At 38.9% G+C, this 288,358-nt stretch overlaps 1 protein-coding gene across 1 annotated transcript; it reads right to left on the reverse strand.

The window, feature by feature from the left end:
• Window positions 1–108,923: 108,923 nt before the first annotated feature.
• Window positions 108,924–238,072, reverse strand: NYAP2 (neuronal tyrosine-phosphorylated phosphoinositide-3-kinase adaptor 2). Its single transcript, XM_062006036.1, has 6 exons — window positions 237,858–238,072; window positions 182,438–182,736; window positions 159,125–160,222; window positions 142,141–142,353; window positions 133,445–133,548; window positions 108,924–109,151 (listed from the first exon to the last, which is right to left on the reverse strand). Exons 1-6 carry the CDS (start codon window positions 238,061–238,063, stop codon window positions 108,924–108,926), a joined length of 2,148 nt encoding a protein of 715 aa, XP_061862020.1. The 5' UTR covers window positions 238,064–238,072.
• Between the last annotated feature and the right edge of the window lie 50,286 nt (window positions 238,073–288,358).

The following is a 288,358-nucleotide window of genomic DNA, read 5'->3' on the forward strand; positions in this document are numbered from 1 at the left end:
GGGAACATTTTATCAGGAGAGTTGTGGAATTCCCATTTGGTCTTAACAAAAAAAAAAATCAAAACAAAACCAAAAACAAAAAAGCCAAAACACAATCATTACTAAACTAAAAAAATCCCACAACCTGTAGAATTGATTCTGCTGAGGATGCAGCAGAGGGTCTCACACAGCTCCTTACAATTCTGGTTTTGGGGTCAGATCTTGAACTGATGCTGAATTCTTTACATTTGAATGAGCTATATACAGGGCTGTGCATTGGTACTGATTTTTTTCTAACAAACACCCTTTAACAGTAAAGATACTTTAACTACTTAACAGTCTTAACTCAACAATACCTGTCAATCTTGTGTTTATTAAAATTTCAAAGTAATATCTTTCAATTACACTTAGGTTAGTAAATTGTTAGATGGTGCCAGGTTTCAAGTTCAGCTGTTCTGCAATGATGTGTTTAACTGAGTGTGTGGCACCAGTTTACTGAGAAGAGAAAGACTAATTTTTTCAACTTCTACTGAAACACATATGTAAAACTGTGATTCCAAAGAGAAAATAAATCTAGAAATGTATGAATTAGTGAAAAGGGAGATAAACTTGGAAGTAGCTTTAAAAAAGAATGTTGTGATATAAAAACACAGTAAACCAATGCTATTCTTACTGTCATATTTTTACACACTAGTAAAGCCTTATTGCCTATTCCCGTGACCCACTCCTCCACGAGTTCTTCAGTGTTCCCTGCTGTGGTAAGCAGCCATCTGAAATACCTGTGCAACTGACCCCTCTCAAGACACCTACTGTGGGTTGTTCTCTAACTACTGATTTCTGCTTTTTAATGGCATAAAAATTTATGTGTTTTGACATGGAAATCCTTACCACTCTAAAAATGAATTACACCATTCATCCAATCACAAAATGACATTATGAAGCAGCTGTTCTGTTGATACAGTGACTATAGAGTGGCTTGGCATTGTTCTAGTAACACAGTTGGACTGGATTTCCATTTTGACATCCAGGAAAAAGCAACACTAATGGAACCAATGTCAAAAGAAGAGAAACTAGCTGCAGGAAGATGCCCAGAAAATTAGTAGGTGAGTTGCAAAAAAACCCTTCTCTAAGGACAGTCAATAAACAGAGGACTGAAAAAAATGGGAAGAGGCAAAGAGATACTATGGGGAATTTTAGAGGTTATTAAATGCACACTGAGGAGTAGTTTTCACCAGAATAGCCAACATTCAATGTTCATGTTTCTGTTTCTGCCACAGCCTTCAAGAATAACTATGTTAATAATGTGGAGCACCTCATTATTAAGCATCCTTCATCTTGTTCACACTTGTAGTCTTTTTCTTAGTTTCCACCATTAATGTGTTCCAGAATACTGTGGATAAAATGATACCCTCAGGAGGACTAGTATTTGTAGATATTTTTTGTTGTGGACATTTCATTGCAGAAGCCAAAACCTTTTCTTAATTCCCTCAAGAGCCTTTGTAAATGCTTCTGCTTTTACATTCATAAAGTGTATTTATATATAATCTCTTAAATCTCCAAGCTTTAAAAACTCTGCTTTTGAAGCAGCCAGACACACACCCTTTTATATATTTTATCCATTCTGAACTAAGCATCTGTATGTATCATAGACCGGTCACTTTACCCTGTCATCAGGTGCTAATATGTTATAGGTAAAGAACTTACAACAGAGCTCTTAAGGCACAACTATGTTAAAAAATGCACTGCCAAGAATTCAGTATTAGCAGTCAACAAGCTTTTTTTTCTCCAAATATCATAACATGTACAATTTGCCACCTGTTGACATCACGTTTCTCTTTGCACTGACTCTAGTAGCAGACTATTTCTAAAGCCAGTCAGAAATACTTCATTATTGTGACGCTTTTAAGCAGTCTGAGAAGACCCTGAGCAGCATATTTTGGAACCTGTGAGACTGATGTAGCTAGCACTATTACATACTTACTGTTCTCTTATATCCTTCTGTAGATATCTCCTGTTGACCACTGTTGGACGTAGGATTCATATTGGCAAAATGGACCTTTGGCTTGCTGTTCCTATTGTTCATTGCAAAAGGCCCTAGAAACAAATCTCAATCAAACAGTCATCCAAAATACCAAGTAGCAAGAAAAAACCCTGAAATCAAAATACTGAAAATCAAGAAAAAGGAAAAAAAGTTTTTGTCAAAGTGACTTGGCTCCATTTTCCTTAGTTCTTGGCTAGAACATTTCCATTGATGGAGTTGCTAAGTGCATTCTATTTACAAATATAAACACTTGATTTTGATCAGCAAAAATGCATCAGCACACTTGAACAGTGTCAATGATGACATAATTACACTCACAATTTCCTCTCTGTAATGATTTTTAAATGTCAGCAGTCATTTTTTGTCTAATTGTAGCCTGCATGTCAGCACTTCCTCTTAAAACAGCATGTTCCTCTCTGCTGGAATTTCACACCTCTCCACTCACTTCACCAGTGAAGATAATGAAGATGATCCAGGGCTCCAGGATATTTTCACTCCTGTGCAGTTGTACAATTTAACATCAAGCAGGCAGAACGATGACTTTTCTATTAAAAAAAAAAAAAGAGAGAGTAGTAAAGAGTTTGATGAGTTATGCTCCAAATACTTACTGGATTTGAATGAACAAATAAAAAAGTAGTCTTTGTTTTCCTGCTCCCCTGTTGTTGCTGTGCTAATAACCTGTTTAAAAGCATAGGCTTGTGGTAAATATATTTTCACACATGTATATTGTAAACCTGCTCACTAGAGAAGACTTACCCTGCAATGCTAGATAGTCTCTTGATCAAATCAGTGTTTAACATAATGCAAAAGCAGGTGACCCTTTCTCTGCAAAGCCAGACTGCTTAGACATGTTATTGCTACCATCTTATGCTATGACCCAGAAAGTGACTTTTGAAATGCTATTTTGCATGGTTCCAGGCCTCCAGAGCCCACAGCATAACAAATAGATGCATCTGGAGTTCATCTCAAAGCCATCTCCTTCTTTCATAGATCACAGACCACATCATCAAGGGTATGGAAGTGTATCACGTGCAATGAACTGGAAGCTCTGCATTGAGGTTAGCAGCAAACATTTTCCACTCATCTGAACATACAGTGGAATTGGAAACAAGGGCCAAAGAGACCTCCTTCAATCCAATTTGCTTACAGCTCATCTTCAGCTCTCTGATGATGCTTAAAGCAAGGGTTTAGGAGATAAAGCTTATAATTTACTAGCCCATTTAGTATCAAAATAGGTGAAGATCCATAAAGAATGCACACTGTGAAATCAAACCATAAAATAATGTTGCTCTGTCCAATAAAAAGAAGAATACAATTGTCTCTGATTACAAATACACCCAACCATCCAGAGACATATTAACCCTACTTATTATATCTGAATGAGTCCCTAAAAGACAGATGAATGAATAAATGATGTGTAGGTGAGGGGTGGGAAGATGTTTTCTAAAGCATATGATAACATTTATTACATGGCTCGGTCACATTGCCAACACTTCACACACACACACATCTATATGTGCACATAGACACCTGGATGATCATGCACATAATCATGGAATGGTAGGGTTGGAAGGGACCTTTAGAGATCATCTAGTCCAATTTCCCTGCAGAAGCAGGGTCACCTAGATCAGGTCACATAGGAACACGTCCAGGCAGGTCTTGAAGACCTCCAAGGAAGGAGCCTCCACAACTCCTCTGGGCAGCCTGTTCCACTGCTGACCTGGTTCTCCTTTGTAGTTTATACTGCCTTTCATTTCCTGTACTTAGACTCTTCTTTTTTTGATTAAATTAGTGCCTCAGAAATCTTCTGGAGCTGTTATGAAGGGCAAAAGTCTTTTACCAATCGCATCCTATGTTCTTGTAAGATGTGTGACCAAATACAGACAATCTAAAAAGAAATGCTTCTGGGTCACCCCAATGCAGAGAGATGGCTCTGTGGACCATTCCATTAAGGAAACTAAGCAAACCAAAGAAATTATCAGCCATCAAAAGGAAAAGAAACCAAAAGTTTTGAATACATCTAGGAGAATATGATCACTGAAGCCAGAGGAAGACCTGCCATGGGCAACACAGTAGGTGCAGCTGGCTTGCCCTTGAGAGAACAGGCATCAAGAACTATTAAAAGGTGAGGCTATATGAGAGATGAATCTACAATAGAAAGAGACTGATATTCTTTCTCCCCCACCTTTTCCCTTCCCATTTTTTATATCAGAAATAAAAGTAGGCGATATCTAAATTAATTCCAAATTGGGATGCAATATGTTCATAGGGAAGTGGCCTATACTGAAACTTTACCACAAAGCTTCCTTTCCCTACAAGCAGACTCCACTCGTATACACTCAAGTACAAACAAGATCAATACCTTCTTGCCACACTGCTTAGCTAAAGATAAATTGAGAAAAGGGAGAGCAAGGAAACAGCCATTCCTGAAGCCTTCTGCAGTTCCAAGTTCCAAGAAAAGGATTTTCTTAAGGCTAATAAGGTAAAGAGGTTACTTTGAAGAGCAGGCTCACTTATTTCCATAGAAAAGCAAAAATGTCATTTACATGACTATTTGATTATGTGTTCAGAAGACAATGCAAACCTCTCTGAGTTACCAGAACTAAATCTCGATTATCCTGGCTAAGAATTTTTGAGTTTATCACCAGTCTCAGTACTTTGGTTTGAACCTCAAGTTTTCCAGTGAACTGCAAAAGGCATAGTACTTTTCATTTCCCTCCACCAACATTCAAACGTGGAAATTTGCAAAAGGAAAGGAGAAATGGAGTTTTCCATTCCAATGGACTAAAAGTATTAGATTATTGATGTTACACATAGGAATTCTGTTTGTGTTTTACAGCATCACACTCAAGCGCTCCTACAGCTTCAGTCAAATAAATAAATGCTGCTGAGAGAATGACACATTGTTCATTCAGTGTCTAATGGTGGTAGATTTGGCCTGTAGGAGCACAGAAACATTCCCCATACCAACTGAAACAGGTTTATAGTTTTTTTAAAATAAGATTGTTATGGACTGTTCCATTTGGCAGATTATTCATCTCTCAGTCACTGCATACAGAGCATTGAGTCCTGCTGCATCTGAAGGTACTTGTCATGTCTTAAAATCATGCCAAAGTGTTTAAAGTTGGCCTTTCAGAAAATGATGCACATTAAATTAGAGACCTCATCTGAAAACTTCACTTGATTTGCTTTCATATGAACTTGAATTGAACCTCAAACTTAGAAAACACAGCACATTAAGACAGAAAGACAGCTCAATGGTAACCATGACAACAGAACTTCCAAAAAAACATAAGGGTAGCCAACATTTATATACATCATGAGGAATAACACATTCTTTTGTACACTTATTAATATCAGTTCATGCTGTGTGCCTTACTTTTCACCAGCAAAACTCTATGTTATGCAGGTCTTTCCAGATACCTTATTAATTTACCTTTGATATGTTCTTTTGCAAATCTGACAAGATCCATATAAAATTAAGTTGGTCAAAATGTTCCAAGTTTTAGTTTTGAGCATGATATAGCCATAAAATACTGTGTTAGTTTTAAAAGTCTTTCTTTTGGTAAAATTTGGTGCTGTAACTACAGGTTGCGTTCCATTGAGCTGTAATATTGGTTATTATATTTTCACCTTTTTTTCTTAATTGTGACTAAAAATAGCAACTTTTTTTATTGCTTTCTTTTAAGAAGGCGGCTATCAATTTGTTGAATAGCTTCTTATGTTAAATGAGATTTTGTTCTATTTTGATATCTCTTTGTTATTTTTCAGTCCTTATACTGAAGGACTACTCTCTAGTTTGGACCTATGTTGGCACTGAAGTAAAATACGTTATGTCTCACTTTTATAACCCATTTCACTCCAACCAGGGTGCATTTTTAATCCCCTTTCCCTAAATTGAGAAATACAGCCCTTTCCATCACTTTGGACAGAAATATGTTTAGTGTATTTTGAAATACTCTGCCAAGGGGCATTTTCCTAAATGAGGATTTTCTAATCTTTAATTAGTATCACAAATACTTTTGCTGCCTGCACATTCCTCTAGTGAAAGGTTGTATAGAGCGAGTCACTGAATTCTGCATGTCCTGTGGGACTATGTGAGGAGCTACACACTCCCCTTTCACACAGTGAACAAAAGCCAAATTCTTGTTGCTGCTTTTTTTTTTTTAGGTCTGAAATGCTAAAGCTATAGGTGCAACACTGAGGGCTGAATACTGATGATCAGGCCTTCTTGGGTGGTATCAGCTTGATGTAGCTCTATAATTCATCTGCCACATTTTGCTATTACATTGCTTTTCTGGCTTCTTATTTACTTAATAGCACAGATACAGTGTTCACTGTCTCTAGAGATCTAACAAATTACAAATACACTGTCCTTTAGCAAGACTGGAGCATAAATAATTTAGATACTATCAATCAGAAGTACTATGCATCTATATATACTTATTTTTATATATGTGTATATATATTTTTATATATAAAATGTAGCCCACTGACAATGTGTCTTTGCTAAGGAGCCTGACATGTCTTTGGGATCAGCCACTTCTATCATATAGTACTTTTACGTGGTAGCTAAGGCAGTCCTAGAGTGCAAAACCTCTACTTTTGTGCTAGTACTGCGTATTATTGTTAGCTCACCTGATACAAGCTATGTTCAAGTTTCGTAAACTATATCTGCAACAATACCTTTTACTCTACACTTCACTTTGGGAACTAGACCTGGTGTGCATCTGGCCTGCCCTAAATAGTGATTTCAGTGAAGCTTACCCATCCTGCAGGGAGAAGCCCTAAATGGGATCTGAGTTTCATTTGTCTTGACTTACTCTGTCCAGAGCACCTGGTTGGCTTCTCCCAGGCTAAAGCCATAGTGTAATCCAACACATAACTAGTATGGATAAAAAAGATGCAGGGTTTGACTGTAAAATGCTGCCCAAATTATCAAAATCATATAGATGCTATTATAATAAATTGCCTAAGGTTGTGAAGAGACCTCCAAAACTTGCAGCCCTCCTGGTGTTAAACACAGGGCATTATGTCTTGCCTTTTCAAATTAAAGAGCTTTTAAAAGGAAGCTTTCTTTGTCCATTCCACTTGCCTTTTCCAAGGTACATGTAGTTTAGGTTGAAATAATTCTCAGATAAAGGTCTTGACATATAGACAGTAGTTCTTAGGTGTATGAATGACAGCTGAAGTAATAGTGGCATCTGCCTTTTATTGATATTTTTCAATCTAAACTATCCTTTCCTTAAGTGTGTGTAACCCTATTCTACTTTGGGGACAACAGGAATACATATCCAGGTAAATTCTGTCTCCATCTGAGTGCCTCCCTCCTTTCTTTATCTGGCACTGCACGAATGGTACCAATTACCATGAGACAGTGCTACGGGCCCAAATGCCCCTCATTAATTGTTCTAGTAATGAGAAATTCAGGAGCAGTGACGCTACTCTTGGTGTGACCATCTCTTTGGCTTTTCAATCAGCCTGTGCACTGGCCTTGGGCTCTCTTTGGACATGTGCTACTGCAATGGCAACAGTTTGTGCCTGCTGCCGGCACTAAGTATCCTGCCATCAGCTTCTGTAACGAAAGCCCGTTCAAGCCTTTGGGCAGATGTACAGCCTGGAATTGGCCATAGCATTGCTACATCTTTGGGTGTCACCAACACTAATTGAAATGGCAAGCAAGGCCCTGTCATAGCTATCTAGTGCCATCATATCCCCTCCATCTTAAATGCAGCTGGCCCAAGACAACTTGACATTAAAAGCAGTGTTAGCTGGGATTTGTGTTGCTGTGATGCTGTAAAATCTTTAACAAAATGGGATATGTAGAAACAGTAGTGCATGTTAAGCAACACTCTCTCCTCCCGAGTAGACAATACTGCCACATTACAAAGAAAGAAACTAAAAGTTACCAGCCCAATTGTGGAAGATATTGCCTTGTGTGGCTTCGTGCCCGTGCTGGTCTGGGCACAGTGCCACACTGATGTGTCTAGGATGCACACTAGCTGGCTAATGCAAAATCTAAGCTCTCTGCAGTACAGTTTAAATTCTGGTTTGCAGAGAACAGGATGAAGAGAGGCTCCCTGTTTTACAGTCTTCTGTGAAAAGTCACTGTTTCCCAAAATGCTTAGGATTCTTAGGAGACAAGCAACAAACTGACTTATTTCTCCAGCAAATTGGGAAAACACATCCTTTACTGCTGCAGAGGTTCCTAAATGAAGCACAGCCGGATGGCTGCCAGTAAAGCCTTAGTATAGTAGTTGGCTAGGGAACAAGGATGCCCTGGCAACCATGTGTTAGTGAGGATGCTGCATAATCTCTAACAAACTGTTGTGAGCTGATGCTGAGAATGAAGTGGGGTGGGGGGAGCCTGCTTCCCAGAGATTTACATAGGAGCTACTGCAGAGGTAAAGGTGAGCATTCTACATCTATGGGGAGAGGAATGATGGAGTGATGGAGCCACTAAGGCTAAAGAGCCTTCAACATTTTTGCAGGTGTACTTACTCTTTTTTGTACCTGCTTGAAGCTACAAAATGCAATGAGCTGCCTCATTGGAAGATCTAAAACAAGGTCATACAGGCTCCTTTTGAAAATAACAAAAACTAAAGCTTACAGAGAGAAAGGGTGAAAAAGATGGGCTCTGAACTGTAATTGCTTTAGACTGTTTTGTAGTTTCAGTCTCTTGTTTTGTCTAAGTACGTGCACATCAGTGTAGAGGCAGTTTAGGAATATTTATAGATTTATCATAAGTACTGATGGTTTCTTTTGCTCTCCTAAAAATCTAGATCAGGTCACTTCTATGCTAAGGGAGCAAGTTAAGCTCTCTTCAGACAATTGCTACCCATCATTTGATGACCCCATCTGAGGGTAAAGGTTCCTAGGATTAAGGTTTTAATGTTTTTGTAAACCTAAAGTTCTGAGGACGACAACAGAAGCAGAGAATCATAGAACTAGTTCAGCTGGAAGAGACTTTTAAGATCAAGTCCAGCCTTTGTCCCAGCCCTATCAACTGCTAGACCATTTCCTTAAGTGCAACTTCCAACTGCCTCTTAAACCTCCAGGGACGGTGACTCCAGCACTTATCTGGGCAACCAGTTCCAATGCCTGACAGCCCTTTCAGCAGAGAAATTTCTCCTCACATCCAGCCTGAACCTCCCCTGGCACAACTTGCGTTCCTTCAGCACTCTAGGATGTACCCCATCTGACCCCATATATTTGTGCACATCAATGTGGAGCAGCAGGTCACTGACCATCTCCTCTTGAATTGTAGGAGGGACATTTTACTCCTTGTCCCTGACTCTTGGCGGGCTGACTTTCCCCAGTGGAAATGCTCATAATACTAAAGACAGAGGCAAAGAAGGCATTAAGCACCTCAGTCTCATCCTTGTCTTTTATTACCAAATTTCCTTCTGGATCTAATAGGGGATGGAGGCTCTCACTGGTCTTTCTTTTGTTATTAATGTATTTATAGAAACTTTTCCTATTACTCTTTACCTCTAAAGCCAGTTTGACTTCTACTTGGGCTTTTTAACCATCTAACTATCTCCATACATAACCTAAAAACATTCTTGAACTCATTGTGAGTAGTCTGCCCCTTCTTCAGATGTGCCATAAACTCTCTTTTTCCCTGATTTTAAGCTAAATCTCCCTATACAGTCAGGTAGTTCTCTGTCTCTGGCTGACCTTACAGCACATGGGGATGGCCTGTTTCTAGGCCTTTAAGATTTCCTTCTTAAAAAGTGTCCAGCATTCCTGGACTCCTGTACCCTTCAAAACTGACTCCCAAGGAAGTCTATTGGGTAACTTCCTAAATAGGGAACAGTCTGTTGTCTTAAGCAGACTGGCAGAATACTATTGGTGCTGCAGCTATTAAGTGAGGCCTGGTGAGCATGTTCATTAATTCTGCCTAATCACAGACCAAAGTCTACACCAGCTCTCTGTCAGGTGTAGGTGAGGTCTGGTGATTTCCACCGTTCTGTACCTGTATTTGGGTCTAGGTTCCTTCCAAACTTTTGTGTGATAAAACTGCCACTGCTAAAGAGCACATGTACTTAACAAGAAACTCCAGCTCATTGGGCAGTGAAATAAACTTGGGGGCAGAACTCACGTATTTCACAAAGATGGTGTAAATCTTATTATTTCATAATATTAGTTAATATTTATTAAGTATTTTAAATTCCCAGAGGGATCATTATGAAGGTGCTATAGAGACTATTATTGCTATTACTGACAGGAGCAGTATAGTGTTCTATAATCTACACAGCTGCTAATACTGTTTTGTTTCTTAAGAGTAGTCACGTGCTTTATAGAATGTCTTGTGTATTTTTCTCTGTGTTCCCTGATCTTCAGGAATTCTATAATGATATGAAACATTGACAGTTTGGGATGGTTTTTACTGTCATTTTTTAATGCAGATTTCTATGGTGGGTTTGCTAAGGGTATATGTTCAAATTAAACCCTTTAATGCTAAGGGAGGAGACCAGTTTGACATGGAATTCAACAGCTATTGTTTTTGTAAGGAGAAAAGGCCTGCTGGATTTAAGAGTATTTGAGTATATCTGGTTGACTGAACTCTTTCCTCACGGAAGCATTAATTCAGTCTATGTCCTGAAGGGTTAAGAAAACAGAAACCCATAGTTTTACTGAGTTGTTGTTATGTATGTTGCCAAGGGAACTGTAGCTGGAATGTTTAAATGTGTTGTTTCTCCCCAAACCCATAGGAGTAGAGCTTGAGTGTCTTGGTGTGCCCTAATCCTTGCAATTAGCTTCTATGTGGTGGGGGGCTTATTGGGCTGAATCAGACTAAATACTTGTTAGTGACACTAGGTAACATTCTGTCCATACTGGATGAAGTGAGTTTAGCATCATACTCATTACTGATGTCGATGGCAACCAAAAGCAGAAAAGGAAGAATATTAAAAACCTCCCTTACTGTTTCTCCCTGAACTCTACAAACTCCTTGTAGTAATACGCATTACATATATATATACACACACACAAATTACCAATCTCCAAGGAGCAATCCATAAGACTTAGACAAAAAAAATCATGAGGTTGATTGATCCTGACTCAGATCTTTAGTGTCTGTATTGTCTTGCCTCACATGTGATCTAACTTAGGTTCACTGATATGAAAATGAGAGAAGTTCTATTGAAACTGACTGTTTCAAAAAGGAAGCAAATTTTAGTCCTGTTTCCATTGTAATGGTTAGGCTCTTGCATGTATAGCTATCAGATCACTCTGCAGAAAGTCTAATCAAATGCCCCTCATTGCCAGATCAATTGCTATAAGAAAAATACACATCAAAATATATCTGTAGAGGTCAACTGTGACTTAGATCTTTCAAGAATCTGGGAACAACAGGGCCTCACCTCTCTCAAAGCCTTCCATTTATGCCATCACTCAAACGCTGGGCGTATTCTACCACTATGCTTTTTTCATGACCAACTGGCAACACTAGTTGGGTCAAAACTGAGCAGCACTCAACCCCTGGTAGAATGAAATCTGTTTCCAAGCATAAACTGACTGACACTCTGACTGATTTATGTATTTCTTCTGGTATGTTGGAGGATCTGCACTCAGGGAAATGCTTTCAGTTCTCTCCTTGTACCTCTTGCTATCACTCAATGTAAGATTTTTAATATAGTGCAAGATAATTCTGTCTTAATATGAGCCAATTCTTGTTCCAATGGACATGGAAAGCATAGATTACCTCCTTCTTTGCAGATGCCCTTCAAGCACTTGAAATCCCAATGCTTTCCCAAGACATGGTTTCTAATCACATGATGCTTATTGTTGCCTCGTCTTGAGCTATGGCTCCTGAGACAGATAAGGTCTCAGTTTTGTTAGTGCTGGGGCAGATTACACACATTTTATCCATACAAGTCTTGTGTATACATCCTACTGTGAAGTTTCTATTTTTGTTCTTGCCTCAATATGAAACCTTTGACCAATGAGCTTTCTTTCTGCATCCAGAAAAAACAGTAATCTTACTTTTCAGCATGTCTTGGGGTCCTCGTCTTCCTGTTGTCCAGACTGGGAGTCATCTGAACTGCAAAACAAGCAGAAAGACTGATTCACACTCTGATCCCAAAACTTCTCTCAAGCTCTTAGATTCATGAAAAGTAGGAGACCAGACCCACATGATCTGTGACAGCAAAATCCTGGGGATTCAATGCTTCCATCAGTAGTCAGAGGCCAAGTGTCTTGTTTCCACTACAGTCAGAACAAGCAGACTGTTGAAGCTAGGTTGGGCATGCTGACAGCTCACATTTCCCAAATGTAAGGAATGTGATGATTTAACATAAAAGAACAAAGAAATAAAGGCCGGATCTTGATCAATTATTTCTGTAGCTCTTTTACTCCATCTTTTGATACTGTAATGCAAAGAATGACAACTCACAAAGCATTACTTTTTTAGTTTGTTCTAATTACCTATTTTTGTGCTTCATGAAACTCCTGCACAGCTTAGTTTGACCAGGCATTTCTGCACACTTCTGAAGGTGTAATGCAGGGATAGACTGAGGTGCATTAGCAGGAGATGAAGTTGGCTTGCCTGCAAAGTCCTTGGCTTAGGTTTGTACTTCATCACCCAGATTCATCTAAGTTTTTATTTAAAATATTCTGTTAGAAGTTTCTTTAGATAGCTCAAGTCTTCTAAACAGCACACAAAACAGAAGCTCCGATATGGGCTAAGTCTGCTACATAAAAGACAATCTATAAAAAACAGAGGAAAACGTAACCAAAGCCCTATACTCCTCGGAAGAGTTAATCCCACAATAGGTGCTAAACTCCAGAGCCTTAATGATACACAGGGCACTCTTATATCTTTCTTTTTCTTGCCATTTTCAGCCACAAGGTAAGGATGAGCAAAAATCTGCCTTTTTCCCTTTTATTAGGTGCAGAAAATTCTTGTTTTGGCAGTGCTTCTTTTTGTTATTCACAAAGTTTGTTTTGCTTTCTCTGAAGTTTTTTGGGAGCTTTTTATTTCCTGTTGGAGTGTGGAGGAGAAAACTGCTCTCATCTGTAAGTTCTGCACCCCTTAGAGTGCCCCTTAGTTACACAGTACAGGGGAAAGAGAAACAAAATCCATGGCATCGTGCAGAAATACTGCACTGTCTAGTTTGCCCTGGTTAAACATTCCCAGAAAGGGAATAACACAACGCTGTGGAGCTCTTGAATGTCTTTTGGCCATTGTGCTGCAGAGGATGCAGGCGTTTAGGGTTAAACTGAAACAGGACTGGATTCTGGGGAAATTGGTTTTCAGATCTGAGCTACATAGATCAGAATTATTTCCTGTTTGTATTACTACACTATCTCCTCCATACCTGAAATAAGTGGCATCTGGAGCCTTGAAAAGCAATACTTAACAGCTGCAGGAGAATTTCAGTTTGATTTAGCTACATGCCCCAGTCTTCACCCACCCTTTTTTGATCTTGGTCCAAACAACGTAAATTACGCCTACAAAATAATGCTGAAAGTCTTGTACACACAGGTTTTTTTTGTAGTATGTAATTCTGACATTTTGTGCTTTGTGCTCCAGATATTCATGGAGATGTCAAACTGGAAAGGGGAATATGGTAATTTAAACCCATTTTTCAAACCTTGCAAGAGACAAGGGGTGTATTTTTGGCTCAAGTTTGGGATGGTCTCATTTACTCCTCAAAATTCCTCTTTAATTCATTTTATCTTGATCTAAAATGCTTTGCTGAAGAAAGCTGAGCATGGAATCTAGACATCTCCTTACAGCTGCTAGGGTTTTCCGAATTATACCTCAGTGCATTCGTGGCTTGTGGTCCCTAATTTAATGACAGAATGGATCAAACCACTGGATGTAAATAGCAGCTTACATGAAATCTGAACGTGCATCTGTAGTTTGTGACTTGTGTCAGCTGCCTCTCCTTTGTTGCTAATATTTGAACCTTGTCCATTCCTATATATAGATGAACCACTTTATCTGCTTTTTCTTATGCTTGTCCTTAAAGCATCATGCATTCTTTAAAGTTTCAAAGACCTTTCAAAACTGACATGTCTACCACAGGCAAAGTCCATGCAAAGTATTGGATGGCAGAGCAGGTTTCAGTTGTGCATAAATTCATCTGCAACTGGGAAAAAACAGGATTTTGGCACTGTAAACCAGAAACAAAAAGCCCTATCCACTAAAAGTGCACGTTGGAATGACATGGTGGCAGAGAACATGTTGTCACAGCAAATGCACAATCAGTTAACAAAAAAGACCTATTATGATTGGTAAGTAATGTTATTGTAAACAATGAATTATGGTTTATCTGCTGTTCTGCCAATTAATAACTTTCTGTTGTGTTCAATTATTCAGTTATCGGATACACAGAACCAAGCATTCATACTAGTCAAACCTTTCAGTACAAACAGATGCTGGGGATGCTGGCATACATCTTCCTTTTCTGCCAGACTCTAGCTATGTAGAACCACCACAACCACAGAACTGATGGCCTTTAGTTAGCCCCTGTGTTTTTACACCAGGATTTGTTCAGTTGATATAAAATGGTAACTCAGGCAGTCGAAGTCAACGCTACAGGGGGCCTCTATCGGGGAAACACAGACCTTAAACATACTCTCCAGAGCTACCCCCCTAGTCAGGTTCAAAGAATGCAGTTTTAACCATCCCTAAGATGAAATCCCCACCAACTTTCAGAGAGGCCACCCTCTGCTCACAAAACCTAGTCCCTTCCCCGCAGGCATTCAGGGTCCTTTGAAACGGAAAATTTATGCCGTACTGAAATAGTTCATACTATAATAAACAACTGGAGCCATCATTCTGCTGGTATTCAGAGCACAATTAAACTTGAACCTCATGTGAGTACCCTGTTTGGGGCAGGAAGGTGGTGGGATCGGGGTACAGGCAGTTTGCCCCCATATAGCCTCTCACAATGCAGCAGGTTTTACTACATATCCCCCCTCCCCACCTTCTCTCCCTGCAGTGAAAATCCCCTTCTCCCTCCACACATTTATGTGGGGCATGGGGGTTTGTGGGGGGATTATATAACTTATAGGACAATTTGTTGTTTGGGCAGAAGAGCTGCAAGAATGTGGTATGTTGGCTGAAGCCATTTGTTTGCTTAAGTTCTCAGAGTTCAATGAGGTCATTTTCTCATCTTCCCTGTGTTTTCTGTATTTTCCACAGACCTGCCAGCCTCAAACAACACCCTCTTTCTTCGCATTAGAAATGGAAACACGTCCTCTGCAGGAATTTTCCACTTAATAGCTCCTGCTTTCCTACCGGGGGCCTCAGTGCACCACCACTGCAATGCTGTATTTCTTTCCACTGCAGTTTGACATTTTGCAGCCAGAACAACGAGCAGCATTCACTCCATCCTGATTTTTGAAAAACATATCTCTATAGGCACACAGAACCACCCAGTGCAGCAATCACCAGGGGGAAATAGCAAAGGTATTTAAACATCATTACGTGTCACTAAGAATATGACATTGGCCAGCCATAATGATCTTTTATACAATCACTTTTCCATACTCCCCTGTTCCTCCTCCCTCCAACCCTTTATACACACACATGCAAAGCCTCTGCCCTGCTGCTCTCCCATTACCAGCCGGTCTCATGTTCTACGCTTGATTGTAATTGTTTGCCTTTGTGAATTACTTCCTTCGCGTAATATTTGCAAACCGTATATCAGATCCTGACACCGTGAGGAGCGCAAATGCAGATTGCAGATAATCTGAGCAGTAAACAAGGAGCCTGCTTTAAAATGCATGGAGTGACCTGTCTGAAAACAGAATATTTGGAAACTGTTTACTGCTGAGATGCAGCGATGTTGCCTAGAATGCAGCAGCCCGAAGATTGGAGCAAAATGGGATCTCAGACACTCGGTCAAGCACAACCTGGAATGTTTTTATTTCTTGTTTCAGTTGTGCTTTTTTACAAGTTAGAGCTGTATGATTAATTATTAAAAGCTAATTTCCAAAAGTCCGTGTCTGCAAAGGGGTTTTTAATTCCTTTACAGGAAAATAAATGCATGGAAGTAAATATTGTTTATTGCTAGAAGGAAGGTTTCCCCTGTCTGCGCAGTGGTAGAGTCTCAGACAGCAAGGTCCCACTAGGTCAGACTGGCACATTGAATTGCGTATCAAATGAAACTGGTATTCTGGAAAAAGGGTGGAAAGAGGAAGAGGGGTGTTAGTAAGGAGGTTGCTCGGGCCAGGAGGGTGGGCCACTGAAAAACAACAAGGAAAAAAATAGGATTGATGATTTGCAGGACACCTAGGGTATTTCTTTCAGGGGGTATTACTTCCACTTTTAACCAGGAACAAGAGCTGATAGAAAAAAAAGCGACAGGAGCTGACAGCTTTGTGCTGATCAAAGGGACGTAGCATTGAATGCCTGCCTTTGCTAGCTATTTATTAGAAAGAGAGAAGGGGTCCTTTGCCATTCTACTTGGGAGAGAAGGGATTAAAGATCAAAAAAGAGAGGGACTGGCCTGACTTCTTTGTTCAGAAAATATTTCCTTTGTGTGTGTGTGTGTGTGTGTGTGTGCCATGCTGTCCACTGTAAGTAAAAAACACCCTTTCTTTTTATAGCATGGCTGCCTTTCTTTTCTCAATGAGCAAAATTTCAGGTGATGAACAATTCCAGTAGTATCTTTTTATTTTGTTTTGTTTAATGTAAAGAAGCTCCCCTTTGGGAAACCTAGTTAGCTGTCTTTTACCCTGATTAACCTAGGAAATAAAGTTTAAATGCACTGCTGGGATTCTATTAGGATCATCGGTTCATATAGATAACAGCGAAAGGTGTTAAAATGCACTTCACTGGTGCAAGTGATCTCATGTTGTAAAAATGATTATCCCCAGCAGAACAAGGAAGGATTAAGGGGCCATGTCTGCATCTGGGAAACTCTGTAAGTGTTTTATTAGCATTAATACATGTATTAATCACACACACACACAAAAAGGCCCATCAGGATGGTGGCAAATGGCATAGTGCATTAAACCTACACTCTTAAGGCAGTGAAATGTGCTCATCTTTATTCCTAGAACTGCGATAAAGCTGTTAAGCAGTGTGAATAAAATTGCGAAAAGCCTGCTTGTATGATTGTGGATCATTGTGGATTACCTGTCATGTAAAAAGAAAGACTGTTACCAAAATAAGACACTCCCATTGCAGAGACTTTGGAGAACTGGAGGGGTAAATTTGGCATTCCAGCTCTAAATCAGTTGAATTTGCCGCAGACGAGTTGGATCACGATGGCCTAACTGTTCACTTACATCCTCATTTCTATTAAGTGGATCAGAAAGTGTAACCATGTCCCATGCATTTGCTCCCTCCTACGCTCCTTAGCTCAACTTGCTGCTTCCTAGCATGAGTCAGAGTGCAAGCAAGGTTGAGGTAGACACTGATAAAAAGAAATGCTGCTGACCAGACACGTGAATAACTCAGCAGATGGATACCATGGGGTTTGACATAAGTAGCATTTTCCATGCTTTCATTCCATTCCTATTTGCAGCCCTTAAATTTTGTTTCAGCTTGAGAGCAACCAACCACAAGTATCTGGTGCAATATTTTAAAGCAAGATTTTTTTTATAAGGTCTTTTACCAGCATTAGGCTAAGCAAAGCAAATACATGGTGCTAATTTATTAGGGTCCTTTTTTACCTCCAACCCTCAGCACTATCAAAACAAATCTAAGTCTTTTAGTACAGATTAGGAATACAACTCTAGAAAAAAAAAAAGTCCTCATATCTGTGCTGTAGTTTCCTTTCAGCTTCGCTGTTTGTTAACAATCACCAGCACATATGAAATTCTTGGTAAAAGCTACTTTAACACCACAATACATGTGATAGTGAGACAAATTATTGACTTTATTGTTAAAAATATTATACATGTTCAAATCCTGTCATCGGTTGCCTCTCATTCCTGTATTAAACACTTGTCTTTCAATGGATATTTGGAATATTGTAGATGTCTATCGCCACAGCAGTGACATTTCTTATATTGCTCATCAAAATGTCACCTGCCTATCAAGATATTTAGGGTAAGTAGGACTGGGAAACTTTGTTCAACCATACACAGACTTTTTTTCTGCCAGTAGATTTATTACAAGAGGCACTTACATTGATGTGGAATAGCAACAGAAGTCAGCTTTCCTGACTCCAAAGTTAAAGTAATTAACATTTGCCTTAAAAGGATATTTTAGTAATTGCTTTGCAGCATTAAGAGGATGGACAGACTATTAAACCAGTTAGTCCCTGACAACACAGGATTGTTCTTATTATAACTAGCATTTGCAAGGGACTTGGAAGATGAAGAGGACTCTGAATTTTAAGCATTTTAAGTACTATAGCATTTTGAGTATGTTTACCTAGGATGCTTGGCTGAAGAAGTCTGAAGAAAAACTTCCATCTATGGCCTAATAAGTAGCCAGGTAACAAAAGAGACAGGAAATAGGTAAGTAAGTGGAAAGCAAAAGGTAAACAGGGAGTCAAAGAAGAAATAAAAACCCAAGCCTATAAAAATGCAGCAGGGGTTTTAGAAATGACACCATTATGACAAACAATCAACACTGTTTCAAATATACTGTATTTCTCCACCCATCCCTGAGTAGATCTTAAGTACTCTTCACTGCCTTAGAGTCAGATTTCATGCCAAAATGTCTGTGTTACTAGTTTTGCAAGTGCTACCACTAATTGAAACCACATAATGTTGCAGATCTGAAATAAAGCAGGCAGAGCATCCCCGCTGAAAAGCTACCCAGCAGGACAAACCCTTTGTTCTTTTTCAAAATGAACTAATTCAAGGGAAATGTTGTCTAAATCCTGAATGTATGCAGAATTTCCTCCACACCCCACTCCCACTATAATTTTCCTGGTTACCTATCAAAGGACTTTGCTATTCTTGTAAACTGCAAAGATTGCTTTAATATGCACACTTGTCATTTCTAGGTGTACACGTTTTGCTTTTGCAGGGATCTTACATGGCACATATTGTGATCACCTGTAGTTAATTAGCAGAGTCTAGGTCCTATTTCATTTCTTTTTTTACCACAGTAATTTAAACTAGGAGAATGATCATAGCCACACTCAGTAATTTAACTCCCTCCTTTCGAGGCTCTTTTAGTAATTACATTTTAGTTGAATGTTTTCAGGAAGTGTTTACATTCCTTGTTTTCCGGAACCATGCAGGCGCTCCCCCTTCCCAGCTCCCCTCAACCCTGACTGTTTGTCCTTCTGGGTAGTGTTAGCTGCATTCCTTCAAGAAATTAGAAAGGATGCAGCTGTCATTATTTCGTCACTCATAAAATCTAAGACAGGGAAAAAGTCTGAGGAAGGCAGGGGGGTCATATAATTTCTATTGAGAAAACAGACTGTTACCCAGTACTTTCAGCAGCACTCCCATTTGACCCAAAAGCAAAGGGTAAAAGATGGGTGTTTATTGTCAAGGTCTGAATTTCCAAGTGGACCACTGCAATGTGCATACATAACCAATGTTTGATACCTGGTTTGGGAACCTACAAAAGCCACCCTCAGCACTTTTAGGAGAATAATTTGTTATATAATTTCATTCTGAGCTTCATTTTTGGTCCCATGCAACCATTTAGCTACGTACGTTAACGTCAGTGCAATAGATAATATAGCTGTTTGCCAGACCAAAAGTGTCCAAATCAAAGTATGTTCCTTGTCACAGTGAATGAAAAAAATGACAATAGCATGTAACTGGAAGCATACAAATTACTTGTTCACATGCAGCTTGGTAATAAAGGCCTTGCTCACCACGTACCCCTGTAAAACCTGTCCTTTTGGACACTGAGATTTAGGACTTTCAGAGATGTAAGAATTTGTAAAAATCTTTTTTTGTTGTTTTTTTTCTCTAAACAGATATGAGAAAAAAATCACTGCAGTGTCAAGATTCTAGAAAAAGATTGTGTGGTTTTGCTGTTGAACTTTTGGTTGCAAAGTACTAGACAAATAGGTAAGTGCTTGTTTTTCAGTACTCTAAAATCACTGTCTTTTCCTGGGGCTGTTAGTATTCCCAGTTCCATGTTCTCATCATAGATGCATTACAACTTAAAATTAAATCACCTCAGAAATTTCTACCAGTTTCTGTATGTCTGCTACAGATTATACAACAAAGATCAAACTTTTATAACTCATTCATGCTAGAAATTTTTTTTGTATGTGTGTTTTCTTGACTAAAAATTCTCATTTAACTATGTCAAGTAATTTGGTACTTACGAAAAATTCCTTCAGGACCATTGCTTCTCTTGTTTGTGCATATGGAATCACAAATCTCAACAGTTACATCACTTTTAACTTAAACAGCTGGTGACAGTGTAATTACTTATTTTCTTGAGCCCATGGCCTTTGGAGACACAGATTTCCAGTCACTGGTTAGTCTCTGAGTGGAAAACCTTTTGTGAAATATGGGACTTCAGAGGAGGAGGGAGGGGTTTCCCTTGGAATAAGAAAAGTGTCTGTGGATTTTGTTTGAAGATACAATGTATGATTAATGATTCTCTATTCACTGGAAAACACCAACTCTCATTAAGTCAAATGAAAGTACACCGGGGTAAAATGCAGTCTAACTGAATAAATGAACTGAGTCCAGGAAATCCAAGCATCAACCTTTTTTTTTTCTTTTCTTTTCAGGGCAGTGAAAAGCAAAGTGTAGATGTCTTAGGCTTATATTTTCAATGAAAAAGCCAGATACTTTGTTGCTTCCTATCTGCTCAATAGAAGATGGAGTCTGAGTTGTGCCAAGGGTTGCATGTTGCTTGGCTGCGCTAATGAGTGAGTTTTCAAAATACAAGATTTATGACAACAGCCAGGGAATTAATGAGCAGAATTATAAGGGCTGAGGAAGTCTTTGCAAATCCCCAAAATAGAGAGAAATCTCTGCCTGAATCATCTTCTGTTGTGAATTGGTATGGCATCTGCTGCTGCAAGTCTAAAAGCGGAATGAACAAAGAGTTTCAGATGTAGGAGCTATGCTTAATCACCAAATAATAACAAATAGGAACTCCACAACAACCCTCTGTGAGATCATGCTTAAATTAGCTACACATTCAAGTTTTAGAGCAACAATTTCCTCACTTCTATTTATGGGAAAACTGTAGTATATATACCAGCCACAGAAGTTCCTGCATCACATGACATGGATGATTTTCTGATTGACTCACTCTCTATATTGCTTCATGCACGCTCCCTTAGGAGCTTTTTTTTTGCTCAATGAAGCTCACTGTAAAACTCTTGTGAGGAACACCTCCTGGCCAGCTTTTGGGTGTGAAGAACAAAAAAACCAGCAGAACATTTCATGGTGCCTAAGAGAAATGTTTTGTCTGTGAGACTACATGTATTAATCCTAGCTATATCTCTCTGCTTACTGTGCTTTTTACAGCATCAACTGGAGAAGAGTTTGATTTTTATGTAGTGTTTTTCATACTAAAATTATCCCAGTAGTCATAGGCAAGTTACAAGTCTTGCCAGAGTCTGAGTGTGCTTACTGGGTAAGTGGAATAAGCAGTCAAGTTGTGGTTAATGATAATTCACATAAAGCACCAAACAATGAGAACTTGTTTAAGTGGGAGAGTAGGAAAATCCTGGCCATAGACTTATAATCAGTATATCCCTAACTTTTTGCCTTTCCTTCTTTCATATCATAGAATCATTTCGACTGGAAAAGATCTTCTAAGATCAAGTGCAACCACTAATCTCACACTGCCAAGCCCATCACTAGCCCATGTGTCCTCAGCACGTCAGCTTTTAAATATCTCCAGGGGTGGGGACTCCACCACCTCCCTGGGCAGCCTGGGACAATATCTAACAACTCTTTCAGTGAAAAAGTTTTTCCTAATCTCCAATCTAAATCTCCCCTGTCACAACTTGATGCCATTTCCTTTTGTGCTATCATTCATAACTTGGGAGAAGAGACTGACTTCCACCTCATATAACTTACTTTCAGGTAATTGTAGAAAGCGATCATCTCCCCTCAGCCTCCTCCAGGCTGAACACCCCCAGGTCCCTCAGTTGCTCCTCACCAGGCTTGTGCTCCAGACCCTTCACCAGCTTCATTGCCTGTTTCTGAACATGTTCCAGTGCCTCAGTGTCTTTCTTGTAGTGAGGGAGCCAAAATTGAAAGTGGTACTTGAGGTGCTGCCTTGCTAATGCTGAGTACAGGGGTATAATCATAGCTCTGGTCCTCTGGCCACACTCACCAAAATACCCTCTTGGTTCTTGGAACTGAGTAGCAACTCAAATTTTACTTTTCACCTGCTCCTTAACTGTATCTTTTTCTTATTCATCCAGTCATAAAGTATTACACCTCACTGCATAAAGGACAGAGCACTTTAGAAATAGATTTCAAAGATATTAACCACCTAAACAATGCAGTTAAGATCACAGCAGGATTTTCCAAAGGTGAAAGCACAAGGTTCTCCACAAGAATTATGAGCCCTTCTGCCTTTTTAGCTGTTCACAAGACTTAAAAGAAACAAGATTTTTAAAAAATCCTGCTGCATTTCCTCTTGAGGGTCACTAGCCCAAGTGCCATTCCAGAGGAGCAGGGATGAATCAATTAGGTTAAGGGGAAAATATGACAGCAATTAGAAGCAATGGAACTTCTCTTATTATTTCAGATGTACCATGCCCATTGGAGTTTGTGGTTTACTGCAGAACAAGATGTATCTCCTTGCACTTGTGGCAGAACCCCACCAGCCCATCTTGAAAAGATTGCACCCGAGGCCCAAAGATAACATGGTGCTAGTGACCTACATTTATGTTCTGGGTATTAACAAAAAAAGTAAGGCTCCAGAAATCTCAGGCCAGCAGCAATTAGTCTATTAGTTCATATAACGGTTTGTGAGTTGCTGCCTGTACCACCTCTGCCAAATTTGAGATTAATTAACACCATGTTATGGGTCTCTGCTAATGAAGCTATTCTAATTTGGTTGGAGCCCTGTGAGAGCCATTGAGTATTTGGATATTTACCCAATGTGTGGAGGAACTAAGTGCTGGGTATCTGACTTATCAGCATTAATACCATACAAAGTCCTGGCCAGATATCCACAGTCACTCATAGCCTAAGGGTTAAAAGCTTCTCAGAAAGCAAAAGGTGCAAAATGAGTTCTCCTACATCATGGGAGAGCAACGTGGACCTTCCTGGATTTTTCATTGCTGAGAAAGAAGAGAACATTTTCCAATTTCTTGCATGTATAAATCATGCCTCTCTGCATTTCTACTGCTTGGCTTTAAACAAACATAATACAAATTGATGCCTGAAAGGGAAATAATACGCTTTTTAAAAGACTGAGTGAAAAGAAATGTCAGGTTTGGGTCAACTCAAACATCTGATTCCACCCAAAAACAATTGTTCACACAAGTCTAAATAAAAGGTGCTAGAACCAAGTTATAAAAGCTATTGCCAGAAGCAGTGCTGAGTCCAAGTTACTCAGTGTTCTGAGGCTGCCTGGTTAGTTGATGTTCAGTCACTAGAGAAGAAATATGTATGTTTTCAATCAACAGACATTAAAAATGTAGTATCCTTTTGCCCTTCTCCTTCCCCACCTCCACTGCAGGTGGCTTCTCCATCATATACTGTCCCACCTTCTCCTGCTTTGAGCCACAATTAGTACATATTTTGGGAATAAAAATAAGCCTCTCTTTCTGTCCTTCCAGCTGTGCTTCCCACCCAGAATCTCATTATGAATCAAGAAAAGGATATGTGTTTAAAATAACAAAAAATGTCTTTATTGCCTCCCCAGCCTTGCTGCCTTTTTCTACCCATCACCTCAGCTTCACTGAGAGCTCCAGAGTTTCTGTTGAGCTGAAGGTACCTTAACTATCCTTTTCCATGCCACAGAGCAGTTCCTCTGGAATGCAATGGAGTTAGCACCTATTAAACACCTTAAGACAGTCCATAACAAGCATATTTGTATACTGGAAGTATTTGAATGACATATATTTTCTAGAAGATGTTTCTGTTCTGTTTCTGTTCAGTGTTTCATGATTTCCAAGTCAAACATTGTAGTATCATGTCTTGAAATCTGACCTAAAATTTTCAAACCAAAGCCTACTTCATGCTTCTCAGCCTTCAACATCTGAGCTTTTATCCAGCCTTCAGCTCACTGCTCCATTTGACCAACTGAAATTGAGTTCTTAGCCTTATTTCCCTTGGCCTTTTAATGGCAATTGGGATAGCTACTCTAAACAAGTTGCAAGGTCCAAAACTGGCCTTGCTTGGGTGACTCTCTGTAAAATTTTTTCCCACAACAACAAACACCGAGGATGTTGTGATTTCAAGTGACCTCTCAACCAACAACAGCCATGACCTGCAAAAAGTTGCAAGGGTACTGGTTGTTTTAAATGAGCTTGGCAGACTAGTGCAGGAAAAAGTTGTTTTGTGCTCGCCTAACCCAGAGGATTGCATTAATAAGCATGAGGCCATAGCCATTGGCTCAGTTTGCTGCTGGCTGAAAGGGCATATTTTGTACCAGATTGTTTCCTATTCTAGAGTTCCATTTTCCCAGTGTCTTGCCTCCATAGACAGAATTGCAGGCCTGGCTGATGAACTTTCCAACATGCCAAGGGTGAGCCCTGTTAGCAGAGCAGTGTGGGTCCTGAACTGTGTCAAGTGCTCTGAGCCCTTGGGATGAGTGGCCAAAGCACGGGCCAGCTCACAGCCACAGGGCACATGCTGGAACTGGACCCTGAGCCCTTGGGATGATCACCCACCTGCCTGGCATGCTCTACCCATTGCATGTGATCAAGTTGAACACACATACTCCAGGCAGATGCTTTTTAAAAAAGCCTTTCTGTTTTTAAAAACCAAGGCCTAACTCAGAATGATTTTCTGTCACTAGAAAGTATTAATCTCTGTTCTTACCATTAATTACAAGTATTCATAAGGGCATTATTCAGCAAGCCAGAGGAGACATTTAAAGGATATATGGCTGTCCTAGTATGTATATCACAATTCCATTGCCTATTTTCACTGCTCTGTGGCTACTGTGGACAATTTATACTTATTTGTTCAGGCTTCTGCAGCCTGGAGAGGTGAGGGTAATGAGCTTGCCATATGCAGGTTACCACTTCTGTACACCCAACAACTCTTGACCTATCTCTCAGTTTTCCATTATGTAATCTCAAGTGCATCCACCAGCTTTGATGCCTCCACATCTGCCAAAGAGTTCACTAGGACAAAAAGAGTTTGATGCTTAAAAAAAGCATAGTGGATTGTTTCTCTGCTAGAGATCTGCATTTCTCATGTATACTGGGCTCACGCTAGAGAGGGGTGAATGCTCAGAATGTAGTTGTTCCCTTGAGAGCTCAGTCATTGATGAAGGTGGTCTAGCAGCCTTTGACTGAGAACAAGAAACAGGCACCTGTCCTGGCAAAGCTGTCCCTGGTGCAGACCACAGCTAGTTTCAGAGCCAACTTCTATAGGTTTAGATTTCCATCTAAAACCACTGCATCTTATCTGCTCATTAACAGAACACAGAATAGCTCTTCAAATCACAACATGGTTGTGTTTTCCCTTTATTCCCACTTAAAATATGCTTTTATCATTCCCCAAACAGATTGGCTCACTATGACTCTCCATCTCTGGAAGATGAGCTGTCTCTGGGAGGATCACCTGCCTTTCAGCTCAGGTAGTCCCTGCCCTGGCTGTGCATATCAGGCAGATTGAAGATAAACACTTATGGCAACTGAGAGCAGAGGGGAATCTTGACAAGTGGCCTGTGGCCAGTGTATGGGAAGTAAGATGGACTTGAATGCAGATGGGGAGGGGATTGTGGGCTCTCTATAATAGTGCAGGTGCCACATGCTCAGGGTCAGCCCTGGTTGGCATAGATGGTTAACAGAGTCTTCATTGCAGCCAATATGCTCTACTATTTGCACAAGAGTCAAACTTCTATTCTTGTTCTTCTGCAGCTCATTTGGAAGGGAGCCTTGTCCTGACCCTCCTGTGTCAAACAAGGTGATGCACTTAAAGTAGGATGAGCATCTACATAAACTATCTTAACTTCGGTCTTGGTGTTGCAAAGAGACTTTGATGATAAGATTGACCCAGCAAAGGGCATGAAAAGGTGTTCCTGCCATTCCAAGTACTTGGTTAACATCTTTTAGGAGCAGGGGTCTGCAAGTACTACTGCCTTTCAGGAATGCTGGAATGTAAAGATTAGGTAAAACTTTTCAATAATCCTGTAGATATGAAGAACAACCAAACGACCACAAGGAAAATCTCATTTGTTTATACCATATTTATATCTGGTGAAACTTCTCTGTGAAGACACTTTTTTTTTGAGTACAGTTTGCCTGTGAAAAATTAATTCTAGGCACAGATTGGGAAGGTAGAGTCAAAGGTAATAGATTTTTTTTTTCCTATTTAGTCGTTAAATTATCATTTGGGCAATGCTAAAAACATGCTAAATGCTCTACAAGCATGCCCAGGAAAAAAAAAGGAAAAGGTAAATTGAATCATTACAGAGAACAGGCTGGTGCAGACTTTCTGTTGGGGTAATCAGGCAGGGGAGAAAGGATTACTGTCTCTGCATTATTAAGCTTTGGTGTGCTTGTTGTAACCTTCCACCAGCTTTTGCATTTACCCTCCAAAACCTGGCTACCAGATGGCATTATTTGGCTTTGCCTGTGCTTCTGAGACACCCTAGTATCATCCTGTATAATATCCAGAACCCCATGGGTGTGTTGTTATACAGTAAGAAGAGTGAGTCTGGCACCTTTCATTAGCAAACGATGCAATAAATAGGACAAGATCCCCAGGAACAAGCTGGTGCTGTTTTAATGCTCATTTAAGTCCACACTTTTTCTGGCCAATCTTATCTACATTCTAATTTATATCATCATTTCATATTTCTATTTTTGTTTCTGAAAATTTGTTTTCTTTTTACTTTTTTGCATCAGGGAAAGCAAGTATAAAAGCTTCAATCAATTAATTTATTTCCCATTAGTTTTCTGTCTTTATTATTCTAATGCCAGTATTGATTGGACTTAACTCATAAATTTACCGGTATAAATAAAAAGCAAATTGACCCAAATGTATTTCCATCATCTTCCAAGTATTCATTTCCTGCAGTGTTTTTTTGTACTTTGCCTCACCCCAGTGATGCCTGTCAATGTTTTTGGCTTTTAACACACATTGTACAAAAGTATTTAGCAAAATTAATTTCTGAAAGCAAAGTTTTCCTTCCATTAAGTCTTTATGAAGCAACTCACGAGGTTAAGAAATTAGGGCATTTCATAATCAGTTGAGCAATCATCCTCATGTACTACTGATAGCTACATTTTAGCTCTAATTATATTCTTCTTATATTTTCTGTTCGGTTAAGTTTGGGGCAACCCTTTATAGCAATGATTGCTGCTGTGAGCTACGTCTTTCATCTCCCAGAGGTGAGTACTTGCAGTGGCTACCTCCAGCCTTAGGCAACTCAGAACTGTGTTTTGTAGTCTACAGCATTGTTTTTAACAGTTCTGGGGATTAAAAGTTCCAGAAGCTCTTTTAAAACAGGAAACCAGTAAGCCTTCAACTATAAGGTTTCATCTGCCAAGACTGGGATAAGAATCCCTAGGTGAAAAAAGAAGTGTGGCCCTTCAGCTTCAGTTCTCTAAAGGAAACTACTACAGATTCTGCAAAATATGTATCTAAGTATAAGATTAACCAGACATCCTTAGACCTCATGGTCTCCAAGCACTCAGATTAGGCAGTGAATCTCTGAGCTGCTTCTGACTGTAGCCATGTAGACAGGCCCTGGCTGCCTCTCCAGTCCTTCCCCACAAAGGTCACTTCTTTGGAGTTAGACCAGGACTTTTGCAAATACTGGCTTCAATAGCAAAGTGTGTGCATGGGGCATGGACTCTGCATTAGATCTCAGTAAGATCTATTTAAGATTATTTCATGATTGTGATTAGCTAATATTAAAGATATAAAAGCAAAATTTGTTGTTTGCTTGTAAATATAAAGGAGAACCTTGACACCTTGCTGCTATGAGTTGTGTTGCATCTTGCAGTAAACCTATTCAGACAGGACTTGCTGCAAACTACAAAACCTATAGGACTATAGGTTCTGCCACAAAGACATATGTGCTTGAATATTTGCTTATTTTTCTCTCTTTGTGATCCAAAGTGGAACATAAGACAAATGTAAGCACCCTCACGAAATATACCACAATATAAAGCCATTTCTTGTAAGAAGGAATCACAGATGCTGTCTTCTTTTTTCTCTCTCATTAGATAACTCACTGCTATCTTTTCTCTTTTTTTCCCCCCAGTGAATGCATAATAAATTCATCTGCTACACTTTTTAGGTAATTTAGACCAACTTTAGACCATACTTAGCTGTGTGGTCAGGCCTGGGACTACAAACTTCAGCAAGAACAGCCCTCACACTTTGCCTCCCTTTAGAAACCTCTATGCCACCACTTTTTATCCCCCTTATATAATTTACAGTGGATAGCGTATCTCATTGTGCTGTCTTTGAAACACAGTTCTCTTTAGAGATGCAAACGGCTTCTTTGCTGAAGACACACACAAACCCCTCATTTAGAGCTATAGAAAAGGGCCAAGAAAATCTTCTCTTGCTTAACCTAGTGGGGTTTCACCATTGACGTCAATGAGGCCAAGTTCCCACCCCTTTTTCAAGCAAGACTAAAACACTGAGGTCAGGTGACTGGTGAAACCTATGCAAGAATTACAGCCACCAGGACAGAGACACCGTAGGCTGCCATGTAAATCTTTAGTGTAACAGGATCAATGACAGTCAATGCAGTTTTATGAGTAGACATTTATATGTGTCACCCTTTTGACGCAGAGCTTACGTGTCCTAGGGAAGTGCTGCAAAGTTCCCACACCTCATTATATAGATGGATGTAATTTGCCATGCATAGTAAATACACTCAGATTTATTTTAGAGGTTGCCTTTCCAACTTCTTCTAATGTTAGCTCTATGCAAACATGCAAACAAAAGCTTCACAACCACACATGGAGAACCGAGTTGCGAGTAGCATTTAAACCACCTGTCCAGGGAGCTACTTTGAGCCCGCAATATGTGCCAGCAATGGAAAGGTCAGAATGAAGATGCTGGCAAAGGGAAAGGCAGGTTTATATCTTAGCACAGAGTACAACCATGCGAGTTTGTTGACCCTTTGGCTCCCCTGTCAGTCTGAGACCTGGGACTGCTTCTGGGGTTGGGAGTGGCACATAGCAGCAGCACAGGTCCCTTCTGCAGACTGACATGTAAGAGGGCCTGATTAGCCATTTGTGCTGGTGGGGGGCAACTGGGGGTGCATCTGATGAAGGGGAAGGACCAAGCTGTGCTCAGCTTTTGCAGCAGAAAGCTTTGGGAGCAGAAGGAGCTGTGGGAGGACACCTGCTCTAACAGTTCTGGTGGTATTACAAAGCCAGCAGTGCTCACATGTCCTCAGGGAGTGCACAGACCCCACAGAGAGCCAAGAGACTGCACAAGTGAGACAACCAAGTATGTGGCCTGGAGAGACCACATTCAGACAGGAAACAGAAGAGAAATCATAGAGTACTGTGAGTTCTGAGAAAGTTCTAATCTCATTTCACATTTTTAATCTGATAAGAAATGTGATGCTCTAGCATATGCCAGGACAAATGAATAAACTAACACTTTCTCAGTTAATTTCTAGAGAAAGGCTCTTTCTGATGACTCCTGGACTGCCTTATGTGGCAGGATGATATAATAATCTGTGGAACAATGACTTTGCAGGAAAAATTAATGAATAAATGAGAGAAAGAGATCACAGTTGGCAGATCCATCAGCAAATATCAGAAATCCTTCCCTGTAACTGGATCTTCCCCAGTGTTGCAGCAAAAGAAATTACCAGAAACTTCTGACTAAATATGTTTGCATTGATTAATCTGCATTGTCAAAGCATAAACATTTCTGAGGTACAGTTTTAAATATGAATATTCCTGCAGTTCAGATCACTTCCAATCAGAGAGAAAAAAGGAAAAAACAGTGATGCAAAACCTGTGATTTTTTTTTTCCCTCTACAATTTAAAATAGACAAATGCAATGGTTTGGTTTTGTGATGTTTGCTGAAGACCATATTTTGTGTGTTCCAGGGTGGAACAAAAATTTGCGACCTTCAAAGTTATCATGGAATGGAACTGTTGTTCTCCAGCCAATTATATTAAGCAGACTTGAAGTTAAAAGAAATGTTCTAGAGAAATGAGAGATGTAAAGAATAAAGACGGGCATAGGGAGTCAAAAAAATCCTTACTGTATATTTAATTCAGGAAAACAATGGTCTGCTGTCATGTCTCTGGTTCCAAGGACAGTAGTATCTTAAGGACAACACATAAGATCTTTGGAATGGAATAATCTTAGACAAGAGAGAACCCACCCAGAGAGCATCTAATAATACAGCAGAGCGATAGGGCCTTTATCCCTCTCCAAATAGCTGGCCCAGCCTAGCAACTTTGAAAACATTAACACTTGTGAATAGTTGATAAATTCTGCAAAAGCCAATGTCTCTCCTAGCTCTGCAATAAATAGGGACTGGAATTTATCAGATTAATAGTTGCAGCTTGGCTGTCTAATGCTGAAAGCCAGAGACTTTTTATAAAGGAAAAAATTGTAAGATGGCTCCTTTTAATCATTTTCATATTTCTGAAAATAACTTCCATACTGTTTCTGCAGCTCATGAAATCATTATTTCTGGAGGAGTTATCATCACCTAGTTCACCAGCTGGCCAGCCCTTCAGTATTGGCTTGCCTATAAAAGAAGGCATCAAAATCAGTGAAGAAAGTGGTAATGATTGTATCAGAATTCCCCAATTTAAATACAAGGAATTAATCAGAACAGAAAGTTCAAAACAGAGACGTGATCAGGATAGATGGTGGGCTGGCTGCCTTTTTTGTTGATGCATATCCTGAAGCCCTTTGAGACCCAGGATGCATCTTGCTAATATCTGTAAAGTCTTTGTCAAGTTTTCAGCTCTGTGTTACTATTAAGGCAGGTTCCAGTGCTTTATAGAAAACTAGATGCTTATTAAAAGGAACAGTGCTGTGAAGCTCAAACACAGTGCCTGTCTGCTTCATCCCGTTTAGACAGTGTGTTCTTGTACCTTGTTTGTACAACACAGAGAATCCCGATCTGCAGGTGCACAGTCCTTGCAATTGCCCACACTGCAAATGAAAGCATTCTACCACATATTCTTCGAAGAAAACAAGCAGGGAGGCCCTATAAATGTGTTCTACTGTACTAAGTGTTAGACAAAGATATGCAGCATGAATTTATTTTTGTTAACAGTCAGAGAAATAATGCTAGTTATTTTAACTCACCCTTGGAGTTACTTCTCTGAAGGAATGTGCTAAATGCTATGCATTTCTCATGTGTCTATTTGAATATGAAGGTTCAACAGCATGAGGCTACATCTGTTCTAAAAAAAAAGATCAGTGCTTGGCATCTTGGTGTGCACTGTACTACAATTCATCAAATTCCTTACAATGTAGCTAAGATCTACATTTTTAATACTGGCTAGCAGTGCCTCCATTTTTGGGTTGTTAGCCTAAATTACATTACAGATGTTGGATGTTCTAGGAGTGAGTACTCTTTGCTGCTTTGAAAAGCCTTAAATGAAAAATCCAACATTATTTTGGGAGACACTCCAGAATTATCAATTGCCTAAATACATGAATATTTCAAGTGCTCCTGAAGATAATAGTGCTTGAAAAATCTCATGCAATAATATTCTGAGATGTAGAGCTCACTTCCTGTTGTATCTCTTTCAGCATTGATTAAATATTATTTGCTTCCAGAGCTCGTGAGAGGCTCTATGAGACTTTAAAACATCTTGAATTTGGAGTTGCTTTGTCAAGTCAGAAGCCCTGTTGCTCCATTTCAATATATGGCAAGCTCAGCTTTTTTTCAAAGGGAAAAAACAAAACAGTACACTATTTTTTCCATGGGTTCAAATTTTTCTACTTAGTCCAATACTTTTAGATAATAAGTCTGGAGTAGTCTGAAAAAGCACAATAAGCAATGTTTAGTACCACACAGAATTACACAGAAATGTCTTCCTTTGAGCTTGAAAACCTAAAAAGAACTCCCTAAGAGCTCAAATTTAGCACACAAAGAACCAACCCAGAGAAACAGGTGCTCCTAATTATATCTATGTCAAGTAGTACTTTTCATAACTGGCTTCACTTTTGGGTTGCAAAGGATGCAAGAAATCAGTGCAACATCCGAGGCTTGCACTATTCAGCTACATTCATCTCATCCAGCATTAGCTACCAAGAAGTGGAGTGTCTAAGCTGTGTGTCTGTGCTGCATCACTACTCACTGCAAAGAGACTGATACTTCCAGAGATGTCTAAGAGAAGGTGCAATGGATAGCCCTTAGAGTTGAGATAGATTTCTCCCCTAGATTTGCTAATAAACAGAGTATAATTCAACATTTAAACACAAGCAGCCTCATTGGAAAATGTGCATTTCTGTTACCATCTTACTGATTTATTAGGTCGGTCCTGCACATGGACATTTGCTTCTGGTAGAACCTGTGTTGCTGAATTCACCCCCAAAGGCACAAATCCTATCACTTTTAGAAGCCGTTTGTGTTCAAGTCTTATAAAACCAGGAGTTTCAAAGATGCATCAAGAGAATTTGTGGAAACAAAATTTTAAACTGGCACATGTGAGGATCTGCTTCATAAATGCTTGAATATGTAAGAAGTACTGCGTGACTTCTCTGATGAATAACAACTGAGCAGCACAGCTTGACTTTCAAATATTCATAATCAATTCATTAAATAAGGAATGAATGGAAGAAAATTATGATCACAGATATTCCACAAACAGAAGCGAAAGCTAAATGACAATCCTGATGTGTCCTCTGAATATTTTCATGAGAAAACTATATTAATATTTAATGCATGTATTATCTTTTTCAGTCAGCTCTAATTTAAGTGAATTTCATTCTCTGTGAAAGATCTGTTAACAGAATACTAATGCTACTAATAGTTGCTTGCCATACTTGGGAAGGCAGGAGTTAATATTGCTAACGTCTGTGTCTAAAGATGTTATTCTTAACACTGAATTAGAGAATGTTGTAACCATGTAAATTTATAAACTAGCACAATAGAATGGAAGCAGTGTGTCAGTGAGCTATTTAATCTATCTACATAAATACATAATCTCACAGATGGCAAACAACCCCAGATTTGAGCAACAGACTGTGAGCAATTCTGATACTAGAGAAAACCATGTCCCTAAAATGGCAGAAGATGGGGTGTCTAACAGGAAAGTCAATACACCACATTTCGAACTAGCTGAGTTGCCAAAGGCCTGCCCCGAGCTGCTAGGAAATTTTCCCAAGTCTGTGACCCTCTCTGGGATGTAAGGCACTGCTTCCTCCTTCTGTGCACCTGCCCCAACCTCTTGACATCCACCATTTAGATATTCGTAACTATTAATGAGATCTCCCCCCAGTCTCCTCTTCTCCAGACTAAACAGCCCCAGTTCTCACAGCCTTTTCCCATTAGGAAGATGCTCCAGTCCTTTAAAAAACAATGTTTCTATGCAAATTTGTTTAAAGAAGTTTAAAACCAAATTTCTATACTATGCTATGAATGATGGTCCTAAGATCTATAAAGATATATCTAACTGGAGGAAGAAACACAAGCCAAAAGGAAAAAAGAAACATCTTGAAATATTTGGGCATAAAGGACTGTACACCCAGGATTGCTGCTGCAAGTGTACTCAGGACTGCATTGAACTGAAAGTGTTACTTTTTATCCAAGTCCTTGCTAAGGTTCTTCACTAAGTTTGGTCTACCAATAGAAGCTAAATAAATTTAATGTAGATACAAAAAAAGAAAAAAAGACTCATATCCACTCTCTATTTGGGATGAGATGAACCACCTCAATCCATTCCTTACCCATGGCGCCTCTGTCTGATGCCAGCCAAGCCTTGAAGGGAGGTAGGCCAAGCAGACAACAAAACACCTTTTCTTAAGACATTTCTTCTCACGCTAGAAAAGTGCTGCTGGGGTTTTTTTTGTCATATCTTTAAAATAAACCTTTTGTGTTTTCTGAGGCAACTCCCACTTCCAAATCCATCTGCCTGTGAGTCAGATCAGGTGCTACTACTGTGTGAGGGTGGGGAGGGGAGGCAGGAGCTCTGGGTACTGGGCAGGGCTCTGGCAAGACCAGCTGCCACAGGTGGCATGTGCTGGGAGCTGGGCATCCCCACATGGGCATCCCCAATAAATGTAACTGGGCAGCTCCCAGCACAAAAAGTGCAACAGTGAGCACTCACAAACCCACTGGGAAGTAGCTCTCCTAGCTCCCACTGGCTGTGCACTAGTAGGTCCAGTCATTGAACTGGAAAGGAAAATCAGGCTAACCAGCTCTGCAAAGTTACCAGAACATGCTCCCAAGCACAGAAAGGAGAATTTATCCTTTTTCTGATCCATCATTCTCCCATCCTTGTGCATTTTGGAGGATACGTAGATAGAAGACAGTACTAAATATGGGCTTCTTCCTGGGGAAGAAGGTAGTGGGAAAGCAATAACCTCATCTTAGAGGCAGGCAGAAATCTTGCCTACAACTTGAATATTGGAGGATTTGGGTGTTCTCTTATTTATTACTTCACTCTAATGCTACACTAGTGTGGGAGTGTAATAAGTCAATGCAGTGAGGGTTAATCCTGCTGTCTGACAGACTGGCAGTGCTAAGTCTTCTTTCTAGCTACTGCATAGAACTGATCTTAAAACTGAAGAACCACCAAGTTCTGGATTAAGACACTTCTGTTTACAGCAGGCTAGATTTACAGGAGGGACATTTACAAACTCTATTCCTCTCGAATTGAGATATTTTCCTACCATTGCCTTAAGTACACGCACTTTACCTAAATCGGATCATATCCAAATATGAATGATGCACTGAGAAAGTAAGCTGCTAAACAGACATTTTGTTGTACCAGGTTCCCTTATGAAATCATAATCTTTAAGCACATCATAGTACTTGTGAAGGATTAATGGTAATGTCTGCAGTCACAGCTGAGGGCTTGTGATATTCACAGCTGTAGACAAGGAGAGACTTTCTGCACGGTGGTTTGGTGGGTGACACTGCACACTTTATTGCTAGTGCTAGGACATTGCCCATAGGGACTGAGCCTTTTTCTCTCATTTTTTCTGGAGCACATAAAGGAAAACAAATTAGGTCACTGACCTTTCCCATGACCTTCACACAAATTCCAGTTGGCCTTGACCAGCAGAGTACCTACTTGAATGAGACCTGCTTCTCATCCAGTTCAAAGTGGCAGCAACAGAATAGAAAACCAAAGTTTAGATAAAGAGGAGATTTTTTCAATAACAAAACCCTCTTGGGGCTTCCCTGTTTTCATAATTTAAGGAAAAGAAGTTATTTCATTCTAATTCTGATATTTACCAATGTTGACAGCTCCAATACATTGTAGATCCTTCAGATCATACTGTTAGGTCAACTCACTTTTACAAATTAAGCTGAATAACTTGTGAGGCTTATAGGTAAGGACAATTGTACTTGCATTAAACTCAAACTGCATCATGCTGCATTCTCTAGTCAGAAAGCACCCACACATTTTCACAGCAAGAATCATCTCTCAACTGCTGGTTTGTCAGGCCACCTCTCATGTTGTCAGAGACCAACGCAGATCACTTCTCCTCCTCGTTGGTTAACTAACACTACTACAGCAACTAAACATTGTTTATAACAGGTTCTTTATAGTCAAAAAAGTATTTAGGTGTATATATCCTAAAGTATATGCCTCTGTGTAAGCAAGCATTCAATTACAGCTAGAGATTTGTAATCATTAGGCTGGGGTCTGCAAGATCCAGGGCACAGGCAGCTATGCAGACAGTAGAAGGATTTGCCTTCTGCCTCTCTTTACAAACTGTAAGACTTCTGCAACTAGTAAATCTCCTGCACACTCCTTGACTAGTTCTGGGTTGGGAGTAAACAAACATGTTGAGAGGTTTTCCCAGGAGTAGACACTACATCAGTGCTAATGAGGGGAGAAAATACATTTAGCTCCACTCTCCCCAATGAATCACTGCTTTTGTAGGTTTGCCCAGCCTTCTTGCTAGTGATTGCTCCTTCAAGGGGAAGGGAGCTTGAAAAGAAGGGGAAGTGTGATATAGGAACATTAACTGATGAGAACAAAAATTTTGTAGCTAGTCAATGCACTTTAATGAGCAGAGTGAAGAGGAGGGTCCAGACCCATATGCATAGCCACATCTTTCAGCACACTTTAACCTACTAGTAGGTTTTGGATCACAATTTGAATGTGTGTGATGACCAAGAAAAAAAGTATTTTCCAAAGCATTCATCACAAGCCTAATTTGGTCTCCTGTAAGTCAATAATGAATTCTTGGATTTCTGTCAACTGAAGCAAAATTAAGCCAATGCTAAACAGTTTTGAAAAACTCACTCAAAAATCATATCCAGACATTCAATTCCCATTAAGGATCTGCCTGTGTAAATTTGCAAGCAATGCAGACAGGCAGATCCAATGCAACGTGCAAATGCTCTCTCTGCACAAACAGGACAGAGTGGTTTACACACAGTTAACAAAATGGACACAACTCTGATCCTTTTACAAATAGGCATTTGATTTCTTTGCATGAGGAATTCAAGCGTGTGTAAGTACATGTAGAAGCCATTGCCCACATATTTTTGCAAAGGGGAAGAGAGATGGAATAAAACATTTCTTTTCTTGTTAGGTGACTTCTATTGTTTATGAAGACATCTTTCTTCTTCAGCTATGCAACCTTCAAGACAAAAGAAAGCTCTGTTCACAGGAAACCTTTCTGCTTTAAGATGATCTTGCAAGTCACTCAGTATTTTGTTGCTCTAAATATTTATGCCAGCTGCAAACCATAAAGATTAAATATATGATCCTAGCCTCAGCAGAAGGCTAATCTCCCACAAAGGGAGATATGCCAAAGACTACATGAACTGAAGTAGGGATTTCAGTATTACTCCTCAGTTTTATAAAGAAGGTGTTCATATCCAATCTTGGCAGAAAGACAGACAGATGAGGAAGGATGATACATGCATGCTCTGTCATGTGAATTTTGGATGAACTACATGATGTATCTCATTTTTTTCAACAGGAAAGGAAAACTTGATTAGGAGGATGTTGGAAATCAGACAAGCAACTTTTTACAGAAGGGTTGATGACTTTTTCAAATTACTTCAATAGAAATCAACACAGCTATTAATATTCAATAGCTAAGTAAGAGCTCTGTAGAAATAAATAGAGAAAACAGAAGGAGGCAATTGTGTATTTAAAGTAGAAATTACTTATCTGTCTGTAAGGTGCCCCTGGGGACCTGTGCACTTCTCCTTGATGACCAACATTCAATTTCTCATCTGTGAGCTTACCCTAGCATTTTCACACTGGAGGAGAACTGCATTTCTTGCTCAAGAGTTTGAGTGGCTGCATCCTCTTTGGCCTGAAGCTGGGGCTGCTTGTCAGGAGAGCTCTGTGAGCCAGCTGTGTCTCAGTGGCTCTCAGGACACTCCAGGGGAGAGCTCTGGTTTTCAGCTCCCAACTCATTTTTCAATATGTAGCAGAAATTTGCTGCTGTTCAACTAGAGCATTTTCCTCAGCCTTCTTCCTCGGCCACCACTGTACCATGCATGCTTTGTAAACATTTTCAATCACCAGAGCTATAAAAAAGTGAAGCTTTATAGTAACAAAATACTTATTTGTCTTCCTAAGTGCTTGTCTGTAATTCAGTTTAATGATGCTGCACTTTTTTGTGGTCTCTCATTGCCTAGAGGGTATTTTGTATTGATTAAATCATCGTGTAGGTCTCAGTAACAAACAACCACATAAAACACAGACTGGAAGTGGGAAAAACTTCCTCAGGTGGAAAAACACATTCATCAGAGTAATGAAACTTTTGATTCAGATAATCATTCAGAAGAAATACAGAAAAGAAAGAAATTTAGTGCTTAAATAGAAATCTTAATGGAGAAGCTAGGGAAATATCCACTTAGTTTGCACTTCTCTATCCTTTCATAAAGAAGTTGCCAGTCCTGTCATTGAGCATGAAACGTAGCTCTACATGCACTGTGTCAAGTCCCAGTGAATATGTATGTGTGCAACACTTACCTAACTTTCAAAATAATACTTTTATCTCACTTGTAATTGTTATTACACCAGGGGAGGTTTAAATTGGGCATTAGGAAGAACTTCTTCACCAAGAAGATTGTTAAGCACTGTCCCAGGCTGCCCAGGGAGATGGTGGAGTCACCATCCCTATAGATATTTAAAAGATGTGTAGTTGAGGTCCTGAGGGATAAGGCCTAGTGGTGGGCTTGGCAGTGTAAGGTTAGTGGTTGGACTTGATGATCTTAAAGTTCTATTCTGACCAAAATGATTCTATGATTTTAGTAACAAATATTATCTCAAATTTATTTTCAGAGAAAGTTATAGACAATTAATATTCAAATGTTATGTTACAAATGGCAAGAAGTGATCCAATCAAGCTCTTATACATTTGACCAATTATCTGAGAAATCAAAACTAATATTTGTATTGTTATGACAGAAAGTAGAAGACTCATAGAGCTCTAAATACTTTAAATGTTGAGAAATTTCCTTCCCTCTAGCTTCAATATAAAGAAAACTCTTTCAATCCTGTAGAGCTTTTTCCCAGGGAACAAATTTTCTAATGTGCTTAGGCAGTCATGTAAGAAAAAGGTAATGAAAAAAATATGTAAAGAGTCTCAGAAAAATATGTGGACACCATGCCCAAGGAGTGCTTCAGGTTTCCTCCTCCTGACAGGGAGCAGACCCTGTGCCTGACTGCCAGGCTTCTCACAGCAAGCGTGGGAGCATGGGCTTCTCCAGCTGCACGCAGGATGCCAGGCAGGGAGCTGCCTTGCACAACCAGAAGGAAGCAATATAGACAAAAAGCCTGGGGAAAAGTCTTATGTTACTGCCTTTCATGTACAAGTTTATAGGCCAGTACTCTCCACTAAAAAGCAGCAGCAATTTCAATTTTCCCTTCTTTGATGGTAGTTTCTTGAAGCAAGCCGTGACTGACAACTAAAAATACTCCTTAGGTCACATTGAGGTTACATTCTAGTATCACTGTCACCCTATAACTTTCCAATTTTGCATCTTAGTATAAAATGTAAGCCAATGGATAACATTCAGAGTTCCTCTCACCCACAAGGAAAGATTATGACTGGCTTTTATTTGAACACATTAGCTTCTAGATACCTTTATTTCTTGCCCTTTGAAAAACAAGAATTATGCTGGAAGACACCATGCAACCCGTAGAAATACAGGAGCTGTGCTAAGAACTTCATCATGTATAATGGCATCGTGTGGGTCTTAAAGCTAAGCTTTGGGGTTTCTTGACTGGTACCCCAATATACAGCAACTCCCAAACTAGGTACTGGCTCTCAAGAGAGAAGTAAAGCCTCCGTTTCTAATTCAGTCTCTTTTTCTTTTGCCAGTGTTTGCACTTGCTAGTGAGTAGCCTCAAAGCAACCATAACCAAAGGACTAAGTATTTCTCGCTAGAAATAACATTTTGTGCTGATTTACAGTGCTCATGCTATTAACCACTCAATTGGCACAAACTGAAAAGTGGTATTAGACTCATTTTGGACAATGTTTGAGCTACTAATTTCTTATGCACTAATGAGATGGATGTGCTTTTTGTGTAGTACAGAGATACAAACAAGCAATGTTGAATTTTATGGCCACGCCATTTTCTTTCTGACATTCATGTGCAACACTTATCATATGGTAATACTCATGAGGACAAGGAAAATAAGACCTACAATTTGAATTATGTTGGAAATAACTCTATAGATGATTTCCCCAGAACAGCAATCCAGCACTAATTGCCTCAGTCATACAAGAGGAAATACAGTCTTGATTTAAGGCCTGGAATTCTCTTTTTCTTAAGATACATGGCCTTGGAAACATATTTGTGTTCCTAACTGTAAGCATGTGAATAATCCCATTAGAGAGATTTTGTGACTGGTTTTATGCTTGAAGTTAAGTCACACTAAGTGTTTAGAGGATCTATGCCCAAGGCAGCCATCAATATTGAAAGAGAAAAGCTGGTTAATACATATTAGCTTCCTTCTTTTTTTAAAAAAGAATGATGCTGTTTTCTGTCTTATCTTTTACTAGAAATTGCAGGAACTGAAAATTCAATTTTGTTTTTAATAAATAATTTACTGCTCTTCTGACATTTTATACATTTTCGGTAAAATCACTGAAGCTGGGAGTTTCTCACTCTGCATTTTCTGTTTTCAGAGGCCCAGTGAGAAGAAATAAATGCTGTAAAAAACCTGTTGCTGGCCACTGCACTTAAAAATTTCATCTCAATAGTAAGCTTTACCTCTGTTACCCGTTTACAGGTATCTAATTCATCCTTAGATATGTATGTAGCAAACAATTTGAATGAATCATTTAAATAGATTGCTGAACTAAAAGCTACCTTTGTAAGAGTTCCAGAATTTTTGAATGCATTGATTCTATTCAAGCTACTAGCAATAAACATAATATTTATAGAAAAATATTGCATAGAACATTAATGCTACAGCACTAGTAAAAGTGCTTGAAACAATTTATGGTGGATAAACAGCACTTTAGGCATTTTCTTTGGCAAGCTTCAATAAACCATGGACTCCATGATTATTACAGGCCCTCACAGCTGATGTACAATGCTACATAGTGTTGTAGCTCATCCACAAGAGAATAAGAAGGTTTCCCCATTCTATGTCCCTTGAGCTGAACATTTTACCACATACGAGAGAGAAACAGTTTAAGTAAACAACTTCCAACTTACAGTTGTTTAGCAGTGCAGTCCAGGGCTTGTGGGTATGAATCATTGATACTGACCCACAGGGGTGCTATCTGGTGTAGGCTTAGTGTGGAATCAACAACCAGCAGCTTGCCTGTAACCATACTGACAAGGTGGTTTTCAGATTTTAGAATAGAAGCTCTATAAATTTGAGGCTAAAATTCATACTCCAGAGGAGGATGAGTACATAAATTCAGCAAAGAATCTAAAGTAATCTGTGTAATCTATGAAGATAGCCAAGATGCTAGACACACAGCTGCTCTGGTGACATTTTCTGTTCATACTTAAAATTCAGATACTGTGCAGTACAAGAAATGCCAGTGTCTTCACAGTGTCTGACTCCTACCCTATGCAGGATTCACAGACTATGTAATTAAATTTTGCTGGGTGCACAGTGTGGTGGTGGTGGCTGCTGAAAACAGAATGTGATACTAAAAATATATCAGTCTCAGAGAGAAGATGTAGGATATTTCCTGAAGCCCAATGCAAAAAGTATCCACATGTAATGTTGTTTGCAGGATTTCCTTTGTTAAAATCTTACTTAACAGATGATCACCGTGTGGCAGGTGTAAAGTGAGAGTAATAACTTAGGTAACTTTGTAGTTGCAACTACTCTAGGAAAGGAAGAAGCAATCCTACTGTAAACAGATGACAATAGAAGCTGTGGATTTGCATCTTTATCACACAAATCCATGACCTTCCTGGTTCTAGTCCTAAGCAATCAAGCTTTCATTGCAAACAACCATTTCTCTCACCTCTGTAAATACAGCTGTTAGAAAAAAAAATAAAGGAACACTGAGAAAAATGTGATCAAACATCCCAGAGTGACTATATTAGAAGATATGGTCCATCTACATTACAAGCACTTACTTTCTGTCATGAATAAAATGCCAGGATCTGTTAAATACTCAGTCCTTTCTCTTACGTTCAGAGGAATTGATGAAACTGGTAGTCAAGCTACTCATAGAAATTGTTCTCTTAAGTCTTTGCAAAGGATTTGAAAGCTTTGCATCAGCTGCTGTATCATCTGGGAATGACACAGCCCTGGCTCCTCAGCATATAACCTGTAGACTGCATCTGTTTTTAAAGCCAGTTCTCTTGAACTGGCTGTAACTTGCTCAGGGGTGGGATTGTTACAGGTTACAGCAGCACTATGCTCACAGTCCAGTAATGATATTTCCACTATAAGATGACTCCTTCCTTTTAATCAATAAGGTTAGCTGTGCTGCTTTGTTGCCAAGAGGAGGTAAAACGTGGGCTTCTGACATCAAGGAACCATGGCTATTAGGGATAGTATCTCTGATCTTAGGCTGCTGCTCTGAGGCACCCTGTGTAAGAGTCTCTTTTTCTCTACTAGGTGCATAGAAGGCCTCAAAGAACGATCAGCGCTTAATTCAATGTGTCACAGATCTATGCACATCAGTCATGCTAGATGATTCCAGCTTGTCTTTGACTAAAGAGAAGGAAGAGATGGCCTAAAGCAGAAGACAGCTGATGTCACAGGTTGGAGAGATGGCATCCCTCAACAGCCTGGAAGTCACTCTTCTAGTTTTACCAAGGCCAATTCAGTAGTTTTATTGAGATCCACTAATTTTTGGAGAGATGTGCTCAGCTCTGGACAGTGAGTCTGCCCCAGTACAGCCACCTCAGACCATTTCAGGATGCTGTTTCCATTCAGTGAACAGTTTGCTGTCACTACTCTCCAAGGGAATGGAAAGAAGGGCACCTTTTTGTAGGATCACAGAAAGCTCCTACTGTCCCAGACCTTTGAGGACTACAGGCAAGATTTGCTCATAGGCCAGGTATAGAGGAGAATGCCATTTGAGAATGCCTCCCTTAAAGACTAAAGCTGCCCAGAAATGAGAGTTCTTAAGAATAAAATGTGTCCTGGTGCTTAATTTTGGCTTTGGCTATCATACATATTTTGATGTCTTGGTAGAGTTGAGTGAATATGGCCCAAAGGCTCCATTTACAGTAGATATTCACAAGGAAACCTGCTCAAGAGACTCATCATAGGCTGTAGATCTGGCAAACAATATTCAGACATCTCTAGGGAGAAGTAACTGCTGCTTTTCCCCAATATCTTTGAGGTTTTTTTAATTTGTGAAACAGCAGAACCAACAGTTTACTCTTTCGTAAGTAAAAAACTACATAGTTTTACTTTAAGGTCATCTATCTCCAGAATTTCTGGGGTGGATAAGTCCAAGAACAAATTGCATTTGATTCTCTCTTACAGAATTTGCTAGGCAATTATTTTCTCTCTTGATACATATTGTGCTTGAATCTGGTAAGCATTTCTTGATGTTAATATCTTAAAGAGCAGACACATGGGAGGGAAGATAATCTGAAGATGAGATTTTTAAAACCATGCAGAAGATGTCACAACTCTAATCATCCTCTGATCCAAAGGGAATCCAACCTGTATGTCAAAACTTAGTATCTGCTTAAATAATTTTCACCATATAGCTCTAGGATTGTTAAGAGAGGAACCTGTGAACACTGACATACCTTCTGTTTTAGAGACAAGTAGATTTTTTTTTGCCTCCTCATACCACCAAAGCAAGTCCTTTACACAATGTATCATACAAGATACTGAAAGCTTACAAGGATTCTGGTACAAGAACAATCATCATGGGCTGTAACATGCTTTGGTGATGCTTGTGGCTCAGAAGGTTTCTGATCTGCTTGTTTCTGGTGGCTGGAAGAGTGCATCACTGAAATGTGTCTGCCCTGCTCTCTCTCAGTAAGATTACTGACTGCTGTCAGAGAGACCTTTGGTCTGGTTCAACACAGTTATTCCTTATTTAAAAAAAAAAAAAGCCTGAGTGTGATTTTTAGAGGCACCGACAATCAAAACCCTGTCTAAAGTCAATGGCAATTGTGGATGCTCAAATATTCCAAAACCTCAGACTTTATTTCTTGGGACTAACAACAAGTTTTGAATTTAATAACTAGTCTGAATATTACCATTGTAAGTGGCACAACATTCTCTTGGCACGGTTCTCCTTTCCAGGAAAATCTTAAGAACATTCTGTAATTTGTGTCCATAGGAAAGCTGAGAAAATGCAGGCTTGAGCAGCACTGCCAGTTCTTGTGATTTTATCATAAACCTGATAATACTTCATGTTTTCTTTAAGGTCTAAAATCATCTCATCTTACACATTTCAAAAGGTAAGATTGTGATTCTCGCAGCAGCAGAGGAAGATTGAAAATCTGAATTTGAGAGTTCATTATCAGAAGATACCAAACTCCACAATATTTACATTAAAAATAAAAAATAAAACAGATTTTAAGCCAGTCTTGTACTTTTTGGGAACCTGACTCAGAATTTGAAAGCCTTAATTTGGCATTAATGCTTAATCTCAGCTTTGCAAAACAGTCTTAATGTTAGTGTCTTCTTATTTTTGTTAAGAAATTGACAGACTGACACATCTTTTTGGGGCTGTAGGTTTATGACTGGTCAATAAAAGTTTGTGAAGACCATAAAAACAAATCCTTTCTAACTATTGTGAGCAATTCCTTTTTCCCATACTATTTCTGGATCCTGACCCACTTGTTGGATTTCTATGTCTAAAACAAAGGAGGTAACTATTTATGTTCAGAGCACATTCATATTCAAAGCATGCTGAAGCTGATGGGCCTTTGTCAGCACTGCCAGACTTTGATATCAGCACTGTGCTGAGAGCTCCAGCGTTGTATTCAGAGCAACGTGCATCTTCAGCTTCCCTGACTCCTACCCAAGAGCAAGTGTTTAGTTTCTTCCAGATTCAAACATAAACTGTGGTTGATTCTTGTTACTGACAGAAATGAGAAAAATAGATTTAGAGAGCATAGACATTTAAACCTTGCTGGGTAATGACCATCTTGGCTCTTACTAGAGGCAACAGGTACTGTGGTATCTGTCAGATACCCACAACTGAGTTCAGAGTGCAATTGTGAGAGCTGCAGCTAATAGATGGGTTGTTGGATACCTTTGTGGTATCCAACAGAAGCAGGAGGCTTCTCCTGCTTCCCCTGCCACAGAGCTTCTGCAGAAGCTTGTTTTCCCTGAAGCATCTCAGATATGCCCTGATTTCCAGAGGCTGAGATGTTTGATATTCATAGTGCTGGGAGAGGAAGTTTCTGTACTACTCCCTACTCTCTTGAGACAGAAAATAAGTATAGCCAAGCACTTTTTTTGCTGACATTTGCTTAAGGCTACAGCAGAACAGATGAAATGTGCACAGTCCTCTGAGAACAGGAGTGGAGAGTGGAGGCTGGTGAACCTCAGGTATCTCATTTACATGAAGAAGTGTCTCTGGTAAAAGCTCTGTGTGTTACTATCTCAGTCTACTGAAAGCAGATAAGTTAACAAGGTTGTATCACAAGGTAAGTTGGTCACATAGAGAGTTCAATCAGCTACACCCATACACTTTGCAAGTAATAGAAAGACGGCCTCCAAAGGAAGATGAAAACTGATGACTAAAAATAAGCCTGAGGGTTGTTTTGTGTTTCATAGCTTGTTCTTGGACCAGAAAGAGTTACCCATGCTTGGTGCTTCTCTTGGAAGCTTAGTAACAAGAGTCAGTCCCTGATCATCAAAAGCTGCCAACTCCCCTCCAGCATCCCTGGGAGTAAATCTGGCAAAGTTGAGACCTTGCTACCCTTCCAATGGGAGCGCCACCACAACCACCACCCCAGAGCCTGAATATTCTTCATCCTAAATACACATTCATTTAATAAACACCACCAACATGCAATTTTCTTTTGCCTTCTATCTCCATAGAGGAAGATTTCAGCAGGTACTGATGACATTTTATGGCACATTAGAAGTGAAAAAAAAAAAAAAGAATAATATTGACACTCATCTCCACTATGACTGGATGATCTCTAAAGGTCCCTTCCAACCCTACCAGTCTATGATTCTGTGAGCTATTTAATATTTAGCTTTTGATAACTACTTATTGGTACATAAAGAGTGGCTTTTGTCTAAAATACAAATCTGCACTATTCTCAGAAGAAAAGTAATAGCTCATTTAATATTTGCATTTTACAGAGCAATACTCTGTACTGAGCTGTCCTGGTTCAGGGAAACTGTAAAGCAAGAGAGTACAGTCCACACAAATATTTTTGGTGTTTTGTCACCAAAAATTTGAGGGGGTGGAGGAGAAAGAAAAGGGTGGAGGGGACCTTCTGATCCCTGAGCAGTCCTAGATGTCAGAAGTTCCTGACAAAGCCTGAATGGAACTTAATAGGCAAGAACCCAAGTACGTCTCTGCAAATAGGTTCTTCCAAATGTAATTCATATTAAAAAAATAATACAGTAACTTCTGTGTCATGCTTTCTGAGACTCATCACACATAATAACCAAAAGGTTGTATCTTTATGTGCACCCTAAGTAGCTAGAACTGAAGTGGGTCTGGAAAGAAGTATCATATAATAAAATAATAGAGAATTAGTGTTATAAACAACATGTAGTATTTGCATACATTTAAGAACTTTTGATTTACTGGTTCCAACTGTCAACAATAAAGTCAGAGTTTGCACTGTGCTTAATCAATCTAAGGTTAATAAGGCCCCAATATCACTCCATGCCTGCCCATTCTTGAATCTGCATGGGATTTACTCGTCTTTGGGCTGAGGGGAGAAATTGCACAACCTAACATGCAGCCCTGCCAAAACCCTGTGATGAGCCCACTGCTACAAACCAGTTAATAAGGTAATTCTAGAAGCCCAAGTTTGTTTCCGTAGCTACACAACATTACACAAACATTTTGGTTGCAATTTTGTGGCAATGGTTTCGCAGTTATTTGATTAAAATGCAGTGCTGTGCTGTTTGGAGCCTGGGAGTGTCTAATATCAGTGAAAGCTCTTTAGAAGTGCCACAATTTAAAATTATGGCTTACCCTGTTTGAAGAGATATTTTTAGTCTGTTTATTCAGAATATAATTATAGTTCTATACATCACTGGTTTAATGTCTCTCCCTTGAGCTGGTCAGAAAGACACTTTACCCAGCACCAGAAAAAGGTCAACAAATGGGTATCTTCTTTTTTTTCTCCCTTTCTTTTTTTGTAAAGCAGCATTAAGTGCTTTAGAAAGCAATGTATCCTGTCAGCAAAGGCTGCACATCTAACCTCTTTACTGCAGTGACCTACTTATAGGAAATACTCCTATTGAAATAGGCTTTTTCGAAGATGTAGCATTTCAGACAAAATATATCTAAAATTAGGTGGAAAGCATTTAAGGGATCCCTGAGCAAAGATAATCAGAAGAATAAAAAGGAGAAGGGAAATGGTGATGAATCACCCACCATGCAGTCAGGAGGAGTGATGTAGTGCATATTTCTATGAATGGCCATTCTCTGGCTTTATTACCAACAGCTTTGTGAGTTATTTATTTATGATTATTTGTTTGGGTGTCAGGGGGACGTTTGTGCCTGCAACCCCCTGGAAACCAATGTTTTATGTACATACAAAAGACACAGTAGTGATAGTGCAGGCAATCACATCTCTACTCAGCTGTTGCCCTTGCCCTAAAGGGACCCTCCCTTCCACACAAGCACCCAACAGCATATGTGTGGTTTCTCTTTTGATGTGTGCTGGGGGAATGGGTGAAGAGGTAGAATTTCTTCTAATAAATGGCCTCTCCTAACACACCACTCTTCCAGTTGGAGTCTTCCAGTTACCTCAGTCTTACTGTAACTTCCAGACCTGAGCAAGTAGAAGACATCACAAAGATTAAGTGAGCTCTGTATTTCACATCTCAGTGGAGTTCCCACCAAAACAAAACAAAATACAAAACCCGAAAACATCAGAAAAACAGCAGAGCCAATTCTGGATGGTGTTTCTCAGCATCTCATTAGAGGGGCACAAAAAGTGATTGAAGTGTGTATGTGTGGGGAAATGCATGTAATGTCCCTTTGCTGAGGCAGAGGTGCCAGCTTTTTTGAGGTGAATGGCAATGGCTACAGGAGCTTGACAGTCTGGAAAGAAGGTGAGATTTCTACATATACAGAAAAATACTTGCAACCAGGAGGTAAAACACAGACACACATGGAACTACCCTGAGAAATTCCTTTTGATTCTAAGGACACACATTTATCAGATGTCATAGAACCTATTCATGCACAACCTCTTTTTAGAATCTGTTTAGGAATTTTGGTGATAATCTTTTTATTAGCATCTACAACAAATAAGCAATTTGGCTGAGGCAGAGCCAGGTTTTGGAGAAGAAAAATTGTTCTGATTTTTTGTTTCAATTCTGACTATGTATTAACAAAATTCTCCCCCAAAGTCATGCAGCAGAGAGGAAGGAGACACTTTGCAAGGGACTTCAGTCCCGTTTCCAGTTTGCTATAAATCTGGACATATGTCAGGGTCTTTGTATGTCTCAGTTCTTCACTTAAAATGTCTGGTGAATCTGTTCCATCTGAAGGTACATTCTTAACATTTAATTTATCACTCAGATGCTGGTGTGAGTAAATAGTAGAATCACCAGAAAAAAAAAACCACAATAAATCAAATTTGTGGAATCCTTACTTCATTATCTGACCCTTTCTTTTATTCCTTTATTTACTCCATTTTAGAAAATGGAGATTTCTACTTTCTCGGGACTATTAAAATGCAAGGAATGATCTTGAGAAATATTCTTCTCCCCAGGCTGCAGCGCAGAGGCTGTCGATGGCTGGCTCTGCACTCGCCTGGTGTGTGGAATACATATCGACGTCAAGGGGAGTTCCTCCTGCAGAACAAAGGTGGAATGCGCAAGCAGAAACCGTGTGGGGCACCGCCAAAAAAAAGGGGACTGCTTCTGTTCAGCAGATGAAGGATAAATATAGTCTCCACTGCAGTCAGAATAGGGTGATGTAAGCAGTTTTCCTGATGCTTTTTATCTCATAATAAAGAAACCATTAAAAAACCCCTCAAATGCATAGCATATAAGATCCAAATACTGAGGAAGTTGTTTCAAGCTCCAGTGAGGTAACGGGAGCCCCGAGAGTAGGATATTCATTCCTGCATTTCTTGTATGGTTTTGTGTCCCCTGAGCACTCTAAATCAGATTCACGGTATCTGCAGGCTGTGACGGGACTCCCCTAAACACTGCAGTTATAACACAAAACCTGTGAGCTCCAGCATGCAGACAGCCCTCTCTGAATTCTGCTCATGGAAGATGGGTGGGTTTTACTGTCTTCTCACCAACCAACTGTCCCTTTTCAACGCTTTGTGAATTATTACGGACATGATAACAAATATCTGTTTTAACCTGGACTTTTATAAGTCTGTATGAACCATACTGCATAGTAAGAGAAGTAAAACTTATTGGGTCCTTACCCAGGTTTGTTTTTTTTTTCATGTTTTTAATTGCTACTGGGTTAAACACAGCCGATTATTTTAATGTCATTTAAAGTCTTAAGACTACATACAGCAGTCTGCATTTTACTCCCCCAAGGAAAAGGCCACTTTTTATTTGCTGTGCAGAAATACAACAGAAAATGTGATCACTGCCTATTGTATCACCTACCCCAGAGCAAGGATTGCACCTGGAAAGTGTTTATTATAGCCAGTCAGACCAAAGATATTTTAGGATGTGACTCATGATAATGACTAATACAAAGTTTCTTTGCTCATAAATCTACTCTGTCCCTAATCTGTTATTCTTGTTCTTACAAAAGGCAAAACAATTTTCCAGAATGTTTTTTACACAGTGATAATACATGTACATGATTGACTCTGCATTGCTGCTGGAAAAGCAAGCCGTTATAGTATTAGAATGTACCCTAGGAATTCCTTTTTGGATAACATTTTTGCAATGGCAGTTCCAGGTGAGCCATCTAGAGGCAAAACCAGGGTTTTTCTTAAATGTACTGCACAATAGTAGTGCAATGACTTCCTCTCAAATAAATATCCTAAAAAAATCATAGCATCATATGTAGCAAGAACTGAGAGATTGCCATCTGTTAAATTCATAAACCTCTTACATGCTTTAATTTCCTGTATTCTCACACTGTGAGTTTAACAGTTTCCTCTGCTTTTAAAAATGATTTGTGAGAGTGGTTTAGATTGCTTTATGCTAATGTAGTATCAAGAAAAGGCTATATTAATTATGATAAAGGATATATCAATTAAAAGAGTGAGTGTAGAGTTAAAAAACTTGGAATCTCTTTGTGCTCTTGAATCTCTGTGTGACACTGAGAAATTCTTTTAACCCAAGTCAGTTTTACCACCCATAAAGTATGGCTCATAATTTTACCATCTTTGTAAAGCACTTCATGGTCTTTGGATGAAATACCAAAGCACTACAATAAAGATACTCATACACTAAATACAATTAATGGCCACATTTTGCCTTTACTTCCCTCTTGCTTAATCCTATTAAAATTGGAACTACATGGTGCATAAATCAGAGCAGAGCAAGCAGCCCTCCTTGCACTTAGCAGTATCACAACACAGCTTATGAAAGGAGGATAAAAGTCATGGATCTAAACCACAGCTGGGATGATCTTACAATAGGGGTGCACCTGGTGCATCCTTTGAGTGAGTTTAGAGTGGGTAGTCATCAAAGGCTTATTTACTATGAAAATTGCTAAATTCATTTGAAAACATTTCTATTCACACAAAATTTCCCCACACCATCTTAAATGAACCCTACTGAAATATAAGATTTTCTCCTCAATGTGTTGGCCAAAGCAATGCAGCCAAAAGCCTGACCTCCACTGCAGACCCTGCACTCATGGCTGATTACAGGGTATGATGTCAGCAGGGCTGCCCAGGCAGTGAAGTGGGAGGTATAGCTTCAGCCTCAGGGACTCAGAGTCCTCTAAATCCAGCTGAGACTATCCCAATTTAGAAAATGCTGGTGTCCAGTGCAGCCACAGCTACACCGATTACTAAAAGCAGACACAGATTCTCTACCTTTGTACCAATTACAACAATTACAATGGGAAATAGAAGTGAAAAAGCTCACTTAGTAGCATTGTTCCAAGCCCACACATGGGCATCTCTGCTACCACACAGAGTCACTCTTGAGAGCTGGAAGAGACTTTTCTGGACTACCAACAAGGCCTGAATGACTGTTTAAAAAAAACAACAAACCTGTACAAAGCTTGGTCTGTAATCTGTCTGCCATCTAACTTTTCCTAGTAGCATAAAACATGAAACCTACATCAGCATATGTCAGACTGGACACTCACTGCCTGCAAGCACTGGTGCCTGATACTGGTCCACTGAGGGCAGAGGTTATCTAATGTGGAGATCACTGCTGTTGGGAGCTTTGGGAAAGCAAGGAAGGGTGGGTATAAGGAACAGGCTGATCATCTTCTCTCCCTTCCCCAAGGCCACAGGGCATGTTGGGATAGTCACTCTGGGAAAACGTTGTGTTCTTGTCAAAAAAATTAATGAAATAGATGAAGGCAAGAAGCCAACAGAGCAATGGTTCCCACTGGGAGACAAAATAAATCAGGAAATATCTTCTAGCCTGGAAAAACAGGCTTTTCACATGACAGGATGCCGTGCATGAAAGGGATGCACAAAGGTGGAAGATTTGGGCCTGCAGCTCACTATCCTGGGCTGTACAGTAACAGCACATAGGCTTTTGCCTGATCTTCTCCTGCAGGAGCTCGCGTTTTACCAGAGCTCCTAGGGACAGGGCTGACCAAGTTCATAAACTCTCTATCTTGGCTACTGGAGTGTGACATGGAGAAGGAGATCTGACCTCACATCTGTTCCTCTCCCTACCTCTGGCTTTGGTGAGCCACGAGCAGCTCTCTGCCTGGCTCGCAGCACGCTCCAGATGCACGCCACTATCTTCTGTGGACAGGGCCAGTTGGAACCCAGTCTCCATTTGCTTCAGACAGCTGTGGCCTCCTGTGACTTCCCTCTCTGACTCAACATCATGGATGCCTGATAGTATATTTGAACACTTCTTCCTTCACTCTTCTCTCTTGGGAATTACAAAGGACTTTTGTTAACCATTTAAATGGTGCCAGCAGTTGCCCTCATGCAGTTGGACATACCTGGTACCAGCCTAATAGTAATAAAAGCATTCACTGATTTTCCACAGACACAAGCAGGATAAGCCTCATGTATATATCACAGACACTTATTCAGACAGAATAAATAAATTCCATGCTACAGATGTTTCCTAGGTAACTGAACCAAGAGCACAGAAACAGGCTGTGCAAAGCTTAAAGAAACAACAAAACTGCAGCATTTCTTTCTGGCTCCAAACTTTTGATTTTTAGGAGTAAAAATATGATAGAAATATTTCAAGAATTAAATATGCAACTGGAAAATATGCACCTATTCTCATGTAGCCAAGATACGTGATCCCCATAAGCCTTTCAGAACAGCCTTGCCTATGTTTGAATTTCTGCCAGTGTCCAAATCCTTGGAAAGCCACAGAGATCAATTACCTAAAGCTGTTGTTGTCAATGCTTCTCAAATGTGAAATCTACCTACTTTGGGCAAATAGGCTTGATGAGTAAGATGAGGTAAGTCAGCCCTGTAGAAGGGACTGGTGAAATTTCTGGTGTCTTCAAGCAATGCAAGGGCTCCCTATCATTAAGCAGCTGGAAAGTCTCAGATGGTTCACTTTGCATGAGCAAGGTGAGAATAATATTTTTCGTTTGTGAAACTGTACCCACAATGTGGACTTGCTACAGAAAAATGCAATCAGATCCTTTAAGGTCCCATTCTATCTTATTTTGTCCATGACTTATGCTGCCATGTTTACTTGTCTATTCTTTTTAATCATATACTTAGCAGTGGATGTGACTATGCTTTCAGCAGATTTCAGAGTCTGTTTTTGTGGGACATAACAGCATAACACCTTTTTGCATATTTGCATCTCTGTTGGATTAACTACACTTGTTGATGCCTGGTTGTCTTGTGGACTGTTTCTTTTTCCCACTCAGAGCAGCCTGGGCACCTTAACACACTGGGGTTCTTCCTGGGTCTATGAGCTGACTGCCAGTCATGGGAGCCAGCAGCAGCTCCTGCCTTCCTCAGGGGTGGAGGGAGATGTTTCAGCTGAGCCCCTCTTATTTTGCTCGCCAAGAAGGTGCAACAGTTGTTACGAAGGGCTCTACTGCTACACTGGGGAATTAGAGGAAAACACACAAATCTCTGCACATTTTGGCAGGAAAATAGGCAGGTGCAACTTTGCACCTGCAACAACAACAAAGGGATGGTAGTGGTGAAAACTCTATGTAGCTAGACAAAGGTAAAATTATTTGGCTTCCCAAAGTGCAAAAGTCTGGAGTACCTTCTCTTGGGGCCTTGCTAGGAAAATTAGAGGAAAAAAATAGCTTGTGCTGGATATACCCTCATTTAATCTATGGAAAGAGTAATATGCAGGCAATCAGCTGCCAAGTGATGTTCATTTGTGACGTTGTAATAATTGCTTCCAAATATATATTGTGCTGGTTGAAATAAACATATTTGTTTTGTCGTATAGAGCTATGAAACAGTACTTCTGCCTTATGAAGTAACATCTGTTGTGGATTAGAATCACTATAAATGTATTACTCTAATGACAAAAGACTGATAAATAAGTATTTAACTGAACTGTTTTGTTAGCTGAGGGCCACGGAGGGGCAAATATATTTATATTATAAGAACTGAGGTGATGTTGTTTTCATCTTGTATGTATCAAACATTCTGAAGAATCAACAAAGTTTAGGATTGTAGTTAAATAAAAATCATGCTGCCTTCAGTGTGTTAATGCATCCATCTACTTATTCTAAAAGATTAAAAATGTGCATATCACTGTGCAGAAGGAAAGTTTTTAAGCAGTGACACCAAGACAAACTCATATTCCTGTGTAAAAATGTCAGAGAATGATAACTACCAGAAGGGAAGTGAGAAGTATTCTGTTTTTATAAGGAATTACATGCAATTTTCAAAAAAAGGAATTAGGATATATGCCTATCCACCCTGAAACTCAAGTTCACAGGCTGAATTTCAGGAAATATGGTGCCAGTTTTCCGTGAATTACTTTTATGTTGTCCTAGTGAAGGTAATGAGGTTATATGAGGTGAAAGTCCATGCAAAATTGAGCTCGGGCTGACTCTACAAGAGAGGCCATAGGGCCTGAGTCTGATCTCTTTAGAAGTGATTTGAATTTAGATGATACTAAAGACTATTGATTTTAGTGGATAAGTGTGAACGTATGCCCATGTAAAGGTAGCTAGAGTCAGATCACTCACAGATCTATCCAAGCCCTGTAGCTGTGAAACAGAGTCAAATTCTGATAATATGGGTCCAGTGCTTCTGGTCTGTTTCACTTCAATATACAAGTAATACCTACAGAGAAACAAGCTCCCATCTTATGTGTTTCCTGTTTCAACTCAACAACTCTGAAAATTGCTTATTCTGCCCTCTTGCAGTTTATCAGGAAAACAAGTCCTCACCTTCACCTGAACTTCAACTAGAACATCCTTAGACAACTAGAAAAAAAAGCTTAGCTCTCCCATTGGTTGGCTGGTCAGATGCAACAATTAAAACCAAACAGCAAGCAGCCTTTGTCATTGAAATTCAGAGACCTCAATTTCAAAGCCACACATTTGTCAAGCAAGAAAAAGTTTAGTTGATGTAGTCACTTGCCTGAATGTATCTATTGTAAAATTTGATCACCTATGTAAAAGCAAGAATAGGATCACCTCGTTTCATTGGCTGCAAGTCATAACCTTTCTTTAAAACTGTGCATAACCTTAAGGTCCTGTGAATACAGCAGGCAGTAAAAACCTGATGTTATTCATCTATCATCTTGCTAGGAACAACAGTCAGTCTCCTGGGGTGAAGCTCTTTAGTAAGTATGATAGGTCCAGGATTTTGCAGCCCAGCCAATTTAGCTTTCCCCTGGGTAACAGTGAAGTGTTTCAGGGCCAGGCTGGGCATCCAAATCCCTGAAGTACACCACTTGCTCTTTCAACCTGATGGGTACCAGGACATAGCTGGCTGACACCTGTGGCTATGGCATTTCAGATGCAAGAGTGCCTAAGTTACTCTGACTTGTTAAAAGGCTAGGAATGTTACTCTCCTGAAGACAATGTCCTTTATTGCAGAGAACATCTAACATGAACAGAAAGTTACAGTCTGCCAGGATAGTGCAACTGATCTGCAGGATGACCATCTCACGTGGAAAACCGTCTCTGACTGCAGTGTTTCTATACATTTCTTCCTGCTGGATACTCTTATTCCTTACAAACACAATTTAAAGGCAACCTACAGGATTTTTAAACCAATTATTCACCAAGACTAGATGGTTTGAACATGAAAATACAGAAAGGAATTGAAAAACAGATAAGAGAGACCCTTGAGTGGTCAGACTCAATGTCAAACTGATGACTGAGTCCAAGAGAAGAATCTATTACTACTGCCTAATAAGCTTACTCATCCAACTTATTGTAACACAAGGGTAAATATACAAGAAAACTGTACCACAGTTAAGCTTTAAAACAGAGATAAGGCCACAATCACGAGTAAACTTTTGCACACCCACTTAATTCTGTAATAAAGGCTACATACGACCTACAGGTTATAAAATGAAACATATCTGTGACTTGGCTTATATTTTCCATTGAACCTTATTTCTCACACACCTGTAATGAACGATGCACTGAATTTAGAAACAATCAACTGACTTCAACTTCTACAAGACTGCTGCAACCTCACGATTCACAGTGGGAGCTTGCCTTGTTTGAAATAATATCCAAAACCAAAGAGATTCACTACTGTCCCAAAGAGCCAATGGAAAGATCTTAAGACAGCTTGAAACAATCTCTCATTTTAACTAATACAGATAACTGACAGAAGATTTTACCCATCTTATAGATAATACTGTGTTTAGTAAATCAGGATGCATTACTGCATCAGGCTCAGTGCAGAGTTGAAAGGACGGGATAGCACATAAGAAATTAAGCCCCATGTATCCTTTCACTCCATCATCTCTGTGAATCTAGCAGGATTTTTGTCCTTTTGCTTTTGTTTGCTTGTTAAATCATTTCAGTCATTCTCTTCTGGCTCTCTTCTAGCATAGCAGATTTTTTTTTTTTTTAATAAAAGATTGAGAGTGAATTTAAAATATAAATCTGTTTAGTTAAGTTCACAAGCTGCACTGTTTATGCATATATTCAGAGAATACAAAATGTATACCATTTGAAACGAAGCAAGCTCCAAGTAATTAACCTCAAATACTGTAATTATCAGTGGGTGTTTTTTCCCCAGACTCTGAAGAAATCTCTTCAATGACTGTTTTGTTATTACAGAAACCACTTACTAAGAAATACCTCAGGTTAGAAATGTTAATAGTAGACGATCTTATGTGATCACAGAGGTCTTCTAGTGATGGATCAATAGAAGTGGTGTAACTGGCAGGCAGCCATCAGCTCCATTTTGTTTTGGTTTTAAGTTTAGAGCTCTTTCTTGTAGAATCTGGAAAAGTTTTAAATTTCATTTTCATATAAAATTAATGGAAAAACAGTGGTATGTTTTCCTTAGGTTTACTCATTGCAGTATTTTCCTGACTGAAGCGACAGTTGGTCTTGGTCACATACACAGAAAGTCTCAGAATTTCTCACTGCACAGTTGAAAGAAAACAAACACTCATTTCTCACTTCAGCATACACTTTAACTTTGTAGGAATAACAGACAGTTTGTAGACACTACTTAGGCTAGGTGACTTTGTTTCTTCTCTACTCTCTCCCTTATTCTCCATGATCCACTTCAAATCTCACTTTTAAGAAAACAAACTGAAGTTTAGTTTAAATGACTAGTGGTTTTACCCAAATTGCTCTTGCTTTGTTGAAAGGTCAGTGAACCATACTGCTGGACTAGGCTTTCAAGTCTCTGAAGAATGCTAATGCGATATAGATTCTACAAGTCCAATGCCAACATTTTGCATATCTCTAACTATGAGAGACTGGCTCCATTTCAGTAGTGAGTGCATTAGACATCAAGTCTTTTTGGAGTGGATAGCTCACTGCACTGAGATAGATTAGTGCTTCAGTGACCACTTCAGAGTAGGTACTCTGCTTGGCTTCTTGGTGTGTAGGCTTTCAAACTGAACTAGGTGAGATGAAAAATTATAAATAAATATTGGAGCTTGCTAGAATTAGTTAATTGATAACATGGAAGATTATACAGGAAGGACATGTTTGTTATGTGAAGGTAGTGTCTGTGGTATCCTCATTTTAAATTTGAAGAGTGAAAATAAGACACAAAAGGCACTCAGCGTTTGCCTCACAATGTCGCAGGACACATTTTTTTTCTAGGCCAAATTATATCTGTTTTATGATATTCACAAGAAATTGAAGGTTCTCAGTGGGGAGAGAAGATGTTCTGTGTACTCTGTAAGGTTATCAAAACCTAATGATCCCCCTTATTGTTTGAAGATGGACTAGAGGAGAATGTGTTGGCTTCATCTTAGCAAAACAGGAGACTTCATCTACCACACAAGAGCTGTCTGCCTCTCTAGTCCACTGGGCTCCAGACTAAGTAATGCCTTTTTCCTGTGCATTATACAACCATTAATAGCAATCATTTAATTGATTTATTGTAATGACAAGCAACCCTGACATCAAAGCCATCAGGGAACTGCATACAAATATAATCCTGCAGAATGTGTCATGAAACTGATCACATAAAATGAAATCAGTCATTAAAGTTCCACTTAGAAGTCTTATGAACCCATAAATATATAGAGTGCTGAAATATATGAAGTTATTTCTCCCAAATGTAGATAGCTAGTGCTGAACTATGTTGAAAAAAACAAGGTATACAATGAGAAATAAAGGGACATAGACTTCACTCAATAGGTCTGAATAACCCTTTACAAAATGGATTATGCAAAAATGTGTCACATGCTAATAACAAATTCCTTGGTGTCAGGGATGGTGTGTTCCTGGGGTTGAGACTGTATGTCCACACTGATTTTTTTCTATAACCAGAGAATTGTATTGTAATTGTTGATTCTTCAATAAAAATGCTAGCAATATTGTTAACTGACTTCCCCTCCCAATTTCTGTTGGTAATACAGTAATGTTTCGACCTCCAGGATTATATTACCTGCCAACACAACCACAAATGGCCTGGAAAAGGAGGGAATTTTATTACGCTGCTTTAGGCCATGTCTACTTCAGGTTGTTGAACCCCTTTAAATGTGGTTAGCTTGCATTAAAGTACCTAGTGTGTACATCACCCTGATTTTCAAAGTGATTTAATACCTCAGGCTATGCTACATATCCCTCCCCTTAGAGCAGAAATTAATCCAATTTGCAGGAAGCCTGTTCCCTGTGGAGTTCATGTGGCCCTAACTGCTCTACTGTCACAAGCTCTTTATGTAGTAACTCGCCCTGTACTAAGCCACCTTGACATTTCTGTGTCTCCAGTGTTGAGGTTGCCTTGGCTAGATGTATTTTCTGTTTAAGTATCAGTAGTCCTACAGTCAACATATAGAGTTTGTATCTCTGCTCTAGGACCCTCTTATCTCTCCATGTTTCTTCACGGTTCCACGCATCTTTCTTAAACCTGAGTGCACTTGTCAAAGACACATACTCAGCCTCATCACAGTGAGACATCCCTCACTGAAGATGCTTTCAGGGAATTGCTAGAGCAGAAAGGCAAAAGGCTGACCAAATCTTGACTCAAGGCTGACTCAAAGCAAACAACTCTGGAAAAAGTGCCATAATACAAAAGGTCACAATGGAAGCACAAGGAAAGTTCCTAGACAAGATGATGACTGTATTTTTGTACCAAAAGACACAGAAGTGGCCAAAACTAACATGGTGCGTATTGTTTGCAGCACCATGGTAAACACCTTCAAAAGAACTGTCAGGTTCTGGGAAACCACTGAGAGCACCCAGTACCTCATCTACACATGAGGTCTGACCTGGAGGAAAATTACAGGGTGGCTGAGCCTTAACAGATGTGTTGTAGACACACAGAGCCCCCAAAGGGCAACCACACTGAAACACAAATTCAACAGTCAGCTAAAAACCACTGCTGGGTCCTGCCAGTGAGTACTATGTGCTCTTTTGTTACACAAGTGCCCATGGGGATTTCAAAGGGTTGGGATTTTCTTTTTTTGTTGCAAGTAGCATTGCAGGAGGCAGCCTCCTTCCACTTACATTTTAACCCTACTGATACAGATATCACCTTTGTCCTTTTGTATGTGATATTCATAGCTTTCCTTTCAGTGTCTCTCCCCTGCTCCAAAGACTGGCTCCTTCCTCGTCCCAAATTCTATCTCCACATTAAAGACTGTGACATCTTTAATTTCTGATTCAGGGTGCATTTTTGTATTTGCATTTGGGACTCCATTCTCCTCACACAACACAATGCAATGTCTTCCAGAGGAGTGTGGCTGTGCAAAAGCAAAAGGAATGGACAGGACTTGGTCCTTGTATCATACCCTCAGCCCACAGAGCTGGTGGAGAAGCCCTTGCTGGGCCCAGTAGCCAAGGGTTCAGCAGCCACCTGGTAGCAGTACTCTGCCTTGGAGGATTTTGGTTTGAGATGGGAGAGAGAAGAAAAGAGAACAAAGCCAGAATCCTCCCTGCCATTCTCCACACAGCAGGGTGAGGGTGCATACGCTACACAAAATCCTGTCCTGAGCCCAATCACCTCACTGTAGCTTCTGGACAGATAAGAAATGCAATCCACAAGAGATGATGTTCCTATTACCCCAGAGATCTTTGGAAATGGAAGAGACTTTCAAGCTGAAGGTTTGTTGCTTCTTTATGGTGCATGCTTGCTATGTTTTAATGCTTCTGCAGCTATGCACCACTCATTCTCTGTACTCTCGATGCGGGACAAACAGGCCAGATATCACAAGAGAGTTTTATACATCCATAACTGAAGTACTGCCAGAGTTCTGGCTATGTAAAGCCAATGAGCATGTGGGAATATTCATCCCTACCATGAGGTGACCCTGAAAGCTTGACCCAGTAAAGTCTTTGGGAAAGGCACTTTTTCAGAAGTGAATAGAGGACCAGGACTCTCCATTTTTTGTTTCTATGGCAGAGAAACAGATTGAAGTTAGAATTTCAGAGGGAAATGTCCTGCAAGCCATGTGAGCTATCAATAGCCCTTTATTAAAACTCTTGAATTCAGACTACTTTGACATTCAAATTTCAGGTAGAGAGGAGAACTCTTGATTCGCACTCTAATTCTGTTTCAAGAGAGAAAATATTTTCCTTTCCAAATACAATAAAAGACCATAAATTTTATTTGTTCCAACCTTTTGTGTGAATAAAGGAGGGCTATAACTCCTGGGCAAATAAAAATAATATATCAGTAGTGCCTTTGTGTTTCTGTTTTATGCTGCAAGTTCTTTCCTTTACTCTTGAATTGGCTATGAGCACAGGGAGTGAAGAGAGGTGCAATCTTAATCTTTAGGCTTCAGTATTCAAAAGTTTGAATCATTCATGGTTACTGGTTTATTTGCCTGACAATAAGCACCTATTGCCAGCTAGTTAGACAGAGTAGCCTGCCTGGCCTCTACTGTTGTTCCAGAAAGCTGCAGGTCTGCCTAAGGTCCTCCATTGCATCCACCCTCCAACTCCCATTCTGGATACCCAAACATCTCAAACTGCACTGGATATTTTCCTTTGTTCAAGGTACCTAAATCAATCTTGTAGCTCCTTCTACTAATTTACAATTTCTAAGCCACAATGTATGTCAGTATGCAATATAGTATCATATTTAGCATTGCACAGTTGAAAAATTTGTCCTGAATACAGCCATCAGGTACACCTAAACATGGGTCATTCTTACTCCTAGAGGCTCCCTCCTCCACTATATATTGTGATCCACACTGTCAGCAGAGAACAATTCCAAGTCAGTCTATCCCTCTCTAATACTGTCTGTGGACCAAAGAAAAGATCAGGTGTTGATTTCACATAAGAAGTTAATTAAGTTTTGAACCAGCTAGTGTCATGATATTAAATGTCTTACACATCTATCAATACCAAGGCACAGAATTACTCCAACTAAGTATAAAGTTCTGCAACCAAATCAGGATCCCACTGAAAACAAATGGCAAGACTCCCAACAGACTTCAGTGGGCCTGGGATTTGCTCTGTATGGATTGTTAGGAATTCAGTCTTAGTTTGATTTCCTAGGGAAATGGGATTGATGCAATCATGGTTTGTGCAAAAGCATGTCAGTTTACCCTACTAACTTTGTACCCACTGGACAATTTCAAAAGAGAGACCAAAGACACTGAATTTCTACTAATTCAGTAAAAATAAGGAGATGGGTGGCAGAGAAAGATCCCATCAGCAACCAGTGAAGGCTACATGACAAATTGAGCTCACTCCTTGTTACACATAATAATAATCTACATGGGAGATGTAAGACACCAGGTTTCTTTAGTACTGCAACCCATGAAGCAGTTCAATTTTGTTACTGTTTGCCATTCTAAGCTTCAGAATCCAAATAAAAATCATTCAGGTTCTGGGATTTTTTGTGGGTTTTGGTTTTGTTTGTTTGGTCGGTTTTTTAAATAGGAGACAGCATGTCAATGGCTGCACAAGTAAGCAGAGCAGTTGCCTCAACAAGTAAGCAGCCAACAGCAGTCCTCCTGTGACACTGTCAGGATCTCAAACAGCCTACTTGCAGAAACAACTGGAAAATTATTTGAAAGAACACCTCACCTAGTAGGGTATTGGAAAAGCTGAATGATCTCCCTTTTTCTCATCTCTGATTCTTGGGTAGTCATGTATATGGAGAATAACTTAGTTCCTAAATGTTTTTTGTTTGTTTGTTTTTAATATAAACACAGCAGCTAGTTTCAGCTGTTACCCAGTGACAGAGAAAGACATGTTCCTAGGGAAGGATTTTCAATTTATTGCCATGACTGTATATTTTAAGTAGCTTTTGTATTTGCTTTTTGTATTTACATTGAGATAAATAATGGGGCTTGTCTTGGTCTCCTTGGGCCAAACTCATTGTGGCTAGGAATCCCACATAATTTATGAATTCAGTGCTCAGGAAAATTTCATCCTATTAGTTTTTAGACAGAACTGTGTAAGACTCAAATGAATTACAACTATCCTAAAGCAGAAAAGCATGTCACTTCTTTTCTGCTATGCATCCCTCACACTTAAAGAGCCAAAAACTTGTATTCAGACAGATGGACTCTTTTGGACTATACTTTAGTGTACAATTTTGTTAGGAAAAACACAAATATTAGAAGTATTTGTATAAATTAAAATGTGCTAACTGGTGCCTAAAAAGCCAGTTTTACAAAATTACTCTGAGAAACTTTCTGAACAAAGCAGATAATATTCAATAGAAAAATTAATAAGTTATTCTGAATTGTACCCCTGATAGTAATGCTTTCACAGTCATTTCTTTGTGTCAGAATTGTTGGCTATTTCTTCAGAATATACTGTAGCACACCTGCATTCTAGGGACCATCCTTTCATACTGTGCACTATCCAATAAATGTGGGAAATATTTCTGAATGAGAGATAGTTCAATGACAAATAAAGGATGAAAATCTTTTGTAATACTAAACAATTCCAAAGTATTTTTTTGTATTTGCTGTCACACATAGATTCTTGAGGACACCACCTAGTGAAGAAGTTATGCATAAATTAACATATATGCACATGCATGTTTGCATGCACGCACACAACCCCACACAACCTTGAAGTCTTCACTGCACTGCAATCTGTGGTCTTTTTTGTATTATTCACTGTTGTATCAAGACGTCATATGTTATGGGGGAGGAGGGGGTCTGTGTGTGTGTGTGTTAAAGATTCGCTTTTAAACCTAAAGGCATTTTTTCCATATTTATTTTTTCTAGGATCCAGTGCTCTACATTGGCAATCACTTATGTTTGCCAGATCTCAACAAGAGTTATGTCCTTAATAACTATAAAGGTGTCTTCCCTGTATTAGAAAAGGCTAGGTCTTACTGTGAAAAATCTATTTTCTTAGTGGGTTATATACAGTAACCTGATACTTTAAATTAACATTGCTTTATAAAGTGGAGCAGCTGTTTCCTGACAGATACCAGAAAAAACAAGAGAAAAGTATTTTTAAGAGACTTTAAAAATAATTTATTTTAAAATCACTTCAAATTAGAGCTTGTTTTACTCTGGGAAGAGTAATTGTGAATATAGCAATTATATAGCAACAGCAAACCATATTATTTTAATAACATTATTGCCTGCCTTCAAGTGAGATGTTGCTGACACCATGACATGGGATTTTACCAAGAGTATTGCTGTTTTTCAGTCATCCAGAGGTAATTTATATCAGTTGCCACTACCAGGCCTTAAACACCTTCCCTATTCACTGTGAGGAATGGTAACCTTGAAACAGAGATGATCTGGATGATTTTACAGCAGTAGCAAGACACAAGATGATTGAGATTCCCCAACAGTGAAGTTAAAATATTTTAATGGAGCTACAATAGTTGATCAAGGAGACATGCAGTACTCATGGGTACAGAGAGACGACATTCAGGGTCCTTATATCTGTCATAACACACTAATGGGGACCCTTGAGTACACTATGGCCAATTTACTTCAGCTTAAGTGAATTCCAGAACCTGAAATTATTGAAGGCAACCAAGGTTCTTGCATCGCTTAACTTTTTTGCCTTATATCCTGATCGTTCTTCATTCCCTTCTTGTTTTATGAACTCTACAGTTGTGTCTTGGTTCAAGCTGTATCTAGGGGTTTGGGTCATAGAACAGAATGATATATTCTTAGGAAAGCATGATAAAAGTTGCAGCTGTCATGCATAGTGCCTCAGCACAACGATTTCCAAAAGATTGACCCAAGTATAGTAAGGCATTTTGTTCAGTGCCTCCAAGTCCTTTAACTCAGTGAAAATATCTGACAGTTGAAGGCTCCAAAAAGAGCTTATGAAGAGACAAAATACAAAATTTTTTTCTATTGGAAAATAAGCTAATTTTTCTACAGGGAAGTTATTATAGAAACAATTACATAAATGACATAATCGTGTGTATCCCACATGTGAGACTGAAAGATTAAAGATTCTAAGAGGCAGGAGCCTTCAATGTCTAACTTTTATTGGAGTTGCCTAAGCCTCTCTGCAAAAGCTCTGCCTTTAGGAAGGCAGAGGCTATAACATTATTTCTAAAGACTTCAGCAGGGTCAGAGTTCCACACCGTCTCTTACTCTAAAATAAATACATGGTCTCAACCCCAGGCGAGGGGAGGTGTAGTGGTTTCTGTGAAGCTGTGTCACGCCTTATGTAAGAGACTGGCCTAGAGAGTCAGATGTGGCCTTGTGAAACAATCCTACTTCATATGCCAAAGTATTATCATTTAAAGAAAAGACTTTTGCAAAATAAAGCTTTCTTGATTCATGTACATACCTAAACGCTCTGCCAAATGCAGCTTTTCTGAATTATTTTAAAATCAGATTTCTGTTGGCTGAAGTACTTGGTAATTGTGGTTGCTTGCTTTATTACAGAAGTATATGACAGCTAGCAATCAGGCATCTCACTTGAAGTCACTGTGACAGTTGTAAGATGCATCCAAGTATTATTAAATTGCTCAAGATGATAGTGGGACATCCCAGAGCTGCAGAGTGGGAAGAGAGTCTCTCCTATCAATAGCTCATCCTCATTAATTTTTTTTTTTTTTTTACTTTTCTTACTTGACCTGTCTCACCACAGGCCAGATCCTGTTCCACCAGGGCATGACAAGCTGACAACAGCTATGATGCAAAAGGAAGCTGGATTCTGCTCCCTTGCCCAAGGCAGAGTGATTTTGTGGCAGCACAGCCCTGGGCTAGCTCTGTGATGTTGGACATACTTATATAGGAAAGAGAGACACAATAGAAAATTATTCAAAGTGAGCTTTTAACTGTTCAAATTCATTGGCAAACAATAATTTTTTCCCCCCACCACATTATCAGCCAGCCATGAAGCAGGCTGTTTCACAGGAAGGAGGTGACTACATTTCTGAAACTGCTCCAGTTGTCTCCCCATTTCCCACCTTCAGACGCCAGGTACTTAAGAGATCTTCAGCTCTGCCCCAGTTTTTGTGTTAGCTATAGGTTCTACCTGCTCTAAACTGCTCCTTGCTTAAAGAATTGGAGCTCTCTGTCCATGGTAGGATCAAGAGCTGTGGTCTCACCTATATAAATGCCATGATGAATGGTAATACAGTAAAAATACAAAGGTAAAGTTTACCACAGAACTACATTGTACACAGTTGTACACAGTTGTGTACAATGAACAGAGAAGTCTAAGGTCCCTCCAACAGGTTCCCTGTAATTTTTGTATCCTGTGCCCAGGACCTACTCAGCAATGTAGAAATCATGATTGTGTGATACCTCTTACTTTATTCTCTTCTGTAAATGTATTAGTTTGCAGACCTTTATTGCACAGTGAAAGCATTTTACATAGAAACACATGCCCATATTTCTGAGGCTTTGGATTTGCGTTACTCCAGTTACCTAAAAAACTCAAACATCTCTTTCTTTGGGCTTCACTCATGGTAGGGTTTGGACTGTCTCTTTATTGAAGAACACAAGGCCATGTTCTGCTTTTCCAGTTGAAACACACGGGATTTGTACTTGTACAGCTAAAACACTGTTTAAGTAGAAACTTGCTGTTTGACTTGTGCAAATGGGGACAAGATCTTCTGCATCACTCCAGACTTTGTTTTGTTTAATTCAAGGTTTTCTTGGCACACCATGCTCTAAGTAAAATGAATCTGTGAATTCTAGACATAATATCAGTTAGTTTCCTTATTAAATTAAGCTTCTAGGTAGAATGTTTTGGGGGAAAAGGGGCTCCCAGAAAAGTTGGGATTTTTTTAATTTTAAAATTAGCTTTCAGTCATACAGCTATTTGTGAGTGAAAAAGACTTAAGTATCATTTGGGTAGCACAGGATATTTTATATAGGAGTGGGACTCAGACTCAACTCAAGTCTTTCACTTGTCATGAGAACGAGACTCAATCAAATAATGCTGATACAATCACCACAAAGAAGGTTACTTTTTTATAGTTTCTGCCCAAATACTTTAGGGTAGCTTTTCCACTCTCTTAGCCTCTTAATATTTCTTGTGGGTACTGCCCTGAGAGCTTGTAACATCCAAGAGCAGATTTACTGTACCGTTTCCATATGCCAACTGCTACTTTCAAAGCAACAGTTACTGCTTTGAATGTATAGGTGATGTCTACAAAGACCTGGGGATTTCATCTAGAAGAGCAAGGAAATTCCACTTAAACATAAGAAAAAACTATTTCACCATGAGAGTGATGGAGCCCTGGCACAGGCTGCCCAGGGGGTTTGTGGAGTCTCCTTCCTTGGAGGTCTTCAAGACCTGCCTGGAAATGTTCCTATGCGACCTGATCTAGGTGAACCTGCTTCTACAGGGTGTTGGACTAGATGAAATCTAAAGGTCCCTTCCAACCCCTACCATTCTATGATTCTATGAAATGATGTTGTGTATATATGAACAGTGTGCAAGTATCTTAAATCTGTGTGTAAGAAATTTCCATTTAAATGATATTGCACATCATCATGGCTATTTATCTCAGTACGTTTCTCAGTTAACTGGTTCTATTAAATATTAGAAATGACCTTTATGTTAACAAATGGAAAAAACAACTCTTTAAAAATCTATATTGTATGTAGTTCATGCATGTCCTGGTGATTTAGTTCACTAGCTGCAAGTTAATGTAAATGGAGCTCAGCAAAAATCCCACTTCATCAAGTTGTACCTTCAGCTACATCTAATTAATTCAAAAGGAAAGAGTGTGTTTATAGGTTCTAGGTGGTCTAAGCAACATCTTATTGTGACAGCAATAAGATAAAGTAAGATAAAGGTACTTAGCCCAAATAATTATTAAAGTATGCATTAAGCAGAAAAACTAAGCACTGATTTATGAGACTGTCTTCTGACAATGCTCCACATTTTTTTCAAAGTCGAATGGAGTTAGAAAGCAATGACCTAAGTGACATCAGTTAATTCTTCTATTCACAGACAGTGTTTTCACCTTTGCATCTACACTCACTTTGAACTTGAATAAGTTACATCCGACTTCTGAGAATTGTACCAATGCAAACATGGGCTGAACTGGGACAATTTTTTAACCATGGATTTGTTTGATAGCCAAATAGTAGTAAGATGGTCAAAATCAAAACAGAACTATTGCTGCTGGTTAGGTATAGGGGTACTTTTTCTGAAAAGTTATTCCTAAAACACACCTGATTAAAAAAAGAGAAGATGCTTTCTTTATGATGTAACAATCTGCATACTAAAGAACACTTTAGTTTTCCCAGCATCCCAGGCAGAAATTTAACATCTGCTTGAATTGTTACAGTTGAATGCTCAGCTATAGACTTCATCTGACATAAGGCTGACTCAACCTTTACGAAAAAATATTTAGTTTCCAGGTATCAGCAGATCAACCTTAGCAAGGCAGATTTCAGATGCAATACCATGAATATACACAACGGTTGCAGAAAAACAGACTTTACAGGTAATGAAGCTACAGACAGCACCAGCCTCAATGACATCTTTAGAGCTGGGCAGTCAGGAAGTTAAAGTAACTGGTGCTTTTCAGCTTTTCTGAAAGGTTTGGTCCACCATGTCTATGTGTTTCTTAAGCAAGTCAAGATCACTTCTCCAGCGGAGCTGCACATACATCACAGTTGTGTTCTTTGTTAAGCAAAGGGATTTTTTTCCTAAATCTAAAGTCCCTTGCTGCTATTTTGATGACCAAATTAAAGTAGATTAACTTACTTCCTTGAAGCAATATGCAAAAAGTCTCCTGGCACATAGACTTTCCCTAGAACAGGGAAGGCTTTAAGGTACCAAAGCCAACCTATGAATGGAAAGGGTCAGCAGAATTGAGGTAAGAAGGCTGGAAAACTCAAAGACTCTTAGTTTGCCCCTATTGCATTGTCTTGCAAAAGCAGCTTAAATGTAAATTCTTTTATGACAAATTACTGAGACAAGAGTTAATGCTTGTCTATGGTACAGCATCAGCATCCTGTTTAACTCACATCACCTAAAACCACACTACAATTAGAAACAGTAATGGAAGACCAGTTTTTAGGAAGGCCTCTGGTAGGACTCAAACATATAAACCAGAAAATCTAAGCTTGAACATATGTTTGTAGTGGTTGAAACAATAAAAAGGTTAATTAACAGACCAATGTAATGGGCAAGAGTTAAGAATCATTTTTACAAAGGGATATCATACTGCTCAAATCTAAGAGTTACCTGAAAATGATATTGAGCAAGTGACATATCAAGGCATCATCTCACATCACTCTTGATACTGCAAGAAGCATTAAGGGCTCTAAAGGAAACTGAACTACCAGTTTATGCATGCAAAATTCTCTTGGGTATAAAAGTATTGTTGAGTGAGAAAAATTCTTTTACAATATAATTGAACAGGTATCAAAGTCAGTGAAAAATTGCAGAAGGATTTCATGATATCAAACATGCAATAAAGTTGTAAGTGAAATTCAAAGTAAAATCGCCTATGCAAAGAAACCTAAATAATCATTGCTTAATTAGCTATAACGAGAAAATTGCATTACATTCTGTGTAGATAGTTGTGTGGAAAATATACCTTGATGATTAGCATCACTCAAAAAAGAAAAAAGAATGTGAAAGAATGGTTAGAAGTGTAATGAATCGAAACAGAAAATGCCATTTCTTTTCTATGCTAAGCTGTGATGCAGACATTCCTTGATACTTTGTCCAGTTTTGGTCACCTCACCTCAGAAGTGGGAAAAAAAAAAAAGCACATGATGCACAAACCCTTCTCCTGGTTAAGCAGTGGGATACCTCAGAAAAAAATACTTGTGCTACATTTTCCCAAGGAATTGATCCTAAAGATTACAAAGGGATGAACAGTATTAGGACAGGGAATGGCTTTAACAGGCATTCAGGCACTAGTCTCCTAGCAGGCAGATTAAAAATACAGGACCTGTTTTATACACAAACACAATAGTATGTTTTGTTCTTCAGTAGTCAATGACTGTCAGCAGAAGGCAGAAGTCTGATACATGATCAGGTGTTGTCTAGACTTTATTGGGACACACTTCAGCTCTTGTGTACGTCACGTGGACGCCAGCACAACTCATCTGTGAGGAGGCATCTCTAGCACTCAGTGTGTCAAAGATGGAAAATAAAGTAGGAAAATGTAACCTGTCAGGCAAGCAGAATTTCCTTTCACTTACAAAGTTGTTGCTAGGCTTTAAGACAGATCATTGTGATATATCCAAGTCCACTGGATGTGAGTGCAGCAGGCCAACAGAATAATCTCATTTTGCAAATTGCTCAAAATGGGACATTTCTGTATAGAAAGTGATTGATCTAATAAGAGATGCTGCTGCTCAGAACAAACCTTGCTTTGTACTGAGTCAATGATAGTTAATGTATCATCTATCTAGATAGTTTAAATGATGGGTGTCAGCAGGTTGGGACATCCCTCTTTTCTATTATAGCTAGCAACAGGACAAGAGGTAATGCGATGAAGCTGGAACACAAAAAGTTCCACTTAAATACAAGAAAAAACTATTTCACTGTTCAGGTGAGGGAGCCCTGGCACAGGCTGCCCAGGGGGGTTGTGGAGGCTCCTTCCTTGAAGGTCTTCAAGACCCACCTGGACATGTTCCTGTGTGACCTGATCTAGGTGAACCTGCTTTGCAGGGGGGTTGGACTAGATGATCTCTAAAGGTCCCTTCCAACCCCTACCATTCTATGATTCTAATCTCTTCAGATTTCCTTGGGGCTATTTTTCCCTCCTTGGTTAAAAACACAGAAAAATAACCAAAACATAGATCTACTCTGATTTTCAGGCGGCTTTGAACACAAGGAGGTCAATCAAGAGTAAGAATCTTCCATTTTGTCCTAAAGCACCAACTGTTAAATTCTGAATGAAAGTGACCAAAAATAACTTATTTTTGTGGCCTTGTTGGTTCACAAAAATAGGGCATCTTTGCATGAATCCTTTTCTCCCCTGAGCTCTTCTTCCCTTTTTGGTATTGTCAGGATGATTGACTTCTACAATCATTGTTCAAACTATTTTATATACCACTGTCAGCTGACTGGTCTTCCTCTTCATTCCACCCTCAAGATCTATAACAATTTGTAACAATTTTATTGCTGTTAAGCAATGAAGCCTGGTATTATGATAAGTAGTCTGTTCAAGCCATTTACATATCAGAGTTTTGTTTTCCATTTCTTCTTTCTTCTCAACTTCTTCTTCTTCTGTAGACCTATTCTCACTGTACATTATACATTCTGGAAGCCTGATATTTGAATCAACTATATTGCTATAGCTGAACATCAGTAATGACATCACCTTCCTTCTGAAAGTGTTTAAGGGTATATTATGTTTCCCTGTGCTCGAATTTCCTTTAAAAAACAGACTCAAAAAATGAATGCAAGAATTCAGGGGTTTTTTTCTTCAAGTGCATTGTCATCAACTTCAATTTGTTTTACAGAATGTGTTTGCCAGCTATTCTTTTGTTATTTTCATACTACTCTATATCAAATTGGTCCGAATTCTGTTCCCCAATAGACCTGATCAGAAGTCACAAGTATATCCAAGGACTAGAATAGGCTCTAGTTGTTTACTTAAAGCCCATCATATCTCTGGGTTATTCTTGGACTACATCTACTTCATTTTATTGAGACAGCTTTTAACAGACACATTTATATAACTAGTAGAATCTTTACTGAATTTAACATTCCTTGTTTTTGATATTCTTAAACTTAGTCTGAAACACGCTCTTTGATGGAATATTCTCAGTAGCTGAGCAGAATCCAGTTCCTCAGACACATCAGTGCAATTACACGAGCTTTCTAGCAAATTAAACCTGTAATAGAATACCTGTTTGCCAAGTGTAGGAGCATTTAGATGGTGTCATTAGATTCCCTTCTTTTATAGTTCTGTAATACAGCCTGTAGTATTTCTAGCCACTTCTATCACCTCACTGTATATAAACACATGGAAGTCTTTTAGACAAGCATATGCAGTTGGTTTGTGTATAACAATCTACATCTATGAATTCATGCAATTCAGTATTTTGAGTCTGATAATGAAGTATTTTTACTTTAATGTGGGATACAACTTTTATATTCTGCCTTCAGTTCTTTTGCCCTTTATTTTGGAAACCTACAGCAGCTTATACAGAAAATAGATAGCTTTTTAATTTATATTTTAACATACTAGAGTATTTTTTTACTAAACTAACAGTTAGAGGAGAAGGCAGCCCTAAAAAACAGTCTTAGATGATTTGTGCAACTAAAAACTTTCAGCAAGCATTAGCAAAGTCTACTATGCTGTACATGACTTATCAATTCATATTAAACTGTTGCTCAGGCTTTACTTCATACCTCTTAGTTGTAGGTAACATCTGCTGCTTCAGAGGAAGGTTGAACTCTCTATTGGTGCTGGTAAGATTAGGTCCTTGAATAGTTATACACAGGAAATGGTTGCAAGTGCTGCCTCATCCTTACAGTAGGGACTTACTCTAAGTCAGTCACAGTAAGTGAATGCTGCTGTCAAAAGCATCGACCACTGTATCTAAAGATTCATATTATTAACTGTAAAACTTCTAGACATGAATGCTGTTGCAGCTGCACTCAGTTATATCAAATGATGTTTTAACAGAGACTACATGCTGAAAGAAAGTATATAAGCTTGCTTCAATATCCAGCAAAATTCTTGGGCTCTTTAGAAAGACTTAGAAGATAACAGGGCAATTGAAACATCCACATTGGACAATACTCTGTAATGGAAGGGAATGGAATTGATTTTGACATGATTTGTTTCAGATAATAGGTGCTATGGACAGAGGAGAAGCAATCAATATCATATCCTGAATTTAGTAAGGATTTTGAAGTTGGTTCAAAAAATCACATGCAGAGAGCAGCTGTTGTTTCCTCACAGTCAGGAAAGAAGGATATATCAAAGCAAAGTTAATTTGAATTCCAGAACAAAAAAAGTCAAACCACAGATAAAAGTCAATAGGTGAAAAGTCTGAGTATTCCTCTTAAAAAGAATGAACAATGTAGGATTGTACTAGCAGCTGATCTATAGAGAAGAATCAGGGAGAGCAGATTGCAAGCATGAATTGCAGAAGATTCCCTTTGCTCTATTGATCATGCAGGTGCCACAGGTAAAGGACTAGCTCCACTGTGTCCATCAGGTTATAAGAATTATCTAGGCCAATTTTAGCAAGGGAAAACAACGAGAACCAATCAAAGCCTAGAAAATACAGCACATGAGGAAAAAGTGAGTGAACTGGAATTGTCTAACATTAAAAATAAATGGAAAAGACCTGGTGAACTGTGGCAAGAAGGGAGATTTTTACATTCCCATTGTAGATAGATTTAGGGACTAAGATGCTTCAACTGATGGAAATGACACCAAAGAACACGAGAAAAATCTGTCCAAAGGCAGAGTTCAAAAGTGTAGAAGCAGATATCCAGAAAGGACTGAAGTATCCTTCACTGTAAGGCTTTATAGCAAAGAAACATGGGCAGAAACAGCAGAGGTAGAGTTGATCTTACAGATCAGTAAATGTGTCCTACAGGAGGTGAATTTTTAATACTAGTTCTCTTGTGTTTCTGATGCTGTTCTGAAAATCAGGTGAATATTTATTGAGGCTTTCTCTCCAACTCGTTTGAAGATGTTCATTCTTCTACTTTATTCTTCAACTGCTCAAATCTCAGTTCTTTATTTTCTTCACTTTAAAGAATATACTGTGAAATCGCTCATTACTGGCCTTAAAACAACTGCATGTTCAGCTACAAGGTACAGATCTGCAACAACAGTCACAAGACATGAGAGAGATTCTAAAGACTAATTAGGGAGGTAAGAGACTGCCAGGAGATATTCTGGGAAAAATTATCTTTTTATGAAAATTACTAACTATTGAGCAGAGGGATATCCTCTTCCCAGCTGTTATAAAAATTAGGTTCAATAACAATGATAATGCAAAGAATAATAAAGAAACCATTGTCTTCTAAATGTCACAGGTAGAATATGTAGATAATTACCACATCATACCTATACCCTATATTCAAACAGGACTTGAGAGAAAAACAAACAGCCAACTCAAATCATCCAGGCAAGACTTCAAAATATTAAAGTGCAGAGAGGCAGATGCCTAAATGAAACAACTTTTCAAAGTGCCTAATCACATTACACAGCTAGTTGAGTTTAGAAAAGAAACAGAAGTCTCACTTGTGTATATCATGAAATATAAATAAGAACTACATATTCTAAAGACAAAAATACCATGATCCTTGCTCTTGGAATATCTTTCAGAAAGTGCTAACCTGTGGTCTGGTGCAGTCCTTTGAAGACAAAATGTCTTTGTCTTTACCAACTCTCTAAAAGCTGTATAAGCAATTACCTTCTTCCCCAGTTACAGCCATATAGTGTTCCGATTGCACAAAGCAGCCCAATTACTCAGGCTATATAGGAATGTCACTAGTTTCACTCCTGATGGAAAAAACAGTCTGAGGTGAAATAAAAGTAGATGTGGGTAATACTTTTTTCCTTCCTACTGCCCAATTATGCAACACTGTGACTCAACATCAAAACGTTTGTTAAATAGGACACTTTTTTCAAAATCATGTCTCCTGGCTTAATTTACAGTGAAGTTTGCAAATAGAAGACTTATTTCTCCAAACATTAATCTAGAGATGAATTGTACACAACTATGGATGCAAAGTGGGAACATTTCTTCTCAGTCATCAAGCAGTGTTGAACTTTTCTTTTTAAAAAGAAATAGTAAATAAAGTAACAACGACATCTTTTAGATATCTGCTATTGACAACTTTTATCTTATTCTCATCAAATTTCTACATAACCACAGTAATGAAAAAATCTGTACCTAAAGACTATCTGCCTGATTTTCCTTCTGTAGAGATAAAACCAATACACTGCCTTGGTTTCAGTGGCTGCAAGTCTGTGTTTCTACAGATTGTTTCTTAAAACAGCTTACATTACGTTTCATTTCAGTTCTTATTTTTTCAGAGACTTTATCCTTCAAGATATGAAGCTAACCCATGCATTTGGTTTGTTGCTTTAAAGTAGGAACTTGAATGTCATTATGTCAGAAGTCTGACAATGACAAAAGATCATAAGATAACCTGCTCAACAACCAATTTAAAAGAGAAAAGTGTAACCGTTCTTACCCCAGTATCTCTCCATAAAAAAGGTAAGGAAGTGATCAAGAGCATAATTAAGTGGATACAAAGGATCATATACTCACTGATCAAGTATTTTTTTTTTAGTAATGTCTTTCACCTTCATTCACTTTAACATTGCAAACCTACCTTGTCTTGCTACACTAGATGTTGTGGAAACTCATTACAAAAGACCATTTGTCCTCCAAATGCTTAATGCAACAATAAGCATTATTAAACACATTTGTGATATAAACTCTTCTGAGTATTATTGTAGATGGAAAAAATTATGTAGCATATAAGAATGAGTTTAATAAAAAAGTAATTAGAAAAAGAGGATGAATAACCGCTTTTCTACAAGTAGCTCAGTTATGCCAAATGTCATTGCGTTCACCTCAAATTTTACAATGATGTTTTGTTTGCCTTAATCTGATTTGCATTTGTGACCACTTGTTGCTATCTGCACTTTAGTTGCATTTAGTTATCTTGCATTTTAGTTGCAGTTACGTGAAAATATATTGAATCTACAGTAGCCAGTTTTTCAACTACAATTTCCATCTTTCCAGTTGCTACAATTCTTGCAATGCTTAAACAAGTTTTTATAGGAAATAAATTATTAAAAAAGTTTTCCTTGAAAACTTCATGAGTGCCATGAGACTACTTTAGAAATATACATCCACCTATATATTCTCCTTATTGACTTGAGACTTACTGATTGTTTCTTTCCTACAGCCAAAGGGCACATTCACAGTAATACTACTTTTCTGACTGTTCTTATACACAACTTTAGCATGCCAAAAGTTAGTGCTGACACAAGCCATGACCAGGGTCTTACTGTAGTGTGTAGAGATGAGTTAGGCAGGAAACCTGTCTTTTGCAGCACTAGTCTCCATTCTCAAATGCCACATTGGATTGTGAAATAAATGAGCTTGTCACAGTCCAGTCCAAGAATATACTGTGTTTTTCAGTAAAAGCCCTGGACAATGTTCTGACATTGCCACAGGAGTTGGTTTCTATTCCTAAGCCTTTCAAGAACTTTTGAAAGCCACCTAGTAGTGCAGTTATTACTTTTAAATTAGTTACAGAAAATGTCACAGCAGTTCTTGAAGGAAGTGAAAGAAAAATGTGCTAGGAATGTACTCAGAATTGGCTTTAAATAGATAAAACTTGGTCTCAACTTGGAAAGAGGTGAGCTTCAGATTCCAGATCAGCCTGAAGAACCAGGGTGTATTTAGGAATAAATAACTTTACCCTTGTTTATAAAACTAGACAGGTAACAATAAGAACCATATTATAGGCTACTTGCATCTGCAACAGTCAAGAAAAGAACAGCTCAAACACACCTTTGAGTATTCATATGCATGATGCAACAGTCAGATGCTATTATACCTCATGACACCTGTACTGCCTATCTGGGTTTTTCCAGGTTTCTGTCTGCTGTCAGAAAATGCTATCTGAGCACAATGCAAGCATCAGCAGGGAATCATCCAGCATGTGCATATGTGCAGCAGCCAAGAAAGTCCTCGAGCCACAAATCAAGCCCTATCCACCTCTGAACATGTGCCCCCAGCCATGCTCTGAGGCACCAAGGACTATATCTGCTACACATATGATGAAGTGGAAGGGCTCACAGTACACCCTTGGGAAAGGCAGCTGCTGCTGTCCCTGCTTTCACAGGTGAGCACTGTAGCCCCATTTCTGCCTTCTCCACTGCCCAACACTAGATTCGGACATGCAGGCAGCACAGAGAAAAAGAGAGAAAACCCTGCCAGGATCCCCAGCACTCACTGACATCACCCTGATGAGGGGGGACAGTACAGGCCACATCAGTGTTCTCAGGAAGTTTGTTTAAATCCACCTGTAGAGAAACATACTACAGCTGTTCTGTAGCCTCTATGACCACCCGACATGTAGCTATCAAAGAGGTAAGATATTCACAAATTAAGCTGGATCACACTACTGCTGTTGGGTAAACTATAATAATTTTAGAGAAAAAAAATACTTATTTTAAATGGAATTTAACAATCAGGATATGTTGGGTTACTAAGACTTAATGGTTTTTCAGTGGGATCTATTACTTTTTGAAATATGCTCCCAGATTTTGCTGTGGAGACAGTTCAACCTCGACAGATTTCAAGATAATGCTCTTTTAAGGGCATTATGTACTTAACTGACACAAATAACATTTTAATTACAGTTAATAAGAGTCAGATTTTGTTTTGAATTCCATTATGTCAAACCTGGCATGCATCTTAAAGGAATCTGTACAGAGAACACAATAGGGTTTTTTCTGTAATTCATCTGGACTTTTTTTCTCATGTCAGTTTGACCTTGAAGAGAACATGATGTCCTTTGAGATACTTTGTAAAAAATATCACACTCAAGGCCAACAATTCCTTCACTAAAGAGACCTCTGTATCTCTAGTTGGCAAAATCTGTTACTCTATCACGCATTAAGAGGCAGTGTTCCTTGTACTTCTTGTGTACAATAGAATACAAATACAATTGAGCTCTGATTTCAGAAGCATCACCACCAATACTGATTTTTTTTTGTATCAGTGTTGGGAGTCTGATGAAATAGCTGTTAAGCACATGACAAGGGGATGCATTTCTTTACAAGATTCTATAAAGTCTGATCTTTTAATTATTTAGCTAGGATAACAAACAAGGAAGTTACTAGACCATGTGAATAGCCCAATTGATTTTAGCAAGGGTATTTATGCACTACCCAGTATTAAAGTATCTACAAATTGGGGCTATTACACTAACAATCAATTGTAATGGATGTCAGTTAATTCATTACATTTGCCTGCATATAACATCTGGTGTTTTTACTGATTTCATAAGCTGTCCTTCAGATTCCATCATTCTGCAATAATTTAACAGATAGCTGTAAACATGTCAGCAGCCTCACTAGGATTTCACTAGATAGTATTGGAGTATTAAACAAACAATGCTGATATCAGATTTTCCTACTGTTTCTGTCCTAAGGAATTGGGAGTGACTACAGATGGGGGTTAGAAAATCCACAAGACAAGTTTTTGCTACATATAATGCTAGTCAAGCACCGATAGTCACTATTTTGTTAGTCTGATTCATAAGGATTATATAAAAATTTCATATATAAAAAGTTCAATAGGGATATTAATCTAAAACAAATTTATACCTCCATGTAATCCTGCCAGCAGCTAGCCAATAATTTATGCTTCAAGACTATAATTTGTGTTTGAGTTACAGCATAGATCTTCAGTCATACATTAAATATCCTAAGTGGAGGTGAAAACATTACACATCTAGGTATGTTCTTCCAGTGATGAATAACCCTTACTGATACGGGGCTGCCTTATCTCTTCTGAGTTTACATAGCTTCACTTTTTGTTGTTGGATTTCTCCATGCCTTCTCCAGTTGACTGTTAAGAGCTATATATTTTTTCCCTACAAACACTTGACTACCATAAGCCACACCTTAACCTTCCCTTTGAGAAGTTCACAGACCAAGTAGACATCTTTCAACACACACCATGTCCTTGTACTTGAATTAATTCTGTTTTCTGTACTTGCTCTTATTTTTAATGCGTTCTTTCTGAAATTTCATACCACAGGAGCCCACATCAATTATACCCCTCCAAGACAACTCTTTCTTATCATGTGGATGTTCATAATTTAGTGAGCAAATATTCACAATCTTGTGCCCCATGGAACTCGGAAACATTGAGTAGAATAGCTTTATAACATTACAGTAATCAAAAACATATAAGCAATTAAAATGCATATAGGTAACTTAGTATGTAATTCCCACTGACAATGAGAACTACCTAGTTGTGGTATTTTGGGTAAAATCATTCAGCATTAGTATTTACTGCCTTCGTTTAAGGTGAAGCCTGATTTTTTTCAGTATCAATGTAGTTTGTTTGGGTTTTTTTTTTTTCAAAACTCAGTACAGAAGTTTGGTGTATTTTTATTTTATCAGGATTAAAGTGATAGTGTTCTCAAATCTAACACTGCACACACTGAAGTCAGGATTCAGTTTATCAAACACAAGAATGTCTTGTAACTACCTATTATTTAACAGAAGCAAGACCAACCAAGTATTTTTAGAATGTCCAATTTTATCTAAACTTCACATTTAGGCATGTCATTTTTAGCTTCAGGCTGCATGTCAGTTCCCAGAACCCTAAAATAATCAAAGCCACAAACTTTTGACATTTTTTATCCACACTTACAAAGTCAGTTTTGAGAGAAAAGAAGTTGTTTGCCAGTGAGGTCTGTATTGTTGGAAAATAAATATAAACAAATAGTTCTACTTGATGCTGTTTAGAAGTTGCAGACATTTAAATAAGCCCCTAAACTTCTGGAAGTTTATGCGTGGGAACAAGCACTCAGAAAAGCAACCACTAATCCATTCCTTAGTCTGAGCCAGGATCTCTCCAGTTTCTATGTCAAGATGTCTCCCAGGAAACTGATACAACCAGTTGCTTCTCAACTCCCTATAGACTTGCATACTCTACTTTCCACTTCTCTCTGGTTCTATGGAGGAACTCACTGATTTATCCTGCGCTGATTAGGTATTACATGTGCATATACTTGCATTAACCTATGTACATACTCAACATGTATGCGTGTCTATTCCAGCTGAGATGGCTATTTTCTTTTTAATTGGGAAGACTGAATATGTAGAAAGCCTTCCTTTGGCCTGTGCACCAGCTGTATGCCTAGGCCAAGCCAATTACTATCCCCAGCTACAGTGAGTGAGACTCAGTGACAACTCCTGAAAAATTAGTTGTATGTGTACCTCACATACACAGGAGGCATTAGTCTTACACAAGCAGGGAAAAAAAAAAATCAACTCAACACTTATAAAACATTCATGCTGTCTGATTTGCAACTGTTTCATACTGAGTCCTTTACATTTTGCAACAGACTTCAGGATCCAAGGTTACTCTATTGCATTTGGCAAAAACACCCACCACAGCACCGGGAACGCGTTAAGATTATTTGGCAGAGATTTGATGTACTTTCTATGCATGCTTTGGCTATTTGAACTCCTACTATGCATTAAGGCATGTTGTCTTACTGCTTACTTCATAGTGTTAACATAACACTGTATTCCAAATTAATGTCCACTCAAGATGGTTTCTTCTTTAGTTGATAAGGTCAAAACTAGAGCAATTGGGGTTTGGAGATTTCTGTTCTAAGACTGAAACAATACCAAATCAAGATCCAGGACAACTGAGTTCAAGGTGCTCATTAAAATTCTGTGTGATATAATTACTAGTATTAACAATTGGAAGCCAGGCACACTGTGAAGATGATATATTTACTGAAACCTGTGCCACAGGCACCAGTGTTGGCAAGGCAATTATTAATTTTAAAGCATTGTACCACTATCACAGATTTTGGCTTTCTTATAAAGAGTATTCTTACATACAGCAGACAGAAAAATTTATAGAGCAAGGTTTGACTCCAGTTGCTGCCTCAGTCTTTCTGAAATACATTTTCAGAGGTGTCACTGGCAGCCCATTAGACATTTAGGTAAAACTGTAAAGAACCAGTACAAAAGCGATCTAGTCTTCCTCATCTGTTGACACTCTTTGGTCCTAACGAAGAAACATAAGCTGAGATGGTCAGCATTGCACTAGGAACTGTGTTTACTAATCCATGATTTAGCTATTAGAGAACTGTTTTATCTTTCTCCTATATGATTCATTTCTCTTCTATAGTTTTTGAGCTTTTCTTAACATTCACATTTCCTTCTGTGCTTCCAGGCTCTTTCTTTTACTGTGGGGATCTCAATGAACTTGTATCTTACAGAATTACCGTGAAGTCTTGAAATAGAAGATAATTCAGTCATCACTTCTTCAGACTTGTATAGAAGTTTCACCAGGAGACAGTAAAACATAAGAGTGTGACTCATGACTTTCCAGGTACTACATTCTACTGAATTCAGTTATTTTTACTACTATTGGCTTCTTCTTATGCATATACACGTGAACATTAGAAAATAGTTTCATCTCATACAGAAGACTTACAGTCAGATATCTGACAATATTTTTACAGAGTAGGGCAAAGTGTCATTTTTGCCATTTTATTACATATGGAAAAATGAGGAGCAGAGTGAGTCACTGGTGGAGACAGGAGGCGGATTAATTTTTCCTGCCTCTTAGACTGATATGCAGCCCAGGAACATAAGCAGACTGAACAACATCTTTATCTAGAAGTCTTTCAGTGCAACTTGAGCTGACACAGTATAAAAACTGACATGCTCTGCTTTTGCAATAGGGACATTTGTAAAGTTTAATTACTTTAACTCTCAGCTTAAAAACAAGACTCATAAAAATTACACTAAGTTGTGACATTGAAAGAAAAACTCAAACTTATGCTTCAATTCATAATATTTTTTAGTCAAATTATAAGCATCTGTAGAACCTTAAAGTCCTATAAAGCTAAAACCAACCAAAAAGAAAAATAGCTTAACATGACAGAAAATTCTTTCAAATTTCTGTAAGATTTATTTTTAACAGGAGAGTTTGTCTCTTTTTAATATGTGCTGTGAGAAAGTGGATAAAGTTATTAAGCCACTTTTAGGATTTACTAAAGCAGTAAACAACTAAGGTTTTAGCTCACAAAGTAACACTTCCTCTAGATGCAGTGTGGAAACCACCAAAAGTCCGACTCATAGTAATGAGTTATAAATCATAGATTAAGTCTTGATGAAAGGAGCCATGGAAGAACCCACACAGTTAAGAGATCACTGGTGGTATAAAGAGCTGTAACGTTACTAATTCACTTCAACTACATCAAATGAATAAGAACAGTAAACTTCTGAATTATCACATTATAGTCACATGGTTAAATAATGAAGGTTCACTTAGAGACCTTTTCAGAACTTTTATCTGTTAATAACATATAAGCTTATGGTTTTAGAGATGCTTTTAGTTTTTGAGGCCTATCACAATCTATTTTTTGGTTTTTTTTCTCCAAGCACAGGAGGCTCCTGAGTTTTTTTGTTAGATTTCTGCCACAGCTTGTTACATTGACACACTTTAGCCCCAAACATATGGCTTCAGAGTCCTTTGCATTCTGAACTGAGTACTGAAGTGCCTAAACCAAAATAAACCAGAAACAACCAGAAAGGTGCAAGAAAAATAAAAATAGACTGGGTCCTTCTGAGCACTGCAGGCAATAGTGATAAAAGCTGTATCCTTAGAAGACTTCATATATCACTGATATTCTGAGCAAAAGCTATCAAGAGGATGATTGCATAAGGCTCCCAACAAACACTAAATCCAAAATACATTTATGTATTACATTAGCTTTTTTGATAGGAATCTTGAGCATCTGAAGTGAGTCACTTTAAAGGATCTCCAACTTACCTTCACTCTTAGTTTTGTAGGTACTCTGTGGCAAGAATCTCATGCTCTGGAAAAATAAAAAAGATTTGGTTTTCAGTCCATATCTGCCGTCCTCCCATAAAGAGAAATAAAAACTGTCTTAACAATCAGCAAATTTTTAGCTTACCCACTAGACAGAAGAACCTCCATAATATCTAACTTATACCACAACCCTTTTCCAGGCGCCTTTCACAGACCTCCTCGTCCTGCAAAAGCACCTCATGCACTCCCACAGCTTCCTCTGGGCACATAATTGGGTGAAGTCAACACTCCCAGAACAGGTGAGCCCCATTGCCCTTAACCAGACTAGCTCCAAGTTCCTGAGAGAGTCCCAGGTGCTGAGATTGGCATTTTTATCTCACCTGGGTGTGGTTAATTTACTGACAAGCTGTGACTGCAGTAAATGTTGCATATGATGTAAAGCTTATTCACCCCATAACAGACAAAGCTGATTTTGACATTAATATATTCAGTTATACTTGAAAGAATTTGTTTTCTCTGGCAGAACACTTTACAGATGCATATACTGCATCTGTACTGTAATTCAATAGGATTGTATGACTCATTTGATAATTAGTGTGAGGCCTTTTAGCAGGCACAAACAAGAACCCAGAAAACTAATACCTTCCAGGAAACTTCCTTCTCACCTCCTAAGGGTTATATAGCAGAATGAGGAGTGGCTGACCATGAGTAGAAACACCTGGCAAATGCCACCACAAAGTTGCTGCAGGGCTAAGTTAATTTCATTCTATTTTGTCATTCAGGAAAAAAAAAAAGAGTTTTGAGTAAGAACAAACAGTAGGAATAATACTATCTGCACTTGTTGAGTATGGAATTCATGTCAATATGTATATTGTTGTTTACGGTAGGTGTTGATTAAACTATCAGGAACTGTAATAGAAAGATGTCATGTTTTCATCATTGTTCAGGTACAGTAGTATTGAGTAAGGAATTGGCTAAGAGACCTACTGTATAACAATGTCTGTTGTCAAGGAAGGAGAAAAATAACATGTAAAAACTATGCAAGCAGTTAGGAACTGTGTTAGTTCATATTGCCTAATGACCTTGTTCATTGAATTTCAGTTTCTGTCACCCTGCAGAGTCATTGTCATAGACAGAGCATACACAGAGAAATAAATCCTGGACATACTCAGGTGGGTAGAAACACACAAACACACACACACACACTTCAGTATGGGCCACCTCTGACTTGTTCCACTTCAAGTCTGAGATGAAGTAATCCAGACTACTTTAGCTTCTGTCATCTTCTGAAGACTCAATATTATCTGATAGTTGAGTCAGCATTTGAAGGAAGAGGTAATAGACTTGATGAGAAGAACTAAAAAAAGCAGCTGGAAAAAAAGGGAGTAGGTTACAGCTCATCCCATTGGCCCAGAGCAGACTGTGCAGAACATGAAGACAGGCTGAGTGCCTGAAAGCCTCTTCTTCCAAGAATATCAATCATCTAATAAAAACTATTCACTCTGCCAGCAGATCTTGTCTCCATTATACTCTCAGACTATCATGGCCTCAGAAATGATCTTACAAACATCTGAGAGCCACCGCTGGTAGGGATGGGTGAGTTCCAGCAATGCTTCCCTGCCAGGCCATCCCTCTCATTTCCCAGCCAGAAATAAGGAGACGTGCTTCCTGCAAGAGTACTTTGAAGAGAGGGTGGCTATCGTGTTCACCGCAATTAGAGACAAGACTTGTAAAAAGTATGCTTGGGGATTATAAAAGAACAACCTTGCTACTTTTTATGTCTCTAGTTCAAAGAGGCCAATCCTGACTCCATATGTTAGAATAAGACTGATTTAGACCACAAGATAGAAATTGTTACCGATAAATTGTCAACTTTGGGCTAAAGTAGTAACAAAACATAGCTTTTAAAGAGGCAGGTAGAGCTCTGAGTGAAATGAATCAACATTTCCCATTCATCTCTGACCTTTTACAGCATGTGAAAACTCAATCAATTAAAGAAAACAAAAACTAAAAAGCCAAACCAAAAACCCCAAACTAACCCCAAACCTCTTTTTTTACTAAACACCACAGTTGGATTTACTAAAATTATAGCTGAGACCACTGGAAAATTGCTAGGGTGATAAAACTGCTTGTATCATAACCACCACTTACTTTCTGCTATGTGGTTTAAAGAACTCATCTGATTTGCTCTCTAGCATTTTTCTTCTCTGAAAAAATGGTGCTACATGATCCTTAGTGGTTAAAAGTATGGCTGAGTCATTCTGCTTTGCCACAGTTGACTTAGCCTTCAAAAAGCCTGCTCCCACTGCACAGTTTGGAAAGTGATTGGACATATTCTGGCTTCTGCAGGGCCACCACATGGAAGGAGACCATGTATATCTCCACAGCTTGAAACCATACAGGAATTTCTTCAGATGCTAGGGACCAGCCAAGAAAAGGCATGTGAGAAGGAGTGTCTAAACACAGTAACAGCAAAAGCAGCAAAGTATGTTTCAGCAGTTGTTAGCCTCTTTCACATCTAATACCAAGGAATGTTCTGAGCAACAGCTCGTTTCCTACGTATCTCAGCTTCCTACTACTAATTCTCATTGAGAGATTACTATCTGTCTACAGTGAATAATTAATTTGGATGATTAATCATATGGAAAGAAAGAAAGAATGGATGCAAGAGATTGAAGACTGATAGAATTGGGAGATTAAGACAAGGTCAAGGGAGAGTGTGAAATGGATTGGAGAAAGATGGAGAGGGAGAAATTCTGCCAAATATACTTGTTATAACAAAAAAAATCATATTTTCTTGTCTTCCGCTTCTGCTCACCAATAGTGCATTGACATCCCATGCTGGCTAACACACACAGCAAACACTGTTATTCCCCCCTGCTTCTGTCATCACCTGCTATAAATATGCCATCTCTGAACATCAGGGACATGGCAACTATAGACTTGCTAGGCTTTCATTGTGTGTGCCACTTATGAATCAAGACCCAATTTTTCCTTCATGAATAGCAATTTCTTCCTTCCCAGCAATAAAATCTCTAGCAGCCTCTGAATGTGTTCTGCTCCAAAACTCAACATCTTTATTTACTATTTGGCTCCAATTGGTTTATCATGGGAAAAGATGCTAGACGGTGAGATTAGTCAGACAAAAGAAGACAGCCACATCAAAATAAATATTTCTTTCAAACAGTTCTATGATAAAAACTGAGTTTTGACTCTCACATCCCTGGAGTAATTACAGTAGATCTTCTTGAAAGTGGAAGTCCGGATATGATACAGTCTTAAATAATCAGACACAAAGAAATCCTGGAGACTGTGCTCTCAGCTCATAAAAACACATTAAATTTAACTTATTTACTGTACTTGCCAAGGGTGATTAGCAAAAAGATGTATCTAGTACTGTGCAAGACTTATCCCAAGTCTATTTCATTTTACTTAAGAGTCTTCTTTAAACTGATTTTCGGTGACTTACTTCTGATCTATGCTCATTAAAAAAGAGAGTTAGATACAGATCTGTAAAAGAACAAGCTGTGTTTATTTATTTAGGAGCTTGCTCTCACTGCATAGTGAGACCTTACAGTGCATATGAGTAGACTTTTTGTGGTTAAGTAAAGCTGCCCTATGCAGGTGGATGTAGGTGCTTTCCAAGGGACTCCCGGCAGCTAATGTGCCTGTAGCCACAGGAAAGGAAAGTTCATGACCCTATACTGGAACAGCAATGTAACAGGGTTAATGGCCAGAGTTTAAATGCAATTCAGATACAGGATCTTACCCTAGATGAAAATGGTGCAGAAATGACTTATAGACATTTTTCACTTCATGACTACCTCTTGAGCTATATAAGGGACAGAAAATAGTTGGAAGGTCTGGCTCAGAATACTGATAATGCTTTAAACTTCTGTCCTCTCTGAACACACAAAACCCAAGCTTTATCACAACATAACTCTGCAGATCCTTTGATAGCATAAGAAACAGAAGATGAAGTAAAATTTATCCTCTGTAAACTGTTACCAACCACATGTCACTGGTATCTTCATTGCTAAGCACAGGCAGAAACTGTGATTATGTTGGATGTTTTGTGCTAACCTTAGGAAATGCTGCAGTTATAGTAGCATGTACCATATGCAACATCTGCAATTCTGAAAGATCATTCCTGAATATATTTCAAATTACATCCTTTTTAATCCTGAAGTGCATAGGTGATAGCAACAATATTTTGAGATATTTTAGGTCCAAGATGTGAGTGTTAATGAACAGCTGAGAGTTAAGGTGAATGCCATCACATCCAGATAACCAGCCTTGCCAGGGAAGGGCTCCTCTGTCATGCTCAGATTTTTTCCCCAGGATTTTGAAAGTTCTCAGACATTCAAGATGAAACATTAAAATGGCATTTAAAACAAAGAAAAAAAACCTTCGAGAAATCAGAAGTGTTGTTTTCTAGTTTAGATGTGTGGTTTACGCTGTCAGATATGAGCCCATAAGATAGAACAGCAGTACTAAATGCAGCGTTATTACAATCTAAAGATTGTATTGTCATGACAATACAAAAGCAGCACATTTAAAGTTAGACACAAAACCTTAGTGCTATAATTTCCTGATTTTTGAGTGTGTGGCAATAGTGAGGTTTTCTTAATGCAGCATTATTTGTTAACATCATTTAATCCTGAGTATTCAGTGAAAGCAAAATAATTAAAAATCTAAAATTGCCAATATTTTAGATTCTTTAAATGTAGAAATAGTTACACTTACAATGGGAAAAAATATTATACTAGATCCCCACCTTTTTCTCCTCCCTTCAGTACCCCTCAAACCATATACATTATGGTATAATACATAATGTATATACTATATACATTATATAGTAGTTTATAATAGCAAAAATAAGCTTGTTAAAACATAAGGATAGCACAAGAAGAAACATTCACTTTGTCCCTAAGGAACTGAGTAGTTTCATCTGTAATAAAGATTTGCCAGGAAAAAAAAAAAAACACTATATTTCCTTTGTTGTGGTTCATATTGAGTTTCACTCCTGTGAGCCAGGTGGTACATAAAGATGCAAAACTCCGAATTTTCAGATAAACCACAAAGCAATGGAAATTAAGGATATGGCAGATGGATTATCTTAAACCCAGGAAAAAGGACTACTAAGGAAAAAGTGTACAGAAGTGTTGATCATTTTCTTGACATGATGTCAGAATAATATTGGTATGCAACTAACCTCTAGAGCTCAGGAATCTATCTGTACTTTGAGATCAATCAGTTCTAATACAAAGCACACTGCAGAAGGCATCATTTGTCGCAGAGTTTGCTTTGACTATATCTCAGGTGTGTACCCATTGTCTTTATCCAGCTTCTATGAAAATCTGACTGAAAGATCAAATCTATCTTAATAATTAATCTATGTAAAATGAGTTGACAGAAAAGCTGCAGCAGACAGGTACAATGCAACCATTTCCCAGAAACTGAGATATTGGCTTTGTAACTCTACTTTTGTAGAGTATGTTTAGCAAAACAACTATGAGGAAGGATAAACAAAAGCAGTTCTTCATCATCTTTACACAAACACATACCTATTACAATATGTATACACACCACTTTATGTCTGAGTCTGTGATCAGTTAAGAGCACTTCAGCATCTGAAGAAAGTAATCTTGCTTCTGGCAGCGATAGCTGTACCCTAGCTATCCATAAAGAGCAATGCAAAGTGTAGCATGGAAGTGACGACACTGGTTTTAGCCTGCCTGGAAAAGCTTCCAGATTACCAAACCTTTCCTTGCTCCCCTAAGGTAGTTTTTCATTCATTCTTGGATTGCTGGAATCAAGACGCTGGTTCTGTTTCACCCACTAAGTCAAATTCTGTTGGTCAGGCTTGGTAAATTGGTAAAGACTGGGAAAACAAAACAAGGAAATTATTTATTGTTAACCACAACATTTCGTTATCATAGTTGCCAAAAAGAAATTGACACCTATCTCACTTTCATCACTTCCACTTGTATTTTTTATATTACTGACTATATCCCATCTTAATGGACTTTATACTTACAGTGGTCTGGAAGACCTCAGGGAATAAAATTCTGCTTTGACCCATCAAGTACTTTGCATGATCAGGCCCGAGCAAAATCAAACCAGAATTTAAACTTTAGTTTTTACACTCTATAAACTCTCAATAGCAACATGACTTGCATTTCCCTTCACTGGTAAGTAATAAACTTCAGTAGTAAACAATGACATGGTGCCAAATTTCCACATATAAACACTAAAAATATAATCTTGTTATTGGTAAGGGATGGAGCTCTAAGGCAAAATAAGCTAAGCTTTTTTCACTTAGGCCCAGATCCAGAACTTCTCATCAGGCACTTAACTCCCATTTGTTTCAATTTCCCTCAGAGAATTGGGCAAGTATGAGTTGTCTCTTTAAATACACTTGTGAACTTGTGACTTAATTTACCAAGTGCTTAATGGAGGTTAAGGGTAATTTATTTATGAATATTCTCCTGTGTTTCCATTCCAGACACTGGGACTGGCATCAACTACTGGAAATTGCTTTGACAAAACATGGTCTTACACACTAGCAACAGTTAGATGCTTGCAAAAAAGTTTTTGAGCACGTTTGAACATTTTCTGTACAGCCACAGTTTGATTTTAATAAAGGCTTCTAGAAATTATTTAGGAAAAAATGTTTTTCTCAAAACTATTCTTTTGGTACTTTTGCTTTCTTTCTTTTTTTCTTTTTTTCTTTTTTTTTTTTTTTAATCAAGATACACTCCAAAATTGGCTGGTTGATTGGAAGTTAAATAATGGCCAGAAGACTGGAATAAGTAGCAATTGGGCAGAAAAAAAAAAGAATCAAATCAGTCAATAATAATGTTTTGTTACTAATGTTTCCTTTACTCTAAATTGCCCAAATACCTATGTTTACATCTGACAAGCAAGCTGAGATCTCCTGAAGCAGGATGATTAAACTGTTAGAGTGAGTCCTCTGGCCATTCCCTTCTTTATGCTTCTCCTCCCTGAGATGAGAGGCTCTGTGGTCAGACCCAATTCAGTTCTTTTGATAGACAGTTTATGACTGAAAATTCTGCTTGTTACTCCCAAATACAGAAAGGCATTTCCACACAATAGCTGGCCCCACACATACCTGTGGCATGTAGCAGGTGTGTATACAGCCAGTATAGTTCCTACTTCCACCTTAAAAGAGACAATTGAAACACAACAGCAACCACCAAAACAAGGTATGTGCACAACTGACAGCAAAACTGCCAAAATTTGTTGTAATCCTTGATTATTTACAAACGTTCTTAACACATCCACAGCCATCACTCCTGAAAACTGGGGCAGTCTGGAATGATAGACCACAAAAGTGAGCAAAGAGCATGCTCTAGTGAGCTAATATCTGTTTTCCTATTAAAAGTGGAGAAAGAAAAAAAAAAGAAAGGTGCAATCACACCTTTTCAGTCATAGATGCAGAGATGATGGGACCTTGATGGGACTGAATGCATGAGAAAGAACTTGCTTTTTTTGGAAACAAAGATTATATAGCCTGTCTTCTCAAGTTGTCACAGCCTGATCAATGCAGGTGATTACTTCTTGCTAATTGCCAAGGTATCCCGTATCCTCCAAGGTTTTTTGCTGCCTGTGCTCAAGACCAGTTCTTATATGGGATCTCTGTAAACCATCTCAGACAAATGGGAGAAGATCTGTGTGAGACAGCTCAGTGATGCTTCACTGAGGACCTTTCCTTCTCCTTCTTTGCTCAAGAAGCTGCTTTTAAGCTCAAGCCCTCTGCCTTGTCCCCTCCTGATCTGCTTTGCATCTGTACACCTCTCTCATCTGGACCTCAACTTATTTCCTTGCCTTATTGGCCCTCGTATTAGGGAAAAAGGCATTTTTAAATTCTTTGAATCAGTTTTGGGGTTTGTTTTTTAATGTAACATTGCTCAACCAGTGCCAGGAGGTGGAACAAGTCACACTGTAGTGCGTTGGGAGAGTTTATGTTCATGCTTGCTCTACTTCTCTCTGAAAGAAGTTTTGCAATACCAGCATTCACAGTAAATTTTACTCCATACAATTTGCCCTCCTTTTTTAAGCACTATGTTCCTCTTTAACAGTCTGATAATGAAACTCATCAAAGACTACCTATCCACTTGGAGATGTGAATTACTGATTGGATTACAAAACTGGTTACTAGTTTAAAAACCATTATGGGGCTATGCATTTTTCTAAAAACACTTCTTCATTGAGTAGTAATATCTCTCTTGTAGTTACAATTTTTTGGGGTGCTAATATATAGCATATTTGGTATAAAAATATTATTGTATACAGGTTTGCATGGTTTCTGTAAAACTCAATAACCTTAAGGAAAGGGATAAATAGATTAATTTTTATATTGATTTTTAATTTTTTTTACTTAACCTTTTAAACTTTTTTTCTTCTTTGAGGATACACAAAGTTCATTCAGCTGCCTTAGTTTATGTCCACACACGTCCTGGCATTTGCTCTGCATCATAACAAAAAGAATATATATTCTTGTGTTGCTTAAAAAAGAAAACACATTCATTTTGACTGATTCTTGAACTTAAAGTAATCCTTTACTGCCTGTTTGTACATTAGAGGCTAAAAATGCATTATAAGATAGAGAAAGAGTTGTTATGCAATAGTGAATTATGTTTCCTCACTTTTTCCCTAAATAAATAGCAGCTTTTAAAAGCAGAAGCAGAAAATTTTACATGAGCCATGCCTTAGTTTGCAATTAACTTTTTTAATTAGATTTTTAAAATATTTTAAACTTCAGCATCTTAACACTCAGCTCCTAGTCATTCAGAGGAAAATTTCCACTAGATCTAGTGCTGTATAAAAGTTTTAAACTGCAGTAGTATAGGTAAAATTAAATCATTTGGTGACTGAACTTGTGCTTAAAGCAGATTCATACATTATTCCTTTTAATTGGAGATGAAAGTGCTCCACGTTACAGGAATTAAATAGTCTCAGCTCTCAGGAATTCAGTTACTATGTCTCCTTTTTTAATCCCTTAGAATATGGGAAAGAGAGGGAGGGAGGTGGTGAATTAATAAGTCTGAAATTAGGATAAAATAGAAGAAATACTCATATACTGAAGGAAGTGTAAGAAAAGGGGGGAACTATTCTAGTATTGGGTATTTGTCACTGCAGCAACCTACTTAAAAACCCTGAATTGAATGAGAAAGTGAAGGGAGGTTAATGTTGAGGAGGAAAAGGTAGTGGTATCATACCACATATTTTCTCCTTCCTCAATACTGCCTTTAACAGATATTTTCAGAGAAGATGTTGATTGGTCATGGACTTAATTCAAGGTGAAGTTTTCCAGTTTTTGCAAGAACACTTGGAAATCTTTCCCAATAAATATGTAACCATGATTTATTGAAATTTGCTTCAGGCAGATTTTACTGTTTTCAGAGAAAATTGATACAAAATGTACTGTAAAATAACTGCTTGGCAGGAAATCCCAATCCAACTTCCACTCAACAAATAATCAAAACAAAACTAAGAGGGTTATTTTCTCATAAGCCCCTATAAAGTAAATAGACAAGAGGTAGCTTTTGAGATCATAAATCATGACAGCTAATCCTTGCCTCTACAAAGACGCTTACCAGGTTCAGTGTGTCTTCTTATGTGCTTGCAGTGCTCCTCGGGAAGAAGAGCTCAATGGTTTTGTCCACAACCTAGAGATAAGAGATAGAGACAAGAACAATATTTAGTTGCATCTTAGTCCCCATGGAATCAGGGAGGCCTGTGTTTTTATTTTCATTTGTGTTTTGAAGCCTCAACCCCAGTTTTACTATCAAGAAAGGTTCAGAAGTATTTTATCTGCACATACTTTTCATTTTTGAGCACACGCTGTCCAGTAACTAGGCATGATCAAAGTGGTAACCACGAGGAGAGCAGGACTCTGATGTTGTTGCACGTTAGTCTGCATGTCAAACATTTCAGGAAGAATGACAAATTATATGTTTTGGCAAGTTTAAATGAAAGCTTTCCAGGTGCTGAATGAAAAAGTAGAATGTCATCTTGCTGTATCTTTGTGACTAATGGAATTGGACAAAACATTCTTATAAATATTGTATTGTGATTTGACAGCAAGTATAAAGGAAGTAGAAGAGTTTTAATTCCAAACAATAGAGATAATTTAAGCAAGCCCTAGCCAAATGCCTTGCTCTTAAGATCTGAAATTACTCAACTCAAAGTGATTTTAAATTTAGCAGATGGAATTCTTTCTCTAATAGCAAAAGCCAACATGATTAATCTCGGATTTAAATACTATTTAACTCCAAAATGTTCAAAAAGTTGAAGCCAAATATTGTAACCATAGCTAATCTGAAAACAAATGAGAACATTGCAACGTAATTCAAACCAAAGGATGGAAGTTGATTGTTAAACGACGTCTGGAAGAATAGTTATATGAAGTACCAGTATTCTAAAAAAAAAAATAATTAAATAGACACAAAACCCAATTTTGCTTAAAGAGAATAGTTACAAAAGATAAAGGAATACCTTCACCCGTAATGGAATAACCAAGTTCTTAGTACCTGAAGTGTCAAATAGTGTAATTGAGGGGCAAGACACAAAAGCTTTTTCAGAACTGTGATTTGTGCACAAGTGTTGAAATAAGAATTAATATTTCTTTGAAGGTTTTGAAGTTATTGTAGTGTTTTATGTGCTATAGAAAACTACAACTGCCTCTCACTAGAAGTATCTAAAAGCAAAAGAAAGGATTACAGACTACACTAAATATTTTCTTTTCTGTCTCACACAGGCTAATTGGAAATAGATGTGGTTATTTATTTCTGATGAAAAAAGTTCTTAATAAAAAATACTAAGAAATACAGCTGAAACAAAAATACTGCTCATGAAGTCATTATTTTACAGGCAATCACTAAAAAGTTTCATTTAAAATTGCAGGCAGTCTTAAAGTAAATGCATACATGCTGATCAGGAATGCAGGCAGGCATAGACAAATGTGTACATGCCATAATTCTTTATAAATTTCTCAAGCAAGGTCTGTTCTACTCTCATTTGAGGCCCAAAAACTTGTTACTCATTTGGAAAGTATTGAGTAAATATCAATTCAAAGGAATCATCACCATTAATTCCAAAGTAGGGAGCAAATCAAAATGAGCAAAAACCCCCAAAGCCCTTAAACCACAATATTTTAGAAAAATAAAAAATACACATTTCACGGAATTTTATTCCTATTAGTGCCTTGTTGTTCAGGGATAAATTAAGACAATGCATGCTGTTATTAGAATTATTCTTGACATAAATATTCAGACTGTGCCATTTCATTTTTTACTGTGTCAGAGGGAATGCTGATGTCACTATTTAGTTCTTTCCTTCTGTCATATCTTGAAAGTATCTGTAGATATTGCGCAGGTTAAAAATACTGTTATTGGGAGGAAATGGGGTTGGATACAACAGATTCCATGTCTCTCAGCCTCAAGAAGGAAATTTCTATGGAAAGAAATGTAGGGCGTGATGTATAATGAGAGTGGTGACAGAAAGAAAAGGAAGATACACTGGAAGAAAATATAAGCAGGGCAGAACAGACAAAAAAAAATCAGGGAATGGCTAACAAAACAAATTTCACCAGGCAGCTCTCAAAATTTAACTCTTTGTGAAGCTCCACTGGAGGTTATAGCCCTCATAGGCAGCCTCCTTCATTCTGAAATATCTTCAATCCTGTGGTCAGGGCCACTGAAATGTCAGTGTTTTACTTGCACTAAGCACAATGCTCCTTGACACATAGTCTTCTTCCTATGTTGGACAAATGTCAGTGAATGTCTCAAGCAGAATAGTTGGGACAGTCATATCCATTCCTCTTCTGAAAGCTTTCTTCCCTTCTAGGATAGGGTAAAAACTTAGAAACATGGTTATTTTCTCTATGGAATGGAAATTCTAGGAAAAAAAAAAAAACCACATCTGTTTTGGAATAATCATCACAAATTTTCTTGTCCTGCTGTCTGCTGGAAAGGATCTCAGTAATTTCATAGGAATAAAATTAACATGAACAGCCTGTAGATATTACCTCCCTTGACTGGTTGCTGAAGGGGCAGTGAGGCTGCAGAGACTGAATATCTTCATCTCCCAGTAAGATACTCAGATGAAAAAAAAAAAAAGCTTCTTAGTTTCATTTTCTCTCTTTGGGCAAAGTTTTCCTGAGAGGAAAATATTTTCCTTCCAGTAAAATCATCATTTTCCCATGGAGGGAAAAAAATCCCTTAATTCACCAATAAGGCCATTTAATTGCAGGGAACTCACATGATGCAAGAGACCCATATGAATTTATCAGCTGATAAAACCCATTTTGCAGCAATTTAAAACAAATATTTGTTAGGAGCAGATTAGTAGCTCTTGAGAAATCACTCCACTACTTTTCTATTTAAATCTTCATATTTTACATTTTTAATAAAAGTGAACTACTTCCAAAGGAATAACTCTTAAAAATAAGCTTCCTTTCTGACTGTTGATGTTACTGTTCTTTCCCATCTCCCATCTCCAGTTGCTCATCTGAAGCCATTGGGATCTTCAAGAAGTCCTCAACCTCGCAAGGTGAAATGCTTTCAGTGTCTTGAAACACAAATATATTTAGACAGTTGTGTTTCCTAGGAAAGATTCAAGTGGTCATCTGGGAGATTCAGCTACTGAGTATATGGAGTCAGTTAAATCTCATATCTCAGGCATGATGCAAAAACTAGGAAGGACAAAGTAACTGAAGATTAAATGAGACCTCTACTCTTCAGAGATTCGCCACAGTGCAATGAGCAGCATAACCACATAACTCCCTTGTGCCTCCCATGCATCACGTGGTGAATCAAGATTCTTTTAATAATTTTGTTTTCTTGTTTCATCTTAAAAAAATTGATCCTTTAATCTCCACATGCCAAACTGAATGCTTTGTTCTCACACTGCATGACTCTTCCCAAAGCCAGGTTGGAACCTCAGAGGTCCATACTCCTTTTTTAGACTCACTGGTACTTACTGCAGTGATTTGCCCAACACATTCAAGAGATATAAGATCACAATCATCAACACTTAAAGCAAACATCATATCTGTTTCAGTTTGGGCCAATCACTATTTCTTCATTCTCTTTTAGATCAGCCTTTTATTTCAGAATAGTGTTTAAGAACTGTGTTGAAATTATTCCATAATATCCATGATATACAAATAAATCAGCTTCACTTCTCTAGATAAATGTGCTTTTAAAGACTCAGTCAGAAAAACATTTGTGGTTAGTTGCAAATACTGCAATTAGAGGTCATCTCATTCTATGTGAAGAACAGAAAATGCCTTTATTTCCCTTCTTCCTCAGTATAGCTACTGTACGATAAACAGACCTTTGACTACTGCACCATTTGAAAACTCACTTGTCCTGTCTTTACCAAGTAGTCAGTGCAGAATAAATGACAGCAATTCTGTATGAATACTGCACCATTTGAAAACTCACTTGTCCTATCTTTACCAAGTAGTCAGTGCAGAATAAATGACAGCGATTCTGTATGAATTTGTTTTGGCTAAGCATTGGAAATAAAAAGCACAACAGATCACATCCCATGAAAAGTTCACCCTGCACTTAGTCTGCTATGTGCTTTGCCTGGAAACTATGGCTATCTCGTCTCATAAACGCCTCTGGAAAATCTAGCCTAAACTAGGAAGATTTGCAAAAGTGTAAATGAGCTCATGAATTAGCTAAGACATGGTATCATCTGGTTTTAATAAGACACATTATGGATCTGTGATCTTTTGAGAGTGTTGTATGCATTATTCTTTGCAGGAAATTTTTGCCATTTGTGTAGGAATCAATGAGAAATATCAAAACCTGTTCTTGGAAAGGAAAAAGATGAACAGTTCTGCCTTGTAAGAATTCTGGCAGAGACATCTGATGAGTTATAGTCTTGATAGCTAGAAGCTCTCAGATGTGCAATCATTCTCAGGGTACTTAATAAGCTTAACTAATAACACCTTTAAATATCAGCTTCATACAAGCCATTAGTTGAGTCACAGATCTTTGTAAGAAATGAGTACCTGGGAAATTTGAACAACTCTTGCATGACACATTTTGAAACCTGAAATGCACTTTACGGAGGAAATCTCATTCTCTGATGTAAGAGGGACATCTCAGGTACTGCAGCCCCATACCACATACTGTGACTGTAACAATTCAGCCTCTTAAAGTCAAAAAGAATTCCTCCCACAGTATATTTAGGAATGATCAGAAATAGTCACATGATAAACAGGGTGACCGTGAAAGTAGATCATCAAAATGTGATGCCTGGTGACTGTTGCTAGCTCTGGGATTATTTATGACCCACTTAAACTGTGTGAGAACAGGAGGCTTGCAAACTCTCTGTGGTACTGGTTTCTGCACAGCTCAGAGCTGCACGTCTTTTTGTAACAGCACAGTAGGTGATGTGTGTTTGCTCAGGCTTACAGAGGAAGTTGCACCTCTGTTGCTCACACAGCACTTGGGATAAAACAGCATTCAACTTTGTACTCAAATATAGAGTTTTCCAGACTTAAAACACAACTGATGTGTAAAGCATAAATAAAACAGGCAAAACTGTATTTTGCTTCATTATAAAATTTAGCACCTTTCAAACTTCAATTGCATTCATGTTATATCCATATTTTTTCTTGCCTTGAAATACCACTGTTATGATATTAATATTTGGAGATATTGTGTGTATCTTGGATTTTAATTATAGTTTCAAGGTAGTTGTTAACCTACAATTTACATAGTGAAGCTGAAGGAGGGCCTCAGTTGGGCCCATATTTTCTCCTTATTCTCATCTTTCTAAGCTCTAAGGCTCCAGATTGTTTGATTCCTATTTCGATTTTTAGCCCATCATGAACTTGACACAGTTGCTAAGATACATATCAGTCTGCACCATGTTGATACAATATTATTTAAACACTTTAAAGGGCAGCCTAACAGTTCTCTGTAAACACACAACTGCCATAAACTGTTCTCAGCAGAAACGAGCAGCCAGATACCAAAATTAAATCCAGGGCACTTCAAGGATTACTGTGGAAGCCTTCATGAGCATCCACCCAACACCAGCAAAGCACCTCCTGGTTGTGGTGCCACCCTGATCTAGCCTCTCTGAGCACATACCTATGTCCTCTGGCTGGAAGCATGCAGCAGACCCCTGCCTGCAGCTTTGGAACATGTGTGACTCCTTCTGCTATCACTGTCACAAGTATGCAGGGAATTTGTTTTGATATTACTAGCCCAAGGACAATAGCTGTTCCCAAGCCTGCTTCAGTAACCAGTCCAAAGCTGATCTGACCTGCCCATGAGCCCTGCTCACAACTTGCTGTGCTGCACACTGCTAAAATAAAAAAAGGAAAAGTTCACCCTCTTACAATAAGGGTCAGAGATTCATGCAGCCAGCAGGAAAATATGAGGAAATTATATAGGCCAAGCTCAGGAGGATTTTTGAGTTATTTGCGTTTGCCTGCCATGATACTTTGTTAGTTTGGATCACCTGTATTTTCTATTTTTTTTGCATTTATCTTCCTTGTATGTCCTAATAAGATGCAGAGAAGTTTTTCTTGGCCATACGCTATTTCCCTCTATAGTTAAAATTGTCCCTGTCCTGAAGGAAGACATGGAATACTTTGGGTTTTTTACAGTCCTAAATGACACAGATACTTTTGTTTTGTGTTTTTGATGGTCATAAGGCTTTTTTTTTTTTTTGGTCATAGCAGGCTGCTCTGATTGTGAGGCCTCTACTTCAGACATAGATGACTATGCAAAAGCCAGAGATGATGTAGATCATGAAGGATGTGCACAGTTCCAATCATACACAAACCTGTGAGTATGAGGGCTTTTTTGCAGGAGAAGAGAGAGCAGAAATTATCCTCTAGTCCTACTCCAGTCCCATGAAATGTAGAATCTCAGCAGATGAGAGGCTTGTGGAGACTCAATGTGTTCCAGCCAGCACATTCTGGGATCTGTGTTACATCGTTTCGTATTTGTGAGTAACTATTTTCACCCTTTTTTAAAGAAAATAAACCAAAGCACTGTTTTAAGAGAGAATAGTAGAATTGACTGTTTTAAGGTCCTGGTGCTTAGATGAATATTACACTAAACATACATTTTTCATTGTAAATTCAGCAGTGGTAAGCATCCCCACGTATTCTTAGGCCACAGTGACACTCTGTACTTAGGAATTATGAAGAGAGCTCTAATGTAAGAAAAATCAATAGTGTTATTTTAAAATGTTCATCCATGAAAGAATAATCCTTGGTTGAAAAGACCAGAAATAATCAATTTCAATAAGCAGTTAATATTAGGTAACAAGGCAGCACAAAGATAGATAAAGATTAAACTGATAGGAAGGAATATTTAAAGCATTAATTAGATACACTAGAGCTTAATGCCCCTCAGAAGAGTTTTTAAAAGAAGGCTTTATCTTAAAGTTTCACAATCCATTGCAGAATTACATCAGTCAAATAGCACATGACAAATGTGACACTGAAAACTATTTTCTTTTAAAACAATTAGAATTTGTTCAACTAAAGTCTCTACTGCTGGCTGGATTCTGCTAGAGCATGTAATGACATTTCCTTCCCTCTCTGAAGGTAATGTTGCACTCTCTGGAGGGAAGTTACTCATGTGCCTAAGTAAATAAGTGCCTAAATCCTTGGCAAAGTAAATGACATCTTCAAAGTAGGATTCCAAGCTGGAGCTGTCACAAGATAGTATGAGGCCTTCTTAATATGAAAGACCTGAATGCCAAAAAGGCAAATTACCCCATTTCCTTATTTTGATTCAGAAGCATTTGGAATCGGGTATCCATTTTCTTTTCAAGACACACAGAAATATACAAATATATATCTGTGATATGTCTGTTCCTTGTCATGGCAAACTAATTTATGCCTTATTTCAAAGGTTTATAGGAGAGAGTCAGGAGAATGGAAACATATCACAAGACTTAAGACCATAAAACCCCCACAAAATCCAAACAAGAAAAAAACCCCAAATCAAACTAGCTGATAGCAGGAATCTGGGAAACATCTATAGGTACACATCATAGAAAATGAAACTAGATTTTAAAAAGTGAAAGAGAGTTAAGGAAACACTCAGTGTTCAGATCTCCAAAGTTTTAAAATGTTTTCAGAAACACATATTATTTCAGTGGGACAGGTTGACACTAGGCCCTCATTAAGGCTTTGATTTACCTTTGACAGTATCAGACAGCCAATAACGGTCTACCCAAAGATAAGTCAAAGATGTATAAAACATTCTCAGACCAGGGTAAATCTAAAAGGGTATTCCTCTATGCTAGCACAGTAGTAAACGTACCATTAATTATTCTGGTTGTATTATCTAGTGCTCTTCAGTGGAGATACAATTTGAGAGGCAGAGGACATTTTGTCACAAGCAAAAAATCCAAAGTCAGCATTTTTTTCAAATTCCTATTAGTCTGTCACAGAAACAGTATAAAACTTTCCTAAGACACACCTTGAACTAGCAGAATATGTACATTAAGTGCTATATTTCACCATACCAAGACAGTAAGCAATCCTTCTCTCCCCTGAACCCACTAACCTCACCTGATAGAACAGTCATCTATCTTGAGGACACACAGAGAAAGAAAAACCTGAGCAAAAAGCACTACATATTCATTCTTTCTCAGAGAGAGGACAAAAAAGGTGATTTATATGTGGTAGGAGCCTGTTAACATAAGCAGTAGTATCTCTGTGGAAATGAAATAGGCAGTAAGAAAGCTTTCTTGCGGAAGTACAGAGAGCCTGAGCTCAAATTTGCTCTTCTGTGTTCCTGAGGGGGAGATTATGCTCAGATTATGTTCACTTGGATTAAAACTTGTCAAAATTTGAAATTTCTTTTTGGTACCAAGTCTCAAAATATTGTGTGTGTTTGAATTCCCAAACCAGATGGAAAGTGAAGGAGTTTGAAACTTTTTCCAAAAAAACTTTCCTCAAGTGTTACTTGGTTAAATGCTATGAAAGGGTTTCAGTATTTCTCAGATATGCATTCAGAGTAGTCTGAACAGTCTGGGTCTCAGTTACTTTGGAAATTTGCTCTTATTCTGTGGTACCACCAGATTAGATACCTTTTAGAAAGTTAGGCAATTTATTCTGTCACTGTGATCAAGGAGAGAGATGGCTGAAGCATAGCAGAGAACTTTTACCGATGGTGAGTGTGGAAAAAGTAACTGAAACAGTTCAGAGGTTGAAGCAGTGCTCCCAGATTTTACGGGTGATAACAGCACATCAACAAGGACCACATGTTTTGCCCTCCACTCAGTCTATGGTTTTCACTCCTGCTTGACTTGCTCCAGCTGCATGGAAAACACACAAGTGAAGATCAATGTCTGTACTGTTCTGAAACCTCTTGATCTTCATGTCAGTCTAGAAGAGCATCTGCTCCCGTCTACCCCAGAAATCAGCACCTGAGAAGTGATGGCACAGACCTAGGAAGGCACAACCTTGCAGATTGCCATGAACTAGTTGTGACACATCCTTGCATGAAGGGGTGATCAAGACTCCACTCCCCAGTCACATTGTTCCCAATGACAGTGTGTACCAGCACACTCCAGATTGCCACAGCCACCTGCAGCAGACCCTGGCGTGCCACCATCCCTCCTAGAGCTCACTGCTGCACTACTCAACCAGCCAGGTAGTGTCTGGCCAAACACATATCACAGGGAGTAACTCATCCTGACAGCCTATTCCATGTACGACTTATGTCATCACATCTCACACACAGTGTAAGAGCCAGGAAAAGAAATCAGTGTTTTCAGACTTCTTCGATGGGCCACATACTTCGGTAGAAACTGTCACAAAATTCTCAAATGCCAATGGACATAAAAGACAGACAGAAAGTGAATAGCTCTGCCTGCTTGGCCAAGGACATCTCAAGGGCTTTAAACTGGAAAAATAATCACACTAGAGATTTGGTTGTTGTGTTTACAGGAGTAGTAAAAAACCCCTGAAGAACCTGCAAAAGAAAAGAGCTCTGGTGTGAGCCGGATTCCACAGGAGTTACTTTGAGTTTCCCAGCCAGTTGGAGCCAGGGGAAGGCTGATTTTCCACTACCCTGCACTTTGTAGAATCATTTACACTCCTCAAGTGGATGTAAAAAAGCTATGGGCATTAAGGGCACCATTTAACACCCACTTTGCAGAGGTGTTAATGTCTAAACAAAGTAAAAGGTCACAGAGAGAAGGACCAAAGACATTCAGTTAAGAGCAATCACTGAGGAAGTGTTAGGCTCCTCTCTGAGGCACAGCCAGGTTGCTTCCCACTGCTTCCCTGTGCAGGAGCCTTTATGTGTGGGCTCACTGGGATCTTACCACAAAGCTGTTCAGAGGATATCACCTTTTGATGGGTGTCACATCTGCTGGAGAGCTATGTACTTACTACTTACCCTCTGAAGTGTTAAGTGGTGCGTGTGAGATGACCCACCACGTTCTGCCTGCTGCCACCCCAACCAGCCAGCCACAGGCTCTGTCCCCACTGGACTCCATCCCCACAGGGGACAATCACATTGCTGTGCTCCCTCTGAAATGAGAACATGAGAAGCAGGTTATGACAGGCATGGATGACATAGCATGAAGCCTGCCTGCCTAAAGCCTACCAGGTGCACTTGAGCAAGAGGAAGCACTGGAGCAGCTGAAGCAGCTCAGCCCATGTCAGCATTGGACTGGTCAAGCCGTGACCTGGCAAAGTGCTGATTTTGCCAGCTGGAGACCAGAGGTCTAGCTGCTGCCTCACCTCAGCAAACTCTGCCAGTTTCTGCCCACTCCTGCCATGCCAAGGCACTCTCTGAAGGAGCAGGATGGCCTCTCCGATGCTGAACCCTGAGGGGGGCTGCCCATGGTGGCAGGCAGCACAGCTGTGCTGGATACAACTCTCCTGGCGGGGTTGAGGAGGTTGCTGAGGGGCAGAAGGCCTCAGCTGCAAAACATCCGGAAAGGCCAAGAAGGAGCAGGGGCCAGTGTAGCCAAGCTGTTACCACACCTTGTTTGGGAAATGGATCCCACCTGGAAAACACATAATGGGCCCAGCTCACTGCAGGGACTGGGAGGCTTGGCCTTGCTGCCTCAGGGGCTTGCTTGTACCAGAGACTAAAGTTCAGTGTCCTTTGCACAGGGACTGGGAGCTGCTCCCCCCATTCTCCTCCAGACCATGGTGGCCTGGGGATGGGCAGGAGACAGCACTGAGGCTGCAGCCATCTCCTGCCCTCACACCAGAGGGGAAGTGGTTGGCAGCCCTTCAGCCTTTGCTCTCACACCAGAGCTTTGAGGGCCAGAAGCTCTCAGCTCTCAGCCATAGCTAAGGAGGCTGCTGAAGACCAAAGATTTATCTCTTTTTTTTTTTGTATTTTTTCCTTTCCTCCTTTAAATTTACATTGTATCTCCTGTTATAAAGGTGTAGTCAGATATTGCTGGATTTTGATCAAGTGAGGCTGCTGAGGTAGAGGTCCAGTCATGTTAGACGCAGATATGGTGCTGCTGGCCTCTAGAGATCAAAAGTAACCCAGCTCCCTCAGCCATCAGACTCCTGTCCTCTCTCCAAAACCTGACCAATGATACTGTTAGTTTCAGCCTGTCTCTGGAGTCTCTCTGCCCCTGTCTGTCTACTCCCAGCTGGAACAGGGACAACACTCACTTTTTCACACATGCTCAGGTGGGAGTGTGACAGGAGCTTTCTGCTCCTCACAGCAGCCCATTCCCTTTTCACAAGCTGCATTTTTCTGAGTGGTTTTTCCCTCCACACCCTCCTCCCGGTGCCCCAGCACCCATGTGCCCCAGCTCCTCATCATCTACTGTGATCTCCCAGCAGTTGTGTCACCCCATTCTCTCTATTTCACTGTCCCCAGCCCAGGGGCCAAGACAGGTTGTAGTAAGGAGGCAGATCCACACTGATACTTTGCCAGAGCTGCTGGTCTCCTCCACTGGCTTCCATTGGAGTTGGGGAGGTAGGCAGAGCTCCTCCCGAGCCATTGCTGTGGGCTGTTCATAGGGCAGGAGATACACAAGAGAGAAGCGAAAGCTGAGGGTGAAGGTTTATGGGAAAATTTGACATTAGTTTTAATACATGTAATTAAATTTTCCCCTGGCCAGCTGCAGACAGAGAACCTTTGCCTTAGGGCCACTCTTTGTATTTCTCCACCCAGAGTTGTTTTCGGAGTGAGGATGTTTGGGCCCAGGAGAAACATGGTCATCAGCCCCTGGCTTTGCTGCCCATCAGCTGCAGCCATGGTCCAGCCTGCAGCTTCTCAGTACCTCTCTGTTTTGTCAACACTTTTTAGACACTTCTGAATTCCCTCCATGAAACTTGCTGTGTAAACACCAAGAACAGCATTGATAAATGCTATCTTCTAAAATAAAATAGGTAGTGATTCCTGCTCTCTTGTTGAGTTTTCATGAGGGTTAGAGAATGTAGAGCCAGCTAACAACAGGGAAGAGAGAGCACAGGAACAAAAGACGACAGGGAAATTTTCATTGTACCTACAAATATATTTCTCAAAGCTCATCATGAAAGAAAGGATTGAGATAGAAAGGGAGAAGGGGACAAAGGAAGATGAAAATACGCCACAGGTGGGGAGAACACTAAAACCACCACACACCCCAGTACCGAAAATCTCAATTAAAAGGTGACAGGTGTGTAATTTTGTTTTAAAGGCAAAACTACACCATAAAAGAGATGTTGGCAAGTTTAGAAAATAAAAGCCAAATGTGTTCAGTCTTGTCTTTGAGCAGTGTTTCTTTTCAGTTGTCTTTTGGTTTTGTAAATTTCATTTAGTTTCCTGCAGTTCCATTGCCAGCTCTGTCAGCGCTGGCTGTAGATCTGAGAGATGTTGGCCCATCTTTCGTCTAACGGCTGCTCAACTTCTCTGCTTTGCTCAAGGCAGGTTACTTGTTCCCAAGCAAGACAGGCCCCTGTGTGTTGTAATTGCTTCGCAGCCACTCTGGCACCAGCTAAGGTCACTCTGATTGACTGCAGCCCAGAAACCGCAGTAACTCCAGCCAGTGTTATTGTGAAGGCTTTTAAAATGCAAAGGAGCAGGGGCCCAAGATAGAGCACTGCAGGCACCTTTCCACTTTAAATAAACTTAGAGCAAATACAAGTGTAAAAGCCATTGCTTTTTATGGTCTTGTCTTCTTTTAATTTAAACCTCTTCTGTTTAAGAAACAATGGCACATAGAAAGTGTTTTTGTAGCGGCAAAGAAAGCAAATACACATATTTCAAATAAGGAAAAATCTGAATTTGCCACAGATTTGTGCTCCTTGCTGCATTAGGCAATCCTCCCTTTCATTCTTTCTCTGGTCCAGGTATTGCAGTCTCCAGCAGTGGTCAGGAACGGCCTGGAAAGTGAGGTAGATGTTGGTAGTCATCCTGGAAATTCTTTAGAGATGAGTTAGGACACTGGGCTTCATGAGCTGTCCACTGTTACCACCGTACAGGTGACAATCTGATTCTTAAGCTGCCAGAATCTCTTTTCCTCTTTTAGGTCTGGAGAAACCCCTGTACAACCTGTTCATTTCTAATCATCCCTATAGGGATTTTGTTTCTTACAAAACATGGAGCCTGGGACAAAGGCTGGATTTTGCTTTGTAGGACACGTCACTCTGAACATCTGTGCCAGGGGCTGGAGAGAGGAAGAGGAGCAGAGAGATAGCAAAGCACTTCAGCCATTGTAAGGGCCCTGGCAACAGGCTTGCTGCTGAGAGGCTGTGCCTGGGGGAACTCATGTGGCTCCTAGGGCAGGGAAGCATTTCGAAAGCACTTATTTTTTTAATCATCTGCAACCTGATTCAGAGCCAGCTCCCACAGAAGACAGACAGAAGATCCCACATTGTTTCACTTCTGCATATGGAGCTATATAAATATGGACTGTATTTTTTTTTTACATTAAAGATAGCCTTTTGCATGAAGGAAGAGAAATTTGGTCTCAGTGCTATGGCAAGAACACTACAGTTTCTTACTGGGTTCTTGATTAACTACTTGCTTTACTTGCTCTTGAAAACCTTTTAAAATTACAATATGTCTTCTTAAAAAAATTAGAGAGAAGGTTCTCTCTGTCATAGAGCCCAGGCTACAAAACTCAACAGAGAACACAAAGTACTGAAAAATTGAGCACTGGAACACCAGTATCATTTGCAAGGTTGTACAGGTCCTTTTCTTCCCCCGCAACCCTGGTCCTTTCCCCTCCTCCCACTATGGAATTCCTCTGTAAGGACTGTGTTTTACATCCTGACAGGAGCAAAGGTTCTGTCTGGAAACACGTGACATTATACTGGCTTTGAAGCAGATATTTTTAGGGCCTTATGAGAAGTATGATGGTTCCTTCTCCCATTCGTGGATATGCTGGAAATAGAGACCTTTGAAGCGGGGTGGGATCTTTGAAGCAAGCATCTTCCATCCCAAACTGTAAGAGACACAGAAATACTGTGTCTGCTCTTCAGAGAAATCTTATGCTAAGGATTTAGTTGAGGATGGCACTCATGACATTAGATGCAATCAGGCATGACTTGCAAATATTAACCTATTAAAGCAATTCATTTCCTCCAACAAATGACACGACTAAAACTGTGTCTAGGGAATGTTATAAATACACATCCATGACTTGACTTTTCCTCCCAGGAATCTCTGGCTAATCCCTCGTGAATAACCCGTCTCTCAACTTAAACCATTCAAAGAAATTGAACAATCCAATATTTTAAACTATTGCTTTTTATTATAATTACACTGGAGCACAAATAAATAAGCACTAAATTATTGTAAAATATTGTCAATGCACTAAAGAAAGCAGAATTGATCTTCAAACAACATCTTATTACTTCAGAAGTATCAAAGTACATTTAATTACATCTTACCTAAAAAAATCAAGTACAAAAATGAAAAGAAAATTAATATGTATTTATACTGTGTATATAGAAACGGCTAATAATATATGATTACAGTTAGCCTCTAGCTACTCCTTACTCCTACACAATCTCAGGCACATACCTGACAATTTCTAATGAAATATGAAAAAAAAGCAACATGACATTCAATTTCAAGATATTGGTAAATGTATTACATTGGAATGAACACAGAATGATTTCATTTTATTTAAAAACCCTGTCATTTAAAAACATAGTGCCATTGTCCACTTAAAAATAAACAACCCAAACCAAAAAAACCCCATAACATTTTATACCATTTGCTTTAATTTGTCAAAAGGAGCAATAAAGTAGACATACATTGGCTAATATACGTAAACACATTTTTAGTGCAAGAATAACAAGACCTGTGACTTTACTGTGCTTTCTTGAAATCACAGTGCACTTTACACAAATTGCTACACTATAATGTTTAACTTCAGGAGTTTAAAGCAAAGTAAGTGCATACCAAACAATTTCATATATACAGTCTTCGCAAGTGTGTGTATATATGTGATCTGTATGTATATACAGATTGCATATTCGTACAGACTATAGCTTTAATGACCGTGTGTAACTAAGCACTGTCATTCACCCTGTGACACACAAGCTGCTGAGACAATAGGCGATGGAGAAAAGGTGTAACTGTGTTTGGATGGCACCTTTTACTGGAGTGATGGGGTGAGCCCACAGGCATGGGACAGGACAGTGGCATTAGTCTTGCTCTGACTCTGTCCTTGCCCTTTGGAAACTACTCCACCTGAGCCTCACGTCCCTCCTCTGTAAAATGATTCTCACAAGCGTGAGGTTTAGTTCACATTTCTAAAGTGCTTTGAAGGTAAGTGCTAAGTTATATTTTACTTTTTTCAGGTACTGTCTCACTTTAAAACAAACAGCCATTGTTTCCATGGGATACAATGGAGGTCTGGAAGTACATGGGCAGTTATTTAGGAAGGACAACATAAACAATGCTGAGCAATAAAAGCAAAACAAAATGCAGTTTTACGGTAGGCTAAGTGTACAAACAAGTCTGCTTAGGGTAAGAATGCTGCAATTCCCTGATTATTATTCCTATTATGTAGCGATATGAAAAAGACACAATATGAACAAACGCTACACTACAGGTAACCATTGCCATTAACGTTTGCTTTCCCCCAAAGGGCCTGGCACCGCAGTGCCCGTGCGTACCCACAGGTCTGGGCTGCAGGACCAATGATTCCGTAGAAGGGTCTTGTTTTGAAAGCAATTGCTCCAGGAAGAGCCCAGTGCAGAGGAGGAGTCTCAAGACTGACTGAATGCCAGTTTTTGTTTTGTCAACAGAGACTTAGTGCAGTTAGGGGAAAGGGTGGAGCTAAGTATTTCACACATGGTCATGAAAAATTCTTCTCTTGCCATGGAACAAGGAAGACAAAGCACGAAAACTTTCTGAATAATGAACCTGTTATCTCAACAGATTTCTCATGACCAACCAGTTGTCTTCTTTCCAGCAGTTTCTGGAACTTTGTGAGATCTCTGGAGTTTTTCTTCTGCCATTTTCCTTCTTTAACAAAAAAAAAAAGAGAATAAGCAGAATGTACAGTTGGTGTCTTTTGGAAGTAACACTTATGCAAAGATTCCTCCACAGTCTCTGGCTCTGTTCATGTCTTCTGTCATTTCGGTTGCGAGGGGCTCTTTAAATCTGCGTTTCAGTTGTGTACCCATTCCAGTCACTGTATATTCATAACATGTACCAATATTTAATGTATGTGGGTATATACATATGCACACATCTATGAGTATAGAGAGATACATGCATATATACACAGATATGTGTGTACACATATGCATATATACATATACAATAATGCTAATATACACACACACATATAAACACACACTTTTATCTTTTACAGAAATCTCAGTTTGGACATCAAAATATACATTAGTTAGTTATAAAATATTTTAAAACTTTATTTCAGAGGCTGAAAAGAAACTACTACTGATAAAGCATTACTCAAACTCAAACTTTAGCAATATAGATTACAAAAACCTTCTAAAATTTGTTATTTTTGGTTTTTTTCATCAGCAATTACAGCTGTGGCAATGCTGTCAATATCATCTCAAAGAAAAGCCAATATAACAAGAAGTTTCAAACATATCTTTTCGGTGAACACCACAATAAAATGATTGTTTTAAAGAGGGGCTTTTGTGCTACCAAACTTCAGACACATAGACAGACATTTAAAAATGTACAAAATATATGACATAGAATTTTTTAACCCTACTCCACAGCAGTACAGGTTTCCCTCTTTCTCAACAGATCCTTTTGGAAGATTTTTCATCGCATGAATTTCACCCTCATAATCAGCACAAGCCATCTCTTTCTCCCGTTAAAACCAGGAGGTCATAATTCTTTGGTCATGACATAATATTCTGTTAAATGGATGTAATATAATACAGGATTGCAAGCCAATTACAGAAGCAGCCAGGAAGAAGAAACGGCATACCCAGGAGAACGTGTCACTTGGGCCTCTGCTTCCAAACCGCATGAAATCAAAAGGGATTTCCCTACCGGTTTTCAAGGGGCCTGAATTCCAGCCTTTAATGATAACACAAGGAAATTTGACACAGAGCAAAGCAAGGATGTGCTGCTGGATTTCAAAAATAAGAAACATGTAAACAGATTTTGTCACCTTTATTTTGTGGACCAAAGACAAATGTGGACAGGAACGGTGGCTGCAAGGCCACTGTCTTAACCTGCTCAGCAACTGGGTCTCTCCATCACGGGCTGTACAACACTTAGTCACAGTGAACCATGGTCTCTGCTAGTCAGCTGAATATAATGAAGGAAGAGTTTCTGTTGCAGACTTTTCTGCAGAAAATTTAGTTTCTTGGCCAAATGATTTTAGGAACTGATTTGTATAAAACTAAGGGCAATTTATCTGATTAACTTTCTGGGAAAATGGAATGCAGAACAATTAGTATTTTAAATGCAGCTTGGGCATCCACATCAAGCACTTTCATTTGCATTGCTTGCAGTTTTTGCTGTTTCCCACCAAAACTCTCTTCTATGTGCAGCCCTTTTTCCCCCTCAAAGCTAAAGACATCCAACAAGGATGACTCTAGGTAACTTCTACAGCCCTAGCACCGAGTTGTTTTGTACATCATGTTATTCAACAAAATGTACAACCACACGCTTTTGTACAGAGGCCAGACCTAGGCAGGTAAGAGAGAAAATAGTGGTGGCAGGGGGGCAAGGGGGGGAACATTAGAATACCACATAGAAAATAGGTAATAAAACAGTATAACAGTAACATTATATAGTAAAATTCTTCATAAATTTTCAATTTGTTTTATATATATATATATATATATTTAAACAGTGTATTAGTTTGGGTCTTTTCAATATATTGGTGAAATATTTACATTTTGATATCTTCTGGATCAAAAAAAAAAAAATCCTGGACAGATATGTATGCCTTAATCCAGTCAGAAACTTCAATCTCCCTCTTGATTGACAGTATCAGTGTGGGTTTTTCCTAGGAAGTTCACCACCTGCAGGTAAGTCTTAGCCTCATTAAGAAAGCAGGCTACCTGTGCACGGTGCAACACAGTGGAGAGGACATCCTCCACATGCCCGTCAAATTGCAGTGTCCCAGAAAACTGTTTGTTGTTTAGAATAAGGAGGAGGGCTATATTTCTTGGTCCCTGTGTTCTTTTTCCAACTTGGCAAAATGGGCATGCTGTCCTGTTTGCAGAGTCCTTTTTCTGATTTCTGTCGAGCTTTTATTTCTTTGCAGAGGCAACGTTTTTTCTCAATCATATCCAGCATTGTATGGTCCCCTTGCAACCACTGCATACACGTCACCTATTGGGGAGAGGGGAGGGACATGAAGAAAGAAAAGAAGGAAAAAGAAAAGAAAAAAAAAGGCATACAAATAACTATTTGGTCATAGATGGAAAATGTTTCTTTGCAAGGTTAACATTACTCTTATTTGAAATACTCTTAATTCATTCAATGAATAAAGAAGCTCTATGCCAACAATAGAAACAAAGCCAGTCTTTACCTCTGACTAGCATTTTATGAAAAAAAAAGGTAATAAAATGTCCCCTTTTTAACTTCTCCAGAGAACTGAAAGCTAATAAAGATTAATGTTTTCAGCAAACTAACACTGGTTGGAATTTAAATGATGGAATAGATCTTAAACAGGCACATGAATTTTAACGATGTCCTTAAGTTGTGGAACTAAAAAATTCTATACATTGAAATCCATGCTTTACATTGTTCTGCTAAACCAGTCTGTCACAATAAAAGCATGATGTTAACACTTCTGAGTATCAAGCTAAATATAACTCTGTGTTTAATTTTTACAAAATGATTTAATGAACTCCATGCGAATTACACTGATTAACATATCCTACTCTGTGATGATACTTCATTAACTGGAAGGCACCATGAGTTTAGAAACTCTGTATTTTTATGCATGTAGAATACTTGAAAACATGATCCTGATGCAAGAAAAAAGTTAGCATATGTTTAGCTCTAAGCACATGTCAGAGCCCCTCTGAAGCCTGAGAATGTGGCTTCACTCGAGTTCAGTGGGGTGCTCACTTGATTGAAAATGTCTGTGTCTTCAAAGGCTTTTGCTTGGAACTGAACTTGCTAATACTAAACTATCCTGAAAGGGCTCATTGTATTTGGATGACATGCTGGATACCTGCAAATCAGAAAACTTCCTTCTGACACTTACTTCGCAAATTTGAAGTGATGTCCTGAGCCTCCCAACATTCATTTTCTGCATTAGTCATAAATTAAGGGTTTGTGTGTAAGTAACCGCACGCCACGTGTTCACAGTGGCTGTCCAAGTACATCTCGGAGCTTGTCATGAAAATGCACATGTACAGTAATACTTTGGCAGCATTTGATGACTCGTGAAGGAAATGTATGTTTATTATTAAGAGTATTTGAGTACATTTAATAATGCATATGCCTTTCCTTCACAAACCTCAGAGCGCCAAGCATGGGCATACACCAGGTCCCTAATTACTGCTCTTAGAAACCAGTATAGAAACTTGCCTTGATCTCAGCAGTTTTTGTGGTCTGCTTGAAGCACGTTTAGCATTTATTGAGAAACAGATAGAGTAAATGTTGAGATTCATAGCAGGAAACAAAGCAAAACGAATGTGAGCAAGCCTATCAGAAGAAGTAAGAGTAAATGACGTACTCAACCAGCAAAATAAAGAGTAACGCAGGAACATCTGTATTTTTTCAAACATCTTTGTTAGAAAAAGTGTTGTGTGACAAGGAATAAAAAAAATTCAGCTAGAATTACCTTTCTTAACAGTGAAACAAAGTCGTGCTTACCTTATACACTAGACACTACTTTGAGTAGAACAAGTTTAAACCAGAATCTGAACTTTGTTCTTAAATATTCTTATGAATTTATAATTACAAAGGTAACATATCTGCAATGTGTCCTCCTGAACAGCTGAGGTAAAAGTCTTCTGGAAGTCTGCTGAGCTTGCTCTTCGTAATCAATACTTATTTTTCATTTTAGGAGTGATCTGATGTTTACTGAGGTGCAGGAAGGTACAGGACACGTCATCCACCACAGCCACCAGACTTTCTCTCTTTGGGTGCTCAGACCTGGTCCAAAACTCAGCAATTGAACTGATAAGACACTCTTCTCCCTGGCTTAACTTCACAGATCTTTGGACGAGGCTCTACCTGAGGCAAATTTCCTGTGACTATTACTCATCAGTGGTGGGTGAGTACTTACTCAGCAGTGTCTTCATTTTGTCTGGGTCCTCCTACATGGGGCAGGACAGGGACAGACTCTGAACACAATTCATTACACAAAATATTCACAAGACACAGCTGCACACCAGCTTCTGGGCTTGGTTTGACGACAACAATGTTTAAATGTGGGTTTCCTTACCCATTGTGTAAGTAAACAGAGCAGGTGCCAATGCCAAATCCTTACAGTACACTGTGAGCTCCAGTCACCATGCACCACAAGCACCATCCGCAACACGTATAGCAGTCACTGTGAGGGTGTTACATCCCCTTCATCCCCTGTCTCACTACTGTACTACACGCAGTGCCATTGCCAACAGTGTCTTCTGGAAGTTAATCTCCTTCATGGGATTCAAGGGGACATGCTAAGTTTGAAAATGCCAGTTGCAGCTTCCCAGAGAAAGAAATAGTGCTGCAGAATGCATCAGTTACACAGATATTCTGCCAGCCCCTGCAAAATGGCCCCTAAAATAAACCCATGTGTAGGCAGCTCCAAAATCCATTTTTTGTGCTGTCCACCACATTGTATTGCAGTTAGTGAATAATTTATTATGAAAAATTTGAGGCTTTTCCCTCTTTCCCAGACATAGATTTTCAAGACTACATGTGATTTCTTTGTTATTTTTGTTTGATGGCTAAGGCCTTCGCACCAGCATCTTCTCAGAGGTACCATCCACAGAGCACATTCCTCTCTGCATTCAGGTAATGGTATGTGCAGCATGAATGTGCAGAATTGCTATGTGCAAAATCACCTGCTAAAACAGATCAAGTGAACACATATGATGTTGAATGGCTTGGGGAAAAGAACTTAGAAGTGAGAACAAATGTTAAAGGGATTTATTTGATAGTTTTGCCCAGTTCTAGTGTCAATGGGCAACAAAAAGTTGTACCGAACAAGGGTGCATGTCTCTTGATGCTGACTTAAGAGGAAACCATTGGTTTGTAGATCAATGAACTACAGATATGACAATAGCTATGTTGCTAATATGAAATCCCAGAGAGTGTTAAGTAACTTCTCAGTCTGTCCTAGAAAAATTACAGTTGCCAAGACTCAACCCAGCTGTTTAATCCCAGCAGCGACCCTCTATGACTCCAGTAGGGTTACTGAGGTGTTTAAAGCTGAAGTGTTTAACACTGTGGACTTAGGCCTAATCCTTCCTGTAACAACTGATGGCACTCACACTTACTTCCAGTACTAAGTTTTTTCATATCCTCCCCTCTTTCTGGCTTCAGCCTGCTACTCTAGTTATGCACCAGATTGTTAATAGCCCTACTAAATCATAACAAGTGATTTGTTCAGTGTGAGAGGCACAAAAAGTAATTACGTTACAACTTAATTTATGGGAAAAAAAAGTAGAGCATTAAAGACATTATACAGCTATACAGCTCTCCTGTTCCTCACCAGTCCCATAGCGTGTGAGGAACTGTACACGTACTGCTGCATGACAAAGTTTGGCTGCAGATGTGGATGTAGGCAGACAGGCACAAAATGCATCAACACTGGAGGTAACAGCCAACGAGACAGAGCACAGGAAAAGCAAAGTTGGTTTTGACCAAAGCGTCTTGGCCCAAAGCCTGTTCTTACTGAAAAGGAAACAGAGTGCCAGCAGCTAATGTAAGGATTGTAAGGAGGGATCTCCTGGAGACTCCAGGATATGTATCAGGTAGTGTGTCATATAATTTCCTTTGAATTATGAAACTTCCTGATTGTATATTAGCTTTTGTTTAGACAGAATTTTAACTCAAACTATCCAGGGTCCAAGACATATTTGTTTTTTCAAAATCAGATGGAGCAAGAGAGTGAAGGAAAATACCACTCGAAGGCCCAGAAGTCTGAACATTCACCTAGGAGGTGTTAGAGGCAGGGTTTACCTTGTGCCTAAACAGGCAGTAAAAGCTTTGTGACAGCCTGGTGTGTAGGAACTGTAAAGGAACGTGTAGTGAGTGGATAAACATTCTCACCCGAACGTGACTGGGCACACATGTAAATAAGGATGTCTCAAGAGTTCCTGGTAAACACACTGACCCTTTGATTATTCATTGTTCTCTAGTTTCTATCAAAAATCTTCTTTAAAACCATTGGTTGTTCCAAACTTGAATACCAAGAACAAAAAGTAAGAAACTTATTCCACTACATAATACTGAATTCTATACAGTTTTAATTAAAGAATCACAGAATGGTAGGGATTGGAAGGGACCTCTAAGATCATCTAGTCCAAGCCCCCTGCTCAAGCAGGTCACAAATCACCAGCTTACTTGTAGACCTTGGGAGGAACTAGTCTACATTGTCATTACCATTTACCCTTTATTTTCCTAATATTCTTATTCCCAAAACATCGGAAGTGAATTTTATTAAGATCTGTTAGGCACTTTCAGGTTCTGTGCTGGCAGTGCCACACGACATGTAATATTATTAAAGCATCTTTTAACTAGGAAAAAGCAACATCCTTAATGCTAAGTGGTTTTTTCCTAAGAAAATCATTTCAAGTAAAAGAAGATCACTTCTGGTGGGTGTTTTAATGCCTTAGGAAGGTCTGAGAAGCAAATCAAATGAACTGGTTCCCGTCTCTGCAAAATGCAACCAGTATATTTTTATGTAGGTGCTTCCATTAGCAGTGGACCTGTCTTCATTTCTTTTTACCTCACAGGACTCAATTCTAGAATTATTACAGAAAGCAGTCCTGATGGCTTACTGAGATATGTATTTTAGATTGCCCTGAGCTAGATCACAGAATTGTGCTGGGAGCAGAGCCTTGATGGGCAGAACATCTATAGTTCAATCGCTCTTAGAGAACAGGGCCTGGAGCCAGAGGTCAGTACAAGCCATAGCTCTCTGCCACATCACAATTTATTGAGAAAAGATCATAATCCCAGGGAAAATTCAAATCAGGCTTTTGGGAACAGACAATGACTCATGCTGCCAGGAACTCCCTGGTGTTACAGCAGACTGTGTTTTCTATTGCCCTGGCATGGGTTCTGTCCCATCCCCAGGCAATCCAGCCACTGCCCACAGAACGGTGCCAGTGCAGCTCCAGCCTGCGCCATGCCATGGCAGCCTGCACCACCACAGTCACAAAAGTGCTCAAAATATGGCCCTTTAAAGCGAGAAAAAGACATATAAATGGACGTGGCTCTTTCCCTGTTCTTAACTAAACAAGATTGGTTTGGCAAAGAATGTAAATAGTTGCAGATGGAACAAGATAAAGGAAACTTTCTCCAATGATCCAATTAAGCAGCTACTGATGGATGTAACTTTGCACATCTGTTAGCTGTGGTCACTGGGTGCAGCAAACATCTTGTACCATTTTGTTGGTGACTATTCACAATATGAGAAAAGATTTTTTTGGCCCTTTTAGGAACTGGACTTTCACCATAAGGAGCACAAGGCAAAGTGCATCAATACAGTGCACAGCAGGTCTGTGTAAGGTACTCTACATGTGTATGTTACTGAAAAAGACGTAGCAATATCTACAAGCTATATGTAAACCAAACAACACCATGTAGCATAGCCTTTCCAAATGAAAAACATTAGCGGTGTGAAAGGAAAAATCTGGGAGCAGGACTGAAAACAGAGTGAAAAATCCTCAACACCAGGCCAGAGACTCTCTTTCTTAGGTATGATAAAGGATGTGTAACATAAATTGCTACCCAAATCCGTAGATAAATAATGCTCTCTCTAGGTAAAAAAGTGTCTACATAGATCCCACTCACATTCTCTCACCTCTAACCGAACCCCATGTAACATCAATCGCAAGTGTCCTGTGCTCCCCCTCCTGCATGGGGACCAGGACAGCAAGGGCCAGAGGGGATTCTACTCCACTGCTGTCAGCCCACAGGAGTGCAATAGAGGTAGGATAAAGCCATGCTAATGCCTAGTGCTGAGAGGCATTTCAGGAAACCTGTCATTGAAAGGTGCACTATAATTTTTCACACAAGTGCCCATGAAAATATGTGCTGCTAAAAATGCCATGGGGGGAGAAGGAATGTCTGAAATACTGTAGGCAGCTTCATGACTAGGCACAAAGTTAGAAAATGCTGCCAGTTTGCATTCCTTTTTGAGGAAGCTTTTCTAACATTGGAATTGACCACTCAGTATTTCATGCTCTGGACACTTCTATGACTGGGGGAGATTTTTGTCTTGTATGAATTTTAACAACCTAAAAAAAATATTTTTTCACTATAGTTTATGTGATGGCTTTAGATATCACCACATCCCATTCAGCTGTTTCTCCTCATGGCATCTTGGCTAAGATCTTGTTTTGCCCATTTTTAAAGCTGGTGGTTTGTTTGAGGTGAATTTGGAAGCTCAGGGCAATAAGAGAGCCCCACAATACAATAGTGCTTACATAATTTTTTCCTAATACTGTAATAGGTTCTCACTTACTCTGCTGAAACTGCAATGGGGCTGAGGAAGATGTTATTCTCTTCTGGCCCTTGTGAGTATCTCCCTCTCCTGCCGAACGGGCAGAGGGGATAACTCTTCGTTTACAGGAAGGATGGGGCAAACCACATCACGTGTGTGCGAACGTGGATGTCATGTACAAACACCCTTTTCTTTGTGACAACTGCATATCACAGACAAAACCAACAGCCCAACAGTTGATGTGAGGCTATAACAAAGTGATCTTAAACCAATAAAAAATATAATGAAATAGAAAATATCAGCAGCATTTGGAGGAGATACTTAGAAACGTCTCCTGGATGTGTAAACAAAGCGATCTCTAACAGTGCAGTCTGTGTGCAGTGCTACACATCATTCAGCAGAGCCAAGCATGCTGGTTTGTTTTGGCAGGCTATAGTAAGTGAAGAAGAAAGGCTTTCTGAAAGCCACTTACCATCCTCTGGGAGGAAAAGGTACTCTCTCTGTCTTGCCTGTTCTCAGACAGGAGTTTGCAAACTCTCTTTCCCACTGAAACTCTTGACGGCAATTTCTCTGATGCAGCCAGGTCCCAGCCAGGTCCTTCTGGCTGGGGAAGGTATTTCGACTCGGGAGGACGTGAAATCCCACTCCTAGAAGGCAGTCATGTGCCACAGAGGTGCAAGTGGTGGGGGGGCTACATTAAGTAGCAACAGTTACTTCAGGATCTGATACTCTTAGCTTGATGTGGAGGTCTTCTTAGCATATGTTGGCAAAATGGGAGTCGTCCAAGGCAGGAGTTCAGCCAGAATCAGGTTTCAGAAAATTTGAGCAGTGAGATCCTCACCCATTTGAAGCCAACAGGAATGTACCGTCTGACTTCACGGGCCCAAGAACTTAATTACAGTTTGTTCAAACAAATAGTAAAAAAAAAAACAACCCTCAAATGATTTTAAAAGCCTTCAGAAGAGCACTCGCACAATTATGTTGGACAAGATTTCTTTTGCTAAGCATTAGCTATAACCATTGCACTGCAGTGAACATTGTTACCTCAAACAGCTGCAAAAGTCAGTCAGTGAGGATAGATCTACAGGTTATATCTGAAGTCATTTCTTTCTCACGGACAGAGCTACCCTGGAATAACATTGACATGAAAGACAGCATAACTTGGCCCAGGATAGTTAGTCATTCATATAGCTCTGTACTGCTAACCCGTCCTCCTATTACTGTTAAATTCAAAACAACAATTGATTATTAATACAAAGGTGATTAAAAGTAACAGTATGCTCAGAAACACGCAGCATGTGCAAGGTGAGCTGTGAAAGCAGACACTCTCCATGCAATTGTAGTTCATGGTAACGTGTCCCTGGGACACTGGCTAATGTAACTGCAAGTTCTTCTCTGGAAGTGGCAGAGATGCTTTCTAGGTGTCCCAGGATTCCAACCACCACATTAGAGTGAGCCCATGCATTCAGCTACTCACATCAAAAGCATACACAAGGTGCTGAGCCCTACACAAACTACACCTTCTGCCTTTCACAAATCCTGAGAGACACAAGTAACATCTCTATTTTTCCTCTAAGCACTTGTGAAAGAATCTCCCCAACACACTAGTCTTAATTTTGTCCAAATAGTTGGGAGGACTTTGTAATCTTATTCTGTATGTTTAAAAGAATTCACCTTCTATTTCAACTTACAAAACTTCATATGCATCACATTTATGGCTATTGTAACATTTGCTGTGTTTAATATTTTTATTTACATTCTGCTAATTTTTTTAACTTCTGGAAACACATTTTCCTACAATTGATGCTACTAGAGAAAAAATTGGAAACTACAGTCCCTGTAAAAACTATTCCACCACTTAATGTAATTATACAATGCAGTATCATAAGAAACTTTTTCAAGCACAGGACTGACAAAAATACTCCTTACATTTTCTTGAGCTCTATGGTCTGACTAATCCACCACTTAAAAACCACTGACAAGAATCTTTGGAACTCCAGGAATTCCTAAAGAGTCAAGATTATGAGCAATTAATACTTATCCTAAAATTCAATTAGCAAATGGTTAGTAAACTTTCAGCACCTCTGATTCCAGACCTCCAGTTTCATGATTCATTGCTTCCAATTACTAAATGTCACAGTTACTTTACACAGAACCAGTCCTGCACGTATTCCTATGCCTCAAGTTTTCCTGTAACCTTTGGATTATTTCTGAGGCTATCAATAAAGCAAACTTTAAATGATAAATTCATCATTCTGCTTTCCATTTTTATACTGGCAATGTCTAGCTGCAGATCTTCCTGGCCTTGCATTATTATTGTATTTGGAAACACGTATACTTCTCATCTAAGCTTCTTTTTTTAACACCAAACACCTGTCTGAAATGTACTGCTTGACCCACTGTTAGTAAACACATTCTGTAAATGCTAGTATTTAAAACAAGAGCCTGTAAAGTAACTTGTATTAGGGATATTGTGTAAAGTTGTCTCATGCATCTCATTTATGAAGTGGATCATCACAAAGTGCATTTCTATTGAGATCACTGATGAAAAATCAAAGTTTAATCTATGCCTTTGCTAATCGGTAAATGCAGAACTCAAGCAACCCACCATAATAAGTCCTGTTGTTCACTGTAAAATAGAAAGGAAAATTCAATATTGTATTAGGTCAGTCACAGGAGGGATAAAGGACGATACTTTGCACGAGTTCAGTGATACAGAGGTCTCCTGCTAGCTGCATTTTGCAGTACAGCATCTGCGGGATAACACTCTAACATCCTAGATTTCCTTGAGAGGAATTTACTGACTCTGTCTCCTGACTTCTTCCTCTTGCTGGAGGTTGCTGTTTCACTGCATGTGTGCCTTAACTGCTTACAAACCAGCCTGAAACCAGCAGGATAGTTTGAGGCAGTGACCTCAATGACAACTACAGCTTGCCCTGCCTATGACTGGGTAACCACATACACAGTATAACACACCTGTAATTCTTAATAAAAATCATTGTAGTTTCAAAACACTGCCAGATTCCAAACCTCATACCAAGACAAACAGCCCATCCCACTTTGCATTAAGTGGTGGCGTGGAGCAGTGAGGGCTGCTGGTGGGCAAGGTCTCATGCACCAGGAGCTGAAGACAGTAGGGTGCATGCTCCTGATGATATTGCCACAGACCACACACCAGGGGCCAAGAAGGACCCAGAAAAAGAACAAAAATGAGTGGAAATAAGACTATGACTTTAGAAGGACTAAGAGAAAGCAGACATAAAGGCCTATCCTACTTAAAAAATGTGACGTGTGGGGATGCCACAAATTCCATTAGTTTCCTCATTTTATTGGACCTCATTTTTTCCAAGTTAAAAGCATGGACATGAGCTTCAGCACTCTTTCTATTGAAGTCAGTACTAGAAAGCAAGATTTAACTAACCTTTAAGGATGTGACAGATAAGAACCTCAGCACCTCTAAGCCTTTCCATTTCTCTAGCATTTTCAAGAAAATTGCCACAAGAATAATTTTAAAATTTAAAAAAATTCAAAATAATATATGGAGGGAAAATGCCCCAGCACTGAAAGAGCTCGTGCCTTCAATTCCCCTTTTTTTGTATTAGGTGATCTAAATACACAAATATTTCAGCTATAGACTGTGAAGTTACTTTGCAGATGAGAAATTTTGAAATATGTTCTTTTGATTATGAAATTGAGTTAATGATCATTTTTTTAGATTAAATGCATTTCTCAGGTATTGTATGGGGAAAGGAAATTAGAAAAGCATCACCAACAACAACACAATGTACAGAGATCATCATATTCCTGTAGGTGATCACATCTTCCTTTTTAAAGGTACATAAAACATGATTAAAAGACTGATATTTCCACTTACAATAAATTTCTAACTCCAATTTGAAATGCAGTTAATTGACAGTTACCAGAGTTATAAACTGCACTGAGAGTTTTTAAAGAATTTAAACACACAAGATCCTGCCATAGTATGAGATACCACATCTGCTCTAGCCTCACAGCAGCATCCTGCAATTTCATTTATATCAGGAATCACTAAACAATGTAGCACCAAAATCTGATAAAGACATGACTTCCCGACACGCAGAATAGCTGAGACACAGGCAAGAAACTAAGACCAGCATCTGCATTCTTTAGAAAATGGGATCCATTGAGTGCAGTGATTCCCTGTACACTGCTTCAGGGTATTTTTTGTTTAAAATACAATCTCCAAAAGGATGGAGCTGGCTGATACAGTGTGTGACACTGAATCAGCATTAACTCCTTGGGAAGCCTGCAACACGCTGAGGCAAGAGCACCAGTCTGCTAAACCAGAGCTTCGCTCACAGGGTGTGACCAGCCAAACTCAGCATAGCCCAGGGCAGCAGCATGGGTTGGACTCAAGTTTGGATCTCCAGGAAGATCCAAAGTTTGGTAGGAAGGAAATTTAAATATTCATCTTAAAAAGGATGGCTAATGACACACATAGCAAACAGAACATTCAGCTTCACGTTAAACTCTACACAGGTATCACCTGTAACATAAGAAAACAAAACATCAACAGGCAAAAAAGTGATAGTGTTTTTTAATTACATTTGTGTTTGAAAGCTTGGTGCACAAACAAAGCAAAAGCCATGATCTGACTAATAATAAGTTTTAAAATGCATATTGCTATTGTCTTCTCACATTTTTACTGTTTTCTATTGTGAATTATAAACCTCAGATATGAAATGCACTTTTCCAGACAGGACAGATGATCCCAAGAGTCCACTAATCACCATCAACTTGCAAAGGCTTAAGATCAGGCCACTGGCCCATAAACATTGAGCTTCATTAGTGGAACGTGTCCTTTCCCCATCATATTTTTTGTTGAAGGAAAGCATTCCTTGGATGTTCCAGTTATAGCTTATGAGTGAGGTGGGAATTTGCTGTTGACGTGAATGAGGTCAGAATTTAACCCTGCAGCTTTCAATTAAAAAATGAAAAGGATTTTCTGTGATGTGATTTTAGTTGGGTTGAAGGCTCTTCCTAGCAGTGGCTCTGTCAGCCTACAATTTCTTTAGTATTTCCTGCATGAAGATTTGTCTTCTGGGTAGCTACTGCCACTTTGCTGCAGTAACTTACTCTGCACTGAGACTGGTCAGCTGGACTACCTAATACAACAATGAAATTTACTGTAAAGGAAGTTAATTTATCACTTCTAGGTATCAGAGAGGAACAGATATGACTATCATTGATATCATTGATTCAGCTAATAGCTTAAACACGTGTTCAACTGGAAAATACATATCAGTCATCGCCTTGCTTCACAGGGATATTTTGCTGTTTTAGATAAGCCAGTGCTTTGTTACCTCAAGGCCAGATAATGGAGCCTACATACAGTTGTGGGATGATTAAGAATAAATTTACAAAGGGCTAACGAATGCTTTTTAGTTGTTTTAATAAATGCTTAATCAACTGGCAGTGATATGATACTGTGGACTGAAAAGCATAACAGGTCTGGCACATAGTGACTGTAGAGCTCTTCATAAAATTGACTCATAAAGCATGTTTTCATCCATTCCTAAGGCTCACCTACACTGGAGAAACTTTCCTTCCCAGCCTAAGGTCCTTCTATATCAAGTATTTAAATGAGCAAGATGCTATGGACACTGATCACCCTCTAGATTACACTGTCAGTCCCCTGTGTGATTATAGAGTTGGGATTTGCAGCACTAGAACACAGCTGTTTCAGGGCATTTCTAAACCAAGGAGGCCTTGACCAGCATAAGACACAGAGAACCAAAACTACACAATGTGGGCTGTTACCAAATGTTTTTTCAAGCACACAAAACTGTCATGAGAAACACAAATATCTTTGCAATTTTGGGTCAAATAACCTTTGTGATAAGTGGAGACCTTAAAATGAGCAAAAACAATAATCTTGTGAAGTTCTCATTTAAAATACATGACAATTTTATTTTCATTGTTTAACAAGACAAAATGAGAATAAAAGTAGGTTATCAAAAGTGGGGTGCTGGCATTCGTACTTTTTTATAATTGGCATACACATAATGTATATGAATAGCCACACATTTCTAGCGAAAGACTATGAACGAACACACATACATATACAGAGATATATAAACATACTATACATACATACATGAGTGAATATACATATTTATGTGCATACAGTATACAGACAAGATACTATACAGGTACAGTAAGTGCAATATACTGTATAAGGCTATACAAACACCAAAAAGTTCTGGTGAAATGGGGACAACCATGAGAGCAAAGCTTGGATGGCTTGTGACTTAACGCAGATGGTGGGAAAAACCTTGTTGTTCCGTGTCGTGTTTTATGCATCAGGCACACGCAGTTTGAACAAAAACATGGTACAATACATTCAGTTCATCTACAAAACAGGTAAGACAGGTGGCAGTGCATGGAGGTAACTGAAATGTGCATGAGCAGACACAGAAAGTTGTTCTACCTAGAATACAGAATGCTTGCTTCATTTACAGAGAACGCCTATAGATAAACCCATGCTGTCATGAATTCATGCCATTTTTATTTCTAGTTTTTCCTTTAAGAATATTATAAAATTCTTGCCCTGAGTTAAACATAAATACACACAGAAAAGGAGGAGGGGAAATGGAAATTGCATGCTTCTGGGGTTTGGGGCTTTTTAGTATTTTTTTTTAACCAAGGCACAAAGTTTTCAGTAGTAGTTGCAAGATCATTTGAAATAAACTTCACAATGGCTATCGTTCTGGTACTGCATCCTTCTTAATGTGACTAAACTAATTGTTTGCACACAAAAGTCTCAGAACAAGTTTAGAAGTGAATTTACAAGTTTTAGAAGAGAATAAGGAAGTTTATGAGCAACGCCTTAAAGAGAGATTCCCTGAAGAGGAAGGAATGTTACCAAATGAAAGTCCTTCATAGGCAACTTACCAATGTTTGGACTGAAACAATTTCACATAAATTACATTATGTATTTGTTTAGTATTACTGGAACTTGTTACCTATTTTTAGTGAAACCTTTACAATGCTGTAAGAGCTGCTAAAAATGGGATGAACTTTCAAATAATTTTTAGTTTCTTGTAGTATGCAGGATAGGACAGTGATCTCCCTTATTGATGTTTTACAAGTTGCAAGAGTTACAGCTTAGAAACACTTCTTCAATGACACTGTAAGACTTTCAAGGCTGATCTCTCCTCATCTAATCCACCTGCAAAAGCCTTTTATTGGGAATATTAGTTATCAGCTTCTATGTATGTCATATTAAATTCCACATACCCATGTATAAGTCTGATTCTCAAAAGAAAGGTCTGGATGCAAAGGCCACACTTAGGCTGTTGCCTCCATGTCCAGGCCCTCGGACTCCAGAGGCTCACAGTCCTCATCAACTATGAAGGGTCCTCACCTCCCGGAAACAACCACGGACATCAGCTGCGGCATCTGTCCTTGTAAACCTCTCTGTTGAGCTAAGACAATTTTTCAGAGTACTGAAACACACTGAGTCAACTCTATCAAAACCAGGTACAACCTGAAAGCACAGACCATGCAGATGAGATCTTCTCCTGCTTGTCCTACGTCTTTTACCAAAATTGTAACTCCCAATACAAGAAACAACTAGGTAAAAGTCAAAAAACGCTGAGCAAGAAGTGCAAACCCTCATACATGCTATGTTTCGTTGTCAGAATATTGTTGTATTTGAAAGGTTTCAACAACTTCTGTGAGGGAACAAGCCTCTTTCTGTACTCTACTGGCAAGCTTACAAAGCCCATGCAATGAACAAAAAGAGATCCAAGTAAGAGAATGGAATATTTTTCTTCCCACTCCCTTCCATTACAGCTGAAATAGTGGCAGCCAAATCAGAACTTGATGGTGAGGGAAGGTATGAGGACAGACTCTAGGTCTGGTGCACAGACATTGGTTACTCTGTTCCCATCTCCGATATGCCCTTTCCCTGGCATTACTTTTTTTCTACAGCTGACCTGCCTTCACCTGTCACTGCTTCTCCCCAACTCACATTTCTTGTTCCTAAAACCTAAGCTATTGGGTGATATGGAAAAGGAGAGCCATCAAAGCTGTGCTTGGGCCTTGACTTCTACCATGACCGCAGTGAATGCTCAGATCCACCTCTGCCTATCTTCCCCTGCCCTGTGAACCAGAGGCCACTTTGGTGGTGTGAGGTCTGTTGAGCATGTGGTCTCTCACGCTCTTAAATCAAGAGGCTTGAAAAAGTAGGCCCTGGCAATGAGCTGACTTGCTTCTGCTGCATGATCAACCCAGCTGAATGCTGAAGAAAAGATATTAGGACAGCAATAGTAGTGCTGTCTGCCAATAGAAGATGGCTTTGACACATTTGCTTCACATGCCAATCAGTCAGGCATGCCTTGAAGGTGAGAGATGATGGATATGACAATTCCATCCACTTCAATGTTTGCCTTTTCTTTCCTTTTAATGATATTTTCTGTTTGCAATTTGTGTATTTGGAAACAGTTTGCATTGCTCTGGACCCAAGCATTGATTATGTAAAACTACATTCACGCTGGAGCTCAACACAATGCAATGTAGAGCCTTCTCTAAAGCATTAGCATTCTTTTTGTTGCTCACATCCAAAATGTTGACAGCATATTTAGCTGGACTGACAACAGCAGAATTTTGCTTTCATGTGTGCAAGGTGGTTGTTCTCGCAGGAAAAAAAAAACCCCACACCTGTGTTAAGTAATACAACTGCTCCCTCTCGTGGGCATCGATGCCTGCTGCACTTTACAAAGGCACAACAGGATATTCGGGAATCCAAACTCCCCAGAAGGCTATGTGACATCTCAGGACACAGCTCATGCTTCTTTCTAAGTGGTGGCAGCCAGTATGATGACTGAATCTCCGAATCTTATGAAGATTCAGCCTGAACGAGAAGGCAAAAATCTTATGTCTCTGAATGCTTCAGATTTTCAAGGACACTCAGAGTCACACACTGGTCAAATCCAGGCATCATCTCAAGGTAAAAGTCGGCCCATGTCCCACCTGTGAAGTACTTGTACAGAGGCTTCTCTTTGTACCCCAAATAGGTTCTTTTACGGCTGTCCATTCTCTCAGGTAGGACCCAGAGGTGTTTCAGCATCCCAGTTATTTGCAAAACCAGTATCCACAAAATTCAGTTTATATCTACACACATTTGTTTTTGCCTACACAGATATTAAAGACTTCTCCACTGGAGAAGCATTAATTCTCCATGAGAGGGACATCTGAGAGACAGACATTTGTAAAATATTCCTAGTAAAATTTATCTGGTTTTTGACATACAAATGCATTTCATTGTATTAGTGGCATGTAAAACTACCTGAAATCGCTGGCAAAGATGCAGTAGATTGCACTCCAAATAGTTTTTATATTTTCTAATTTCACATAAACTGAAGTTGATGCAATTCCTGGCAGTCATATACTTACCAATCTACTCCCATCTGCAAATGCTCACTTTCTCATCTATTACACCATGCTAACAAATGCTTGGGGTAGGGACATTCTTTGTTCTACACACATTGTCTATCAACACAGGGAATGTATTTATGACTATGAGTCTTAGACACCACCATAAACGTTATTGTGGTAGATCCTAGTGCAGGTTTTGGATCCAATGTCTATCCCAAACTTTATTAAAGGTGATGGTTAAACATAAGGAGTAATTAAGGCCCTTTAAGGAAACAGTTTCACAGGCAAAAATAGAAGCTACCATCCAAAGTAATAAATAGTGTATAGAAACTCCAGACCAAAACCCCATGGGACTCTGATTACAGACTGAGAAGCATGAGACTGTTCCCAAACTGTGGACATACATTTTGAATGAAGAAAAAGATCAAGTATCAAAAGGAACGACCATGATCTTGGCTCCAGGAGCACAGGGACAGAGGTCTCAGAGACATTGCACTGGTTGAGGGGGAACACTTGGTATTTAAACACAGGGACAAGAAAATAGTTGCCACCATCCCATGAATTGTTTCACATGTTTTGTAATTCCACATCCAAAACACACAACAGACTTACAAAACTTTTGAAAATTAGAGGAAAAAAAGAGGGACAGAGAAAGTCATACCAGGGTGGTAGTTAGCACAGTAGTGAGATACTCCTTTTGAACAGGAATTTGGGACTGCATCTCCCTGAGAGCTTTAACCAGCAGCCCAGGAGGATCTTTTTTAACCTTTGGCCCAGAGAGCAAGTATGACAGGAGCATATTCTTCCATTACAAATCCCTCTGCATTACAAGAACCATAGAAGAAGAATCACTAGCTTGATGTTAGTTTCACATTGTAATTCATCAAGGAGTGCATCTAGCAAAGGTCTACAACACCGAATGATGACAGGAGCTTATGCTGTGTAGCAGATATGAAATCTCTTCCTAACACATGTTGGTTTTTTGGTTACCATTTCCTTCATATTCAAACTGGATAGAGTACTTCAGTACACAGGGTTCCCAATCTACCTGCAATGACTGTAATTCTTTCATATAATGGAAGTTTTAGAAAAAAAAGACTGCTGTGATCAGATAACAGAACAGTGGATCTTGATTTATAGGTGCTCACTTTTCAGCAGCAGAATTCATTAAATGCAGCAGGCAGAAACCCAGCCCTGCCATGATGTCAGACAACTGCAAGGTGCTTACTGACTGCTTTAAACTCTTGTACACTATTGCTTTGGAAAATGGCAGCTTTAAGCTGGGAATAATAGAAGAACACAGATGCTTTGTTTATGCTCACAGAGTAGCATAGAGCCCATTCACTTTCAGATGCACATTTGCCAACTAAAGCATGATAATGTCAATTCATTGGGGAAGTACTTTGTCTAGGTGCCTTCAAAAATAATTATAGCCATAATAGTAACAATTTACCTTTCCTACATTCATTAATTGCAGAGTGAACACAATACTTACAAGGCCTACAAGGACTATAATATCCTCTGCATGCACAACTAAAGCTAGAGACATTAAGAGTTGGGCTTGTAGTATTTAGTTGGCTCAGTACAGGGTTATTCATGCATTTAGGCACAAGACAAATACTCAGCTGTATTGCTGAAAGGTACTCAGTACTTGTCAAAATTCAGCTCTAAATTATTTCTCTAAAGTTTTGGAAATTTTATACAATGACACTACACTGCACTTGAACTACTGGGTATTGCTCTAAGAATTCACATGGAGAGCAGCTAAACATCTGCCTCAGCTCGCTCTTTCTTATAACTCCTTTCCATCATTCTTTTGTTTAAAAGTGAAACAATTAGAACATGCGTTTTGGATTTTTCAGCTGGACTACAAAATTAGATAATAGTTGTCCTGAAGATAATGTCTCACACCAGTTTTAATGCTACAAATGCATTTTGGTTAGCACCTAAATATTGAGTCTTAAGCAAAATGTTATGTAAGCTGTTGTGGGGAAGAATTTGGGATTTAAGAGGGAAGGTCTGTTCAAGCCCTCTCACTCCTCCCTGGTACTTGCCAGCATGGTGCGAGGAGATCTGTCAGCCCAGCGCGGGAATACAGCGGAGCATGGTGGTGGCAACAGCTGCTGCACAAGGCTCTCGCTACTATTTGATGCTGGCTGGGAAATAAAAACCCCAACACATCGAAACTGCTCTTCTTAAAATAAGTCTTTTATCTCCTGGAAAATTTGTGTGAAGTCCCTACAAGAGCTGGACAGGCTTTACTTCGCCCAAAGGCTGAAGGGCTTTGCAGCTGACGGTACCAAGCAGGAGCCCTGCAGAAGCTGCCAGAAACCCTCCTGTCCCGGCCCGGCCCCCGGGAACCGCCTCCTCAACAGCCCCCACGGCACCTGAGGAGCAAGGCAGCGGCGTGCCTCGCTGGCACCGACACTCAAACGGACCGGACCCGCACCCGCACTCACATGGCCGGCACCGGCTCCCGCACGGCCGGTTGTTGCGGCGCGGCCGCCGGGCGGCGCCATGAGCTCTCGCAGCGGGAGCAGGCGGCGGGCGGTGCGGAGCCGGGCCCGGCTGCCTCTCAGAGTCCCCGTGTAACCCGCCCGCACAGAACAGCGGTCACGCAGCCACAGGCAGCCCTGGACCCATCTGCCTGGACCGTCCCACCTCCTCCCCGCCTCAGCGCAGTCCCCCCTGTGCCGCGGGAAGGCTGTCGCTGCCCCGGGGGCACCCTGCTTGGCGTTGCCGGCTGCGGGAAAAATAAAGCTCTTCCTGATCCTTTCAGATTTTCCAGACTGCTCATGTTGAACAGTCGTTAAAGTGCATTTTTGCCCAGGCCTTCTCCAGCACAGGCCCAAACCATAAGAAAGATATTTTCCCATGCTGGCTGAACACAAACCAGCACACACTATACCTGTCTTGGACCAGCTGGAAATAAACAATGAAAGCCCTTCCCATTGCACATTAAAAGCAGCAAATCTGCTTTCTACTTCCCTACCTACATTAATATATAAAAAAATATGCTGGAAAAAAACTGGTCTCTTGTTTTTAGGACTCTGCAAAGCTTGGATTTCTATTGCTTTCAAACAGCACCCCTGATGAGGTCAAACATCAAAACCAAGAAACAGCCCACTCACCCCAGCAACACTTCAGAAGCTTTTCTCCTCCAGGGCACTGCCTTTGGCTCTGACTAGAAAGCAGAAGTGAAGATGCCAGAAACACACCCTTTCAAATATTAACTACAGGTAGGACCCAGCTGTATCATCCATATAGATTCTTCCTAACACTCAGCACCTGTGGCTTAAGTCTGAAAAGACATAAATGCCTATTACCTAGCAATAAAAACTTTAACGGCTGTACCTGTTCAGTGGTAAATGTGTGGGAGCTTCTACCATGCACAGCACAGGAGTGATCCCAGCTTGCTTTCCACAACTGAGAGAGGTGGTTAAATTAGGAGGATAAATCACCAGGTTATCTGAGGTAACAGACATGCAGCTCTACATGGTCACTCAGGCTTTAGCTATGTGAATCCCCTCTGCAGGTGCCTCTCTTCATCTGATCCATGGGGAACTTGTATTAGACCTGATTTAGACATCTCAGAAGTAGGTAGGATAAATCTCAGCTAGAGAGTACACTCAGTCCTGCAAGTTTGTTTCATTATTTAGCTACCTAAATACATAATAGCAAGCCAGCTCCTATCTAAAATTCTTCCCTAAGATATATATTCAAATAAACTATTGATGGATTAAGTTAATTTGGTGCAAAACAATAATTACATGGTCAAGCCTATTCTATGAATGGGAGGTTTTTCCCCTTTGCTATATTATATTTAGATAAATCTTAAAATAAATGAAAGCTCTCCTCACTTATGGAAGATAATGGTTAGTTTGTCCATCACAGGGGCCTTCTATATTGTGTTCACTGATGGGGTCATATGAAGAAAAGTGCCTTCTCAGCTTGATGGAGGCTCAGACAAATGCCAAGCAAGTAATGAGCTGAGGTGCATTTTGGGTTCTTAAAAAAAAGACACAAATTTTTTCAGTGTTGATTCTGATACGTTTTCTAGCTTTTTCTTCACTCCTTCAATGAAAATTGAAGTTCCTTAATTCATAACTGACCATCTATCTTCATTCCATCCTCCAAGTTATTCCTTCTAATTTCAGTGTGGCTCCTGGATTTTACTTTGATCATCACTGGAAAGTTTAAATCTTCTTTCCTTGCTTAAATTTGAGCTAGGTACCACTGCTCAGTCCTCCCCCCCAAGAAGACACCAGACCTTAAGAGGTATGCAAAACTTCAGAATTAAGATAGCATACCTCAAGGAGGCAACAGTTCTGTCTTGCTACTGAAATGCGAGTAGCTAACAGTAAGCAGGAAGAGAGGCTGCACATTTGCAGATAAGGTATACAGTTTTGTGGAAATTTGTCTGAAAATAGGCTGTGTTTTACAGAAAAGATGAAATAGTGCATGGTAACTATAAGGAGTCTCGTTTCAAAGGGTGTAATTTCCCTCAGATCATAGATCTTCATTACAAACATGCACTGCTGTGCTGCTATGCAGCCTAATGTGTGTGACTTTCCAATAGCTGTCTACACGTTAATGAAAATAAACGTCACTTGGCAAAATTCTTTCACAGTAAAAAATCTAGAGATAGCTATATTGGCTTATTTTTCTTCTAATGGAAACCAGCAGTGGTTTGGTGTGCTGAAGATTGTTTTGGAAAGCCTGTCAGTGACTTAGAGATGACTTTATGTTCATTAAAAATACGGATGCGAGATGCTCTGCTCTCCAGCAGAGGGACTTCCACCGGCGGCTGCTTGAAATGTTTGCTTCTTTCGTGGCAGACATGCTCAGTGCACACATACCCTGTAAGCGACACGGATTTCTGAGTCCATCAATAGAGTGTAATCCTTTGTTACCCTCAAGCGAAGATGTGGAGAATGACAGGATGCAGAGGGACATCACTGCATCACAGTGATACCTGTGACTTCAAATTCTGCTTGCTTTACACAAGTGAACAATTCTGTTCACTATAGGAATCCCTTGATACGACTGAGCATCTACCACTGCAGAGTGAACCCCTTGACCTGCTACAGAAGCCTCAGGCACAAGCATAAAGGCTCTGGAAACACAGGTGGTGAGTTATTTTTTGGGGCATCCTTGGACCATGTTTATTCTACTTTATAAACCTCACATGGTAATAAACTTCTACTGTTCTCTGTCCACTTGGATGGTTGCAAATGACTGGCATTTCCTTTCCACAATTCTTATCTGTAAGATATAACTTACTGTACTTTCTAGAACATTTTTCCATTCCCTATAAGCAATCTACTAACACAAGGGAACCTTTACAAGGCTTTATGTTCTATGTATCTAGAACACTTGTCTGCTACTTACACTTCCCTTTTTAGGATATTTATATTAAGATGTGCAGGAAATACCGCCATATGCCACTTGTATAGCTTAAATATATTCCATGCTTCATCCATGCTACAATTCTAAGGTCTCCACTTGACTACTTCTGTTACATCCTTAATTTCTTAAACTTTGTCCTTACACAGTCAATAACTTTAGCTTCAATTGAGTCAGCTTAAATTGAGTCAGATCATGACTTCATCTGAGTTACTTCCTGCAACCAGCTTTTAAAAAGCGCTCACCATTTACCAGAACTAAGCACAGACTGGCATACTCTGTCTGGCTCAGTGTGTTGGTAACTGCTGGCTGCTGCTACACTACAGAATTCTAAAGTGTTCGCCATCAGAGACCAGCCACATAATTCATGTCTGCTTACAAGCTCTTTCTTTCAATTTATAAGTGATCACTGTATTGCTTACCATCAATACACCATAAATATGTTCTATGAATATGAACTGGTGAATCCTCACAATTCCTACACCAATAACCAAACACAACAATAAGGCACAGGGGAGTTCAAGTCAACAGTTACATAATTAATGATTATTTGATTAGAATTATAATTTAGATTTCCTTAGATCAGATCTATTTTTAATCACTAAATATCCTCACCACTTCCTTGAATGATTCTGTATTAAAAACTGATGGGCCTTGAGAGCTCAGTTGCAAATTTGATTTCTTTTTCCCTAAGTTAAACATTTTGAAAAAAAATAGTCTGGGATCCATAAAGATTTGAGAAAACCAATTAACAGTAATCTGCACTTTCCCAGAGCTTTGTATCCCTGTATAAATGTTAGCTGTGCCCATTTCATCAACAAAGAGGTGGATAACAGGATGTGTCCCCTTACTCTTTTGGAAAGTCTAGCTGCTGATTATGATGTGGTCAAGGAAACCAGTATCAATACAATCAATAGCCACAGCACACAAAAATAAATACCCTGTATGCCACAACTTGTCAGATTCAGGATGAGCTAACAACTCAGCCATTGCCAAACACATTTCACCTGTCATAAATTATTTGCACATTAAGACAGAATAGGCGTATAAACAACACAATCAATGTAATGTATGTATCTGCCATAAAGATAAGGCTTTTGTCATTCTGCTGGAATCAGGGTCAAATCCACATCTTTAAAAAATGATGCCATCATAATAAACAACTTAACAGATGGATAGGAAGAGATTGACAGCTTGAAGGGAAGACTTAGGGGGAGAGAAAGCTTTTAGTAGTTTTTCTTGTTTTTCATGAAGCCATGTCCGTACCATACATTATTCAATTAACAAGATCACCCTCTATAGTCACTTGAAAATTCTTCTTATCATCTCTGTTCCTTTCTTCTTTATGAAGTGAGGTGGATTTTTCCTCTACAGTTTCAGTGAACTCTGGCTACAGCTTCTAAGAGGCTCATTATCTCTTCTATCACATCATCTTCTGCTTTCAAGGCTTATTGTTTAGTTCTTAACATAAACTGAAAGACTCAAATCTCTTCAAAACACCCAAGGTGCCTTTCCCACTTAGTAACCAGCAAAGCCTCATGTCTGCTCTAAGCCCCATTTAATAAAAAATCATATACTACCTGAACACCAGGACACTCAAAACCTCTGGAAATACAATGACCTTAATTTCTTCCTTAGATGAAGGAACAATTGTAGTATTTAAATGGGCTGTCATTTTGAATTGCCATTATGGATTTGATTTTCTTACATAAAATATGCTTTAGAAATGTGCAAGGTTCTGTTAGGCACTGTGTCCAGCAGGGCTCAGAGTAATGTAATAGCATCAGTTTTCAGGTTAAAGAATTTTAATCTGTATGGACTAGACAACCTCAATATAACCTTCCTAACAAGTAGCTGGCTGTCTGGATTGAGTAAATCAACCTTACTCTTCTGGTCTCTACTTTAGTCAAGACCTTCTAGAAGCAACTCACCAAGCTACAAACAATTTCAATACGTGACTACTGCAGAGAAGTTGTCAGGGAGTTTTCTCACTCAAATTCCATTGAAATTCAATAGGCTTACAGGGGTTAATTCCCTGAAAGTCAATTGAAAATTCACCACCTAAATAAGGGTGTTTGTGTGCATTCTTGCATATATGTATGTGCACATGTATACATATATGTTTATGGCCCTGTGCATATAGATAGCCACTCACATACACAGTGATGTGTAGGCCCACACACACAGAGGTGGTAAAATACTGGAGTGCTTTGAGCTTGACAGAAGACATTCACATGTTTAAGTGAAACCTCTCAATTGCTACTCTCAGCAGTTAGTTCTGTCAAACTAATAATACAGGTCTGTGCAGTAAAATGATACAATATCAGCATTAGCATATAAAATAAAGGTAAGTATAGGTTTCCCATGTCTTTATTTCTTTTCCATTTTCTCACTATTGGAGAAATTTGCCAAACCCAAATGCTTTCATTTCTTTCTCAAGGGTCTATGTGGCATCTTTGATTTTGATGAGGGGAAAAAAAAGTATCTCTGTTTAAGATACAAGGAGATGTTACCCCTTGGATTTGTTTTTTGATTCCTAAGAATATACAATAAATATAACTATGGTGGACTATTTAATAGTCCTGTAAGCATTACAGGAAGAGAATCTAGCTGCCTTAACTAAACATAATAACTTGCTGTAAGAGCAGTTTTCAGGACAGCGATAAATTACAGTGTAATACAATCATGCATTAAGTTCAAAACAAATGTGAGCACAAATATTAAAGTACAATTGGGCAGAAGTCAGGTATGTACAAGTCATTGACACACATTGGTGCAAGTGCTTTAGACAAGACATTTAAAAGACATTTACATAAAAACATAGATTAAATTTATCAAAGTTTGATAAATTTTAAAGACATTAAAAAAAGTACAGAAAACATGAAAAAAATAAAAAACTCAGCCAATTCATACAGTACAGTTTTACTAAATTGATATTACAGAATGAAGACAGAAAAGGATACAAGGAATTAAGAGCAAAGAAGATTCTACCGGCAGAAGCCAGTGGAATTTCATTGCCAATGAGAGATGCGCACACACAGAGGCACGCACACGCACAGAAAGTAAAGACAAAACCCAAACAAATCGTTTGCTGTAACAAATGACAGACACAGAGGTGAGAACATTTGGCATGTTGCAGCACATGGAGTCATTCACGATTGGCTAACGATGGTACCTGGCTCGGCTGAAGATCACTGGCTTGCCTGAGCGGGGTAACGGATGGAGGAGGCACACCTGATGTGGACGCAGACCGACCTAATCTGCAGCTTGCTTTAGGCTCTGTGAAAAAAGAGAAAAAAAATACATCAGTGAAGAGAAGGTGGATTACTGCTGCCATAATCTGAGACGTAGTGGACTCAGGATTCCTCTGAAAGAGATCTGAGGCTTGGTTTCCATTTAAAGTCTAGAGCATTTGACTGAATCACAAGCAGAAGCTGAAGTTAAGACAGAATCCATTGCATGTCCTGGCCTCCTTCCTCTCCTCTGGTATCTCTGAAGATGAAGTAGAGAGAATAAAACAACAGACAGACAGGTAGCATACAAAGGAAATCTTCTCATTGCACCCTCACCCCTACCCCGCCACCAGCACCTTTTTCTACTCCTCATAAAATACAACAGTGATTAAGGGAATTACAATGGCTTCTGGTTTCATCTCTCCATCCCAGAGCTGAGGGAACAGTAGCCCAAAATATAACTGTGCTGAGGGAAAGAATGAAATGCCATTAAATGAAGGAAGAAGTGTATTAAAGTGGCAAGGATACTATCACACTTGTGGATTTGGAATGACAAAAAATACTTGGAGATCTGATGTTAACAGCAGTGAATGGAGACACAGAAAGTAGGAAGAAAGGACAGAAATCAAACATCAATGGTGGCAAATTCTGAAGGCAGTCCCACAGAATCAACGTGATTACAGAAGTAGAGATTGCCTTGAGAGACAGCTCTATTGCAGAAGAGAACCGCACAGAAATTACAGTTATTTCATTTTTCTCCTGCATTGCCCAGAAGGCTCGTTATTGTTCCAGCATAGGTTAATACTGTCATCATACCAACATGAAGGTGACCATGCAGCTCAGGAGTCCTGGATAAAGGTTTTTGTATCAGAGCCATGCTGACACCACTATGCTACCGCAGCAGTCAACACCCCACATCCACACTAGAGGAAACTGTCTTTTCTAGAGAAAAGGGGTCTGTCTGTTTCTGCCCAAGAAAAATATTTGTCCCTATATTTTCTGTGTATGTCTGAGGAAACATCTCTCAGTCATTGACTTTTGACTCAGATGAATGTGCTCGTCAGCTCATGCTTTGTGAGCCTTCTTCCTAAGCCTACACTTGCCTTTTCTATTTAGTGGGCAAACACCGAGACCAAGGACATTTGCACTCAGCAGACACTTTGTACAGTAATAGACTCACAATTGTAGAACTGATAGTACTGCTTTACCACAAATAACAAGTAATTATAACAATACCATTCCTCCTTACAACGTGTTTAAAAGTGTCTCCTATTCAATCTCATATTTTCAAGAAGACAGGAAGGACCTATGCCTCACTCAATCCTGGTTTAGCAAGTTTGCCTTTGAAGCACCTTCTGATTGTGTCTGTCTCACTGGTATTTCCTCATGCCTCATTGACACTGGTGCTTTGTGTTTGTTTTATACTAATATGTGTATTTCCTATGTGGATCTCTAGAAACATCACTAGCCACTGGTTGGGCCATTGCTTGAAAGGAATAAGATGTCCATCACTGGCACATCCTTAAGGTCACTTGATACATCCTGGAAACTTAAGGACAGGTGACACATGATGCTACCTACCATGCTGCAATGTGTTCTTCCAACCTAACTGATGCTTTTTCATTGTCTCCTTAATGCTTATTTTCTTTGGATGTTTCAGAATTCAAGAGGGTGTGGAGAAGAGCTATCCACTTAAGCTGGAGCACTTAGACCAATGAAAGCATCCGTATGGGTGAATATTCATCACCTAAATATTAATAGGTTGGTTAACATCCAGCTGGCTGAGCAGTAAAAATATTTATGCTGTTCAACAAATGTATTATTCAATTCACTCATTCCTAGCCAGTCTGTAAATATACCAGGGTTCGACACAGCAATAGCATGCAGAAAGGAGCAGACTGATCTCCTCCATAACCTTGGATTTGATACATAATCTGTTGCTTTGCCTTTTTTTGGACTTGGGAAGTTATTCCAAAGGTTTGATTAGATTTCATTTTGTTCTGATTTCACACTGTCTGTGTGCCAGATTTGTGACTGCTTCTTTCGGTACTATAGATATAATAATGGATCTCTTGTCTCTGCCCTCTTGGAATTTTGCTGGGCTTTCAGAGAGAACAAGATTTTGGGTGTTTTTTATTTTGTTGTTTTTCCATATTGCTAAACAGAGAATTTGCTTTTGTTGTGACAAACAGAATCAGACACCCAACATGTAAAAACTCCAAGGCACTGTCTGTCATTGCTTCTGAATTGTTTTCTTTTTCTTTGCTTTGGAAAAGCAGAGAAAAGTGTCATAATTTCCAATTTGGGTATATATGCAACAAGAAATTACCATTTCCTTGCCAAAGACACTCCTTTCATCTGGCATCAAAGAAATAAAACCTATCTCAGATGAAGTATTAGTTCCTTTGTCTCCCTGTAATATACATTATATTATTAAGGAAGCTATTGTGATTTCCATGGTAATTCTCACCAAAAGAGGTTTCAGAGGTGGTTTCACTGAGATTTTTTTAAAGTTCAGGAAGTCAGGTTATGCAGTGAAAGGGAAATGTTGTGGATTTTTTTAAACAGTCATTCCATTGGTCTCAGTGGGAATATTTACTCCACTGTAATTGGTACTGTGAGTACCATCTTCACACTGCATACTACTGTGAGGAAAAAAATATCCATAAATGGTCTGTTGCATAAGTGATGCCCAGCACACTGCTCTGGATTCTGCAGCATGTTATTTTTCAGCTGCAGGCAGTTTATTCATTGTACTGAAGCCAACTGGATGTTGGTCACTTCAAAATAATAACAATCACTTCAAGTAATAACTTCTCCTTTTGGCTATCTAAAAAGAAGTAAGATTTCTTCTTGCATAATTATGTCCACCGTCCAGTCACTTTCAGTATCTTCACTGCTTGATTCTTGTGTTTTAAATTGTTGTTTCAGCTTGTCTGCATGGCCTGCAGATTCTAGTTCTGCTTTTGGAATGAAAATAGAGTTTCCTATTTACTGCTGAAAATCTTGAAGGAAGAAAAACTTCTGACAGCAGACCTTGGGGACAGTTTCTAGACTGTCTCTCTCATATGGACAATATTGAGACAGCTCAGTATTATCATCTGTAATGAGTAGGCCTGAGACTTCTTAAAAGTCTCCTTTCTGACAGTAATGCACAGTGTGGAGCAGACTTTTATCAGCCAGCCTGATGAGTACATAGAGAAGGCTCTGTAGATACCTGTTCTCTGAGGAGGACTCATCCATCTAGCTCCACACTGATAAAGTTACCATGGCACCCCATCTCTGTGCTGTGCTTCACTTCCCCATGTGGGCAGATCCTCTAGTTCTAAATTGATCCTGCATGAAGGAGAGATCAAGAGATTCCATCCCAAACACAGGACCCTCTCTGCATCCACAGCTAGGGCCCTTTTCACACTGCTATGTGCCACTCAAATGCTGACAAGGTCTAACAGCCCACTACCAAGCTAGAGAACTCATAGGCATATGTCTAAGTGCTTTACTGGACTGGGGCCAGAGGATGCAGTGCACTTGAGTGGCCATTAGAGATGCCCGTCACAATCAATGGGCAGCATGAGGTTTGGATTCAGCAGATTGCTTGGGTTAGCAAGAGAGCTGCATAACACATTTAGTTATGTTATGCACAAAAAACGTTTGTAAGATTCAGTTGCTAAATGTAACTGATGAAACTTTGGTGTTTGTTTTGCAGAGCCTCAACTGATGCATCCCTCACAGTGCTTTGTGATGAGAAACACACTGCTCATTACATGCCTCAGACACCTCCCGGAGCCAGCACAGAGGCCAGTAGGAAATAGAGAATCAGCTTCATCTCAGTCCTCTCTTATACCACCCACAGCAGTCACAACACTCCCAGCAATGTCAGTGCCCATTGCCACAGCCACCTCAGCGTAAAGTAAACCCATGCACACAGTCAGCATTGGTAATGAGACCAGCGTTCTTAGATGCTCAGGTTTAAGCTGGTTCCTGACAATGCCAGTAGGATTACACGTGGGCATAAGCAAGTGGGCAGCCCCAAAGGACAGCATTAAGGACGGGAATTTTAGGAGAGACTACTCAACACAGAAATACAGGCTTTCAATAAAAAATAGGTTTGCCTTAAAACTGTGTACTTCATTCTGTATTTAAGCACTCACATAAATGAGATCTTTTCCAAAAGTGCTGTCAGTGTAACTAAAGATGTAGAGGCTTGGCTGGCTGCATTTGGGGCAGGGAGTGTTGTTGGATTCTCCTCAGCAGAGTACTGAAATGCAACAAGATTTTATGGAAATATTTGCAGTCAGTTTTATACCACTCTGCTATGGTTTTCTGTATTCTCCAGAAATATAACAGCTCTGAAAAACTTTTATTTTTGGACCTTAATGGAAAGAGTTCTTTTATTCATCTAAGGAAACCTTCATTCTGCCTATCCTAATCCTAATTCAAAAAAATACTCTGGCTGTCACTTACTTTGGAGAAGCTTCTTATCCTGTCATAGTCTCTTCTTTGCACATGAAAAGAGAAATATTGCTTATTTGCTACAGCTGCCAAGAAGCACATTTTGAATTAAACAAGGCAATGTGACAGGTTGAGAGTAATCACATGCAAAAAAGGAAAAAAAAAAAGAGAAGAAAAAGAAAACATGCACATTGGAAAATGAATCACACCTATTATCATCATACTGGCCTGGCCATGTGGGTCTGCTAAAAACAGATCAGTAAGCTGAAACATAACTTGAAATTATGAAAACATAAGATAGAGTAAACAGAGTATTCTGTCACTTAAAAAAAATAATTAGGACTTCACCTGCAGAAACCACTTAGTGCTGAAATAGCACAGCAGCATGTCAAACTGAACTGTTTTCACAAAGGGAGCACTGAACCTGTGCAGCTCAGTGTTACTAGATATCCATAGGTCAAAAGCTTAGCAGATTTCCAAACCAAGCCAGGTAATGAGAAAAAATGTGTCTATATTAGATGGGCCATGTTTTAAAGTAAGATTTGTTCTGAACCGTCATGTCTCAGGTCTATGTCAATGACTGAGGCAATGAGGTAAAGAATGCTCAATGTCCTACTGACAATATTTTTTCCTTAAAATTGCTTGCTATTTTTCTCTGAAGCTTCTGGCATGGGCTACTGTCAATCTTGGGGCTCTGGATCAAATGGACGGTTGTGCATTGTTCCAAAGAGCTACAACACTATTGCTGCAGAGAGCAACCTGCATGTCTGCAGTCAGGCTCTGTGGCCATCTGATCCTACACCCTTGCAGATGACACACCTGGCTCATGGCACATTGGCTTGATGCCCTTTAGTGTACAGCTCCCAGTATTACTCATTTTATTTTAGGTGACAACTGCTGCTAGGGGAGCGTTTGTGTGCAGAGAACATGGATGGCCAGTGTAGGCAAGATCTAGAAGCATCACATCCCAGGCTGGGCCTTGTTGGGCAGGCTGCCCAGTAACATATACCCCAAGCATTAAGCTTCCTTCGCTTGGAGAATCCTTGAGGATTTTGGTAGCACAGTGATACTCTGATATTGCCCATGAGGAGAAAATTTAGGGGATAGTGGGAGTACGCAGTAATCTGTGAATGAAGCAGCCTTAACTACCATGAATCAGTATTTTGCCAGCACTCCTTTCTTGTACCAATGACTGTGTCCTGCACCTTGGGCTTCACAGGCATTGCGCCACTCTCAAAGAGCCTGAACATAACTACTCATTACTTTTGCAAATACTAGCCAGTAATATCGATGAAGGGTGAGCATTTACTCCCTTATTATTTACAATGTTTTCAGATAGAATACTAATAGCTTGGCTGGCTGACAAGCCCACAGTAACTCAAAAACAGGACACAACAACAGTAGAGTATCTGGGATACTAACGGCAGTGCAGTGCCTGTCTCCAGCAGCAGGTGGCAATGCAAAATGCTTCATAGTTGCAGTTAGGAAAAAAGCATCAACATTCCAGAAAATACTCTTCAAAGCTCCTGGAGTGAAGTTATAACAGCCTTCTGTTTTACAGATCTCATTTGGCTGTTCACTACAATTTCACTGACTTTCCTAAACGCCAGCATGCCCCCAGAATCACTTACACTGCTTTCCATAAGAAATTATAGATTCTGAGAAACAGAGAGTGGCCTTGACAAATCATGTGGCAGATGAAAGAGCACTCAGACGTTAGAGACAATGATACTCGTGCATCTGACAGGCCAGGCTCATTTGAACAAAATGATCAGACAGGTTGAGATCCCTCTGACCTTGCTAACAGGTGCAGAGATGGGGAGAACCCTCAAAAATTCAGGACTCTCATGTGGGTATTTTAAAATAAAAAGGCAGCACATATTTTAAAATAAAACTGATGCAAGAAGGTTGGACAGAAGTGCTATATTTTACTAAGTCCTCTCACATCCATTCAGTTTTACAGAAGAGAATTCAAAGAAGCAGAAAAAAAAGAAAACTCCATTTTCTTTAAATTACTCCAACACTGCCCTAATAAATACCCACACCAGTGTGAACTGGGAGACAGGCTCCAAACTGTGGTGTTTCAAGGACAAATCCTCACAAAAGAAAAGAGAGCAGCCTTTTTTCTCTTTTCTATGATGCTGGAAAGAGAGCAACAGCAATGACGACTACACTGGGTACTGCTCTGATTTTATTTGGTCCTCTGGTAAATCTTAAGTTCTAAATTCTTAGCACAGAGTTACTTGAATCTCTTTGACTCCAGAGAGCATTTGTATCCATACAGGTATATTAAATTTCTCTTCTTTCATTCTGTTACAATTCTAATTTGATTGGGAAGAATAACTGTTACAGGTTACATACAAGTTCATGGAGGGGAACTGCATACAGCATTTTAACTGCAATGCCCCACAGACTAAAGGTAAAACACGTTGCTGAGGCAACAGCTAGAGACATAGGAGAAAAAATATTCATGGCAGATGAGAGGCAATATTCATCTAATGTCATAAAAAAACTGTGGGGAAAGAAAAACCATAATCAGCTCTCAGATTTTAATCATAAAAAAGGAGTCAAAATTCAGCCAATGAAATAGTTCCATAATTTTCTTTTGACAGTCCTAGCTATGTAAGACAAAGTCACAGTTAACTAAATCAAGGCATGATTCAACAATTATTACAATTTGCTGATGCCAAATGAAGATTGAGGCCAACATGTTTTGTCTGCTTCTGGAGATCAACCAACTCTTTAAAATAAAACTGATGCAGGAAGGTTGGACAGAAGTACTACATTCTGCTAAGAATTTACTTTTTAATATTCATTTCTCTTCCATTCTGTTCTGTACTGTCATTTCACAGAACTGAAAAGACTGGAATGCACCTTTGGTCTAATTATGAGATGTCCCAATACTCTGATGTGGTACTTTTAAACCACCCTTTAATCTGCATTAGCACAGGTGATGTTCTAATACAATAGGAACAGAATTTCTACAAAGTTATGCACTACTCTGGAAAATTCCTGCCTACCAGGATGCCTTCTGAGAACAGACAAGTAAGCAAAAGGTAGTAACATCCAAATAACCTGCACTAGAGGCATGAGATTTGCAGAAAAGTCACTTTTGCCGCCCCAGGAAGGATTATTTGGGGGGTCTATAGCAAGAAAAGGTGGCCTACGTGATTGCTGCAAATGACAAGTCACAGCAACAAGGTCTTTTCAAGTTATATTCTGAGTTTCAGGTGTCATTTCCAGCAATGCAGGAAAAATTTGAGTCCCATTATCACTCAGAGAAGTGAAGCCCTGGGTGAGGTGCAAGCACCTCTGCTAACTCAGCACTGTAAAGACTCTCTCTGCCACTGACTGCCCAGCAAATCTCTCATGCAGGAATAATTTCTTGGTTGAGTGGCTCATTCATGGTCTTATGCTTACTGAACATTGACCATGAGGCTCCAGGACTATTTATGCCAACTGTTTTAAAAATATTTTTCACAATCCACCCAATAAGCAATGAAGTTATTATTTTGAGAGAACTGTCAAATCTCAAACAGTAACAATGAAGTGCTTATGCCAGAGCTACACATATCTGTTTATAGATGTCCATTCATTTATCAGTTCTTAGTTAATTTATAAACAAAGCTGCATTACTTTTCATGGTTTATAACAACTCACTATTTTTTATATCTAAATGTTGATAAAGGAAATGGATAGTTATGAATTTGAGACTTCTGAAATTCATAGTCGCTTTCTTATTAATTGATGTACAAGCTCAGAGCCAAGGCTGCCCGTGTCCACTCTCTGTGCATATCAACAAGACAGCTTTTTTCCTGCACAGTGTTTTTGTTACTGGATGTGATATCTGAATTTATAAATAGTTCACGGAGTTACCATCCTGGAGATGTCTTTTCCACAGTGTCCCTTTTCAATATCAGGTGGAATTTCTTCTTCCTTTTAAAACAGATGAACGGCATGTTTACGTGCTGATATTACCTGTCCCCATTCCAATCCTGTTCCTGTACAGAGCACAAGCAGGCAAGCAGGCTGCTTACTGGTTCAGAACTCAATGGGCAGGGCAGATTCTAGACGATATTTGGAAGTCAAGAGAATCCAGATACTTACCCACACCTATATATCTTTAGAGATCCTTCAGCTCGCAGGTAAATTCATGAGATCTTTCCTGCTCTGCTACTTGACATACCTGAGCTGTTGCTTCCAGCCAGCATGGTTGGACTGACAGAGGATCTCCCCAGCCTGCTGGACACCACAGGTGGGCCCGGCGTTCCGTCCCATTCCTGAGCTTTTCCTGGCTCCCTGGAGGAAGCTGTCCCATGATGGCCTCCCCTCTCTTTGTTTTCCAGCTTTGGTAGTGGTTCAGTGCTGTGACTTCTGATCTTCAGCTCATCTAGTGGTTCTACAAAATACACAAGTGCACATTTCATTATAGTGTCTCCTAATTGCCTATCATATAACAGTATAATATATAACAATCATTTGTTCAATATTCCATATATACCAATCATAAATCTTTTAAGGGCAATTTATATAATAATTTCATTGTCTAGGCCTAAACCTCATAGTTTATGTAGGTTTCAATACACTTTTTAATTATTAAAACTATACACAATGCAGCAGATGGATAAAATTCAACTTTTCTGTCACAACTTTCATATGCAAGGAAAGTGGCTTTGAAAGTGGTGCCTTAAGAAATTATGCTTTTATTAATAATTTATGGAAATACTTGAATTCTTTTCAGCTGTCAGTTCTTTGGGAAAGATTTCTTCAGGCATTTTCTAAAGAAGCTCTCTCCTAAGGCAATATCGTGCAAGCAACATATCTGTAGTCCTCATAAACTCCAATAAAAAGTGTACAATTCACAAAAATATCCAGTATGAATATTTTGGCTGTGCCCAGCACCATAACCTAGGGAATAAAATTTCACTTGGTTGTAAAATCCTTGAAGTCAGAAAATGACTTCCTGCTTGCAACACCACGAGACAATCTAAGGAGGAGAAATTCAAAAAACAATGGAATGATTTTTCAGGTGAAGAAGTGATGTCAGCATTCTTCATGCCTGGTGGTTTTCTGTTCTTTTCTTGAGACTCACTTTTTTCTTTTTGCAGGTTGAGCCATGCGTGGAGCAACAATTCACTCCTGATCTTTTTCATCCATAGCTCTTGAAAGATTCACATGAAAAACTAGATACAGAAGCATTAGATTGGTTTTAGCTGTAACAGCTAATCACTGTGCTACTCAGTTATTCAAAGCTTTTTGTAGAAAAAAACAAAAAAACAAAAAAAAAAAGAAAAGTATCCCTCAGAGTTTGGACTTTTATACCTCATATTTAAGCCCAAAGACATCCATCCTCAACCGATACTCTCGGTTCTAGTCACTGATGCATGTTGATTTCTGTATGCATCTACAGTGTTGGAATTCACATTTGCTAGACATGGACAATCTTACCTTGAGCCATATCTCAGAATCTGTTTGTGGCTACAAAGAATTTTACAAGATTTGGGAGAGCCAAGGAAAGGGAAAATGCCAGGAGCCATTTGCAGGCAGGAGATGTCAACAGCTCCCCAGTGGAACCATGTGAAATGACAGCGGCCCGGCTGTGTAGGACTGTCAGAGATGCAAAGCATCAGTAGCCATTTCCTCTCTCAATTGTCTCCACAGCTAGGAACTAGACTATTCAACAGGAATAGCCACTCAGATTATACAGTCACAGAAAAAGAACCACATTCAACCACTTTAATTCCTCTGTGGCTTAAAACCCCACCCACTGTTTACCTTTGATATAGCAAACAGCTAAAGATGCAATATTAGGTATCTACATGGTATGGTAGAGACCTCACTTCTGTGCAACAGTAACAAACAGTCATGGTGGTTTGTATTCTTTGACTTTCCAGTCCGCAGATGAACTTCATGTACAACCACACAGTCAGCCTGAAGTTTACTCAATGAAATGTCATATAAATGTCATGTAAAACCACACGACTGGATATGCAATGCAAGATGTAATAATTAGTCTATTTTATAAATTAGTATTAGATAATATTAAAAAAGGTGAAGGATATCATACCAAAACCTTCAAGATGATTATTATTTTTCAATTACAGTAGTAGCAGTGCATGAGAAAATGCTCAAACGACCCCAGTTCAGCAAGTTTCACAAATAGGATTCAGTGACATTCTATGTGACAAAGACCTTCAAAAATCAAACCTCTTCCTTGAACTTTCAGGTCAGTTATGTACTTTAATATATGTAAAAAGACATTGTCATGAAAATCCAAACTGTTTGTTTTCCTAGTTGGTAACCCCAGAAGGGTACAAGGCTGAATAACAGTCTGTATCAATGTAACATGACATCTGACTTTCGGGGACCTTAGCTACGAAATGTCTGTAACACAGCTCTGTCTGTGACTGCGTAGAGAGACTTGCCAATACAAAGAGCTACGCACACAGGCTGTGGAGCCCCAATTGTAACTAGATTTGAAGTGTTTCAGTTATCAACGAAAATGCTCTTATACGTTTCCTGAGCACTGATCTATCAAAAATAATGATGTACTTTTTCACGTAAGAGATATGTGCAATCATATCTGATTTTTTTCTTTACACCAAGAACATTCACATCTTTAAAATATCACCCATCTGGAAAAAGGAAAAATATGAATAAAATGTCAAAATTCCTTGGAAGGGCACATGATCCTTTTTACCACCATACAGGGTGTCATCTAGACTGTAGCTCTTCACTTCCAGCAAAACAAAGAGAAAACCATAACAATAGAGTTTGCTTTTCAAAAGTCAGAATTTGGCCCTGCAAGTGCTCCACCAATTTAATGTATCATTCAATAGATTTAATTTACTATGTCATTCAGCTGCTACTGAAAGTGCTGTGATTATCTTAGTGAAAACCTTCCCTGTGTGTGCCTCGTTGACACTACTTGAACACCAACTCTTGAAATCTCACATGCTCGTGCAGTCATCCTGTAGTTGCAGTGGAAACACTCTAGTTGAGTGTGGAGCTAAGGATTTACCCACTTCAGTTTACTTATCAGAGAAGCATTTGTACTTGTTGCCTGATAATAAAACTAAGAATACACAAATCATTTTTATCAGCCGAATCAAAGCACAGCAGTTCTCTAAAATCAGATAGAAACTTATGGAAATAGTCAGACTAAATAAAGATTTGGCTTATAGTCCACTTCTTTATAAGGTGCAGAAAGTCAGTTTTCAGCTGGCTGTCTAGACTTTGTAAATTTACGTTCCACTATCCTTTCTTAGGGATTTTCAGTTCTTAGTTTATCTGAAAAGCAATATATCCTAAAAATGAAAAGCAGATTGAATCAGATTGTAGCGTCATGTAACCCATCACAGAGCCTGAGTCATTATTACTTGGTGATCACTATCAGTAACATTGATACACAGTCAGAAAAACAACGTGTCAGTGTATTATGTAGTGTTCTGTAATATTGCTTTCCTGCTCACTTGCAAATATATTAAAAAAAGGAAAAAAAAAAATAATGCCTCACTTTTCAAATATTTTGGGGAGGATTTTAGAGTACTCTCAACTTCTTTAATAAATGACAATGGGAATCATACTCAAATTAGAGTTCTTGCCCTACTAAAAGAGCACCTCAGTTCTAATGTGTCTATAACAGCTCCAGAAATGCAGAACGCTCTCCTGCCAGGTCACAGCACATTACTGGGACCTTTTGTTGGCTGCCTTAGTCACTTGGATATTTTGATGCTGTCAACTACTCTCTGCTGCAAATGCAGTTCCACAGAGCAAGCTCAGTGGCACAAAATATTGTCTCATAACAGAACATGTATTGCTTTGTATTTATGCTCCTGCACTCAGGGAAGAGACATTGGCAGAAAGCAGAACATTCATACAGATGCCAGCATGGGTTACCTATGGGGTAGTGACCTTACCATTGACTGAAAATCAAAGCAGCATGTTTTAATCAGGGTAAACCTTTATAAAAGCTGCAGTAGGATTTAAATGGCCACTATCCACATTGATCCCATACTGAAAACACATAGTCTAACCAGTCATATGTACATTTTGCTGAAAGGTAACAGGAGCTGCTGCAATAGCTTTCCTTTTTCTTGTTTTTTGAAACACAGGTGAGATCCAAGCTACCTCATGCTGTTAAAAACCTTAAATTGGAGTTAGGAGATACTGAAGCTCAGTGTTATGCTGGGAACTCAATCATATGATGGCCACAGGCAAATCTTTTCACAGTCAAATGCTGTATTTTGAAAGCTGAAATTATTATGGAAAGTATCTTTATTGTTCAATAATTCGTGAGCCAAAATAGTACATAAAAATGTAAATTTCAAGAAATAATTCACTGCTTTAAATATTTATGGATACAGTTGGTTGAACTGCCATAAAGGCACTCAACTGTTTCAAGCACTTCCAGGTGTCATTGTATTTCAGTATTCAAAGATCTACATTTTTCTTATTTATTTCACATGAATCTCAGGCTTTTCCATTTCCAGAATAAGATGGTGTCTAAAATCTCTTAGCAAGAACATATTTTACAAATAATTGACATGTACAATTTCCCCTCTATGAAAGGTCTACTAATAGCTGCACACTAGGCACAGCTGGCACATGAGCTGTGGCACTGGAAAACTCATAAATGCTCAACAAAGTAAGAAACAAACCGAGCTGGTCAACAGCAAGTTAGACCAAAGCAAACTAAAAAATAGAGCTATGGAAAAAAAATCTTACCTGAAAAGCCATCATTCAAATGAATATATACCTTGTGGCTGCCACTCTGCTCTTAAACACAAATTAATTTCAGGTCCTGGTGGCTTCTTAGTGTAGTGCCAAGTGATAAACAGCAGAACTTTTATTACAGCTTGGGGTTTTGGGGAGAAGAAAGAAAAGCAATTATCAAAAGCAATGAGGGTTGCTCTCTGCCATCTCCTCAGCTGCGAGCTGAAATGTATAAACTAATCATCCATGCATTATTCATTCACTCTTTTTCTGTGTGTTTGTTATAAACCTAAATAAATAATACATCACTCTAGGCAGAACTTGCATACTGTGGCAACTAAATGGTACTATGAACAGGGTCTAAAACTCAGTACATGCATACAGGTGTAAAGCAGTCACTTGGGAGAGGCTTCAGACGTGAACCAGAACTCCTAACTTCTCCCAGGCACATCAGGTCGGACTTCACCTTGTAGGGCCACAAGGCAGGCACAGAAACTGGTCAAAGGAGCAGGAGCACAGAGGACTCCTGAGGGCACGCCTGGCCACCTGGAGCAGTGGAGATGTGGGATCAGACTGCAGCCAGCACGTGTGTGATGATCACAGCTACTAGAGACACGTCCCAGGCTTCAGTTCATACCGTCATACCTGAGGTGGAGTCTCCAAGCTGGCAGCAGCCCTGCTCAGCCATGTCTAACCTTGGGTCCTGCCCAGGGACTTGCCCAGGCATATATCCACCAGCATCCCACATAATACTGCTAGTATGGCAGCAGCAGCACATGCTCCCTCGTTGCAGAGCAAGCGCTTCCACAGACATCAGCTGTTGAGCAATACTAAGCCCTTGAGAGAATCCCAGTTTCTTCTTTCTGCACACTGGGGATTTTTATTTACCTTTATTACACATTTAAAATTAGAGCTGCCTTTTAGTGGCTTTCTTGATGTGTGGTGGTTTGTTTGATCTGCACAGCTGTAAATTTATACCAGCCTCTCCTAAAGAAAACTAATAGGCTAATAATACCACATGCAAGAAACAAGGATAATGCTCTATGATTAAGCCATTTTTCTGCCAAAACAGGAGTATATTATACTGTCAGTGAAAGCCACTTCCTCATCTTTATTAACTATGGTAGTTTGTCTATTCTGACTTCATCTGCTTGCTAATTAAGCAGAAGTTTGTTTTGCATATCAATTTTTAATACTCCTTTTTTACAGCTAAGTGAGAGTTGCAGCAGCCAGCTTTGTTCAATTAAAAGCAGCTCTGACCTAGTTCCATGCAAAATCAATGTAAAGCCTGAAAGAGTCTCACAAACCATCTAAAATTTAAGGAGAGACACGGCTGAAATATTTCTCAGTACTCACTTGAGCACATATTTCTGGAAGTGTGGGGTTTGTATTGTCTTGCTTTATATGGTGAAATCCAGTGGAGATCAAATCTACTTGCTACAGACCTGCAAAGATCAGCTCTGTCAGCTACAGATAGCAAAGGGAGGGGAAAATGGGAACTAATGAACAAATGCATTTGCTTGTTTTTCATGGCCATCCCAAAGCTGCTAAATGGACAATCCTGCCTAGGAAAACAAGAGGGGAAAAGAAAAAGCCCACACTACAATGAAATGAAAACTAACAAAAGAAAGGACACATTTACAAATCTTTAGAATAAAAACATTTGATGAAAATTATGTGTTATAATCTGGTTTTAAAAAGTAGAATAGAATTCTTTAAGTCTCTCCAGCTGGCATTATCAGTCACTTAAAAGGTGAAGTTTAAAAAATTCTGCATGGCAAAACATACATCTAACATTGTTTAGGGTCCTAGAGTAAAAAGAAAAATACTCTTTTATATTGATGATTGAGTACAGAAAAAACTGATTTTAGTCTTAAATAAGGAGAGCCATTTGATCCAATTATATTTTGTCAAATATTATAGAAGTGATGACAACATTTTGAACATGTCCATCATTTTTTTCATAATGACCTCTTCCAATACTGTGCTTGTTCTTTCACAAATGCCTATTCTGCTACAGAACATCTTACAGCCTGATCCTTTGACTGAAATGGCCACACCTGAAAGATACACATTGCACAGATGTATTAACAAAGCAAAAAAAAAGCAATCTTGGGACCCTCACTGTTAAATTGAACAGCATTTTTGGAAACAATGTTCTTTTGGCACTCTATTAATAGGTTTCCTACTTACCTAAACCCAGTCACAATTACCTAATTAAGCAGAACGCTTTATTCCTTGATATTCATTGTATATTTGCTTTTATTCGCCTTTCAGAGCTTGAGATGTTGAGAATTGGTTACTTGAACTTAGGGAAAACTCAACATAATCTTCTGTGTTCCCTAGTGCATTCTTGGGCAAAAAACCTAAGCAAGCATATCAAAAGGAATTCTGCTATTGACTTCAACAGAGGAAGAGTTTTCCTTCCAGCAGGTATCATTTGGGGCTAGCCACCTATGCTGATTAGGATCAATGTATACCATGGTTGATACTAGTGAGCTGCAAACATTTTTCTTCCAGTTTCTGCACCCAGATCTCCTGCTGATAATCCAGGTTCACCTTTCAGACAAACAACTAAATGTGTGGACATGAATCTCATACCCATAGATAGGTACATCCATAGTCTGTGTCTGCAGCAAACAGGATTTAAGTGGGAGAAGAAGGAAGATCACCAGTTTGAAAAGTCTGAATGTGAAACTTTCTTCTCTGCCTTCCTCTCTTGATATCACTGACATGAGCCTTGGAGTACTTACCCACGTCCTTATGCAACACAGGCATATACTGCCATCCCCACCCTAAACTCAACACTGATCAAAGAAACACTGTTAGATGAAACACGCAATTAAATTGTGGAAATCAGTGACTGGAAAATGTTGCCCAACTGTTACTAGCACTCAGCTGGGAGAAAAGATGGTGACTACTTTCTTTTAACTGCTTTCCTTCCCAACCCTGTTCATTTCACTGCGCGCTCATTCTGGTTTTGAGGTTTTTAAAAATACACAGCCTTCACGTTTGGATGAGAAATGATGGTTTGATACACTCTGCACATGTCCTTAGCACAGTAAAGCAAGAAATCAGAAGGCAAGGGTGAGCCAAAAAAGCTAAAATATACAGACACTTTAAGAAAAATATTTTTCTAGAAAGTTCATGACCTTAAGTTTCAAAGCTTCACTTCAAAAGTATCAATCTATCATAGAAGTGCTGACTATATTAAACTTGTCAACAATTTTTTGGTCAAGTTTTCTGCTGAAAAAACAGCCTTTGAACTACATCAGCACTTTCAATGCAGAGGTTTTCCATTGTTTGACCTCTTCTAAAGTGTATGCCTTCAGTAGCAAACAAGAATCTGTTTTTAGTCAGAAAAATGCATGAACAGTTGTTGTATAAACTGGGGACAGAAACTCTTACTCTTCTATTTTCACATAAAAAAATCAGTTAGGAATCTGGAGGGAAAACAAATTCTTTCCTGGCTATTTTGTGTGTATTTGAACTACTTTTGTGAAAAACAATTTTACTAGTACTTTTCATTTACTCCACTAATGAAAATTTGCCTTTCTCTATTAGAACAAGTATCTCATTTGTACAGACCTTTTACCACAATACCTTACCAGTAAAAGAGAGTCCTGACATTATCTTAACATTGGCCTTAGCTGAATTTTGCTCTCAGCTTTTTAAAGCCAGACACAAGAGTACAGTTTTTTCTTATGCGGCCTCTGTGCCAAGCCTAACTAGGTCAGGGTCCCAGGCACTATTGGGTTTCTCCTAATTATGGAATGAAACACATATGTCATTCTATCTTTCTGTGCCTTTTAAGTGTCAATCATTTTAGGCCCTCCTCCCTTTCTAATTAGAAGTTTCATTCTTACTAGGTAATCAACTGTTAAGCCATGACAGCACAGGCTTCAGATTCTGAGGAAATAAGTAGAATTGCAGATGGCCTTATAGAGCTACAGCCAATACCTGTGCTTGTGAGACATTATTATTATTATTGCCTTCATGGGAGACATTACTATTATTTCTTTCACAAGTAAGCAGAGCAGCTAGTGCGGCTGGCACAAGTGTCTCCGTTCGTGTTCCAGCACATATAAATGAAATATAAATTACTCAAACATTGCCCAAGCAGTAAAATAGCTACAGATTTCCCAGAAGACGGTACTCTTCAAGTTAGGAATTTGTCACTCACAAAAATAGAGTAATTTTCATCTATAGCAAAACTAAACACCCAGCTTCTCTTTTTCAGATGAGTAGTTACAAGAACAATAGTTCTCCTTATTCATTCTTAAATGCCACAGAAAGTGCTAATTGCATGCTCCTGATTTAACAAAAAAATAATTATTAGGCATAGGTAATTCTGTCAGAGGAGTAAAAGTAACCTGAACCTTCACATCGTTGAATGTAAATGAACCTAATTTTTTAATATGAGTTATTATCCTGACAATTATTTCCTCAATGTTCCTATACTTCTCACCTTATCTATACCTAGCATGTTTGTACACTCCTACTGTTTCATAGCTCAATATTTGAATCAATGTTACATGTATAACCCAAATAAAGCTCTATCTAAGTCTTTGGTTTCTCTTGTTACAGATAGACTCCTGGAAGTCCAGAGAAAACATAAAGAGAAGCATATCCACCTTTTCTGAGTTAAGACTCTCAAAATTTTTATCAGAACATTAGAGGTAGTTAGTGCAGCACATCATGCAGTCATCCACTAGTATTTTTAGTCTTTATATTCTTTACTGCTACATTCTGGATACCTATGTGCCTTTGTTTTGCAAGGAACAGCAGCCTTAGAGAAAGAGATGTTCTTTCTTGCCATTGTTCACACTAGGATCCCCTGAAGTATATTTTATCTCATACTTCGAGGACTTTGGCCTTTAACAATAGTCTTCCTCTGCCAGGAATCAAATCACACATGTCAGAAACACTATGTTTTTAAAAACGGAATATTTAAAACATTTCACCTCAGAAATTGCCAATCTTTGTAACATACATCAACAAGGTAAAGGCATTTTAGGAAATATCAAAAGGAAAAATAGCAGATAAAACTACTGGAGGATTTTAGAACCGAAAGGAAACCTTGTTCTCTGCTTTATTCCCCCAAAGTTCCCATCATCTACTCTTAAAATTACAGTCCTTCTACAGCTAGAGATGTATCACTGTAAGTACAGATAAGCCATTTACTTAAACTCCATCTCTTGTAAAGATGCAATGACAGTAGCTCAAGAGATCATTAAACCAGGTTTCAGATCACAAATTGTCATGCCTTTCATTTAACAATGATCTCAAGCAGCTCCTATGGCTATGATGGACATATTCCAGGTTTTTGGGGAGGGATAAAAAGGGGATTTTTGTTTGCAAAACTGTTTTTTTTTAGCTTAAGATAAATTTTGGGGAAACTGTTATGTTCTGCTCTCTTTGAATCTTGCACATTTCCCTTTCCTAAAGCTTGCAGTCCTTGGCCTGGTGGTGGCGATTAGTTATTTTTCCTGAAACAAAACTGTGATCTCCTTCCCAGACTCTTCTCAATTATGTCCAATGATAGGACAAAGGACAACACAAGGGTATAAGCTGGAACACAGGAGGTTCCAAAGAAATACAAGGAAGAATTTCTTCACTGTTCAGGTGAGGGAGCACTGGAATGGGCTGCCCAGATGGGTTGTTGAGTCTCCTTCTCTGAAGACATCCAAAACCCAGCTGGAAGAGTTCCTGTGTGACCTGCTCTAGGTGGTCCTGCTCTGGCAAAGAGGGTTGGAATGGATGATCTTTGGAGGTGCCTTCCAACCCTTAAGATTCTGTGCTCTGTGATTCAATACAGCCATTCTAGCAGACCAAAAATAAAGCCTCACTCCGTCTCAAATGCAGAAGCCACAGAGAGGAAAAAACTGACCAGAGCACAGGGCTCCATCCCAGGTAGCCCAGCTGCTGCCCTCAGGGCACTTCTCTCTTTTTTAGTTCTTTCACAAAAGGAAGACCCTGATACTTTACACTGATACCACTTTCTCTAAAAACACAGTGAGAAATGGTAAGAAAGTGGTTTTCCTGAAGGCAATGTGTGTTTATGGAAAACATCACCAGATTAAGCCTTTCTTACTGTTATTGCTGAGCACTTATAAATTGGTCCTAAATTGTGTGGTTCTGCTTGAAACAAAAAGACAATAAACTCTCCCGTTCACCGTGCTGCTGTATGACTACACCATGTTGAATACAAGCTGTTCTAGTCACAAAGGACACATTATTTTCTTGAAGCCAGAAACACAGATGGTGTAAACTGGAGTAGCTCTCCTGCTTTCAAATAAGAAGCGTTGATTTATAAGTGCTGAGGATTTGGCCTAAGGTCAAGATATTACTCTGGCTTAGAAAGCTCTGTTTGGGGGGAGAGAACATTTTTTTAAAAAAAATCAATGGCACTTAAAACTCAGAACATTTTCTCATTATCCACGACTTTAAGTGCAGCACATGGTACTTTGCTTATTCACAACACAATGAAGTAGATGCCAGTAAGTGAATGTAAGGCATTTTTTTCCTTCATTTTTATCCACTATTAGACAACTCGCATCTCCCTCTACATTAAACCTTAAAGAGAAAATGTCTCAGTCCTTTACCTGAAACTGTCTTTTGCTTGAAATCTAACAGGAAGAGAATAGCTTTATCTCTGTGATTTGTTTTTTTTACCCCTTACAGGTTTATTTCTTCTTCTTAAAAAGAAATGTAGATTAAATTGCTGACCAGAAATTCTATCAAGAAGTCAAGTGATGGAAACAGAAGGAATAAATAAATCCATATCCATAAATCAGAAACAGCAGCTGTTTCCAGAAAAACCTGAGCAATTATTTATGAAATTATGTCTTCTTCAATGCTTCTGTATACCGTCACAGTCCCAGGAGGACTTGATTTTCTGATGAGACTAAATTGCTGAATTAGAAGAGGAGACAATGTCATGGTACTAATTAGCAAAACGATTGCATATCATCTCAAAATACATGTTTCTTATTTTATAAATTGCATGAAATAAAGACATTATTTTGTCTCAAGAATGCAGGGGACATCCCACCTATTAGTGATTCAAATGACTAAATGCCCTTAAAATAGACGTACTTGCTTTTGGGTGAAAGCAGTAAGACAACAAATGATATAATGAGCATTTCAATCAAAGAACAGATATCTACTGATTTGTCCCTTTGAAATAAGTTCTCACCCCTGGCATTATGCTTGGTGCTGAGAAAGAACTGAAATACTAGCTTGCAATGCAAAATTGGGCAGTGACAGTGATAGCTACAGCCAGGGATTCACACCCAGGGCCACACAAGCTGCCACTGAGCTGCTGTGTGTGTCCTTTCACACGTTTCTTCTTTGTACCTTTGCTTCTCAGCTCACTCTTTCCCACTTAGAATGAACTTAGGTGAAATGTTGGTTACCTGCCTTCTGTGTGCTTAGCTGAATGACCTTACTGTCACATGATTCTTCTATCCCATTATTTCCTGTGATTTTTAGCTGGGGAACACATGGCAGCTTCAATAAGAGCCTCAGGGTGAGTGGGCTAGCTGATCTGGGTCAAAATATTTACCCTAGTGCCCACCTCTTTTCACTAGTGGATCTAAGGGTTACTGGTGAAGGACATCAACAGATATGGCTGAAGCAGTGCTGAAGACCAACTCAGCTGCAAAATCAATCTTGTTTTTTCACAAAAGTTTGTTTCCTGAAGGATGATGACCAGATCTGGGTGTACCAATGTTTACACTTCAGTCATTTTTTGTTCTGTCTCACACTATTGCACACTCATTCCAGCAGGCAAGTCCTTTAGTGAAAGGTAGAGTTTTAGAGACCTGACACCAGCAGACCAGACAGCTCATGACTTTTGCACATGCAGGTTTACACAGCTCTTGCCCTGAATATGCACTCATGAGTGAGCACTTGAAGAAAGCACTTCTGATGCTGTAACCACTTAGCTTGCTTATATCTTGATAGAATGACAGGCAAGCAGAGAGCCTTCTTCAGCTTTAACTAAATGCATTTAACTGTGGTAAGACCACATCCTTCCAGTGGTGAGCAAGTGTCATTCTTATGAAAGCTAGTGATCTCTTAACCTCTTTCCTCTTCCTCTGGCACTTCCCCCTGCTCTCCCCTCTAAGTATTTGCCTTCAGAACTACTTTCCAGACTGTCAAGTAAGACGGGACTGCTGTGACCACCTCGTCTGATCTCATATATATCACGGGTCATCAGACTGGAAAGGCTAACTTTGAGTGAAAGCACTACTTCACCTGTGACAGAGAAGCCAATACACCTCTGGCTCAAAAGTTCAGGAGTAACTCCAGTTGTGCAGTGTTATTTCTATAAAGCTATACCTATATTGTTAGACTGAGCACAGCAACCATACTGCATGCAATCAATTGCTACATTGTAGAAAAGAGATGGAGAGTTAGGCTGACATCCCTTTACATAAAACTACAGAAAATATATTAACCTAGAGGTAAGAAATGACATAGAAATTACAAGTAGATGAGCAGTGATATGTAGTGGAGTAGCTATAATACTTTCTAATCTCGCAGGCAAGCTCCTGCTCATCACAGTACCAGTGGCTGAGCAGGTATCCAAATGAGAAGGTATGTACAGTTCAGTGGCATACCAAGTCAATGACAATTAATAACATCTATTTTTTCCACTCTTTCACATTTTTCATGCTCTACATCCCTCTTCAGTTTTCCATAGGAGTTCTCTCCATCTTTCTGTCTTTGTGATCATCTTCCACTTACTTTTTCATTTCTGATTTGGCCTTACAATTTATTTTTTCTTTGTTCTTTTCTTTCCACCTTTATAATGGTGCTGTAATGCATAGTTAAGATGCTAACAACACACAAGAGGATTTTTAGAAGAATACAGCACAATAAGTGAGCTGCTTATAAAATCCAGATAGGCACATCACGGCTGCAGCCAGAGGATGCTCAGTGCATTCAGCAACCTGTCTGGGGCTTCAGTGGAAACTCATATCCTCAGAAAATGTGGCCCTGAGGTGACAGTCTCCTCAGTATCACTGATTTATCCCAATTTCTCACTAATGCAGTTCCAGTGAACTCTATAAGGATGAAATGGAGAGGGATAAAAAAGGAAAAATGGCAGATGAGTAAAGAAAATAATACAGAAAGGATACAAGGGCATTTTTGCCTGGATGTTAAAGCTGTTGACTGGAAATGAGGTTTGTGCAGTTCCCCTCCTCAAAAGGACCTCTCTCAAAAATGCCAGAAATTAAAATCCAGTGAATACACTCTGAATTTGGAATCAGTTGCCAAATTTTCACAGTCAGTTGCAGTAATAACAATAAAGATGAGAGATAATTTTCTCTGTAACTGCTACAATATTTTCTAAATACACTTGGCTGAATATAAAATTTAGCATTGTGCTATTTTTTTCTTTTACTAGCATATGGCAGTGAGAGTTTCAGACAAATCTCAGAGGGATGAGTCTTGAAGGATTCAATGAGAATGTTGCTTGAGATACGCTCAGAATAATTTTATATTTTAGAGGCAAATATTCTTCATTTCCTCGCATGATTTCCTAAGAGGCACATAACTTCTTTTTGTTGTGTGCTTACTGTCCTCTAAATTCTGGAAATCTTTTTGTATGCTGAGAGCAAATCACAGTGAATGAACAGCTGTAAAAACCCTGGCAGACACAGAATCATGGCATGTTAGGGGTTGGAAGGGACCTCTAGAGATCATTTAGTCCAACACCCCTGCTAAAGCAGGTCCACCTAGATCAGGTCACTATGCATTTGCTCTTCTATAGCATAACAAAATTATCAAGAATTGTACGAGTGCTTTAGCCTTCCACTCTGATTTGCAGGAGCAAGGTTTCTCTAATAGATCATCTACAGTCTACACTATCAGTATGTATAATCATGGTATGTAAATGCGACAGTCTGGTCAGATTCTATAGTCAAATCCTCAAATTTAGATTCTTTCTGGTGGATCATTTTAATATAGAATCACAAGACATAAAATGCTAAACCTGAATGTGTTTTCTGTAAATCTTAGAATGTCTTCTAGCTCTGTAATATCTGAGCACAAACCTGGTTATTGCTCAATGCAGTAATCCCACAGGATTAAGTCATACTGTAAATACCAGACAAATTACAATCGGATTAGATGGGCAGTCTGTTCATTTACTCAACACAGCTGCAGTCCAGAGTCTTTTTCCCACTGGTATGTATTTATAACATCAATATTTTGTCTTGAAAATAAATGAATACAGTTTCTATTTCATATCTCTTATTGTGACCAACAAGAAGCAGATTTCTGCTTCTTAATGAGCAAGCAGAATGCTCCTTGAGAGGCCAAGAAGAAGAAGCCGTTCTCGGTACAGATCCACAGGGCGAGATTTATTTATCACTGAAAAGTCCCTTAAAAGTTCTGCATTCAATCTCAGACAAGTGGAATATAAAGAATATCTCTCTGGAGGTAGGAGTGAGACAGCATCACAGATTTGCTGAAATTTCCCAGGACTTGCCACATTTGCTGCAGCACTTTTTTAGGTTCCAAACCTGGGATTTCTGCCTACGATGGTGAGCAAAAAAACATTCAACTTTCAAGGTTCACCGGGTAGATTTGGTGTAGCACATGGCTTACAGAATATTTCTTCTCAGTTACGATAAGAAACATGTTTAATAATGTTCAATATTATCTGCACTTTGCCAAAGTCTCCCTGCTACTTCACTGCAATTATTTACAAATGTCGCTTGTATTTGTTCCCAATTAGAAGAATTGTCTTGTCTTTTACATACAAACTTGTTTCTATCTAGCACACAAATCAGGGAGGTGGGTGTACAATTTTTATTACTGTAATCACTTAGTAAAACCCTACTGAATCATGGAGCCAAGACCTTCATAAAACCATATTTTTGGTTGCAGGCCACAAAAATACTAAAGCTGAATTAAGCAAACTGTTGCACCAGCTTTATTCTCAGTATCCTGCTAACTCCATTCTCACCTCTGCCTTCTGATGTCAGAGTCATTATTCCTGATTTGCACACAGATAAACAAGAATAAGTCTGCTGAGGCTGGCACAGTGAAGTCCATGAATGAGGAGGAATGCTTTGTATGCCAGCCCAAATCGTTGCCACCAGGCTCCTCCATACTTATACGCCTACGTGTGCTCACTCATCTGTAGAGGTGTGAGGCAGGCAGCCTCTGCCCATGAAAACCCAGAGTGGGTGTTCTTGTGAGCACCCTGAGCCTGCCCCAAAGTGATGAGGCCACAATGCAATGAATAAGGTAACAGAGCAACAAGACCAACATACAAAAACAGGAATTCACTTGTCTTCTGCAGCAATATGGTAGCCTGGAAACCAGAACACTTTCCTTTATCAGGTATAAGCCAGCATAGTTTATTATATCATATTTCATACATTACAGCTGCCAAACAGGCCTAATATAGCAGTTATACAAACAGATGATCAGCTGTTCTCCAAAGAGAACTCTTCCATTAGGCAAGTGTCAAGAATTCAAAGTCATAAACCGATTTTACTGAGGTCAGATGAGAAAGCCTACTGAGCCCACTTTGCACTCTAACAAAAGGTGTTATGACTGCCTTCCACTGCAAAACGTTGTCTTCAGCACTGGTGAACAGGAGTATTTTCACAACAGAAATACTGGTGCCAGGTTGTGCTTTCACTCACACCTGTGACTCCTGCTGATTTCATTAGGAGTTTCCATATTTCACTAGCTTAGAAATAGGTGTACATTGTGTAAACCTGAATGTATATGGGACAACGGTTTTATGACATGGTGAATGAAAAGTCAATATTGTCTTAAGGTTTTCCTGCACAACTTCCTCCTGTGCTTTTTTCTGTGTGTGGGTAATGTGTTACAGGTCATGTTGGCTTTCAGATTAATTCACAGAATGGTCTCCCAGCCAACTAGTATTGCTGAAAGAGATACTCTGTGGCATTGTATGGAAGAAGACAGTGGGAAGGGAAGGAAGGGTTTAAGCTGATACCTCTGGTTGCCATCATACATGCTGTCATCACTGGCCAAGTTAAGGGCAACAATGGATCTTTGTCAGAACAATAGTTTGGTTATTTTCTTACAAGCTGCTTGGGCAATTACTGTATCTTAGCATCCATCACTAGAAGAAAGATGTGTCACGGTGGGAAGATCCCCACTCACATGGGACACTTAAAACTGAGGAGAAGTCAATGAAAACTGACTCATTTTGGAAGGCCAATCCATGAATTCCACTTCTGTAGTGAAATATGCACATTTAAAGGTCTTACAAATATAACAATATGAAGACTAAAGCAATTTTAATAAGAATCACTCTTCTTCATCTTACAAGAAATTCATATAAGGAATTCAGACTTCTGAGGTATTTGATTTTTGCAAGTATATAATTTAGTAACATATAGTGAGAGATATTACTATATAAGGAAGAATGAGAAAAAATGACATCAAGAACTTACTTTCTGCAGGTTCCTTAGATCTTCTGCCGCTGGAGGACTTCCTCAGGAGACTTCGTCCTGAGGTAAAGAGGCTGGTTAATTCCTCCAGAGGACTGGTGGGTGTCCGAGAACGGGAACCACTCTGAGATGATGACCCGTAGGTACTGACCGAGGCATTTACCATCTTTCCTCCTTCTTGCAATGTGTTTCTGGCTGTAGAATGAGGCACTGATGGAGAGCTTCTTGAGAGACTTCCTGAATGTACAGAGTCATAAGGTGGAGGTCTTTTGAGGCTTAAGGGAGTAAGAGACCTACCCATACTGACAGGAGAGGGTGAGGCAGAGTGACTTTTAGGATAACCATGTGGAGACTGTGTTCTGTATAGGGTAGAAGGATGAGGAGGTGAGGACGTGTGCCCAGGGGTACTAGTTCCATGAGATACTGTCTGGTCTTTCTCCAGTTTTTGATGGCCTGGTGTATGAGGTGGCAGTGAAGATGGAGAAGCTCCAGCTTGTTGTTTGATGTAAGACACATTTTCTAAAACGGGAAGCTTTGTGACCTCTAAAGGAGTTAGAGGAGACTCATCAGAATTCGGGGAACACTGCACTGGTGCTGGTGGGAACACCAGCAGTGGAGGTCTGTGAGAAAGCAGATTTGGAAATGGTGGGGGTATATCACAAAGCAAGCCCTTGGGAGTAGATGGCACTGAAGACTTGGTGAAATCTAGATCAGGCACTGTAGGAGTAGCACACTGAGAAGAACAAGTGTGATGATCATATTCACATTGACATTTTGAATCTTGGCCTACATCATCAAATATAGGGTATTTCATCTCCTCATAGACTGCTTCACTTTGGTCATCCTCATCTTTTTTGAAGTCTCTGAGAATATTCCCAACCATTTCAATATAAACAGGCTCTTCTTCCTCTGTGTCTGGGGCAGGACTGCTGACCTGCGATAAAGAGGCATCCCTAGTAAGTGTTGTCTTCATAGGGCCATGCTTTTTGATATATGTTTCATCAAAAGATGTGCTTAGCTGAGTGTTTGGATTTCGTTTCGGCTTAGGAGGCGGAATCTTTTTTGTGTATTCATCACTGTGAGGTCTTGGTTTGGCTGACACTGGAAAGAGAATAAAATATAAATGCATCAGAAGTATGTAACCTACTTTGTCAACAATAGGATCTCTGTTGCAGTGTCTTAATTCTGGAATGGATTTCCTGCGACTAGCCTTTTGCTGTTTTTCTCTGTCATTTCATCAGGAGAAGACATTCAAAACACTTCTATTCTTCCATCAGAATGTTCTGACACTCCAATATTAAGTGACTACCAAACAATTCCCTTCCTCAGTCATCTGCTCTCACCCAAAAGTCTTTGGAGAAGGGACTTTCCATTTTCAAATATGCTTTTCAGATACCACTGTGGGATTTTAAAGACCCAAAGTGTTGCCAAAGACATAAAACTAAGCATCCAAATGAACTCATTATGGCTGCAAAAGAACAGTTAATTTCCTGGACATTCATACTAAACTGACAGTGATGTAACTCTGCAGTGACACAGTGCTGAATGAAGACCTTTTTATTTATAGTAACTTCTTGCATATAGCACATCAATTCACTTGGCACTGATTGAGAAAGAAAACAGTCACATGTAAATACTGTCAAACTTGCTGTTAGGATAATCCTAATCATTTAACTGGACCCTATCCTATGAATTAATGAGAAGTCAAGGGGGAACAAAGCACCTCACAGATACACATCCTTCTCAAACAGGTTACTCCCAGAAAAAATAGATCATTTTGTCTTTGAAATTATAAATGAAAACATTGTGATGAAATTCGTTTGAGGTGAGAAGTCAAGGGTTTCTTAGAAATTATCCTTTATGAATTAAACAAAAAAGAAACTCATGGAAATTGCATTTTGTTCATTTTGCATAAGTAGTTAATAAAACATCTCATTAAATGTTGAGGTTGTTAAAATCTCTCATTAAACATTTAGGTGAAGTCAGGTTTTTTTATCCTAAGTGGACTCAACACACTTATTCACAACCAAAATTTATCACATAGAATAAAATTAATGTATGTTGCTCTAGGGTAATAGTTATTGCATTGAAAGCTTTGATATCTCATTGGTCAGTTTCCCAATTAAAAAAATCAAATAAATCCCAAACTACAGGCCAGTATGGAGTGGCAGCTTTCTTGTTATCAAATTTCAGTGCTCCTTGCAATTCACTGCTACAGTCTGCCACTGCAAACTCAGCTCTCACAGAAATTTCCAGACACCTTCTGCTGACCCATTAGAAAGCAGCCAGCAAATATCTACAGTTAAACCAAACAGATAGAGCTCATGAGGTTCAAAATTCTCTTTTAGCCCCAAACATACTACTAAAGCCAGCAGCAAAGCCCTGTTCTGCCAGCTGACAAACAGTATTTTGAGAATCTGCAAGGATGCTGGCTCAGGACTGGAAGATACCTGCATTAAAGCAACTTACTAACCTGATTTGGATCAGGACTCAAACACAGTGTTATCATTTTGTCACATTTCTACATTGATCAGCTAAATAATCTTCTTACAAGACATATCAATAGAGGCAGATCACAGTATCACAGAATCTTAAGGGCTGGAAGAGACCTCAAAAGATCATCCAGTCCAAATCCCCTGCCAGAGCAGGGCCACCTAGAGTAGGTCACACAGGAACTCATCCAGGAGGGTTTGAATGTCTCCAGAGAAGGAGACTCAACAACCCACCTGGGCAGGCTGTTCTAGTGCTCCCTCATCCTCATAGTGAAAAAATTCTTCCTTGTATTTCTTTGGAACCTCTTCTATTCCAGCTTATACCCATTACTCCTTACCCTATCATTGGCCATCATTGAGAAAGCCTGGCTCCATCTTCCTGACACCCATCTTTTACGTATTTGTAAACATGAATGAGGTCAACCCTCAGTCTCCTCTTCTCCAACCCAGAGAGCCCCAGCTACCTCAGATGTTAAACAAGATTTCAGTTTTCTTTAGGAATAAGGAGCTGTGAACATATGTGTGTGCACATATATGAAGCAATGAGACCACTTTTTGTCAACAGCATTTGTTTAAGCTTAATATGTAACTGAGGTAATGCAGTGAAAAAAAAAAAAAGAAATCTTAAGAAAATTTAAAAAAAACAACCTGACCTAAAAAAAAAAAAAGGCATGCTTTCATGATGGTTCCAATTAATGTATCCCACTTTGCAGCAGGCTAGAGACACGAAAAAGCTACCACAGATAAGAATATTCGGTAGCTTGATAGTTTTTCACTATGTGGATATATCTGTGGATGTATCCTAATGCACTTTACATTTGCCTTTTTAATTAACCCAAATTAATTTTCTTGAATGTATTAGGATAGACTTTTGGGAATGAGATGTAGGCTACCAGAATAATTTGAGCTTTGCAGAAAATATTACTCCTGATATATTTGACAATACTAGCAGATCTTCCTTGTTGAGTTCCCAGCTAAATCATTGTTTCCTTTCTGGTTAGTCTGTTATTTGCATATTATGTTCAGATATGGTCTACTGACATAAACTTGATCCCAGTCCTCCCTCCACACACCTGTTAATCTGATTTACAACCCTAGAAAAAACTATCTTCTTCAGATTGATGTCATTGAAATGAAGAGACAGTCGATGTGACTGGCACAAACTACCTGATCAGTTCTGAATATGTTGCCCAGGACCTGAACTCTGCTTTAGAGTGGCTAAAGGATTACAGTCTTTTCTGCATTTGAAAAATATGTAGTTTGTATACTGAGACTTCTTAGAGTCTTCAGTTTCCTATGAATCATGCTATCATCCTTAGTGGATACTCAAGACAGAAATGTTTCATGCTTCTTTGTATTCCTCAGACACTTGCTCTCTCTGCTGTCTTCTACAGATCCTGTGCCATGGGTGTCACACTGGGAACATGCTCTGCCTCATAGCCATGTCCTCACTTTTCTATCCCTTTATCCAGAGAGGTGTCAACGATGAATAGAGTAATCAAAAGATACTCTTGTGCTGGAGGTCATTTAAGGCTAGTTTTAGCTGATATTTTAAACCAAAAATAGCCAAGAGTTGTTAAGAGTACTGTGTTTTCAAACAAATTGCTAGAAATAGAATATTTTACCACTTCCTTCCATTTTTACAGTTTTTGTTCAACTGATGAGGTTCTGCCACACAGTCTAGACCTGTCTTTAGGTGTTGGGGTTTGCATACAGAACATTCACAAGTTATTACATTACAGACAAGGAAGAGAGAAATGTCATGGAAAAAAAGTGATTGACATTCTGCCATCTAGTCTTGTAAAGTATTTTTGCATGGGTTGAAATTAAGTACCGTGGTGACACACAGAGCATTCTCATCTGCCATTGCATCAAATGTAGCGTTAGCCTAAAATATCTTGATGACATTATCAACAAAAAGGTCAAGTGACCCAGTCTTGTTGTATGATACACAGGATAAAACATGACAAGGTGAAAGATATACTTTCCATTTTCTATTAAAAGCTTTTTTTTCGTCTGCCAAAGCATCTATTTCCAGGAGGAGGTATTTTTTGAGATGTTTTTCCCTCCCTAGCATCTGGACTTTTCAAACTACAACTTAAAAAGAAATGCTCTAAATATTTTATAAAATTTATAAAGTTATAGATGTACTCTATAATACATGGAGCAGGAACATTTGGTGCTATAAGACTTTCTAGAGAAAATATACAGGTAAATGAATAAATAGCAAAGAAAACTTTTTATCATGTCTGGGAACAGAGGAACTACTCAACACTTACTGGGAACTCCCCTCAGCCACAGTGGGACATTCAGGAGACAAAGGGAATTAGCTTTGAGAAGGCTGTGATGCAAGATGTTTATCAAATTTATTTAACAAAGGTTTCTACTCTGAAACACAGCTCCATAGCAAGAACTGAACTCTATGGCACACCAGATAATGGCATATGGATCATGAACTACTGCTACAGCCCAGAATAACAGAGGAAAAACAATGGGAACCCTGCAACTGAACAGAGCTGAAAGGAGTATTTGTATTTGTAGAGTTCCTGTGTTACCAACGTTTGGCAGGAATAAATGTGCATGAACGCAGAAGCCCTGGCAAGGTCCCATAACCAATGAAAGGAGATTATTTGGCAATCTCCAGAGAGGAAGAGGCAAGATTGCTTTAAGTACTTGACATTTATCAGGCAGAAAACCCATTCAGTGCCTGCTGGGAACATATACTCCTATGAAAAGCAAACCATGCTGGCATACTGGTGATACACATACTGCTGTGTTGTCTGCTCTAAACATGGAGTAATTAAGTGTTTTTCAACATGGATTACTATGTCCTTGGTGCAACTCTCGCCAGTAACTCGCCTTGAAACTCTGCCACTTGTATGTCCAAGCACATGGGGCCTGATCCAAAGAGAAATGGAAGAAATGAAAGTGAGGACTACTCCTCTCCCTGTCAGGTGCAAGATCCCTGAAATAGCCATGTCAAAACACACCACAAAGCTCCTGTGTGTCCTTCTATTACAGACACACTCTAACACAAGGGACTGCCAGCTGTGCGAGGCATTGGAGTGGACCGGAGGTGATTAGAGGAAGAGCTCAATGACTGCTTATGTGGTCTTCTGCCCTCACAGGAACTGCCCCAGGTGTGGAGGCTGCAGGAGCTTGGGCTGCCATGCAGCAGCTCCTCTTTTTTTGCCTCAGAACTGCCCAAACTATCAAAGTTAATAAACATGATGATCATTGCAAACAAAACTGAGCTCATGGAGTTTACGCTTAAAAACATCCTACTACCAAGAAATTACCTAGTTCTAATAAACTGCAAGTGAAACAAAACACACAGACTGTAATATAACTTCAGTTCCCCTCTAGAAACCAGAAGCACAGTGCTTAAAATAGCCTTATGGAAGCCCTACTGATTAAGCAGAATATGACATTTTTGAAATGAGGTATTTGTAGCACAAAGGTTACACATAGCTTTCAGACATGCCCAGATAATCTGCCTCCCAGAGTTAATTTTAGAAATCCAAAGAGCTTCTGGTCATCTTATCCTTCTGAAGCATCGTTTTTTTCTCTTTAAGGAATGATTGAAATACAAAAACATGTTATCAGATTGGTTTTTATTATTTGTTCCCTGTATAAGGAATGAATGAGAACGTCAAAGAACTAAAATGAATGTTGTCATTTTCTATCGATCCTTTGGGTATTTACCAGCTTTTGCAGTTCAGAGACCCAGCCAATTTATTGTCCTGTTCACCATAACAGACAGAATAAAAATACATGTAACAGGAAAATTCATCCCTTGCAATTTCTAAAAGAGCCTATAGCATTCAATTTCTGTTTCAATGAAGGGAAGATTTGGGGCCTGAATTTTTTAAAAATTCTTTAAAAATGGTACTTTAAATGGAGAAGGACTTTAACTTGCTGTATTTTGAGGGGTACATCTATTAAAAAGAGCCTCCAGGAGTGAAAGAAAATAGAAATTCTTTAATTAAACCATGAATGTGCTGGATACTGAATCAAAGATGCACAGATTCTGATTTACATGACATAATTTAACTGAGAAAATCCACCTCTAGGGTATCATGAAACCTATATATATAGATATGGGTGTATGTGTAAGTTCAAGACCGTGTAACCCCACTGGCTTTAATGAAATGAACTGCTTGTTGGAAGTTGCACATGATCTTAAGTGCATTTGTGCATCAGTGCTTATATTGGGTTGGATTTCATTATCCCCACAGATGAAGTTTGAATATTCTTAGTGAAATTGAATTTAAAAAGGCACAGTCCTCTGAACTGTGCAAATGGTCAGCACTCAGGAGACCCAAGTTTAATTCATCTCTTTGTCACAGGCCACAGTGCCTTGCTTGTCGTTTTACCCCATAATGACACTTTTCAACATCTATCTTTTGCTAGTTTAGATTTTCAGATATTTCACACAAGTTTAAATTTAACATATTTGTTTATATTAATTCTCACACAGTGTCTCTCATCACTGGAAAAAAAACAGTAGAAAATACTGCAAATTTAAATGTATTCGTTGGAGACATATAGTGTTGAACTGGTATCTTTTCTTCTCTGAGGAATTTTTGAAGGCACATGTTCCTACACTACCAACAGACATAAAATATACAGACAAAGATGCATCTTAGCAAATGACTATAGAAGCGTCATCACTAGGTCGAAGTAACATCAGAGAATGAATCTGCCATCCAAAAAAAGGCTTTCAAAATATCATTGTCCTCATGGACACAAGTCCCTGTAGATTCCCTTTTCCTTTTCTAAAAGATGCTAATAGGAAGAAGCAAAGAGAGAAAGAATGTGGAAGGAATAAAAGAACTGTCTGATTCATTCAAACAGCTTTGCAAGCAATAGGTGGCTTCTGCACAATAATTTCATGGAGTACATATTTCTTCGCTCTCCTGAATCTATTAGCTCTTACTGGAAATTATTTAGGCACTTATAGAGGACTAAACTATACTGAAAATAACAGGGATAAAAGAAAGTGTCATAATACTGACATGCTACCCAGTTGTCTCAAGGCTATAATTAAGGACACTTCTTTAAAAGTATTCAGGATCCTTTATCTTGGCTGTAACTTGTAACATGATGCTGCCAGATTGAGCCTGGGGCTGTGTATCTGGGCCACAAACACCATGGCTCCTTAGACCTGTATGTGCCAAGGTAGCCATTTCTGCCTGGAATTCACAAAAGCCAGCCAACTGCACTAACTGCCCTGCCACCAGAACCTCCTCCCAGCCAGCAGGGACTGTAGGTCCTCTGCCCTGCTTTATTGAGATGAATGAAGGCTCAGAGATGCCAGGACATTTCAAAGTCTTTGGAGTATCAGCATGATGAAGAGAGTCTCTCCCTAAATGGCCACACTACAGAGCAGACTGACTTCCAGATTTTCTCCTCCCTAGCCCTCCACTTCTCTGTGTATCCACCTGACACACTGAGCTCTGCATTTTACCCTTTCCCCCAGTGAAAAGTTCACCAAAATCTTTCAGAATGTGACTGTCTCCTCCTGAATGCCCAGCCTTGTGCTTTCATGTATTTTGAACTTCACATTCTAGTTCTTTTGAGGAATGAGTAATTGACGTCACTGATTTTTCCAGATAGCATTGACTAGGCAAAGAAAAATAAAAAAGTGTTTGAGAAATAATTACAAATTATTTGCAATCAAGCCTTTCTGTAGTTTTCACTGAAGCTAAAAGTTATTGTCAGCTGATATAGCCCAGCAAGGGCAGAAAAAGCAAGATTTTGGATAAGTAAGAAAGTCAATTTGAATTATCCTTCTTTTAGAGGAAAACTGATGAACTGAGTGCAAATGAAGGCAAATAGAAAAATCTCTCAGTAGCTTCTTTTAGATTGCAATGATTTCTGAGCATCCATTTAGAAAAATATCCTTGAACTAATAATAACCCCAGACACGGGCCAGGATCTAGTGCATTACATGGGTGTAAGCTACAGCAGTCCAGTGGAAGCAGGCTCTGAGGAAAGAGAGGTGGGAGGATTAACAGGGTAATGTAAATCTGAGTAAAGGATTCTCACACTGCCCACACATGCAACCAATATTGCTGAAGTGTTGGTTTGTTCTGTTCCAGATAGCCTGCAGTCTGCATATGTGAAACAGATTTTGCAGCCAGTACAACAGTAGCAACAAAAAATTCTGTAAGTGTATATAATCTGAAGGAGTTCTAGATATAGAAAGGCAATTGGCACAGGAATTTATCAATCACAAGCATCGTTAGATGAATTACATAAACCATGTGTAAATAGAAGTACTGAATCATGCTTGCAGAGAAATTAATTTACAAAGCATGGTTTGTTGGTGGCTCCAGTGCTCTACTGTGGGAACCTACACAGAGTGGGAGCATTAAAGAGTGCTCATGGTCACCACAGAGTACAGAAAAAAAGTCACAGATCAGCAACATGAGTAAAGCCTCTCAGTTTTATACCAGCATTTATGGTATCATGGAGATGAAACCTGAACTGTTTTTGCTATTTTACTCTAAATTAACTGTTACTGCTCTATTCTTACAGCTACCCACAAGGTGACTACATTTCACACTGAGAAAGATGGGCAAAATCAGCCTTCAACACCCCCATCCACTATCTCCCTTGCAGTGCATCTGTTAGAGCCCAGTTCCCATATCACTGCCATCCTGTACAAGCTGCCCCCTCTCCCTCTCTGTAGCCACCTGTATCACATACCCTGAATACCATGCAGAAGATGGTGAGGCTCTGCATCTTGTCTGAGTTTCTACTGGCTGTGCTGTGTGATGACTGCAAGTACAGCAGCACTTCTGTTGACCTGCAGAAATAAAAGATCTCTCTTCTGCTCAGAAAAGGATGCTCCTGGGTATGTGTGAAGAGCTGTCCCACTGGCACGTGCCTTAGACACCTACGTCATTTGTGCTCAGTATGTGGTGGACACTGCTATGATACCAGTAAGACTTTGAGGACCGAGCTACTTATGTATTATTGGCTGCCCTAAGGCACTGAACTCCTCTGTGGTATCTTTTGGCAATGTTCAAGTAAATAAAGGCATGCTCCAATCTAAATGCAACTCCTGGTTTCACAGGAACAGCGCTGTTATTGATTACTAGCTGTTGTAGCTGAGGGAGGTGATGTGGGAAATCACTTGGAAGGCTTTCATTAACTTCTTGGAGAAGGTACAGTACAGAGGTTTTCTGCCCCAGTACTCATCAAGATACTGAATGATATTGAGCTGTGCAAGGGTTTCTGGCTCTGGGTGATTTCTAAACCCAATACCTGCGTTCTAATAGTGAACTCCAAAGGGATTTACAGAGAAAATAGAGAAGAAGTAAACCAAACTAGAGAAACAGTAATTTTAACTCACCAACTATATTTAACTAGACAACTGAAAAAATAGTCTGTCTGTCTTCTCCTTTCATTTAGCTGTCACTTTGGTTCACAAATATCCTGTCCAGATCATTAGCAAAAACAAAGACTTCTGTAATTTGTCTGGATATATGAGCCTTCATGTTTCAGATCCACAGCAATGTCTGTCTTCTACCTACAGGTACAATAAATAGGTCAAATCCCTTATTTGCTTGCCTAAGTTCCAATCTGTTTGTTGCCCTTCCAAAATAATTGTAGCCCATTAAATCAAGCTGGCAACCCTACCAAGTGGATATTATGGCTAAAGTTGACCTCTTGGGGGCTTATGAAGCACATTGAGACCAACTATTCCACAGGCATGGCAGCCCCAGAAATGCTGCTGGACTTCATCAGCACCTCCCACTAGTGTCAAGGAACCAACAGATTTCACTAATGTCCTGTCACCCAGAAACTTGTGGCCTTTGTACAATTCTGTTCATTGAGGACAGTGTATAAAAAGCCTCTTGCTGCTGCTGAATGACACAGAGCTCACATTTCAAAACAAAGCACAAGGTTGATCACAGGGGTCAAATGAGTCACTACAGCAGGAGCATCAAGAAAAGAGCTCATGGAAAGGGGCACTCTTGCCTCTACCAAATGGACACAAGGTGACCCTGCAGAAGTAGTTCCTGCAGGATGTCACAAAGCATCTTTTGGATGAATATGATAGCTGAAGTGGACTGAGCATTGCCAAAGCACCTCACAGGCAGGCAGTAGTGCCTGGACATGTAGCAGCTCTGTGGTCAGAGGCTGAGCGTTACTGAAATACTCAGTGCACTCAGCTTTAGGGAGAGCCTCACAGCTATTCATTTTACTTCCATCTCCACAGGGGCTACTCGTCTCTCCTCAACGCTAAATAAAGTGTTGACAAAATTACAGACAAGCCACACGTTATCAGCTGCCTCCCACTCAGAGCTCTGTGTGCCTAGCATCTATCATTTCATCTTGCTTTTATTTGCAGACTGGTCTAGTGAAACTAATAGAGCCTATAATAGTGTTGATCTATAAGGATCACAAAACTGAGCCTAACTGCTATAAATTCACCTGGTATGGCTGCAGTGTATAGTGCCATATTGACAGTGCATAGTTGCAGACAAGCTTCAGGAGAACCCTCTCCTATTTCAAATGCCATATTTAACCTCATTGTGCCACCTGAGAAGTGAGATGGAGGATGAAAAGGCAAAGACAGAGTACAAAAAGGAACAGATGAAGTACTGGCGGAAGCTACTCCTACCTACCCACGACTGCAGAACCTGTTCAGTTCAACTCATAGGCAGAACTAGTGGGAACAAGAAGGAGACTTGATTAAAAGCTAGCACCCGGCAAAAAAAAAGAGAAGTCTAAGAAGATGGAACAATGAGGAAAAGTGGAGTTGTCTAGAAAAAAAATATTTAGAAAGCTGAGGTGAAAAAAGGCAGTTAAAGCAAGAACAGTATCACAGGTTAAAATATTTTGGCCAATATCTAAGGGATGAAGCAGGCATCGACTACCAGAGTACGATTGGAGAGAGAGCACCAAGTGCTACTCAAAGCTCTTTACATTAATTAGTTGTATCATTATTTCTCCTTGTCTCTCCCACACCGTTTGCAGTGAGCACACAGATCACTGCCTTCCTCTTCCTTCATGCTTCCTCTCCTTCCTTTCTCCTTCCCATTCACTTATTATTATTTGGACCCATTCAACCTTACAGCACAGCCTCTAAGCCAGGCCTAATGGTTCAGTCAAGCACAGAACACAATGGCATGAGTGTAACGACAAGCTAATTCCTGTTTTGCCACTGAAACACTGTTTAACATCTCTATTAATGATATGGATGAGGGGAGAGAGCGCACCCTTAGTTTGCAGATGACACCAAGCTGGGTAGAAATGTTAATCTTCTTGCTGGTAGGGAAGCTTTACAGAGAGATCTAGATAGGCTGGATGGCTGGGCCAAGGCTATTTCCATCAATTTCAATAAGGCCAAGTGCCAGGTCCTGCACTTGGGCCACAGCTACCCCCAGCAGCACTACAGGCTTGGGGAGGAGTGGCTGGAAAGCTGCCAGGCAGAGAGGGACCTGGGAACGTTGGTTGACAGCGGCTGAGAATGAGCCAGCAGTGTGCCCAGGTAGGCAAGAAGGTTAATGGCATCCTGGTCTGGAACAGGAACAGTGTTGTCAGCAGGAGCTGGGAGGTGATCATTCCCCTGATCCCAGCAGGAGCTGGGAGCTGATCATCACTCACTTTGGTGAGGCTGCACCTCGAATACTGTGTCCAGTTTTGGGCTCCTCTCTATAAGAAGGACATGGAGGTGCTGGAGAGGATCCAGAAGCAGGCTATCAAGCTAGGAAAGGATTTGGAGCGTGTCTCCTATGATGGATGACTGGGCGCTCTGGGGCTGTTTAGCCTCGAGAAAAGAAGGCTCAGGGGAGACTTCTGGAGGAGTTTCTTTGTTGAAAGGGCTGTCAGGCATTGGAACGGGCTGCCCAGGGAGGTGCTGGAGTCACCATCCCTGGAGGGGTTTAAAAGATGGGTGGATGTTGCACTTATGGAAATGGTGTAGTGGTTGATAGGGCTGGGACAAAAGCTGGACTCAGTGATTTTAAAGGTCTCTTCCAGATGAAACGATTCTATGAAACACCAGTGATTGTTGAAACTGTTATCCAAGTCAGCTTTCTCAGACAGCATATTGTTTTCTTTGCCAAGCAACTTCTCATTAAAATAAATGCTTCTTTTTTATCCTGTCCGACAGCCATTGAAGCTTCCCAGGAAGCCTGAACTAACAGCTACTCCCATGGTCACTAGGATATAGACACACATCCACACTATGAGCAGTCACACCATCACAGGAAACCAGAAGCTATTGGTATAACCCAGTGTTTACAGTCTGCCATTATTTTGCTGTTGCTCAGATGCAAAGCTTTTTGCAGGAGTTCATCTATAACATTGAGGCACAGCCTCTGATATAGGACAGCACAGAACAGCCTAAGCTCTAAGAAATGTTGTTACCTACTATCTCCTGGGACTGTCTGTGCTGTAAACCGATGATATTCAGCAGCTCACAGAGATGACTGTAAATGCAGCCCACATTTTGCCATCCTTATTCATGCACTGCAGCATCAGTGATACCAACAGGAGGTTGGGAAAGGGAACTTGAGCAATTCTTAGGCTGAGAAGCTGCTTGAAGTCCACAGCAGCTGCCCTGCATTCACAAATGAAACCTGGACAGATGTGTGGAATTTCACATTAAATGAGGACAGTCTTTTTCATGTATTCCTTTCTGTGCTCAAAAGCCTCTTTCTACACTGCTGGAGTTCACAAAAGCACTCACGTCACAGTAGCCTTGGTTTTGACTGTGAACAGAAAGGCTCTGATCATAAATTGATTGAAAACTTCACAAAACAAGGCTCTCGTCACTATCTCTATTTTACAAAGGAGCAATCTGGAATATTGAGAGCCAAGTGAAATGTTCAAGGTCATCCAAGCCAGGGGCAGAGTAGAACCTTCACTTACATCCCTGGGAGACAGTTAGTATTATCTATAGAAGTCTCCATTTAGCATAAATCTTACTCACATGCAAGCATGTATTTGTCAGTGCAAATATTTATCCACAACAGCTGAAAAATTTATCTCATCTTTAAGAAAAAGATAACAAATAATTTAGAACCAGAAAATGCCTTTAACTTTCATGAGTTTTTTTGCCAAAAGTCACGTTTAAGAAAATAAACAGGCTAGACATATTATCAAGTTTTTGAACCCATACTAGCGGTGTAGCTTCAAGTTTATGCTTGGTGCACATTTGTATGTTTATTTTTTTGCTTGTGTTGGGGTTTTTTTTGGGTTTTTTTTTCTCTTTTAATCAAAGGGTCACTTACCATCGTATTCACCAAAATCCAAGTAGTAAGAGACTTCCATTGTCATAAGTGAAAACCTAACCCCATTAAAACTTTCACAATGGAAGACTGGTGGCAGTGATCCTAAGCCAGGATTTATAGCCAAGCCATCCTTCACTGTTCTACCAAGAGGAAATGGGAGACAGCTCCCTTTGCAGTCACATATGGAGAGGAAAATGCCAGGAATCTTCTCCATCCTACAAAACACCATTAGGGCCAACAACCCAAAGGTTATACTGCTCTCAGAAAAGAGCTGAGTTTTCCCGGGCATATTTATGCTCAGAGTCCTGTACTTGTGATACTTTTTCTGGTTTACTATTTGCTACTTACTAGGCATAAGAGAAGCTAGAATTACTTAGTCATTACATGCCAGCTGGTTGTGAATTTGAAGGCAGGTTACTGTTTGTGATTATCTCAGGGGAATGATAGAAGCCACAGCAAATATTACACCACTATATCAGAAATAAATATCAAGCTACACCTCTTGATGATGTCAAGTACACCATGCTCCAGCTTTTTACTCTACATATCTAAGCCTGCCTTCATCTTGAATCAGCAGCCACCTGCAAATCACAATGGACTTCAAGGGATGTGGTTCTTGTTTGTGATGCCAGCAATTCAAAGCTATGGCCAGTAAAATCAGCACAAAAGTTTGTGTGTGCTTGTTTTTTTCCCCTTGTGCATCTATGAAAAGCACAGGCTGGTACATTGTGACCTTCAGGCAAGTTGATGGCATTGCAAAAATGAAGCTGTCCTCTGTGGAGCTGTCACTGCTGTGCACATTATCCCAACACAGCCCTGTTTGCACATGTACGGATTGAAAAGCATGAAGTGCCAAACGCAGTTGTAGCATGTCAGGCATATGTTTCTTGATGTCATCCAGCATTAAGCCAAGTGGAAGAGATGAAAGCAGCAAACCAGTGCACCAACCAAGACTGCTATTTTCAAGCAGTCATTAGAAAAAAATTACCAAGGAAACAGAAGATCACCCTGACAGGATCTCACCTGGAGCCAGACTTAAATCTCTTGGGATGTGATTCTGCTAAGCACTGTGTGTTCCCAGTAAAGCCAATGTGAGTACAGGGTGCTTGGCCCTCCCAGTATCAACCTCTTGGCATGAAATGCTTTGAGAGCTCAGCCATGCTTTACTCCATAAGCATTTATCTCTTTCGGTTGTTTAAGAGAAATAGAGTTAGGACAGTTGAGAATATGGTAAGACAAAGAGGTGAAAATCAATGTATGTGCTGTTGAATAAAAAGTGCAGCTGTTTTGTGTGTTTCCCTTTAATTATAAATGAGCTTTGCCAGACATCTCTATTATCACAGAGTAGCTCCAAGAGCAAACAGGGAATTTAGGATTTCAGTATGATCTCTCAAGCCCTTACTCGTTTGTCCTCCATGTCTCTAACAGACAATGCCAAAGACAATATGGAAAACACAGGTGTAGTATGAGTTTTCCAAAATTGTTATTTTTGTAGTTTCACAAGCATTTCATTTTACTGAACAAATTCTGAAGGGCTGTCAAAATAAGGCAAGAAAATTACCTGGACTTCTCCTCCCCTCCTCTCCTGGCCCTGATTTCAGAGCCATTCAGTGATGCAAAATAATGCAAGAATCTAGTGTTTCATAGTATTTCAGCCCACAGGTGGAAATGCTGAGAAGGCCCAGTATACCCCAAGGCATAAACAAAATAAAAAATTAAATATACAGCCACAAACATGACAACTTACTTTTTTTTTCCTAGGAGTATTTCAGGGTTGGCACACACTGACCTGATGATAATGAATGGATTTATTGACAGTGTAACCATCCAGTTGCATAGTGGCTGTCTATTGAGTTTGCAAGTTAACCATGCAATGGACAAGAACACCCACATAATAGCTTTCTTTAGAGGCTCTCTCTTCATTGTTGTCTTTCTATTAAAGATTATTGATTCAGACACCTGAAGAGCACAGATTAAGTACTTCCAGAGCTGGATTGGCTCTGAAAACGGCCTAAGGACTTTCATATGAAGTGAAACTTGTGGTAATACTTTCTCCTAGATCCCAGCTGACTGCATGAGTAAGGGACTCACATTTCCTTGCCATGCTGCTGCATCCAGGGACTACAATAACCCTATAGAGTCAGCAGACCTCAGGATGGCAGCAGCCTGGAGAAAGTCTCCTTTTCAGCATGTCTGCGTTATACCCAATGCTGCTTTGAGGTTCTAGGTGGTTTGCTAATTCCATCACAGAATGGTGTGAATTCACAAGTGCAGTTTGGGCCTGGGGTTGCAACCAGGCTTCTAAACACTCCTGAGCCCTGAAGCCCTGGGGTACACTGTGCAGAAAAGCCCATATGCACAGCAGGAATCACAAGTGCTTAGCAGAGCTTGCTAGCCTCAGCTGGGAACAGGCAGTCTCCTGGACCGGCTGCATTTGCAGTCAATCTGGTAAATCAGCACAGCACTCCCTGAACTCACATTATTAAGGCTTTTCCATTATCAAGAACATCACAGTTTCCATCACCCTTCAGAGCAGAGAGATATCTGTACTGCAGGGGGCTGCACATTTAATTTCGTGCTTTTTTTCAACAGGTGCAGTGTCTCTCAGCAAATGAGTAACATCCTAATGTGAAATGAGAGATGAAGAATATATAAAGCAACTTTGTTAAATTAGAAAGTGAAAACAAAAGACACTAAGTACACAGGATAGACTAGCATTACATAGCTAAAGTACTAACTGCCAAGTCTTGAGAACAATGCACATCCCAAGTGGGTAACTAGATCTTCAAGTATTTTACCACTGCATGGTCTATTCTCTCTTCAATGCTTGCAACTTCCATTAACGTTAATGAGTATGGGTATGTGCCCTGAGGGTATGAACATACTCCCTCTGTGGCTTCAAAACTTGTTTATAAATCCCTCCAAAAATCACATTATGTTCATTGCTTTGCACAGAAAGCTACTGTAGCAGCAATAAGAACTGCTGCTTTCATTCCTTCCTTCCTCATTGCCCTCCTTTATCTGAGGGATCAGAAAACAGATCTGAAAAGATGAGGGGTGGAGGAGGTGCCATGGCCAGAAAACTAACCCAGCTCTAGGGGCTGCAATCTGAAAGCTGACTCTCTGCAGGGGGGAGCAAATTGAAATCTCAGCAAAAGCAAAGACCACCAAACCCCAAACCATTGAAAAATTACTACTGCCCCAAAAGTGAAGCCTTTGAAAAGTCTTTAAGCTGTGAAATGCTAGAGAACAGACTTCATCCTTCCTCCTAGAGTGCTAGTCAGTGGGAACAAGCTGCTTCAGCAACCAAAGGGGCCAAATACAATGCAGAGGGACTGCTGGGCAGAGTCCCACAGCAAAGACAGGCCAGTGCTGCTCTCCTGCCTTTTAACCACTGTGTCAGCATGGAGGCCTCTGAGATGGAAGGCTGAACAAATGGAAAGAAGTGCTGGGTTTCTAGTAGAAACTCTAGTAGAAACTCTACTGCTGCTGAGTACCGTGCCCAACCCTGTGCCAACTGGACACACAAAGCAGTTCTTTGGAGTCACATGTGACAGTTAAGAGCCAACTTAACCTCACACTGAAAACTGGGCATGTGTTTTCTGATGCTGGCTTTGACATCTTCCTCCATCCTTGCCAGCTGCCTTCTGTCTCCCAGTGTGCACACAGTTTCAAGTTAAACTCCCTCAAGCCTTGGAAAAGATACATTACTGTGTACAAAAAATAACAGGTAATGCAATACTGAGATCAAGAATCAGATTAAGGTATGGGGAAGAAAACAGGCATTGCCTCTACACAAGGCTGAGTACCAGCTTGCATTATATTTACATAACTGATGCAAACGTGAGCTGCAGCTTTTCATGGGTCAAAATGCTGTGCTTAAAATACAGAGCAGGCTGTAGGAAAGAGGAAAATGAGCTAAAAGACACAGAGTGCACAACATGCAAGCACTTAGGCCTTGCAGGCACTGTGACACACAGGGGCTCCAGCTAAGCCCCTGGCTGAAGGGTACCTGCCCTGAGAGGATGCCAAAGCTCAAGAGCCAACAGAGTTGGTCCTGCTGCCTCCAGGCAGCTGCCCTCTCCCTGGTCTCAGACCCACACCTGGCATCACAACAGCCCTGCAGCAATGCCAGGCCCTTGCTAAGAAGCGGCACGTTGCAAGAGCCATCTGCATGGATCTTGTGCTCACTGCACAGGGCTCTGCAGGATGCTTCTGCTCAGTCATGACCATCCCAGCCCTCTGTCACTGCTTCTGCTCAGTGGCAGAATGATGCAGCAGCATTTATGTCTCAAAAAAACATCCCTAAAATATTGCACTCTGCTACTTCAGCATTGGTTGTCATGTCTGGCAGAGGCTCAGAAGCAGTAGCATCTTAAACTGTCAGCTGTACCCACCAGAACTCAACCGTCAGTCCCTTTAGACTGTTAGGTCTGAATAGGGTTCATTAGTGATATTTCTTCCTTTAGTAAGCATGGATGAAAAAATGTAGGAATAAGATCTGGCTATGAGGAAGGACATGGTTACTGCAAAGAACATTATTTTAAGGTTCAGGGTAAATACATGATAGGCTAAGGTAGGAAATAAAAAGAAACCAGCACCACTGAAAACCAACAAAAGTGCTAAAACCCTCTAATCCAAATTCAGTTTAATGAGAGTAGCAAAAGTTGAAGTTTACAATGCAGAGCCACCGGTTCAGCTGACAGATAATTAGATTTATGAGAGAGACCAGCTGGACTGCAACCCCAGTTATGGTTACTGTAATTGCTTTTCTCCAGAGGAAAATTCTTGTTACAAGTTGTGCACCTTTAGAGACTGCTGAGCAACAGAGAGGTTCCCACTGCATGGGCTTAGAAGGCAGTGAGAAGGCTATCTTCTTCCACACATGACACTCAGAAGGAAAATATTAAACACATTAAGTGGGTTCAAGAAGTGGGGATTGTGAAGCAATTTCACTTTTCAGACCTAAACTTCCCATGGGCTCTGGCAGGAGCAGAATTTCAACTGTGAATTGCATTTTGAAAATGCCATTCTGAGTTTTAGTTTTCACTTGTAACCACAACTCACATTTTCATGAAACATAAACATTTGTATTTTAAACACATAAATTACATTATGTGTATATATTTATATAAGGTACTTATCATCCCTTTTACTAAACAGAATTTTAACAAAAAGTTAACTTTCAAAATGCAATTCACTTATATCTCTTTATGTTTGCACTGTAGTAAATCTGTAAATCTCTTACGTATGCAGTGATCATATCAAAAGACACTACTTGAGGCTGGTTGCATTCCCCAATTACACTGTTTTATTAATTCCTTTTTCTGTAAGATTTGGAACTGAAAGCACATCAATTCAACAAACTCCTGCATTTTCTCCATAAGAGCCTTCCAGCATGAAAATTAGATAGTGCCTTCCACGCTGAAATGTTATTTAAAATTAGCCTTTCTTCTTTCTCACTTCCAATATGGACCATATCAGGCATAGCTACACTTGTTTGCTGTTCCTACCAGAGTTTGAAACCTCTGCAGAAGGAAAAACAACCCACATTTCTAAAAACGACTTCCTAGAAATCTCTCCCGAAGAAGGAATGCATTGGATGGAAGGCTTTTGGTGGATGCATATGACAGGTAATTATAAGAGTAAAAAAGGAACATTGAAGCATAAGAAGGTACACAAATATGTAGAAACATAGACATCAAATGAAAGTCAAGTTAAGGAGAATGAGGCCTTCAGCCTGGAGAGTGCTCTTTCAAGCAGAGCCAAGGTAGACTGGGTTGAAACACACAAACCAAAATGTTAGCACACTGCTGCAAAATGAGACAGGGTTGATATGTGCCATCTCAACTTAACAGAAGATCTTACACTCCCACAAATTTGGAAGCAAAAACACGTACAGGAAAACTGTACAAAGCTGGGGTGGCTGTTACCGATGCTATTTGTGCTTCAGGAGGAAAAGGTCTTTGAAGCTCGTGACCAAATTTCTTCTGCCACTGACTTCTGCAGTAAAGTCAGACTCATATTCAAAACATAATCTAATGTCATAGTAGTTATGATGATGGGATGGATTCGATATTTTGACTTGATCAGAAAAAAAAATATCCTCAATGTCTACTTTTGTTTGTATAAATGAGAGCCTTACAAAAAAAAAACCCTAGATGTGTAATAAAAATGAGTAGTGAGGCTGTCTCTGGTTGCCTAGGAAATGTAGCAAATTCCTTTCCAAAGTAGCCACAGGGTCAGACAATAGACATTGTAGTCTGAATTATTCTGCATTGCCATAAAAAAAAATAAATTATCTGAGAACAATTTTATGACAACTCTTTTGTGGAGATTCCACAATAGCTGATGGAAAAACAATGGGCTTTTTCATCATTGTTTTCCATAGTTCCTGGAAAAAGCTGTAGCCATTCAGCCTGCAAATATCACAAGTACACACAAATGTGTGAGATGCATATACAAGTATTTGGGTACAATATGGCCAACAGTGACTGAAAGTTAAGTCTGAATGTTCTTGGACTTGAGCTTCAAAAGTCCTCCCAAGGAAAACATGAATATTGAATCCTATGGACTATGTCACCTGAAATTGGAAAGGCACAGGTTTATAATTTCTTGAATTCAGAGATTGTTACTATATATTAAAAAAATTACCCACTTGCACATGGGAAACAGACTGGTAGAATCAGAGCTTCACAGATTCCTTTGAGCTAGGTAGAATTTTAGGCACTAAGTTTGATGGAAATTAATTGTAGAGCAGCAGTAATAATCTCATATTCTGGGAAAAAGCTGGGTTAATACTTCTATGAAATCAATACTGCAAATAATGAGCTTTGACTTTCATCTGGTTTTACACACCTCTAGATGTCCTCATCAATGCATGACCCTAGTTTTTATATAAACATTTCTATGCTAGCCAGATGATGATTATGGGAATTCTTTCATCAGAACAAACATGTTCTTTTGGAGTGTAAAGCCTCTCCTGATGACAGCAAAGCATTTTAAAAATCCAGCCTGTTCATCCAAATACTATACTGTACTACCCTTGAGTATATCTCAGACTTTAAAAATTGACTGCTTGTTTCAAAAAATCCCCTACAATCTGATCTACTTATGTATCAAACTCTTTAGTGAAACCCCTATAAGTCTGGCACATATAAAACCAGACACATACAAACCAGATATATTCTGAATGCATGAAAGAAACGTATGGTTAAAGGGTTCTGTCCATTCAAATGTTAAGGAATTTCTTCATGATAGTCAAAAAGTGCCCATTGCTGCTCTACATATAAATCAGCAGAATTAATATCATACAAGTCTATATTCCATGAAGGCATTTTGTGACACTAAAAGGTAACTTTAGGTACTACCATTTAGGCTAGGGATGGAGTATTACTCATTCACCAGTTCTTTCCAGATAACTTGTCATAAATATTCATCTCTTGATTATAATATGGAAACAAAGGCACTCTGTAATACTTAATAGTATGATGTAGTAGTTCCTTCATCACATAGATTATCCAAAATGGATACTGCTACAATATCACACGTCGCACTCATAACCATCATGTGATGGGGCAGATCAAGCTCAACCTACATGGTGTAGGATGAGGAAAAGTGGTACTTGACCTTGGAAACAGACCTCAGTCAATGTCCAACTTTGAAATCTGTCATGATGAAATCTGTCACAAAGGACGAGACTACATGTAATGATTTTAGTGTCAAATATCAGATGGTTGGAGGACATGAGGGAAAGGAAGAAAAATTTTCAGTACCCTCCATAATAATAATGCTGAAGAAGTTTTATGAGGACAGACTGCTTAAGAGATCTGTCATAACTTCTGTGAGACTGCTAAAATACTTGGATCTATTTCAGTTATCGCTTCCATTATTATTGCTACTTTACAGCTGCCAAAGTCTCTTGCATCTCGTTAAATGAGGAAAAGGGCTGGGGGACAGACCTCGTTCCTAGTCATCCTAGAGATAATAGCAAGGTCAGTCATACCAGAGAGCACAATACACCACGTGACTCAATGCACACTTGCAGGAATACTCATTAGACAAGTTAGAAAACAGAGCCTATTTCACTGCTCTGTCTGCAAAAAAAAAAAATCTTCATTTAACCTTGGTTATTCTGGTTAGTCTGAAAGAAACGGTGATCACCTGTTTTACAGAATTACAGAAATATTTTTTTAAGTAATATTTCTTAAAAGAACTTATGAGTAACTTACGAGCTCTTGCCTTTCACCTCAGAGTATATCTGACTGAGAAGCTTGTGCCATGCATTCTCTTTTTGTATTAAATTAAAGACTTGAAAGACCTTCTGGTATGAGATTTTCAATCTATGGCACAAATCTGAATAGTTTCTATGTAGGCTTCAGTCCAGTAAAATTGTGGTAAACTGCATTTATTAAGGGAAGTTATTTAATGCTTGGATTTGTCATTTAGTTGGTTCAGTGGAGTTGATGTAAACAGTGTAGAGGAAAAGCTATGGAAGTAATAGTAAAAGTAATTTGCAAAATAGCCACCAACAACAGCATAAATAAACCTACAGTTTTATTCAATGCTTGTGTTCAACCTCACAGACATACATGCCACCAGCAGAAGTGCACATTCCTTTACTTCTTTTGTTATCACTGGTGACTTTTAAAAATCAGATTTGCTTAAAAGGGGTTATAGCATAAACATTCTGGCCACAACAAGCAAAAGAGATACACTCTAAGAGCACAACATAATGCATGGAATGTCAAACCTGATATGCAACACAGCAGTGGGAAAGACCAGCACTGATCAGAACAATTTGTCCCTGAGGGGTCCTTCTTAGGGTTCCTGCTGTGAAACAGAGTCATCCTTATTCCTCCTAGCAGGGAGTACAGCTGGTCCTACTGCTGCACAAAATAAACTTCCAGCATGGAAAAAGGGAAGTAGAAGATCCCTATAGTGTTAGCTCATCTTTAGTTGTTCAGAACAAGGAAGCAATATCTTAACTCAAACATTTGTTTATTATCTTCTAAATGCTCCATTAGCTGAAATGTAACAGGGAAAAACGGGAAGAAAAAATGTAGACTCATGTAAACAGAAGCTTTGGGCAATGCAATAGATCATTTTGGGGACAATTTTTACCATTAGGTGATATTTCCTTGCTGTAGAGTCTCAGGGCCATGAAGTATTCTTTTAAAAAATTCCTGTCCTTCCCTCTGTTGAGGAGGACCCTTTCCAAACACAGTGCCAGTGATACGGTGAGTGCTCTGTAGAAGTGGCATGCAGATAACATTGTCCTACATGCCATCTGATTGCAATGTCTTTTTCAGTTCATTTTGAACAATTTCAACTCATTCCCCCGTATATAACCAGGTCATGTAAGTGGAAGAGTTCTGTGAGAAATATCAAATGTTATCAATCACCATTGGTCCAAAATTTAGAGCACAGTGATCTAGGATATCTGTGCTGGTCCTGTTAGGCAGATGGGGAAACATACAGGTATTTCTTAAACAGAAGACTATCAACTGCATAATCTTTACACTGGGTCATCCTAAAACGTTTTTTTTGTGAAGAGTTATAGCATTTACCTTCAGTCCTGTCTGGTAGTTTCCCACTTTTACTTGTTGTTCCCGTGTTGACTGTTTCAGATGAGGTGCTCAGTTTGGTGTTGGGGTCTCGCTTAGGTTTTGGAGGTGGCTGCTTACGTGAGCTGCTACTTTCGTCATCAGTTCCTCCAACAGAATGAAGAGACTGGGATCTCACGGTAAAGCCACTGGAGCAAGGATGTGGCAGTCTGTCCTGAGGAGCAGGCATTGTCATAAATCCCATGCGGAAATGTTTCCCCACGTAGCTTCCTTCATTTCCTCTCACTACTTCTCCACCTATGCTGTAAGACAAAAGATACATATACATAAATGATTCACCTTTGCTTGAACTGTACCTGGACCCAGGGTCTCAGTTCTACATGTGATGAGCAGACTGTACTTTTGAATTTGGAAACAAGCAATGCTCTTTTCTTCAAACAAGACGACTACTATAATAGTCTATTTTTTCAGCATAAGTTGCCAGCAACTAAAATATACAGTGCTATGCACTCACTCAAAATTTTATAAGAAGAAATTGAGAAAAGCTTTTGTTCAGGTTTCATAGCATTGTGAATAGAAATTGTCCATAGAACAAATTTCAGACACTAGAAGTTAGAACTGAGTTTTCAGGAAGACAAGAGACTGTCAGTAGAGCAAAGAAGACTGCTTTAGAAATGCAACACCGTGTATCGATCCACACTCTCTCACATGTACCTTGAGAAACAAGGCTCCTGGGGTCCAATCAATCATTTTCCTTCAGATTATAGAATGGTAATAAAAAAAATGCTGTAAAAATTACTTGGATATAGGAAACTAAACATGGACATCTTATCCACATGAAGCTGCAAAACGAGCAGCATGAGACTTGTAAGATATAAGTGCAGAAGACGAAAAGGCAATGGGCTGTGGGACACCAAAAAGAAATAACCTCCAACCACTCAGAAGCACAGGTATAGAAGAAGGAAAGCTTAATTGAAACAGGTACTGTCATACCAAGTACTACACTGTACTGAGGATGGCAGGACTGAGAAGCTGACATTATTCCTGCTATACTTACGCATGCTATCAGTTCTGAAAAACAGTTCCTACCCATGATTACACTGTAAACCTACAGCATGCTTCAATTAAGGCAATTCAAAGACTATGAAAAGAAACAATACCACACACAGGTCAACATGGGCCTGTTTGCAAGAAGGTTTGAAATGCTACCACTGTGGTAATGTAGAAATATCAGAATGATAACTAATTACCCCCTCTTTCCTCTTCAAAAAGTGAAGCTTTAAGTAGCGTGTCTGCTCCTCTGTTAAGTTTCCTATTTGCTTGGTGCTGGAACACACTGCCTTCTTTAAAAGACAAGAACATTCATGTGAATGGTTTATGTGAAGAGTAAGGTCACTTCATTCCATGATACTGTTCCCATCTTCACTATGGATGATACACAGCCTGTATCTAATTGTCTTAAAAAGATCAGATTGGCATCATGTAACACACAACTTTATGCATGATAAAGCAGAGTCTTTTTTTGCTTACTATTTTCCTTGTATTTTCATTTATTTTCCACTAGTGGAGAGGTCCACTTACCAAACTGGTAACAATTGGACAGGTCTAACTGAACATCTGCCACCCTCCAAGGGCAGTGACATCTACCCTCACCTGTACACACACGCCATGCATATGCACACACAGATCCATGTTCAAAACCAAGTTATTACCAAATCCTAATTGGCATCAATTCCAGAGAGATTTGCAGCCAGAAAGATCAAAAGGTAGAACTCATTCATTTGAAGATTAATAAAAAACCTGTAGCTAATTTAAATGATTAACCATGCCTCTACTAATCTTTCAGAAATTTTCCTGAAAATAATATAATCCTCTGATGTTGGTCTACAAAAAGGGCCTGTCACATTATTTAGAGATTACTATCCAAACATGCTGAAGGAAGCAGGTGGGGAGTCTTCTGCCTTCCTTAAGTCCATTGGGTAAATCATGTTTAGCAAACAAAAATTCAGTTTGCCATTTCTCTGACATTTAAATTGCTATCAGGTTCTGTTATTTAATTAGTGCGTTTATTTCACTGCTGCATGGAGGCATTTAAACCACAAACTATAGGGCAGATTCTGTTCTGGATGGACTTGCACAAATTCCACTGCGGTGATGGATTTCACCTTTTTCATAACAATACACAGAACTATGTTTATATGGAGTGTAATCATTCTATGAGTCTACGGTTTTTGCCAAACTGCTGCACCCTGTATGCTAGAAATTAAAGCTTTCACAATGTAAGTCCACTGTCTAAATGCACTATCTTATAAAACAATTAAATCATGTCCTCTCTTTTTCCTTCCCTTCCCATAATTTTTCCATTCTTTACTGAGTCACAGATTCAGTAAATCACTGATTCACCCATCTCACCTGCTTCCTATGCATAGTTTAGAATAAGCAGCCTACAGCCAGGGCAGAGAGGTAGCATGCTGAAGTTCCATTTGGATTTGTATAATGAAGCTTTGCAATGCAGTGCTGCTGATGGTACATCATGAAATCAGGCAGAATTCAAGGATGTATTTATTTACTCCTCAGGCTTGCAACCACAGGAGTTGTCTGGGACTGATACATGTCCCACTACAGCACAATACACCAAGAAAGATTTACATGCACCTTGCTGCATGAATGACTAGAGAGACAGTGAGGGAAAAAAATTGTGTAGATCTCAACTCCATTATTTCTGACAGGAGAGAGCCTGTGCTCCTCATTGTACTCATAATGAGTTCTATGTCATTTCAAAACTGTATTATGTGAGTTGCTCTATGTATTACACAGTTTATTAATATATATGGAAATACAGATTTGGATTAATCCTCTGGGAAGTTTCAATTTCAACTTAGCCAGGTTCAACTGCTTCTCTGACAAAGAATTATGTACAGTGGTCAAATAATCGTTAAAAACCTAAGACATTCGTCTACAAAGAGAGACATGAATTATGTAATAACCAAATTAATCATGTGATCACTCACGTTACACACTTACAGTAAAGCTGACTTTGTGCTGAAAATGCACTTCAGCATTTTTCTTGGTCTTGGGACTGATGCTGCAGTGGATGGAAAAAAGGGAGGGCAGTGAGGTTGACTCCAGAGATTTTTAAAAATTGTTCTGAAGGAGCTCTCCTTTCAAAAACATTTTATTACAGGGCTCTTCCAAAGCGTACCTAACAAGTCCGACATAGACCATCAAGTGCTGCCAGATGACACACTCCCTACTCGGCTGTGCTGGAAGGTAAGTGAGCTTCCCATCCCACTCACTCTTCCACAACATACTGGAACTGAATCTTTACAACAAATGACTGCATCTGCCTTATATTGGTAATAGTGAATTTCAACTTCCATTTCTAAAACGGACACAAGTGCTTGAACTGATGGATCTGATGAGCCTTGTTAAACACCTTCAATACAGGTGTTATCTGTCAAGCTGAGATTTCTGAGGTCAAAATTGGGATAGCATAAAGCCACACTGACCTTGCTGTTCCTACCTGCAGCATCAGCCTGCCTGCACATAAGCTGTAATCATTGCAGTCCTGGACACATTAAAGCTCAGCTTATTTTGCTCTGCTTGCTCCACTCTATCAAGTAGCCACTGGAGCACTGACTAAACTGCAGCACAGAATAACTAAAATGTTTACTTTTGTGAAGAGCAAAGTCTTTTATGTTATCCATTTTGTTACCCATCATAAGAGAGCAAGTTATAGAGGTAGGCTAAACAATAAAAATGAACACAGAAAATTCTCTAAGTGGACAGAGCACAGCCAAGGTTATTTCTACCTTGCTTTGCCATGAGTCATAACATCCCTATTGACTAGGAATATAGTTTCAAGTTAAATTAGGAAACTAAGAGCTCTTCATCACATTACTGAAAAATGCATGGCAAAGAAGATTATCAACAGACTGCCTGCCTGAGTAGGTGTGGTCTTTTTAATTTGCATTGTTCCTAATTAGCATTGCAAATAACAATTTTAATTTGCTGTGAAGTTTCATTACCTGGTCCAGACAGAAGTTGAACAAATTCCTTGAAAAGAAATTGATAGTTGTGTGATAACTTTTGGTTTATTTAGTGTTATTGCTAACATAGGACAAAGAGGAATGTACTCTGTTGATGATGTGGCAGTTTTGAAGGTATTTTGCCACTTGTTGCTGTGATACACTCCAGTCTGGAACCACGGCAGGTCACTGCACTTCTCTGAGTGTTGAAACTCCAGACAATCAAGAGAAGCCATTTCAATAGCAGCTGCTCAATCCCCTTGTGCTGGAGGAAGACTCAGTCACAGACACTGGCTTGCTAGCTAGCAGGAACTGAGCTGGGAGTTTATGCAGGCTACGCTGCAGGAGTGGGGAGGAAGGACTATGAATTATAGGGCAAACAACCTACATGAGTAGCCAGGTCTCTTCTCTCTGTGGAGCTGCAAACCCACGCAGTCCTACCCCCTATGACACACATGTAAGTCATCAGGGAAGCCTTCTGAGTCGGAGGCTGAAGAAAAGAGAAGTCAGAAAAAATCAGCCATGATGACATAGGAAGACTTTTCTAAGTTCATCACAAAAATTACTTAGCAGCAGCAAAACTACAAAAGGAATAAAATATTTAACTCAAGGACTGTATATGAGTTGGCTTCACTGAGCAAACAGCAGTTCATCCCTTAGTGCACTTATCTTTTTTGTGTTAAGAGAATAGCTACTGTTATTTTAACTTCTTCCTTAGTCTTATAGCAAGTAACATTCAGCTCCTCTGCTCATATCAAATGTTCTGAGTATAAAGGGTTGAAATGGCTTTGAAATGTCTATTTCCCATCAGAATAAATTATACACACATATACGAAGAATGACACATTTTACTTTGTATCTGAGAAGCACTTTCAAGATTAGCATAAATTATATTTGTAAATTAGAGGTTGGATGCCAAAAACCAGAAGATATACTATTTTTATCCCCCTAAACAAGATTTCAGCAGACCATGAAATGTAATACCAAAGAAAGAAATACAGGATCACAATCATGGATTCAGGAACTGCACTCTAAGTATGGTTTCACACAAATCTACACCATTTTTATTATAGAAATTAAACATGCAAACAAATTACACACTTTTTTCTATTTTTCTTAAATCACACTTCAGAGGTCCCCCTCCTTATTCCCAAGGAATATACACACACAATTTTTTCTGCATTACTTTTACGAAAGACTCCAAATTATTCACAACGATCTTACAGCAAGATCCAGAGTATATTACTACCATCCTTTTAGATACAGGCTGAAGTGTAAATGAATCATGACAAAGGTCAAATTTAGAGTCATTTTCTGCACCTGGAGTACTACCTAAAGTGAGCAACTGACATGCTGGTGCACATCAAACATCTTACCTCTGCCATATGCCTCTGTTTTTGAGGTAGGAGATCTGGAGCTGCTTAAGTCAGGTCTCTCAGGACATAGAATACATTAGTGCTATAAAATAAAATTTATTCTTTTATCATACCTATCAAACTCACAGGCCCAGGGTTTGACACTGCAAACACGCAATAACCTGACACTCCCTCTTTGTGTACCTGCATAATCACACTGGAATAACTTGGAAGCCTTGGAGAAATTGTTTGTGAATCTGCTCCAAGCAATACCACCTGCATCAGCGCACCCATCTTGTCTGACACTAGGTTATTTCTAGGAAATGCCACCTGTACATGTTACAGACCCTTAACAGCACTCCATGCTGCTCTTAGGAGGCTGGCTCCTGCCATCGACGACAGGACTGAATCCTGCCTGCAGAAAATTCTCCACATCAAACTGAACCACCACAAGTCCCTGGTAAGCAACCAGAAGACAGCTCTAATTCCTATGTAATGCACAGTGGATGACAAAAGCAACACTAACCAAGAACGTCCACAGCAGGTTTTCCATAAGATAGCAGAGGATCTAATTTCAGATTATTGTTATTATGCTCTACAGTCAACTATTTTTACAATGAAAAAGGTTGAAAATATGCCAGCAATAGTTTGAGCTTTGGAAGAAAAAAATCAAAATCAAAACACTTTATAAGGAATATCAATAAATAAAAGCTATAAATAAATAAAAGGTAGACAACTTGGAAAGGAGTAGCTGAGGAATAAGGATATTACTGATCCATAGAGAGCTTAACAAAACCATTTCATCTGTTTGTGAGCATACTGCTTATTTCCACTGGCATTTCTTCAATCCTTAGTAGGCTTCCTCTTAAACCAGGGACTAACAATGAGTATGTTGGCCTGAAGATCCACAATGGCCTTGTGTTTCTTTTTTCAGAGGTTCAACACTTGCTACTGTCTCTGGGACACAGGGTCTCCAGTGCTGCAGCCTCGGGTACAACTGGTGACTAACTGGTGCGTATGGAAAGGTTTGTAAGCTATGAATACAGAGGATACTTGACAGGCAGGAGTGAAAAGCATTCTGCTTTTATGTGACTACAGATAATTTTGCATGGGAAACGCACAGCTAAAAGCTGGTAAATGAAAGCTCATATGTTCAGAGTCACCTAGAATTAGACATCAACCATATGCAATGTTTAAACTGAGTGCAAATGCATGTTCATGTTAATGGAGTGGAGCTTTGCATCCTGTCAAAAACGGGTGGAGCTAAAACAAGACTGTGTTTTTGCCACATTCAGTGGAAAACCACATGGCGCAGACTCCACTCTGCCTGAGCAGCTGTGGCCAAGTAAACATTTCAATGAGATTTGGGAATAAATTAACATATAAAATATTTTTTGTGAATTTTTGTAATAAAAATGTTTCTTTGGGTTTGAGTCAAAGAGTTGCAATAGAAGGAAAGTCTGTAAAAAGTAAAAGAGCCTTTTCGTGGATCAGACACTGGGAAAAGTTGAAAACTGGACAAATGAATGAAATGTGCTGACACTCTAAGAAAGGCAATTGTAAACCAAGGGCACTGTGCCTGCCAGCACATTACACTGTGTCTAACCTTTCCAGATTTAGGCTTATTTCAAACAGTGACTGTACAAATGCTCTTCAGAGTCCCTCAAGCAAACATGACTCTCCTTTTAAAATCCAAGTTTAAATACAAGGAAATTAAAGTTTTAAATAAATGTTTCCTATGGTCTCCAGCCTCAAAGAGAAAGGGGTTTGATTCTAACCTGGCATTGAACTGCAAGAAGGTTTTGTTTGAAGTAAAAACCCTCACAAATTTCATTTCAGCAAAGCTTACAGATTTTTGTTGTTATTTGGCTAAACGACCTGAAACTCCAGTTATTCACATAATATTTCTGATACTATTGTCATTCGTAACTCATAGTTTAAAATATACTCCCCAGGCTGACTCCTGTCTCTGCTTTCTTTCATAAACAGCATGTGAGCAGGTAAGGAAAGGGGAGTCACTGCCCGGTGTACAGAGCTTGAGAGGAGGTCTCGGTAGCACAGTCACTGTAGGGATGTGACAGGAATGCAGGCTCCACTGAAGGGACAGTTCTATGCAAATCCTTGCTTTTTGAGAGCTCACCACTCCAGGTCTGTTATGCTCATATTAGGTAATTTTGCTTCCAGACATGTTAGCACACAGCAAAACTCAGAGATTCTCTTGAACAAATACATATCCAAATATTCCAGGCACAATTTTCGGTACTCCTTTCATAGGTATTCAGGGTCAGTTTTTAGTAACTAAAAGAGCATCTGCACATGACCAATTTAAATGTAACTGCACCTGTTTTAATCTACTTTTTTTTAAAAATGTTTTTCTTTCAGGGGAATGCAGTGCAAATTCCTAAAAAACATCTCAAGGTTTGCTTATTTCCCTCACAATGTTTCTGTGCACTGAACTGACCTTCACACAGGAAACAAAAGCCACTTAAACTTACTGCAACTTACCCCACACTTACTACATAAATGCTATGTTACTTACATCACTTTACAGTCACAGTGCTGGAAATCATAGAAGTCTTCACCAGAAAATCAGGTTTTTCACTGGAACAGCCCACCAGAATGCATTGCCTTGATTTACTAATCTTGTGCTATTAAGAATACATATCATCATCTGCCTGTTATTTCTAATTTCTGGAGAGAAGGTTTCAGCTCACTTGTCAGTGACCACTTTGTGATTTGACTGGACAGCACAAAAATTTGTCCATGCCTTGCAAAATGAAATGAATGAAGGCTCCAAAAAAATAAATGAAACATTTCACAGGTGATATAAACCCAGAAAACAGGAAAGGGAATCACTCCACAGAGATGTACATTGGTCTCCTTCTTCCCTGGGCAGTCTCAATCTGGTAAAAAGACCAATATGCAAATCTGTACATCAGTATTGACAGTGTCAAAACTTGGAGAGGCTTGTTCACTAAGACACAAAGACACTTTGAAAATCTCTCTGCTCATATCATTTTTTTATCCATAGCAAAGTGACCATTATTGCCACAACAGAATATTAGTATGCTTCACATCTAAATTTAGAAATAATAATATAAAACATTCTTTCACTGTCTTGATGGATGTCAGTTTCTTGGCCAGGGCTGTCAGAAGCTGGTTATTTGTTCAGAGAAATAGATTTTAAAAGACATTCTATTTTCAGAAACATAATTGATTTAATATTGTATGTCAGAGTATGCGAAAGGCAAGTGTAATGGCCATATAGATGGTTAAGACTTGGTGATTTCAGTCAGGACACTGAAAGAGGCTAGCTAGCAAAAGGATAGGTTGTCCTATGCATGCATGAACCCTGAACCAATTCCACACTTAGGTCTTCCAATGCAATCATTGCATGTCCATGCACTCCCTTTTGAAATTTAAGTGAATAATTCAAATACAAAGTACAGAAATTCTTTTTTCCTCTTTATCCATGTGCAGAGCTGACTCAAGTAACTCCAGCAGACTACTAAAAGATCTCAAACTACATGGGAATCGAACAGCAGACAAAGCCAGGTATAATAAAATATGCCAATAAATTACCAAAGCTGCCAAAAATCAATGCACACTGATTTTCATCACTCCCAGAATTACTTTTGTACATGAGGATATTCAGCTAATTATTATTTAGCTATGTTGTCTGGTTTTTTTTTTTTTTCTTGTAGGGGTAGCTTTTTAACAAACAGTTGAGCAAAAACTATGTCCAACAAGCTCTGACAATGAAGAAAGGTAGTACTTAGACGTTTCTTTAGTGATGTACATTGGCCAAAGAATTGTTACTATAGCCTATGAAGATGTACTGAAATTATATTTTGCTAAAGCAACAGTAAGTATGTTTTTCAAGTTGTGAAAATCTGTGTGAGATTTTTTTAGGAATTTAAACATTAAAAGAAAAAGCAAACACCCTTGTAACCTGCACTCAAGGATATAATGGTAAATTAAATGAGGAACTTACTGGTTTAGTTCCCTGCATGGTAAGTGATCAGCTTAGTGTTGTTCATACTAAAAGTGTGTAAACTCCCTTTATTTGTCCAGTAACACTTTGGAGCTGGCACTGATTGAGTGGCATGTTGGAAGTATGTGAGTTTGCAGGAAATCATGCTTTCTGTGCACTGAAATGATGTGGCTGTGGCAAGTGGTGTTACACGAAGTCCGAACCCCATGTTATAAAAAGATGACAAATCAAATTTGCTGTGTGGCTGCTTTTCTTTGCATTAAGGGTTACTATTATAATCTGCTGATAGTAAATTTTAGTGTATGGACATTTCTAGTCACTTAAGCCCCTTTGAAAATTCTTCTATCTAGAAACCATAGCCGTGATACAACATGAACTGTTTTTCCATCTCCCAATGTTACATTGCAGGAATCAGTCTACTTTTAAGTAACTTGAGTCAGCAAGGGGATCAGGGACATGCATGTATGCAACAAGAACTGCAACTCAAATCAGTTGGTTTGCAGACTAAGCTACTAAGCTCTACCTGTTGTCTGTAGGAAGAGCAATTCAACTCTGTTCTTTAAAAAAAACACCACCACAAGAAAATACTGTTGTTCTCTGCTCCAGAATATGTGCTGCCCCTTTCCCTTCCCTGCTATCCAGTATCCACACAGAAGCCTGCTGCTCTGGGTTCACTGCACTGGCTACCCCAGGATTTCAAATTTGGTAATACTAAACAAAAAAAAATTCCTTCAAGATTGCCTCATGACACAAAAATTAAGCCAGAGCAGCCTTGACTCAAACATTTTAGGCCATCACGTGTAGTATTGGATCATCAGGCTTTCAGGTCCTACAGAATGCTCATGGCAATATATCTTTTAATAGACACTGTCACTCACTTAAGTAAATGCAGTAAAGGACTATGGAGTTCTAGGAAGGACAAACCACACTGGACTTCACAAACACACTTCTGTGAAGTTTTCTGGAAAACAGTTTTCTAGGCTACCTAAAACAGTGTGCAGAAATGTTCCCATTTCTAGTGATGATTAGATCATTATTCTGGTCTGTAGAATATTTTTGCATTTTCTTTTTCACTCAGTAAGATATGAAAAAGTACAATTGTTAAATAAAGTCTATCAGCACTCAGTTATTTAGCAGTGGATACATTACAACAAAAGCAGATGATTAGAGATCAGAAAAGATGGAAGCAACACAATTACATTATTGCAGCTCTAAAAAGTGCTTTCTAGAATCCATGTGGAGGTAACGGGTGAACCTGCATATTTCCTAGTGGGAGTTCTGAGTTGCACAGTTACCTCTGGTCATGTTTTCAAGTTCTGCTTTATATCCATGAGTAACAACACGCTTAAAATGAGAGTCAAGGCTCTTTTGTATCCCTGCTGTTGGATTCTAGAATGGAAAACTAAGCACAACCTAAGGATTGAAAGACATTGGAGAAAAAAATGGGAAGTCAAAACTATGGCATTTTGCAGATGTCTGTGAGTGATCCAAGCTGAAGTTTTTAATTCACCCTCAGATATTAAAAGGGAATTCATACTTCAAGGTGTATCCAGTAAAATCTTTAGCACAGCTTTGATTCAAGATCTAGATCAGCTTCAAGAATGATCATGAAAGAATAGTGTCAAGGAAAGAAAATATCTCCCAGGGAGAGATTCCCTACTGTGAAAGTGAGAAAACTGGGTTGTCTAATAGATGCCAGCATCTATAATTCTTAAATGCAGACAAAAATAAATGCATATTATAATCTTTCACAATACATATAAGTTATTTAAGCATATGCTTATTAATCTGTGTTTATTACCCTTCAAGATGTGTAGAGAAACAATTAGATCTCTTTTTAGCAGTAGTAGTATGGGACATGTAGATATATAACTTTGATTTACAGAGTATGACAGGCAATCAGTGTGTGTCAGAGAAAGCCCACATCAGCAAAGAGACATGTTAATGCCACATTTGAATTTTCTTTTTTAGGACTGAGTAGAAGAGTGTTTCCTTCATGTTCTGGACACAATGGGCTTGGGAAATAACCTGAATTTCTGGTTAGGAGAAAATGGATTGCTTTGAATTATGGGAAAGTGAAGAGCACTGATTTTATTCCTCACTTTCAGCAACATCGAGTATTGCACACCAGAAAAAGGAAACCCAGACATATCCCTATGTATGTTATTAGACTTCTCCACTTGCACACACCACAAGTTGCATCGGAAATGCGGACAGAAATAAACTATTTTTCTACATTTCTCACTGTCATGACATAAACTTTAAGTTTGGCTGATGAACCAAAAATTATTAAAAAATCTTACAGATTTTTTTTAAATGGTTAAACAAAACAGGAATACAATCAGCAAATGGAAGACCAAATTCCTATATTAATACTCATGTACAATGAGAGCAGTGCAAGATCTCATTTAAAAGACAATGGGAGTCCACAAAAGGTTTACATCACTTGCCAGAATACAGACCGACTATCCATTTCAGTCTGACTGCAATGTCACGAAGCCATAAAAGAGGCAGGCTTCTAGGAAGCAAACATCTAACCTGATCAAATCAGGAGCATCTTGCTCTTCAGATCAGGGGGTCAATTCAACATAATGTCTCAAGTTTGAATAAAACACTACAAAACTGAGAAACCTGAGCATGGCTACATTTCCCCAGTCTCTTCTGTCCCGGTATCACAGACCTTTGTCATCCTTGGATCCTTCCCACCCAACACATTGTGTGCTTTGTCAGGACTACAGGGTTAGAGCTGGGTATCAACAAACAGTTCTGCTTTTTGCAGAAAAATCAGATGTCAACTTTTTTTCTTGCAAGTCACTCAGTGTGACTATAGTACATATGAATGGCTGGACAAATGCCTAAGGCTGTCTCTGAAGAGAAGCACTGTACCCTGTTGCATTTTGTGGCTCAGAAAGGAAAATCCATCCTCAGTCAGATGAGTCTCCTGAGTCACTTGGTAACCCTGAGGGCTGTTCTTCCATCCTGCCTTTTAATATCAAAGTGTAAGATAACTGAGATGAAACAGGAACTAAATTACTCACAAACCAAGGTTCTTGAGATTGAAGCTCCTCAAAATTTCTTTTAGAGATAAACTTACACACAGACGTATATGTCCCATGCATGCAATTTGAACATCTTATGCAGAAAGCTTCAGTCTCAGCAAGTGCCATTTTCCAATTACAATACTCCAATACATAATTTAATAATTCTATTGGTATTCTTTGGGAATCGTGACTATTGTTGATTCTTCTTGTTTTGATACATTTTCTAGCTTTTTGCTAGTTTCCATTCCTAATGTCTTTTATTATTATTCTGGTCCTTGCCAAGTCTGTCCATTACCTGCTCATTAGAATTTCTGTGGTAGAAAATGTTCCTGCAAGAAACTAATTCTAGTACCTTTCAGTTTATTTTCAGGCTGAGTGAGTCTATAAACTCAGATTATTATGAAGGTGATCTTGCAGAGGTGTTTGATAGATTCTGAATCTTGTTACATGAGTGCAAAGGAAAATTCATCTATATATGCTTTTCACATACTTGGAAGGCTCAACAAAAAATAAGTAATTCTAGACCGACAAAGAAATTTGTTTGCACTGCAGTTTAAAGTGACTGACAGGTCAATTGGTAAAACAATTTAGAGAACTTCTTTGTTAACTATATGAGAGGGATACATGACAACTGGGAAACAAGCTTGTTGTGATGACTCTTTCATGATGGAAATATACTTTGGAATTCTCCAAAGAAACTTTACATTTTCCAAGAGCAGGCCTACACATGCTCTTAGTTAATACTGCTAATAAAACCCCTGAGAAGCTCAGTGAGTTCAACCTACAGCAAGCTCCAGCAACACAGTTTTTACAGGCAATTTGAGTGATGACTTCCCTGCAGAATTACTATAGAGGTTTTGTTCCACTGCAGTCACAAACATAAAGTATTAGCAATGTTAAGTAAATTACAAGAGATTAGACAAGAAAGTTCTTCTACCACTTCACAGCTGGGCCTTATTACTTGTCTCATCTCTTTTATAAAATAATACTATTTACTAACACTTAAACTTAAAAACAAAATAAAACGAAAACTAAGAGTTGAACTAGTCATAGCTAAAAGGTTTGCAGCATGCACATTTCCCCAATTTATTATTAAAAACAGCAGCAAAAATTGTTTGGGATTTTGCAAGGGCAGGAGAAAATTGAGCAATGTCTCATCTATGATTTCCAACTAAATTTTAAGCACTCTGGAGCTTTTTATATAAATGGCAATTTTATTGCTGGCATTAGAGACGTAGTTATCCTGATCTCCAAAACTGCCTACTACTCTCTGAGCAGTTCTGTGAAACGTGTGCATTACTAACCACAGGACAGGTCATGTCAGACTCAGCAATTATGTGACTGTTGCAGAACTGTGTATTCACTCTAGGTACCAAACGTTAAAGCTACAAGCCAACAGAGACTTGGGACTGTGAGAAGCAGACTAAGCCACTAGCCAGCTACCCCTGTTGAAACAAGATGGCCTTCACCCCCTCTTTTGCCTTCTCCTGGTTTATTTTATCTGCACTGTCTCCTGCAGCAGGGTGGGTGTCCAGCAAGGCAGCTCCATCACTGCCAGCCTTGACTTCCAGGTAGGTTTTGTCTCTCTAAGAGTCATAACAGCTCACAAGCATCTTGCCAGACTAGCAAGTCTATGCAGAGAGACTGGCTTTCCCCTAATCGTTGCTTAATGAGAAGATCATCAGATTATCGGCTTTATTGCAAAAAAGACCAAAAATCTGTGTATTTAGGACTTATACTGTCATAAGAGGGGAAACTGTAACCAAGTATTTGCTTATCACCAAGCATCTAACCAATTTCAAGGGGGACAAGCAGCATCTCATTAGGTTTAGGAATATAAACTGGCATCTGTACAGCCCGTTTATAAAATATGGGAAGGCAGCAGGAAGTCTAAAGGTTCACAAGGACTTCCTGGAGAGAAATATCTACTGTTCTCTCATTTCTCTTAACATTTTATTTTAGTCTCATCTTCTCACAGTTCATTTTTCTTTCCATATGCTCCCTGTACTGCAAGACTACCAGTCACCCTGTGCACTTCATGTTGTACTCTGAGAGAACTTCTGTGCAAATGCCCAGCACTACCACAGCTGTAGCCAGTTGTATATATCTGTTCTTCTGACTCTTTATAACAGTTGATCTTAATCTAAGGACAAGGGGAAACGAAAGCATAAGAAGTACTGGGAAAGCAGGATCCACTCTTGAGTCTACACAGATAGATGCAGATTTTTTTGACAAATTGGAGCTGGGCCTACAGATGGAGCTGCATGGCAGGTGGATAGCAAGGACTTCAGAAGACCTACTGAGAAAGTAGTATTCAATCTCAACAGCTGTCTTGTATTTAGTCTTATAGCCTTACGGTACCTGAACATCTCCTAATCTCTTACTTATCTCTGTAGGATAAATGTTATTGTCCTATTTCAAAGGTTGGCAGATGATGCAGAAAATAACAGCTGAGCAAAATAATGAATCCATATCTCAATTCACAGGCTGCAATCTCAAACCCAGAACAACCCTTTTCATCTGTCACGCTTCTGCTTTTCTCTATGCAGTTAGAGTTTCACCTCTGAAATCCACAAATACTGGTCTGAATACAGTGCAGCATTCCAGAACACAGCCCCAGAGCTTTCAGAGGAGTGCATCACAAGCCATCACAGATCACTTCAGTTTGGGGAAAAGTTGTTGACAAGACCAAGACCCCTCAACTCACTCTTTTTTGACACAATTCATAATGGCAGTCTCTCAGGAGAAGGCCAAGCCTTTGTCCTGAGAGCACAGGAGAGGTTTGTAGGGAGGCCTCAGACCTGGAAAGCAAGGGCAGAATGTGCTTTTGGCTTATCTACAGCTGTCATTTCACTCTTTCCCACATTGCTTTCCAAAGTTCTCCAGCATATTGGCAGGAGAAGCAAAAGTCTGGCAATTTTTAAAATACAAGATATATACAAAAAGGATAAAATAAAAAGCCTTGTGTTGTCAATATGATACAGCCCTTGGCCAGGGAGCTCTGAATGGATTTGACTGTTTGGGCAATCTGTTCATAACAAAAGACACAGTAGAAAGAAATGCAAGAATGTGTCCAGTAAATGTGGTGAAGTGCCAAGTCTGAGGGGAAGAGAAACAATTGGAGAAAAACAGGGGCAAGTTATTTTGCCTTGCCTTCCAGAAGGCAGATAAACAGGAAGAAGAGGAAGATGAGAAAGAAAGGAGGAAGTCCTGTCCTGAGCAGGCTAAGATGCTTCATGAACAGATGCATATTTGCTGCACTGCAGATACACTTACACATAATAAACGTGAATTCATTAATACTAAATATTTACACTTAGCTTGTAACTAGTCCAAAAAAGCAATTATGATACATCATGTTGACGGAGAGTATAAAGCCATTAAAACTTGGATCACTCACACAATATATTGTGTCAACACACAGTTAACAGTAACATCCCTAGTACAGTACATTTAAATGGGGACAGTCCAAAGTTTTTTAATAAAACAATGTAAAACCTATATTTTGCTGTGACACTTATCCTGCAATCAGATCTCTGTAACTTAAAATACGTTACAGTGAAAGCCATGAATATGATTTCAGTAGCCCATTAAATTTAGCATAGTTTATCTGCTAAACTCAGAGGGAGCTCATGGGACTGCATTTGGATTGTAATATTTTCCCAGCAGTCTAACACATTATAGGTATCACTCATGGAGGAGTTAAAACACAGAGATGAGATAGTAGCAACAGGACCTCTAGTCTCATGTCTGCAGGTGAAGAGAAGCCATACAAGGAGAGACTGCAGTGCCCATCCTCCACCTGTTTCCAGACCACCTTAATCTCTGATAAAAGAACAAATAATACTAATTCCTTGGTTGGAAGTTAAGAGCAGAGCTGTCAAAAGCCAGACCTCAAGATGTGACAGTCATGTTCAGTTCTCTCTGTCATAAATAACAGCATTAAGAGGTTAACCATGTGATCTTTTAAAAAGCACCATGTTTACTGCAGAAAACAGTCAACAGAAGTGCTACTGGATACTGCTTCCAACTTTTATAACACAATAGCCTTGGAATTGGTGTCTGGTAGAGAAGGCAAAGGGTTTTGAAGCCACCAATAGCTACTTAAAAAAACATGTAGCCTAAACGCAGTCCAAATACACTGCAGAGAAATTGAAATATGAGCTGATGACAGAGGTTTCAGGGGAAGTATCTGTCCAGTTTGGCACTGGGAATACATTACTACAACAACATGACCTACTCAAGTCATCAGTGCCCCCTCATTCCATTTACTCTTTTCTTTGGACAACTCAGTATATAAACACATGGTGCCACTGGTAAAACATCAGCTGCTAAAATAAATGGTAAAAGACATAGTACTAAATCAGTCGTTTCCAGGGCCCAGATCCAAAGACACTAATCCTTTCATCAGGATTCAAACTGGCAATATTCCATATAGGAGGACATTTGTTCTCTCTCTGGACTGGATAGAAAACCCTTCTGTTGAAGGGAGCCAAGTCTCTTCTACTCTCAACTCCACTACTGAGTAAAGACGTAAAACCATTGTTTACATTCTGCATGCCTACAGAACCACCAAAGTGACCATGAGTACAATGAGAATCTAATGTCATTATTTGGGTAGATATTGTAATGTTCAAGTCCAACTCAGATATCAGATTTTGCATTGTATTTTGTAAAGCCCATTGATGGTACAAGAGCATGCAATCTGTTAGATCTAGACCAGAATCAACTATATTTACCTACTTTATACCTAAACTTTTGACACAAGCCCACTTTTGCATATGACTTGAGATGAGTCTTAATTTCACAAACCAACACAAAATTTGGATTTTGATCTGCTGACATGACTCTCAATGTTGGCACAACAAAAATATACTTCAAAATTTCCCTTTGTTTGGAGTAGGGAAATGATGCCAGTGTTTTAGATACCATATCATGTCCCTTCTGACTTTCTTTTGTGGTAACCTTCCTTCCCTCACAGAACTGATTGATTGATGTTCTGATGATTTAAGTGGAACGACATGTAAAATGAGTTGGAAGTACTTCAGAAGATTGAGTCTATGATCATTTTCTTGAATTCCAGTTTTGCCATTTTATTTATTCTTGAGGTTGAGCCCAAGAACTTATGTCCATGCTTAGATCAAATTGTACTTTGCTACTTTGAGCAACCACACACTCTAAACATCACTGTATGTACAAATCAATAAAGATGTCTTACGTATTTCTCTGTCCATATTGTAAACATCCCAGTGCGTAAGAATTAAGCAAAGTCAAATAAATCATTATTTTCTGTGGTAGGAATTAAAGTCTGAACATTAAATTGGATGTTCTATTTCTCTCCAAAAAAGAGGGGATAGGAGTGTGATACTACCATGGATAATAAACAAGAAGTGGCTATATGTCAATGATCCAAACAAAAATCCCAGCTCTAGTTTACTGAAATATAGAAGGGCCGGGAATGTATAAATGAAATGTTGAAAGCTACATCTACATTCTCTCCTAGGTAATTCATTTCATTATTATAAAGAAATTCCTCCAATTCTTTGTTGGTCATCTTAAGTAATAAATGAAGAACCTCATCCTGCAGATTCCTGTACGTATAAGCAGAGTACTTCAAGGCCAAGTCTTCTCTACTAGTAATGTTTATGCATCATATAATGTGTGAAATACAGTTCAGGCAATTCAATCAGAAAACCAATTGATTTTTTGCTATACATACTTGCCATATTGAGATAGGAAGTTTTTGGATAACAATCATGTTTTAAACATAGCTTTCTGTAGCTTAAAAATAAAACCAAGGCTTGATAAGCAACTTATAAGGAGAAAACTATTTTCCAGAAATATGACATAAAATATTACTTAGTAGAGACCATAAAGCAGCTGCCTTGTTTTCTCAAAGCTTTCTAAAGCACTCTTGTGCACCATGCATAAAAGTATTCGGTATCAACACCATGCATTGGTCCTAGGATATACTATAAAAAGCATGAAGAATCAACAATCCTTACAACCTTCTATTAATTTAAGCTCAGGGAAGAGTCATGGAAATATGTTAGAAAAATGTTCTTCACTCTCTTTTCAAAGTCAGCTAATCCTTGTCTTTTCAGTTTTTCTTCATGTTGCTGTCTAGATGGAGTTACCTTGTCAACAAATTGTCATAATATTTCTTTGAAGTACTTAAAAATACTTTCTAGATGTGTTCTTTTAGGATAGATTAAAGCACAATAAGCCATTCCAGTGCCTTGGAAAAATTATATGTAGCTTAAATCTGCCTAAATATTGATTTAACTGCTAGAACAAAAGAACTCTTTTGAGTAACCCTAGGTAAAGGATTTCAAATACTTACTAAACATTTGTCATGAACTGGTTAAACGTGACTGTTAAGAAACCATTTCTGTCTCTCAAGCACCACGTTGCATATTTTATAACTTTATGGGGAAAACTTTCAAAAGTACAGTAATTTATAACATATTTATTATTGAACTATACCTAGGGACCCAATTTAAACTTACATCATGTGAGAAGGAATTAAGATTGATGTAATTTCCCAAGCCTGTACTGTGTTTGTCCTGGATCTGGACAGCATGAATACAAGTCCCTTGCAACAATGATGTATTTTACCTCCAAGTTCAACAGCACTAAGATATTACTCTCTGAATTAAGTCTGAATTTTGGCTTCCACTATGGGCTTTTCTGGCTGCTCTTGCTTAGAATAGAGAGATACCAATTAAATATTTCCTCATCAGTGAAAGAAAGTGGAGAATGATAATGTTCATGGTAATACTGGCTGAACAAGTATAATGAGAATGTGCTTTCAGATCACCCCTGCCTGTAAATTCAGGTTACCAAGAAGCTGCAATCCAGATCCAGGTCACGGGGCTTTTAAGGCTTCCTAGTGCTACTGAATGAAGAGTATTCTGTCTCTATTTCAAGCTCAACCTAAAGAGCTGCTGTCCCAGGGATGGGGAGAAGCTGGGTGATCCTGACTTAAAGGATCTCTATTACTGCTGGTCTACTACATTAGTAGAATACGATTCAAGTACAAGAATATTTATTCTGCTTCTATACTGTACTGCTGAGCAGGCTTTACAGCACAAAAACAGCTCAGTGAGAGAAACAAACCCTCTTTAACTACTATTAATCACCTCACAATTCTCATAATGGGTGTTAACCATCATGAGGCTTTCCCACTGAAGTACTGATGCCAAATCAGTGCACGACTAGGGTCTTACTGCTTTCCATCTAACTGGAACTCTTTTCCTCATTCCATTCCCTCAAGGCAAGTAGCTTCTGACTTGGGATGAAAATCAAATTCATCTGGCACTGTGAAGTGATTCTCCTCGTGTCTAATCTCACAGTAGATAGATTAGGTAGCAGTCCAACCATCTTGTAAAGCCCAGCATATCAATATGAGACTTGATTGAATACTGCAGTGATTAGGGAGGGGATACCCCTCATTTAGCCATCTCCAACAGGAAAGTACAGATAGCTGGGAGTAATAACTCATTCAAGCCTGCAAACAAAAGCCACAGCACTCATCTTGCTTTTGGACAAGTGAGATCCCTTCATTCCAGTCTCCACACTACAAGACCCAGAGGAACTAGCCAGTAAGTAACATCAATGAGACAAGCCCAACAGAGAGACTGGGTCTCCAAGGAATGACAAAATTATTTTCTCCATATGATCAACTATATTTTGCAGGTTAAAATGTTCTGAAGGAGTTGGGAGACAGTCAGGGAGTAGAGTTCAGTGCGGCCTGGGAAAGGCAGAGAAAAAGATGAGGCAAAAGAGGCTGCAGAGCTGCTGCACTAGTGCATGAGACACTCTCTGTGAAGGGAAGGATTGATGACACCCTTACACTTTTTACTCACTAGACTAGAAATGAAATTTTCTTTATACCTAGAGGAAACACCTTTGGACCTCTGAAAACCCACCAGCTTTCTTGGATGCAGCCATACATGCTTTGAGCCTTGTCTTCTGCATAAAGTCTTCACGCAACTAAGACACTTTGTGGGAAAGCCCCAGGGGTGGAGAGATGACCCAATTTAGGAGATGGCTCATCTCATGAAATAGGAGTTTTCTGTTAGGAGGAGTTCCTTCTCCTCAAACTGATCTCCAGGGGAATGATGTGTCCAATTACTGACTTGTCAAACACTAGAACAATTCCCCTGTCCTTCATAAAATATCTCTTACTGACAGGCATTTAACCTCAGGTAATTGGGTAGATTTCTAGATGGCAAATAGCCAAGGTTTAATCACAAGAGAAAGAATAGTGACAGAGCTTTTAAAAGATTTTCAGGTAATACACAGAGACATTGTTTCCTTCGTTACAGTCATCTTAAATGCAACAGAATTGACTAAGTTCAAGTTTCTGGAATGAAACAAGATACAACCTAAAGCACACTGAACAGCCCTTTCCAAGACATCTTCTGTATTTCCTACTCAACCTCCCCAGGAGGTGATAAATGTAATCTCTCCATTTATTGGATCATATTTCATCACACACAAATGTACAAGTCACTATATATCTGTGCACTCCCTAGATGGCCTCTCCAGATTGTGCTAATGGAGCTGCAGCATGACAGAACCAGGCTCAAGTCCCACAAAGCAGAACTCAGGACAGGAAGAAAGGCTGGCACAGGGAAATAGTTTCATCTGAGTATTCATTCAGGACCTACATGAAAAGGAAATGATCCATTTCTTCAGAAGACTTCTCTAATTTAATTCTCAGCTAAACAGCAGAGCAGTTTGTGTTCTTACCTGACCTAAAATATCCTGGGATGAGCAAATCCCTGAGTAAATATCTGAGGTGATTCATCCTGATCTGGAATTGATTCAGACCTGGCTTAATTTAGGGTTAAATATTAGAGGACACTCCCAGACAGATAGATTTGAAATAGGATGGTCATACTAGAAACCTAATTTGCTTCACTGCTCCATCAGCCCAGTTAAAGTCTTTTTTTCTTTTCTACTGCAATTGCCTTTAAAGGTCTCATACAGGGACACAACATTCCCCCTGAAGACAATAGAAAAGCAAGAACCCAGAGCTAGTTACGAACCCAGAAAAACAGCTACTGATAACCTCTGATTTCTGAATTTAAAATACTCAAAATAAATTGTTTATAAACTATTTAACAGCTCAAGAATAAGCTACAGAATTATCCAAACAGTTATAAGAAATTTATAAATATTTTAATAAAAATCACAAGTCCCCTTGAGCAATGTATAAAGGAGAAAAAATAACACGTCAATTATATGCTGATAAAACAGTCTTCTACTTTAGCTTCTATTTATATAGCTGCAAAAAAAACCCCTCAACGGTTGGCAATCATACTGATTTTGGTATAACTGCATTTGAGTTTAACTCTTAACAAAAGTCATTGATGATTTTTGAAGTTCACTTTCATTCCAAAAGAACTTTTTTGGTCTTTATGTGTATAAAGTACAGAGCATGGACCTTAGAGAGAACAGTCTGCAGCACAAAGTCGGGATTGCAGGGACTGAAGAAGTGTCTCTGGAGATCCTGGGCTAAACCCCAGGAGTCAGTGAGAGACTACTCAGAATTTGAAAACCCTGTCTTATCAAGATGAGATCCTGCAAGTTCACTACCTGTAACCCACTTCATAGTTCAATGAGGTTCTGATACAAATCTAAACCTTGTTTCAGTTCTGAGGACACAGAGTAAAATACTAAATCCAAACTCATTCCACGTTTGGTTAAATCTGTTTTTTTGGGCCCAACCATCAAAAGTTTATTCTAGAATACTCTTGGTACAAAAGTACAAAGCTGAGGTAATATTGTAGGACTGAGTGCTTTGATCAGCACTGAGATGGGAAAATGGATGGGGAACAGCTGAGGAATTACATGGAGAAGGAGTTGAGCTACAGACAAATAATTGATTTCAAAGAGAAAAAAAAGAATTGTAAAATGAACTATATGAAGAAACCTCTGAGGACCAAAATAACTTTTAAAGCATATGTCTCAGTCTGTAGATCAACTCTAATACTTTAGCCATACAAATTGAACAATTCCAGCTAATATAAAAAGAGGTCAATTAATTAACTATGCAGATTCATATGTAAAATAAATAAAGTATGTAGCTATTTTTCAGAATATGGTCAGATCTGTATGTCTTGAAATGCATAGCTGCTAAAATGTCTACACTTCAGATATACAATAAGAAATTATTTTACTTAATCAAACAATGTAAAGTTTGAACTGCTTTCTTATTTAGCTAATGGCATATAATAACCATAAGAACAAGCCATAAAGTTACCATTTGATTTGCACGGATAGTGTACTAGAGTCAGTGAAAGCACTCCAGATTTACACAGTCATTGGGAGGAAGACCAAGTCCAAAATGTATAAAAATTAGAAAAACCCTAATTAAGATCAAGTATTTTTGACAATTTTATTTCCAGCTAATTAGCTCTGATGTTTTTGTACTAGGACCTGACTGCACTGTATTCTGCAATAAAGAATGATTCCTATTTTCACTCAAATAAATAATTGAGCAAAAAAAGACATAGAAGTGCTTTTGTTTATACTGCTGTCAAAATGAAATATTTGGGAAAAAATGTTAATCACCATACACTTTTAACAGGTTGAGACTCGACTAAGTACTATTTACAGGGAATCAGCAAATCACCCTACAGACTCAGGATAATTAGTTACCAGAGCAGGTTACTTGCTACCTGACATGTAAGGGCCAATTTCGGGTGCACCTACACACTCCCACACCTGTAACAGGAGAAATGTTTCTCCGCATACAACTGGGAGACTGAAGCTACAACAGAATCATTAAGTGACATCTTTAGTTGCTTCCTTTCTCTACACCTTAAAGAGTTTATACAGGCTGGGAGGCTGCAGGTGGTAAGGGAGAGAGTCCTGTCATACATCCTGCAGAGGAGTATGGCTATGTGCTTGCACAATCCAGTAGCTAAAACCAGAGTCAAGTTCCAGGACCTTGCTTCACCCTGTGGCTTCTGCCACACTCCTGTGCAGAATTGCTGCCGTAATATCATATACCTGCTGTATGAATGTAAAGGTACACTGCATCTGAAAGTACAAAACCAAGAAAATGTGATCACTGCACTTGAAAATGTGTATTGTCATGTATGAAACCTTCTGTACACAGGTAAAATTGTGAAGGTTGTACACACAAGTGTCAATATTTAACACAGAATTTGTAGGCGATGTGACCTGGAAAGACACTAACTACCACCAGAGAGAGACTTTACATCCAAAACCTTGCAATATGTTGACAGTAGTAAGCAGAGAAAACTGAAGCACTCTTGTAACTCTTGTGCACAAAACAATTATGTTATCCAAGGTGATTTTAGGAAAGAAGTGATCTTTAGGTATACTTGCTATCAGAAATGACACAGAATGAGAAGAAAACATCAGAACAGTCTAAGATTGCTGTGAAAGAGAAGGCATGCCTGAAGTTATAGGCCATTCAAAGTTTGGGAAACCTCCATTTATCTCTCTGCTTCACCACACTCTGCCTGAGCAGCCTGGCTCAATCATTCATACCTTTATTTATGAAAATATTCACCCTTTGGAGGCTTTTGTCTTTCCACAGCAGGTGCTCAGGCAGTTCAAACATGTTCAATACATGAGACTAAAATGAGATAAATCTAGAGTTTTGCCCTATTTTACAACCACACTGTTGAGATCAGGGACACCATGGATCAGAAGGTACAAAGGTGTTACAACAACAAGCAACACATAGGTACCTAAGACATACTGAGGAGAAGTGGTACATTACAGCTCTCAGTTGTTTAATATGTTACTAAAATAATTTTAATATGTAACTAGCAGCAACTGCAAAATGGAACCATATTTTTAACTCCAAATTTCTATCACTGTGTATAAAACATTTCAATGAGCATAAATAATTTGAATGCCCTACTTTGCTCCTGGCAAAGCCTTGACTTCAGCCAGAATAACAATCCTATGCAGGAATACCTTGTAAGTGATGTTCTTTTACCCTTGTCTCAGCCCTGGTTTGGGCCAGATTCTCAGCTGGTGTAGGCTAGCAACATTTCACAGGATTAAAGGAATGACACTGACTTATGGCAACTAAGGATCTCTGCTTTGTTAAGTGTGAGGAGGAGTGGGAAGGGAAATTTATTAGTGTAGATACTTTAAAAGGCCAATTACAATTTTATTAGAGGGAAAGCTTCAGTGGTTTCAGTTATTTACAATTTAACAACCATGCTATGAATTAAATTTATACCCTTTTTTAAAAGAAAATAATTAACACTATAAACAATAAAAACAAATTGAGTGTTGATCAAGACAGTTTGGAGTAGACTGGTGGTGTTTTCCATTTGGTGAAGGCTTTATTATTACCACTTTAATGACCTGGGCTTAGACATTCTGATTCCTTTTACCATATGGCACTTTTATTCTGCCCTTCTGGATACTTGTATGGGAAGGACCGATGTGCATTGCAAAAGTTAGCTCAGTCAAATAATTAAAGCCCTTATTTTTACATAGCTAGCATTCATGAAGTGAGGAATAAGAAATTAATTCTAAACCAATAAAGAATTAACAACATTAATTAGACCTTTAATAGTGAGTGACAGAACTCCATAGAATAACTCCATTCTAACTGTGGTAAATAAAAGCTGGTGCAATAGACTTATGGTTTTGATTCACTAGCAGATGTGTATACTTCACCTGGTACCTCACCTGAGGACAGTGAAGTCCTTGCTGAGGTCTCAGACAAGTTACTGGATCTGCATGTAGTGACTGATTCTGTCAGATGGATACATTCAGCTCCTTCCTTACTTCCAGGGAGCTGACATGAGTAGCTAGACTCTGATTTCACACCAGTTTAACACATCAATAAGATTTCAACAGTATAATTGAATCTCTCAAATTATGCCTTGACTTACACTGATAGCTGGGCAAGGTGAAAAATCAGGACAAAAGGACAATTCCAGAAGTAAGGTAGCTACTGTCTGGAAACAGACACACACATACCTCCCACATATCCATTCTCCACAGAGAGAATCATCTCAGTCCATTCATCCAGAACAAGCAAACTCACAAATAGAAGAAATGAAGCATTCTCTTTTGTGCTTGGATCCACAGCATAATGAGCAAAGATCCATCTTGTCTTCCATGGGCGTATTAGCAAGAAACTCCTAACGCCTCAAGGGAAGAAGAATCCCCGGGATAAGACAAATTCATCACTCCCACATCTACCTCCTGTACCAGCAGTATAGGTGGGACTGGGGCACAAAGGGACCAGAGCCAAGAAATTAATTGGTTCTCCTCTATACAGACAGATACAACTACTCCTCCCTCCCTTATTTCTATAGTTGTTATCCTAAACTGCTAGCCTAGCCTTGTGTTTTTGATAACTACATCATGGATTGGCAGGGAAGCAGAGGCATCTCTGTCCTGTGTCCTGCAGTTCCTCCCTCAAACACAGCCTTTCCTCAGCTTCTTCTGGCCTGCAACAGCCTTTTCCGCCTGCAATTCTGCCACAAAGCAGTCTAACCCCTGAGGGGAAGAGATTGCAATCCCAGTACTGAAGAGAAGGCATGTTTATTTGAAGCAGGCTCCAAATGCAGAAGAGCAACATCGTTTTTACCAAGAATCAGTTAAAACTGTCTGGGCCTGTCCACTAGATTCCGCTTCCTTGCATTTTACAAAGCAACCATGGCAGCTCATCATTTGCTCCTCTGTGTAAACATTAGCAACTACAGCTCACGCAGATGTGAACGGTAGACATGTGGGCTTAATTACAGCTGAAAAGATTTAAAGACAAATATTATCCTTAGAGAAAACTCATCTGAAACTGTATTTCAGACACTTACTTGGATAGGCTCTTTGTGTTAAAAAGTTACCCACATTGCATTTTGTGCTAAATCTTTAAGGAGAGCAAAGGAATCAAGAGCTCAGAGCAAGCTTTAATTTCAAATGCACCACTGATGTCTGTATTCCTGTGATCCCTTGATATGTTTCTTTAACCATCTAGCTGAGATTGCAGTCAGGTCAGTAACATTTAGTCCCAGACCAGCAGAAAAGCTATTTGCACATTCAACTCTCTAGATTAGCAACACTAATAGTTCTCATTATGCTTTATATAACAATGAAGTAGAGCTCAAGCATAAACTAGCTTTTAAAAGATGCTTTCATTAAACCATATTGCAATGAGTCTGAAAACAAGTTAAATACAGTCACTTGTTTGACTTTCACAGTTCTATACAGACTGTCTACTGTTATTTACAGTAGTAGGACAGATATTTTTAGACACCTTTGATCAGGCCTCTTTTTTTGTGAAAACAGCTAAAAATAAGGAATATCAGGTGCCACATTATCCTGACTGCTCTTACCACTCACACTGACTCCAGAGAAGCGAAGTCCTTGTCTAATACAGAAATCCTATAGCTTCATCAGTGTCAGAGGCAAAACACAAGTTTGTGTGCTTGAAAATTTGTCTCAGTAAGAATGTATCTACCATGCAATATTGTGGTCCTGGATAGTAATTTGCTTCCTTCAGCTAAATCAAAAATACAAAGTTAAAGTTGTTTAAAGCACTAAAACAGAAAATCTGTTTTCTTCTTGAACAGACCCCATGTGGAAACTTTAGAAGTCTGAATCTTCATAAGCAGATTAACTTTGGCATCTCCCACCATGAAGCAGGAATATTTAAAATCTAAAAATAGCATGCTAAAGCTGTTTTAAGTTGGATAATTCAGCTGGAGGTAGCTCTCATTTCATCTAGCTCTACCTAATTTGCTACAGCTAAAACCTATTTGAGACACGCTGAGCAAAAGGGACAAGCAATGCATCCCCTCATCTGTAGCTTAAAACTCCACATTAAATCTTGCAAGTCATTGCACACATCCTGTCCTATATTTAAAAGGTCACATTTGACCAAGCTATCATTAATCACACATCCACACAATTTAATCAGTTGGTAGAAAGATGGTATTAGTAGCTTCCTATAGTGGCATGCAAATCTTTTTGCCCTAGTTCAGCTTCCTTCCAACAAAGCTAAACCAGTTTACAGCAGAAAGGTGAAAAGCTAATGCTCATGTTAGGTGAGACAAACATAGGAGATACCTCTTCTTTTTGTTACTTAAAGATCAAGGAGAACGTACATCAGTATGGGTAGGTTGTTGTTTAATTATACAATAGCTATGGAGAGATAACAATCTCTTTGAAGTGCTTTAACTTCTGTTCTGCTTTACCTCATCACTCAATGCTGCCAGCTTAGATCTGGGGGAGGAGACAAGGGGAAAGAATGTCACATTGAGTAAGACAGATATTCAAATTGATTAATAAATGTAAACACATCATTAGATTAAATAGCAGGTTAGTTTCTCCAACAGCTAGGTTGTCAGGAATAAAGAAGGATCACAGAAAACCAAACAAGCAGGAGCTAAAATGCTAGAGTTATTTGGAACCTGATGCTGTTTCTATTTGAGTGAGAGTCATTTTAACATCTGGATGCAGTAGGACCTAGCCCTACATTGTATTCTGCAATTCTTTGTGTCAGTATTAATTGATTCCTACTTTATTCAGTTTATGTATAATTAGAGTGTAATTTTTAGCCACAGATTAATCCCTTCTTCACTCTCCAGGATTAGGACCTCAAATTCTGGCCTGCAATACATAGGTATACCCTCCTGATAGCTCCAGGAAGAGCAACTTCTCAGCTATGGAAATATTTAGGTGTAGCCAGGGAGGAAGAATATTCCGCAAGTGTCTTGAACTTATCAAATTTGGTGAAACACAAAAGAATATGTTTCAGATGGATAGCTTCTTGAACAAGGAAGGCAACACAGATGGTATTTTTTACTTCTACTGAGATCCCTTAGAAAGCTGTTTTCTCAATAGGCAAACTACAAACTTGAAAAGAAATCTTTAGAAAAGAAAGAAAATCTAGAGCAAGAACATGAAGAAGAAATTAAATTAATTCCACTTTCTCATACATACTGAGTGATCAAAAACCTCTAGCTGTGTATTTCTCTGTTCAAAAAACTCATATTTTTTTAGACATAAAGATGTTTCAATTTAGTAAAAAACACAGACTGATAACCTAAGCAATGAAAATGTTGCCAATTAAATTATACAGCTGATTAGTACCCAGTAAAGCAAAGGGAGAAGGGAAAGATGATCATTTAGGCACAATGTATGAGAGTATATAAAAAGTGATGCCTTTTCTTGAGGCCTCCAGATCAGATCAAATAATCTTCAGCTATTGCTTACAGATTTTTGGCCCTTTCCATGACATATCTATTTGTTTAATCTTATATACTAGATAAATGCTTATACTTTTTTTAAATGAAATGTTGTTTAATTAAAGAAAGCTTTTTTATTAAATAGTATATCATTTCTATGTGCCACATGACATGCACAGTTTGACTATCTCAGCAATAACTTACATTTATCTCTGTGTACTTGCAAATACTCCCTAGAGACCAATAAAAGTGGCATATGGCATAATGGCATCTCTTCAACTGTAATCATTATTAGTGGTACATATTAAAGTATTGAAAGTGAACTGAGGGCTCATAATAGATGAGCCCTTCAATATAGATGCTTGGTTTTTTGTTTCAAACAAAATCAGTACTACAAAATATGGTACCTTATTCATCATTCTCCAGTGAGGGTGCAGCTTTAAGGAAGCACTAATTTTGGAAGCAAAACTAGCTTAAGAAGTTCAACCTCTCCTTTCACAGCACAAGTTCCACAGAATCACACAATGGTAGAGGTTGGAAGGGACCTCGAAAGATCGTCTATTCCAACCCCTCTGCCAGAGCAGGACCAGCTAGAGTAGGTCACACAGGAATGCATCCAGTCATTCAGCTGGGCTAAAATTAAGTCTGGTTTACAAATGTTTTTATTTGATGGCACAACAGAAATCTATTCTCAGTAAATACTCTCCAAGAGTGCTCTGTTCCTACTTTGGAACACTTATTTCTAGACATGAGAAAACATTTCCCGTTAACTATCCAGTCCCACTCCAGCAGAACAACTGGTTGCATCTTATTTGGAGAATAGCTTTGTTTCTGCGGCTCAGAGACTGGCAAAGCTTATGAGAGTATCTAATAGGCAGTGAAATTTAAATCCAGAAATAGATCTTCAGTTACATTTTCTCAAATTTAAGAGATGTCTGGATTGAAGGAATTATGACTGGAGGCCAAACACCAAGGTTCAGTGCCTAAACTCACATATGGGATATGTTTTTAATTCAGAAACTGGGCTAACATCCAATGATGGTAACAGAGATGCTCATTTCTACTCTCCTTCCCATTGAAAAACCAGTGGATGTAAATAAAGGAACTATCAATAAACAGACTTGCAAAAATTGCTGTCTGCTGTAGTGATGATACCAGGTCACCATATTGTGTCTGACACAAAAAGGTATCATCATCACAAAGATACATCTTTACTGGGCAGCTGAAAGTCTCCAGTTTTCATCCTAGTAGCTCTGAGGCATGCAAACCTGCTGAACAAGTTATCCTGACTGTCCTCTCAACATTACAAATCCTCCATGGAAACAGCAACACTGAACAATGTCACACATCTCATGGGAATTCTGAGCTGGATCCTTTCTCTCTGATTTAATTCTAGCATCCAAATAAAATCTCAAATTGCCAGTGCTTTGGATTTTCTCATGAGCTGTACTCAATGCCCAGCCCTTCAGGAGTGCCATTCTAGCATGAAGCATGAGACTGCTTTTAATCTTCCTTATTGCTTCAGGGTGGTGCAGTTGTACAAATATCAGCCAACCTTAATATTTATTGCTTTCTAAACAGGAGTAATTAGGATGTGTGTGACTGGTTTTTCTTATCAAGAAGATGCATATTAGTAACTCCAGGACTATTGCACATGTACTTATGTGTCTATACACAAAAGCTGCGGTTTTCTTACCACACCACATGTCCAACACACAAGACATTGGATGCCCATAATAACAAAAAACCTGGGATATTAAACATACAGATGTAACTAGCAGTTTTATAACAAATTCTACCTCCACTCACAATAAAACAGCTCAGTGTCACTTTGAAACAGATCAGGGCTAACAGTTTGTCAACCCAAACTTCTGATAAAAATGTCTATTGCCTCAAAGTTTACATATCATAGATGCTTAAGACCTTATCAACTCCTTTTCATAACTCATCTACTCTCTCTAATAAACAGAAAATTGAAAACCTGATTTCAGTTGTTCTCCTACAGGCTAAATAAATGGTTTCTGAACTTTATTCTGTCTCAGAATCCCCAAATAAGGAATGATATCTCCATTTTAATTAGAGGTTTTCCATTATTGAAAATAACCATAAAGGAAGGAAAACAGTTTGAGAATCATAAAATCATCAATGGCCTCAGAGGCAGTAGCTTGGGATGATGAAGAAAAAAAATTAAAAGAGCATTACTCAGAGATCCACAGGATACACCACACCACTGCCACAGAGACTGAGTGAAAGGCCCTACAGGCAGCACAATCCATTGCTGTTGTCTCCAGCATCCCTCACGTCACTATAGCTCCATTGCATGCATAGCACAGCCTCAATTAGTCACAGTCCTTTCTGTAAGCAGTTCAGTAGTTCATAATCTGAATAGAGGAACAGGCAAAAAGGGAAGAAGTAAAGGAAAGCAGGTTTAAAGACTTTCTTAAAGTCATATTTCATAACAGTAGCAAAGATTTTTTTTTTTCCAAAGTCACAGTTTGGTAAGTTTTTGCACAGTAGAGTGCTGCTTACAGCAGGGGGAATCAAACAAGTCTCTACAACCTTCTTCCTCTGGCCAACAGGATACTCCCCACACTTTAACCTCTTGTCTTACTTAGATGATGAATTCTTTACATCAGCTCAAGCACTCTTATTGCAGACTTTTGAAACACAGATATATTTATCTCCCTGCTACCATCTCCTACATCTCACTCTTTTTGTCCCTTCACCAACACCCCACCTACTCCCCTGAAAACCAGGTGAGTCACAGGTCTCCTAAAGATGAAAGCATCAAAGCAGCACATGCAAAAATTCTGTTGAAGGGAAAAGTGGGGGGGGGGGGGGAGGAAGGAAGAAAAAAAGGAATAAGAGAGGGACAATTAGGCATAAAAACATTTCCTGAGAAAAATCCATGCAGAACTGGACAACTCTAGCGGCCTGAACTTACAATTCTTAAGCAGAATAGACTTAACTGAACCAGAGCTTTATGGGTTTCTCCTTGAAGATATAAGCAGCTATAGACCCACCAATACTTTTGTGTTACAAGCAGCAATGGTAAAGCACAACAAATATTCTTTGTCTCATACAGGAAAGGTATTGCAATTGCTTTGGGAACTATTCAATGTTATCTACTACCCTCAGACTTAAAAATTGCATACGGTAAGAAAATAAAACCAAACGCCACGATCACACACTAACAAACAAAACAACTCATGGGTACTGTATAGGCTGAAATTTGTTTGCACAAATTATTCAGTGAGCCTTTATGAATAATGAATGCATCATGGAAGTCACGATCAGCTTATGAATGATTTATTAACTGAAATATGGGCTGAATTTGTCAGATAACCTTATTTTTCACAAATCACTCAACCATCTCTTGCATTAAATGGTACCAACTGGTTTCCAAATAGCCCTACCTGCAAAACATAATATCTGCTTTCAGTGGTATGAGAAGTGCTTTTTAAACCAAGTTTCTGGAGGCCTTCCATAACATTGTCTGTCAAAGCTTTGCTCAAAAAACAAGTAATTATCCATAACCAATGACATCCTATATTTTAATTACCAGAAGCTATAACATGACAGTTTGGCACATACCTACCACATAATACTTTATAGACTAGGAATAGTCCTGCCATTCACAGTACCTTTGAAAGGAGTCATTACTTTTGAGTGAGTTGTCTGGGAAAGGATAACTGAAACAACCACAGCAAGCAAATAACCAGAATCAGAGATTTTGAATATTTAATTTTAAAATATATTTAAACAATCTGGAAACTAACTCAAACTTGACAATCTTCATTTCTTGAAAATTTTGTTCCATAGCTACTCTAACCAAGGAGTCAGAAAGCAATTTATTGGTATATACAAGCATTCCACCTGGTAGGTAACACTGGCACACAAGGTTTACAGAAAGCTGTAAAAAACCTGTAATAAGAAACAAGATCTCTGTCATGCTCATAAACATCAGCAGAGCAAGCTGTTCTTGGCCCAATTCCTCCCTGGGGCCAGAGGCACACCTAAGGTGCTACCACTGCATTCCTCCGGATCTCAGGAATTGCTTATATCTGTCCCTTTCACAGCTCTCCCACAGAGCTGGGGAAAACTTGGCTGAAGGTGAATCAGGGAACATCCTTTCAAAAAGCATTGTGATTTTATGAGTAATCCCTCTAAGGTACAGACAGCAGCGAGTTTAACACACCATTACTGTCAAGTGGCATGCAGGGCCTATTGCCTTAATTTAATGCTCTTGCTTTGCTGAGTGAACACCAGGATGCAGAGAGCCTGGTAGCCATCGCACGCGATGTCAGCAGCCACTTCGGTTGTTCTTTCACAACCTGTCACACCTTCAAAGAAAGGAGACATGAAACAGATGGTGTATGCATCAGCTTAAGAAGCCACAAATTCTCAGGTGGGATTTCATCTCCCTTGGGGTGGAACAACTCCACATGGTGGAAAGCCACTAATGAGCATGCAGTGCTGAGATGAGAAAAGGCAACTTGATTGTGCTGTATTTGTTGCTTGCTTATGCAATTGTAAGGAAGGATTGCTGCAATATTGCTAAAAGACCTGGAGTGTTTATTACCTTTTCTTTTGCTTACTGCAATCTGACAGTTTCAGCGGTATGACGGTTCATATCAAGCCCCAAGTATTGAACTATTTATTTGGAGTACAAATGAATAATGAATAGGAGCAGAATCAGGATCCCTACATCAGCATTCTTACTATAATAGAGTCAACATGCAACAGGTTACTTACAAGTAAGCCATACAGAGATATGAAAAATAGCATTTCCCCAACAATTGACTGCAAATAAAGTTCAGGAGTGAGTTAATCCCAAATGTTACTCCATTAAATAAAGCAAGCTGCATAGATTCTATGTTAGCCTTCATTGCTTCAGGACAAATTGTGGCTCTGGGAAAAGAAGGAGGAGATATTAAAGATTTTTCTAAATAGTTGGAATCAATTTATAGCTTCTCATCTGGACAAAAACAATATCAAAGTGGAAGCAAATTTAACGTATTCTGAAAAGGCATTTCCTTCTGGTTTTGTCTACAACTACTACCCTGTATCAACAGGTATTCTAACATGGTTGAGACACAGTTATTGTAACATGATGTATCATTAGCATGGTCAGAAAATGGTTCACTTGAGGCAGTTAGGAGAAAAGACATACAAGCCTTCATTATGACTACAGAATTACAAGGGTTTTTGACCACCCAGAGTATTTTTCCCAGTGTGGGTATAGCATGACCCAACCACAGACTTATCACACATTTACATTAACAAGCAACAAAAAGCATATCAAAAGCATCAATCTGCAAGGAAGGGGATACAGACTAAACTGTCTTAATTGTTTCCTTCAGGAGTAGGCATAAAGGACTTAAATGAATAGCAACACAGCTGTTGCAAGAAGTGGAAGCTCCATCTGATTAGAAATTGTCACAGATCATGCACTGTTGAGACCTCTTTCCTTCTGGTGCTTTCAGGCACTTCATAAAATGCCAGAGACTGAGAACTCTCCTCCAGAAACCTACTTGCTTTAGGCTGAAAACCAAATTTTTAATCATCTGTGCAATGAGGTTCTAAAACTCCAGTGGGAGAAAACTGTCTGTTTTTAAGATTAAGCTCAATTCAATCCTGAATACTCATAAGAGATATTTGTTCTAAAGAATTAACAACTGGATCTCATGTTGTCCTTCTATGTTTGAATGAGCAGGCTCAGAGTAAGATCTGAGTGCATGCTGTAAAAGCCTTACCCACTATAGACTCAAAAAAGACTCAAATTAGGGTATGTTTCACTATTTCCCATGCACACACAGAGAGAAAGATGAAAAGGACTGGGAAAAGTGACTTGCATCACTTTCAGCAGAAACTATTGCAAAGAGACAAATGAGGACATAGCAGTGAAAGCAAAGCAACTACAAAGATTTAGGTGAGGCAGTTGGAGAATATGAATCATCTAAGGAACTTTGCCACTGCTTGTCAAACAAATTATTCATCAAATTACTTCTGCTGGTATTTCACTGGCTCTAGTAAATATCCCAAGCTTTAAAAAAAAGCCACATAGGTAAAACAGCAAGATTAGATATATTTATATCCTGTGGTCTCAGAACCACAATGAAGAAACTCAAAATTCTTGAAAATCAAAAACACCACTTAGGAGGCAAAGACTCAATTTTGATCAAACAACATGAAATTTGTTTTCATTCCAACTGAAAACAAGATTAAAGTTTTGACTTCATGAGGAACGCAGGAAAAATAGCAGGCAGTGTGTTTCTTTCTCAGATTGTCATTTCATTCTCATCCTTCTTAACAAGTTCTACTCTCCTAGCTACCCTAAGGCTACTGCAGCCTTTTAAAACAAAAGCTCTGGCAAGTCTACATGGCATTCAGGCCATCCTACTCATCCAGGAACCTTCTGTTACAACTTTAACACCTGAGTCAAATAAGTGGAGGCATTTTCCTTGGGATATAATGCAAACTTAAACCTAAAAATATCTGAATCTGAGTACCACCTGCTCATAAACACATCTGTGCTTTGCAAAGCAAAGAGATGTCCAACTTCACTAACAAAAAGGTGACTGTTGTGAACTGTAAAACTTTACACTTACCAGAACTGCAGCTCTCAACACACACAAAACTATCAACACAAGCATCAGTCCACAGGGATACTAAATATTTGCCACATTTTCAGTTACAGGTGGAATTTCAACTTTGCAGTCCAGGCTGCAGGTCTCTTGAAATACTGGGATTCCTGAAAACAGCCTGCTTAGGAAATGGCTACCATTAGTAAACAAGTACCTCAGTTTTCCTCATGTGTACATCTGCTGTCATGCTTTGATTTACATGACCAAAAACTCAGAAAAATTAACAGTCAAGTATACAAATGCTAGCAGTAACAGTCTTGGACTTAAATGAGGAAAAAAAGGCAAAGCATAGAAAACTAAACATTTTAAGTAAAACAAGGTTCAATTTACTCTTTCAATGTAATTAAATGGTCTTCTTCAATGCACAGTATATGCTGTAATTTTCTAGAGAAAGATTATATTGTAGAATACACCTAAATGAACGTTTATTACTTTTCAGTGGCTATATTTGGTGGAGATCTTACCTCCTTTTCCTTGCTGAAAGCTGATAGAAAGTTTTCATATACTACAGAGAACACAGGAGAAAGGATTTCCAGTTCCCAAATGAAGAAATAGAAAGGGTAAGTTGTGGGACTGTAAATCACCAACACCACATAATCATATCTGATCATTCTGCTCCTTTTGTTTTGGCAGAAAACCGTTGAGAATTTCAGTTCCTTTGCTTTGTCTATTTGTTCTCCTATTTCTGTTTCATTGGTTCTGGTGGTGATGGAGAGCTTCTTCCACCAGGCTGACAAGAAGTGGCACCTCGAATCACTGATGGTTCATGAAGTATATTGAAATAAACATAGGTAACTACTGTTGGCTTTCACACAATCTTTGTCTGTTAGATATATACTAATCCAAGCCTCCTTTTACTACCTCTAGACTTTTAACTTGAAGAAATATTGCTCAGTTGCTCTTTACACATGTCACTGAAAGCATACAAAGTCACATTTTCTTGCAGTCACCAGCACAGGAGCCACAGCAAACCCACAGGACAGAACAAGCATCAAAGGGATCTGGCAGATTAACAGCCATACCACTTTGCAGGGAGAACACATAGGTGATCCTTGTAAGCAAGCAGAATGAATGTTTTCAGCATTTATTTTTTCTAATCGTCTCATATTTATCACTCATATTTATACCAGAGCTTATCTGGAATCTTTGACATGATACTTTACGTGAGAAAATTATGAAGGGCTTTGGTGCAAGCAAGAATTTCTTAAGGCTATGCCAGTTTTGATGGTGTTTCGTGTTGAAAAATAACTTTAAAATAAACATATTCACTGCATCAGTATTCATCAGAGACATTTGGAGTTTTTAACATGTAGATGTTTCAATATGAAGTGACTTTTAATTTCAGTGTTTCAAAATTACATATAAAAAATTAAACAGTGGACCTTGTGTTTAAAATTCATTTCACAGGGGAACAAGCCCCAAACCAAACAACTCTGATTTTGGTTTTAGATAAAAAGAAAAATTTGGAGGATGTAAAATTTCTTACAGAGTAGAATTTTGAAAGTTCACATCATGATTTTTCACTGGATTACAATTTTTAGGAGAAAAACACAAATGTGGAGTTGAGAAAAATTTTCTCATGGTAAACCTAATTATTAACTAATGATCTGTAGAGTGAGAAAGCACAGAAAGACAATAGATGCTATTATTCTTTGCTACATTTGATGTTATTAGACCAGGAGAATTCTAAACACTTGAAATATTTTTACATTTGTGTGATTTATCCTATTTCTTTCTCTGCCTTGCTTTGATTTACTCTTCTTCAAACCAACATTTTATCACCATTCTTGAGTTCAAGGTGAAAGACCGGGAAGTTGTGGGAATCTCTACCTCGGCTTTAAAGCACACAGCTCATAACTTTCAGTATGCTCTCACTGTGCTGTTCAGATTAGAAACTGAGAAGGCAACATTATGCAATATTTCTGTTGTAGTTAACAATACACATGGGCCTAATCCACTTTTCAGACCTGATAAACAAGCAGTATATAGGCTGACAGAAGATTCCAGTGGAGATAATTTTTCAGACAAGCAAGAAACTAAGAGAAGAGGAGCAAAATTAGTCCAGCCTTCTTGACCTTGTGCCTGCACTGCAACATACAAGTATACATCAGTTACCACTAACCTCATCTTTCCTCCTCTCTGGAAAGCAAATGGTCTCCACATCCTGAATTGCACAAAGGGCTGACCTAGACATCTGTAATGATGTAGCCACGCTGCTGGTGAGTTGAACAAGCTTTTTGGCCTGGGAGTAAGGCAGAGTGGGCATGTTAAAAGGAATGCTTTCTGTCATTGTCTTCAGAAGAGGCCACAATAAAGAAGTAGACCTCAAAGCAAGAATCTGCTACTTGGTTGAGCATATATTATCTTGAGGTGTTGGCTTCGAAATGGAATTGCCTTCACCTGCAAGTTTTTGCTCCAGTACTTGGTTCTGCTTATGAGTTGTAAAGTCACTGAACAAATACAGACACTCTAATAAGTGTTTCAAGCGGTATTTGTTTTGAAGAGCTAAAATACTGTGTCCTTGTATCACAGTACTGGAAAACATAAACATCTTCTCTAAGATCTCTGGTTGCTTTTGGGAAACACTATTGTTAGTGTAAAAATCAAGGCCATTAACCTATTACTTTGAAATCTACACCAGCCAGAGAGAATGAATGCATATGATGGAAAGAAAGCGACACTTGTATTTTTGCACATCATCTAACACTTCACCTGGTGAGCACAAGTGTTTACCTACCCTCAGCTGAATTTCCTAACCTTCTCATCTTTCCATCAGGCATCAAAGAACAAAAAAGGAGAATCTGAACAAGCTGTAACCTTCTGTTAATATTGGTCCTTTACACAATAAGAATATATTAATTTCTTTTTCTTTTACATGGTAGCTGAATTCTCCAATGTATTCAAATGCTAATATGCTGAGAGCCATCAAGTTAAACAAAGGATGACTGTGCACAACCTGGGTACAAACAGTATTGTAAGTAGTTAGAGCTATGTTCCAACCACAATGAAATGCCTGACTCCTGTAGCAGGTATTGTTACTTAGTTAACTAAAGCAGAACCTAGTAGCCTCCAACAGACCCCTGTGCTTACTTGCAACACTCTCTCTAAACACAATAAGTGTCCATATAAAGCTTCTGAAGTTACAATCTTATTTGTATAAATCCCCTTCCTTGGGGGCTGCAAGCCCATGCCAGGTGACAGCAGTTCTCTTCTGGAGCTACACGCAGATGCACCTGGTACAAAAGAATCTGGCTGTAGGTCTGAAAAATACAGCTCTATCTTGTGCTCTGGGTTTGTGCTCAGGTGGGACTTTCAGCTGCTATAGAGGAGCTGATCTGTAGAGCTTCTCATCTAAGCCATCTCCCCATAATGCTATCTCCCAGCCTCCATGGCCTCCCTCCTTTCTAGCTCAGGTTGCAGGAAGCACTGCAACACTATCTCTGTACACACCACTACTGTGTAAGCAGTAAATCCAAGTACTGAGCAGCTAGTGGTTGCTTTGCCCAGTAAAACTTCATATACGTTGAAGAATGACTGTCAGATACAGAGAGCATGAAGGCTTGAGCTCAGGAAAATACCTCTGCAGATTATGGGATTTGACCACAAGCCTTAGAAACACTCAAAGCAGGTTAGTGCAACTTATTAAACCAAACAGATACATTTAGGTATCAAAAGAAGTACAACATAGGTGTCAAGTGTATTGAAAGCTGTCAGGTGCACCAACAGATTTCTCCACCAAAAGCAAAAGTATTTTCTTCCTTCTTAACGAAAAATATCATGGTAGAAGTGAATATATATAAGAATAAAAGATGGCTTGTTTGTTTTTTCCTTTTTTTAAAAAAAAAAGGCATTAAAAAAGTAATGGCAAAATACTATCAATTTTAGCTAACACAGAAGATGCAATATATGCCATTTAAACATGGAGTTGCCCCCTGCAATAGGAGGTTTAGTATGACTGTGTAGAGCACTAGAGGACACCCTGGAAGAGAACACTACTTAAATTATGCTTTATCTCATGAACTAGATTACTGTGGTTAATGTATATATCTGTAAAGTAACTGTTAGTGTGCATGCAATAATTATTCACACCTATTCAATTAAATAAAAATATAAATAGACACATATTCCAGAAAAATTTTAAGGTCCTTTGTGCAAAAAAGTATCAAGTAAAATGGCTGTTCTTCACAATAAATTTGAAAAAGGCAAGATAATCACCAGTGTCTCAAAACAGAAAACATGCGTGGGAAAGATCGTTTTACATCAGTCTAAATTGCAAGATTTTAGTATCAGAGACACTTAGTTTCTTTTTTGGATTTTACTTACAATGTTTCCAGATTGAAACATGAGTGTGGGGCAAAATTGGAAATTGTGTAGGAAAAGCTGTGTGGCAAAGAAATAGCAAGGTACACACAGCATCACCTTATTCAGTGTCAACGACATCACTAGAGTGTTTATCCCAGCCTTTTACAAAGCATTTCATAATATGAAGTCTACAATAAATATGCAGTTCTGATGACCTTGTCTTTAAAGGACTGAAAAAAGCTTTTCCCTCCCCCTTATTTGCATGAAAGGGCCAAAAAAGGTTGAAAATAACAAACCTCCCTTTTTGCTTTTTGTCATTGCATTTCATTTGCTCTTAAAGAACAACTCAAAGTGATTTTAAAAAAGGAAAGAGCAAAAAAATTTGGAGATTCAGACTACTGTACAAAGAAATGGGAAAAGTTTCAAATTCTAATCTTTTTCACCTTAACAATTGTGCATCTAAAAACTTAAATGTATAAAGGAATATTATTTAAATAGCACTATTTTTTTCCTGGTGACATGTTCAATGTGGAGTATTAAAAAAAAATAGCCACACAATAATAACTACAAATTGCATCAAACCCTTCATTACATGGTAATCCCTTATTCTTAGGGCTTTATTCACATAGGTAGTGGCATTGCAGTCAAAATAGACAACCCAGCAACAATGCTTTGCCCTCCTAGTCTTTACCAGTGGAGACTAACCTCCTTTTCTTATGGCAGCATGCCATCTGTCTATGTTACACATAGAAGCCAACAGTGGATCACTGGGACACCAAAGAGAAAAGAAACAACCATTAGAAAGCCCTTGCTGAGCTTCTGTGGCCTGGGAGACAGTTTTCCAGAACAGTCAGTACATGTCAGGAGGACAACAAGGACTTAATACTTTGGCTACCCAATGCTGACTTCTGCTGTTGGATTGCTGCCAATGGAAGTTAAAAGAATTATCTGTGAAACCAGCCAAGATGCCTGCAGCTCTGTTGTTTCTGACGCCATCTTCAAAAGATGTGTTTCATCAGAAGTTAACCAAGACTCCTTTTGCAGCCACAAGGATTGGAGAATGAGCTAGAGTGACATTGAGGGGCTGATACCATCTCCCTAAAACTCTGGCATGCTTCCCAGAAGAGGTAGATAAGAAGTGAAAAGTTACCTGCATCTACAAAAAGAGCTTGGCAGATAAAGTTGTTCTGGGACAATTTTTCTGTGGCAGTGACCTGTAAGCTGGCTATGCTGAAGCTTAGTGAAAATGTCTACTTTCATCTGTCCTCAAAAACTTCTCTCTCTGGGGCAAGGTGCAGAATCCAAAGACCACACTACAGGAGAACCCTCTGCACCAGCATTCCACAGTGCAGTAATGCACATGTATGGACATACTTTAACACTACAATTTAAGAGTTACTGACTGAATACTAATCCAGATTTGAGGTATTAGGTTATTAGGAAGTGCTTATTCCCTCAGTATTGTGATGAGTTCTTAAATTTTACAGCTAATGTTTCACATTAGCTAAAAATGAATATTTCCCTTACAGAAAAAGCAATGAAATATGTAACCATTCTAAAAACAGAGTGAGAAACCTCCACTTCTCTCTTTTTATTGCCTGTACTTAATTTACCAGATACATATCCTGAAAACCAAAGAAATTAATAGCTTAGGACAGTATAAATCTCATACTATCTACGTAATAGCCACAGTGACACAGAAGTGTAAATTTCACTGTGACATAAACTTAGTTTGCACCCAAAATAAATTGCTGTACTTATCTCAAAGTGCAAGCAAAACACAAAACATTTTAGAAAAAGAAACAAAATGAATCAATAACACATGCTGGTCAATCTTAAGTTAACATCAGCATACATCAATAATGCAATCATAAAGCAGGAACACTGCTACTATTAAAATAAATACTTTTCAATAAAGTATAACCCTTTCACTAGAAAGAAAATATGTATCTATAGCTGTTTACTATCAGTTAAAAGACACACAATGTATGTAGCTTTTGGGAGTGAGAGGGAAATTAAAATAACTGACATATATGTTTAGAAAAAAAATCCCACAGGTCAAACTTAAAGCTCTTGTGTTACTCCCAAATGCCCTCACTCAAACTGCATTTGACAAAAAAAAAATGCATTTGGCTTATTTTGTGCATAGCTTAGAATTCAGGGCAGTCGACAGCTCTTGCCCTTCTAAGTGTTTGGGAATGGTAAACAAATTGGCAGATAATTACATTCTGTCTCTTAGCAACCTTAACTGTCATGCAATGAAGTTATTGAGCATTTTTTTTTTAATGTAATCTGGTAATGACATTATTTCCACAACTTTTAGACCCAGTCTGACAAACCTCTTTTGTACAGAACCTCCTGGATCAGCCCATGAGGAAATGACAGCAAAGATCAGCAAGTGAAAGCTACTGTCTTGTTTATCATCTCTTGGGAAGACAATTCACAATAAACATATACTGAAGAGAAACAAATGACTAAGTAGGAAGAGGCTAACCAAAATATTTTGTCATGACCCTAAATAGCCTTTTCCATATCTGTAACTGCAAGCACACACAATATAGAAACCTGTGGTTTAAATACAAGCCTTTAGGTATAAAAACTCATGATTATTTAACTGAAGAAGTACAATTTTTAATTCTGGAACAGAACAAAGGTTTGGGCCAGTTTCTCAGAAAATATTTTACTTTGGTGATCTCTTTTGATGATGTAATCCCACTTGTAGGTATGAAGGAATGCTGAAAAGCTGGTTATTTGACTGTACATGAAAGGGGAAATATTGCTGCTACTACTCTACTTCTGCAAACCTAGCACACTGCAGCAGCAGCAGACTGCTAGGAGCGGTTATCAAAATCTTCACTACATTGGAGTGGAGTGGGCAGGGCCTTTGTTCAGAGCCTTTCTAGGAAAGGAATGCCCTCTAAGTTCTCATTCTCCCTTATTAATATCAGAGTAGGTATTAATAACAAAGCAGTTAAAGATACTGAAAGATCAGTACTGCCATAAAATACAAGTAAAACAGTAACCTAAAAATACCTTATCCTGACAAAGGCATTTTTATTGTACACCATCTTAAAATGTCTCCTTGCTCAAATGCTGACTTTTCATCAGAATCCTGTACAATCACTGTCAGAGATGCACAGACACATACTTCAGAGAAGAGCACTCTTCTTATCTGTGTCCTTAATAAACAACATAATACAGCTTCTCTGTTCAATGGTCAATTTATGTACAAGTACCTCTCTAAATTAATTTCCAAAGCAGGTTATTGTTCTTTTACTGTTGTATCATCTCCAAAACAGTAACCAAACAATAAACTCATTCAAAACAGAACACAAGGAACCAGCAGTTCATCACTGAATGGCATTAATTAAAAGTATTTGCACCTTGACTCATTATTTAGAAAATGAAGATGAAAATCTGACTAGAACCAGACACTGAAAACAGATTTTCCTTAAGTTCAAAAGCAACACCATAAATTACAAAAATTATTAATTTCAGCACATGGACCTGAAAATTTATCTCTCTATAACTCTTATTAAATTGCATCTGCACAGTAGAAATAGGAGACAAAATAAGAAGTTTGGGGCTGGGAAGTAATTATGAATAAGACAAGTACAGTCTTTCTACAATGTCTTGTTGCTGTGCAGTGTTGTGTATTTTAGTCAGGCACCTGGCAATGTATCTAGGGTCAAATGAAATGCTTGCCACAAAAATCTCAAGTTCCAAACAGATGAGAAATAAAAACCATGTCACTTCAGTCAGGCAGTTGACAGAAGAAAGGGCAACAAAATGGGAAAGGGATTCCTTTCCATTGTGGGCTATTTTGGTAAGGCATCAGTTTTCCATCAGCTCCTTGCTGAGGTTAATAGCATGCATCACTAGTGCCAGTGGGCAGCAGACTTGACACAGCAGCACACACTGCACCTACCCTTTAGCAATGGAATTTCAGGCAAGACTGCATTTCTCCTGTTTTCCTTTCCTTCAAGGACATTAAGGAGCAGACAGACATACTTGCTCAACTCCTGCCTCATTTCTTCCCTTTGCCCACCATCACTCATTCCATTGAGGTTGCAGTCCCAGAGATTTGCTAATCAAATGCCATACATAACTGTTCTTAAAAAGCAAAGTCAGGAAACTTGTACCAAACCTCACTTTGCTGGATGAGGAGTTAATGATCATTGTCACCATCACCAGGTCTAAGAGGAAGTAGCAAGGAACAAAGCTGTTTTCCAGCAAATGTTTTGCAAATGCTTTGTTGATAGTAGAATGGACCAGGGTTTGGGGTTTTTTCTCTGTCCTTGCTCTCCTGAAATCTAATAAAAGTCCACAGGAGGTGAAAATTGCAAATATGTCCAGAAATGGAGTATATTGTTCACTCAGCTGTACCAAAGAGATCCTTGATTTCTAATAAAGAAAAAATTAAAAACTCCACTATTTCATCTACACACATCGACCTTTTTTTTTTCCAAAATGAAAGACAGACAGAAGAAAACACCTATAAGCAGAATCTTTGTCAAACTTCATCTATTTAAAAAAAAAAAACCAAAAAAAACCCCACACAACACAGCATCTAAGATAAGGAGGAACTTGGACAAGATCATGCTGCTGAAAACACTATGATGCTCAAATACAGTTTCCTTTTAAAAAGCTCCCAGGGTTAGAGCTGTCACATGGCAAAATGTTGTGTACTTGGGTCTGTGTGTGCCTGTTTAATAAGCCATGAAGCTCTTTGGCTGAACTAGCATGTGTGTCATGTGACACAGGGGTTGCCATGGCAAATACATATGCAGTTCTTGATCTGCTTCATCACAGACATAGTAGAATTCAGATTAACAATGCAGAAATATCATTTCCTAGGGAAAAAAAGACTGTACTTTGCTTAACCTAACAGTTTGAATGCAAGGCTGAAACAATTTACATTATTTCTTAAATAGTATTTGTGATATGCTGATTAAAAACTGTTAATCTCAAAACAATAGCCATGTAACACAAACATTATCAGTTCAGTCTTCAAAGGCAGCTGTATATTTGACATATGTTGCAATACATGAGTTTCGGTATACTATGTCATTTAAATATCACAGAAAATTGTATTTCAGCCCTCAAAACATAGATTTAACTGTTAGAGAGAGGAATAGGGACAATTGTTTCGGTGAAATGAGAAAAAAAACATATCAAACCAACTCTAATATTCAGTCATTGCTCTTTTTTTGATGTGGTAGTCCACAGGCTGGCAGTCAATGTGAGATATTCCAGCAAAAGATTTTCCTCACACTGAGGTAGAAAACATATCATTAGAATTTTAACATCTGGTACCAAAATTAAGCAGCTTGCTAATCCTACAGGCTGATGAAGACCTGCATCATGTCAGCTGCTATTCCTAATTCAGTGGCAGACTTTGGCTGAAGCTATTTGAAGCCCAAAGCCAGGTTTATGAAGGTGATTCTGTTCTTCATATGACTGTTTTATCTGACTGAGGTCAGTTCCAGCGAGGCACAGCAGTCCTGCACATTTAGGAACGTCATTATGGTGTCAGGATCTAACATGAAATGTGACAAAGACCTTTGGCATACCTTGACCTTCAGTGTTTAATACATGGTCAGATGATTTTCATGTGTGCTACTTCTCCAAGAGAAAACATAGCCAAGTCCTGAAAAAAAAATCTGATACTACAGAACAAGCAAAAAATAACAAAGAGCATAACTATAAGGAGTGAGTGCCAGAGCCTCTGAGCAATGACATAAAAGCAGGCAGATCTCAATGTAGGTGACATTTTTAATCAAATTTAGCCCTTTATCTCTGTGCTTTTTGTAGAAGAACAAAACCTGCATTGAAAAGACAATTTCAGTGTTTCATCAAGAAAAACAAATGAAAATGAGAGTTAAAGCTAAATGTATTCCCCTCACACCTACAATGGCTTCTGAACTCTTCCCATCCCTTACATGGGGATAGTCTCAAAACTACAGCACCATTCAAGCCTGTAATTACTACCAGCTCAGGGCATCTGGAATCGCAGAGCTCTCCTTTCTCTTTATTAGAAAAGACTGTTGGAGCTTCGTGGGTTAATTTCAGGTAATTCTCTTTTTTAACTTTAGACTTCTTACTCCACTTACATTCAAGTCCCCATACACACATCTTACTTCCACTGTGTATCATAGCTTTTTCTCCAATAGCAATAAAAGGGAAAATCTCCATTGCAAATCACTGGCTGATTTTAAAGAATCAGAATACTAAAATACAAAGTAATGCTGCAGGATTTCTTCTCCATTAAAGTGGGTGCATTTGACATTCCTTGTTATTATTTTTAATTGGATGTCCATAAAATTGAAGACCTGCATCACTACTGACCCAATCAAGACATTCCTTTCATAACAAAACTTCACAAAAGATTACATGGATTTTTACTGAAGCTACCTTGAATCTCTCTGTTTATGAAAGATGAATACAAAAAACTAACCACTAAAATATTGGATGCAATTTCAAGATGCAAATAATTGATTTGATTGTGCTACTCAGTTTTGTTTACGACAAAATTGTGGACATCTCTCTTAAGATCATCTCATTATCAAAAATGAGAAAAATGAGATCACTTGTCAGAGCTCCTACTAATGTGATTCTGGTGTTAGCAGACTAATTTTTTAATTAGCCTCTCTTTGTTTATTTGATCAGACTTGCATATTGGGGAAGTTGCATGATTGTCTTGTTAGAGTTAAAGCTGAGTATAAGATAAATAACATCTCACATTCCCCAATATGTCTTTTCCAGTCCTGAGCTTTCTGAAGACAGCAGGAATTTGCTTCTCCATAGCTGCATGTAGAGAAGCAAAACAAACTTTACATTTCATTACAGAAGATTATTCTCTAGATGGGCTACATTTTTAAACAATCTCTTTTGCAGTACTAAAACACTCAGCAGTTTCCTTTTGTCTTTAAAGATTCAATTAAAAGTATGTTTCAGAAATTAAATTACAGCATGAAATTAGCTAAGGGTATGAAATACTGCATTTGCCCTAGCATTCAGGGAAAGGCTGAACAAAGCAATTCACTTAATGGCTCGTAACATGTGATCTCAACTTAATAACTAAAGTGCCCTCAGCTAGCAGAGGATCTACTGGTGAGATACGCCCTATATAATCCACCAAAAGGAGAAACAGATTAAACTCAGGTATATCTTATTAATTTATGATAAATTCTCATTTTTGATCTTTTAAAATGTTACAAGTCTGCCAAGTAACGTGCTTGTTGGCAGGAATATTTCTGTGAGTTTTAGCTGGCTGTGGCCTTCTCAATCTTGACACGTTCCAGAAGCATCTGCTGGAGTCTATTGGAAGCATTTGTTTCTCTCAAGCTTTCAGAGAGTATTGCTGGATGTAATTCATCACAACCACTGGGGACACACTTCAGTTTATTCTTTGCTGTACTAATATAGAGAAGGAAATGAGCAGTCCTCTAACTCTTCAGCTGTCCCTTTAGTCACCTGTTGGGTACAATTTCGGCTCACGCCGTGAGCTGTCTTTGTGTTGCGTGCACGCACTGGGTTAGCATTTCAGAGGAATCTAATTTCCATTTGTGGTCCTTGGGTACTGTGCAATAACAAAATAAAAACCAATTCCACTTATAACTGTCTTCTGTGGGATCAAACCAGCTCACTTTGCTCATTCACAGGCTCTCAGCTGCTCTCATGAGGAGCAGCAACATTTGCCCCCAACAGTGCAGCGGCAGTGCCAACCCTCAACTGAGCAGGGCCCTCCTGTCCCACGCCAGCTCTACCACAGCCCCTTGGCACACGAGACGGCTGCTGGCTCCAATATTGTTGATGAAGGCTCTGTGCTGAGGACACACTCCACACAGTGGGGTTTCTTTGGGTTGGTGGCATTTTTAAAAAAATATTTTAAAACTGACTTCATTTAGGATTACAAGTCAAATTAGAGTAGAAAGCCAGAAGGAAAAATAAAGGGTCTCAAATCAACTATAAAACCTACAGCGAGTAATGTTTCTGCAATCCATTTCTTCTCTAATCTCTCCTGACTCCTACTTTAATCCAATCACATAAAAATCTAATCAGTGCACATGCACATTCCTGTTTTCATACAAATTTTAGCCACTGATCTAGCGTAACTCGGCAACAAGATGCCCATCGCCAGATGCTTCTGTTGCAGAGGTGGTCTATACTAACATTCTCTGCTTTCAGGGGTGTGCCCAAGAACAGACTCTCTTCTTATAGCTAAGAAAATAAACATCCCAATTAAATTGTCAAGCATCATACCGTGTTTGTGCTTTCCTGTGGAGAAAAATAAATAAATAAACAAAAGCATGCAGAATCTGTCAGAAGGATACTGAAAAGAGGAACATGCAAAGAGAATAAATGCCTGCCAGCTGGGTGAAGCATAAAGTAGGCGTTATTATTATTAAAACCAGTCCAATACAGCTGTGATTTACAGCCTGGAAAGAGCAATGCACTGAGCTGTTTCACTCAGAGAATGTTTGCTTTACTTCAGCTTTATGAACAGGTATTGTTAAAGGATAAATTTTCCTGTAGGCACAGAAAGATTCACTCACACTATTCTAATGCCAGCACAGACATTCAGTTCTGCTGGGTTCTCAGATCAGTGCTACATGTTCCCAGTGTTTATGACAGACAGCTTTGGCAGCATTTCAAAAGCTAATGTGACTAAACGTGTGTGCACACATCTAGGTGTATGGCTAGCTGCAATTTTGCTACCTATGCATCTCTTCTCTACAAGTATCTGTCCTTCAGGTTGTAACTTGAATTTTTAATAAAGGTCACAGACAATTACAACATTTGTCAGGTATCAGTGAACTTCAGCATGGAGTACTTTTTGGTTACTGGCAGTCTTGAACCAAAACAGATCAATGCTTCAATTTTGCCAGCAGTCCTGGGCTAGATTTATTAATGTTACATGGCATATTAATTATGCTGTTTTACCAAAGGTGTTTCTCCACTAATGAAGTCCATCCTAGGTTAGTTATAAAGACTCTATCTGAGCATGCTTCAAAATAACCTTCCTTTTTTTAAAAAAAACCCACAGCTTTATTCACAATAACAGCTTTATTTATATCTACACTACTCTATGCAATTTCACAATACACTTGAAAAGATTTTCCAAAGAAATGCAAACCTTAAACTAGAAATAGTGGCACCACCAGAACTCAAGAGAATTGTGCAGAATACCTGCTTACCCACAATTCTACATGCATGTCTGTCTTGCTAAGAGAGGCTTTTTGATTAGAAGCACTTCTGGATAATTTTAACTACCAGCTTAAAATTACAGTCCCATGTCCTATAGTTAAAGACTAATAAAGAGATAGTGAGAAAAAGAAAAATTGAAACCAAAACAGAATGAGAATAACTAACTAAAAACTGGACATTAAGATCCATATGTCCCCCTCACCCCGCCCCTCTCCAGTATCTATAGGCAATGGTATGCCAAAGACTTTCTCATGTTGAGTTATTCTGGAGGAGGTCTGTTGTGTCAGTCTGTCAAGGAGGCCCCAGTCTGCAGGTTGGATGTGGACACACATCCACATGGAACTGGAGCAAGGTGAGTTCACTCATTTACACAGGTAGTCAGAGGGCCTGTGAATACCAATAGCATGGAGCCACTTAGACTGGATTTTAATAAAAAGGAAAGGGATCTGTACCCTGTTTAGAAGTCCTCTGGGTTCTCTAAGACTCCACACTACTAATTACACTTCTAAATATAGCAAATGAATCCTAAGCAAAAATGTGCCCACTTGCATAATGGTCCATGAACTTGTGGAAAAACAAAAGGGGAAGAGATCATATAACTTTTCTGCAAAAGGGTAAAAGTTGAAGCAGGAACCCCTACAATCCTGGAAGATTTATTAAAAGCAACATAAAGATTTAGATACCAAACTTAATGATTTCTGCTTTACTTCTTTGGTACTTAGAATTACCAAGCAGGCTATCAGCCTCTATGGTAAATTTTACATGACATTTGTTGCATGACTATCCTAAAATAAAACTTCTCAGAATAACAGCAACAGCAATATAGTAGAGTTTGCATTGTGTTTGTTGTTTATTTTGTGTGGCAATAATACAGGAGGCCATATGGATATGAACATTTGGAAGGGAGGATTTGTTGGCTAGATCGTCACATCTGTTTACTTATAAATGCAACAAAAATACGTTTGGAGGTCACTGACTGCACAACCATTTTACTTACTCTTGATGAAAAACAGCTATCAATGCTACTCTTTCTACATTAACCCAACTTCAAAAGAGACCTTATGATATTTTCATGAAGAAAAGGTTTTGAAATCAGACTAAGATTAGTCTCTATAGCACCTAGTCAGCCACTTCCACCATAAAGGTAGTATCACAGCAATAATTTAATCAAGGATGAAACAAGTATGAAACATAGTCAGGAGAAAGGTAAAGAGAAAAAGAAAAAAAAAAAACTACCAAAAAAAAAAAGAGTGCCACAGTTAAGCTTCCTAGTAACATATACCCTTTGATTAAAAGAGCACAGATCACTGACCTCATATCCAAAAATCACATCCACCGAGTGAACTCAAATTTGAGTAAAAAAAAGGCCAAACAAACCAAAACACAAAAATAACCCACAAAAAAAAACCCCTCACTGACACATCAAACCAATGACAAGAGGCTTGCAAGCTTGTAATTTATGTCTGTATAATCTGCTTGTAGGCATTTCAACTGAGTCCCTCACCACGATCTGAAATATTCACTGCACTTCCTTCACCTTTTTCTTGAGGTCTGGCTGTAAGCATATTGTAATCTGGCAAGCATAAGTTTCACTGCAAATTTAGAAACCTGTAGTTCCCTACACAAAATTTTAACTGCAGACAAACATTCAGAAAAAGAAACAATACTTTAAGGATTCTTTTACCTGAGGTATTTTTCTAATTTCAAGATATTATTATAAACAGTTCATAATGAAATTATTTTCCTTAGGTTATTTTTCATTTGGTAGAAAGATTTTGGTAGAAACACCTCAGCATGTCCACATACTCTGAGATAAGACATATTTTCTCAGCTGAACAGAGCTTTTGGCAGTGAATAACGCTGTGCATAGAAATAGTTTTATATTTACTTTCTGTCACGCACACTTGATAACACTTAACTTTTAGCTGAAGGACACATAACTTACATGCTGTTCCCAAAAGAACCTAAAGACAAGAACTACAGAAAACTACAAACAGATAAAACCTGAATCCAATTACTTCCACAACCTGAAAAAAAATAGAAAAAGAGAAAAATATTATCTTACTTTTATTGATAGGTTAGTCTTCAATATTTGCTTTGCCAAAGGAAGGACAGGTTAGGATGACAGCTGTTCGCAACAATTCCTTCTTTATTACAAGAGCTTAACTCTACCCCTGACTGGCTGGCCCATTTCTGCTAGCTTTAGCACAGAGCAGTGCTCCTAAAAGCTCCTCCTCTTGACAGCATCTGTCTGGTTACTTCCCTCAACAAGCAGAAACAAAGCTTTCCACAGAGCCGTTTAAGTGCTGGGATGAGCTACAAGTAAGGGAAACCATTAGAAGCAAAAATAAGTATTTTGATGTCTGAATCCAGGATTTGGCAGGTAGAAATTCATATCCACTAACACCATCAGCTTTAGACCAAAGCAGTCACATTTTGACAGTGTTACAAAGCAAAATGATGACTTCTCCAGCAGAAACAGTAGCTTGAATGATATCTGAAAACTAAAAGCCAGAACTTTGAAGGTATTAACATGTCCTGTGAAAGTGTACAACCACAGCCACTCCTCGTGATTAACACAACATGTCTCAGCCTTCAGAGCAGGGGATTTCATTGTCTCTTACCAATCTTTTGTAATTATACAATTAAAAAAAAATCGACGAACTATTCACACAACACTTGGTATAACACAGTATTTAAAGATATGTATTTCTATTATGTATGACTCAGAAAGCAACTGTTCATTCTAACACATGCCTTATGTAAACTCAAAATACTCACCTTTTCCATGGCACCCATAATAGCTGAGGCAAAAACTACCTTGTCTTCCCAGAAAAGCTGCCTACGGCAGATATTGTATCATGGTAAATGTACATCTCGCAGTACTGCAACTTTATTGCCAGAGAAAATGATACTGCTTCATAACTTTATTTGCAATTTATAAGCTCTGTAGGCACTATGCCAATATGTTCTCTTGGTCTGGATGCATCAGCCTGAACAGACAATAATCAAGTAGGGAGACCAGAAGAATAAGAGGTAGAAGAAGAAAGATCTAAATATTAGGTCCAAAATACATATACTAACATATTTATTGTGGTTTACTCTCAGCTAGTGATCAGCACATTAACCTTATTTTCTCTTCATGATTGCTAAGTACCCTACTAAAATTAGGTAGAAATTCAGATCAGCTGATTCAGCCCAGCAAGATCAGACAAAGATTAGTTGCTTTTTTTCCCAATCCTACATAATGTGTTTTATCCCCTGCAATGTACAACAGATCCATACATTTTTCCCCACAATTAACCTATCAGAACCACACAAGATGAAAAAGTAATTGCATTTAAAAAGCAAGTACATCAGTGCTACTGAAGCAACACAGCACAAAGTATCCTTAGGAAGCCAAAATGAACAATCAAATTGCTTTTTTTTTCTTTTTAGGTCATTTTTCAGATCTTGTTTCCAAACTGCTCAAACTAATGCATTTCAATGAACTTTTAAGTCATTCAGAATGGTTATGAGGTGATTTAGGTAAATAACAGCTGCTTCCAAATAGTGTTATTTGTGAATTCTACCACTTTACCAGATAATAAATTACTCATTATTACGTTGTTAATACACATGATCAGCCTACTTCTAAAAGAGACCATCTGAACACTAGAATTGAATAGCTTCTAAAAAAAATCATGATTGGACTAATTGTTAATCGTCAGTAGCTGCCAAAGATTTATAGCTGCTTTATTTTGTTTCCCACAAGCAAAATGAGAGTGTTTGCTAGAACCCCCTCTCCTGCTCAAAATCTACCTGAAGTTAAGCATGGGGGATGACTCCCATGTTGCTAAGGAGATTATTTCCAGCTGCTGTTAGTCTACAGACTAGTAGCACTGTTATCACTGCACATGTACATCATTTGCTATGTAGGCCAAACAATCAAGAATCAGGGATAATATAAATATCCACCAACATAAGGTAAAGACATAAGGAAAATAATACAGAACAAAGAATAAATCAATAATCCTACTTTACCTTGCCTGACTGCTGTGTTTCAAGAGACAACATGGTCTTGGATGTAAACTCAATTGCAATCAGCTTAAGTGACTTCAGAAGTCATGGTTCCTTCAGTTCAATCAAATGTAAATCAAATGTTCCCTCGGTCTGCCATTGCCTTTGTTTTTGAGAAAAAGGCTCTAATACAGCATTTTCCAAGATTTCCAAGGGTGTTTTTCCTACTTTATTCCCTCAGATAGATATTGTTTATCCCCTCAGTAACACTGAGGGGACAACCACCAATATGGCTTCCCACAGAAGGGCACTATATTAAAAAAATGGTGATGCCTCCAATCCACATATGTATGTACATGCTGTTCCTCTAGTAAACCAGCACTATGTTGCTGGTAATCTTCCTGGCATCTGACTGTATCTGGGGAACAGAGGTCTGTTTTCAGTGAGCAAGAATTTAATGGTTTGGCTCAGCCCTACATCACCTGCCCTTATCCAGAGCTCTTCATCAAGTCACTTTGCCAGAATCAATAAATAAAACCACACAAACCAACCACAAGGTAGAAAATACTGTTACGATCATTCAAATTAGGTAGAAAAGCTTGGCTAGAGGACTATAAAGAACCAGGCAGATCCGCAACTTATTCTCTCATACCCCAAGACATTTATAACGAAACCTGTTCTTGGACATAGTGACTTTATGGTCATGCATACAAAAGTACATGTAAACAGGTAAGAGTGTAACTTAATTAGCTGTGAGGATTATATTCTACATACATCTGTTGACAGTTTAACAGAGTTTATCATTAAATGAAGAACTTGCTACAGGGCCCGGGGAATTCATTTTTTTGAGTCAATTTTAAATGAAATAGTGAAGTTACAATAAATCACAAATATTTGCAAACGTGACTTTTTATTTTTATTATTTTCATCAGTAGGGAAGAGTCAGCAAAGTAAGATGAGAAATTAGTCCTCATCTCACTACTTTAAAACAGCAATTATTGACTAGCACTTTTGCATGCACTCTGCAGGTGAGAGAGATTCAAATCCTTCTTAATGTAACTACAACTTAACTTCCCTCTCCACCAATTAAGAAATATTTTTACATAGGTCTCCCTACTCTTTCTTCTTGGAAACTTTTCAGTTTATATAGCTATTCAGTAATCAAAAGAGCTAAACAAAGATAGCAAGAATGAAACCAGATGCGTATCCAGCATAAATCAAACCAAACAAAATCATCCTGCATTAATCTGCTGCAAAGAATATAATTTTCTCTCATAAAGTTGTGCATAGTATAGCTCCTGCTACAAGTACCCTATGCCTTTGATTATTCAATACTTTGAATCTCCCTAAAGATAACCCAAAAGTTGTGCTGACAAGATAATTGTCCAGAAGATACCAAAATACACATTGCATGGGCTCTCATTATTCATCTTAATGTCACATTATTCTTACCATCCAAATCAAATTAGTGACAATCCAAAATGTTCTACTTCCCAGAATAAAAAGCAGTCATAATTTTGCTTTACATTGCCGCTTCTCCTTCGTCTATCAAACTGTATATGCTGCTCTTTCCTTTTAACATTCCATCAAAATTACCAGACTACCGAGGCGTTGCTGGAACATTCACAGCACAGCATGTCAGTTATACCTGAATGTACAGTACCCAAGACATAGCACAAAATTTAATCACTTAAACTGAAATACAGAAGAGTCATGCTGGGGGAAAAAATTCAAAGGACTGCCTATCAGTTTGTGCTCAAGGCCAACACTTGCCTATAAAAGTTTAGCATTTGGATGGGTGATTTACCTGTGTTACACCATTTGTGCCTCTCCTCAAGAAAATCTACTTTTTAATATGCAAATTTTAATATCATAAACATGTATATCTCTCCCATTCAGCCTTCTTTTCCTGTCCAAGAGGCTGCAGAGATTTCATTGCTATCCATCAGCACAGAAGGACAGCTCATGTGAGTGCTCCTCTCATTAACCGTCAATTAAAATCAATGGAATTGTTCAAGAGGAGCCATTATAGGGTTCTGCCCATCAGGGGCTTGATCCATTTTCCTTTAAATGATTGCAACATTTTTTCTGACTTCAGAGTGTGCAGAATGGTAAGAAAATCACAAATAACACACATTTTTTTGTGAAACCTCAGACAGCAATTAGAGAGCTTTGAAAATTTACCAGATTTAAAACATCCACTCAAGGAGTCTATTTTGACCTATGAGGCAGTCCCTGTCTTGGAAGTGCTCACACATAAATTTATTTTTGCTCAAAGTACACACTGTTAATCTAAAAGCACTGAAGAGATGAGTGCCTATTTTCCACTAGATCTACATCTAATCCAAACACCTAAACCTTTTGTTACAAATCACATTTGCTGAAGATGCCACACATGCTCAGACTGAATATATTTGGATGGAAGTACTCCCTCCCATTGAGGGAGGCAGAACCATTCACTATCATATCTACACAATGTAAAACACGTACAATTAGCAGCCTGACATGGGCCAATCATCTGTACTGCTTTTCTCAGCAAGCTACTTAGAAATCAATTGGTCTACACATAGAATGTTTGAGACTGAGCCCCTCACTATTCATTCTCTCTACCAGACCACTCATCTTTTTACCAAAATATTTACCGTTTTATTGCTTCTTCTTGTTTTCGACGTTTTTCACTCTTTTCTTTCAAGTAAGCCAGGTTTGTTTCATTCCTCATGCGATCATTCTCTCGAGCAATGTCTGATGCATTCTGTATAACCAAGCCATCATAGGCCTTCATCCCCATATCTTCAATATACTGGAGAAAAGCGCCCAAAGTGACCTCGTCCTGATTAGAACTCATCATCTTGCAGGAGATAATGAACAAAGGAAAGCAACGTTTCCTGCAGGTTGAAAAACACATAATACCTTAATCAGTAGGAAAACAGCTTATGGTTTATGATAGTGAGATTGTGTCAATTGTAATTAACATCTCGGGAAGAGACAATTTTTTAGACTTCCTCCTGTCTAAAGGATAATAATCAAAGCAATTCAGTACACAGAACAACGTTACTTGAGATAGGAGAAGAAAAACCTAGAGCTTCTTCTTCCAAGTGATGCAGATCCATCCAGTTATAATTCCACAAAGGTTTTCTCCTGCCCCTTCACTTTTCCTAATACCCTTCAGCTGCAATGACACCGACCTCTCTGAATCTCAGTTTCAATTGGACTGAATTCAAACAGGTCCTTTTTGTAGTTTAGATAAAACTGCACTAGGGCAGACCACTACACAAAATTCGTATTCTGCAGGATATTGCAAAGCGCAGGTGAAAAACTACTGTTTCTCTCTTGTGTAACAAAAAAAATAAAATTTTCTTCAAGTTCAAAATCTGGGAAGAAATGTGAAATAGTTTCCTGTTTTTCTTAGTAATGTAGATATGAGCCCATAAGTCTTGGTCAACTTATTAGCTTGAAGCCCCAAGAACAGACATGAAATCCCAGTTGAGTTGGGACCTTCAGAATTCTAAAGCCCTTGAATTCTCCAAGCTTCTGTATTTCTTCCACAGGTATGATAGACACGTGTGTTCAGAGTCCCTCCAGCTAAGTGACATGCAGTACAGATAGGTTTAGAGTCCTAGGTCACTTCTGGCTCCATGGCAGGCAGCCTAAAAGCTCTCAAAAAGGCCCCAAAGGTTTTCCACTCAGCAGCAGACACCCTGGGATTCACTAGTACTGTGGTACACAGACACATGAGTAAACACTAGAGGTGACTAAAGTCAAGGTATAATTTCAATAAATGTACCAGCTATCTAAGTTCTATATAACTGCATTAACTCCCTATGAAAAAGTAAAATAGATTTTTGTAAATTAAACAGAATTGTGTCATCTTCTTATTTTAAATACTGATTACTACAAGGTCCTGAGACATTAGGATCTGGAATGACATTATCCTCACACAGCCCTGTGAGGGAGGTTCTCATCTTACAAATAAGAAGTCGATGCAGACTGACTGAATGATATACTAGCAGACCTGGCAGCTGAACTCAGCTCTCTAAGGCATGTTTGATGCTTCACTACTAGAGCATTCCTCCCTTCCCTGAAGAAGGGTGTTGTGACTTCTCAGAACCAGCCCGAGAACCATGCCAGCTCTGCAATAAGTGATCTTACTGAATAGGCAATAAGCATCCTGTCTGTACACAGATTTTAGGGGCAGAGTCTCTGTGTAATCAGTAAAAAAAAAATACTTCCTCCACTTCCTAACATACTGCCATATATCTAATCTTTATTATACTGATGGACAAGCACAATTCTGATCAGGGTAGACACTGATTCATTTTTTAAGTAAATAAGTAATTAATTAAAATCTTCTTTACATTCCAGCAATCCACTCTGGGCCTTCAGGCACAGCCCTGAACATGAGAACAAAATGTTTTTACACCCATGGAGTAAGTAATCTGCAAGGAATGAAAAGAGAGAAACATTTTTCCAACCTTTCATTTTTCTCCCTGTTTGTGATCACTTGAACTGGCAATGGCAACAAGCAGCTGGTTTCAGGCTGCTAATACTTAAAAGCACACAAATATTTTTTTCCTTTATTCTCTGTGTCTCTATATCAAAACTATTTTAGTATAATAGTAATCCAACTGAAGACTCGGAGGATGCAAAGGTTCTGCTCCTATCACCTCTTCCACCTCCCAAGACAACTTTTTCTATCAACTAAGCCTGAATATGAGCATAAGGCTGATGTTTAGGGTCACTAATTTGATCTTAAAGTATTTTTAGGTATGAGTATGGGTATCTCCTACTAATCCCTGTAGAGTAAAACCAGTGAAGGAGGTCAGTGCAGCCTAAGGGGCATGCATGCCTTCACGGTGGAAGTTGCTAGAACTCCATGGGGTTAGAATATTCTTTGAGCCAATCTATAGTCACCATAAGTGGAACAGTAATTGCAAAGGACTGAATTGGGAATCTGAAAAGGAGATAAATGGGCTCTATAAATGGTATTGATGCTTCAGTAGACATCATTTTATACCAATTCCTAACCTTTCTGATGAAGAAAATTAGGTCCAAATATCATAGCCACTTTCTGGGAATCTCTGTAGACAACGTGAAGCCTACCCAACTAAAAACAATGCTGATGGCATAGACGGCCCTAACTCCACTGTCTCTGAACTTCTCAAATTATATCTACTTTTTGATTTATAAAGTCAGGGCCATTTCCCCAGGAGAGGGCTATTTCATCATATTTTCTACTTTGGATTCCTAGAAAGCCTACTTTCTGCATATTTTGTATTAAAGTCAGAGAAACCTGTACAACAGGGGAAACCCTAAGCTAGCAAGCCAGTGATTGCTCCATTGACCAGATTTTACTTCTCAAATGTAATACAAAATTTTATACTGAATATAAATTCAGGATGTTTTCAATAAATGCATTTCTGATCCATTTTTACCCAAGACATATTAAAGTTTATGTTCTTTATACTCTGTCAGATGACAATACTGCATTGTTTTTTCCTCATTACTTCCCATTCTTTTCGGAGGTAAAAAATGAGCTGATACTTAAGGATATGCTGAACCTCCTTACATCTAGTTCTCATGAGAGGATAAAGTCATTCAAAATGCAATAAGACTGAAATTTAAAAAGGCTTTTATTCTGCTGCATAAACTGAGCAGATACTTTATATACTGGTTAATTGCTGATGTTTCCTATTGCTAAACTCATGAGGAATGAAAAAAATTTGCTCAATATTTAATAAATCAATCGAGATACATTCTTTGTCCTCACAACAGTGCAATCCTGCAACAGTACTGAGCAACTGTATCTACTGAACTCCTGTGACTTTGATGCTTGCATGCTCATGACAGCAAATTCAGTTTAGGGTACTCCTGGAGGGAGCTGGGGGCTCCCAGATTTCAAAACCTTGAATTATCTCTTATAGCACTAACTCTCAAAAGCATCTATACAAGTAACAAGCATTTTCTGCATCAAAATCTGTGCATGCATCAAAATCTGCTGCATGCATCGTATTTAACAGCCTCATTGCATTTACTAACTTTGGGCAGTAATGCATACTCAGTTTAAACAGGATGAAAATGCAAACAGCTGGGGGAAAAAAAATACTGTAAACATTTTTACAGTATTAATATACCACGGAGAGCATACAGGGACCAATTTTATTCACAGGTGTTAATGTCACTTCAGAGATACTATATCACCTTAATAAATATGCTTTCGAACTGCAATAGGCCGCAACCATTACATGTGGCCCATCAAGACCCACTCACTGCTTGCTTGTCACACTTCTTGGAAATGCATGGACTGCATCAGTCAACTTTTGATCAAAGGTACTGCTGACTGGTAAACTCAGGCAGTGAGCAATTCCTAGCCATCTGCCAGGGCAGATAGAAGTTCTGTTTGAGTGCATTTATATTTGATTAAAAATATGCAAATGCAAGTTGTTAGATAAGTAACACAAGCTGTAGGTGAGACATCACCATTTTAGTACCCCTACCATGCACATTGTGATCAGGAACTTTGTTAGCTGGTACCAAGGATGTTAGAGCCACCTGTGTAGTTATAATCAAATTGTTTTCAGTATATTTTGTTTTCTGAAACCAAGCAGCCCTGGAAAATGATAACTGGGACTTGCTCTGCATGGGAAATTCTTTTGACCCTCCTTTATCTTCTCCTCCTCATTGTGAAGGAACAGAAGGAGACAGAGGGGTGGAGAAAAATCCTGGATTTCAGCTATTGAAGCAAACATACTGAGAAAATCGATAGGAAGGAACTTTGTTGCATGTGTTTGCTGAACGTGAACATTTTTGGAAATTCACCTGAGTGCAAGTACACAAAGAAGGATTTCTCCAACATGCTCACTTTGCCTCTTAAGTGTCAAACTAACACTATGTAAAACCTCATTGAGAAAAAAAAACTAAACAGTCTCACTTGCACCTACCCCTCCAGATACCTCCACATCAGGGGGACACTGGCAAAGGAATACAGAGCAGCTCGCACCACTGTTGCCCATTCAACCAGCTGTCAGAACAGGAGGAGTAAAGCCAGTAAGATTATTTTTTTTGTCTTCCCTGCCAGTGCATCTGGTTTATTGGCAAGGACAAGTTGTCCTCTTAGTGGTTTGCCTAGAAATATTTACATAACTAAATTCAAGATCTTTGTATTGATTCAGATATAATTTCTAGGGGTGAATAATACATTGTGCTTCACAAGACTGTCATATACCTTACTTCTAATTTCATTATTTGCTCTAATACTAAACACAGCATTCTTGGTCAAACCTAAACCCATCTCCTTTTTATGATTAGTGTATAAAAATATTGAATTCAGAATATGAGCAGTGATAGAGCCAATATCACACTGTCAAAGCAGTGCTGTATGTTGATATTCAGACATGCAGTTCTCCCTCTTATTCACAGAGGATCCCCAAAATATCAGTTGCTTTTCAGCATGCTTGACAGCCATAAGCTGCAGCTGTGCTGCATTGAAAATTGGTAATGCTGGTATTAAAGCTGAAGGAGCTTTTTGAAGTAATAACAAAGGCACTGATTGCCTTCTTCCAAACCAGAGGGATTTAAAAAAAAAAAAAAAACATGGGAAAACGAAGCTTGGGAACACAAGAGTGGGGTTGCTCAAAGTCCTGAGCCCAACACCTAATTTATAAAGGTTTACACACCTCTCCAGTTCTGCCTAACTCCCTTACAATTACTAGCTCGTCTCTTTGAGAACACATCTGCTTTCACATCACCTGTCAATTCCCTCAGATAAAAGAAGTATATTAGAACGGTTCTGCACAAATAAAGGATGCTAATCAGCTATTTAGCCCTCGAGTTTGAGCTGTTGCATTCTAGTTGCTTGCAAGGCAGTAGGGGCAAAGTAGACATTCCAGCCATATCCAATTTTCACAAACTGCTGACGACAGCAGCACTAATAAGGACCTAATGGTATTGGGTGTACAAAGCATACTTTCACTGCAACCGAGAAAAATTCAGCGATGGAAAAATATACCAGTCTACTTTGCAGAGCTCTGTCTCTTATCATAACTGTGCCTTATACCAAGTGAGCTTTGAAATACTCAGACAGATGAATGAGATGAGATAAATTGCTAAGATATGCTTTTGAGAGTTGCATTCCTTGCTCATTAACAATGAGATGACATTACCGTTTTTACACGCAGCAATGTATTAAATTCTACTGTCATAGAGGACAGACCTTCAGAAAAAGGTTGCAAGTTTCCTGCTGTATATCATTTGACAACTTTCAATGCAGATATTTAAAGAAAAAGAACTGATATACTCTTTGCATGTATAAAATAGAATCTGTATTTTGACTGGGATTACAGATTATATACCTTGCCCTCATTACACTGCATAGTATGAGCTCTAGCACCTGGGTAAAATCACTGAAGCTAAGTAGTGCTAAGCCCTTCACTTTTTGAGGTTAAAAGTGGCTCCTTCAGTAGAATGAGAATGCTACTGCATAGGTTTAAAGAAATAGTCCATTTCTAGAGACATCCCACCCTTCATAAGGGAAAGTCATGCTTCCTCTGGTTTTAAGAACTGGGAGAAAAATATCCTGAGCCATGAATTTTGTCTCCCTTGCTAGTGCTTTTTGAAAAAGGAAAAGGTCTTTGCTAACAATGACTCCTCTATGACTCCAGAATGTACAGAGCTGTTGTTTACTTTGCAATACAGCACCACTTTTATCCCCTGAGGAAAATAATGCTTCCTCCTAACTACACGGATGTTGGACACTTGCACATCTAGGTTCAGAATGGACAACACTTAGTGCAATTATGACATTTCATCAACCCAATATTATGCAGAGGACTTATGAACAAGAAATTAAACCACACAACATAGACACATATACACAGATTCTATATGCAAACAGGAGTGCATTTGAACTCAGAAGAAAGAATGATCGTCTTGCTGATTGATGTATTTTTTCCTCCTCCTTAAGAAAATGAAATGGAGATTTCACTACCTCCAGCATCATGTTAAAATGCTATAAAATATTAATGTTGCAGCAGGTCTGATAAGTAACTAACATAGATGTTAGAAATTATATCAATTAATTCATCAGAAAATAGTAAAGAATGTTTTTAATTATTTAACAGTGCTTTTTACAAACAAAAAAAAATCCAGCTGCAAAATGTCTATTACACGCACAATCAACATGTGAAGTACACAAAAAACAGTCAAATAGACTTTAGCTTTTAGTTTAGCAATAGCTCAATTAATACCTCCTGAAAACACATGCAACTTCATCATTATGCATTTTGACAATTAATTATTTCATTTTGTAATATTATTTTCATTCTAATTAGCATTATATTTTATTAGCATGCTAATATAATGTATTAAAATGTGTACGTACCAAAATTTAAGTCCACGGGGACTGCTAAGTGCAATAATCAAAGGTGACTTTTGCCTGTAAAAGCCCTTTCCTGTGGTTATCTCAGTGCAGTCGGAAGGGATATTTCAGCACCATAAGAAACAGATTTGCAGTTAGGCTCAGTTTTTTCTTCAGTTAAAGTGCATTAAATCTTGTTGGCAAAATTGCCCAGATTGTAGAATTCGACATCACTGTAAGTCAGTGCGTTACATTACAGATCTTCTTAAAGTATGATTAAAATGGCATGGAAAGTTTGGCTTTTAAAAATGCAGTGGCAAGAGAAGACAGGTGCTTGCTTCTTTAAATCCACATTCAGAGAAGAGAGGGTACAGATAATGGGAGGGCATAAACAACACCCTGCTTTGAGGTCCAGCAGAGAAGGAACTGGGTGATTTTTACCCACTTTACAACATAGAAGATTACAGCACCATCATATGCACTAGCACAGAGATTTCTAAGGTGCCTCATTTGAATATGTTCCGTGGAGACAAAAAGAATGGAATATAAGGAGTAGAAAACATCCTATCCAAATGGCTTCTTGCAGCAGGAAAGACGCTTGCTCTCTCATTGCCACTTAGATACGGAAGGTCTGAGGCAGTCTAGCTTGTGGCATCGTCTCAATCTCTCTCTCTCTCTCTCCCCCGTGACTACAGGCAGGCTTGCTCTCTCCAGCTGCCTTAGTCTGTTGCTGCTGCTGTTGATTAATCAGGGATTCTCAAACAAAGAGCAAGCCTACCTTCGGGTGCCAGCAGGACTGTGGGGCTCCGCTCCTGCTGCAATCCGGCTGCCCTGACCCCCCGCGCAGCCAGCATCCTAGTACCTCGGACAGCTCCCCCGCGCTAGGCCCATCGGCGGCCGGGCCGGGGCCGGAGAGCGGCGGTGGCTTCGGTCCTGGGCGCCAGCGGCTGAGCCGCCCCGCTGGGCACCGGCCGCTCCCTGATCCCTCTGCACTGAAGTCTGATTAGCAAGCAATCCAGTAGGGAGAAAAAAAGAGATCTGCATGAACAGCACTGTACATCACGTTTAGTCTATAGGTAGGGAAGAACATGAAACAACGCCCTTCCCCCCTCCTTCTCCCTTCCCAAAAAAATAAATTGTTCTTCCACGGAGAATGTGTAAGTTAACCTTTAGCCCGTGTTATGGCTCAAGGAAATGAGCAGCCACTTAAAAGGAACATCTAAGCTTCAGTTTGATACCTCATATTGATGTATCTTTTGCACTCACCCTCACTGAAAAGCAGTGCAAGGCACACAATTACTGCTGACGCAGATGAGACTGCTGCTTGGGGAGAGAGGGAGGAGCATCCTAACCTCATCAAAACAACCTCCCACCACCTGCTCCCATTGCACGAGAACAAAACTATGTACTCGGCCAGACTGAGCATGGCATTTAAGCTGCTTTCCTTATATTGATGAGATGCATTCTGGAAAGAAGCTTTCTGTTTGAAAAGCATTCAGGGTGAAATTACACAGTTTTATACTCATCCAGAATTTGTGAATGTAATGGTTTGAAAGAAAACCTTTCCTTTTCTCTGAACTGGATCTATCTGTGATATAGCTCCTCCTTGCAGAACACATGCAGTTTTACTTTCTTTCTCCCAAACCTGCAGCCTGGACACAAAGCAAAAGCATTCTCTTCTCTGTGAAAAAGCTAGTAACTGTGGAGATGTCTGAATGCACACAGAATGCATTACCGTATTGTCAAATGCCATTTCAATCTTATTCCTTCAAGTCACAGGCATGTTTTTCTCTTGCCTAAATCTTGATTCTGGTGTTAAAATAACAGCTGAATTTCTGTAATAACAAAAATTATTGTCATGCAATAAAGACCTTTCAAAGGAATGCCTGTTCGCATGAAGGGCAGAGCTAGTACACAAACAAGATATCATGTACAGAGCACAAGAGAACTTCCTGATAATTTACTTCCCTCCCAGCTAGAATATTAATATTACCTCACATTCAAGCCACCTAGATAGCCACCACTGCAAAACATGGCTACCTCCTTTACACAGCAGTGGCCCATACTAACATTGGAACCATAGCCTAGAAAAAGCCAGCTGCTAAAACTCTCACTCCTATTCACTGCTAATTCCTTCGCTTCTCACTATAATAGCATATGTCCCAGAACATCTCTTGCAACCCTGTGAAACAGAGCAGTGAAGCTTCCACATAACATGTCCAAGAGACCATTTCAAAAAGATGTTTTAAGAAGGATCTGAAGACAGAAGAACAGGGTTTGAAGATATCAAAGGGTTTTTTTTTTTTTTAGGGAAAAAAGATTTGGAAAGGAAGTTCCTACAGTGTAGGCAGTCCTGGAAGGAGAGTTCTTTCCCTACCCCAGAAGCTAGCCTAAGCTCAGCTTCCATTTTTTTCCTTCCTTGAAGGAAGAGCCGTGGCCATGTGGTAATTGGGGAAGTATTTGGTTTTCATCAACTGGAGATTTCTGTCACATAATATTCTTTTATTTCCAATACTCCTCCAGAATGTCAGACCTTCTCTGTCACTGCCCCAAGTCATGCACCAAAAAACAGAGAAATTACTCACTCAGATTTCTTTCCACGTTACTTTAACAAATGTATCACTGCAAAGACATTACAAGTTCATACGCAATTTGAAGAACTACAGATTTTAATCCACAAGTGTAAAACTCTTGGGCCGTGTCTTCATCACATGGTTCATCCCAATAATTGAACTCATTCAGACACAATCATCTTCTACACTCCATATGTTATTGCACTTCTTGGCAGTCTCATTCTTACACTAAGGTTCCTGGGGAACCATATCTCCATCATCTGTGGAAGGAAATTTCCATTTTTCCTTACAGTAGCACTGTGGAAAGAGCGCCGGGGGAGTGCCATGATCTCAGAAAGGTTGGCAGTTCCATTCCTGGTTAAGGCAGACAAAAATCTCTCATTTGCCTCCACAGCATCACCCCAGAAAAAAAAGCACCTACAGAATAAATCATGGGACTTTCTGCATGGATGGCATTTTGTGGGGTTTTGCCTTAGTTTTCTTAGAGAACAGTGCTACGATCATCTTTAAACACGTTTAATGACAACCTTAATGAAGCTATGACTGACTTTTACACAGATCACTGTGTTCTCATGTTGCAGAGGTCTACAACTGACATCCCAGTCTCCAGATAGCTAGCCTTGGAGAACCATCCATTCCTCAGAGTGGTTGCCTATCCCCTCTCTCCATCTTTGCTTCACATTCTTCCTGGAGGTCACAACCACACAAAGTTCTGTCAGATGTAAATTATTTGCACTCATGTTGAATTTCTTAAAATTATGTTCAAGGCTTCATTATACATCACACAGACGAACACACCGGCAGCTACTCAGTTTTATATTAGTTGCAGGATACCATAACCTCTGCCTGGCCATGCTGTAAGTTGGCTGGAAGCACACACTGTATGATAGGGAGAAGGTAGGTCTCTTCAGGAGGCTTCTTTGCCAAGGGAATGACAAGTCCTTTCAGGCTCAGAGACAAATGGATCTGCAAGGCTTGAAGACTGCAGGCAGATGAGAGACAAAAGACTTCTAAGAGGAAGAGAATATTCATTTAAGATGCTAACTGGCCACTTCATGACTGAGAAAGACTGTCTGCCTCTCCTTGAGGGACCCTCGAGGACAAAAAGAGGTCAGTACTATTGACTGTCACTGCTTGGCTGGTGAACAGAGGAGGAAAACTCTCCAAAAAAAAGGAAACCCCATTGTTTCTAGGTCTGAACCTGATAGCATCTGACTTGAGCAGGGACCTTTATGTAATGATTTGCATTTATGGGGGTCACAAAGGATAGATTTTTTTACTTTGAATGCACACACACCCACACATCACTCAAGTCATTCAAAGCTTCTCCTGAGAACACAGTCCCATGACAGACTTTTATATCTGACCTCTAGGCCATAGATGAAGAGTTTTATGAATGAAGACTCTGTAAGAGCTAAAAAATATGATATTAGAACCAGAAATTGGGGACTTAAACCTGGAAATTCCAGATGTCTAACCAAGAGGAGTATGGTATGATTCTATATCCCTGTACTCAAACTCTGAATCCCAGTGAATGAGAAGAGAGAGGTTACTGAACAATATCTCTCCATGCAGCAATGAAATAGGACAAGACTCCTTTCAGTCAAATTTTGCCAAGACCAAAGGCTCTTCAAACCAGACCAATCACAAGGGAAACTAAGGATTGGCAGTTCACCCACACTAACAATTAGAAGGCTATGAAGACACTGACTTTGGCTGATTAACATGTCCCTTGGCTAAGCTAAACTAAACTTGGTTTTCTTATCTCTCCTTTACCCTGCCTTCTTAGCTTAGATTACTTTTTCCTATCTCCTACATCCTGATTCTTAGTTTCTATCGCTGCCAGCCTGCAATTGCTCTAGCCATTCCATCCCCCTTGCTGTGTGGATTCTTTGCCTGATCTCTGGCCACATCTCTTAACTTAGGCCTTGCTAATATCCTTGACCTTTCCAGCAGTTGTATTTAGCTTTTCTTGACTCCAGCATCTGATATCTGTCTCTGATCAGTCCCAACTGTTACGACCAAGCTAAATGTCTTAATTTCATGATAAAACAATTATTTCCTCGCAGACACTATCATAATTCTCTTATGAGGGAGGCAAATGACATTTTCAATGACAGTCCTACCTATGCTACACCTTTAGCCTTGTTTTTGCAGTCACTATGCTGTGCCTTTAGCATTGAATTGTGCATGCATGAAAAGATTTTTATTTGGATTTAAACCTGAGTTAATATATACTTTTAAATGGCAGTGGGCTAATTCAAGGACAATTATAGGATACAAACTACATTTAAATCTAAGCACAGTTCACAGCATAATCTTGACCTTAAGCAACTTTCTCAGATTTGGTTTGTTCATGCTCCTATGATCATGGTAAGCAAAGTGAAAACTTAAGGATTTCTATACAATTAATTTTCAACATGACATCCTAAAATACTGAATTGAGCCATCAAGGCCACTTTTCCCAAATTATTTCATTCCATGCCCCAGATAAGCCTTAACATTCTTGTCTTCCTCGCTCAAGCATTCTTCAAAACCTGGAGGTTCTGCAGTTGTCCCCCCTTTCCATCCTCATGCATACAGTGCTGCCACAACAAGTAAAAGTACTCACACTGTAAGAGTAAAGGAAGTTCTTGTTGCTCCATCTCCATCTTGGCATTTATTTTGGCTATCTCACATCCCTCTGTGGTCTCCCTTCAACTTGCCTGGAGCACACTGGCTCTATCCCTCTGAGCAACTGACTACTCACAATTGTAACACATATTTCTTTTTTCAAAATACTGACAAGGATTCTTCTAAAGGTACAACAGTAGAGGGGTCCCCACTCATGTAAAAAGCCAATTAAAGTTAAATGCTTAACTGCCATCTGTGCCTTTAAGAAAAATCTCTTAATTTTCCCCAGTGATCAATTTTTTTCACATGGGACCAATTTTGCTGTTATTGCTTAGGCAAAATTCCCATTGAAGTCCGCAGGGAACTTTGCCTGAATACAAAATGTGGAGCAAAACCCTACTCTTATTTGCATAGACCACAAATCACAAAGATCATGTCCTGATGCAAGTGATTTATCCTACATGACAGCTGATGCAACTGGCCTATTTTTAACCATGATTTGTTGTAAAATATTTCATGTTATTTACCATTCAAAAAGAGAGTCAATTGATTCTTTTTTCTTAAACTGGATTAGATTGAAAGATTCTGGCTGCATTCCAAACCTATTAATTACTAAATGGTACATTTTCAACAGAAATGTTAAGCTATAAGTAGTTCTTCTGGAGCCAGTTAGCTGCTAGCTAAAATCAATTAAAGCTGGTAAAGATACATTTCTATGGTCAGGTCCCAAATACAGATATCTGTATTTATAGCATAGTAGATGCTGACAAAATCCTCCAACATAGATGCAGTTGTACTAGTAAAACCGTGCTTTTACTGTTTAGATCATAGAGGGGGTAGTAGGTGAGTTTATTATTCCGGGGTAAATCCAGCTGTGTCAGTATGGTTACACTCATACCACTCTCTATTTCTACTATACTAGCCTCAATTTTCTAGCCCCAAAGAAGCATTTTTTATCCCATGGAGTATAAAGGCAAAGCACTTTAAGCTTTCTTGTCACCCTCTCATCCTGCTGTTCATTTCCATTTGTGTGGCCTTGCAGGCAACTGGGTCATGGAAATGCTCCAGAACAGAAATTATTTTGGGTGGGAATGAGAGAATCAAAAAAAAAAAAAAGAAAAACCCAAAGAGAAGGATGTTCTTTTGAACCAAATCACTTCCTTGCAATACACAATGCAGAGGGCACTTCACAGCGTGAGAATGGTACCCCTGCCAAAGTGGTTGGTGACTTTTAAAGTGAAAAGTCCTTATGCTACAGACACTAGTAGTGTGCTTAAGCTTCTATCTGAATGACTCTGGTGCCCAAGCAGCACACGTGCCAAAGCTTTTTCTCTGAAACTTGGCCTGTTGCAGCCTACAGGAGCAAAGAAAATCCTGCAGGCAGTGGGGGAGCTGACAGGCAGTCCTCCCTGCCCTAGAAACTCCACAACAACTACTCTGACAAGCACGCACAACCACTCAATTACTTTAAGGCAAGCAGAGGAGGGTATATATACAGTATACAAACGCCATCATGTCTGTAAGTAGCAAAGTACTTTACCAGAGCTCTTGATAATCCCAGCATTTCAAATTTGTGTAAGCCAGCAGTGCAGCTGAAAAAACAGAATCAAGAATGCAGGTCTGCTTTCCTCCCACTCTCAGCTATTCCACTGGCCTTATGCTGGCACAAATGCTGCCTAGCCGTGTGGCAAAGCAGATTGGGAAACTGATCAAGCTGAGAACTACCCTGGGATTTTGGCACCATGTGGATGTTACTATTTGAGAGAGGACCACCCTGCCTATGTAGTCAGTGGGCAGCAGAGACCCAGTACAGCCCAACAGATGGAAGGCAGGCCAGTTGGATCTCTTTCAGGAGCAGCCAACTTCTTGCTTTCATCCAAGCTTCTCAGATTCAGCTGTGAACAACGAGACCCATAGCATTTCTGAACACTGAAAAAAAAAAGTAGTGCCTGGAAGCCCATAGAGCAAAAAAATCTGTAAAAGCAATCCACAATGATGTCTAGAGCAAGAAGTCTGGGAACAGGTGTTGGGAAACTTTCTTGAAACTTAAAGTCTCCTATCTGCACTCATTAATTTAATTGCAAATTTTTTTCAGCACTACAGGTAAGTCAGTCCTGCCTGGTATAGAAATGGTTAAAGATGGGGAAAGTTAGAGTTGTTCACTTTTATAAAAAAAAACATCTGGACCACTAAATAAAGACATTGTAAATGCTGAAAGACTGGAAAGACTCAGAGAAGAAATCACAGTTTGCGCTTTAGGACTGACAGATTGGTAAATTCCTCTATTAAATAATGTAATTGTGCCATGTACATTAAGATGGTATTTAAGAGTAAATTGGTGCTGCTGGCTAAATTCTTTCAGGCATTAACTTTACAAAGAAAATAAAAGATGCTATTTGTTCAGTAAAATATACTTAAGCTTTATAAACAACACAATTATATCATGTAATTTTCAAATGTGCTTATTGTCTGTACTTCATAAAAATCCACATTAAATATTTGTTGCTACACACTTGAAGATGGAACAGAAGGACATGTAAAGTTTGGATGAAAAAGCTGCTAGCCCCCTACAGAAAGCACGCACAGCTCAGTGAAGGATAAGGAAACAAAATGGAGGAGTAATAGACAGAAAAAGGAAGGAAATTAGAAAATGTGGGGAAGATGACCTCAAGCCAAAGAAGAGATGGCCATAGCAGAAAAGACACTAAGGGCATTGATGTGTGTTTTGTTTGTTTTGTTTGCATTTCTTAATAAGACAAAGTTTCTCATTAACTCTAGAGCTGAAGAAACAATGATCTTTGGTGGAAGACAAGGGCTTCGTATGGGGGATTTTAAGTGGCAAGGGAGTCTGGTTACCTCATGCTGTTCACGTCATCCAAATCAGCAAGCCACACTGCAAGAGGCAGTAACTATTTAAAGTAGTGGGTGGGCTCTAAGCTTCTTTATGGTCTATAGATAGCCAGCATTAGGAGATCATCAGCCCCTGGAGCCCAGTCCAATCATGGAGAGGTGCAGGCAGAAGACAGAGATGGGCTGTTGTGCAACCAGAAGTCACTGCCAGCAACTTGCCCTGGCAGCATGTCGCTAGATTCCCCCAGCCCTTGTCAGCTGTTCCTGGCTTAACCCCTAGGCATTGATCCAAGGTGAAAAAGCATGAGGGGAAGACCTTATTGACAGAACAGGCTGGTGATACAATGAGAGGCAAAAGAGTAGCCTCAGTTGGCATCAGTTGACCAGTTCCTCTGGTCATGGAGCAAATAAACTCTTATGAGGGCAACAGGGAGCAGAAGCCCAATTTGTCACTTCAATTTAGGGAGATGAGCCTCATTTTAGGTGTTTGGGCACCTAGATATGGGCTGGGTAAATACCTCCCTCACTACCTCATATTGAGCAAAGGAAACAGCAGGAGCTTCTCTTACATTCAGAAAATCCTTAACTTCAGAAAGGAAATGGCTGAAGCTTGCAGCAAGATGGAAGTCACGGTAAACACTTTGGTCAATGTGAGCTTTTTTTCTGATTCACAGATATAAAGTAATTGAACATTTTTAAAAATCAAATTCTTCTAATTACCATGGAAACAGTAATTTCCTGCAGGCAAGCCCTAAATAAACTCAGGAAAAAACAGTTTTCTCTACAGCTATAGCTGGCTAATCATCATATGTCAGTTAACATATTTCTGGTTTTCCATCCTGCTTATTTTCTTGGAGAAAATATTATGATCCTTTATATTCTCTCAGTATAATAGCCATTCCTATCAATGGATGAACTCAAATTGCCACCATTCAGGAAGAAAGGAATGCAAATGAGGAATACCAATTAACCCCTTTACAATTAAAAATATCTCTATCTATTATAGCACCCATTAGTGACACTCTAGTAAATGGTCTGTCAACATTTCCATTAGACCTTTTCCCCCTGCTCCCACACAGAACTAAATCCTAGCTGATCACCTTGAATGTACCTCTCTGGATTTAGAAAATATATATACACAGCTCAAATGAGGCAAAATATAGATTCCTGTTATCTTGAACCACTATATTATCCTGTTTTCTGATGTATCACATTTTCTAATGTCCCTGTATTTTAATGGATCGTTCTTAATATTCTGTATTCCAAACACACTGAATAATTTTGTTGGAAATCTATTTTTCAGTGTTACAAATACTTCACGTACAAAACTTCCAAGAAATATCTCTTCTCAATATACACTGTGAAAATTGTAGAGTGAATCTCAGTTTATAGCAGATTCCTTTTGCCTAATTCACTGCACATTATACCATCTTTTTCCTACACTAGATGTGAGACAGTGGGTTACATTTGGTGCCATGTACTGTAATACCTAGAAATGACAGGGTGAATTAAGGACAAAGCTTCAGCCTTAATAGCTTAAGATCCCCTGGTATCCTTATGGTCAAACCACATTTTCCACACTGCTCTAACATATTTTTTTGTGTGTCAAATTCATTACAAATGTATCACATTCATATATATTGCATTTGTTAGTCCTTTGAACTCTCAAAATACACTTAAGCATTTTATAGCACGCTCATCATCAACCATCCTCAGTTAAAGTGCTGGCACACTAGGGAGTATAAGAACTCTGTAACTGATACCCAGATGGAAAAAGGGGGAGGGATACAACATGAATCCTAAGCTATAGTTTAACCCTTATTTTCACCACAAGATTTCTCAGTAAATTTAAGATGTTATTGGTTGCTACCTATATGTACCTTAGCATTGAGTGCTGAGCTTGCATACAGAAATTCAACTACCCTACCTTGTTTATAATCCTCAAATAGAAGATCCATAGCTCTGAGGAAAACTAATTAAATACATCTTGTACACAGACTGCTTTTCAGAAACAAAATCTGTACTCTGCTTACCAGACAAGTGTTTAATAAAGTGTGCCTGGCTTTTGTTTGGAATTACTGTATGCAAACTCCAATTAGACCAACTGGAAATGACTCATGTTTTGTATTTACAGATGATAAAATACTGGTTGGAAAAACTACATTTTCCATACCCAGTCTATAGGCATAAAAATCAATGCCACCGCATATGTAAGTGCTAGAAAGTTTGCTTTCTGGCAGCCCTGAAAAGATGTGCTTAGTTTTATAATTCAGATTCTTGAATTCTTGAGACTACTGTAGTTCATGAAGTCATAAACAGACAGAGTTGCTTGTAAGATCAGGCATTTTATACATTTCTAATACCAATTTTGCTCAATCAATATTTAAAATTCCATTATTTTTGTGTTTACACATTCAAGTCTAGTCACTCTCATTTTGTCTAAATATTTCAATGCAAAATCTACCAAATAGGACATAGGCTAAGGAAGGAGGAGAGGTGGATGGCAAAATAATGAAAAAAAAATTATTTTGGCTCCATCATGCACCAAGACAAGGATAAACTCCAAATGAGACTGAGACTTTTGTCCCTCGCTATTAGCGGTGGGGTTTTGTTGAGAGTGTGGAATGAATAAACAGCAGATGGCATTAAGAATAAAAATTTGATGCAACTGTCATTACTTATCCAGGAATGAAGAAACTGCAACACAACCTTATTTGTGAGAAGAAGTCAAGGACAAGTGAACATTAACAGGGCACAAAACAGAACCAGATCAATGAGAGATTCCATAAGAGAAATGGCCCTGCCTTACTCTTTCTAATCTTAAAAAAATAAAACAAAACAAAACAAAACAAAAACCAAAAAAAGAGTAACAGACAAGATGCCAACATTTCCAGAAGTGTCCTAACAGACAGGAAATGAAATGTAGAATTTATATTATTGCATGCCTGAATCAGTTTTTCCCCTTTTCTTGATTTGTCACCGGTAAAAAGAAAGAAAACATTAAGTTACTGTCCTGCAAGGAGAGGAAAAAGGGCTAGAAATCACAATTTGGAGTATTTGTTGACTTAAGACAGAACAGATGATCCCATGGCAAAATAGATCCTATCACCTAAAGAAAGCAATGAGGCATTTCAAATACTAAATATTAACCTTAAAGAATTAAATCCTTTCTGTAATCCCTGGGAGAGAGGATCAAAAGGAAGCATGTGAAGTAAACTTACGGTCTGCCTGTACTTATTTCTGGTTTCTAAGGTTCAAAATAGAATCTTTCTTGAAAGCCAGACAGTCACCCTGATGAAAGAAATTACAAATCAGCACATTTCCCCCAAATGTTTTGGCTTCTGTGAATCAACATTTTCCATTTGAAAAAGCATTTAATTAAAACTGCAATCAGATCCAACTTAAGTGAGGCATAGGAAGCCAGGAAAATCTCTTGAGCAGGATAAAACCAGGTCTGAGGGATATCTTTCACCTAAAACAAAGATGATGACTGTAGGGCAGTTAGGAAGAAATTACAGGCATTTCAGAGCTTTTTATTCTCAAGTGCCATTAACGATTTTGGACCACTAAGAGATCAAAACCAATGAATAAGCAGTGCATCCCAAAATATATACAGGTATATTTAGTCCTTTTATTATCTAGATTAAACTTTCAAAATTCTTTCAAAACAGATGGCATTGCGTGCCTCTACCTAGAAATCTACAGAGATCAGTCCTGAAGCAGCACTCAGAGCATGCTTGTCTAAATTGACATTTCATGCTAACTTATGCATTTTGCAGGAATGTAATGGCATAGTTTTTTCCTCCATTATCGTGAGGATCTCACATAAGTACTATTTCAAGTGACCAAATAAAATATAAACAAATGGATCTTTTATCTGAACTCTGTTCTATTGAAGACAAAAAAAAGGCAGGGGAGGAGTAATTTTGTTTTTCTATTCTAACCCAAGAAAAGCAGCAATGACATAGCTCTTAAAAATGTTGTTACACAGGTCTCTTATACTTCAGTCACTAAAACTCTAAAATGCAGTCAAAATTAAAAAGCCTTCTTGTGCATAGAAAATTCAAAATGTCATTGCCCTACGATAAGCCATGCAAACAAGGTGGCAGCCGGCTCTGAATCTGTTATTTTCCTTTGACTTTATTTGTAAAGGTGAAAAATGTTTACAACATGATTCCTCTCTTTCGAAACCTGCTTGAATAGTGTTGTTCCTCCCTACCCAGCAAAACTATTCTCAGATTATTCACCATTTACCTCTTCCTTTAGGGGAAATTATCTTCTTCAGAAGTATTAGAAAAGTGGGTGACTTGGACAAACAGAATTTGGTTCAGGGAGTATTGAATTCGTTCTGCCACTGAGACAGTTCTGCTGAGAAATGGATTAAACAGTTTTATCTAACTGTTTACCTAGGTGTTACTTTTTAAAGGCTCCATAACATACCAGTTGATTACACACACACACACACAAAAAGAAAAAGAAATATGTGATTAAAAACAGCCACAGAGTCATTTTATTATCTTTTCAACTTTGAATACCTCAGTCAATACTCATGACAAGTCCTTTGACAGTCTGCTATTGTGAATACTGCTGAAGACTTGCTCAGAGATGTTTGGACAAAGCATTCTTTAAAACAGAAAATACCAGCTTGTTAAACTGAAGGGCTCTTGAAGCAATATGAAATTGCATAACAAACCTGCCAGGTTAATCCCAAGCAATAGAAGAATTCAGAACATAGAAAAAAACAATTTTAGGATCCACAACAAATTATTGGGCATACTGCCACACAATTTAGGGAACTCTTTTGGGGCTCCCATCTCTTCTATTATAACAATCATCAGAGACCTTCTGGGCTGATTTATAGTCATGCACAGTAAACATGGCACTTGGACCAAACTTTCTGCTCAATCTCACAGCATGCTGTAAAGAATAGGGGCACAGAGCTACTCCTGTTCCATGCTTTATTGCAACAAGAGGATGACACTGAGTTACAGTGCATTGCATGATTGACCAGTGTTGAGCTACACCCTTCAAAAACCTTGAGGAACTTTTCAAGGAATCATATTCTCCTCCTCCTAAGACTATCTTGTTGCTTTTGGTCCTTCACATTGTACCTTCAGACTGTTTTTCCTTCAGAAACTTTGCTGAATATCTCTGCACTACCTCAATTGTCCATAGTGTGGACAAGCCAGATCTAATCTCCTCATTTCTCTCCCATTGCTTCTCTGTCCAGACTGATGTGCTCAAACTTGCACCTTCATCGCATTATGGGGAAATATTTAATAGGATTTGTATTCCTGCTTTCCAGATTGTTAAATATATGGCAAAATAAATAACACAAAATTAACATCACATATTCCAATATAGAAGCATCCCCAAAACAGTGGCTAGGATCTCTGTCATACAGACAAAACAGAATTTTGTAAGCACTTAGAAATTGCCAAACACAAGACTCAATTTTTTCACAGCAGTGAGAATTATCAGCAAATTTTACTGAAAGCAGAGACAGACCTACATAAGGAAAAAAGAAGTAAAACAGGATCACTGAGTTTTAGAGCTTTGACGTGTTTTCTCCCATAGAAAAAGAAAAAAAGCTAAGAGAGCTGCATGAGAAGTCTTCCAATCCCTGTGATGTCATGCACATTGTTCACTGACTTTAGCTTTTCTATTTATCACAAATGTACATTAGCTATGAACACAGAATTGTTCCAGGCCAATATCTGGGAAGAAATAAAAAAGAAGTAGCTAATGATGTTATGTCAGCTATATTCATGGACTGCTCAAAATGTGCATATCCAAGAAGGATACATGGAGTGTCCTCTCCTTCCTTTATCCCCACACTTCTCCAAGTTGAAGTGCACTAGCAATCTCAGATAGATACTTCTTAATCTTTAGCAAAAGAAGACTTGAAGCTTTCCATTTCCATAATTTAAACAAATCCAAGGACTGTTCTTTGGTAGGATTTTTTTTCCTTAATCCTTCCTGTGACTCACAAATAGGATATGAAATAGCAAAAGGTGATGTGAACTCTTTGCTAGAATAGGCACTTCAGAATGAAAGTGGTATTACCGCTTCTTATCTTCCACTTCTCATTATTCATCTGTTTCATGACTCTCCATTGCCAAGATTCCTTAACATTTCTGATACTTCATATTTTACTGAGGCATAATTGCAAATGACTTCAAGGGAGGAGAAAAAATGTAATAAAGACAGATGTGGGCTAAGAGATTTAAAAAAAAAAACAAAACCAACAAACAGTAATTGTTGTCACTGTACAATTTAAAACAAATTAACTGGGAGAGTGACACAAAGGATTGAAATGAGACTTGACCATTTCTGACCTCTAGTTGATGAAGGTCAGTGTGGCAAAGATTAACCAGTGTAGATTTCGCGTCTAGCTCCCAATTTTTATGGTTACAGAGATCTTATTCCAAACAAGAGATGCATGCTTTGCAATAGACTAACTTTCACATTCAATAAGATAAGAGTCACTGAATACATTTCCATCTGCTAAAGTGGAAGGGTTTTACAAACATAAATGAGAACATAAGAGGATTTCCCAACAAGGGTTTCAACAAATGGAAGGATGCAGAATAAAAACCTCAGCTTCTAGATTAACCTGAGCAGTGGGCATTAAGTGAAAGTTACATGACAGATTCATGCAGAAATACTAACAGTCAACTCAAGAAACCACCTTTTTTTCTGCCATTGGTGAGTATGATGAACTCAAGTACTACTACTAGCCATTTAAAAAGCAATACTGGAATGACATATGGAAATTAGTCTTTGACATGGAGTTACTCTCATACTCTGCCTGGTAAGTGCAGTAAGAAGTCTAATGTGATTGTCTCAAATCAACTTATATAAATCATGATAGTGTTGACTCACCTGGAGAGCACAGAAATCCTTTCCCTGTTGATTTCCCACTAAGCTTGCTTCCCTTTGAGCAATGATGTATGATTTGAACATCAATCATAACATCTTAAACTCCTTTGTAGGCATACAGGCATATGAGAGTCATCTCACAGGCACCTGAATAGGGATGTAACACACATCCCTCTGTGGTCCAGGATGAAGCAAAATGTTTTCCACCATGTGCAAAATCCTGGGAGCCCCATCTGTTTTGTTCCTGAGTTTTGTTCCTGATTAACCTGACCACTTTTCCCAGTCCTCAAGGAGATCCACTCATTGCATTAATTGTATGTTCCATGAGGAGCAGAAGTGTGTAGATTGGAATATGACTCTATGTGACTCTCCACTGCCAATCCTGCAGATAATCTCTTGGGATTCTCCTTCACTTGTACAATAAACCAAAACCTAAGAAACAGTGAGATATTTATATCTACCACCAATTTCTTGGAGATTTCTCACTCTTGCTGTGGAAAAAAAATCAGAGGAAGTCTACCAGGAGGAAAGTGATGAGGTCTCTCTGCTAACCCCAGGTTTTTGATAGGTTTTTTGTGACAGGCTAGGTGGGAAGACCTACTCTTCCAGCAACTCCTTGGAAAAACTCTTACATCAAAAGGGAAGGAGTTAAGGATGGAGCTGCGAGCATAAACACTGTGCTAGTCCTCATGTACAGTTCAAGAACTCAGGATGAAGGGTAGTATGATCACTGCTAACATTAGGACAACAAAGATTCCTACAGAAATTAATCTAATCTGAGTTCATCTCAGATCAGACAGCCGGATTCAAGATAGGCCCTTCAGAACTGTAACTTGCATCCCATAAAGAAGGCCTTAGCTGTGGGACAAAATTATCACAAATCATTGCCTTCACCCAAAGAGCTTTAGATTCCTTGAACAAACAGGAGTGGTTATTATTTGGAGTAGTGTTGTTCAGAAGGCACCTAATCTCATTATCTACAGAACTTCAAGTATGTGGAGTACAGTTTCCTTAGCTTGTGGTAACATCTCTAACAACAGCTTTTGCTTAAGTTATCCTTTGTTGTCCCAGCAGCAGAATCCAGTCTTTTTCTTTTTCCTTTGTTTATACTCAGGAATTGTACATAGCCCCTGCAGCTGGAGGTTTTGAGAAACCGGTATAAATCAAAATGTCCAGAGGCTGAATTAAGCCACTATTCAAATATTTCGTCTATTTTCATATACAATTCTGCTAATCATTAATATTTCAAACTTGACTTAGGTTTTCTGTAGGTCAGATGTCTGACCTTATGTTAGGTGTTTCTGTCAGTCAGGTTTATATATAAACTTAGACTCTGAACTTCCCATTCATTTACTGGGAAAGTGGCTTTCATGACTATGGAAGGCTTCTGTAAATCTCTGCTGGCTGCTGCTGCTGGATGAGGCAACTGTCAGCAGGTTAAGAACTAAAAACTAGAGAAAACTCTGTGTTGATTTAAAACTAATTCCAAAACCAAACAATTTTTAATAATGCTTTATCTATTTGCAACATAAGTCTAAAGCTGCTAGATGGGCCAATTACTTTTCTAATATTTTGCAGTACTGTAGAGCAAGAATCAGATCTTGCATGTCTTCACACAGATTTAGAAATTTTACAATAAACCTTAATCCGTTTTTCAAACTCCTGATCTCCCTTCAGACCCAAAGAAGCATCTGGCATTGCTGTAATATATAACTGCTCTAAAAATATATTACTGTAGGCAGCAACTCTGACAGTAAAGACCTGATGGAAAGCCACCAGTCCAGCACCCACCACATCTCATTTCTGATCATGCCTTCTTTGCTCTCTGCATCAACAGGATCAAGGTATATAGAGCTGCACCCACTCATAGCCTTCCTTGGATACACAGTGACTGCTAAAATGGTATTTACACTGTCTCGCATGCCACAGAAGCTCATTGTATTTATTAGCAGATGGGCCAAAAGATGAGGGTGATAAGAAAGCCTAGAAGAGACTGTGCAGCGGGACACACAACAATAATCCACATCAGTTTTAACTTGCATCATATAGTTTCCTTCCCACATTTCAAATCTCAAGTGCCAACACTTTGTACTTTAAACTCATTTATTAGTCTCAAAACAGGAAGGAGTGATGAGTTTCTGACAGTAGTAAAGTGACTCAGCAAAGAAGTCTAGGCTAGGGCTACACAAAAACCAGAGCTTACAGCTTTATCTCCAAACTGAGATAGAGATAGGGAAAAAGTAAACAGGTCCGATTAACAAACTGTAATATTGTCAGCTTTCTCACCCAACTCAGAGAAACATACAACACATACATTTCCATCAAGGGCCTTTTGAACCAAGACAGTATAAAGGAAATGGCATGTTTTGTTTAGGCATCATCACCAACATGGGATGTCTGATGGACACATTTTCCAAACTTGTGAGTTTGATGGCAGTAATTGATGCTACTCTAGTCTTCAATCACTGCCTTTAAGTGTGTATCCTGACTATTAAAACAAGAGAGCACAAGAAATACTAAAAGGATTTTTTTCTACCAAATAAGGAAGTTGGCAATGCAGTAGCAATGCAATGGTTATCCTTTTACAGATCAGATGAAAATTTATTTATATCTACAGGCAAGTTTGAATTCCTGAAGGGTTGCTCATTTTGCACAACAAACTTCCAGGAAAAAAGGACACCATCACTACAGAAGTTGAAAGATTTTCAGTATGAGCATAAACTACATGCAACAGCAGAGTTAACAGCAAACACTATGACACATTCAAAAAGTTGCTAACAATATCCTTGTCCATATTCAGAGCTTTAAAAAAACCCTGCCAGATTGAGGTACCATTACAGAAACAAACTCATTTCTTCTCCTGTCCAAAATAATTTCCACTAATTTAAGAGTATGATATCTGGCCAAAATCTGACCTCGTATCTTTGATTTCAGGCTAGAATCAATAAGCACAACTTCCTTAAGCACATTTCTGCTCAACTTTGATCTCCTAAAACATATGCAAACCAAGTTCAAAGTTAACAATGCAAAAGCAATACAGAAGAGAGCCTGGCTCACAAACAAAGGACTACAGCTAAGTGTATTTAAGGCACATATGTATGGCTGAATATTTTATTTTCATTTCAGATGCCAATATTCAGCCATCTGGCTCTCCTTGAGGCATTTCTTTTGTGGCTTTTTTTTTTTTTTTAATAGATACTGTACAAGAGCAGGGCATTAAGAACATAAAAGAAAAGAAAACCAGGTTCTTTAGTATGAACCACTGCAGGCTACCAACCACCATGCCTTTGTTAAACCTACATGAAACATAACATAAGAAAGTTTCTATTTTCTAAAACAGTTCTTTATTATCTAAAATATTCATTCCTTCTTTATCCTACTAGATGTTAGTCTTAATGGCCATATGGCTGGACATTTATAATTAACAGCTTTTATCTAAATAAATACAGTGCTTTGAATTTTTAATACGTTTGTTCATTAAGAACTCTCAATAAATGGTGAAAAAGCTCTTTCTAAAACAAGAACAGAGGAATATGAACTTCATGAGGTGTCTGCATGAAGAAACTAGTAGGTTGTATGCAACACTGACCGTTACACTGAACGAGTACTACATATCTGCATGGGAACTGCAACATGAAACAGATCAAATGCCAGATGAATGAAAAGGAGTTCCAGGTGATCAACAAACCACAGATGTACTGCTTGTGAGGTGCAAGGGATCTGCCAGCTTGAATTAGCCTTGAAGACATCTGCACCCAAACCTTAATCTACAACACAACACCAAGAAATGTCAGTTTTTATGTGACTTTACAATCTGACCATGCTGATTAAATGAGCTTTCTATTTTTGATATGCTAAGTTTGAAATGCAGAGAACTGCAGTCATTCATCTAATCTTCTAACACTGGCACAGAACTGTGACCATCTCCAGTGGGGCACTGCACATTAGCACTACCTCATCATGGCAGGGGCTCACAGTTTTCTTTATCCGTACTGCCTCAATGTTTTGTGCTGTGCTAACAACCAAATTCTTGTTACATTTCCACATCCACTCATTATTTCCTTTCCTTGTTTATATAAATTACCATGGCTTGTTATTTGTCAGGATTCATATCTGTGAATTTAATGGAACTGCACTTCTCAAAATCACCCACACTGTCAACAGCTCTAATTTGTTTATGTCAAATCAGTCTCTTTTTTTCCCCATTTACCCTTCTGTTTCATACCATTTATATTAGCTTGTCAGCTGGGATTATTTATTTATTTGCTTTGGAAGGTTTACTTCTGTGAAACCCTGATGGCAGAAGAACTGCACAACTCAAGGGACAAATAGTAAGATATAAATGCTTTCAACACCAAGCTGTTACTTCCAATTTGGTCCTGGTCAAGAGCAACAGAAGTTCTGGCTAGTTTTTGCATTTACTAGCAAAACAGAAACAAGATGGATTTGCTAGTGGTTTGGTGGGTTTTTTTAAACTCTGCAGATTGCTCTTACTGCTTTACTAGCCACCTCTCCTCAAAAAATCTTAAGAAACATTAAGCTTGAAAATGGAAATGGAAATTTTACAAACTCTTCCAAACACCAACATTGCAAGAACCTAAGCAGCTCACCAGGCCCTCAATCTGCCATAGTAATCTAAACACTAGGACTCAAAGAGGTATCCAGTGAGAGGACAAAGAAAATAGAGATATTTCAGTATTTCCATATAGACTTTTGCAAAGAGCTATCCGAGATACTAAATTTCATACATGCTTTAGTATGTACTGAGAAGAAATGAAAACCATTGCTCACACACATGCATAGTATTTGCTTTCCTGCATCATCCAAGGTGTGATATTGTACAGTTCCTGCACTGTGCTTGGTCCTGTGAAAATCCAAAACAGAAACACTTACACTGATCTTTTAAGAAGGATCAAAATAAGCTGCAGCACAGCAATGCAAAACTAACTCTCTGTAAAACTAGCCGAATACTTAAAAGGATATATTTTTGTCCAGATTTAACATGAGTTTCAGCAAAAGTTTAGGACTCTAATGATTTAGAAGGGATTAGAGGGCAACAGTAAAACTCCAGTGTTTTGCCCAAATGGATCCCCAATCCTTGAAGACCAATTATTGATCAGGAAGGCTATTCTCATGGCTGTGCAGTGCTCAGTATTTCTAGGTAAAAAATACATCCAGCTTAAGCCATGCTTTTGTAAAGGCTTTCCTACTCCATGGAGCAGCAGAGGCAGCATCATTCCTCTTCAGGCACTTCCCATTCTCCCACTATGTCCTTCCCCAGCTCCATCATCACCATGTACAACAGTGGGCTAACTGCCCTCTGCAACATATCAGATGAGCACCTGGGCTCTGCAGGCAGACACATACCCCATTTCTTTCTGTTCTCCACCTGTTTTCATGCTGCATCAATTTAATCAAGCAGCAAGTCAGTGCTCTTAGGCAGTAGCCTGACACATCAGCTCTTTTGGTGACCAACTTGCTTTTTGGACCTTGGCAACAGCGCAGCATTTTGAATCCTCAACACATCATATATTGCTATTATGGTGCTTCTGATTTTCATATCGTTTGGGCCACTTTCTTTTTTTTAGTCATAGCAAGTTTTACATGCTGGCAAAGCTTAAATAAAATTATTAATGGGGAATTTTTATGGCAGAGCTCTGTTTAGGAAAAGAACGAAAGTCCTATATTTCAGTTATGCTAAAATTGACAAACTCTTATTTCTGTTAAAACATCTACTAGCATTTGTATAATTTTACTTTCTGTAACTTTTCTACTAAAAAATTGCAGGCTTTATAGCAACAACAGTAGTGCAGCTACTGTGTCTTCAGTACCAAAATAAGTTGCTTGTTTAGGAGTTCATAAATCTTCACAGTTTAAAAAAAATAAAACTACCTTGGATTAAATGTAGCTCTTAAGATTTTAGCATTTATATAGGAGAGGAAGGGTCTATGAAACTCTGGTGCATCTGAAGTGAGTGTGCATACTTTCCAGATTTTAACAAGACAGGGTTTATTCCGTTCATATTTTCTGAGTTGAGGGGGAAAAAAACCATAATAATAAATACGTAGGGATCAAATCTTCCTGCTCACTCAAACAACATGCCTTCAGCTGCACATAAGCATAACATACTCTAATTTTACAAACAATTTGAAACTAATTTAAGCTCTGAATGAGAAATATCCTGGGTACCTCAACAGAGACTTGCAATCATCATTATTCTCCTTGCAGCATACTGAGATGGGACTGATCCCATCTGCTCAGTCAATGAAGCCAGATCTCAAAGTTGGGATAATGTAAAATCTGGACTGTTTTTCACTACTTGTGTCAAAGAGATCTAATCCTTTGGACAAAACATAGTTTTTAATCTTGAAGTTTATAGTTGTTGCTAAGATTGGAAAACCTGCACAAACTGTTCAGCTAGATGTTGAGATGTTTGCTTTAAAAGATTCCAGACACTACACAAGTCACAGAAAATAAGCCTAGAAAAGCTGTCATCCATTGCCCTGCTCCAAGTCAAGAGAAGAATACATAATCCAACACATATAGGTCCTTTTAACCCATCATTAAAGACTTCCAATGATGGACCATCTCCTTATGAAAACTGCTTCAGTCTGAAAATTTAACTAACAACTCCCCACTCTGCTCTCAGTGGGAGATAGAGAGTAACAGGTCATCTTTATTTTTACATCAAACTTTTACATAATGCAGATTAATCATCTCAACTTCTCCTCATAGCTTGTGTTATCTAAAACAGAACAGAAAATTAACAAGAGAGCTAGGGTTTTTGTCTGCAGCTTTCTCAAAATATGGTTCTGAAGAGAGAACCTCCAGGACTGTAATAATGTCTTGCATATGTCAATCCTATTCATTCACTCAAGAACAATTTGTTGCTACTTTTTCAAGTAGCAGGATGGTACTTGAAGCTTTATGTTCAGTTTGTGGTCTGCCAACTAGTACTTTTGGCAGTACTGCTACCTATTCAATTTTTCATCATTCTGTATTTGATCATTAACCTCTTTTTCTTCTTGTATGCAGTATCACCTGGGTGAGTTTGGGTGAGTCTGGCAAATGTGTCATCATTGCTCATTGGTTCCCTTTAGTGTTGTGTGGGAAATTACCATTCTTGTAAATAGGTCTTTTATACAAATAGCTCACTTTATATCAGAAGTCAATGGTCCAGACAACCAAGTAAACAGCAATTATAGCTGTTGCCACAATAGCTTTGCTACTAATTCACATCAGCCTTAGTAATGACTCTTCCTTCATTATTACCGTTCAATTGATATTAAGCAGCAATTAGCCTCAGTTCCTCACCAACAGAATCCCAAGCAGACAATGAGGACACATGAAGTGATAAGGTCAGAGCTGGCAGTTCTACAAGTTATAAGTCATATTCTGGGATTATCACAAAAAGGAAACTACATTTATTTTCTATAACTTCCATTCTTCAGAGAGGAGTAACTCTGCGTATACACTGTTCAAATTGAGGTGAGAACTCGCTGGAGTTAATTAATTGTATTTGTGAATTCTGTGAAGTATGTAACCGGAGTAATTAAGTCAACAAACTGGCATGCATGCAGAAGTCTCAAACATATAAAAAGCCTTTGATTTTTCCATTGGGCAAGAATAAAAGGCATTATACAAGATTTACGAGAGAATAAACTTGGCTTATTCACACTGCCTAATCACTTGATACTGCTGTGGCATAGGCCTGAAGACCATGAACTACAAGGAGGTGAAAGTATCATAGCAGGGAGGTGCAAGCTCAAACTTTTCAACCCAGTTAAGAGAGATCTTTGAAGACAGAAAATAAAAGTTGATTGGAAATGGTGTTAACCACACCACTTCTGTAGCTTCTGCCAACTACTGACCCCAGCTGGCTTTAACCAAGAGAACGTGCAGGGACTCCTCCTGGCTAGGGCATTTCAGCCTCTTTTGATTGAAGTCATAAAGCAGTACAGTTTCTTTCTCTTCTCCAAAGAGAAGAGCCCTCCTCTCCAAATACAGAAAAGTAAGTCTGTGTGCTGAATTTGCGTTTAGATCTCAAGGATATCGATGCCGAGTACTGACATAGGTGTTGACCTTTGGAATCTTCATGGGATCCTCTAAAAAAAAGACTCCATAAGGGATCTCAAATGTATTCAAATCAGGGACTGTGATTTAGAAGTATTTAAATGGAATAGAAAAGGATGCATTTTACATTTCACAGTAGCTACTGAGTTATACATCCCTGCAGCATCATTACAGATTTTGAGAAGACCCAGTCTATTACATTGCTGATGATATAGTTAGCTAACATGGAATCAAATAGGACCATAAAACAGAATGATCTGGCTCCTCATTGAAGAGATAACACAGTAGAGGTCCAAATATTTGGTTTTCTGCCTGTAATATGGCACTTCAATGAACAATTGAGAGTATGTAGCACAGTTGGCAGTGAACATTTGTGTCCAATAGCCCATACTGGCTACTTATGCCTGTATTTGTAGCAAAAGCTGCTTCTGAACTTTGAAGGTGGGGGGAGTGGGGAGGAGGATTGTGTGTTTTACAAGAACACGTTCACCCACAACACCTCTGTTTATTCATATTCTCACAAATACCATTAGAACAGCAGCCTGGTTATCTGTTTATCTTGCTGCTCTGCAAAAATTATGTTCATGCTTTAGATTCTTACATTCTCCACAGTTTTTCCAGGACTTTCACCAGTTTGTATTTCAGAGCCTCTAGCAATCAAAAAATCAGGGCAGAACAATATTCTTGAATATTTATCTTTTAAAGTAAAAAGCAATTGCAAGCAATAACTAGTTGTATACTTTGTAGTCCTATTTCTTACGAGCTTCATTTAACAGAGTACTCACCTGAAATAACTAAGATTCAAATCTTGGTCTCAGCTAGAATCACTATTTTCACTTACTATGTTTATCCAATATCTTCTATTAAGCAATTGTTAATTGTAATCTGGGCTAACACATACCCCTTGAAAATATATATCTGATAACAATAGTAAGGATTGATTCAATTGCCTCTGATAAGAGTAACTGCTTTGATCAGGCTAGCTAGTTCTGCTAACAGCAGGTTATGAAGCAGCAGTTATAAAGCAGATGAATTTGTGAAAATTTCTACAAAAAATGTGGAGGCTATAATGGCAATCTCATTTTGACTGTTGAGATTAACACACCTCCCCCACAACTGTTAAAAAGCATAGCTATATAAATACCTTAAAGCCAACAATTTCTAGCTCACCTTTTTATTTAGAACTCTCTTACTTAAGGCATTTCTATTTCTGCAAATTACTGCAAAGTGATCTAGATGTAGCTCTGAACCCTACAGATGAAAGAATTTACATGAACTTCTTCTCAGCATCTTTTTTCCAAATTTTTTATGTTTAAAAATCTCTTCAAAATGCATCTTTGACTTTTATTGCTAAATAAAACTTCTTTAGTTGTCCAGAACAGGAAAGTATTTTATTATCTCACCATGAATCTGCTCCTTAAAGCTGATTATCTCTTATTTTGTAACAACTCTAAGTATTCTGTTACCAGCAGTGACTCACAAGTAATCATGTTGGACACTTACAATGCAGAAAAACTTACTTTAAAGCAAACAATTGCAAATGCAACATGCTTCAGACTTCCTAATGTAAGTTTAAGTATTATTGCCTATTAGGAACAACAGCACAGCTGAAGCGGTAAATAGAAATGAATACAAGTCAGTTTTAATTGCAGCCTTAGAGATATGTTCATTAGAGATGAACATAGCCCCTTCACATTGCAAGGAGGATGTCTACATATGTGATTTCAAAAGTGATATACTCTGTGCAGAATGACTCCTGTCTTCCCACACCTACTTGATGTCTCTGATGAGGGCAAGAATGGTTCTCCCCTAAACTTACCAGCTGTGCAAGGTGCAGCAGTGCACATTTAACAAAAAAAAAATACATTTTGATATTTCTTTAAACAGAGATTTGGAACAAGATGCAATATGATACAGGGAAATGTGCTAACTTGCTGCTCTTGCTACATCTGTCTCATTGTAAGAAACTATGTATTTCCAGTGCCAGATTTAAGAAAACTATATCTGCCAAGCAAAAACCCCTTCAAACTCTCAATAGAGATCAACTGCTGGACAGGAGTCATTAACATCTCTGGAAGAAAAACAGTGCTTATAGAGCTCTAAACACCATCCTGTTTATGATCATTCATGCAGCCTTCAAGGATACCACATCTTGTATGTTCCTCAGAAATCTCAAAGCAGAGATCTGAAATGACAGCTGGTAACAGAGGCTAACTGGGCAGCAAAAATCCAGGGAATATTGTGTAAGCTTGAAAAGAATCCAGTAAAGGATCAGAGTGAATGAAGTGGGAGACAAGAGTGTTTGGCTGTTCTGAAACTAAATATGTCAGTCTATGACATCTGTCTAAAAAGGAAAAGTTTCAAAATGCAGATCTGGAATGCAGCACTTCTTACACTGAGCTGCTAGGTGTCTGTAAGCAATCTCCAATCTTCTAGTCACTGGACTTTATGGAAAAATAACTCACAGTGGATTCAGGAAAAATACCAGATTGACAAGCACTTCAGGTAAGAAGAGATGAAACCCCAAGGATGTCAACTCCCAAGAGAGTGAAAGACGGAAAGCAGCACAGGGGACAAATTCATTCCATTTCTCCAGGTTTTAAAAAGCCAGGAAGAAGCTCCAGAGACCAAAGGATTCCCAAGTTCCACTTCACCACTTATCTGCCAGTTGGAAAATCCTAACCGCGTTACTCTCCAAAGGTCAAGTGTTTCACATACTCAGGGAGTTACAAGAGTCCAACAGAAAACATTGCAGGTCTTAATGAAGTTACATTCCTGAAAACTGTTTGAGACAAAGTATTATATAAATGCAATCAGTGCACGGCTTTTTTAATAAACACATATCTCTACAGTATATTCTGCACCTGAACTCTTAAAAAGTGTTCCTCTTCCATGATTTATTTTTCATTTTTTTCTGAGAGACATGGCTAGATGGAGTCAGCACAGTTTGATGAATCCGTACATTACCAATTACAGCACACTGCATTAGCATATCATCCACCTAAAGCATACTTTAAGGTTAATACAGTATGGTTAGTCATTTATTAACTAGAAGATATGTTGAATAATTTTATCCTTACAGAAAGAGCACTAGTTTTGTCACTTGAAACTCAGTAAAAACATGAAAAGAAAATACAAACTGCAGAAGAAATATGCAACATATGCTGAAAATAACTTTGGCTGCATTACCAAACATTTCAATGACTTGCAATTCACTGCCAATTTCACCTATCAAATTAATTCTGTCACTGTTACTACAGCAGTTGTCAGCTGCATTGGCTTCACAGGCCCTTCCTAGCTCTCCAAAATTTAAAGGGTGGTCTCTGAGGAAACAACTCCAGCTCATTTTCTTCTGTGCATAATGCATCTTGACCTCAACTGCTCAATAAGGAAATTATGCCAGGAGTAACAGCACCCCACACAAAATGGTAGAAATAGGCTTCAAGCCAAGAGCCAAAGCTTTGCTCCTAAACTCTTTGCCTTTCTGTGCCATGTTACAGCTCCTCACTAAAAAATAAGTTGAACTTTCACAACCAAGATCCTCCTTGAAACTGTTTTGAATTTCAGACTCTCTTCCCAGCCCATCCAACCTCACCATCCTCATCTTTAAATCTCCTGTTTCATTGCACACATTTGTTCTGTTTATAATTTATACAACCAGTTGACATATCACATTTGTGACCTTCCACATGTGACCTCGTCCTCCCCTGTTGCTTGTCCTCCTTCCTTCTGGGACAGAAAAAACGTAATTTTAAAAATTCATCTTAAACTACTCTGAAGAATTTTCCTCCAGTGATATGAGCTGTATCTGAAGAGCACTGATCTATAGATCATCTTGAAACAAAATTTAATATTCAGGAGACCCATATGTCTTGTTCTCAGGTGAAATACAGTTAATTTTCTTCCTAGTTGCTAGTACAGGGCTATGTTTGGGATTTGTAGTGAGGACAGTATCAATAACAGTGGGTTGCTTTAGTTATAGAATAAACTGCCAACCAGTCTCTTTTTCTCCTGCTATTTTCCCAGGAATGAAAAGTGTCCAGTTTATGGTTTTGGTTTTTTTTTTTTTTTTTTTTTTGAGGCAGAAGTATAATTGCTTCAAGAGCAACAAGAAATGAGAAGGTTCCTGGTGCCTATCTCCAGAAAGTATATCACAGACCACAAGCTTACACAGCAAAATTTTGGAAACAGCCTCCTCTGGGAAGTCAGACTTCCTCTTTTTTATTGCAAGATTTCACATCACGCCTGCTCTACATATTTAAAGAAACAGTTTGGGTGTGTTCATAAATACAAAGATGGCATAGCTGAACTACAAAAAGAACCTGTAATATTCTCACACTGCCCAATCTTTCATCTAATTTTCACACCTGTTTTTAATGGCAGCCTCCCAAGACTATCAATTTGGCCTTGGAATGAAGCATTGGACACTTTGACATAGCATGAAAAGCAGTAACAAAATTTTCCAAATACTGAAGTCAGAGAAAAAGCAGGAACGAAGAATTCACACAGTTAGGGTCTACTCTCAAAAATGCTCCCTCATCAGCTTCCAGAGGGACTTCTGCATCCAGAGAGATAGGAGGATTGACCTCCTCTGCTGTGCACTTAGGCATTTTTCACCTGCTCTTGTTTAAATGTAATGCACAAATGCATCTTCACCAGCATGTCACCTTCCAGATGGTACACTTCTGCTTCATCATTTTGTAGTGGAAGGACAATTTCCTCATTAAACTCGTGTGACCTACAGCAAACCAATTTGGTGTCTTACTCCAGTCTGAATTTCCGACCCCTTTTCATCAAGGTTTATTTGATATTTCAGCCAGAAACCACAACTGTCGTTTTTCATAAAATGCAGTAACACATAGCAGCACAGTCTTTGAGAAATATTGGAACGAAGGGCAGGGCACCAACGGGAGAAAAAATGGACAGAAAAATGGTGTTTACAATGAGTAATTCACAGACCTCAGGCAAGAGACACACAGCATGATGTTCAGAACTACTGAAAAAGAAGTGCAGTGTAGAAAATGGCAATGTTTTCACTAAACATCTCCATGAAGTCCTCAGGTCAGTATGACAAATACAAGATTAGGAACAGTTTGTTTAAGTGCTTAGCCAAATTAGAGCCTAGGAACCTCTATCTTGGATCCTTCCCAGGCAAGTTACCATCAGGGATGTGGACATAGTGCAAAAGCTTGGACTTGTAAGAGGCTTAGAAAACGTGTTCCTTTACAAAGATCCTTACAGAAGGAAGTCACTTTCAACTCAGGAAACATAGGTGCCTGTTTTATCAAAAAATGTCGGACCCCTAATTCTAGTCTAAGCTCACCCTAAATCTTGATTATCTGTCTTCATCCACAGAATGAAGCAAATTCCCTTTGTAGTCAATAGAAAGCCCTTTTCCTGTCAATCAGGATCAGAGAGAAGGAAAAAAAACCCTAGATATAACCTACTTACTCCTCCTTATAAGATTTTTTTTTAATCTTTATTTTTAAAACTTATTAGGTATAGTGTACTTCCTGGGAAATCAGAAACGTGTGTATCAAGGACACATGAAGCACAAGTTGAAAGGATAGTAATATCAGACCTCCCACTGCTGTCCAAGACAATGGAAGGAGAGTAATAAACAATGAGGGTGTCCAGAACCCCCTCAGTATTCTGTAGTCTTACAAGGAAAACTAAGAAATTGCAAAAGCCGTGATTTAAGCCAGTGAAGACACTGCTAACACTTTATCCTAGGGTTCCCTGCTGTAAGTCAGTACCAGACAAGGAGAAGAAGCCATTGCTTCAAGCAAAGCTCCAGCTCTGGGTGGCACACATCAGCCCTTACCTTCTGCCCACAGTCCAGGGCTGCTGCATGCTACTCATGGGTTGTACTGAAAGGCAGAGGAAGTAACAATGTTCTGTGGGGAAAAAGAGTGACAGGCAGAGCAGCACATATTAAAAAAAAGGCCATCATGTTGACAGTATAACAGTAGAACATTCATCCCTGGATGCTCATTAAACACAAAAAGTTTTCTCCTGAAAGAGGACAGAGTTAATGGCTACCAAAAACCACAGTCCAGAAAAGTGGGTTAGAGCCTGGCCCAGCAAGAGTGCTTCCTGTAAGGTGTCAACTGTTTGTACTTCCACAGATGAAGCCATCCCAGCACCAGTGACATCCTGCTGCTTTGGGAGCAGGGATTTTTTAAGCATAAGTCTCTCCCACTCCCTTCCCTTGAACATAGTATTTTTCTAGATGTAGAACACCTCAAATACGACAGAATAAATTCCAGCAGAGCCTCTCTAGGGGACATCAACCACCCAACCATGTCCTCTCAGCATCATACTGGCTACAGCACACAGCGTTTTCCCTCAGCAGTACTGAACAGCCTTGGGCTACTCCCCCCTCACTATACCTCGAGGGGTTTCAAGCCATTAAGGATAACTTTTCAAGCAGGACAACCGTTAACAACTGTCCTCAGGCCCTACTGACACACCTGCCTGTCTCCAGCCTACCTCGGCACCACAAGCAGCCTGCCGCAGCCTGCCAGGCACCATCCTTTCAGCCATCAAGACTTAAGCCTCTGCTCTGGCGAGAGTGAAGTGGTAAATGCTACCTCAGTTCTGACGGGTGCGGGAAGTGTGGCCTGTGCTGCTCTTGCCACCACGGCAGCTGTCCGCGCCTCCACCTCAGGGCTTAACGGGTGGCAGCCATGGCCTTTACCCGGAAGAGGGATTCCCGTCACCCCACAAGCGCCGTTCTGGTCAGATACTGCCGGAGGAGAAGCCAGGTAATGAGCTGCTGCCTTCTGCAGGGATATCTGTTCTGTGTGTCTCAAATCCTGCCTCAATCTAGGCAGTCTCATTTGAATCTAGAGTCCTCGGCTCTAGAGAGGTTTCTGCTGTTGGGGAAGGTGACTGTCTTTTAGGCACATACACTGTTTCTTCCAACAGATTGTGCCTGCTGCTATGTTGTGTGTGTGGAATAGCATGGAAACAGGAGATCTGGAAGTGGAGGTGTTCACCAGTGCAGAGCAGGCCCTAGGAAACCAGGAAAGTAATCAGTAAAAGACACCTGGAAGCAGGAATTTTTGCTCAGCAGTGTGCAGTTAGCTGGGTTCATGGCAGCCTAGTTATCATGTCAGTTTCCCTCTGAAAAATACTGTGGGGTAGCTGAGGCTTGTCTGTCTATTTCCACATACCCAATTGGCTGTGGTTTCCCATATACACTTGGCATTGGCTGCACAAAGCAGACATTAATGCTAGATGGTACTCGCTGGTCATTTCCAATTCTGTGGGGGCAGTTGTCAGTACTCACAGGTACTCTGACTCCAGGCCTTACTGTTGTGCAGAAGCAGTACCCAAATCAACTGTACAGTGAGCATCACATGCTGTTGGTGGGGGGTATTCCCATGCCATGGCCTGACACAGCCTCTCTCTGCACGGTTTATGGGATCACAGCTGGAGGTTTGATGACTGCAGGCTGTAATACCAAAGGGTTCTACTTTTCTAGCAACTGCAAGGCTTGCTCTGGCTCAAAGAAGGAGGAAATGAACAGGTGGTTAATGTCCCAAGAGTGAAACAAAGAACAATTCACTCGCAACAGCCCCTCACTTGCTACTGAAAATGGAGTTGCTTCATGAGTGTTATATTCCTCTGAGGGTTTTTTCTGCTTCATTTCTTGTGACCATTTGAGAATATTCATTGACAGAAGAATACAGGCTGGGGCTGTGCAATTCCATGATTTCCACTCCCAAGTCCCCCATCCTCTGTGTTAGAATAAGCATTCTTTTATATTTTTATATTATTTTTGTATTGTAATAATGGATGATTCTGACCTCCTTTTTCTTTTTAGAACCCCTTTGCCTCTGGCTTCTCCACAGAGGTTAAGGTGGAAAAGATTAGCCTTGTTTTCTGTTTCAGAAGTAATGCTGTTTTCCTGTAAGAGGTGGGCTAGACTGTGGAGTCAGTATTTCAATTAAAAGTGCAGAGGCTGCAATAAATGCAAATGGAAGGCTTGATAATCATGAATAAAAGAGAACAAGCACTAGTCTAAGTAAAGACATAGGGCTTTTTTGGTTTTGCAGCATGTTTTTTTTTAAGAAGTTTTAACAGAAGTTATTAGGTATGGGTGACAAATATATCATAACGGAAACACAAAGAATAGTGTGTTTTACATGTGCTAATAGAAAAAAAAAACTATATTGTGGACAACAGGAATTATTGCTGATTCAAAGGGGTTTGAACAGCCTGAGATGCAATGCTCTGGACTGTCACTATAGGCTGAAACTAGGCAAGTCCACTTCCTGTCCATTGAGAAAACGTGAGTTTCTTTGCATGAGTTATGACAGGAACAATAGGCTCATAAAAGCATTTGACACATAGTGAGATACCTGAAGATTCTGGATATTCATGTAATCAGTGGCCTTCTTTCACAAGTATATAAACACAAAGCACTTAGGGGAATGTTTCCAGTGTTATTTATTTATTCAGGAAGGCCCCTTAGATGAAACGTAACCAAAGAGCACACCCTTATTGTATTGGACTTGTAATTCATTCCCTTAAACTATAACTTCACCTTAACATAAACACAAAAAGATCATGAGTATCTTCCTTTGATTCCTGTGTAATACTTTTGTTGTAAGGCAAGTTCTCAGAAAAAGAACTTTTTTTTTTTTTTTTGAGGAAGGGTCTAGGGAATGAGGAATTTGTCTTTGAAAGATGTGGAACTACAACAGAATGTTTTAATCAGGCATTTTGGCTCATGACCATCCATGCTACTTAAAAATTGATCAGTTTGTATGACATGTTAGATATATTGCTGCCTGTTTTGAGATCATGTTCTTTATAATTATTTATTTTTAAAGCGAATTTAGTACTTATGAAAGGTGAAAGATTCATAGCTGTAAACAGAGTGGGATTTCCAAGCCACTTGGGAAATCAAGCATCCAGATATTCATGAAGCAGATCTGAAAATCTTAGTCTATAGGACTAAGGACTCTATATGACTGATAACAACAGTTCTATTTTCTTTAGAGTACTTTTGATTTTTTTCAATAACCATTTCTTTCTCTTCAAAACTAGGAGCCTGTTAAACATTTCTTTGAATGTTATGGTTTAAAAAAATCTGTTTAACCAAGACCTTTTTGACTTGGAGGTGCATAGAAGATTGAACTCTGTGATTCATAATGAGTCAGGCCAAAAAGGTACTTAAAGCCCTACATCTAGTCTCCAACAGGCTGTCATATGTGGAAATATTTCTCTTTCACAACAGCCTTCTGAACAGCATGGTGTGAAAAGAGCAGTATGTTCTGACCTACTGTAGTCTGCAACAACTTCATACTTTCCTCCTCTATTTTTTCCTTACAATTGATGACAATAATTTTAATTTCTCTTCAGTCTCTGGCCTTTTTGTTATGACTAGCAGTAGGGGCACTGTGCATAGTGCATCTTTGGTTTATTACAGACCTGGTCAAATACTCTCAGGAAGTCATTTTAGCCCTGTCTCCTGCTCTGGAAAAGGGAGAAAATGCTATCGCATAGTAAAATAAATAAATAAATAGATAAAGTTCAGTCTACTTCTAAGAAGCTAGCATTATTACATGCCTTTTGATTTCTGAAAAATTATACTTTGTATGAGACCTGGGAGTCCTGATTGATAATAAACTAAACATGAGCCAGCAATGTGCCCTCGTGGCCAAGAGGTTAATGGCATCCTGGGATGCATCAAGAAGAGTGTGGCCAGCAGGTCGAGGGAGGTTCTTCTCCCCATCTACTCTGCCCTGGTGAGGCCTCATCTGGAGTATTGTGTCCAGTTCTGGGCTCCTCAGCTCAAGAGGGACAGGGAACTGCTGGAGAGAGTCCAGCGCAAGGCTACCAAGATGATCAGGGGACTGGAACATCTTTCATATGAGGAAAGGCTGCAGGAACTGGGGCTGTTTAGCCTGAAGAAGAGGAGATTGAGGGAAGATCTTATTAACATTTATAAATATCTAAAGAGTGAGTGTCAGGAGGTTGGGACATCCCTTTTTTCTATAGTAGCTAGCAACAGGACAAGGGGGAATGAGATAAAGCTGGAACACAAAAAGTTCCACTTAAATATAAGAAAAAGCTATTTCACTGTGAGGGTGATGGAGCCCTGGCACAGCTGCCCAGAGGGGTTGTGGAGTCTCCTTCCTTGGAGGTCTTCAAGACGTGCCTGGACATGTTCCTATGCGACCTGATCTAGGTGACCCTGCTTCTGCAGGGGAGTTGGACTAGATGATCTCTAAAGGAACCTTCCAACCCTACCATTCTATGATTCTATGATTCTATTTAGTGCTTGCAATCTTTTCTCATTGCAACTGAGGTATAGTATTACATGTAGAGAAATACATGTCTTTCAGTTGCCTATCACCATTCTCCAAGCACAGCGTGAACCTGATGAGTACTTTAAGACACTGAGCCTTTAAGTTTAGCAGAGCAGCTCAACATTGTGCCTGTAGTGACCATTTTGTACATGCTCAATACATTCATTTTACTTGGTGTTGGTTCCTGATGTGTGTCTGTGTTTATGTTCCTGTCAAAGAGCAATTAACCCTTCTTTCATTTATGTTGTTAAATTTAGGAAACCTTTCTCTGTCTCACTGTTGTGTTGGCAAAGCAGTGGATATGATGATATGATATGATATTGTACTGTCAGTCTTGTCAGATCTGGGTCACGTGAAGCAGAATTCATGTGCCTGCCTAGTGGTAGTGGTTTTTGCCTCCACAACCCAGAATCTTTTCTGTCTTTGCTTGTGTGAATATTGCTGTATACTCTTGATCCTTTTATAGTCTGTGTTCACCCTCAGTTCTTGTTCAGTTTTATTATTGATAAATGTCCTAAATCTTTGTCCCACCTATATACTGACAGCTTTTCAAGCATTTCTTTTTTGTCTCAGTAAGGCCAAACATAATATTTTTCTGCCTGTTAGACATTTATCTTTGTATCCCACGTAAACTCTGCCTTCCCTTTATTCCACAGAGGAGTGATGTTCAGCTCTTCCCTATATTTTGAGTGCAACTTCTATTGTTTTTTTAAAGTGTCTTAGTGACTGAAATAAGAACAATGAGTTATTTACAGACGTACATTGCTCTTAGCAGATATTCTCTAAACAGTGGATTGAAGATAAAGCAGTAACTGAAATGGTGAATTTCAATAGGAATTGTCATGTAAGGCAGAAAAAAATGGGGGAGGAGGAAGGACCCCACTAACCACTTTCTGCTATAACATGCCTGTTTGCATGACCAGCAGGGATTGCATCTCTTCCATAGTGAATACCAACTATTTTAAATACTCACCTTTTTTCTTCTTTTTTTTTTTGTGTTTGTTTTTTTGTTTGGTGTCTATATTTATTCCATGTAATAAGCTATTTTCTCGAGGTAAGCATTTAGATTGGACCTACCAAAAAGTTAAGTTTGCAAAAAAGCCTGGCCATAATAGCTTCACTGTAGTTTATTAAAACACAGTGATGTCTGATTATCATCTTCTATTCTTCTCAGGATTTTAGAAGCTTTTGAAGCTAGTGGTTTTGGAAAAGCAGCCTAGGTAACCAACCTAAAGGAACTGTATATTTCATAGAATTTTTTAGTTTGGTTATTTCCACTGCTCTGGTCTTTCCAGTAACTGGAGCATAAAGAATCGTACTCTTCCTTAATGCATCAGAGGGAATACTTTTAATTTACCTTTAGTTTGTCAAAAGACAGCAATGAAAAAAATTAGTCATTACTTTTTCTCAGGAATAAATCCTCAAAAAATATTATGAAAAAAATATGTTGGGTTTTAGCTAGTCAAAATATTCTTGAATACAGGCAGAACACCTTTGATCCAGAAACTGTATTACAAAATGTGTAGTCTTGTTTCTCAATGTATTTTTTAAGAGTCTTAACCAGCTTCTGTACCCAGAAGTCCTCGTGATCACAGTCTGTTTCCTTACAACTATGAATGAAATGTCATGGCTACTCATATTGCAGTAACAGAATCTTTTCCTCCAGCTAGCAATGAGTAACACTTGTGGGTAATATTTTTAAGTTGCCCTTTCTTCCTTTTGGACAATAAAAATCAAAAAAAGCAATGGCCATTGAATAATTAAGAGATTTGTAGAGATATTTAAATTTCAGATACTCTATAAGATCTTGGGACTTTAAAATTTGATGTTTGTCCTGTGGATGTAATGTATATATATGATCAATAACTACTGCTCTTGGAGGCATGCAGTTTCCCAGAAGCCATGGCAAAAAGACAAAAGCAATCCATCTCCAGTTTCATATTCATCACAGCAATCCCCAGCATGACAAATATGTTGGGAGGCATGTCATGAAGATTTGACATGTACTCTTCCTTGGATTTCACTGTACCTTGCTGAATTTAGGCTTTAGAGCATCTTTCGGATTATGTGTTCCTGGTGAATGGAAGCTCCTATCCAGTTGAAATTAGTCCACTGTAAGGCTTCAAATTTTGCAGAACCATATTAGAATGCAAAGCTGCCTTCGCAACTAAGTTTGGCATAGTTTTATACATTCAGACATCCCTGGAGTTACCACCAAATTACAGATTAGGAAGTGTCATTGGCTCAGCAGATTGCTGGAAACAAGGGAGTGCATTGTCTGGAACCCTTTGCAGACTGCTTGGGTGTCAGAAAACTAGCTGTATCCCAAACAATTGTCCACCTGGGACACTAAGATGGGTTATATGTTTTCAGAAAGTTTTGCCTTTGGCAATCCCATTATGGCCATTACAGAGGTTAGATTTTAATTGGTATACAGGGCAGTACTGTTTCAGTGTTTCTAGAGCATGGTTGTGTGGGCTTGTCTAGCATTCATGAAGAGGGAGTCTGGGGACAACGATTAACAATCTCCTGGGATGAAATTGGAAGGAGAGATGACAAAGAAAAGCCTTCTACAGGGGAGTTGGACTAGATGATCTCTAAAAGTCCTTTCCAACCTCTACCATTCTATGATTCTATGACTGTTGTCTAAGGGTATTTGAAAGTTGAATAGGGCAGGAAGGGAAATTGTTTTAAAACAACTACATTTTATTGTGTGATAAGAGGACTGGGGAAAAGGAATCAGACTTCTATGAAACCTTATGCAGAGATGAATACATTTTTCTATTAGTGTGTATTATGATTATCAGAAATGCTGCAGTCCTTTAGGGAAACCTCTTTCCTTCCCCGTTTTTTCATCTAAAATAAACAATTTTGCAGTTTGATCTTTGTACATGTAGAATGTAACACTTCACTTTTCTGTCTCCTGAGTGTGAAGCAGAGACAGACTGGAATTAGCAGCAATGTCCTATGATGATAATCTTTATCACACTACCTTTTTTTTGCTGTCACAGGTGAGAGGAAGAGTGATTTATCATGGACTTTAGTATCTTCTAAGAAAAGAGAATCCATGCTGAGAGCCCAATGCATAAAGAAAGGGAGCAATTCTATTACGATTTCTATGAAGTTCTGTAATGCCTTTTTGAATCTAAGTCATATAGTGATTGAGCAACTGATATTTTAACAATAAGTTGAAATTTCATGAGAAAAGAGATCAAAACTGATCTATCAAGAATAATAACTTCTAATTTAAAGAAAATTCTTTAGAATTTTTTGTCTCATTCAAGGTAAATCATTTATGACTGACAAAAATGGAAATCTTTCTTTCTTCCTGCACTATTGCTGTCTCGGTTGCTTGTATAACTGTTGGTGTTTGTCTACAAACTGGTGTTTGAGGAGTTAAAACTCATAAGGCAACAACTGGTAAAATCTCTGATTAGTCTGCTGCTGGTTTTAACTGTTTACAATTTAATAAACCATACAGATAGTTTCATGCAGCACTGTGTATAACTGCAGAACTCCCTCCCTGGTTGCTCATGACATCCTCTCAAGAATGACAGAAAGCAGCAGAGGAAGGATGGGGCTCACTTAGTTTGTCCCAAGAGCTGGAACCAGTTTGTTTGGTGAAAAGCAGGGGAATAAAAAGAATGAATTCTCCTTCTTTGTCAAACTTTAAACCATATGAAACAAAGAGTGGTATCAACAGAGAGAGGGAAGGTGGTTTCTTTCATTTCCTACTGTAAAGGTGTCCAGATAAAAACATATGTTTCCTGACTTCCCTACCATCTGTTCTAACCTTCCTGTGTGCTTCTTGTGTCTGTAGGGAATAAAAGTGCTAACTTCCAATCTAGGTACCTAGCAGCTTTGCATATGGTGTCAAACTGCCACCTTTTAACTTGAAACCGGGTTAAAGGAACTGAGGAGCCTTGGTGGCAAATAATCCACTATATAATAAGGGTAATGCTTTTGTCTTCATGGCTGGGAAACTTTCCAGGCCTTCACCACGAGTTTTTGGCAGAGCAGACCATGAGTAATTACTTACTGACTTCCTCAACCAAACTGCTGAGCTCATAAGAAAAATAATACGGTTTTTAAAATTTGAAGAAGGTATACTGCACTGCAGTGTAACAGGACATCAGGTTGTGTTTTGTAACAGTGATCCTGAAAGATCTGAGACTAGAGACTAAATTTCTTGGATTTGCAAAACTGGCACAAATGTGAAAGTTCTTTTAGGCCATAAAGAGAGAGCATTTTGTATTGTTTTCAGGTTACATTTAGGTTCAGTGACTGCTGATAAGCTCTAAAGAGATGATGTTTTTGACACTGAAGGTTAGGAGGGCAAAAAGGGTGAATTGTAAGTTACTACAACTAACTCAGGGTCAGAGTGAAGTGTTTAAATTTAAATGATTAAAAGTCTAATACAGTTCTGTTATCTCAAAAGTAGAACACAACATTTTTCCAGCTAGCTTGGTGCATTTCCAGAACTAAAAGAGGACTTGAAGATTGGATTGGTGTTGGTAGAAGATAGGAAATTTGGGGTTTAATCATGAAAGACTGATTGCTTTGCATGCGAGATCAGACATGATGGATAGCGAGTCCAACCTGACATAGCAGTCTTTGCCTCCACTCTTTGCAATGATCTGATTATTTGGTCTTTAAAAATACAAGAAAGGCTTAATGCAGGTTATCAATAGTTCTTACAAAAGAGGATTCTATTTTTCATTACTCAGAGAAATTCTAATATTTTCCTTTATTTCCATAGCTGCACCACTGGAATACTGAACATAAATGATCAAAACCATTTGTATGTACTTTACAGGAATAAATAATTTGTAAATTAAATCATGGCTATATTTGTCTCCTATGACAACTGAGTCATTTGCAGCTGTGCAAAATGAGAACTGACACTAAAAGCCAGGGATGATTTAAGGGAAATGACAAGCTCACTCTTGCAATAGTAAAGCACCATGTATATTAAGATGAGGGAGGGGACAATATCTAGACAAGTACACAGCTGCACGTTTCTAATTATCGTAAGGATTTTTAAAGCATCTGTATAAAGTAATATGTACCTGACAGAACAATACCTGGGTTTTATATTTTTAATGTGTGAATAAGACTCATTTTTTGCACTCCATATAAATATTCATGTTTTGTATGACAAGGAAATATCCATAAACCATACAGAAGCAAGAAGAAGCTCTTAACCTAATCACTACAGTTAGATACTTGGGGATGGGGTGCCATGGAGTATTTAGGAAAGGCCTATTTTCTCAAAAGGCCACTTTGTAAGTTATAAGATTGAAGTTATAGGTAAGATCAATTCTTTGAGCCTGAAAACAGAGAAGCCAAGGATAGATTCACCTTGTATTTCCCTGTAGCTCAGAGTGAGAATGGCTAGCCTATAGCCTATGGGCCAAAGTTGGCCAGCAGCCCTATTTTTATGGCTGGATTTTTGCCACCTTCTTTCCCATAGGTGTTTTAGATGTGAACATGGCATAAATCAGATAAACCGTTTTGCAGTCTTTGTTCCTGCTGCCTTCTTTCTTGAACCTCTCTGCCCCTTCCTTATTGCTTAGTTCTGAGAGATTTTGGGATAAATTGACCACTAATCCACAATTCTTCCAGATTTTTTCAGGTTTGGGCCCTGGAAAAAGTGCATTTCTGGAGTATTACTTTACTTTCTTTTCCTTTATTTTTGGTGTAGGTGATAGTATTTTGACGAATTATCTGTACTATTGAAGTTGCTATTTGTTATGTAAAGATTATACCCATATTTGGCATTTGTTTGAATTCTCATTTTATTTCTGGTTATAATGTTCATGCCAGCCTAATTAAATGCTATTTTCCTGCTGGAATGTTACATTGTCTCAGCCAAATAATTATATTGGTTGATGGTCTATGAAATACAATCTCTTTGTCTCTGCATTTGTAGCTTGCTTTCGGGGGAGCATGATTTCATTCCAGGTCTGTCAGCAAATGAAAACTTGAGTGCAGTCAGTGACAAGTACTACATGTCTGTGAGAGACAGTGGGCAGGAGTTATGAGGGTCTGGAGCTCCCGGTGGGGAGGAGCTTCGAAAAATGTTAAGGTGCTATTGTGTGTTTGACTTTACCTTTGCAAAAACAGCTGCTGTTTCTTTCTTCTCATGTTTCTTTTCTTTCCCCTTCAAAATCAAGTCTTAAACGCTTTATTAAACGAAATCTAATTACTCTGACTGAATGCATATCCTTTATTTTATTGAAAAGAAGAAAAACTATGAAAGAAAAGTAATTATGTGAGGAAAATGTGTTATGCCTTGTGAGCAGTGCTGCTTCTTTCAAAGCCTGGATGCTCTCTCTATTATATTTCTTCACCCTAATTCTTCTTTCTGTCTGAGCTGGACTTCAGACAGGACTGAAAGTAATGGGAAAAGTTTGAACATATTCTGGGGCTTGCTTCTCAAATCCATGATAACCAGCATAACTCAGTTTCCTGTAAACCAGAGCAGGAACTCTAAAGAGCTCCAGTGCACCGAACTTAAGCCATACTGTATGTATGTTGCAAAGCAGATGCTCTGGCCCATCTGCTGTGCTTTTCTAGTGGCATAACACATTTGTCATGGACTACCTTGCACCATGAGAAATCTTGTCTCTTGTCCAGCCTGGGAGGGAACTGGCTGCAGTGTAGGGAGGAAATCATCAGTCTGCCACGTGATGCTCTGTGTATGCCATGTCGGACAGTGCCCACAGGAGTGCAAGTGTATTAGACCGCTGCCCTCCCAGAAGATTTGCTGTGTGTCAAACTGATGTTTCCCTCTATCTTCTACTCTCTCCATTAGCTGGCATCTGCATGTTGTTACCCTATGGGCAAGGCTCAGAATTTTCACACCATATGTAAGCTCCAGAGGTGCTCATGAGGTTTGTAAGCTCCAGAGGTTTGGTGCACAATGGGATTTTGCTACTTCCTTTCTTGTTCAATTTGTAAAAAGGATAGCCTGAAGGAAAACTGTTCTCCTAACTGAATGTGTGTCTATGTGCACTCTGAGGGGTGGTTGCTGGCAAACAATTTTGGCAATATGATTTACTTTTTATTCCATTTTAACATACAATATTATCAAGTCATGTTTCTTACTGCTCAAATTGCTTTTCAAGCTGGGTGAAAGGCTGCATCATTGGTTTCAGTGAGGCAATTTGCAGCAAAAAGACATGTGGTTAGTTCAGTAGGAGCCTCAGTCTGAGAACGATTTGGGTGTCAGATTCAGTATACAAGTTTATTTTATTACATACTTTATTTTTAAGTGAGCCTGTCTTGCATAAAAATGAATGTTTCATATATAGGCTTCCACTCTGCTGTTTTCAGTAGCATTAAAATTATGCAAGTTGATAACTTAGCATGTGTAGAAACACTGTTCAGCAAGGGAATTACTGTTCATATTTGGTGCTGGCACCAAAGTCTCATTGCATGTGTCAATGTCAGGATATTTACCTGTCTTATAAAGTATTCTCACTCTAACAGACATACCTGAAACTGCACTGGAAGGCTTCAGCCTTAAAATCATTAAAATTTACAATTTTTTTAATTGTTTTTAAGAGGATTCATATTAGATACAAACTTCATTGGGTATTGGTGCAATATCTTAACTTGGGCAAAGGAGGAATCACTTTCCAGTCCATCAGTTTGTGCCTTAGAATGAGAATGGATTAAAGGAAATGTCCTGGTTTACAGAGTGATGAACAGTCCTATACAGCTACATAATTTACAAGCCTTTTATATAATGTGGTGTAACTAGGGAAGTCAAGAATATAAAAGAGAAAACAAACGATTTCCAAATAGCTTCACTTAGATAATTTTTTAAATTTCTTCTGTATCTTCATTACCAAACAACAAGATGCAGTTTATATTATTTTTCTTATTAAGAACATTCCTTTTAGAAAACCTGGCAATGTTCATTTGAATTTTTGTTCTAGTTGTAGACCCTAAATAAGCCTTGCAGACTTTTTATTGGGTAGGTAAGCAATTAGTTCAGATAAAGCAAAGAAATGCTTTAGGAATGGAAAAGTGGATTACTTTGGGAATTTTTTTTTAAAGCATCGTTTAAAAAATTACATACTCAAAATCTTTCTAAGAATCATTAAATATTGAAAGTAATTTCATTAGAAGTACAAAAAAGAAGTAAGAATCTAAGCCTTTAAATCCTTTCATCTGCTCTGATGTGAACTCACGTGTTTAATCATGGAAACCCTTAGATGCTTGCTGATGAGGCACCTGTCAGCTTTCCTTAGAGGGTTAGTAAGTACACAGTAAGTAAGAATAATTTTTCAAACTTGCAGTCACTTTTTAAAAAAGTTCCAGTGTGTTGGAATATAAAGAATATTATTTTCAAGAAGCATAAAAAGCAAATAGACTGCTTAGTATTAGGAGAAAATTTTGACTAGGAAAAATTCTTGTATATCATCTGTGATATTCTTGATATGTTGTAGGAAAAAAATCAAAACAGAAGAGCAGACGAAAGGAGGGTAGAATCAGCTCCATAACTAACTTAAAGTCTTGTAAAATAGAGGGATTGAAAATAGCAAGAAGAGATAACTTACCAGTACTTGTGCACAGGCTAGGCAAACAGGAGTCAAACACTGAACGATATTTCGATATGACACTCTTAAAGTGTGTAAGGCTTTGTTGTAGTAAAGCTGAATTTTTTTAATGACTTGATGATTTGTAATCCTTGCACATACATAATTCCCACTGACTTCAACTAGTCAAAGACATCTGGTAGTCTCAAACCGTATGACTGTAGTGGCCTAGAACTCCTCTTGCAATGTCTCCATGTGTCTTCCACTTCCTTGCTTGCTTTGTATTTCAGAATTGCAGCTTGCCTCTCAGTGGGATCTGCTTTATGCTGTACTGTGCTGCATTGCTCTAGTGTGGTGATTAACTTGCTTACTTCAGAGTTTCACAGTATACAGTTTTCCAATTAAGAACTGAATGTTAAACAGTAAGTGAAATTGCTGCTCTGACCTTGCTATGAAAAGGCACAGGGTAGCTCTGACACAGCCTTGTGTGTCAGGATTTATCTCTTTATAGGCAAAGCTTAGGTATCACTGTAAGATAATCTGTCAGAAGTGTGAAAATCAGGGCCAACTATACAGAATCCTTTTACCTTTTTCTCAACATGCTGGAGAGGGTGAAAAGCAAATAGCAGACAGGTGAAACAGTTGCTAACCTAAATATCCACCTTCTCCTCTCCATTCTGGCAGAGACAGCTGAACAGGCTGTGTATGTATCTGCTTCCAAGCCTCCCCATAAATACACGCGTGCATTTTCTTCAGCCTTCTTTATTATGGGGTTGGTAATCCTCATTAGGGGCAACAAGCTGTTTGGGCCAAGCATCTATCTTAGTAATTGTCTACCTCAGCTAAAGCATACCCACTTGTGAATGTGAGACAGGAATTTCCTAAGGCTTGGGACTATTCTACAGCCCATCTGTTTACCCAGGGACCATAGAGAAATTGCATGGAAGGCTTGGGGAGAAAGCTATTTTACAGTAGCATTCCTTACTTTTTTACAGAATCACAGAATGGTAGGTGTTGGAAGGGACCTCTAGAGATCATCTGGTCCAATCTCTCTGCTAAAGCAGGTTAATCTAGACCAGATTGTAAAACTTCAATCAGGTTGCAAGATATTTAGCCAAATACAACTGCAAAGCAGCTCTATGCAAAAATCATCTGTGGTTATGAAAGGGGAAATATGTATAAAATAGAGAATCAGAATGCACTAAAAGTATACATCTTTCAAACATCTGTATTTTTTTATTGTTAGGAATCATGCATAAACCAGAATAGAAGGTAGAGTACACAGGGAATGCATCTGCAGTTCTCATCACTATAGAGAAAACTCTTACAGAAATATCTCCTCCTTCTCTCCCTTGCAATACTTTTCCTTGAAAACAGAGGTGGTCATGATCAGCATCAATAAGCTCATAAATACTTTTGGCTCAATTATTTTTGAAGGTTTTTTTTAAAGGTTTCCCAGTTTTGTTTCTTTTGTACAAGTGATTTCCATTTTTGCAGCCTTTTGTGATAGAGAAAAAAAAAAGTTTAACAAACTAATCCATTGCTAATGAAAAGCCTGATAAGAGAATTTGTATATGCAGTCCCTCACTAATCTGAAATAGAAATCTGACATGCAAGTCTCTTAATGTTGTGGTCAGAATTCTCTGTCTTAATAATGAGTAAAAACAAACTATTTCTTCACGCACATTCCATATTTAATGTCCTTGTAATGGTCAGACTTGGCACATCTTCACAATTGCATCTTTAGTGAAGTGCCTCCTTCCTGTAAAGTGTTGCTCCTGTGCCTGTTAACTGTAACTGAAAATTTAATGTCAGACTTTTACTGCCCTTTGTTTTGATTAGGCTCTTGAATATGCTTCTTACAGATACCACTGTGATTCTGGAGACCTCTGAATTTGTTCTTAGGTAGTGGTGGTGTGCTTTGAA

This window comes from Colius striatus, chromosome 12 (assembly GCF_028858725.1).
Source record: "Colius striatus isolate bColStr4 chromosome 12, bColStr4.1.hap1, whole genome shotgun sequence".
In the NCBI taxonomy this organism is placed as follows: Eukaryota; Metazoa; Chordata; class Aves; order Coliiformes; family Coliidae; genus Colius; species Colius striatus.

Coding starts and splice junctions, on each gene's coding strand:
- NYAP2 (XM_062006036.1), bottom strand. CDS start 238,063: ATGATGAGTTCTAATCAGGACGAGGTCACTTTGGGCGCTTTTCTCCAG. Junction 182,737..237,857: donor CAAGAAGAAGCAATAAAACG/GTAAATATTTTG, acceptor TTTGTCTTACAG/CATAGGTGGAGAAGTAGTGA. Junction 142,354..159,124: donor ATCTAAGGAACCTGCAGAAA/GTAAGTTCTTGA, acceptor TGTATTTTGTAG/AACCACTAGATGAGCTGAAG.